General features: G+C 37.4%; 4 protein-coding genes and 1 long non-coding RNA gene across 8 annotated transcripts; 3 read left to right on the top strand and 2 right to left on the bottom strand.

Moving 5' to 3' along the window:
• The first annotated feature begins 7,958 nt into the window (after positions 1–7,958).
• On the top strand, positions 7,959–88,993 carry PZP (pregnancy zone protein). Its single transcript, XM_057491282.1, has 36 exons — positions 7,959–8,079; positions 11,892–12,084; positions 12,858–13,017; positions 13,178–13,230; positions 14,281–14,301; positions 14,568–14,736; positions 15,149–15,233; positions 25,811–25,922; positions 26,239–26,353; positions 26,505–26,614; positions 27,430–27,591; positions 28,955–29,182; positions 29,434–29,497; positions 37,890–38,032; positions 38,570–38,719; positions 47,409–47,573; positions 47,953–48,055; positions 51,063–51,210; positions 53,469–53,697; positions 54,571–54,697; positions 55,082–55,203; positions 55,699–55,750; positions 56,768–56,851; positions 57,114–57,290; positions 57,579–57,666; positions 58,600–58,756; positions 59,066–59,140; positions 59,559–59,739; positions 60,561–60,784; positions 62,112–62,330; positions 62,502–62,629; positions 63,661–63,751; positions 64,404–64,472; positions 65,257–65,359; positions 66,145–66,289; positions 88,732–88,993. The coding sequence occupies exons 1-36, from the start codon at positions 7,994–7,996 to the stop codon at positions 88,991–88,993; spliced, it is 4,800 nt and encodes a 1,599-aa protein (XP_057347265.1). The 5' UTR covers positions 7,959–7,993.
• An 11,063-nt stretch (positions 88,994–100,056) lies between these two features.
• A2M (alpha-2-macroglobulin) lies at positions 100,057–136,819 on the top strand. Its single transcript, XM_036909902.2, has 36 exons — positions 100,057–100,445; positions 102,671–102,854; positions 103,653–103,812; positions 103,979–104,031; positions 105,658–105,678; positions 105,957–106,125; positions 106,556–106,640; positions 107,941–108,061; positions 108,778–108,892; positions 109,045–109,154; positions 110,633–110,794; positions 112,932–113,159; positions 113,395–113,458; positions 114,604–114,746; positions 115,348–115,497; positions 117,454–117,621; positions 118,066–118,174; positions 119,400–119,526; positions 120,388–120,616; positions 121,340–121,466; positions 121,795–121,916; positions 122,283–122,334; positions 125,122–125,205; positions 125,489–125,665; positions 125,965–126,052; positions 126,642–126,798; positions 127,086–127,160; positions 127,557–127,737; positions 130,609–130,832; positions 132,181–132,399; positions 132,558–132,685; positions 133,580–133,670; positions 134,847–134,915; positions 135,759–135,861; positions 136,296–136,337; positions 136,679–136,819. The coding sequence occupies exons 1-36, from the start codon at positions 100,360–100,362 to the stop codon at positions 136,693–136,695; spliced, it is 4,440 nt and encodes a 1,479-aa protein (XP_036765797.2). The 5' UTR covers positions 100,057–100,359; the 3' UTR covers positions 136,696–136,819.
• Positions 136,820–147,245: 10,426 nt separating this feature from the next.
• On the top strand, positions 147,246–190,957 carry LOC130680814 (alpha-2-macroglobulin-like). Its single transcript, XM_057492266.1, has 36 exons — positions 147,246–147,669; positions 148,832–149,015; positions 149,748–149,901; positions 149,996–150,048; positions 155,838–155,858; positions 156,167–156,335; positions 156,738–156,822; positions 158,397–158,517; positions 159,056–159,173; positions 159,320–159,429; positions 160,332–160,493; positions 161,499–161,726; positions 161,931–161,994; positions 163,683–163,825; positions 164,719–164,868; positions 166,722–166,883; positions 167,350–167,431; positions 170,683–170,800; positions 171,379–171,607; positions 172,483–172,609; positions 172,880–173,001; positions 173,525–173,576; positions 175,139–175,222; positions 175,493–175,669; positions 175,882–175,969; positions 176,826–176,982; positions 177,316–177,390; positions 177,840–178,020; positions 178,781–179,004; positions 182,056–182,274; positions 182,443–182,570; positions 183,728–183,818; positions 184,464–184,532; positions 186,711–186,813; positions 187,587–187,628; positions 190,822–190,957. The coding sequence occupies exons 1-36, from the start codon at positions 147,587–147,589 to the stop codon at positions 190,842–190,844; spliced, it is 4,398 nt and encodes a 1,465-aa protein (XP_057348249.1). The 5' UTR covers positions 147,246–147,586; the 3' UTR covers positions 190,845–190,957.
• Positions 149,660–163,685, bottom strand: LOC130680815 (uncharacterized). The gene is made up of 3 exons (XR_008993858.1): positions 163,514–163,685; positions 149,890–150,013; positions 149,660–149,781 (listed from the first exon to the last, which is right to left on the bottom strand). It is a non-coding gene; the product is annotated as an uncharacterized LOC130680815 (long non-coding RNA).
• On the bottom strand, positions 172,888–240,517 carry KLRG1 (killer cell lectin like receptor G1). 4 transcript variants are annotated; one of them, XM_057492265.1, is made up of 6 exons: positions 240,387–240,517; positions 234,718–234,822; positions 232,147–232,316; positions 224,495–224,595; positions 224,115–224,214; positions 172,888–172,954 (listed from the first exon to the last, which is right to left on the bottom strand). In XM_057492265.1, exons 1-6 carry the CDS (start codon positions 240,466–240,468, stop codon positions 172,946–172,948), a joined length of 567 nt encoding a protein of 188 aa, XP_057348248.1. In that variant the 5' UTR covers positions 240,469–240,517; the 3' UTR covers positions 172,888–172,945. The 4 variants fall into 4 exon arrangements, with proteins under 4 accessions (XP_057348248.1, XP_057348247.1, XP_036765800.1 ...); XM_057492264.1 differs by lacking the exon at positions 172,888–172,954 and adding an exon at positions 184,464–184,597; XM_036909905.2 differs by lacking the exon at positions 172,888–172,954 and adding an exon at positions 199,595–199,766.
• Between the last annotated feature and the right edge of the window lie 15,463 nt (positions 240,518–255,980).

Below are 255,980 nucleotides of genomic sequence, written 5' to 3'. Positions count from 1 at the left end.
AATATCTATCAATGGGTGAATGGTCCAACTAATGGTGGTACATCCATACCATGGAATACTACTCAGCAATAAAAAGGAATGAACTATTGATATACGCAACAACTTGGATGGATCTGAAAAACATTGTGCTGAGTGAAAAGAAAGCCAGTTTCAAAAGGTCATATTGTATAATTATTTTTATATAACATTCTTGAAGTGACAAAATTATAGAAGTGGGAAGCAAATTGTGGTTTTCAGAAGTTATAAATGGGTGGGAGTACAAAGGCAGCATGGGTGTGACTATAAAGGGATAGACTTAGAGAGACCTTCGTGGTGATGATACCCTGATGTGGGGGAGCAAAAGTCCTGGTTCAAATTATTTAATTCCATCTCAGTTTACTTGTTGTCTATCATGTGGTGACTAATGAGTATTTAAATTGACTTTTTTTCTCATGTAGCTTTCTAATAGTTTCATTATCATTTGTCAGCCAATCTTATATTTCCCTGCTAATTAAAAGTGCCTTCTTTATCACAACTTAAATTAACATGCATTCTAAGGATCGTTGCTGAGTGATTTGTTCTATTCCATTGATTACTGTTTCACAAGTACTAAAACATTTCAATTATTATTGCTTAATAAAGTGTTTTAATAACTATTATGGCTGGTCCCTCCTTATTTTCCTGTTGTCATTTTTCTTGGCAATACTAAGTTTGTTATCTATTCCAGGTAAAAGAGAAATGTTTTTATTAGGTTAGTAACCCCAAAATCATATCAGGTATTATTTTGCATTGCATTGAATATGAATTAATTTATATTGATTGTGAATGTCAACATTTTATAATATTTAGCATTCCCTATTCATTTATTCAATTCACACAAAGTGAAATCTAATTTTGACTTCATTTCTGAATTTGGACTGAATTACAAAGTTAAAATAAAAGATCAACTCCATGCACATATATAGTGAGATAAACTGAGAGCATAAAACAGTGTATACATGGAGACAAATTAAAAGATATGGAGAAAATAAAATTACAAAAAAAGTGAAAGACTAGAACAATAGTTCTGATTTGTTGACTGTAACCATTGAAAGACTTTAAGCAGCAGAATAATATAAATTTGTATTATGAGAGTTAATCTTCTAGTCAAATACATAACTCCTTGGTGCAGAGGGCAGCTCACTTCTTGCTGAAGTAAGTGGTTTAACACACATGACTCTTCCACACTTACACAACTCTGTACTTCAAAAAATTGTTTATTTTCCTCTCATCTATTATCAGACCTCTTTGAAAGCCAGATTGTATCTTAATGATGTCTGCAGCCTGTTCACCCAACATGGTGCTGGGAATATCATAGGCACTCAATAAAACATTAAATTGAGTGGGTCAGTGCCTGAGTGGACATATTCCCATAGGCAGGTAAATAGAGGAGAAATGGTGTAACACAAAGGTATGAGCATACCCAATGGAGAAAATGAGCTTCCATTTTCATTCAAACCTGACTTGAACTGATTAATGTTTTGCAGGTACTTTATGGAAAAGGTTTTCATACTTGACAAAAGCCAACTAAATGAGGACAAAAGGGAATTTTGGTTATTTATTAGGACTTTAAACAAAATTTGTCTAAATGTACATTTTATGTATTCATTGAGTTCTAAGAGAGAAATGATTGTCTCCATCTTGCAAAACCAGCTGTCAGCAATCATCAAAAGGGTAAATATAAATGATCTCTGTCGTGGGTAGGATTGTGTCTCCCCAAAAGATATTGAAGTCTTTATCCTTGGCACCTGGGAATATGACCTTATTTGGAAATAGGATCTTTGCAGATGTATTAAAATGTAAGTTAAGATGAGGTCATTCTAGAGTAGGGTAGACTTTTTATCCAGTATTACTATTGTCCTGTGAGAGGAAAAGATATATGGAGACAGATACCTACAGAGGAAAGATGATGTGGGTCATACAGAGAGAATGCCACGTGATGGTGGAGACAGAGAGGAATACCAAGGGTTGCCAGTAGCAAAGGAAGCTCAGAAAAAGGCACAGAGTAGACACCCCCTTAGAGCATTTGAAGGGAGCATGGCCTTGCCTTGATTTCTGGCCTCTAGCCTCCAAAACTATGAGAGATAAGTTTCCTATGTGTTAAACCACCCAGTTTATGATACTTTGTTATGACAGTCCTCGGAAATCAAAATAATATTTTTTTCATGTATTGGTCCAATTTACTTAGTTCATTCTTATTTGTCTTTCAAACCAGAACAAATGAATGAGCGGCCCCAAATGACTGAGTGGAGAAAGAAGGAAGTAAGGAATTTGGTTTTGGTTTATATACTTGCACACTGTTCAATTTAACAATGAAAATGTCTTGTTCTATAACTTAAAAAATAAAATCTGAGATACAGGGGTCCAGTTTTTACTTCTATTCCTCTGCCATGCTTATAGTTTATCTCGAAAAAGATGAATCTCTTCCTGTTAAAAGTTCTCCAGGAAGAATTCTCTTGTTTATTTCTCCTGTGGTCATAGGAAAATAAAATTATTCATAATAAAACCAAATAAATCCATAAGTCATTAATATTGCTGGGCTTTAATGCATGTTTAAGTGGAAAGACTGATTTTCTACAGACCGCAGATTTTAATCTGTGCTGGTCCACCCCTTTTAACAAACGTTTGATTAGCATTTAATACAAAGTAGAAGTATTGCTAGAGACCTTTCTTCTTAGTAATTAAAAAAATATATAATTTATATTTCACTGTTATTTAAATAGCAGCAGTGTGAGAAATATCTTTATGCTTTTCACTTAATATTCTCAGGCACTTTTCTTCTAAAGTGTAGGAATCAGAGTTCATGACATAACATTAACTAAAGAATTCTCAAGGCACTCAAGGCAAAAGTTCCACAAGGATTCAAGTTATTGTTGAACAAAGCTTTGCCTGAGAGTATCTGTGCCCAGTTGTAATGTGTACAAATCTGACAAAACAAAACTTATCATGGCCAGTAAATGATCTTTGATTACTCAAACTCTGTTAATATATAAACCACACAAAAGACTTTCATCATCAATATACTTGGTTAACACTGGACCCCAAAATTCTCTCTCCATGAGCACTGAACAGCTGAATATAAGATTAAATTGCATCTTGATATCAGGCATTAAAAAAAAGAAAAAGGAAATGCCCTTGTCAGATTGTATACAGTAAAAGAGCACTTTTCTATAGAATATTTTGTAATTCATACTGGAACTCATAGATATTATTAATTATGGTAGCTTCTTATTTTGACAAATTATTTGTCAAAGTATAATTTTCAAAAAGAAAATAAATGTTCATATTATATATAAAGAAAATTTATATTCTCAGGCAAATATAAAATGAACATGTATCAAAGATTTTATTTAACCTATTAATTAATGAAGTGACCAGTAAGATGTTATAACCAGTTCAAAGAGCATCCATAAAGTTATGATATTTACAGACAATTTAACAGAAACTGTTTGCATAAGAATGATGGGTTAGGTATAAGGTTGAATAATGTAAATTATACCATAAAATCTTTGGGTTTATCTGTTCCACTGGACAGAAATTATTAGCAATGGGTACCTGACAAAAATCAACAAGTAACTTCACTAAGTCTAGAAACTTCCATTTGTAGTAAATAATGAGATGAACTAAGTATATTCTCCTAGATAATCTTCAAGTGGCTTTGCCCCCAAGTTGAAATAAATGTGCACTTGTCATTTTTGCCATCGTTCCCATAAGTGCCTAAGAGGGTTAATTAGCCCTCTGGGCCTCCTTGAGTTTGTCTGTAAATCTTGAATCTGCAGTAGTCAGCAACTATTAAAACCACCTGATTAACTTCTGTCCAAAAGCTTTTATAAAAAATCTTGGTTTAAACTTTCAAGAACCTCTACAACTCATTATCTTATCTGTGTGAGGACTTTGTAGACATTGACTCCATTGATGTTTCTCAATAATGAGCTTATCATGTCTGATTAAATGAGAATTATTTTCAAATATTAGTCTAGGTATGCCTCGATTACACAGTCAACCTGTCCAATTACATCCAGGTTCGGAAAATAATGACAGGTTCTTATAAAGCAATGCAAAAAACTATGCTGCCTTGAAAAGTACAGATTGAGTGAAAGGATTTGCTTCTGAATTCTAAGGGAGCCAGTAGGAATCAGGTATCATTTTTACATGTTTTGTTTCATCCACAGAAACAAAATCTACTAATTAGTTAAATACAAGGTGAAAAGAAAGAGGACTTTTCCCCATATTTCTTAAACATACATTTAATGTAATACCTACCATATTCCAAATAAATAGCCACATTTTAATTTCCCTCCTCAGTTTGTTCAACCCTGGTAATTTTTCTTCTGATTGATCTTAGGTCAAGCATTTTTCTTTCATGAAGTATATATGCTTCTTACTTAAAAAAGTCCTGGAAATCCTGTCTTGATACACTAGTACAGTCTGAAAGTTGTGTAAGAAATAACAGTTCAAAACTGAATCCAAGCATCTGTTCTTTGAACCGTCTGTTCTTTGAAGAGTCAAATTCAGGGTATCTAGTAGAGTCCTTTTCAGAAGCATCAGCAAGTATCAAGAAGCAGACACCAGCTTGACAGGGAAATTAGTAAATTTGTTACAATGACTAATAGCATCACTGTAGAAAAGGACAAGGTGGCTTCTTCATAGAGGTTTAATCAATGTTTTATTCAGAGAAAGAATACACTGTAGACAGTGAAGACATTGACAAATCTCCAGCTGCGTTCACAAAAAAAGGCACAATTTCTGAAATATGTATATTAATACCATTTTACCTATGCAAACTTAACCTAGGGGAGGCTGAGTCTATCTTCCAATATGATCTTTTTTCCCATGTGGCTTTTACAACACTGATGAGCCCATTAACAAATACAATGAAAAATATCCTAACTTTAATTTTTTTTATATTTAGGATTCAATATTGACAAGGCCAAAAAAAACGGGTTGCCAAATGCATTTAAATAGCAGAAACAAAGCAGCAAAATATTTTTGAATTAATGCAAGAAAAGATTGTGAAGTCAACACAAAGCAGAGAAAAATATTCCAGTGCAACATTGAAAAATCGTTTTTTGGACATATAGTAACAGAAAATAAATAATAACCTCAAGCATTGTTAAGAGCAAAATCTACTAAATTGCAAGTTAGATATAGCATAAAAAAGAGGACTTCTCTCATTAAGAACACAGTATTTAAAATAATATCTTCTATATTCCAAATATAACCACCATTTAATTTCTAAGACTAATATACCTTTTAACAGAGAAAAAGCCAAATTTCAGTTTTCCATTAATATAATATTTTGCTGTAAAATTACACAAGTTTTTTAAAAAATTAATAAACCCATCAAAACTGAGCCAAGAGTAACATCAGCACATATGGTGGAGTAACAAAACCCAAAATATCAAATGTTCACGGATTGGAAGATTTTTATACTAATATATGATATTTATTATATATTACATTTGTATAATCACATTAATATATTAATATTGTTAAGATGGCAATATACCCCAAAACAATTGATAGATTCAATGCCATCCCTATCAAAATTACAACTGCTTTTCTTCCAAAAATGGATAAGTTGATCCTAAAGTTCATTTGAAGGGGCAAGGAACCCAGAATAGCTAAAATGGTATTGAAAAAGAAGAATAAAGAAGGAAAACTCACACTTTCCTATTTAATTTCCTGCAAAACTACGGTAATCAAGACAGTATGGCACTGGCAGAAGGATAGATCAATGAAGGATAGATTTGGAAGTGAAGGTAATGAATTCATAACTGGCACAAACCTCAATCACTCATAACTAAAGCCAACCAACAAAATAAAAAGATAACATATGGAATGGGAGAAAATATTTGCAAATCATGTATCTGATAAGGGGTTAATAGCCAAAATATGTAAGATGCTCATACATATAATAGCAAACAAACAAAAACCAACCAAACAGTATAGTTTGGGCAGAGGATCCAAATATACATTTTTCCAAAGAAAACATACAAATGCCACCATGTATATGAAAAGGCGCTCAGCATCCCTAACCATCAGGGCAATGCAAATCAAAGCCACAGTGAGATACCACCTCACACCTGTTAAATGGTTATTTAAAAAAAAAAACAAGATAACAAGCACTGTGAAGAATGCGGAGAAAAGGGAACCCTTGCACACTGTTAGTGGGAACGTAAATGGTGCCGCCACCACTATGGAAAACAGTACAGAAGCTGCCAAAAAAAATTAAAACTAGATCCATATGATCCAGCAATCCCACTTCTTGGTACATATCCAAAGGAAATGAAATCACCATCTTAAAGAGAGATTCGCACTCCCATGTCCACTGCAGCTTCATTCACAACAGCCAAGACGTGGAAACATCCTAAGTGTTCATCAGTGTATAAGCAGAAAAAGAAAATATTTTACACACCACACACACACACACACATACACACACACAGTGGAATATTATTCAGTCATAAAAAGAAAATCCTGCCTTTTATGACAAGATAGATGGGGCTTGAAGACATTATGCTAAGTGAAATCAATCAGACAGAGAAAGATTAACACTGAATGATCTTACTACATGTGGTATCTTAAAAAGCTGAACTCATAGAAAAATGCAGAATGACGGTGGCCAGGGGCTGGGGGATGATGGAAATGGAGAGATGTTGGTCAAAGAGTACAAACTTACAGTTATAAGATGAATAAGTTCTGGCTAATGTACAGCATTGATGACTATGTTAACAGCACTGTATTATGTACTTGAAAGTTGCTAACAGAGGAGATCTTACATGTTCTCACCACACCAAAAAAAAAGGCAATTGTGTGAATTGATGGAGGTGTTAACTACCCTTATCATGGTCATCACTTTGCAATGGTGTATGCGAATCAAATTATCATGTTTTATGACTTAAACTTACACAATGTTATATGTCAGTTATATCTCAATAAAACTGGAGAAAAAATAAATCATTTTGATTTATGGTAGATATGATTGGAAAAACAAAGTTGTGAAATAAAGACTAACTTTATTAGGTAGAGCATCTACTTTATGCAGAGTGGCCAAGGAATCCTCTCTGAGGATGATATATTGGGCTGAGATATGGAGGAAGAGTAAGAAAGTTGATGAGAAGTTCCCAAGCAGAACCACTATGAGAACAGATGCTGGCATCCACAGCCTAGGGGGGTCATTGAAGTTCAATTTGAACTGGACTCCAAGTTCTATAAGAGCATAGGCACTGATATCCTGCTCAATATTGTATTCTCAGCACAAGGGTAGCATTTAAAACTAAAAAAAAAAAATCTTGAATAAAATATATGATGTGGTCTAAGCGACTCAAACTTTGGTGTCCAAATAACAGTAAGAAAAGATAAGCACAGTTAGAATTTGATCCAATCAATGCTGTGAAATAGTCGAAGGTGACCTTTGGTAATATCCGCCTCCAACACATCTCATCTTTCCTTCCCCTCATCTCAGGCACCTGCTTTGAGTCACTTTCTCCCAGAGCATTGTACTCAATCCAACTATCAAGAAGTCCCTCTAAAGTTATATTACACTCAATCTCAGAAAGGCATCTGTGTTGAATGAATTACTGGCATAGTGACATGCTCATGGGTCATGACCTTTTTTGATACCTGCCTATAAGGATTTTGAAGGAGTTGGAGAAAGGTCGGTCAAAAGTCCCTTATTAGGAGCTTTGCTGTCATGGTAAAAGAAAGTTTATTGTTACTAGAACATGAATTTTATCCTCTGGAAATGCCTCAGAGCCTATCAGAATTTAGCCTTGAGCATAATGAGGCAATCCCAGAGAGCAATGACACTTTAGGGAATCTGTGCCCAACTCTGAACTCTATTTGGAGGCCTTGGGTGGGGCTTATTTGCAAATAGCAGCCAAATAAAGCCTGACAAATTTGAGAGATCTCAGGGACCAGGCTGAGGGCAGGGAGCTGGGCACAGCAGAGCCCCTAAGATTTGTCCCTCACTATGGGGAAAGACAGACTACCTTGTTCATGTCCCATGCTCTTTCTCCTTGTCCTGTTTTCTACCAATCCCTCAGACTCGGCAGAACCGTAAGTCTCACTCAAAGCTCTGTCCTCAAGAGTACATTATTTATTTCAGTCTCTCCCTTATATCTTTTCATTGCCTTTCCTATTAAATGCTACCCTTTCATTCCTTAAGATACCTTCGAATCATAAGAAATTAATCATAAATGATTAATACCTTTTTTCTTTCATTTATCTTGCACTCTTGAAATAATATTTTCATTGGACCATAGTCATGGATATAATAAGTAGTCACTAGGAAGCATAATTTTTCAGACACAAAAACCTCAGATCCCACCTTCACAGAATCATTCTTTTGGGTATAAAGTATTGACTATAAAAAAATGTATAGTGGGGTGCAATTTAATACATTTTGTAGGTCATATGTGTAGAGAAAGTATAGCTCCTTTATTTTTCAATAACTTATTGAATCTTCATAAAAAGCCCTAGCAAATGGTAATGTTGGCTGGGGGTGAGGGAGAAAGGGGAGTAATTTTAATCCTATTCAGTAGCAAAATTGGTGAAATCCAGTACGTTACGGCTTCTCTTCCACCTTTTCGCAGTTCCTCCCAAGGCAGTACCTGGAAGGCCATGACCTCCATTACTTCCCGGTGGAGGCGAGCCAGAGCCCTTGGGGCTGAGAGCTGCCTGTCTTCCATGGCTACTGTTCATCTGGCTGCTTCTGACCTGCTAACATTCAGCTGAGTCTTCAGCCATCTGGTTTACCTTTGCTTCTTGACCAAGAAGTCCAGAAGTCCTCTCTGACTCACCTCAGCTCTTTCTCATCCTACAGAACTGCCAACTTCCCACAGCACCCTGCTTCCAATCCCGTGGCTGATGCTCCAGCACAAGCTCTACTGCAGGGTCATCTTTCCCTTTTGCAGTTCAGGACTGCTTGAGGTCCCTGCGCTCCACCCAGCTGCCGTTACATTCTTTCTGGAGAGCTGTCAGATTCTTAGGTGCAATAACAATGCACAGGCACTGAGGTGTCCTGGGCAGTTAAACTTCCAGCCCTCCTTTGCCTACTCACCCTGGAATCCTGCCTTTGATTCAGCTGCCTTCCACATTGATACAGGGCAGAACTCCAGAGTCCTAAATGGGGAGAGGCAAAGACACTTTCCTCTGTGTGTTGCCTTAGTCCACTTAACACAGTTGGCCCTCTCCAGGCTAAAGCACAGGAAACAGAAATCAGAACTCCAACCAACTCACTTTCATATGGTCTCCAGGCTTCTATGATGAACAATTTCCCCTAACCAGTAGGGGTACATTTCTCTTCCATCACCTTCCATCTCTTCTACAACTACGGATGGCACCACCTCCCACTGCATTCCACCCAGACAGCGTTGGTAAAAGGGGGTTAAGGTTTTGAGTACAGGTTGAATTGATGAAGCAGGTGGTATTTATTGGGGTTGGAAACGTTAAGCAGTGTATGTTTCCAGCCTTACACAACATAGGACTATTCTGTCCATTGAAAACTATCAGTTTATATCATGGCAACCATTTGACAAAGACCAACCCCCATGGCCTAGTTGTCATAAATAAAAGTGCTACCTTCTTACTAATGAGAAAACCTTGCCTCATCCCTCCAGCATTATTAGCACTTGAGGTGATAAATGCAAGATACTGCCCACAAGATCCAGTCACTATTCTCCCTTGCCTTGGGGCAGGAAGCTTTAGAGCAGGGGAATATGATGGAAAAGAGGAAATTTAAAGTCATCAGTTTATTATTTGCAAAATTTAGTCACTCCTACAAAGGCAAATATTTAAAATGCAAACATCCATGATTGAGTAATATATGAAAACATTTTAGTTGCTTATTTACAGATAAAATCTTAAGCAAATTATTCCATTTTGATGGATCCTAATTTCAACATCTATTAAATGAAAACTAATCAAACCTTTGTGAAGTAGTTGTTTGAAATATCAAATACAAATGGAACTAACTCATTCAATTGTGATATCAATCAGGCTTAAAACTAATAAAAATAAAGCAAGTATAGTGAATAAATTATAATGTACTGATGCCTTCTTTCTATTAAGATCAAAGAACTAGAGGGGGAAGTGTTAAAATGATAAATTTTTAAATCATTTATCATATCTTTGAAAGAGATTGTTCAGGATATCAAAAACACCCAGATGCTAAAAAGGCACTGGCTGACAGGTATTATTTGAATTATCATGGGTAGTTACTTAACTGCTCTGAGCCTCTTGGCTTCAGAACAAAACCTTAGCATTTATGCAATTAAAAAATTTATGATTTTAATTATTTAAGAGTGATGCTAAAGATTCATGTCATATAGTTTTGCCAAGAAACAGCTTAAAACACACACAGCAAGACTGATGAGCTGGAGCAGACCCCTTGGAGAATGGGAACCAAACTGAACTTCCAGATTCCACAGCTAAGCTGTCCTTGCTATTCCCTGCTCCTGTCTCACGCCTATTCACCTTGCAAAGTGATAACATTGAGTTTCATGTGTCAAATTGCCTGTTGTTGTATTTTTAAGGGTGAGAGTTCATGGTGGGGGTGGAAGGGATAGGGTAGTAAAACAATACAAGAATAGTTATTTTTTTCTTAATTGCAAATTAACCCTATAAATAAATGACTTAAACTGTGTGATTTACTGATTTAGTGAGAAAGCAGAGTTTTATCTTACTGTTATACATTTAAATATAGGGAGTGGCAAGGATCTCATGTTTTAGCTCTTATGAACATGAAGAATATAATTTATGTACCTTATAAAAGAATGGATAGAACTGTGACCAGAAAATGGTGTGAGAGGAGAGGAGGGACATAAGAAATAGAGGAAACACATCAATGCAGTCAAGGCAAGAAAGTAAATCTCACATAAAAAAATTGCCATACTTCAGAGTAATGAAATGTATTCAGGAATTTAAATGAAAGAGACTGAAAAAGAATACATGAACATGTTTTTTAACAAGAAAAGATAATTTATCCACCTACATTGGCTTAACACAAGCATACATTTATGAACATAGTATGAACAATATTAGTATTAAAATATTAATTACCTCAGACTAGGAATGAAGAATGGTAATCAAACATGGGGTGCACTTGTGTGGTGTGTGTGATGTGTAAATTATTAGTAAAAGTAAAAACTTGATTTAAAAAATTATTAATGTTGGCCAAGCTATATCTGAGAATCCTAAGAGAAATAGCAAATATGTTGTTTTTCAGCATTGCCACTATTAAGAAAATCATTTTACATATACATATATGTTTTGTTTCATTTTCTTTTGTTTTGCTTTCTTAGCCATTGGAGTCAGTAGGAGAGGAAGAATTGGGTAAATGCACTAGAAATCATATGTCAAAGAGAGGTTGTAGCTAAGTACATATATGTATTTTATTTAAATTTATATAAATAGATACATGTTCACTGAAGTTCTTTCAGGTGAATTTGTATAAACCCAGTCGTGGTGTTCATGCACAAGGGGTGTTTATTTAGAAAGATGTTAATGTAAATCTTTTTATAAAGTGAATAATCACCCACAATTTATTATGTATGGGCGCTCTTATGGAAATGTATGCAGGAATCCAGATATCAATTCTCTTTAAAACAAAGAAAGCCTATAAAATTGTAACACCTTGGAAGCCGAAGTCCAGTAGATTGTGTGGCCGAGGCACCACGGAGGAGTGGAAGATACAGTTCTTTTGCCAGATGGTGATAGAACCTTCCTCTTTTTGTTCTTAGTCCACTGATTCTTGGTAAAGATTCAGTTGTAGCAATAAACACATATTGTTAAGGAAAATACATTTATGTTTTGCAAATGCTTGCTTATGCTCCGATTTTCTCTTGAGTTTAATCGTCTTCTCTTCCCAGGCAGTATATGGTGCTGGTTCCCTCCCTGCTCTACACCGGGACCCCTGAGAAGGGCTGTCTCCTTCTGAGCCACCTGAATGAGACAGTGACTGTAAGCGCTTCCCTGGAGTCTGTCAGGGAGAACAGGAGCCCCTTGAATCTCTTCACCCACCTGGTGGCAGAGAAAGACTTACTCCACTGTGTCTCCTTCACTGTGAGTACCGGCTGCCAGTCTTTTCTGATATATCATACTGAATCCCGGTGACGGAGAGCTGGCGTTGAATCCCCCCAGAAATGACTTTAAGAATGTTTAGCAAGGACATCAGAAATGATGGAAGAGTGAGTTTTCAGCTACTAAGGAACAAAGCATACATTTTCCACCAGAGTACGAGAGAAATATTTTTCTAAATCCCATAATTCAATTTAAGTCCTAGAAAAATCCTATTAGCCACAGAAATCATATGTCAGAGAGAGGTTGTTCTAACTTTGATATATAACCATCTCTTAAAAGCCAGAGCTGGTCAGTGCCTAGAAAGAGATTATACAAAACTCTTATGTTAGGAGAGCATGTAGCTTATGAAGAGATGTTAGGTGTCTTTGTCCTCGGAATGTGTAAATGGTGCAAGATCCGAGCAAGCACCCAGGATCTCTTTGAGGTGGCCCAACTCAGGATACTCAGCTCTTATATTTTCCCGTATTTTTACAGAGATGTTTCTCTCCATGCCTTCAGAATATATATGCTCTGTTAAAGAGTATAATTTAATAAGTAGAGGTCCAACTAAGCTATATGAAGATTTGGGTTTTCCTGATATATTGGGTTCTTACTGATATTTCTCCTATATATTTTATTATTATCTCCACTTTTATATATGGAGACATACTCATACCTACCTAGCCTTGGTAAAGCTCGAAAGGCGACAGAACACGGTAATGGCTGAAGGATACAGAGGGAGGAGTCTGGTCCCTCATGTATTCGTTGTTCTTTAGCTCCCAAGGATCTCAACCTCTTCAGAGGTGGTGTTCCTCACTGTCCAGATAAAGGGACCAACACAGGACTTCAGGAAGAGGAACACAGTGCTGGTAAAGAACGCTGAAAGTCTGGTCTTTGTCCAGACAGACATACCCATCTATAAACCAGGACAGACAGGTATGTAGGGAAATTCACTGGTGGGGGCAGCCCCGAGGAGAGTCCACTTCCTCGGCAGCTTTTCCAGCCAAAGTTGCCATTCTCCCACTCTCTCAGTCTGCTATTACCCACGTGTTCTGCTCTATCATGTCTGAGTCTTACCAGGGAATTTCCTTTTTAGTAAAATTCCGCGTTGTCTCTGTGGATGAAAATTTTCACCCCCTGAATGAACTGGTAAGTATCTCAATAGCTGTGGTTTGGGGGTGAGATGGAAGTGCTCCCCCGAGGTGGAGTGGGAGGCCCAGGAAAGGCAAGAAGATAAAAGATAATTCCTTTTGGAACCTGAGCTCTGGCCCCACCACTGATCTAGAGTCTCATACAAGGCGTAACTGTGGGTTAAGAGATTATGTTACTTATAACAATAATTAATCAGTCTGGCAATAGTCAGCTACATTTATTTCTCTGAACACACTATGTTAAGCATAATGAAGAGGCACAGTAAAAAAGCTGGGTTCCATCCATACCCACACTCTCTAGGAGTTCATGGTTAATTAAAGCACCAAAGAGTTTCACTGCTTCTGAATGTATATGTACACATAATAGATTATAATATGACAATATGCACGTGTACATATAGATTATATTTATGTATATTCTATGTGCAATATATATTAATTCTATATGTATATGTCATTTATATATATTTATACATATTCTATAATACATCTTATATGTAAGACTTAATCCATACTAGTTTGGTATACCTTCCTCCAACTAGTTATCAGTATTAAGGCAAACAAAGCTACCTTTTCTAAAAGGCAATTTTGAAATTAGAAGAAATACTCTTGGTCAACTATTAACCAAAATTCTAGCAATTCTTTTCCTATTGGGTCTAAATCATAATGACATATTATTCTGTTAATACCCATTTCCTAATTTATGTAAATAAACAGTATAGTCATATTCCTCACTAGGAAGGTGTGAGTACCTAAATATTATTGGTGAACAATATAAATAAATAAATAAACATTATTCACCAGTAATATTTTCAGGGATGTGGCAATGTGATGATTGTTGTAGAAATACATTATGTGTGCTTTTCTCAGAACTATTTACTGGTTTCTCTGAGCAATTCCAGTTCTTTGATGTTTCAGGTTAAATTTTATATATAAATATATACCTTACTGTAGGTATACTTGCCTCCTAAGCTATTTGACCCTAAGTCTGAAATCATAGCCTTTGGTGAAATTCTAATTACATCTCTTCTTTCCTGTTTTCATATAGATTCCTCTGGTATATCTTGAGGTAAGCATCAGAAAGAGTATTTTATAAAGAAATCGGTACATTACGGATAAGAAGTTCTGATAATATTCCAAACAGATGAGTTACTACAAAAAGACTTGGATCCAAATTTTCCTACTCCCAGATGTCAGGTTTATTGTGCTTTATCTTCCTTCTGTGTCTGTCTTTCTTGAAGGCAATGCCAGCTACTCTACCCCCAAAGTCATCTGTTTTGTTCAAGAACTACCATGGCTAAATAATTTTTCCCCATGCTCTTTGTTCACTATTAGGACCCAAAAAGAAATCGAATTGGACAATGGCAGAGTCTCCAGTTGGAGCATGGCCTCCAAGAGCTGGCCTTTCCCCTCTCATCAGAAGCCCTTCAGGGCTCCTACAAGGTGGTGGTGCAGAAGGAAGCAGGTGGAAGAACAGAGCACCCCTTCGCTGTGGAGGAATTCGGTATGGCTTATGGAAAATGAAAAGGACATAGCTTTTTAGTTCATACTATGAACTCAGATATTTTAAATTTCCTGTAGGTATCCTGAATTTGTATCAGAGTCAGCTGTGTCTATAAAACTATCATGATACTGTGAACACAGAAGCTCATAAGAGCTTGGTCACTTTCAATAGCAAATAGTACAAAAATTCTTATTTAGGGGAACCATCACCATCTGTGTCATTGAGATCTGCTGGGGTCACAAAGTCAATTTGATTTTGCATAAATTGTTAAACATTATCTTAAAGTTGGTACATTGAAAAATGCATCTAGTTTTTGGGGGGTATCAATTTGGGAAAAATTACTGACATGAAAATATTTGTGTATCCATTAAACATTTACCAGCCTCCCTATTGCCATTGTCTCTACCAACAGTGCTTCCCAAGTTTGAGGTCAAAGTTCAGATGCCAAAAATAATCAGTATCCTGGATGAAAAAGTGAACATATCAGTATGTGGGATGTGAGTAAAATTGTTTTTGTCTGAAATTTCATATTCTGCCTTAGTTTTGAGTGATTATTTAGTTAGGTACATATTATAAATTAATTCTCATCTATGTTAAAAAAAAATTATTCCAATGACTTCTCTTGTATCAACTGCTTATTATTGAAGTTTTCAAATATACAAAAGAATTGAGATACCCATAATCATGATTTAACAACTAACTTCTCTCCATATTTGCTACATTTTTTTTTTGCCTTAGTATTTTAGGATAAATTACAAAGATCATGACATTGTCCCCTAGATGCAGCATTATGTACCTCTCAAAGCTCCTGACATAATTTCCTACAATAATCATGATGCCATAATCACACTTAACAAAATTAAAAATAGTTTTCCAACACTAATTCTGAGTTTATGCTCAAGTACACTCAATCTTCCCAAAAACTCTCATAGAGCTGGGTGTTTACACATTGCTTTAGTTATTACAACTCATATGTACACATTTTTGTTAGTCTAGATAGAGGTTTTCCAATTTTGTTTATTCAAAAAACCAACTCTTAATTTTTTGGATTTTGTTCTATTGTTGTCCTATAGTCTATTTCTGCTCCAATATTTACTGTTTTCTTCCTTCTGCTAACTTTGGGCTTAATTCTTATTTTTCTAGTTTCTTGTGGTAAAAAGTGAGATTGTTAGTTAATATCTTCTTTTTTAATGTAGACATTTATTGGAATAAACATCCTTCTTATTAGTGCTTTTGCTGTACTCTGTAAGTTTGAGTTTGTTATGTTTTTACCTTCATTCTCCTGAAGATATTTTCTAATTTCCCTTTTTATATCTTCTTTGGCCCAATGGTGGTTGAAGAGTGTATTTATTTAATTTCCAAATACTGTGAAAGTTTGGTTTCATTTCATGCCACTGTGGTTAGTAAAGATAGTTGGTATAATTTTGATATTATTAAATTTGTTAAGATTTGTTTTGGGACCTAACATGTGATCTATCCTGTAGAATTGTCTGTGTGTACTTGAGAGTAATTTGTATTCTGTTGCTCTTGGGTGGAATATTCTAAATATGTCTCTTAGGTCTATGTGACTTATAGCATTGTTCAAGCTCACTGTTTCCTTATTGATTTTCTGTCTGGATGTTCTGTCCATCATTGAAAGTGGGGCATTGAGATACCCTACTGTTATTATGTTGCTATCTGTTTCTCCCTTCTGTTCCGACAATGTTTGCTTCATATACTTAGGGCTCTGATGTTGGGTGCATGTATATTTTAAATCACCTTCTTGAATTGACCCTTTTATCATTATATACTTTCTCCTTTGTCTCTTGTGACAGTTTTTGACTTAAAGTCTGTTTTGTCTGATGTAAGTACAGCCACCTGTGATCTATTTTTGTGTGCATTCTCCTGGGATATTTTTTCTAAACCTTCACTTTCAGCTTATGTGTCCTTAAGCCTAAAGTGATTCTCTTGTAGACAGTATTTAGTTAGACCTTATTTTTTTATCTATTCATCCATTCTATGTCTTTTGATGGACAATTTAATCCATTTACATTTAAAATAATCACTGATAGTGAAGGACTTCCTAATGCTATTTTAAAAATTGTTTTCTGTCTTATAGGGTTCCCTTCTTATTTAGCCTTTTACGATTACAGCTAACTCTTACAGTTCATTTCAAACTTGAGAATTAAAACTAATATCCTACAAACCAGTAGTAGGAGAGGAAGAATTGGGTAAAGAAATATGCCCATCTAAATATCACATACCAAGCATCAAAGCATCTGGGCCTCAGCCTCAAGTCTGTCTTGGAGTAATGGTCAAGGTATTACCTGTCTAATTTAATGGCACCCTAGTACAGATATCTATATCTGGGGGAGGGGTTCCCAAATAAGTTGCTCTGATTATATTTTTTATATGAAGTGATATTGGAGTATTCCCACCAATAGGAAAAATAGGAAAGGAAACTAATGCCCAAAGCAAAATGATTATTAATTATTCCATTTTTATTAAGAGAAATAATATAAATACGGAGTGTGCACAACACATACTGTTTTTTATTTGCCCCATGGTGGTTTGCTCAGGGCTTTGTTTCTGTCTCTCTCTGTCTCTCCTTCTCTCTGTGTGTACGTATATGTTTTTTTTTTTTTTAAATAATTATTTTTTATTGAAGGGTAGTTGACGCACAGTATTACATTACATTAGTTTCAAGTGTACAACACAGTGGTAGAACATTTGTATACATAATTCTAGGTTCCAGCTATCACCGTACCAAGCTGTTACAATATCTTGACTTTATTCCTTATGCTATACATTACATCCCGGTTACTTATTTATTTTACCTTTGGAAGTCGGTCCTTTTTTTTTTTTTTGTGAGGGCATCTCTCATATTCATTGAACAAATGGTTGTTAACGACAATAAAATTCTGTATAGGGGAGTCAATGCTCAATGCACAATCATTAATCCACCCCAAGCCTAATTTTCGTCAGTCTCCAATCTTCTGAGGCATAACAAACAAGTTCTTACATGTAGGACAAATTCTTACATAATTAATAAGTTACATAGTGAACAGTACAAGGGCAGCCATCACAGAAACTTTCGGTTTTGCTCATGCATTATGAACTCTAAACAGTCAGTTCAAATATGAATACTCATTTGGTTTTTATACTTGATTTATATGTGGATACCACATTTCTCTCTTTATTATTATTATTTCTAATAAAATGCTGAAGTGGTAGGTAGATACAAGATAAAGGTAGAAAACATAGTTTAGTGTTGTAAGAGAGCAAATGTAGATGATCAGGCGTGTGCCTGTAGACTATGTGTTAATCCAAGCTAGACAAGGGCAATAAAATATCCAAGTATGCAGATTTCTCTCAGAACAGGGGGGGTGAGGTTCTAAGCCTCACCTCTGTTGATCCCCAATTTCTCACCTGATGGCCCTCCTGCGACTGCCTGTGTTAGGTTGTTCCTCCCTTGAGGAATCTTACCCGTCTCTAGCTAACCAGTCATCTTCCGGGGCCATACAGGGAAATGTGAAGTTGGTAAGTGAGAGGGAAGCCTTATTGTTTGAAAAGGTTAGCTTTTTACTTCTTTGCATATTTATGCCCTGTGGCTTCTATGCCCAGCATTTGTCTTGAGGTATCTTTACCACTTGGAAGAATTATGATACTCGGTAAATTTGATATGAGGCACGAATTCTATTTAAGGGTTGTAATTAGGAAGGAAGAAGAAAAGCTATAGAAGTAGCAGGTGGAAGAAAACATGGGAAGATTGATTATTTCTTTGACATATCTTCTTGTAGAGTACTTCAGCATATATAGGTTTTAAGCTACTACTTAAATTGCGCACACACATTAACATAATAGGAGTATAGTTACATAACCAAAGCCTATCTGTAATTACCAGCCATCTCCAGTGAAACCAAGAAAACCAGTTAGGCACCTTAGGCATTTGTGAAAACTTATCTATGATATGGTGGATATTGTCCAACTGAACTTGAACAGTCTGAGAGAAATCAGACAAATTAAAACAACCCATTCCTGGGGACTGTTCACATCCCTTATGTTCTTTTAACAGTAAATAGTCTGTAGTTGTAAGACTTTGCAGCGCTACAATTTGCACTTCTCCAAATTCCTGGTTGAGTTCCAACAGTATAGATCCAGTCAAATTTGTTGTTTTACTGTATGCACAGGCCAGCTTAGATATCTCCTTCCTCATTCCCATGGCAAGTCCAGGAACTGGTGGGATGAGTGCATCTACAGCTGTAGCAGTGCGTGGATCTTTGTTGGGGTTTTTTGATGATCATCTTCTGGCATGAGTCTTCCAGAGAGTGCAGATGTTGGAAGTTCTTTTTCATATCGTATCTTAGTTCATTTTCGGGGTAGCCCAATTAGGCTTTGATCCTCTGTATAAACACAAACAGACCCTTTGCCTACACTTTTATATGCCCTTTATACCCTTGTGTAGAACTCGTTGGAGGTTACCACACAGGAACTGCCCTTTTTTTTTTTTTGCTTTGTTTTTGGTATCACTAATCTACACTTACATGACGAATATTATGTTTACTAGGCTCTCCCCTATACCAGGTCTCCCCTATAAACCCCTTTACAGTCACTGTCCATCAGCATAGCAAAATGTTGTAGAATCACTACTTGCCTTCTCTGTGTTGTACAGCCCTCCCTTTTCTCCTACCCCCCCATGCATGTTAATCTTAATACCCCCCTACTTCTCCCCCCCTTATTCCTCCCTACCCACCCATCCTCCCCAGTCCCTTTCCCTTTGGTACATGTTAGTCCATTCTTGAGTTCTGTGATTCTGCTGCTGTTTTGTTCTTTGAGTTTTTCCTTTGTTCTTATATTCCACAGATAAGTGAAATCATTTGGTATTTCTCTTTCTCCGCTTGGCTTGTTTCACTGAGCATAATACCCTCCAGCTCCATCCATGTTGCTGCAAATGATTGGATTTGCCCTTTTCTTATGGCTGAGTAGTATTCCATTGTGTATATGTACCACATCTTCTTTATCTATTCATCTATTGATGGACATTTAGGTTGCTTCCAATTCTTGGCTATTGTAAATAGTGCTGCAATAAACATAGGGGTGCATCTGTCTTTCTCAAACTTGATTGTTGCGTTCTTAGGGTAAATTCCTAGGAGTGGAATTCCTGGGTCAAATGGTAAGTCTGTTTTGAGCATTTTGATGTACCTCCATACTGCTTTCCACAATGGTTGAACTAACTTACATTCCCACCAGCAGTGTAGGAGGGTTCCCCTTTCTCCACAGCCTCGCCAACATTTGTTGTTGTTTGTCTTTTGGATGGCAGCCATCCTTACTGGTATGAGGTGATACCTCATTGTAGTTTTAATTTGCATTTCTCTGATAATTAGCGATGTGGAGCATCTTTTCATGTGTCTGTTGGCCATTGTTTTTCTTTTTTGGAGAACTGTCTGTTCAGTTCCTCTGCCCATTTTTTAATTGGGTTATTTGTTTTTTGTTTGTTGAGGCGTGTGAGCTCCTTATATATTCTGGACGTCAAGCCTTTATCGGATGTGTCATTTTCAAATATATTCTCCCATACTGTAGGGATCCTTCTTGTTCTATTGATGGTGTCTTTTGCTGTACAGAAGCTTTTCAGCTTAATATAGTCCCACTTACTCATTTTTGCTGTTGTTTTCCTTGCCCGGGGAGATATGTTCAAGAAGAGGTCACTCATGTTTATGTCTAAGAGGTTTTTGCCTATGTTTTCTTCCAAGAGTTTAATGGTTTCATGGCTTACATTCAGGTCTTTGATCCATTTTGAGTTTACTTTTGTATATGGGGTTAGACAATGGTCCAGTTTCATTCTCCTACATGTAGCTGTCCAGTTTTGCCAGCACCACCTGTTGAAGAGACTGTCATTTCGCCATTGTATGTCCATGGCTCCTTTATCAAATATTAATTGACCATATATGTCTGGGTTAATGTCTGGATTCTCTAGTCTGTTCCATTGGTCTGTGGCTCTGCTCTTGTGCCAGTACCAAATTGTCTTGATTACTATGGCTTTATAGTAGAGCTTGAAGTTGGGGAGTGAGATCCCCCCTACTTTATTCTTCTTTCTCAGGATTGCTTTGGCTATTCGGGGTCTTTTGTGTTTCCATATGAATTTTTGAATTATTTGTTCCAGTTCATTGAAGAATATTGCTGGTAGTTTCATAGGGATTGCATCAAATCTGTATATTGCTTTGGGCAGGATGGCCATTTTGACGATATTAATTCTTCCTAGCCACGAGCATGGGATGAGTTTCCATCTGTTAGTGTCCCCTTTAATTTCTCTTAACAGTGACTTGTAGTTTTCAGAGTATAAGTCTTTCACTTCTTTGGTTAGGTTTATTCCTAGGTATTTTATTTTTTTTGATGCAATTGTGAATGGAGTTGTTTTCCTGATTTCTCTCTCTGTTGGTTCATTGTTAGTATATAGGAAAGCCACAGATTTCTGTGTGTTGATTTTGTATCCTGCAACTTTGCTGTATTCCGATATCAGTTCTAGTAGTTTTGGGGTGGAGTCTTTAGGGTTTTTTATGTACAGTATCATGTCATCTGCAAATAGTGACAGTTTAACTTCTTCTTTACCAATCTGGATACCTTGTATTTCTTTATTTTGTCTGATTGCCGTGGCTAGGACCTCCAGTACTATGTTAAATAACAGTGGAGAGAGTGGGCATCCCTGTCTAGTTCCCGATCTCAGAGGAAATGCTTTCAGCTTCTCGCTGTTCAATATAATGTTGGCTGTGGGTTTATCATAGATGGCCTTTATTATGTTGAGGTACTTGCCCTCTATTCCCATTTTGCTGAGAGTTTTTAATATGAATGGATGTTGAACTTTGTCAAATGCTTTTTCAGCATCTATGGAGATGATCATGTGGTTTCTCTCTTTCTTTTTGTTGATGTGGTGGATGATTTTGATGGACTTTCTAATGTTGTACCATCCTTGCATCCCTGGCATGAATCCCACTTGGTCATGGTGTATGATCCTTTTGATGTATTTTTGAATTCGGTTTGCTAATATTTTGTTGAGTATTTTTGCATCTACGTTCATCAGGGATATTGGTCTGTAGTTTTCTTTTTTGGTGGGTCTTTGCCTGGTTTTGGTATTAGGGTGATGTTAGCTTCATAGAATGAGTTTGGGAGTATCCCCTCCTCCTCTATTTTTTGGAAAACTTTAAGGAGAATGGGTATTATGTCTTCCTTGTATGTCTGATAAAATTCCGAGGTAAATCCATCTGGCCCGGGGGTTTTGTTCTTTGGTAGTTTTTTGATTACCGCTTCGATTTCGTTGCTCGTCATTGGTCTGTTTAGATTTTCTGTTTCTTCCTGGGTCAATCTTGGAAGGTTGTATTTTTCTAGGAAGTTGTCCATTTCTCCTAGGTTTCCCAGCTTGTTAGCATATAGGTTTTCATAGTATTCTGCAATAATTCTTTGCATTTCCGTGGGGTCCGTCGTGATTTTTCCTTTCTCGTTTCTGATACTGTTGATTTGTGTTGACTCTCTTTTCTTCTTAATAAGTCTGGCTAGAGGCTTATCTATTTTGTTTATTTTCTTGAAGAACCAGCTCTTGGTTTCATTGATTTTTGCTATTGTTTTATTCTTCTCAATTTTATTTATTTCTTCTGTGATCTTTATTATGTCCCTCCTTCTGCTGACCTTAGGCCTCATCTGTTCTTCTTTTTCCAATTTCGATAATTGTGACATTAGACCATTCATTTGGGATTGCTCTTCCTTTTTTAAATATGCTTTGATTGCTATATACTTTCCTCTTAAGACTGCTTTTGCTGTGTCCCACAGAAGTTGGGGCTTAGTGTTGTTGTTGTCATTTGTTTCCATATATTGCTGGATCTTCATTTTGATTTGGTCATTGATCCATTGATTATTTAGGAGCATGTTGTTAAGCCTCCATGTGTTTGTGAGCCTCTTTGCTTTCTTTGTACAGTTTATTTCTAGTTTTATGCCTTTGTGGTCTGAAAAGTTGGTTGGTAGGATTTCAATCTTTTGAAATTTTCTGAGGCTCTTTTTGTGGCCTAGTATGTGGTCTATTCTGGAGAATGTTCCATGTGCACTTGAGAAGAATGTATATCCCGCTGCTTTTGGATGTAGAGTTCTAGAGATGTCTATTAGGTCCATCTGCTCTACTGTGTTGTTCAGTGCTTCTGTGTCCTTACTTATTTTCTGCCCAGTGGATCTATCCTTTGGGGTGAGTGGTGTGTTGAAGTCTCCTAGAATGAATGCATTGCAGTCTATATCCCCCTTTAGTTCTGTTAGTATTTGTTTCACATATGCTGGTGCTCCTGTGTTGGGTGCATATATATTTAGAATGGTTATATCCTCTTGTTGGACTGAGCCCTTTATCATTATGTAGTGTCCTTCTTTATCTCTTTTTACTTTCTTTGTTTTGAAGTCTATTTTGTCTGATATTAGTACTGCAACCCCTGCTTTCTTCTCACTGTTGTTTGCTTGAAATATGTTTTTCCATCCCTTGACTTTACACTTCTTTGGGTTTGAGGTGAGTTTCTTGTAAGCAGCATATAGATGGGTCTTGCTTTTTTATCCATTCTGTTACTCTGTGTCTTTTGATTGGTGCATTCAACCCATTAACATTTAGGGTGACTATTGAAAGATATGTACTTATTGCCATTGCAGGCTTTAAATTCGTGGTTACCAAAGGTTCAAGGTTAGCCTCTTTAGTATCTTACTGCCTAACTTAGCTCACTTATTGAGCTTTTATATACACTGTCTGGAGATTCCTTTCTTCTCTCCCTTCTTATTCCTCCTCCTCGATTCTTCATATGTTGGGTGTTTAGTGCTGTGCTCTTTCTAGGAGTGCTCCCATCTAGAGCAGTCCCTGTAAGATGTTCTGTAGAGGTGTTTTGTGGGAAGCAAATTCCCTCAGCTTTTCTTTGTCTGGGAATTGTTTAATCCCACCGTCATATTTGAATGGTAGTCGTGCTGGATACAGTATCCTTGGTTCAAGGTCCTTCTGTTTCATTGTATTAAATATATCATGCCATTCTCTTCTGGCCTGTAGGGTTTCTGTTGAGAATTCTGATGTTAGCCTGATGGGTTTCCCTTTATAGGTGACCTTTTTCTCTCTAGCTGCCTTTAACACTCTTTCCTTGTCCTTGATCTTTGCCATTTTAATTATTATGTGTCTTGGTGTTGCCCTTCTTGGATCCTTTCTGTTGGGGGTTCTGTGTATTTCCGTGGTCTGTTCGATTACTTCCTCCCCCAGTGTGCAGAAGTTTTCAGCAATTATTTCTTCTAAGATACTTTCCATCTCTTTTCCTCTCTCTTCTTCTTCTGGGACCCCTATAATATGGATATTGTTCCTTTTGGATTGGTCACACAGATCTCTTAATATTGTTTCATTCCTGGAGATCCTTTTGTCTCTCTCTATGTCAACTTCTATGCGTTCCTGTTCTCTGATTTCAATTCCATCAATGGCCTCTTGCATTCTATCCATTCTGCTTATAAACCCTTCCAGAGTTTGTTTCATTTCTGCGATCTCCTTTCTGGCATCTGTGATCTCCTTCCGGACTTCATCCCATTTCTCTTGTGTATTTCTCTGCATCTCTGTCAGCATGTTTATGATTCTTATTTTAAATTCTTTTTCAGGAAGACTGGTTAGGTCTGTCTCCTTCTCTGGTGTTGTCTCTGTGATCTTTGTCTGCCTGTAGCTTTGCCTTTTCATGGTGATAGGAATAGTCTGCAGAACTGGGACGAGTGATAGCTGGAAGGACTTCCTTTCTTGTTGGTTTGTGGCCCTCCTCTCCTGGGAGAACAGCGACCTCTAGTGGCTTGTGCTGCGCAGCTGCGCGCAGACAGGGTTTCTGCTTCCTGCCCGGCTGCTATGGAGTTAATCTCCGCTGTTGCTGTGGGCGTGGCCTGGCTCGGGCAGCTACTCCAAAATGGTGGAGTCGCGTTGGAGCAGGAGCTGCTGGGAGGCTATTTATCTCCGTAAGGGGCCTCCCTGCTCCCTGCAGCCCAGGGGTTAGGGTGCCCAGAGATCCTGGATTCCCTATCTCTGGATTAAGTGACCCGCCCTGCCCCTTTAAGACTTCCAAAAAGCACCCGCCAAAACAAAACAACGCCCACCAAAAAAAAATAAATAAATAAAGTTTTTAATTAAAAAAAAAAAGGTGGTCGTTCGTTTTTCTTTATTCTCCGGTGCCAGCCTCAGGCCTCTGCTCACCAGTCTTTCTGCCCTGTTTCCCTAGTATCGGGGTCCCTATCCCTTTAAGACTTCCAAAAAGCGCTCGCCAAAACAAAACAGCAAAAAAGCAAAAAAAAATGGTCGCGGGCTTTTCTTATGTCCTCTGTCGCCCAGCCTCCAGTGCCTGCTCACTGTTCTTGCTGCCCTGTTTTCCTAGTATCGAGCGCCCTGCACTCTGGCCCGGATAGCTGGGGCTGGGTGCTCGGCAGCCCTGGGCTCCGTCTCCCTCCCGCTCTGCCTGCTCTTCTCCCGCCGGGAGCTGGTGGGAGGGGCGCTCGGCTCCCGCGGGGCCGGGGCTTGTATCTTACCCCCTTCGCGAGGCTCTGGGTTCTCTCAGGTGCGGATGTGGTCTGGATATTGTCCTGTGTCCTCTGGTCTTTATTCTAGGAAAGGTTGTCTTTGTTATATTTTCATAGATATATGTTGTTTTGGGAGGAGATTTCCGCTGCTCTACTCACGCCGCCATCTTCCGCCCCTTGTATGTATATGTTTTATTGTGTTTGAGTCTGCTTGCTCATTATTTATTTTCATTCTTCTGTTATCTAAATTTTCTCATTTTTGATATATCACAAATTTTGATTTTGTGATGACAGAAATAAAAAGAATGATAAAAACAAATTGGCTACAAGGAAGAAAGTTAAAAATTCCAAAGGGAACTTGGTTGTATATTGTAGAAAAGTTTCAAGTGTTCTAATGGAAAATACTTCTTGAAGAGATGTTTTTCAGACATGCTTCTGAGCCTGAAACGATAAGATGTACAGAGAACTACAGAGAGTAATTGTTTGTTCTATGGTGGCTTCATAGTAGAAAATGTAGATACCTTCCTCAGTTCCTGATTTATATCTAATGTGACAGATACACCTACGGGAAACCTGTACCAGGACTTGCAACTGTGAGCATGTGCAGGAAATTACTTCGTGCTCCTAATTGTCAAAAACAAGAGTTCTGTGAAAAATTCAACCAACAGGTTAGTGTGCGTGTGCTCTGAAGGGGCTGTCCTTGTGAATGACCATCAAGCCGTCCCACTTTACTAACTAGAAAGAGGACATCAGAGTAAACTTGTCCCAAAATGTTCCTCACCAAAAAAAAAAAAAAAAGGAATTTCCACCCAGCAAAATGAGAATTTTGTTGACTAACGTTAGAATGTGAATGTTAAATTCCTAAAGATCAATTAGCATGTTCATCCCAGAGAAATTGTCCTACCATCAGAAAGAAAATAGTAGATGTGGTGACTATTGGTCTTAACTCAGTGTGACACTTTTCAATTTTTGTATTTCTGTTAGCTCAGCAGCAGCGGCTGCATCACCCACGAAGTAAAAACCAACTTGCTCCAGATCAAAAATGCAGGTTATGAAATGAAACTTAGAGTGGAAGCCAAGATCAGAGAAGAGGGAACAGGTTTGAGTACTAAATTAACATGGGAAAGAAAACAGTAAGCATTGGTTTGTTTTCTAGAACAAAATAAGGGTTGTAAAGAAAGAGGTCGGAAATGAATTTTAGGACTTAAAGGAACTTCCAGAATTACTTACTCTTTTCTACATATTTTTAGATGTCATATTCACTGGAAATGGGACCAGTGAAATCACAAACATTGCCACCAGACTCAAGTTCCTGAAAGTGGATTCACACTTTAGACGAGGTGTCCCCTTCTTCGGACAGGTAGAGTATATGGGGAGTCACGAGTAAACAGATGTGTCCGGTTGTATCTAAGTCCAGGGCACAATGAGGTAGCATATTCCTAGTTAGAGTTATCAATTAATTACTATGACCAAAAGCACAAAGCCCAGCAAAACTACTTCCTTTTCTAAATATCACTGATAAAAATGTCCAAACCCATACTACAATATTATAAGACTCAGAGGTACTATTTCTTTTTTAGACATGTAACTAATAAAGATGTATAATGTAATATGAATTGATTGTAATTCAAACCTCTTCTCCCGCCCATTTGACAACAAATACATACATTTCTCCCATTATCCAGCCAGCATCAGAATTTTAAGAAAGTTTCTTACAAATGACTCTCAATTTATGGCTGTCAGTATCCTTCTTTATATGTGTTCTATTTAGAAATAGGTGGATAAACAGTTTTCATTTGAGACATAGGAAACATAATAATGTACCTTCCAGGTTTCTTCTGATTATATTATTTTCGTGCTTAAGGTATATATATTTTAAATAGTAAATTTAGAATATTAATTTTATTCATATTAATAGTTCATCTTACCAGTTTTATGATGATTGGATTTTTCTCCAAAAGAAACTCTTGTGCAGAGTTGCTTCTATGGTTTTTTCAGGAGAATTTAAAAAAATACATGAGGATCCCAAAGGAAGGAAGGAGTTTTGTAATACATCTGGAAGGGTGGTTTGGATGTTTGGCTTTTTTTAAGTTGCAGCAGCAAAGGAGTTTGTCCATGAGCTCTGCCTTTCCTGAGTATTGGCCACGTGATCTACCAGGTACTTTTCTACTCCAGGTGCTCCTGGTGGATGGGAAAGGTGTGCCCATCCCCAACAAACTCATCTTCATCTCCTCCAAGGAAGCCAATTATCTTCACAATGCAACTACCAACGAACAGGGTCTTGTACAGTTTTCAATCAATACTACCAGTATCTTGGCTAACAAATTTCATGTCATGGTAAGTATGCAAAAAAAAATGCCTGAGAAAAAAGAAAAACCTCACTAACAGTTAAGTATCCAGAAGTGAAGAAACAAACACACAGACTGTCTTTAAGAGACAGAAATAAGCTGCCCAATTAGCAATAAATTTGAGGCTTAAAATTTTTGTTAAGACATTAGAAGAGATACTAGAGAATGTCTGAGCCTTTCATTAGCATTATCTTTACAATATTATGTATTGGGCCAAAAAAAAAATCTTAACTGGATTTGGTCCTGAACAATACCAGTTCCTCAATGGTAAGTAATTTGTGCAATTTGTTTTATGTCGTTTTACCATGCCTACTTATACATTGTTTAAAGTGTTCAGAACACCCCACATACATACTCTCAGCACATATTGCCTAATGAAGATGATCAGTAGATTTCTGCAACTAAAAGGATTTTATGCTAATAATCACAAGCAAGGAAGTGGTAAAAGGCAATGGTTTATTGATTCCAGCTTATATAAATGGCACAGAAATTATTTCCATTTCCCAATGTTCACATGTTATTTCAATTTAAAAATGTGTAATGATGCTTAAATGTTTTCTGTGTGATGGATACCCGCTCTTCTCTAGGATTGAAAAGTTGAATAGTGTCCCTATAAGTGAAAAGTTCCTGCATTCATAGATTAATAGAACTATAAGTTATTAATATGATGTATTTAAAAGCAATAATAAAAACATGAATTTTATTATGACAGCAAATAAAAGGGTCACCTAATAAATTCAGAAAAAGAAAATAAGTATGCCCTAAAAAGAGTTAGGGAGCAACCACTGCAGAGGAAATAAATAGAATTATCTACTAAACATCTGCAAGGCTTAAAAGTCCAGAAACTACAAAGCTTTAAAAATCAGAAGTCATAATAATGATGAGGCATAGATGTTAATTTGCTGAGGATTATTTATATACAATTTTGAGACCCATAAGGTAATAAGGCATATTGCTATATATAAAATAATTTTAACCAACTAACTTACAAGGGCCCTTCTATTAGTGAAGATTCCCTTTTCTCCTCGTTCAGATTGTTCTCCATTCTCCCTGGGACATCATTGTTCCTCTGGCTCTGAGCCGCTGAAAGAGTCAGCAGTGACGACCTAGCAGAATCTGGGCAACGGAGATCAATTTGTAGATGATTTCCTTTTAATCTCTGCAATTTGAGAAGCCAGCAGGTTGTTTATCTGGTGGTCAACAGGGATGAGGGTGATGCATGTGCATATGACATGTCGTATGTTAGATGATAGATGTTAGGTTGGAGGACACCACATTTTTTTCATTTTGGTGAGCAGCTTAAGTGCAGAACTTCAAGACAATTTAGATTCTTTGTTTTTCTGTTTTCTCAGGTGCACCATGTGCAACCCAACTTCTGTTTTCACCATGTGTGGGTACGGGAAGAACACCAGGGAGCTCAGCACGTCACAAGTCACGTTTTCTCCTTAAGCGGGAGTTACGTTCACCTGGAGCCTGTGGCTGGTACCCTGCCCTGTGGCCAAACTCATATCACGCAGGTGCACTACATACTCAGTGGGCAGGCCGCTGGGGAGATCAAGGAGCTCCTTTTCTATTACCTGGTAAGAATAAGGCCACAACATTTTTTTCAGTTTAGCAGTAGACAAATTGGTTAATGGAGCCAGAAATGTAAAAATGACTTGTGTGACCTCATCCTGCGCCTCCTCCACGTTTCCCTGGACTCGTTGACTTTCATGAGGTTGTTTCTTGCCAGCAGAGACTCAACAACCAAAAGTAGGTTGTGAGGAAAATAAGATGTTGAGGATTATGTCAAGTTCAAGAGAAGTTCCTTTTCCATTGTTTTTCTTTCCAGATCATGGCTAAGGGAGACATCATCAGATCAGGAACATACACCCTGCACATACTGCCAGGAGACAGTGAGTATCCTCAAATCCATCTCCCCATTTCCTTCCCAGAACACCCACCTGTAAACCTCAGGGACCATCCACAAATAGGGAAGCCATTTCCATTACCCCTTTACAATAGAAGGAGGACACACAAGAAAATAAAGATCCTCCTTATGACTCTTTGGCATGTTTTTTATACAGTACAGTCAACAAATAAATTTGATTGACTACTAAGTGTTAGGCACTTTCCTAAGGCATAGTGTTTTCCCACATAGCTTGTCTCTTCTGACATTAAAACTTTTTATAATCTAAGCTTCCTTCTGTTTTTTACTCTAAGAAACATATATTGACTGTCTTTAATCTTAGTATTGCAGACAAGAGAGTTAATTATCAAGCAGAATGGGGAAGAAAAAAGGTAATAGATTTTTTTTTTCAGTGCCAGACTCTGGGCTAGGCTCCTTCTATACCTTTCCACACTTAGAGAGGATGTGTGTTGGGTGCTTCACACGTGAACTTGAGTGCACATTATCAATAAGTTGGGGGAAGGAGCCAGGATAATTTCCATTATAATTAAATCCAAGATGAAGTTTAAACCACTGAAAAGAGAAATCACGCATACTTTGGTAACTCACCTTAATGAAGGCAAATATTTCACCGAGCTCCATGTCACCATAAAGCTAAATTAACAACACTTGGTATTTATTCCATAGCTATCACTTTTATTTTTATAGTTCCTTTCCCTACAAGGCAATACATCAATTGCATTTTTTTATTTTTCAATATTGAAACAATATAGAGGGAGGTTTACTTATTTAAAATTAAGGTATCATTGATAGACAATTTTTTTAAGTTATTTTTATTTTTTTTATTAAGGTATCATTGATACACAATCTTACGCTCAATTTCACATGAGCAACATTGTGGTTACTACATTCCCCCTATTATCAAGTCCCCGCCACATAGCCCATTACAGTCACTGTCCATCAGCATAGTAAGATGCTATAGAGTCACTACTTGCCTTCTCTGTGCTGTACTGCCTTCCCTGTGCCCCCCCTACATTATGTGTGCTAATCATAATGCCCCTTAATCCCTTTATACCTCCTACCCACCCACCCTCCCCAGTCCCTTTCCCTTTGGTAACTGTTAGTCCATTCTTGGTTTCTGTGAGTCTGCTGCTGTTTTGTTCCTTCAGTTTTTTCTTTGTTCTTATACTCCACAGATGAGTGAAATCATTTGGTACTTGTCTTTCTCTGCTGGGCTTATTTCACTGAGCATAATACCCTCTAGCTCCATCCATGTTGTTGCAAATGGTAGGATTTGTTTTCTTCTTATGGCTGAATAATATTCCATTGTGTATATGTACCACATCTTCTTTATCCATTCATCTACTGATGGACACTTAGGTTGCTTCTGTATCTTGGCTATTGTAAATAGTGCTGCAATAAACATAAGGGTGTATATGTCTTTTTGAATCTGGCATCTTGTTTTCCTTGGGTAAATACCTAGGAGTGGAGTTCTGGGGTCAAATGGTATTTCTATTTTTAGGGTTTTTATTTGAGGAACCTCCATATTGCTTTCCACAATGGTTGAACTACCTTACATTCCCACCAGCAGTGTAGGAGGGTTCCCCTTTCTCCACATCCTCGCCAACATTTGTTGTTCATGGTCTTTTCGATGTTGGCCATCCTAACAGCTGTGAGGTGATATCTAATTGTGGTTTTAATTTGCATTTCCCTGATAATTAGCAATGTGGAGCATCTTTTCATGCACCTTTTGGCCATCTGAAATTTTTCTTTGGAGAACTGTCTATTCAGATCCTCTGCCCATTTTTTAATTGGGTTATTTGGTTTTTGGGTGTTAAGGAGTGTGAGTTCTTTATATATTTTGGATGTTAACCCCTTGTCAGATATGTTGTTTACAGATATATTCTTCCTTACTGTAGGATGCCTTTTTGTTCTATTGATGGTTTCCTTTGCTGTACAAAAGCTTTTAAGTTTGATGTAGTCCCATTTGTTCATTTTTGCTTTAGTTTCCCTTGCCCGAGATGTGTTCAGGAAAAAAGTGCTCATGTTTATATTCAAGAGATTGTTGACTATGTTTTCTTCTAAGAGTTTTATGGTTTCATGACTTACATTCAGGTCTTTGATCCATTTCAAGTTTACTTTTGTGTATGGAGTTACACAACAGTCCAGTTTCATTCTCTTACATGTAGCTGTCCAGTTTTTCCAATATCAGTTATTGAAGAGGCTGTCATTTCCCCATTGTATATCCATGGCTCCTTTATTGTATGTTAATTGGCAGTATATGTGTGGGTTTATATCACATCTCTCTACTCTATTCCATTAATCTATGGGTCTGTTTTTGGCCAGTAACAAGATTACTGTGGCTTTCTAGTAGAGCTTGAAATCAGGGATCATAGTCCTCCTAGTTTTATTCTTCCTTCTCAGGATTGCTTTGGTTATTTGGGTCTTTGTGGTTCTATATGAATTTTAGAACTATTTTGTTTAGTTCATTGTAGAATCCTGTTGGTATTTTGGTAGGGATTGCATTGAATCTGTAGATTGCTTTAAGCAGGATGGCCTTTTTGACAATATTAATTCTTCCTATCTATGAGCATGAGATGTATTTCCACTTATTCATGTCTTCTATAATTTCTCTTATGAGTGTCTTGTAATTTTCAGGGTATAGGTCTCTCACTTCTTGGTTTGGTTTATTCCTAGGTATTTTATTCTTTTTGATGCAATTGTAAATGAAGTTGTTTTCCTGGTTTCTCTTTCTGCAAGTTCATCATTAGTATATAAGTATGCCACAGATATCAGTGTATTAATTTTTTATCCTGCAACTTTGCTGAATTTGGTTATTAGTTCTAGTAGTTTTGGGGTACCTTTTTAAGGTTTTTTTAGGTAAAACATCATGTCCTCTGCAAACCGTGAGAGTTTAACTTCTTCCTTACCAATCTGGATGCTTTTTATTTCCTTGTGTTATCTGATTGCTGTGGCTAGGACCTAATCATGATGGATGGTCTTTTAAATGTATATTTAAATTCAGTTTCCTAATATTTGTTGAGTGTTTTTCTATGTTCATCGGGGATATTGGTCTGTAATTATCTTTTTTGGTGGTGTCTTTGCCTGGTTTTGGTATTAGAGTGATGCTGGCCTCATAGAATGAGTTTGGAAATATTCCTTCCTCTTCTACTTTTTTGGAAAACTTTAAGGAGGGTGGGTATTAGGTCTTCTCTAAATGTTTGACAAAATTCAGTGGTGAAGCCACCTGGTCTGGGAGTTTTGTTCTTATGTAGTTTTTTGATTACCAGTTCAATTTCATTGCTGGTGACTGGTCTTTCCAGGTTTTCTGTTTCTTCCTGGGTCAATCTTAGAAGTATTTTCTAGAAAGTTGTCCATTTCTTCTAGGTTATCCAATTTGTTAGCATATAATTTTTCATAGTATTCTCTAATAATTCTTTGTATTTCTGTGGTGTCCATAGTGTTTTTCCTTTCTCATTTTTTATTTTGTTTATGTGTGTAGACTCTTTTTTCCTTGATAAATCTTGCTAGGGGTTTATCTATTTTGTTTATTTTCTCAAAGAACCAGCTCCTGGTTTTATTGAATCTTTCTACTGTTTTATTCTTCTCAATTTTATTAATTTCCTTTCTAATCTGTATTATGTCCCTCCTTCTACTGACTTTGGGCCTCATTCATTTTTCCTTTTCTAGTTTCATTAATTGTGAGTTTAGACTCTTCATTTGGGATTGTTCTTCTTTCTTGAGTTAAGCCTGTATTGCTATATACTTTCCTCTTAGAACTGCCTTTGCTGCATCCCACAGATTTTGGAGTGTTGAGTTGTTGTTTTCATTTGTCTCCACATAATGCTTGATCTCTGTTTTTATTTGGTCATTGACCCATTGATTATTTATGAGCATGTTGTTAAACCTCCATGTGTCTGTGGGCTTTTTTGTTTTCTTTGCATAATTTATTTCTAGTTTCGTATTTTTGGTCTGAGGAGCTGGTTGGCACAATTTCAATGCTTCTGAATTTACTGAGGCTCTTTTCGTGTCCTAGTTTGTGATCTATTCTGGAAAATGTTCCATATATCCTTGAGAAGAACGTGTATCCTGCTGCTTTTGGGTGGAGTGTTCTGTGGAAGTCTGTTAGGTCCATCTGTTCTAAGTGTTGTTCAGTGCCTCTGACTCCACACTTTTTCTGTCTGATTGATCTGTCCTTTGGAGTGAATGGTGTGTTCAAGTCTCTTAAAATGAATGCATTGCATTCTATTTCCCCCTTTAATTCTGTTAGTATTTGTTTCACATATGTAGGTGATCCTGTGTTGGGTGCATATATATTTATAATGGTTATATTCTCTTGTTGGACTAAGCCCTTTATCATTATGTAATGTCCTTCTTTGTCTCTTATGACTCTCTTTGTTTTAAAGTCTATTTTGTCTGATACAAGTACTGCGACTCCTGGTTTTTTCTCCCTATTAGTTGCATGAAATATCTTTTTCCATCCCTTCTCTTTTAGTCTGTGTATGTCTTTGGGTTTGAAGTGAGTCTCTTGTAGGCAGCATATAGTTGGGTCTTGTTTATTTTATTCATTCAGTGACTCTATGTCTTTTGATTTGTGCTTTTTGACCATTTACATTTAGGGTGATTATTGATAGGTATGTACTTATTGCCATTGTAGGCTTTAGATTTGTGGTTACCAAAGCTTCAAGGGCAGTTTATTTACTATCTAACAGTCTAACTTCTCACTTCTTATTACATTTCAAACATAATCTAAAGGTTTTTCTCCCTTCCTTTTCTTCCTCCCCACTATTTATATATTAGGTGTCATATTCTGTACTCTGTGTGTCCCTTGACTGACTTTGGGGATATTTGATTTAATTTTGCATTTAGTTAGTAATTAATTGTTTTACTTCCTTTACTGTGGTTTTATTTTTCTCTGGTGACAGCTACTTAGCCTTAGGAACACTTCCATCTATAGCAATCCCTCCAACATACACCATAGAGAAGGTTTGTGGGAGGTAAATTCCCTCAACTTTTCCTTATCTGGAAATTGTTTAATCTCTCATTCACATTTAAATGATAATCTTGCTAGGTAGAGTATTCTTGATTCAAAGACCACCTGTTTCATTGCATTAAATACATCATGCCACTCCCTTCTGGTCTATAAGGTTTCTGCTGAGAAGTCTGATGATAGCCTGATGGGTTTCCCTTTGTATGTTATCTTTTTTCTCTCTCTGGTTGCTTCTTTTCATACTCTGTCATTTTCCTTGATTTTTGCCATTTTAATTATTATATGTCTTGGTGTTGTCTTCCGTGGTTCCCTTGTGTTGGAAGATCTGTGCACTTTCATGACCTGAGACTATTTCCTTCCCCAGATTGGGGAAGTTTACAGCAATTATTTCCTCTATCCCTTTTCTCTCCTTTGTCTGTTACCCCTATAATGAGAATATTGTTCCATTTGGATTGGTCACACAGTTCTCTTAATAATCTTTCATTCCATTTTTTTCTCTCTGCACCTCAGCTTCTTTGTATTCCTGTTATCTAATTTCTATTTCATTAACCATCTCCTCCATCTCTTCTAATCTGCCTTTGAATCCCTCCATTGTATGTTTCATTTCAGATACTGTACTGTTCAAAGTTTCTATTTCTTTCTTGAAGTCTTCCCTGAAGTCTTGAATATTTTTCTGTAGCTCTGTGAGCATGTTTATGATTTTTATTTTGAAACCTTTACGAGGAAGATTGGTGGCTTCAGTTTCATTTAGCCTTCTTTCTGGTGTTTGAGAGATTTGGGGTTCTACCAAGTTCCTTTGCAATATCATATTTGCAATGATTACATGGAATGATAACTTTGTGTAGGTGGCACCCTCTATTGCCCAGAAGCTCTACTCTGTGGAGCTCCCCTGCCCTTGGAGTGGTAGTGGGGCACACGCACACAGTGCTGGTGCCTGCCGGGAGGGAAGAGCTCTTTCCTGCTTCCCAGCTGCAGTCCCTGCCTTTGCAGCCAGGGCCAGTGGGCTGAATGTGCAGGCAGGAGACTCTGTGCTATGCCCCTGTAGCTGCCATAGGCAGGGCCACCCTCCAGCTGGCCTGGCACAATGGCACATGCAGCAGGTTTGTGAACCGGTGCTGGCTGGGAGGAAGGAGCAGCAAGCTGTGTATCACAGTGGGAGACCTTGGTGCTGTGTTTCCAGCCAGAGGCATGGAGCGCATGAAGCTCCTGAAAGCTCCCAACCTGCTGGGCTGAGTGTACTAGGACGATTTTGTCCACCTGTCCTCTCCTGGGCAGCAAGCTCTGTGGAATCCTTGCCCCTTTAGCAGCCCTCTCGCTGTTGGGAAGACTCTCAAAGTGCCCTCCTTTCTTTCATCCCAGAGCACCTGGTTGTGGGTACTGTTCTCCACAAGCGGCTGGTGTCTCAGTCTCTCTGAGTATTCTGCCTGTCTTTGCTTTCCAACCCCTCTAATCTCCTGAGAAATATGTAATGTGGGTTAATGCTCCTGGAGCAGATATCCAGAGCTGGGTGTTTAGCAGTCTTGGGCTTCTACTCCCTCCACACTCCATTTCTCTTCCTCCCACCAGTGAGCTGGGGTTGGGAGCAGGCTTGGGTCCCACCAGATCACGGCTTTCCTACTTTACCCTTTTGCATGAGGTCTTCTTTTTTCCCCAGATGTAGGCCATCCGTTGCAGTCTCCTTTCTGGTTGCTCTTTCAGAATTAGTTGTATTTGCTGTATTTTTTAGTTATATATGGTTTTGGGAGGAGGTTTCTGCCTTACTTCTCACACCTCCATCTTTTTTGAGGGAGGTTCAATTTAAAAGAAGTTATTAATTAGTATTCTCAACAATTAATAATTGTTTGAATTAAATGTCAAAGAGTGATGCCAGTTTTGAATATCATTTTCCCAATATTTGTTTAAAGGTAGTTAGATATAGAAAATGAACCCTGTTATGTGAATTGTTCCCCTTCAGTCCATCTTATTGCCTTTCTATTTTCTTATAATAATGTAATATGCATCACATTCATAGATATAGATGAGTGTCTTTAAACACTATTTGTTTATCTGATTTTTTCTTCTGATATTTTCATTTGTGCATCATTTGTAAAAAGAAGAATCTCTGCATAGTCACATAAGTGCTCATTAATTATTTACTTCATGAGGACATCACAAAAATGTATTGAAAGCAACTGAGACAATAACTGAAAGGAATTTCACTATAAAATTAGTTAAATCACAATTATTTCTAGTAAGACTATTTTAACCACACATTGTAATTATGTTATTAATTGCCAGTTTGTTCTTCACTACATACCAAAAACCCTTGGCCCCATTAAAGAACTGACTCTGTTCACAATTTGTCTGGAATTCAGCTTTCTGATTGCCTCAGTTTAGCTTGCTCATGGTATTCTTTCTTACACTATTCTGCACAGTGTATTTATATAAAGGTGTGAATTACTAGTTTCAGAACTATTTCTACATCTGGCTGAAATTCAGAACTCAGATTTTAAATAACAAAGCCTTCACAAATCTCACTACTAAAAGGTTACTTTCCTCCCAATATTATCTGCAAAAAAAAGTCTGCCATTGCTTGTCTCTCTGCTGTGATATTTCAATCTACTCTTACCTTCCATGGTCAGTTCAAGATGCAGTAATACAAGAGCTTAAATTTTCCTATTAAAGGGGAACTTATTTCCTTTTAGGGATAAAAGTTAAAATCCTGATCCCTCCAATGGGGCAAAAACATGAATACAATATGTTTTCCTTGGTGGTTCCCAAGGGCTAAGGGTAGAAGGGAAGGAGAGTTGTGTAATGGGTATAGACTTCCAGATTTGCAGGATGAAAAAATTCTGGAGATCTGTTTCACAAAAATGTGAATATACCTAGCACTACTGAACTGGTTAAGATAAAATAATGTTATGTGGTGCTTTTCTGAATCACAGTAAAAGGACATATATTTGAAAAAAATCAAACTCTGACTGTATCCTCCAAATTACAGCTTCATATTTAAATTGAAAATCACCTCTTCCTGAAGTTTAAATAAAATGGTTGCCATTCATCATATATATGATATAAATATTCATCATCTATATATATATATATATGCAGTTTATATATGTGTGTGTGTGTGTGTGTGTGTGTATATATATATATATGTATATGCAGAATAATTTTGAGCTATTCCTATTTAAATTGGTTTAGGCATTACCTAGGTAGAAAATAAGAAAAAGAAAGATATGTGAGTAAGAAATTTGAACTTATTTGACATTTGAAGTTGTGAAGGGAGATATTAACCTATTAATTTCACCAAATAACTAGGATGACATTGAAGAGACTTCCATTGAATATTAGGCACAGTTCTAAACTGGACAGAACTAGCAACACGGTCCTGACCATGACCTTTTGTCTCTTTCCCTCCATGTCCCAGTGAGAGGGAGTTTTTCCTTATCCTTCCCTGTGGAGTCAGACATTGCTCCCATTGCACGACTGTTCATCTTCACCATTTTACCAGATGGAGAAGTGATTGGAGACTCAGAGAGATTTGAGATTGAAAACTGTCTAGCCAACAAGGTGAGTGTCTTTAGCATAACTCACATGAACACAAATAAATGGTACTTGTAGGTATTATCTATTTTACCTCAGAGAAAACTGAGCCCAGAGATTTAAATGAGTTACCCATGGGTTCCCAAAAAGTGAATGTCAGAGCCAAATACCGAGACACGCAGAACAATACGTTTTTAATTAGGCAAAACTGCTACCACATAAAACACAATTGAATCTTGCGTCGGACCCCATTGATTCAATTGTGTGAGGTAGGTGACATGTTAAGATTCAAAAGTTCCAAAGGCCTTAAGGACAAATATAAGTACCTAGAACCACCTTACAAGGATGAGATAAAGATGGGCCTCTAAAAATCAAACAATCTGTCCAAGACTGAGCTATTGATTAAACCTTTTCAACCGCAGAGGAAAGATGAGAAAAGAAGTTCCTGACTTAACACTTCCAAATACAGTCATATAAAGCTGAAGGCAAGGGTGACAGGAGATGGGTGACGGCAGGATTGTAAAGTAGAGAAAGTCCTGTATGACTTTCCCTTTAATCCTACAGGTGGGTTTGCACTTCAGCCCAGCACGCAGCCTCCCCGCCTCGCCCGCCAACCTGCGCGTCACAGCCTCCCCTGGCTCCCTCTGCGCCCTGCGCGCCGTGGACCAAAGCGTGCTGCTCCTGCGGCCCAAGGCTGAGCTCTCGGCGGCCCGGGTGAGTCCCGCCCACGGGGCCAGGGAGGGCGCGTGCTGGCGGAGGGTGGGTGCTGTCAGAGCAGGGAGTAGCACAGCTGAGAGTAAAATACAGTAAAAATTGTCACCGTCGTCTATATGATTTCTCAAGCTCTCTCAAATACATGTTCTCATTTGATCAGAGAGTAACAGTCACCTCTTAAGATACGAAAACTAAGATTCAGAATATTTGAGAGGTTTGTGTCTGATTACCCAGAAGCAAGTGATAGCTAAGATGTGGTTCAGAAACAGCCTACAAGCTGGTATCTCTCCCATGACATGACTTCTGTTTCTCTAAGGAATCAAATCTAAACTTCAATTACTCCTGCTTTATAATGTACTCAATGAAAGCAAAATTTTGTTAAGATTCACTACTTACAGAGAGGTCATGTTTAAAAAAGAGGATAAATTAGTAAGTTGTCAAAGCATTGGATGATATTGATCCCACATAAAACATCTTTGGTCAATGGACTAAGGAAGAATTTGGTAAAATTATATTTACAAGCATCAATCAGGGACCTTCCAACAGATCTAACTATATCCCTAGAGTCCTTGGGATCTATGAATGTGGTAACTGATCCACAAGTTATCTTCGATTTAAAATATTTTTTAATTTTTACAAAATTTAAACAATTTTTTAAAAACATGACCTACTACGTCTTTGTCAGCAATGATGATTCACAGCCTAACTAAAATTTTAAGTCCCTGCTTTTTTCTAGAATTATACTAATTCATAGTGGTAATATTTGGTGTGTCATGTTGATTTATTATTTTTATTTTTTTAATTATTATTATCATCATCATCTTGCAAGCACATTCTGTGTTGGGTCTGTTGCAGGAACTGGAGAAATAGCAGTAAACATATCACAGTCCTTGTCCTTACAGAGCTGTCATTTTAGAGGGACTGTTGAATGTGGTTCAGAAAATAAAAGGTGAAAAATCAGTGAATAATTGGCATTAGGAGCAAACACTGTCAAACATGGGGTTTTGAAGGGAAAACTATTGGAAGGGATAATTCAGAAACTACTTCTCCAACCTATTTAAGACTAGATTATTCATATTTTGAAATTTTTCAGTTTAATGCAAGAAAATGTTTTATTAGTATTTTATCATCGTCAGAAGGTTATCACAAATTTTACAGCTTTAACTGCCTCATGCATCAATATTTAAAGATTAGTATATCAACTTTAATAAAAAAAACTTGTCTATTTGGGAACTATTACCACATCAATGCTGGAAGATAAATCAGTAATATTGAAGTTTCTTTAGCATTTGTTCAAGTTTCTACACCTCAAAATTTGTATTAAAATTTAACATTATGAGATAATTATTAGCAAGGATCACTACCCTGTTTTTAATCATCAAAATTAACATTCTTCAAAAAGTGCAATCAAAATTATCAAGCTTAATTAGTCTTTTATTAATAGGTCAAAATATCTCCTCATAACATAATAATTATTACACAATAGACAATGATTATATTTCTCTATTTGAATTAGAAGATGGTATCAAGAGATTAACCTAAAACAAGAGAATTCCCTCTCCAAACTTCTTTGGAGTAACTGTTTACTTTTTTATACTCTGTGTCTGTGGTAGTCTATTCTAAGCAATATTTTTTCAGCTTGTGTTGAAGAAATTAGGCTTCTTCTCAATATTTTATGTTTATCCTACTTTGTTCAGTCAAATAATTTAACAATTACTTCGGTTGTAACAAACTTTGTAAAAAACAAAGCTTTGAATATTACGGAGGTTCATTGGAATTAGGAATACAGCTGGAGACTAGATTCTTGAAGTTGCAAAAATCTTTAAGCTCACGTGCTTTGAAAATAACCTGGAAAGCACTGGTTCATCCAATATAGATAATGCATGCTTGTTTATGTGACTATTTGGTTCTTCTACTCAAGAACAAAGGTGAATAGATAAGGAATTTTAAAGGGTGTTTGGGTTAGTTATCTACTGCTTCATAACAATTTCCCCCCAAATTTAATGGTTTAAAACAATAAACATTTACTATCACATGGTAGGTTTCTGTGGATTGGGAATCCAGAGGTGACTTAGCTGGGTGGTACTGGCTTGTGATCTCTCATGAGATTGCTGCCAACATGCAGGTGGGGGCTTGAGTCATCCAAAAGATTGACTGAAGTTGGAAGACCTACTTCCAAGATGTGTTTCTCAGAATTGTTGTCAGAAGGCCTGGGTTCCTCACCAAATTTCTACATAGGGCTGCCTGGGTGTTACAACATGGCAAATGATTTCCTCCAGGGTATGTGATCTAAATGAGGGAAACTAAAGCTGCAATATGTTATATGACCTAGCCCTGGAACTTAGACACCACCATTTCCACAAATTCTTATTCATTATAGATGTCAGCCCTTAACATTATGGGAGGACTACTCAAGGGCATGGATACTGGGAGGTAGGGATCATTGGAGGCAATTTTGGAGGCTGTCTTCATAAGTATTCCCTCTGGTTCCCAATGATTCATGACCATCCCACATGTAAAGTACACTCACGTCCATTCTCTCAATACTCAAAATTCTTATTCCAAAAGAGCAACAGCTCAAAGACTCAACCTCCACATTTAAATCAGCTCCAGGTGAAGATGATTGACCCTAATGTTCAAAAAGGGAAAATGGGAGGTATGCAGGAGTTACTAGTTCATAGCTATATGGAGATCCAGCCAGGCAAAGGTAGGAAGTTCTTCCATTAGGACTCAGTTTACTCCAGTCTATGAATAAATATCCTGGTCTCTTGGCTCCAACTTATGGATTCTTGGTACTTTCATTTAAGTCATCCTTCTTGTTCAAACAAAAAAAAGTAGCCTGTGTTTGCAATTGTGTAGACATTGTTCTGTTGAATATAGATGATACATATTTATTTATGTACCTATTTGTTTCTTCTACCCAAGAAATAGAAGGTTAACAGATGCCAATAATTCCTACCTGAATTGCTCAGAGTGTTAACTATTCACCAATCCTGGTGGCAATTTAGATCTCTTTCTAATATTTGCTCTAGTTTTCCCTCTAAACTCTACAGTGAAGTTTCCATTAACCCTTAGTAATTTGATATTTTATTATTCCTTCAAAATATTTCCCCAAGTGGGTTTCATATTTTTAGGAAAAAAAAACACTTGTTAAAGAGACTGGATTAAAGATGGCAGTGTGAGGGGTGACACAGAGACCTCCTCCTAAAACCACATTTAATACGAAAATATAATTAATACAACTAATCCTAAAAAAGCAACAGGAAAGAAGGCTGCACCAGACTGCACACACCTGGAGAAAAGAACAGACCTCACAGAACAGGGTAACATACCAAAGCTGTGACCCCGTGGGACCAAGCCCTTCCCCCACCCCAGCTCACCGGTAGGAGGAAGAGAAATAGAGTGGGGAGGGAGTGGAGGCCTGAGACTGAACACTTAGTTCTGGAGATCTGCTCTGGGAACACAAACCTCCATTGCATGGTACTCTGGTGATTAGTGGGGTTGGAAAGCTAAGACAGGCAGAATACCTGGAGAGATGGAGATTCCAGCTGCTTGTGGAAAACGGATCCATATCTGGCTGATCTGGGTGGGCAGTCTGAGAGACTCCCTAAAACTGAGAGGGCCACTAAAGGGGCAAAGATTGCACAAAGCTTGCTGCTCAGGAGAAAGGACAAGTAGACAAAATTGTCTGGGTGCACTCTGCCTAACAGGTGGGAACTTAAATGACCTTCAGTCACTCTAACCCCCTGGCTGGCTATGCAGCTCCAAGGCCCCCCACCATGATACACAGCCTGCTGCGCCTTCCTCCTGGCCAGCCTGCACCTGGCTCACAAAACTGAAAACCCTGCCCTGGCATCAGGCCAGCCAGAGGGAAGCCCCACCTACAGCAGCTACAAACACAAAGCATAGAGGCTTACACCTGTGTGTTCAGCCCACTGGTTCAGGCAGTAGAGATAGGCATAGCAGCCGGGAAGCAGGAAACAGCTCTTTCCTCCCCCCAGGCACCAATACCACTCCCCTGAGACCCCTGACATCACTCCAGGGGCTGAGCAACTCCAGAGAGTAGAGCTTCTGGGCACTACAGGGTGCCACATACAAATATGAAACATCAAAGGAAACTGGTTCAAAGCTAAATCTCAACACCACCAGGAAAAGGGTCAAATGAGCCTGAACTAATCAATCTTCCTGAAAGAGATTTCAAAACGAAAATCATAAACATGCTCCAGGAGGTACAGAAAAATATTCAAGAACTCAGGAACGAATTTAGAACAGAAATCAAATCATTGAGGAACACAATAGAGAGTTTTAAAGGCAGATTAGATATGGTGGAGGAGATGATAAATGAAACAGAAATTATAGAAGAGGAATACAAAGAAGCTGAGGCACAGAGAGGAAAAAAAAGATCTCTAGAAATTAAAGAATAATGAGAGAACCATGTGACCAATCCAAATGGAACAATATTCACATTATAGGGGTACCAGAAGAAGAAGAGAGAGAAAAAGGGATAGACACTGTCTTTGAGGAAGAAATTGCTGAAAACTTCCCCCCTGGGGAAGGAGATAGCCTCTTAGGCCATGCAGGTGCACAGATGTCCCAACACAAGGGACCCAAGGAAGACAACACCAAGACATATAATAATTAAAATGGCAAAGATCAAGGATAAGGACAGACTATTAAAAGCAGCCAAAGAGAGAAAAAAGATCACAAACAGAGGAAAACCCATCAGTCTATCATCAGACTTCTCAGAAGAAACCTTACAGGCCAGAAGGGAGTGGCATTATATATTTAATGCAATGAAGCAGAAGGGCCTCAAACCAACAATACTTTATCTGGCAAGATTATCATTTAAATTTGCAGGAGGGATTCAACAATTTCCAGATAAGCCAAAGCTGAGAGAATTTAGCTCCTGCAAACCATCTCTACAGCATATTTTAGAGGGACTGCTATAGATGGAAGTGTTACTAAGGTTAAACAACTGTCACCAGAGGTAATGAAAAGGGACAGACAAAGAGCACAGAATATGATACCTAATATATAAAGAATGGAGGATGAAGAAAAGGAGGGGGAAGAAAAGAACCTTCAGATTGTGTCTGTAACAGCATTCTAAGTGAGTTAAGTTAGACTCTTAGATAGTAAGGAATTTACCCTTGAATCTTTGGTAACCACAGATCTAAAGCCTGCAATGGCAATAAGTACATACCTATCGATAATGACCCTAAATGCAAATGGCCTGAATGCAACAATCAAAAGACATAGAGACACTGAATGGATAAAATAAACAAGACGCATCTATATGCTGCCTACAAGAGACTCACTTCAAACCAAAAGACAATCACAGACTAAAAGTGAAGGGACAGAAAAAGATATTTCATGCAATAGGGAGAAAAAAGCAGGTGTTGCACTACTTGTATCAGACAAAATAGACTTTAAAACAAAGAAAGTTACAAGAGACAAAGAAAGATATTACATAATGATAAAGGGGTCAATCCAACAACAGGATATAACCATTATAAATATCTGTGCACCCAACAGAGGAGCACCTTCATATGTGAAACAAATACTGACAGAATTAAAGGAGGAATTAGAATGCAATGCATTCATTCTAGGAGACTTCAACACACCACTCACTCCAAAGGACAGATCAACCAGACAGAAAATAAGTAAGGAGACTGAGGCATTGAACAACACATTAGAAAAGATGGACCTAAAAGACATCTACAGAACTCTCCATGCAAAAGCAACAGGATACACATTCTTCTCAAGTGCACATGAAACATTTTCAAGAATAGAATATACACTAGGCCACAAAAAGAGCCTCAGTAAATTCAAAAAGATTGAAATAATACCAACTAGCCTCTCAAACCTCAAAGGTATGAAACTAGAAATAAATTACATAAAGAAAATGAAAAAGCCCACAAACACATGGAGGCTTAACAACATGCTCTAAATAACCAATGGATCACTGACCAAATAAAAACAGAGATCAAGCAATATAAGGAGACAAATGACAACAATAATTCAACACCGTAAAATCTCTGGGATGCAGCAAAGGCTGTGCTAAGAGGGAAGTATACTGCAATACAGGCCTACCTCAGGAAAGAAGAACAATCCCATATGAATGGTCTAAACTCACAATTAACAAAACTAGAAAAAGAAGAACAAATGAGGCCCAAAGTCAGTAGAAGAAGGGATATAATAAAGATTAGAGCAGAAATAAATAAAATCGAGAAGAATAAAACAATAGAAAGAATCGATGAGAGCAGGGGCTGGTTCTTTGAGAAAATAAACAAAATAGACAAACTCCTAGCCAGACTTATCAAGAAAAAAAGAGCTTTCATGCAACTAAGAGCTTTCAGACAACACAAAGAAATAAAAGGCATGCAGATTTGTAAGGAAGAAGTTAAACTGTCACTGTTTGCAGATGACATTGTACATAAAAAACCCTAAAGAATCCACTCCAAAACTACTAGATCTAATATCTAAATTCAGCAAAGTTGCAGGATACAAAATTAATACACTGAAATCTGTGGCATTCCTATACACCAATGATGAACTAGCAGAAAGAGAAATCAAGAAGACAATTCCATTCACAATTGCATCAAAAGAATAAAATACCTTAGAATAAGCCTAACAAAGGAAGTGAAGAACCTATACATTGAAAACTACAAGACACTCATGAGAGAAATTAAAGAAGATACCAATAAATGGAAACACATCCCATACTCATGGATAGGAAGAATTAATATTGTCAAAATGGCCATCCTGCCTAAAACAATCTACAGATTCAATGTGATCCCTATCAAATTACCAACAGCATTCTTCAATGAAGCAGAGAAAATCATTCTAAAATTCCTATGGAACCACAAAAGACCCTGAATAGCCAAAGCAATCCTGAGAAGGAAGAATAAAGCTGGGGAGATTACACTCCCTGACTTCAAGCTCTACTACAAAGCCACAGTAATCAAGACAGTTTGGTACTGGCACAAGAACAGTAACACAGACCAATGGAACAGACTAGAGAGCCTAAGTGTATATGGTCAATTAATATATGACAAAGGAGCCATGGACATGCAATGGGGAAATGACAGCCTCTTCAAAAACTGGTGTTTGCTTAACTGGACAGCTACATGCAAGAGAATGAAACTGGATTATTGTCTATCCCCATGCACAAAAGTAAACTCGAATGGATCAAAGACCTGAATGTAAGTCATAAAACCATAAAACTCTTAGAAGACAACATAGGCAAAAATCTCCTGAATATAAACATGAGCAAATTTTTTCTGAATGCATCTCCTTGAGCAAGGGAAACAAAAGCAAAAATGAACAAGTGGGACTATATCAAACTAAAAAGCTTCTGTATGGCAAAGGACACCATTACCAGAACAAAAAGGCATCCTACAGTATGGGAGAATATATTTGTAAATGACATATCCAAGAAGGGGTTAACATCCAAAATATATAAAGAACTCACATGCCTCAACACCCAAAAAGCAAATAACCCTATTAAAAAATGCACACAGGATATGAACAAACAATTCTCCAAAGAAGAAATTCAAATGCCAACAGGCACATGAAAAGATGCTCCACATCACTAATCATCAGGGAAATGCAAATAAAAGTCACAATAAGATATCATCTCACACCAGTTAGGATGGCCAGCATCAAAAAGTCTAAGAACAACTAATGCTGGTGAGGATGTGGAGAAAGGGGAACCCTCCTACACTGCTGTTGGGAATGTAAGCTAGTTCAACCATTGTGGAAAGCAATATGGAGGTCCCTCAAAAAACTAAAAATAGAAATACCATTTGACTTGGGAATTCCACTGCTAGGAATTTACCCAAAGAATATAATTTCTCAGATTCAAAAGACATATGCACCCCTATGTTTATTGCAGCACTATTTACAATAGCCAAGATATGGAAGCAACCTAAGTGTGCATCAGTAGATGAATGGATAAAGAAGAGGTGGTACATATACACAATGGAATACTATTCAGCCATAAGAAAGAAACAAATCCTACCATTTGCAACAACATGGATGGAGCTGGAGGATATTATGCTCAGTGAAATAAGCCAGGTGAAGAAAGACAAGTACCAAATGATTTCCCTCATTTGTGGAGTATGACAACGAAGCAAAACTGAAGGAACAAAATAGCAGCAGACTCAGAGACTCCAAGGAGGAACTAGTGGTTACCAAAGGGGAGGGGTGTGGAAGGGAGGGTGTCAAGGGAGGGAGAAGGGGGTTGAGGGGTATTATGGTTGGCACACATGGGTTGGGGGGATCATGGGGAAGACAGTGTAGCACAGAGAAGGCAAATAGTGACTCTGTGGCATCTTACTACACTGATGGGCAGTGACTGCATTGGGGTATGGGGGCAACATGATAACAGGGGTGAATGTAGTAATCACATTGTTTTTTCATGTGAGTGTATATCAATAATATCTTAATATTCATAAGGGTGTATATCAATAATATCTTAATAAAAAAAACAGTTGTTAAAAATAAACAAAATCTTTAACTTCTTTCTAAGGTACCAACTATGTGAAGTGATATTGTTATGACTGAATTCATTATTACATGAAGGTACTCAAGTAAGGACTGATGCTGATTCTCATAGTTCTCTCAGTGCCCTGAACATTTCAAAAGGAAAGCAGGTAAGAGTCTGTCTTTCACCTCTCCACTGTTGCAGGTATATAGTCTTCTGACTATGAAGGATCTCACTGATTTCCCTGAAAATTTGGACCAGCAGGAGGAAGAACAAGCCAGCTGTACCCATCCTTATATCATCCACAATGGGGCAATCTATACTCCCTTAGCAAGTCATGATGAAGAAGATATATATAGCCTCCTAAAGGTAAAACCCTTATTACTTACTAAGGTACTGGCTTATGAATGTTTGGATGTCAGCAAAAACTTTATATATATAAGCAATTTTACAAATTGCTTATTGCATGACAGTAAGTCAGAGTCAGAGCTAAACCTAACCTCTGCCATTTCATTCAGTATATTTAGTTATATTTAGTTTGTTTGCAAAAGACCATAGGTAATAAAATCTTAATAAGCCATAAAGTATTGTAATTTTATAACTCTATTTATTTATATTTCTTGAGTCTGTGTATCTCCATGGAATTAACATAACATTAAGGCTAGTGGAATTACATAGGGAATTTCTAAGGAAAATATGTTACATATATCCACAAATTTACAAATTTATTGAGTCATAATTTTTGCAGGGTATGGGATTAAAGGTGTTCACCAACTCTAAAATCCGAAAGATACATTCATGCTCAGTTACCGATCTACCTGCAGAAACGGGAGGACAAATATGGCACGGAGGTAAAATAAGTTGCTGTCATTTTGTGTCACGTCTAATAATATTACTTTGCCAAAAAAGGTAAAACAAGATATATAATGCAGCCTTATCTCCATTTTAAACATAAAGAAACCAAGATTCAGATAAGATGTTTCTTGCTGAACTCAGTTAGCTGGTAAATGGCATAGCCAGAATGGACCACAGGATTGTTTATTTTTAGATGAGTCACATATTTTAAGGCACAAAATCAGATGAAATACAAGATTCTTAGGTACTATAAGAGAGGAAAGAAGCTTACAATGGAAGAAGAGAAATAATTCTAATTATGGATTCAAACATTCACAGAGATTCTATTATCTTAACAGGAGAAAAGGCCTCACTGTGAAAAGAAACAGTGTCATCATGGCAGAAATATCTCATAATTGAAGTATCTCTTCTCAAAAAATGACAAAACATCAAATAAAAGAATCTTTTTTAGGCCCTTCAACATCCCATTAAAATATCTGTCCCAATCCCTAGATCTATTTAAACTTGCAGCCCATTTCCAACCCTTTTTCTTCCCTCTCTCCCACGATCCTGACTACCCTTTTCTACAAAATATCCTCGATATCTATCTGTTTATAAAGATTAGCATCTTTTGAGATTTGGATTATGAATCAGAAATTCTGGGTGACATGGGCATGCAGTGTCTCTTCTCTAAGCCTCAAATCCTGCATTAACAAGTCCTTAACAAATTTGACTAAAGGCTCCCCAAGGCCTTTCAAAATAACCGATAAAAGAAGTAAATGGAATGTATCAAAATAATTCAACAATTTTGTTTAAAAATTGTTTCCTGTGGAAGACAGTACAGAGAGTTCTCAAAAAACTGAAATGGAAATACCATATGACCCAGCAATTCCACTTCTGGGCATTTAGAGTCATAGAAAGAAAACCAATAGAAGAAAATACCTGGGGTGCTGACTACTTTTTTGGGAAACAGCTGAGAGGTAGATATAGGACAGATATCTTTATTGAAGCATAATTGATAAACATTGTAAAGTTTGAAGTATACAATGTGTAGATTTGATACACATATATTGTGAAATGATTATCAGTATAGCATTAACTAACATCTTCATCACCTCATAATCTCTATTTCTTTTTTATGGTTATCACTTTTCAAATGGAAAAATTGAACCCAGAAGGGTTAAGTAACTCAGCTGGTAAGATTCCCACAGCCAGGAGAAAAAAGGAATGGGTGTTCAAATCAGGCAGTTTGAATCCAGATCTATATTTTTTTAACCTCTCCACTATTCTGTCTCTCAAAGACTGAAGGTTGAGAGTTTGCTTGGAATGTTCTAAGAGTAAGGAAACCAGTGTAGTTGGAACAGTGCAAGTGAGAGAAGGTGGAGAGACAGCTCAGAGGACTAGCTGAGGTCAGATTGTGTAGGACCTTGTAGATCATCATAAGGATTTGACTTCTTACTCTGCATAAGATGGAGAGATGTTGAGAAGAGGATCTTATATGCTTCTTAGAAGATCACTCTAGATACTAAATTTACAAGAAAATAAATGTTTTCATTTTTATACTTTCTGCTTGAAAGTAGCGAAGGTCAAAAATGAGTACAATTACTACAAAGCTACATTGAGCAGCTTTTTAAAAGTCATGAACAAAATAACCCAGTTGAAAGTATTTTGTGATCAGCAAAGAAATAGAATATGTGAGTCCAGTTGTCAACACAATGTCATGAAATCATATGGGAAAAAGAAACAAAAATGTAAAATAAAATGTTGTCTTGGGAAATGAATTTATGGGCACTTACAGGGGAGTTTATTAGTTGTAACATGAGGAAGAAAAGAATTTTAACACCGAGACTATGAAAGGATAGGTAAAGTCAAGTTGACACTGAGAATGAGAAAATAAGGAAGATACAGTCATCTTCACCATCCAATAAATGGCATTCAAATAACACATTATGCCATAGTTTTGTCAGCTATGAAGTGGAGGGTCTTTGACATCTGGAGTGAGAAGTGGGAAATAGTTCATGTAGATGGATTATTCATTTAGATGGATTATCCATTTAGATGTATTTAAGTATTAAAAATCCATTTAAGTATTAAATGTAAGAGGAAAGACAAGAGACAGTAAACAGCAGTGGAAAATCAAAGCTAGAGGTAGAAATGGCTACGACTTGAAAGGGCATGAATGAAAGCTGTATATTTATTAAAGAAATTACAAGTGATGCTTTTTGCAGATATATTGAGGGAAAGTATTGATGGAAGTATTGAGGGAAAATGTCTGGAAATATGTTTTTCCATATAAACGTTCTTTCACAAGTGAGTCCTGAAATAGATAGGAAATGTGGATGGCCAAATGCAGACTCAATTTTCATTATCAGGCACAATATGGACCAAAAAGCCTTTATGTTTCGTTCTCTATCCTCTCCCTTCTTTGAATATTTGATCTCTTTGTTGCAATCATAGAGATATATACCATATGGAAATGTTTCTCTTTGGCATCTTGAATTTTTCATTTCTCCTTTCTGTAAAATATATAGAATAAAATCTAATGTTTCAGCCTTGTTATCAAGAGAGCAATGAGTTTAGAACTTCAATATAGTACACAAATTGATAATATTAAATTCTGTTCATTACACTGGCAATGCAGTTTCCTGCAGAGCCACCACTCACATTGCCTAAAGAGAGTTGCATATTTTCTGCTCAATCTTCCTGTGGAGGAAACAACACACTCTGACCTGGAAAACCCTCCATTTCCCCCACAAACCATAAAACTATCTCCAAGTTAGTTTGTTCTTCCAGCCTCCATTCACATAAAATGTTGCTCTCTCTAGGATATGTGGAATTTCTACCTTTAACAAGGATTCCTATCTGTTCAAAGAATGATCAAGCAATTATTTCCAAAATTCTACAGTTCTTCAAAGACAATCCAAGCAGGAAAACTGAACATTTGCTCTCCTAAGTCTCACATCTGCACCAGGAAATGAATGGATGATTTTTTCTTTTAACTCGACTGGAATTTTATCTTCTTAGGTGGAGGAATGGCAAGGAGTTCATATGCTCCTCGATTTGATATGTATGGTATAACAGCTGCAAATAACATACAAAGTCCAGAGCCAATCTCTGAAACAGTGAGGACTTATTTTCCTGAGACCTGGATCTGGGAACTGGTGGTGGTGGAGTAAGTAACTTCACTCTGTCCGGTGCTGTGGGTGCGGGTGGGTCCTCCTGCATTCTCAACTCTAAGATACGTTTCTGTGAAGTTCTAAATAATTGTTTTACCGTCCTATCCTTTCAGGGTAGACCAAAGAAAATACTTTTATTGCACAGGTTCACTAGTACAATTGTCTCAGAGCTGAGAAATTCTAAAATAATTATTCCTGAGGCTGCCAGAAAATGGACATGGGAGCTGAAAATATTTATGCCATAAATATGCTTATTTATAGGGTTGTACAATAGGGAGGGTAGTTTAAGAACCTAACTGAATCACACTCAAATATTTCTATTTAAGATACACACATGTGTGATGTGGCCATAGGGTTGATAAGGGAAAAAGGTACCATATTGTGCCTTTCATTTTCCCAATTCAGTCCCCAATACATATTCTAGTGTATGTGTGTGCATTTGCACATGAACCCTTAAGTAGATTCAGTTCTTCTTTTAATTGAAATATAATTGATATATATTATATCAACTATAGAGAGTTGGTTTCAAAGGTACAACACAATGATTCAACAGTTATCTACATTATTAAATGCTCACCTCAACTAGTGTAGTTACTATCAACATAGAAAGATGTTACAGAATGACTGGCTACATTCTCTATGCTGACTTTCCTCCCTGTAACTAATTTATATTACAATTGAGATTTTATGCTTCACCCACACACCTATTTCACCCTCCCCTCTCTCTCCCCCATAGTAACCACCAGTCACTTCTCAGGATCTGTGAGTCTACTGTGGTTTTGTTCATTTTGTTGTTAGAATCTATGTATAAGTGAAATCATATGGAATTTGTCTTTCTCTGGTTTATTTTACTTAGTAGAATACCTTCCAGGTCTATCTATGTTGTTGCAAATAGCAGAATTTCTTTTTTATGGCCAAGTAATATTCCATTGTGTATATATACCACTTTTCTTTATCTATTCATCTATTGATGGACTTCAGTTGCTTCCATATCTTGGCTATTGTAAATAATGAGGCAATAAATATAGAAATGAATATGTCTTTTCAAATAAGATATTTTATTTTCTTTGCATAAATTCCTAGAATTCCTAGAAATTACTAGGCTGTATGGGTTTTTATTTTGAGGAACCTATAGTTTTTTGAGGAACTTTCACACTGCTTTCCATAGCGGCTGCACCAGTTTACATACCAGCCCCCCATAACAGTTTAGGAGAGTTTCTTTTTCTCCACATCCTCACCAAGACTTGTTATTTCTTATCTTTTGGATAGCAGCCATTCTGACTGGTGTGAGGTGATATCTCATTATGGTTTTGTTTTGCATTTCCCTGATGATTAGTGATGTGGAACATCTTTTCATCTGCCCATTGGTCATCTGTATTCCTTCTTTGGAAAAATGTCTATTTGGGTCTGCTGCCCATTTTTTAATTGGGTTATTTGCTTTTTGGCATTGAATCATATGAGTTCTTTACATATTTTGAATCTTAACCCCTTATTAGATAAATCATTTACAAATATATTCTCCTGCCTTTTTGTTCTGCTGATGGTGTCCTTTGCTGTACAGAAACTTTTTAGTTTGATGTGGGCCCACTTGTTTATTTTTGCTTTTGTTTCCCTTGCCTGAGGAGATTTTTCCAGGAAAAATTTGCTCATGCTGATGTTCAAGAGATTTTTACCCATGTTTTCTTCTAAGAGATTTTTGGTTTCATGTCTTATATTTTTATCTTTAATCCATTTAGAGTTTACTTTTATGTGTGACATCTTTTGGTGATCCAATTTCATTCTCTTGCATGTAGCTATCCAGTTTTCCCAAAACCATTTATTGAAGAGACTATCTTTTCTGCATTGCATATTCCTGCCTCCCTTGCATTATATTAATTGTCCATATATTCATGGGTTCATTTCTGGGCTCTCTATTCTGCTCCACTGATCTGTGTCTGTTCTTGTTTCAATATCACACTGCTTTGATTACTATAGCTTTGTAGCATTGCTTGAAGTCAGGGAGCCCAATACTCCCAGCTTTCGTCTTTCTCAGGATTGCTTTGGCTATTCAGATCTTTTGTGATTCCATATCAATTTTAGGATTATTTGCTCTAGTTCATTGAAAAAGGCCATTGGTATTTTAATAGGGATTTCACTGAGTCTGTAAATTGCTTTTGGTGAGTGGATTCAGTTCTTGACAGTGGATGACATTCTCACTTGAGAAAAAACATTTCAACTGCTTACTTCCTGTTCTTCACATTGCCATTCTCCCCAGCTCATCAGGTGTGGCTGAAGTCGGAGTAAGAGTCCCCGATACCATCACTGAGTGGAAGGCAGGGGCCCTCTGCCTGTCCAATGACACTGGACTTGGTCTCTCTCCGACTGCCTCTCTCCAAGCCTTCCAGCCCTTCTTTGTGGAGCTCACAATGCCCTACTCTGTGATCCGTGGAGAGGCCTTCACACTCAAGGCCACTGTCCTGAACTACCTTCCCAAATGCATCCAGGTAAGGAAAATAAGGGTGAATGGAAAGAGTGGACAGAATCAAAGACTCCTCGATCAGCTTGTGATTATGTTCCCAAGACTATGGATAATTCTGGGAATTATGGTCTAGCACTGCAAATAAATAGTGCAGGGCAAGGCAGGACATGATCAGAAAGATATCACAATGACATATAAGCTACTGAAACCATGGATCTCCAAACCACATAACTTTTCTTTTTTTGTTTGTTTGTTTCCTGAATCTTGAAGAATCCTCTGCCACCAGTTAGGCTTTTTGCCAGGAAAATTCTTGAAACTGACACTGAACTTAATGTTCCTAATTCCATGAGTGTCATTTTTCAAGCCCTCACCTTTAAACTCCCACGATATACTTTTAACTTCTCTTATAGCACATAACTCTTTCTACCTTATGTCATCACTTTGTGTATAGATCGACCCCTTTGTAACACAATATCTTCAAAGTCAGGAATGTCTTATATACCCACCATAATTTGCTATGTCTTGTATAGAATAGACATGTAATAGATACTGGAGGAAGTGGGGAGAAGGAGGAAGGAAAAAAGTCAGGAAGAGAATCTACATAAGAACAGTAGGTGGTGCTCCCCTGGGGCGATATACCATTGCTGCTTTTCTCTCCCCTCCACTGCTGGTACATCTGCAGATTTCTCTAACCTACCCCAATGCAAATGCCAGGTCCTCCTAGTATATGATGTAAAGATTTATGTCATTTCCATTTATGTCACTGCACATCATAGTTTGTTTTTTTCCCCTAAATCTCAATTTAGTACAGCATCTCACATGTGGCCCCAATTTCATGCATCATTGGCTTTCCATACTCTGACCATTTCTGTTTCTATGCCTCATTTGTGGATGACAGGTCAGTGTGCAACTGAAAAACTCTTCAGCCTTCCTTCAATCCCCAAACAAAAAGGGAAAAGAATCCTATTGCATCTGTGTAAATGAGCGACAAACTTTGTCTTGGACAATAACTCCTAATACTCTAGGTGAGTAACATTCTGCAAAAAGATTCACCAATCAACAAGGGTAGTGGATATCTGAACACTACTTATATAATATTCTCTTTTTTGCTTCCCACTAACATATTCTGTAAAGTTAATTTTTTTTCTTCTTTTGATTTCTATCCAAAGTAACCCCTTCCTACTATTCCCACTGCCCCTGGGCCTCACAATCACTATGCACGGGCTTTGGTTACTCAGTGTACATTAGCCTTGGGATTTTTTTTCAGCTTTATTTCCTATTCCCTCAAGCTGTAAGGTTAAAGTGTAGCCCTTCAAGATGATTCCAGAGCATAGAGTCATTTTCAGCTATTAGGGGTGGCTTGGATTACTATCAAGATGATACTCATTTTTCTACATTCTTTGTGTTAGGGAATGTGAACTTCTCGGTAAGCACAGAGGCAGTGCAGCCTCTTGAGCTGTGTGGAAATGAGGTTGCTGACGTCCCTGAGATTGGGAGGAAAGACACCGTCATCAAGACCTTGTTGGTGGAGGCAAGTCAGTCTCAACCACCTTGACGTATTTCTCTTGAGGCCCTAGCGGTAATGATAAAAACAACATGGCCATTCTTGAGATGACAAAAGATAATTAATACTATGTTCACACAAACCATCTGATAAGACTAATGGAATTTCCTATCCCATAATAAGTATCATGACAAATCTTACTATCTAAGCTTGTTAGCTTATTGTAAATAGTGTTTTCATAAATTGAAAGCCACTCTTTTTGATCTCCACCTCTTTTCTAAGATCCTCATATTTTTCACATGTATGATTTAATTTGATTCTCCGCTTTTATTATCCCTCATTTTCTCCTCTGCCAATTTTCCTGGTTCTTGAATGTTTTATGGACTTGCAATAACTTGATCATAACTAGGATGTTAAGCCTCATTTAGTGTAAAACTCACCCTTCAAAGCAAGGAATCTGTGGTTGTCCTTCAGTTACCTGACTGTTGTACCCTTTTCTCCTTTTCTTTCTTTTCACCCAAGCCTGAAGGTATTGAGCAAGAAAAGACTTTCACCTCCATGACCTGTGCTTCAGGTAAGTCCATCTTCCCGATCAGTGAGAACCATGCCCACAGGGGTGTGTACCTCAAGTTACAATGAATGTCCATACACGAGGACACTGAGCCCGAGAGAGTGTGTTACCATGGCCTGGGGATACAGATAAGACTAATACTGGGGCTTATTTGGTGAACATTTAGCTTTTACCTCCAAAGCCCAGTGGCTGCTCATTAACCAGGCAGGATGTAGCAGCTAAGAGTGTCACAGGACCAGGCAGAAAGACAGCAGAGTCGTGACACATTTGAATAACAGCAATATTGTTTAAAATAACTGATGATGAAATATATGGCACTTTGTATCCATCTTAATAAAACAATGTTTTCCATGGGAAAAAGCCCACAAAACTGGGACTTCATCATATCATTAAGAAACCATTGCAGCTTTTAAATTACATTGGCAGATAGATATCATTTCTATGTCCATAACGTGGATGACACTGTTCTTGTCATTTGTAAAGAACCAATTCAAGGTATAAGATCAGAGAACAATAAAATTAGAGAGATATATGACTAAATAAAAAAATATATAGATCCCTGCCAGCTCCTAGCCTTCTTTTAGAGAGCTACTATGCACAGCAACACAAAACATGGTCAAGTGAAAGGGGACAGAATTCTGGAGGTCACAGAGAAGAGCTGGAATATTAAAGGTAATATCATAAGTCAAAAGTCTTATCCTTTGGACCCAGGGATCCTGAAGGAGACTATACTCATACTACTATTACTAAATACAATAATAATTACAATAATCATAACTGCTCTCAGGTATTGAGATTTAATATGTTGCAGAGGCTGTCCTAATATGTATGTTTTACATGTATTATTTCATTGAATCATCACATGAGCAAGTTAGATTATGAAGAGGTTATTTGTCCAAGAAGCATAGCTAGCAAGTGGCAGGGTCAGTACCACATGCAGGCCGTGTGGCCACTCCTACCTGCTGCAGTATGTTGCTGTGAAAGATGTCATTCTTTGATATGGGTTGTCTATTTCCAAAGGTACTGAAATATCTAAGCAGTTATCCCTGAAGCTCCCTGCAAATGTGGTCAGAGAATCTGCCAGAGCCTCTTTCTCAGTTTTAGGTGAGTCCTCTTGAACCTAGGAAACTTTGGATAAAAGAGCTGCCATTATACATACTATCTATGTATTTGTGTTCTAAATACCAACTTACTGAGAGTGTCTGTTTCGACTGGAATCCTGGAAGGCTCACTCTCTCTAAATACAAATTTTCCCCTGCCTAAGTGATAAGTATCTGACTCTAAATAGGAAAATAATTTGTCTTCAATAATGTTGGCTACTTATGAACTGAAATTAACCTGACATCTAACCTTTCATGTTCCCCAGGTGACATACTAGGTTCTGCTATGCAAAATATACAGAATCTCCTCCACATGCCCTACGGCTGTGGAGAACAGAACATGGTCCTGTTTGCTCCTAATATCTATGTCTTGAACTATCTGAATGAAACCCAACAGTTGACTCCAGAGATCAAGTCCAAGGCCATTAGCTATCTCATCAGTGGTAAGTGGGACAAAGCAGTTTACTTTGTGACTCTAATAAGACTTTTCCCGATTGAGCTTGAGTCACATCACAAGAGATTAAGCTAATGACAGTGATTTTTGTGGAAATGACAATTTTCCCACTCTCTAATAGGGTGTTGGTCTTTGAAATATCCCTAATAGCCATGAAACTATGGCAGATCCCACACACAGGAGACCATAAAACAATGGTAGATCCTAGAGGTATTAACCTGCACCTACAGGTGCCTTTCTGTAATATTTCTTATACTAACTGAACCTCTCATTCCAGGTTACCAGAGACAGCTGAACTACAAACACCAGGATGGTTCCTATAGCACCTTTGGGGAGCAAAACAGCAGGAATCAGGGCAACACTTGGTAAGGAAAGAAAATCTATTCTGAGTTTCAACTACCAGTTCAAAGTGTGTGCATACATTAGCCTATTTACTTCTTACAACAGTCTTGTGAAGTGAGAGCTATTAACTTCATTTTACAGAGTAGGAAATGATACTCATTGTGGATAATAAATGCCTCTGGTATAAACAACTAATCAGTGACAGAACTCTGAACATTTTGAAGTTGGTTCTTTTTATATCCAATGCACCAAGACACTTTCCTTCCTTGTGTTGCTAATGGACCATTTCAAGTTTGTGGTTGGCCTTCTTCAGCTGTTGCTCAGCACCAAGAAATGCTAGGAACAGGCTAGAAAAATGGTGCCCATTACTCACAGAGTATACTTTGCTACTTTCTACCAGATGACTCTCTGTCTACCTATCTCTATCTATCTGCAAATCATCTATCATCTTTCTATAATCTGTCTGTCTTGAGTAAGTCTGACCACACAGGAAAACAAGAGGAAATTAATGACCTGGAAAGTGGTGGAGGGGCAGGGTGATGTGGAGGGACATATTTACTGAAGCAGGACATTAAAAGAAGCTAGTCCTTTAGAGCATTAGCTGCAGAAGAGAAGAAATCTGTGAAAAGAAATACATGTGGAAAGATTAGAAGGTGAGAGGAAATATCTTAATCACCCAAGGAAACTAGGAGGAATGTGAACCTCTGTAAATATGAGTATAAAATGATGCAGAAATACTTTAGGAAGCAAGAACCATTTAACAACATGTCACAGCAAAACAGAAAGAATATAGAAGCTGCCAGGTTAACACTAAAAGTCTGCAAACTCTCAGGAGTGGCTCACTGACCCTCCTGAAGGTGCCCTGGAGGGAGAGGGAGTCTATGTGTGCAAAACAGAGCATTCAGGTGCCACCTGGAAACAAACGGCCTCGGCACCCACTCTTCCTCCCACCCCAGGCTCACAGCCTTTGTGCTCAAGACTTTCGCCCAGGCTCGAACCTACATCTTCATCGACGAAGCACACATTACCCAAGCCCTCGCCTGGCTCTCCCGAAAACAGAAGGACAATGGCTGTTTCAGGAGCTCTGGGTCACTGCTCAACAATGCCCTTACGGTGAGGTGTTGTGATTACTTATCCTGAGCCTCATGATGCACTGAACTAACCTGCCTGGTGAGGGGAGAAAGCAAGCAAGGAGAAATTGCAATGGTGAAGTATACATAATGTGCGAGATCATCAGGGAAGGAGTATAAATCCTGAAAATTATAGCAAAGAAAAAAATGGTACATTGTGTGAGAATGTTATTTTGCTTTAAAGAGACAGATACTGAAGAGAGTTTCCATGGAATAACAGAATAGAATGTACTAAATTTTGGAAGTAAAATTCATCATTCCCCCACCCCCAACCTTTCTCTCATGTTTACAGGGAGGAGTAGACGATGAAGTGACCCTCTCTGCCTATGTTACTGTTGCCCTTCTGGAGATTCCTCTTCCAGTCACCGTAAGATCCACTTCAATCCCATTTCCTGCCATGAAAACTACAGTCCTGGTGTCTGCAATACTTTCCTGCTAAAAGTCAAGTCTCAACTATCGCTTTTGCTCAATGATGAGGCATCTCTCAGCTAGATAAGCTCTTGAATCAATCCCATTAAGGGGACTTCATACTTGCCCAGGAATGCCCTTGGACTATGTACCAAAGCTAATCCTGAAAAGACAGGTTTTCTAGCCTTATTCTTTAAGACTTAACTACAAAGTTAAGAGATTTAAGATTTTTTTTCAATTTAAATATAGTGGATATCGGGGTGTCTACCTGGCTGGCCGAAAACCATGAATGACATCGGTCAGTCAGCACCCAGCTCAGTTCTTGCTCCATCATCCTCTCATCCTAGTCTGACACCAGCACATCTTTGTCTTTACAGCACCCTGTTATTCGCAGTGCCCTGTTCTGCCTGGAGTCTGCCTGGAACACAGCAAAGGAAGGCACCCACGGGAGCCATCGCTACACCAAGGCACTGCTGGCCTATGCTTTTGCCCTAGCGGGAAACCAAGACAGAAGGAGAGAAATACTAAGCGCTCTTGCTGAGGAAGCTGTGAAAGAAGGTGAGAGGAAATGGTAAAAATCTCCCCCTTCCACTCCCACTGATTCTATAAAAAGAGGAAGAGTATATTCCTGCTGAAAGTAATAGGCTTCATCTGGAATTCCTCAGCCAAGTCACATATTGAGAGATCAGAGCACCTCTTATAAAAATGTCTTCTCTGGGATTGCATATGTTAAACAGCCTGTACCATAATAGACGGCAGGTAAATTATAGAATTCATTCCTACCTGCTAAGACCAATATTTTAGACCATGTGTGTGTGTGTGTGTGTGTATACATAAATATGTGTTATATGAATACAGCATATTCATGTATATTATACATATTATAACTCACATGAAATATGTATACCATCCTACATGTATCTGTCTATATACTTGGATGAAAAGAGGCACAACAAAAAGCCAAACTTAAGGAAACTGCAAAATAGAAGTGCTTTTATCTCTATTTGCTAGGGAGATTATCACAAAAGTCCTCCGACACCAGTAGGTAGACTTTATATTCTGATCTATACTCCAATTCCCAGGAAATACTACTGACCATGAAAGAACACTCCCTGTCATTTTTCTTTTCCACCAATCCAATTAAAATAGCATTTGAGAGATTGTAAGGACGCTCTGTGCTTCCTCTTCCAACAACATTCTTCAAGTTAGGCCCGCGGGCGAAGCCAGCCCAGCACAGAAGTGTGAGTTAGTGAGATTGGGAGCTGATGACATAGGATCTTACTTCATCTCTTCATTATTTTCAGCTCCATACGATATGAATGTGTATTTGCTTATTATCTACCAATAGTTGTAAGTCCCTCCTTTTTCTCACCCTTTAGACAACTCAGTCCACTGGGAGCGAACTCAGAAGCCCAGGGCAGCAGTGGGGTATTTTAAGCAGCCCCGGGCTCCCTCCGCTGAGGTGGAGATGACGTCCTACGCGCTCCTCGCTTACCTCACGGCCCAGCCCGCCCCGACCCCAGAGGAGCTGACCTCTGCAACGCACATTGTGAAGTGGATCACAAAGCAACAGAATTCCCATGGGGGCTTCTCCTCCACCCAGGTCAGGGATTCTCAGATAGTCACCTCCTCCTGATTCTCTTGACACTTGGGAAGCTTGAAAACAGAACAGTTACAAACAAAAGAGAAGAGAAATCATTAAATCTTAGAAGTGTTATTTAGGGATATTTGAAGACAGTGGTAACATGGAGAAAAAGACCTCAGACATTTCCCTCTAAACAATTTTGCTAAACCCTATATTAACATCCTATATCAATTTGGCTACTTAGCATAATCATTCCTCTCTAAAGCTTAGACACATCAGTCAATCGCCACACTCTAGAGTTTCTGGATATCAGTACCATTGATATTTCGGGCCAGATAACTGTTGCTGTGGGGCTGTCCTGGCCATTGTAAGAAGGTTGGAGCCTCTCTGGCCCCTGCTCCCTAGACGTCACTCACACCCTACTCCCAGGTGAGACGAGGCCAAATCGCCCCAGTTGAGAATCAGTGTTCAGAACTACAGACCACGTCTTTAGAATCCTACGTCCTCCAAAGGAACCAGAAAACTGTGTGATTAAAAGAAATGTGACCAAGTAGAGCTCACTTTCATCTTCATAGAATGATCGAAAAATTCTATTAAACTACTCCAAGCAGCTCAGCCTCTCCACCCCTTCCTACCTCCCCTGAGAACTCCCTTCCTACTTCCCCTTTGGACTGATTTTTTTTTTAAAGCTCAAGTTCTTGAAAGTTTCTTCTTTTTTCTTACCACAATTCTGGAAATAATTTACTGATGATATAAATGATGGTGTTAACCAGCCAGAGAATCTGGGGTTTCCCTCTTACACAGATCTTTCAACATTTCAGATGTACATAGTGAATTTTTGTTTTTCAGAGAGATTATGTGGGGAAAATGGAAACAAATGTAAAGGGAAAAAGGAAGTTGGGAAAGTACAATTTGTCTTATACGTTTATTGACAGTCAATATCTCTCATTCTTCCACCTCAATTTACACCAGTCACTATTTTTGTCTTAAAATTCTTAATTTTAGACCTGTTCTTTAAAAGATAGAGGCAAGAGGACAGCTGAGGAGAAAGAACAAGTCCACAGCTTCCAGATACAGAGAACAGTCCCTCAAGCCAGTACCAGTGAAAGTAAATTGTGAGGCTAATTGGCATCAGTAATGTTTTATTTCGTTTGGAGAAACTGTAGAATGACTTTAATTATGCCTGAAAGACAGAGGACAAAAAAAAAGGAAAAGCCATTAGCAGGTGTAGACTGTAATGGGGGGAAGCCAGCATCCCCTGTGGCAGCTCACGCAGATTCGTGGGGGAAATCCCAGCTACCAAAACGGATCCCCTGGGGGCGGGCTCTTTGTTCATCTCTTCCAGGACACAGTGGTGGCTCTCCATGCCCTGTCCAGATACGGAGCAGCCACTTTCACCAGGACTGGGAAGGCCACACAGGTGACCATTCAGGGTTCACGCACCGTTTCCCAAAACTTCCAAGTGGACAGCAGCAGCCGCCTGTTGCTACAGCAGACCCCCTTGCCAGAGCTGCCCGGGGAATACAGCGTAACAGTGACTGGGGAGGGATGCGTGTATCTTCAGGTGAGACTCTGGAGTGATGTTGGAAAGAGCAACTTTAACCTCTCCTACTGAAAGGGAAGCTCTCTTCCTTCCTTCCCAGGCAATTAAGGGGTAAATCTGGAGAAGTTAAATGATGAGAAAGGGGAGTCCCTGGAAAAGGAAGAAACTGATGGTGTAATTGGTGTTCCACAGACGTCCATGAAATACAATATTCTTCCTGAGAAGGAGGACTCCCCATTTGCTCTGAAGGTGTGGACTCTGCCCCAAACTTGTGATGGACCCAAGGCCCACACCCGCTTCCAGGTCTCACTGAATATCAGGTGAGACCTCTGACTGTATCACCCGATCCTGGGTACAAGAGCTACCTGGGACCTTCGGCAATAAATAATATATTTGGAAGCTATGCTATTGATGAATATGATTTGCAATTGACATATCTACCAATAAAGGTAGCCTTTTATGATTATGAAGTGATTCTTTTCTCCAGTAATTTTTTTGTTTTCAAGTTCCAGTAATATTTAAAAGTGAAGTCTGGTCTTAAATCTACCAAATAAAAGAATGTGGGCTTTTCAAGTGTTTTAATCAATTCCTACTTTATTCTTAAACTAATTTTTGTTCAACTCATTGCTAAAGGATAAATTGTTTTCCTTAAAGATTTGTTCTTTAAGTTGAAGAAAGCTTTCCTTACCTCTTCTGAATAATTAAATTATTTTTCTAATCAAATGGATAAATAACAAATGTTAATATTAAATAAAAAATATACATTAAATATAAAATACAGAAATTGCCCTATCGTAACCCATCAAAAACTCTACAGGATTCCTAAGAAAACATAGCAGCAAATGATACTGCTATGTATCTAATACTAATGGTATTGATACTATAAAACAAATCATATTTCAGAGAGCCAACCTAATTATTAAACATCAGTTTATTCAAAGTATAAAGCATAAGAGTCTATATCTGATCTCTCAGTACTCTGAAGTATCTCTGGAGAGACATGCTACATTCAGATTGACCAAAAATGTAAAAGTTATACATACTAAATAGAAAATGAATAGTACAGATGGAGTGTCCAAAAGCTGTCAGTGTGATAAAAATGCAGATTACCAAGCTCCACTCCCAAAGATTCTGATTTAATCATTTTGGACTAAGGCTTCAACATCTATGATTTTAGTAATTCAGGGTCCCAAAAATCAATATCACACATCGAGGGAACACACATTTCTATGGATAGTAATATTAGGGAAAACTTCATGAAGATGGACAGGTTTATGGTGGGGCTTGAAGGAAAACAGCTGGCTTTCTATCACAAACCAAACCCTAACTCTGTTCTTCTTTGACACTACAGTTACACAGGGAGCCGCCCCGTCTCCAATATGGTGATTGTTGATGTAAAGATGGTATCTGGTTTTATTCCCTTGAAACCAACAGTAAAAATGGTAGGTATATTTTAAGCCTAGTAGATTTCATGCAAAGATCTGTATCTTCAAACAGAGACCATGCCGGCAATCAAAGCCCCATCAATATCACCCGGCCTCAAAAAAATATTTTTTCCAAACTCAGGAAATTAAATTTATTATTTATCTCTCAGCTAAGAGACTTCTGTGATACCAGAGAAATACATGAGTGCCTATCCTTAAGTAACTCACAGTCTAGTTAGGGATTTAAAGCACATGGGCCTGTAACAGTAAAATCACAATACAAGACAGACGATGATTAATTACCAAATGGACTTCAGCAATGATAAAATCAGTATGAGCTAGAATCATCAAAGATGCCAGAGGGTCCAATGTGATACTTGGATATTGAAACATGGCAGAAATCCTGATTTCTCAAAATACCTGGCTTTCTTCTCTTCATAGAAAGCCAGAAGGTTTTTCCACAGTCGAGTCATGACAGCACTGAAGCCTGTCTCCAAAATGGGATTCTTTCCCCTCCCCAACGTTTTCTATTTCTAATGCATCCTAGCTATTTAATCATGAAGACGACTTATAGGAATTCTACTCTCACATTGTTTGGAGAAAAAACATTTGTCTCTTACTACCATCTACTCTGGTTCTCTAACTTTCTGAGTTCTCTAATTTTCTTCAGCTTGAAAGATGTAGCCATGTGAGCAGGACAGATATGAGCAATAACCACGTCCTCATTTACATGGAACAGGTAAGAGCACTGACGTTCTGCATGTCGGTGGCCTAAGTTCATCTCTTCACTAGAAAACAAGTAGTATGAGGAAAGCAATACTTAGTAGTGCCCTTCCAGAAAGTGCCTCTATTCTAATGAGAATTAAAGAGAAATCTTTTAAATGCATGAAGTATTCTGCTCTCTTTTTAATTATGTTAAAATTGGAATTTGAGTATTTCTATGAAATTTCAAGTAGAAAATCAATAGAATAAAAGGTTTCTTGCATCTGTCTGTTACTTTAAGACCTCCCTCACCAAAAGAATAAATAAACCACAGTGGTTGATTAGTGATAGTGTTAGATTAATAGATACATTTATGATGGTGTTAACTTTCTGGTATGTCACTATATGAAATAAAATGTAGATCTCGAGAATATCTTCAAATCTGACTATAACGCAAAGGGAATGTTCTTACCTAGCTACACAAAAAGAATAATTTGATATTATAATTACAAATGGTACAAAGCCAGTCTCTGCATCCTAGAAAATATTCACATAGGCCCAGAGAGTTCATCTCATACTGACAACTACAGAGAATATGGATTGTCTCAGTTGTTTAGGAGAAAATCTGGAGAATTTTGTTCGTGGTAAAGTATTCCCAAGGTTGCATTCTGAAATCCTTCTTGACACCCACAAATGTTTGCTCACCTAAATGACATGGCATGGGTTCATAAGAGTCAGAGAACAATAAAAAAAATATGTTTTAGTTAAGAAAGAGAAAGAGGCTTTCTTAGCCTCTTGATTACTTCCACTTTTCTTCTTAGGTGACAAATCAGACACTCAGCTTTTCCTTCACGGTTCTGCAAGACATTCCAGTAAGAGATCTAAAGCCAGCAACTATTAAAGTCTACGATTACTATGAGACAGGTGAGTGAGAGAAAACTGCGACAATTAAATTATCTCAGCCCAGAGCCAAGAAATACATTCGTATTGTGACAATACATCCTGCTTTGTGTCCATTTAGGCAATACAATATCTATTTGTTTCTTTCCTCTAAGATACATCCCATTAGAAACCACTTAAAGAACAAATTACTTATTATTTATCAATACAAAAACCAAAAAATTTTAAAAGAAGGATATCTGGTCACCATTCTTCAATAGTTTGGAGACACAGAGAATATAATGCTTATGAACAGATAGCATAAGGAAAGGTAGCTAATGACAAATGAGTGTTAGGAGATGAGTGATTAGAAGGTGGGAGGTGAAAAAGCACCTTGAGGCTGGCGCTCAATGAAGATCTCAGCTGGATCCTGAAGGGCGAGTAAAACTTCTACAGTAAACAGAAGTAGGAAGCGCTTCGGGCTGGAGCAGTGATCTTAGAAAAGGAATTAAGGAAGCAAAATGGACCAAGTGGGTAGAAACAGAGAGTTCATGGAAGAGAGAATTACAAGTTAATGCAATGATGGAAATTGTCCTAAGTATTTAAAATTTGAACAGCTACTATCAGAACAAGCTTCAACCTCCCCCATGCTCCCAATCCGGAGAAAAAGAATACAGATATTTCAACTACCCTGTTCAACTCTGGTGTATTTACATGGTGTTTTAACAATCCTGATCTGATGTACTTCTCTTCAAAAGTAAAGTGAATAGACTTCACACGGCCTCTGGTTCACAGATCTTTTTGTATCTCCTTCCCCATGATTCTTTCAGACGAGACTGCTATTGCTGCGTACTCTGCCCCCTGCAGCGTAGGTAAGAGGTCACAGGCGTCGCCAGCATCATACCCCATTAACTTTGCTCCCCCACATTCCTCTGAACTTAAACTTTTCTACACGTCTCTTCCTAGACTGGAGAGGTTTCATGTAGCACATTCTCACACAAAGAGAAAATTTCAGAGGAGTGGAAATTGGAGGCAGACTCTCCAGTTTCAGATATTTACTCCACTATCAGAGAAGTCAATGAGCCTTGTTTATTTGTGTGTTTGTAGGATAACCATCATTAATAAACACTTCACATCACAGCTGATTGATTTCCTTCAGCCAAAGGATCAACTAGCTATGATTCTTCTTCCAAGTCTAGGCTAATATCCATTCTTGTAAATGAAGTCTCACTGGAACAGAGCCACACTCATTATATATTACTGTTTCCTAAGGCTGCTGTCACAAGTTGAGTCGTTATGACATAAACCATATGTCTCCCAAAGTCTGAAGTATATTTATCATCTGGCCTTTCACAGAAAAAGTTTGCTGTCCCCTGCTTTAGCCCTCTCTGCTGCCCAGGCTCAGCTGAGGGAGTAGTCCTCAGGAAACCCCACGGTCTTTTTATATTTCTCTTCTCTCCACAGATTCAGAGCATGAAAATGCTTGAGGACTGTATTTAGGCCAAGTATTTTGCTGGGTTCCCTGTCCTATACTTCCATTTAGAAGGAATGGAGTTGTTTTCCTCTGTAAAACTGACATCAAAAAGGCTTGTTAAATAAATATGTATTTCTGGTCAAGCTATCATTTGTTCCATCATTCATTCATCAAACATTAATATCATGTTGATCTAATTAGTTTAATTGTTTCAAATAATGTGAAGAATATAGATGTGTAACATATCTGCTGGTATTCCAGCTGTGGATATAAAATATAAAGTCAAATAGAGAGTAACTGAAAAGAGTTTATGTCCTGAAATACCTTAGGAAGAAAAATCATTCATTGGTCTAGCAAGTCTTCATTTACAAGCTGGAGAGAAGAGTAAATATTATTGATAAGTCACTAGGAAGGCATAAATATTTCTTGAGAAGAAACAAGAAATATTTTTGTCCCTATGCAGTTCATCTTTAACACACTAATTTGAAAGCGCATCTTCATCCTACACTACACTCCCACATGTTCTGGTGGATATTTCTGGGACTTCTGGTCTGTTTCTGTGGTCTCTCCATGCTTCCGTGTGCCAAGACCACACTGTTTTAATATCAAGACTTTAAAAAATGTTTTAGTGTCTCATAGGGCTAATTCCTGCTTATGGCATTTATTTTTCTGAGTTTTCTCAGCTATGTCTTTTATTTTTCTACCTGAACTTTTAGAATCTGCTTCTTTATTTAAAAGTTGAGTATTTTACTGGAATGTCATCCAATGTGCACATTTACTTAGGGAGAATTGTCAGCTTTTTTAGATTGGCCTCCTATCCAAGAACAGGGTGTGTTTTGTGTTTTATTTTTAATTTTAATTTTTTTCTTTGTGTGTGTGCATTTGTACAACACACTGATGCAACAATTATATACTTTTCAAAATGCTCACCACGATAAGTTTAGTTACCATTTGTCATGGGACAAAGTTGTTACAATATTATTTACTATATTCCTTATGCTGTTTAATTTTTCATTTTTTCAAGTCTTGTGTGTTCTTCAGTGTTGTTTTAAAGTTCTTTTTTCATATGATTTATACACATTTCTTGTTCTTTTTTCTAGGTATTTTGTTGTATTCTTAGTGAAAATGTATAATGGTCTTTTTATTATCTAAACCACCAGTTGTCTATAAAAATATTATGGGTTTCCCTTTTATTGGTATAATTTAGATACTATAAACTTTACAAATATTAAGAGCACAGCTTGGTAAGTTTTTATGATTAAATCTTAGAGAACATTTCAGAATCCCAGAAAGGCTTCACATGCCTTCTTCCAGAAAATATTCATCTCCACACCCAAGGTAGCAAATATATTCTGACTTTTGTTGCCTTAGATTAGTTTTGCCTCTTTGAGAACTTCATGCATGTAGAATCAGACAGAATGCAGTCTTTTTTCCCTGACTTCTTCCACTCAGCTCCATGCCTATGAGATGATTCCATACTGTTGAGTATATATGTAGCTTCGTATTTTTTAATGCTGGAAATATTCCATTGTATGAACATAACACAGTTTATTTTCCCATACTACAATTGGATAAATGGGGTTTTTTTGTTTTAGCTATTACAAATAAATCTGCCACAAACATTCTTGTCTCTTGGTGGATACATGCCCCCATTTGTCTTGAGCAGAACTATAAGGTCATAGGCATGTGTCACAGGTCACAGGCATACCTGTGCTAACACTACAAATAGTTCTCCAGAGTGGTTGCACCAATCTGCTCTGCCACCAGCAGTGCACACGAGTTTATGCTGTTCCACATCCTTACCAACACTTAGTACCTCTGTGCATTAAAATGTAGCCATTCTTCTAGGTGTATAGTGGTATTGCATTAAATTTTAATTTGCATTTCCTAATAATGTAGAACAAGTTCTTATATATTTAATATCCATTTGGATATTCTCTCATGAAAAGTGTCCATTAAAGTTGCTTTTACCTATTTTTTATTAGATTATGTGTTTTATTTCTTACTGATTTGTAGGAGTTTCTTTGTATATTCTGGGTATATATTTATTGTCAGTTACATGCACTGCAAGAAACTTTTCCCTTGCCTTTTTGCTGACCTTATGATATCTAGATGAATAAATGTTCTTAATTCTACTGAAGTTTAATAATCCACCATAAAGCCCCTAGTGATTTGCATCTGCCTTACGTGCAAACAAACACTCATCCAGGCTCCTGTTCTAACGTCTGTTGTCTCATCATATTACACATCAATCTGAGGCTTGAAATCCAGGACCTTGTCATCTGTTTCAGGTCCAAGTACAGATGAGGCTCCTTGAGGCTGTCTGCCTGAAGTACAGTTCCTCAAGCATAGTTTCTTTCCATCTGAAGACCTGTGAACAAAGAGAAAACTTACCTGCTTCCACACTGCAGGGGACAATCATAGGATCGTGGTCACAGACACTTCTGCTCGAAAACGTGGAGACAGGAGGCACATGTTAGCTACTGGTCTGTAGCCATTCTGAAATCCAGCCAGGCACACACCCAGTTCTCTGATCAGGGTTCAGTCTTGTCCATAGTCTTGCTCGCTCCCTCAGAGTTGTTCTCTATGCCTCCGAGGTCCACTCTACACTCTAATTGATCCTCTCTTTCCCATAAGAAAGGGCATATATTTTCAGTTGAGTTGTGTTTTCAATGGTCTTCCTTCCTATAGAACTTTGAGGGCTCTGAAATCTCTGAAGTCTATTCATTTTAAACTGCCTCTGTCCTCTGAGTCTGGCAGTGCCTCTGTTAATGCAATTCTCTTCTAAAATGTTGTGGGTTTCCCATCAATCTTAGTCAGATTTATTCCATGAGACAAAGCAACACCCGCAAACCTCTCCAACATAGGTGCTTCTCTATTATAGGCTACCTGTGAGGCTGCTGCAGACAAGATAATTAGAATTCCTATTGTCAGGCAAATATGATCTAAGAGGAATACCCTTTAATTTCTTAGAAGTCATTTTTATTTCTACCTGAGAATACCTGCTAGGCATACTGTTATTATTTCTGAATCTTAATGTAAGATGCTATCATCAAAACTTTGACTTCAATTTTACCCCAAGGCCACAAATATTTTTCTGGATTTGATTTTTCTCATGATACTTAGAAATAAATGTAGAAGAAACTCTAAAATATTAATAAGGAATACAAAAAAAAACTTGAACAAATGTTAAAACATACTATATTTTTGAATAGGTTAAGTTAGCATCAAAGTAATGTCAATTCTCCCTAATTTTATGTAATCTTAATTAAAATCACAACATTTTTAAAACCAGAGATGTTGATTCTAAAATTCATATGAAAAATAAGCATGAAAAGACATAAGCATATGTGAAATAATGGAGAAAGAGAGAGGGAGAGATCTGCCCCCATGTCCTCACACAGAACTCTTAAATTCTTTGGAGGTCTTTTGATACATTTGAAAACAAAATTAAACAAAGTAAATTTGAATATTGAATAGGCTTTATTAAACAACTCATGAATCAGGCAGCATTCCCTCTAGCAAGTAGAGAGATGCTCCAAAGGGCTACAGAAAGGGGAGGCTTTTTAAGGCAGGACAAGGACATCATAAGCCGAAAAAAGGATTATTTTGGGTGGTCACCTTCCTCAGGGAGATAGAGAGGGTACAAGTAACATATTACCTCATTGATACTGACTAGAAAATTCCTGACTGACTATATTTCTAAGGGAGGTTGAAACTGCACTTAGGTGAGGCATTAAGCCCCAGTTTGGTGACTTGGCCTAGCAGAAGTAACACCATGTCGGGCCTGTGGTTTTCTGTTTTGCAGTTTTCATGAGGCAACTTTTATAGGTGGGCATCTGGATAGCTTCAGGGTGGGGACTGGTCACCAGAAAGAGCAAGCCATGATCAGAAACTATTCCTGCCCACGAATAATGATTCCCAGCTCTGTACCCCAATGTTCTGGGCTGCTGTGCCCCCCACAGTCTTTCTTACGTATGTATAATTCTTCATTCAGTCGGGTTGATTTGCAAGAAAGTTAGAACTCTCCAGCAACCTGATGACGTCCCTTTTATTTTCAGCCCTTCTGTGGATTTCTTCCTCTGCTTTCAGCACCCTTTAAATGGGTCATTAGGAAAAGGAAAGGAGGGAAATTGATGAACATTTGATGCAGAACCCACTTATGTTTCAATTGCTGTCCTCGTGATCAGAGAATTTTCAACATATACAATATTTTGGGGGAGGAATTTTGTCCATTCACTTCTTATTTTTATTTTATGGAGGTTTTCTTTTCTTCTTTTTTGGAGGGGGTTAGGAAAATTAAACATTGATGTAATTTTATGCTTGCATAGTATTTTAAACATCTCAAATACTTTGTATCTCATTTTATCTAAACTGTTTCAGAGAAAATGATAAAAGCCATGTAAGAAACCATTCTTGTTTATCTTCTTATAGACCAGAATTAAAAGGCACAGTCCTTTACTTGGAAAACTAGTAAAAACTTGGGAATCTTGGAAGAAATGTTTAAAGATGATCCAAAAAATCTGAATTAGAATATGAGAAGGAACTTTGTAAGAAACAAGGTTTCTCAATCACAGAGATTAGATGGGACAACAGTTGGGAGGACAAGAGGGCAGGTCAGCCAGAAGTCTGAGAAATTCCCTCCCTAATCCAGACCACCTGTTTATTTCACCTTCATGTTTTCAAAAAGAGAGGAATCAACTGTGTGCTAGTTCGATGCATATAGCATATTTATCACCATGCATTTTGATCCCTTTCATATAAGGTCAAGTATTGCTGACCCACTTTTATATAAGGAGTGGGAGAAATAAGAAACAGAGATTAAGGCATTTCCCAACATCTCCCTGTTCCCAGAAAAACAGCTAAATCTCTTAATGCTAGTGCTCTTTATTGAATCCTGGGATTAAAATTCCAGATTTCCCAGACCACATTTTTGTTTGAACAAGCAGTAAAAAGGCATGTGGAGCAGTAATGGCATTCTCAAATAGGAAACAAAGAAAAAACTGGGGGAGGGGCCTCATTTGATTTATCCACTATTGTGTAAGATAGTAACATGGGAGCCCATCACCAGAAATCTCTGCATGTTTTCTTTCAGTCTTGTGATATTTGGGAGATAAGTATATATATGAAAATGGGGATTCGCAAAATGACAAAAAGACTAGCCTGCTCTTCCGCTTCCCTTTATCTTTTCTTCTTTTTCCAAAAAAGTTATGTAAATATACCTTAACTGAAACTTTACACGCTCATTTTACTTTTCCCAAAATAAGCAAAATATTTCTCAGTTTTCCCAGCTTTCCTTCCTAATGTAGAATGTATTGAAATATTAACCAGTGTTCTGTTTTCAGTGCTGAAAATGATGTGGGAAGAATGTGATCAGCGTTGGTCTGATCCCTGGTATTCTTCCTACAAAAGTAGACCCAGACCCTTGTTTTCTTTTGCCTTAAGAATTTTCAAGGTTAGAAGCAGAGGTGGCTTATAGATACCTTCTGAAAGCACTGGCTACGTCAGCAAAACACTCTAAGTGCTCCACAAGAGGAGGGGAGAGAAGATCTCTTCAGGGAGGTGAAATCGGAAGCTTGGTTTGCAGGGAGAACCCCCCCAGGAGGTGGGGGGAGGTTTTTGGGACCCAAGGTAGTGGGCACCTGGGGTCCCCACCTTCATTATACTTAGAGGAAAAGGCAGTACCTCTGAGTGAAATATCTGTGTGATGCAGACTGTTGGCCACAGAGTTCCCAGTCTCAGCAAACACTCTAGTGTCCAAATATACATAGAAGCAGCTGAGTGGCCAGACTTCAAAGTGGCTGAGGGACTGGAGAATGAAATGATTGTATCAGGAGTAAACAGTTTCAAGCATAGACTAAAGCAATCTTCCCAAACAGTCTGCTTTACAAACCCCAATGTGAGGAAAGCTCTAAAGAAGTTAAGACTAATTCTTATCAGGAAATCTGGAAGAATGAAAGCGGAGTCAGATTTAAGTCATTCTAAAGAAAATAAAGCAATGTCTTATTTCTTGAACACCAGCATGTGTGGTGCAAAATTCCTGCTACGCTGTGATTTCTTATTCTCACTCCCCATCATTGTGAAACCACTGTGACTGATTCAGGGCCTAACAAAAAATAGCCTATGTCTTCCTTCCTTCCTTCCTTCCCTCCTTCCCTCCTTCCTTCCTTCCTTCCTTCCTTCCTTCTTGTATTTATTTTTATTGAGTTACAATTGAAATGCAAAAAAGCTATACATATTTAATGTGTACATCTTGATGACCCTGAAGATAAGTATATACCCGTGAAACTATCACCATGTGCAATGCTACAAACAACACCTCTGTAAGTTTCCCCTATCCCTCATTTTCGATAAGAACATTTAACATAAAATTTGATCACTTAACAAATTTTAAAGTATACATTACAGTATTAACTATATGCACTGGGCTGAACAGTAGGTCTCTAGGACTTAGTCATCTCGCATATGTACCCCGTAACCCACAGTTCCCCGCTCCCACCTCCTGGTAACCACCTTTCTACCCTCTGCTTCTGTGAGTCTGACTAATTAAGATTTCTGATATAAGTGAGATCAGATAGTATTTGTTCTTCTGTGTCTGGCTTATTTCCCTCAGCATAATGTTTTCAAGTTCATCCATGTAGTAACAAACAGCAGTATTTCCTTCTTTTTTAAGGCTGAATGATATTCTGTGTATGTACATACCACATTTTCTTTACCTATTCTATTGTCAATGGACATTTAGATCATTCCCATGTCTTTGCTATTGTAAATAATGCTACACTGAACTTGGGCATGCAGTTATCTTTTGAAAGATCCTGATTCCAGTTCTTATTCTCACTCCCCAAAGTAGAACTATTGGATCATATGGTATTTCTATTAATATTTTGAGGAAACTCCATACTGTTTTCCATAGTGGCTGCATCAATTTATATTCCTAGTAATAGTGTTCAAGAGTTCCTTTTTCTCTACATCCTTGTGATTCTTGTTACCACTTGTCTTTTTGATAATAGCCATTTTAACAGGTGTGAGGTGATAGCTCATGGTTTTGATTTGTATTTCCCTGATGATTAGTGATGTTGAGAACCTCTTCATATATCTGTTGGCCATTTGTCTGTCTTTGGAGGAATGTTTATTTTGAGAAATGGCCTTCCACACATTTTTAAATTGGGTTATTTGGTTTTTTGCTATTCAATTGTACGAATTCCTTATGTAGTTTGGATCTTAACCCCTTATCAGGTATATGATTTGCAAATATTTTCTACCGTTCCATAGGTTGCCTTTTCACTTTGCTGCTGGCTTCCTTTGCTAAAAGTTTTATAGCTTAATGTAGTCCCATTTATCTATTTTTGCTCTTGTTGCCTGTGCCTTTAGTGTCATACCCAAGAAATCATTGCTAAGGTTAATGTCAAAAAGGGTTTTCTGTGTTTTCTTCCACTAGTTTTATAGTTCCAGGTCTTATGTTTAAGGCTGTAATCCATGGTTTATTTTGTTTTTTGGTGTAAGATAAGGGCCCAGTTTTTTGTTTTGTATGTTGCTGTCCAGTTTTTCCAAAACCATTTTATTGAAGACACTATCCTTTCCCCATTGGGTATTCTTGCCCTCCTTGTCGAAGATCAGTTTACTGTAAATGTTGGTGTTTATTTGAACTCTCTCTTCTGTTCCACTGGTCAATGTTTCTGTGTCAGTTTTATGCCAGTACCGTACTGTTTCTATTATTGCAGCTTTGTGATATAGTTTGAAATCAGAAAGTGTGATGCTTCTGGCTTTGTTCTTCTTGCTCAAGATTTCTTTCACTATTCAGGGTCTCTTATGGTTACATACGAATTTCAGGGTTATAAGTGGTCAGTTCCAATATCTTCTTGATCAGAATGCTGAGAACAGGGACTTTGTTTTAGTCACCTATTTATTGTCATAACTTAGAACAATGCCTGCGACATAGTGGCACTCAATCAAAGTATGTTGAATGTCAATACTGCTTGAGTTTGCAGACCAACTCTACTACTTACAACCCATGGGATTATCAACTCTGTATTTCAGTGTTTTCATCTAAAAATAGAGATGGTAACAGTACCAACTTTGCAGTGTTGTTTTGAAAGCAAATTATGTAATTCACATGAAGAATTTAGTGCAGGAAGCCTCAATAAATTTACCTTTCATTTATTAATTAAAATAAAATACAGCCCCTGAGTTATCATAACACTCACTCCCTCTATTCATAACTGATGGTAGTGCAGCATCTATGACAGGGGAAGTGGATTTCAGCATTATCCTGCCCCACTTATGGGGTGTTAGAAGGAAGAACTGGATGAATCAGCAGAACACAGAGGATCTTTAGCACAGTGAAAATACTCTGCATTACACTTTAATGGTGAATTCATGTCATTATACATTTGTCAAAACCCATAGAATGCACAGCAAAAGTGAACCCCAATGTAAAGTGTGAACTTTGGATGATAACAATGTATCAATGTAAGTTCATCAATTGTAAGGAAGTACACCACTGTGGTGTAGCATGTTCATTTATGGGTAAGGCTGTGAGCAAATGGGGGCAGGAGAATATAGGAACTCTGTGTTTTTTGCTCAATTTTGCTGTTAATCTAAAATCTGCTCTAAAACATTAAGTCTCTTTAAAAGGAAATATATATATATAAGGCTTCCAACTCCATATGGATCTTGCAGGACTATGTGTTCTTAGCTATATGTCTCTTAGACCCCGGCAATTAGTCTAAATTCCCTGTAGGCAAAACTGTAACATTTTCAGAATATCTCGCCTGGCTTTAGTGCACTTGCATATCCTCAGGGGTGGAGAGAAGTTGATCTCCTTATCAATGAATAAGTACCTGGGCAACAGAGAGCGTGTCTGAACCTGAGAGGTTAAAGGGAGGGGCTGGCTTGCTCGCTTGCTTGCTGACTTCCTCAGGAGCAGAGGAGAGATCCGGCCCTGGACTGCAGTTTGTAAGCAATAAATGGGTTTTAAACTTTATTTCTCCCTTTGACTGGTTTCGGTCTTTAGAGGTATTTTGCCTTGGGATTTCCTCCCCGCGGACTTACACTCCCATTCCAACTTTCAAATTGTTTTGGCCACTATTCCTTCCTTACTATCAATATACGACTTTGCCTTCTATTTTACTGAAAACAAGCAGAGTTTATTAGCCCAGAGCACCATCTCAAGCAGATCAGAACCTATACACTTGCCGTCTTTCATCCTTTCTGGGTCATAGGAGAGATGTGTCCTTTTCTTGCCTGGAGATAATCCTAGTAATTGTGTTTAGGATACCAGATTTTATTTAATTTCTCTCTTTATTGGACCTCTTACCTCATCTAATATATGTTAAAATCAATTCCATTTGTTAAAAAAAAGAGGCAAAAAAATTTTAAATAAACTTTTCTGGGGCCCAATTCACCACAGTTACCATCCTATTTCTCTCCTTTCTTTTCCAACTATTTTTTTTTCTATTTATTTTAACTAGATACTAAAGAAGCAGTCCCAGAAGGAATTAACCTTGAAATCTTGCCTTCAAAGAATAAATGGCATTTTACCTAGATAATCCTGTTTATCTGTCTAGGCTTATATCTGTCTGGTAGTTCATTTTTTTCTAAATCTTGTTTATTTTATAAACAGCACACCTCTACCAAAGTAAATTTGAAAAATGCAATAAGTCACAAAAGATGTAACAATTAGCTCTCTACCTCTTACCTTTATTTCCTGAACAATTCAGTCCAACATCTTTGGGCAGGGCCAGGCAAGATAAATGTTACACTGAGCTGGAGAGAATTGATACATCAGAGAGTATAAGGGTACGGAGGTATTTATGTATGTACGTCTATATGTTTAAACATACATAAACTCCCTAGCTTAATTTTCTGAGAGAGACTGGGACTAGTGGCACCCCCAATATAATGGGCATGCATAGAATCCAGTTCTTGATTCACAATATCCTTCTGTTAAAACAAAACAAAACAAAACAACATAGGCCCTAAAGAAACACAAGTTCAAGGTTTAGAGAAAAAAAATTGAAAGAAACATCTGACATATTTGGGGCCAAAAAATAAAGAATTGCTCCAAGAATGATAAAGATATGTCAAAAGATTGTCAGATTTAGGTGCCCTACTCCCTTCTCCAATGTTCTATATTCAAGTCTTTCAAGGCACTTGAAATACAGTGGTGTCATTGTTTATTTATTGCCCTGTCACTCACCAGGTTAGCTTTTCTCAGGGCTTTTTATCTTCAGGAATTATAAAGCACCTCACATAATGTAAATGTGCAGTAAGTGACTGTGAAGTGAATTGATTGTTTACACAAAGAGAATCTGTACAAAATAGTTTTGTGTTGTGGGTTTTTAAATTATGCAGTTAAAGATATTTTTCAGATAACTTGTACTAAAATGTTCAGGATTCAACCAACTTTTCAAAAATCACTTAGCTTCTTTTCCTTAGAATTTTTAATTCATTTTATTTTATGGGTGGCAGTCACATGGTCCAAATACTCGAATGTATAAAAAGATACACATGAAAACTCATCCTCTCAGCCCCATTCCTGATTCACCCAATTTCACTTACCCCCTCTCCTTTTAGGAAACCTCTTTTCCTTGTGCTTTATGTAACTTTCTGAACTTTCTCTGTCGACAGCCAAATCAATATGATTATTAATTCTTATTTCAACCTTGTTAACAGAAAAGGTAGCATAAACACACTTTTTATTTTCATATATCTTAGACATTTCCGTATCAGTAGATAGTTTTTATTTCTCTACGGTTTCACAGGACATTGTATAGATGACCCATAATTGATTAACCAGCTTCCTATTGATGTAAATTTGAGCTGTATCCAGTCTTTTACTACTACAAACAACACTGTAATAAATAACCTTGAACATACAACATTTCACAAGAGTGTTGTAGACTGAATTCCTAGAAAAGTAATTGCTAAGTCAAATGATTTGTACAATTGTAGGGGGGCCTTTTTGTGGCTGTAGTTTTGATAAGACTTTTTTCTGTATTGACATATATTGTTGTATACTATCCAGCTAACTTACTAAAGTCTTATCATTTGGAGTAGTTTCTTGGTTGATTCTCTTATATTTTCCAGGTAAAAAATTATTGCACATTCAAATAATGATCATTTTACCTTCTCCTTTTATATTTAACACCTCTGTTGTATTTTATTTTATTTGTATTGACTGAAACCTGTAGAATAGTAACATAAAATAGCCTTGTTTTATTTCTGACTTTCTGTAACTACTTTGTTCTTCTATTAAGCATGATACTGGTTTTCAGGGGAAGATATGTGTGTATATGTGTGTGTGTATACATATATGTATAATTATGCCTCCATAATACTACCTAATTATGGATTACCCATTGATTACTCTTTTACTGAGTTTTTATAAAGAGTGGATATTTAACTTTGTCAAATGCCTTCATTTGTCTATGGTGATGAAATCAATGTGGTCATAGTGTAAAATCAGTAATTCTTTAATATGCTGCTGGATGTTTACTAATGTTACTAATTATGTCACTTACTTTTCACTTAAGACATATTCTTGGTATTCAAAAGCGAGATTAGTCTCTGCATTATTTTGCACGGTTTGAATATTAATTCTCAGTTCTAAGAACTTTGAGTTTCTTGTTTTTCTGTTCAGAAACAATTTTGATATTATTGGAATTGTCGCTGGTACCCTGATGAACTGGGGGGGATATTGCTCCACCAGTGCCACTTTGACTGTCGTGTTTGTTCAAGCCCCATCAGTCCGTGCTTTGTGTATGCCAAGACTTTACACCCACCTGAGTTCACAAAGACAGCCTCTTGCATTTTGGGAAAGAGTTATTCACCTTGTAACTCAACGTGTGCTCAGTAAATGCTGTGGAAAGAAAGGAACGGCTTACTGATAGCACAGGATGAAGAGGTAGCCATTGTGTAACATGATGTGGGGAAGGAATTCAACAAATGAGATCTTTATGCAAAAAAAATTAGAAGCATGTGAGTTACATATTTGTTGGTGAATTCATAGCTTAATTCACAACTGAGTTACTATACCTAGAATATTAGTAAATACATTTTAACTTGGAAAATAATACTCTAATGAACATTTCAAGTCCTTCATAGTCTTTTCAGTTCTACATGTTTTGTCAGTGACAAAACACACAAAGAATGCTTATCAGTTCTGCAAATAACAGTGCTGGGAAAGACAACCCTGTGGACCTTGGAATCACATTTGAAAAACCAAAGGTAGAGACCATTTTCAAACACAATATTCTTTTTTTTTAGAGTTCTATATATGTGATTTATTTTGTCATGAAGAAATGGATAATTCAAAAAGGACATGCCCATTAAAAAAAATGAGGAAATAGTGTTTCTTTTTTTTTTAATTTTTTATTAAGGTATTAATGATATACACTCTTATGAAGGTTTCACATGAAAAAACAATGTGGTTACTACATTTACCCATATTATCAAGCCCCCACCCATACCCCAATGCAGTCACTGTCCAACAGTGTAGTAAGATGCCACAGATACACTGTTTGCCTTCTCTATGCTACACTGTTTTCCCCGTGACCCACCACACCATGTGTACTAAACATAATACCCCTCAATCCCCTTCTCCGTCCCTCCCCACCCGCCCTCTCACAACCCTTCCCTTTGGTAACCACTAGTCCCTTCTTGGAGTCTGTGAGTCTGCTGCTATTTTGTTCCTTAAGTTTTGCTTCATTGTTATACTCCACAAATGAGGGAAATCATTTGGTACTTGTCTTTCTTCACCTGGCTTATTTCACTGAGCATAATATCCTCCAGCTCCATTCATGTTGTTGCAAATGGTAGGATTTGTTTCTTTCTTATGGCTGAATAGTATTCCATTGCATATATGTACCACATCTTCTTTATCCATTCATCTACTGATGCACACTTAGGTTGCTTCCATATCTTGGCTATTGTAAATAGTGCTGCAATAAACATAGGGGTGCATATGTCTTTTGAATCTGAGAAATTATATTCTTTGGGTAAATTCCTAGCAGTGGGATTCCCAAGTCAAATGGTATTTCTATTTTTAGTTTTTTGAGGAACCTCCATATTGCTTTCCACAATGGTTGAACTAGCTTACATTCCCACCAGCAGTGTAGAAGGGTTCTCCTTTCTCCAAATCCTTGTCAGCATTTGTTGTTCTTAGTCTTTTCAATGCTGGCCATCCTTACTGGTGTGAGGTGACATCTCATTGTGGTTTTAATTTGCATTTCCCTGATGATTAGTGATGTGGAGCATCTTTTCATGTGCCTGTTGGCCATCTGAATTTCTTCTTTGAAGAATTGTCTGCTCATATCCTCTGCCCATTTTTTTATTCAGGTTATTTGCTTTTTGGGTGTTGAGGCATGTGAGTTCTTTATATGTTTTGGGTGTTAACCCCTTGTTGGATATGTCATTTACAAATATATCCTCCCATACTGTAGGATGCCTTTTTGTTCTGGTAATGGTGTCCTTTGCTGTACAGAAACTTTTTAGTTTGATGTAGCCCCAGGTAGTCATTTTTGCTTTTGTTTCCCTTGCTTGAGGAGATGCATTCAGAAGAAGTTGCTCATACTTATATTCAGGAGATTTTTGCCTATGTTGTCTTCTAAGAGTTTTATGGTTTCATGACTTACATTCAGGTCTTTGATCCATTTTGAGTTTACTTTTGTGTATGGGGTTAAACAATAATCCAGTTTCATTCTCTGGCATATAGCTGCCCAGTTTTGCCAACACCAGTTGCTGAAGAGGCTGTCATTTCCCCATTGTTGCCCATGGCTCCTTTATCATATACTAATTGACCATATATGCTTGGATTTATATCTGGGCTCTCTAGTCTGTTCCACTGGTCTATGGGTCTGTTCTTGTGCCAGTACCAAATTGTCTTGATTACTGTGGCTTTGTAATTAGTCTTCCTTCTGAGGATTGCTTTGGCTATTCGGGGTCTTTTGTGGTTCCATATGAATTTTAGAATGATTTTCTCTAGTTTATTGAAAAAGACTGTTGGTATTTTGATAGGAATTGCATTGAATCTATAGACTGCTTTAGGCAGGATGGCCATTTTGACAATATTAATTCTTCCTATCCATGAGCACGGGATGTGTTTCCATTTATTGGTATCTTCTTTAATTTCTCTCATGAGTGTCTTGTAGTTTTCAGAGTATAGGTCTTTCACTTCTTTGGTTAGGTTTATTCCTAGATATTTTGTTCTTTTTGATGCAATTTTGAATGGAATTGTTTTCCTGATTTCTCTTTCTGCTAGTTCATCGTTAGTGTATAGGAATGCCACAGATTTCTACATATTAATTTTGCATCCTGCAACTTTGCTGAATTCAGATATTAGATCTAGTAGTTTTGGAGTGGATTCTTTAGGGTTTTTTATGTACAATATCATGTCATCTGCAAACAGGGACAGTTTAACTTCTTCCTTGTCAATCTGGATCACACATTATTCTTTATACATCAATTTCAGTCATTTGTTCTTTCAACATTATATATTGAGCACCAGTATGAACAACTGAGCACTGTTCTAGGCATTAATATGTGTATGTATATATATATATATATATATATATACACTGCATATATTGTCTATACATTATATATATAATATCACAGTTATTGTAATATGTTTATATGTCATGCAGTCATATATACTTGTATATAATGTGTAGTCATATATATTTATATACACTGTCAGATAGTCATATATGTATATATATAAAATGAAATGTGTTATAAAAAAAGGGTAAGGAAATAGAAGACAATGTGTGTGGGGGGTGGCTACTGTTCTGGATAGAATGGTCAAGAAGACCTTTGTGAGGAGGCAAGGGACAGAAAAGTGAATAAGTGCAGCCAAAAGCCATATGCATACCCTGAGTGCCCCAGGAAGAGGAAAGAGGGAGTGCAAAGGCCCTGAGGCAAAAGCAAGAGAGTGTATCCTAGGAACAGGAAAGAGGCAGAAGTGGACTGTACAGAGGGAGTGGGAAGAACGGTAACAGATGAGATCAGACCATGGAAGAGAATAGGAAAATCTTGTAGAGACTTTAGGCTCTGATAAACATTTGGATTTTTAGGATGAGGAGGAGCTGGTAGAGGCATTTCCCAGGGTATGACTAATTAGATTTTCATTTTAAAAGATTTATTTTGGCTTCTCTGAAAGAATGGGTTGTAAGAGAGCAATGGCAGAAACAAGAAGACACGTTAGGAGACTCTTGCGCTGTTATGGGCACAGGGTGATGGTGGTTTAGACTAGAATGATGGTAGATGACATAGGGAAAAATGAGCACATTAAAATATATTTTGACTTGCTGCTAAACTTCAAGTTGGATGTAGGAGGAAGGGAGAAACCAAAGGTCAATATACATATTTTAGGCCTGAACAATTAGTTGAATGGAGATTCCATTTACTGAAGGTAAAAATACTGGGGAGAGGAGTCAAAAATTTAATTTTGGGCATGTTAAATTTGAGGCTCCCATAAGACTTAAATGGAGAGTGAGAGTAAGCAGTTATGAATACAATTTGGAATTTGAAGGGAGCAATCAAAGCTGGGATCTTTGCAGTGAGAAATTGTTTGCACATCATTAGCAATAGAGTATTTAGTGCCCTAGGACAAGGGGAGATTCCTTTGGAGAGGGTATGAGGTCAGATGACTGAACTTTGAGACATAGCAGTGTTTAAGTGTTAGGAAGATAAATGGTCCACAAAGAATTCTGAAAGTGATTGGCAGAAAACCAAAGGGCTATGTTGTATTGAAATCCAAGTGAGGAAATTCCTTCAAGAGGATTTCAAAAATGGAGTTAACAACTATACTGGTTGTTCCTGAAAGATAAAATGAAAACTAAGAATTGATCACTGAAATTGCCAGCATGGAGATCATTGGTGACTTTGATAAAGACTATTTAAGTAGAGTGGAGATAAAGCCTAATGGGAGTGAGTTTATGAGAGAGGGGGAAAAAAAAGAAGTGGAAGTAGAAAGTCCAGAAAAGCATTGAGAGGAGATTTGTGGAAAGGGAAGCAAGAAAGTGGGGCAGTAGATAGAGGGAAATGTATAGTCAAGGATTTTATTTTTTCACAGATGAAATATATGCTAATGAGAATAATGAGGATGAGAGAAGGGATTTTAGGGTGCATTAGAGAGAACTAAGTCATTATAATGAAGTTTTTAAGTGTACAAAAAAAGATAAGGTCAAGTAAAAACCCAGGATGATGGTCTGGATTTAGATGTATGTCCAGTGTAATACAAGAGGAGGCGAGTGCAGAGGCCCAGAGATGGAAGGATGACAATTCTGGTCCTGGAAGAAGATGATCAGAAGGTATACTTCCAGTCCCTTCTCTTCTCTCAGGGAAATAAGAAGCAGGGTGATCAGTTGAAAGAAAAGAAAAAGAAAGGCTTTGGAATATTAGAGAGATAAAAGGTGTAAAACAATGACCTAGGAGAGTGGGAAAATGAAGTTACTTGTGCAATACAATACCACTGCAGAGAGAAGCCTGTATGGTACCTGGAGATGCCTCCAGCTCGTACCCAGGCATGAGGTGAGATCTATCAGCATGCTCCCCTGTTTTCCACCAGCCCTATTCTTTAATTTTTATGCAAGTGAATGTAAATGCCCCAGTGACAGAGACATGGTTTTTATTAACCACCGAATAGTGTCTCATACAAGTATGCATTAAAAATGTACATGGACCGATGAAATAATATCCATCTCCTCCACTTGACTGTTTTGCTTGTCCCAATATCCCCAGAGTCTAATAGGGAGCCTGGTTCATAGCACCCTAAAATATTGAGTGAATAAATGAATGGCCCACTTAATCTCTCTTTTTACCCTAACTTCTGAACTTTATACCCAACACCCTGATGAAAGCTTCACTGGATTATGTCACAAGAGCCTCAAATTCAACATATCTAAGACCCTACCTTCTACTTTCACTACCTGTTATTAGCAAAGTCATCCATTCATTTACCCCAGTGAGAAACCTACAGTCATCCTCTGCATATCACCTATCACCTTTGAAATAGAAAAACCCGTAACTAGTTTTCATAAATTTTTTGAGCATAGTAAATGAAATAATAAAAATAAAGTGTTTAGCACAATCCCTGGCATATAGCACCTATAAATATTAGCCATTATCAGCTTTCAGTGATTCCGAGATACACATCTCTTCACATTTCTCAGATCAGAATGTGTTTTTTAATCAGTAGTGCATCATAATCTAATTAGATGGGTTTTTTCTTTAATAAGGACAATACATAATGGTGTCCTGTATATCAGTGGTGTCTTAGATATGATAATACATAACATTTCTTCTCTTTTCAATATACCCCTCAATATTAAACTAGCAGTTAAGTCATACTTTAAATGCACATTTTTCTCCCTCTCCTCCCTGTTGCACCTTTACTTTAGGCTCTCATTTTCTCTCACCTGAACATTGAATTTGCCTCCTAAATGGTCTTCCTCCCTCCTACATTGCCCTACTCCAGTATGTGTACCACATTCTTACCAGGATGGTCATGATTCTCCCATGCCTGATTCATTTCATTGTCTACATTATTGTTCATAGAATGAAACCCAAATTATTCATGCTACACAAAGCTCTAATGCTCTCTCTCCCTAATCTTACCCGGAAGCCCCAGCCGAGCTCAACTCCTTTCTGTCCTTGCAGATTACCTAACACCCCATGTTGTTTCACAGTCTCATGTCTTTAGTCACACTGACCCATCTATTTAGAATATATTTTGTATCTGTCTGTATCTCAGCCAAGAATCCCTCTGGCAATAAATAACAGAAAAGCAACCAGCAGTGGCTTAAACAAATAGGAAAAATAGGTTGACATTTCAAGGTTGAGGCAGTTGCCCAATAATGCTGGCAGAGTCCAAGTCCCTTTCCATCTCTTGGACTTGCTTAATATGAAGACCTTCATCCTCCTCCTATTGTTTCATCAACCTAAGATGGCTATTGAAACTTCAAGTATCATACCATTTTCCATGCAGGAAGAATGAAGAAGGACATTCGGTGGTGTGACCACTGAAACTTTCTTTTTACTAAGAAAGCAAAAGTTTTCCATATGCTCCACACAGCAGTTTTCCACTTATATGGCACTGGTCAAACTAAATCAAATAGCCATTGATAGTATGAAGATAGCCTGAGAAAATGATGTTGCATGGGTAGTTAAGCTAATGAGTAGTGTCTGCAATAGTCTTCTTAACAAATATATTATGAATATTTGAGACTTAGCTCAAAACTTACATCTTAGGAATTTAGTGGAAAAAATTATTTATGTGTGTGTGTGTGTACATATACATATGTATATGTATATGTGTGTGTGTGTATATATATATGTATATATATGTGTGTGTATATATATTCCCTTTCACCATTAAATGAATATTTTATTAAGTACTTAATACATATCAGGTACTATTTCAGGCACTGGGGCTACAGCAATGAATAAAATCCTTCCCCTTGTGAAACCTCTATCCTAGTATTGGTCATTTGATCGAATATTTCTACTTCTAGTATTTTACTTTACAGACTGCCCTTAAAAGACATAGATGCTCATTGATGCAATAACTAGAACAAAAATACTGACTGAATATCAATGTGGTATTAGTACTGTGCTACAGTAATCAAACCAGTGTGGTATCAGCTTGACAGACAAATAGATCAGTTGAAAGAAAATAGAGAACCCCAAAACAAACCCTGTGTATCTGATCAAATGATCTTCAACAACAGTGCCAAGTCCACTCAATGAGAAAAGGAGAGTCTCTCAAGGAATGATTGGGAAAAACTGTATACCCACATGCCAAAGAATGAAATTGGATCCTTATCTTAAACCATATGGAAAAAATAACACATAATTGAGTAAAGAAATGCATGTAAAATCTAAAACTATAAAAATCTCCAAAGAAAAGATGAGGGGAAACCTTCATGACATTGGACATGGCAATGAGTTTTTGGCTATGATACCAAAAGCATAGGCAACAAAAGCAAAAGTACATATTAGGACCGCATCAAACTGAAAATCTTTTGTACATCAAAGGACACAATCAACAGAGTGTAGGCAATCTACGGAGTGGGAGAAAATGTTTGTAAATCAAATATCTCATAAGGGATTAATATAATATACAAAGAATCCCTACAACTCAACAATAAAAAATCAAATAACCATATTTTATAAATGAGCAAAGGACTTAAATAGACATTTATCCAAAGATGATATTCAAATTGCCAATAAACAAATGAAAAGATGTTTAACATTACTAATCATTAGAGAAATGTAACTCAAAATCACGATAATATATTATCTCACACCATTAGGATTGCCATCATTAAAAAAACAACATGTGGAGAAATTGGAACCCTGTGAAGCATTGGTAGAATTGTAAAATAGTATAACTGCTGTGGAAAACAGTATGGAGGTTTCTTAAATAAAAAAAAACAAAGCAGAACAACAAATGATCAAGCAATCTCATTTCTGGATAGATAGCCAAAACAATTGAAAGCAAGGTCTCAAAGTGATATTTGCACACCCAAGTTCATAGTGGCATTATTCACAAAAGCCAAAAGGCAGAAGCAACCTAAATGTCCACCAATGGATGAATGGAAAAGCAAAATGTGGTATAAACATACAGTGGAATATTATTCAGCCTTCAAAAGGAAGGAAATGCTGTTGCATGTTACAACCTGGATGAACCTTGAAGACACTGTGCTAAGTGAAATGAACCAGCACAAAAATACAAATACTTGTACTTATGTGAGGTACCTAAAGTGACCAAAGCCATGGAAACAAAAAGTAGAATGGGAATTATCAGGAGCAGAAGGGAGGAAGAGAAGGGGAGCTGATGTTTAATGGATAATGAATTTCAGATTTGCAAGATGGAAAGTTTCTAGAAATCTGTTTAATAACAATATGAATATACTTACTACTGAAGTGTACATTTTAAAATGGTTACAATGGTACTGTAAAAAGAAAGAATGAAAAAGACAAATTGCCATATTCACCTTCATATTATTATTTAAAATAATACATATAGACTGAAAATATTTTTGAGTGGCAGTTTATGTGTTATTTCTATTTTCTTCCTGCCTATATATTTTATAAGTGTGCATTATTTTTATAACCAGAGAAATATTTGAAAAACTTGAAAAAAAGTAAGTTTCTTTCTTCTCTTCAACTATCTTGGATGATATTGACTATTTGTGTTTGCATTGTCACCAATAACATTTATAATATTTACTGAATGAATTAACAAAGTTGTCGACTAAAGAGGAAGAATAATGCCTTTAACAATGACCTATTATTTAGCATCAATTTCAAAATCAGACTTAATATGATTCTTCATTTAATAAATATTTATTATTGTTAAATGCCTACAATGTACCAGACTGTGTAGGCTTTGAGTAAATACTGTTTTCTTGCAAATATCTCTTGATGAAATAAGAGAGAAAAAGAGAAAGAGGTTATGATTAGCTAATACCATTAAAAAACAAGCTACCTAATGCAATCCTATAACAAGCCAAATAGTAAGGCTCAGGTGTGGAGTTTTCTGGTACTTTAGTTGAGTCTAAAAATATAGTGAATAGATTTAACATCCCTCAAAACAATGTAAATGAAAGGATGAAATTCCTTCTGCCTCCAGACACCACATTCCAGCTTCTGTCAGAGAAAACTGTTAGGTGAGCAATTATTTCTTCACCTAGAAAATAACTGCATTCTTACCAATTATAAGATATTTTGTGATAATTTATACATTCTTCTACAAAAATTAAGGAGAAAGATGACTCACAGGAGAGACAGTGGACAAAACTCAAATTTTCCTATTAAAAGGTCCTATGTCACATGAAAATCTGTTTCAAAAAGTAGATTTTGTCCTAAACATGGACTGTTAACAGTTGTGATTCCTTTGAAATGATGTTTCAATGGAATATTTTACTTATGTAGCATTTAAATGAATTGTAGTAAAAACTTTCTTAATTAGTCTTTACTTAAGAAACTCCAAATGAAATGACATTCTCCATTTCAGAAAATGAAAACAGTGAAATATTAAATGCTTGTGGCTAATAAGAATCTTTAATATCCCCTAACAATTTGAGTTTCAACTTTTGTTCCAAACAATTGAATTATATGCTTACTCAGAATCATTGCAGTATATAGCTAAATCTGTTATGTAATTGCATTATTATAATCACAAATTTTAGTAATAAATTACATTAACTGATAACATATTAAAAATATGAAAAAAGGAAAAGATTTCAGTTTCTTAAATAAAAACTAGGTAAAGTCATTAGAAAGAATCAAAGGAAATGAATCATTTAAAAATGCCATTGAATTAGACATAGACGAAATAGCTATAAATTTTAAAGAAAAGGTTAAAGAATCTAGGAAGATTCATAACTCCAACTGCTCACACACAAGAGGAAACTGCATATAGAAATGTAGTCAATGTGCTGAGATGTGCTTCCTGTCAGAAAGTCAGTGCACAAGATTTAATAGGTCATTTAAACTATTTATAAAATTGTATTATAACATTTATTCCAATAACAGAAATCTTTGGCTTATTTCACCTAATAAAATGGAATATCTTAAACTTTCTAATAAAAATTAAAATACATGAACAATATCAACAAGATAGCAGAACAGGATGTCCCCAGCCCTATCCTTCCACATAAATACTAATATAGCAACCATGCACAGACAAAAGTCCCTTTATCGGAGCTTTGGGATCCATGTAGAAAACTGTGACACTCCAGTGGATACTAAAACTGATGAAAGCTACTTTGAGAAGGCAGATTCATGCCCCAGTAGCAGAGCCTAGCTGCAGTCCTGGAAGTAGGCCCACCTCCCTGTGGACTCAGCTCTAGTTTTGCTTGTCCACAGTCCTGCCACCAGACCTGTCCATCCACAGATCCAGCAGAAATCACACCCACCTGCAACCCAATAACAGGCCTGCCGACCATGGACCTGACTGTAGACCAGTAGCAGCCTGTGACCCAGTTTCAGCTCAGCTTAACTACAACCCCAGAGACAGTCCTGTCATTCCAGGGATTCTGAAGGAGCAACATCTGTCTGAGCCCATGGTCACAGGCCTGCTGACCCTGGAGCCAACTGAGGACCCAAAGCATCCTGGGAACCTACTTCCAGCTCTCTTGGCCAGGACCATGGTGGCATTCCCATTAGTCCAGGAACATGGCAGGAAAGATGTTTAGCTATCAAAATCTGGAAGAGGTGAGTGCCCATTCAAATGCAGACCCATGCAAGACTGCAAGAATCATGCAGAATGAGGCAAACATTAGTTCCAATGGGAACTAATAAAGCTTCAGTAACCAAACCCCCCATAAAAAATGGAGAGTCATGAATTGCTTCACAAAGAATTAGAAATAATCATCTTAAAGAAACTTAATTAGTTGCAAGGAACACAGACAGCTAAATGAAATCAGGAAACAAAACATGAACAAAATGAAAACTTCAATAAGGAAACAGTCCATTAAAAAAAAGAACCAAACAAAACTTCTGAAGTTAAAAAATACAATGACTATGCTGAAAAATTCAATACAGAATTTCAAAATCAAATTCAATCAAGTAGAAGAAAGAATCAGTGAACTCAAAAAGAAATAATTTGAAGTTACTCAGAGGGACAAAAAGAAGAGAGAATAGAAAAGAGGGAAGAAAGCTTGTGTAACTAATGGGACAGCATAAATAAAAACAATATATGCATGATGAGAGTCCCAGGAGAGGAGAGACTGAAAGCAGTGTTAAATAATTGCAAAAAACTTTCCAAATGTGGGAAGGGAAATGGGCATCCAGATTTATGAAGCCCAAAAGTTTCCAATAGATAGAATCCAAAGAGGTTTACCCAGAGACACATTCTAATTAAATTTTCAAAAATCAAAATTAAGAAGTGAATCTTGAAAGCAGCAAGAGAAAAGTGACTTGTCCTATTCAAGGAAGCTTTCATAAGACTATAAATAGTGTATTTCTCAGCAGACACCTTGCAAAACAGGAGAGAGAATAGTGATATATTCAAAGTACTGAAAGGTAAAAATTTTCAGCCAAGAATACTTAATGCAGGAAAATTGCCATTTGAGAGTGAAGGAGAAATAAAGACTTTCACAAACAAAACCTGAGGGAGTTCATCACTTGTTTTATAAGTGTTTTTAAGTGTTCTTTTAAGTTGCCTTAAAAGAAGTACTAAAGGGAATTCTACAAGTTGAGACTAAAAGATGCTAAATAATGACATAAAGGATACAAAAATGTAATCCTATTGCAAAAGGTAAATATAAAGACAAACAGAATATTGTAACACTGTAATGGTAGTACATAAATCACTTTAACACTACTATATAAACGAAAAAAAACTAGTATATTAGTAGAAAAACAATTAACCACAGATTACTTAATGAAAACACAATATAGAAAGAAGTAAATCCTGACATCAATTACATAACATGTGAGGGGGAGTGGAGTATAGAGTATGTTACTGAAATTATGTCATTATCATCTTAAAACAGATGGCTATAACTATAAAATGTTCAATGCAAACTCCACTGTAACAAAAAAATAAAAGTAGATATACAAAATAAAGAGAGAAAAGAATCAAAGCATCCACTAGAAAAAATTATCAAAACACAAAGAAAAACAAGCAAAAAGAGAAGAAAACTACAAATAGACAACAATAAACAAAATAGTAAGTACGTACCTATAGGGAATTACTTTATATATAAATGAACTAAACTCCTCAGTCAAAAGTCACAGAGTAGGTGAATGGCTAAAAAATAAAAGATGGCTTAAAAAAAAAGACCCAATTATATACTGTCTACAAAGACTCACTTTAGATTTAAGGACAAACAAGCTGAACCCAAATCTGTAGAGAAAGAAATTATATGTAAATAATAAACAAAAAATAGCAAAGGAGCAAAGGTGACTATAGTTGTATCAGACAAAATACACTTTACATCAAGAACTGTCTCAAGAGACAAAAAGGTCATTACATAATGATAAGACGGTCAATTCAAAGGAAGATATGATTGTAAATATATATGCAGTCAACATTAGAGCCCCTAAATATATAAAGCAAACAATGACAGAACTCAAAGTAGAAACAGACAGCAATACAGGAATTGTAGGAGACTTCAATACTCCACTCTCTAAAACAGATCATCCAGACAAAAAACTCAATAAGGAAAGAGCAGCATTGAGTACAACAGCCTAATTGGTCCTAAGACATGTACAGAACAGTCCATGCAACTCATTCTTCTCCACTGTACAAAGCATGTTCTTAAGGATGGAGTATAGATCACCTGCTAACTCAGAAAACCTTCAACAAATTTAAGAGGACTGAAATTATTCCAAATATCTTTTTAACTCACAGTGGAATGAAACTAGAAATCGATGATATAAAGAGAATGGAAACATTCACAAATATATGGAAATTAGACAACATACTTTTTAAACAACTTCTGGGTCAAAGAAGAAATGCAAAGGAAATTAGAATTTATCTCAAGACAAACAAAAAAGAAACAACATACCAAAAACTTAAGGAACAGCAAAAGTAATATTAAGAGGGAAATTCATGGCAATAAATGCTTACATTATAAAAGAAGCAAGATATCAAATAGACAGTTTAACTTTACACCTCCAGGAACTAGAACACAAAGAACAAACTGAACCCAAAATTAGCAGAAGGAAGAATATCATAACAGTTACAGAAGAAATAAATGATACAGAAAAAAGAAAAACAATCATAAAAATCAAAGAAATCAAGAGTTATTTTTTTGAAAAGTTAAACAAAATTGACACACTCTTTGGCTAAACTAAAAAAAAAGAGGACTTACAAAAATAAAATCAGAAATGAAAGAGAAGATGTTACAACTATTCTCACAGAAATAGATGAAATTATAAGAAGATATTCTGAACCATATAAACCAACACAGTGGACATTCTAGGAAAAACAAAGAAATTTCTAGAAATGTAAAACCTATCAAGACTGAATCAAGAAGAAATATAAAGTCTGAATAGATGAACAACAAAGAGGTTGAAGGAATAATCAAGAAACTCCCAATTGAGAAAAGCCCATAACAAGATGGCTTCATGGGTGATTTCTATCAAATATATAAAAAAGAATTAATAAAAGAATAAAAACTCTTTTTAAACTCTCTCAAAAAATAGAACATGAGGGAATCCTTCCAAACTCCTTTTATGAGGTCAGTATCACTCTGATACCAAAGTCAGACAAAGACATCACAAGAAAAGAAAACTACAGCAATATCCCTGGTGAGCATAGATGTAAAAATCCTAAGCAAATACTAGCAAAGTGAATTGAACACCGCATTAAAAGGATTGTACCTCATGATCAAGTTGGATTTATCCCTGGTATGTAAGGGTGGGTCAACATACATGAATCAATCAATGCGACACATTACATTACAGAATGAAGGATAAAAATCACATGATTTTCTCAATAGATGCAGAAAAAGCATCTGAAAAAATTCAAAGCACTTTCATATTGAAAACTCTCAATATATTAGGTATAGAAGGTACTTACTCCAAAACAATAAAAACCACTTATGAAAGCTCACAGCTAACATCATCCTCAATGGTAGAAAGCTTCCTCTATACAAAGCCACAACGATGCAAAGATGCCACTCTTGTAAACATATTCAACACAGTGGCAGAAGACCTAGCCAGAATGAAAAGAAATAAAAAGCATACATATTTGAAAGGAGGAAATAAAACTATCTGTGCTTACAGATGTTACAATCTTATATATAGTAAACCCTAAAGACTCCACACCCCCAAAAGATTGTTAGAACTATAAGCAAATTCAGTAAAATTGTAGGACACAAAATAATATAGAAAAATCTGCTGTGTTTCTATACACTAACAATGATCTAACCAGAAAGGAAATTAAAGAAGCAATTCCTACAATCAAACTCAATACTGACACTACCTGGGGAATAGCAACAAATTTTACAAGTTAAGGGTACAATCCTACAAGACTGCCCCCCACCACCATTTCAGACACCAGTCACAAGCCCCAGGCTGTTCCCTGTACTTCTGACCAACGGGCTACAGTTCGGAGGCTCCAATGACTCCCTCCTTGGACTTCAGATCCCAGTTGCAAGTTCAAGTTGTTTCCTATAGTTCTGACTGGCTGGCTATAAATTAGCAATCCCTACAACCTCCTCCTCAAGTCAGATTAATTTCCTAGAGCAGCTCACAGAATTCAGAGAAACATTTTATTCACTTAGCTCACCAACTTATTATAAAAGCCTATAACTCAGGAACAGCCAGAAGGAGGAGATGGAAGAGATGCATAGAGCAGCTTCCACGCACCCCCAGGCCTCCGCCCTCCTAGCCTCCCTCGGTGCCTACCGGCCTGCAAGCTCTCTGGACCCATCCTTTTTGGCTTTTATGGAGGCTTCACTACAGACTCATGACTGATTAAATCCATGACCACTGCTGATAGACTCAATCTGCAGGCCTCCTCAACGCCCTGGAGGTCAGGGCTGGGGTGAAAAGTTCCAGTGCTCTGATCACATGGCTGGTTTGCCTGGCAACCAGCCCCCATCCTTAGGTGGGGTCATAAACATGACAAGAAGCACCTTTCCCACACTCAACACTTAAGAAACTCCAAGGGTTTGAGCTGTGACTCAGGAACCTTGAACAAAGAACAAAGGTATTTTAGAAATATATTTTGGTCATCTGAAGAACCAAATTTATGTTTTTCTTATAAATCACAATATTGCAATTTCCAAAAGCCAAAAACCAGTGTTTGATACATACATATTTACTAAAGGAATACCATTCCTTTTTTTCATACCCCTTGCTTCATAAATAACATAACTTTACCTTCAAATGATGGAGCATCATTCAAATAAGTAATTCTTAATCAGAAAATAAAACCCCTAGACAAAGGTTAAGTACAATCAACAGAGTTCCTACAAGCGACAGTGGTGCAGTAACATAAATTTGAAAAATGAAAGAAATATCATGCACCCCTGCCTGCCTTTCAGACTGAAAAGAATATTAAAAGATGTAAGAAAATACATACTCTTATATTGAAAGTAGATGATAATTGGCAGAGACATTGTAGAAAGATGATGTGACAGTATCAATAGTTTGAAATGTGCGTACTCTTTGACCTAGCAAATTCACAGTACAGATTCATCATATAAAAACACACCTACATGCCAGCAAGTATGTATATGTAAGGACAGTCATTGAATTCTATAGTTTGTAGTAAGTTGTTTTAATTCAGTTGTCACTAATCTCTCTGTATCACAAGGTAGGGTCTAGAAAGAGACGATTTGTGGATAACAGTACTCAGGAAACATAAAGGAGTAATCGGATTTTAATTTAAAAGATAAAACACAATTTTTAAAAATTTTTGAGAAACTATGACATATTGTTTGAATAGAAACAATCCGAGGATTTGGTATGCTTTTTATCTTCGTACATTCAAATAATTTTCTCATTAGAAATTAGAAAAGGGGTGGTAAGAAAAAATTCTGAGATGTCCTAAATTAAGTGACATAAGGTCAGGAAGATGAGGGAGACAAGGGAAGTTATCAACAGCCATGAGCCGTAAACAACCAGTCTCCAGATTTGCAAATGAAGTCATTTCAACAATTACCTAGAAGGCCCCCCAAAACCACCACCTCCCTCTTACACATGAACAATGCCAGATGGTCATTGACAACCTGTTTATGACAGACCATAAACAGGACTGACTACCTATTCCAGGACTTGCCCCACTTTGTGTCAGCCCACCTTCCTTATCTGTAGCCAACATGAATTTAAACAACTTTCTTTCCTTAAGACTCCTTATAAACGTCCCCTAATTCTCGAGTCTGGCAGACAAGTTTTTTTCTGTTAACTGGCTTTGCTGCTGGTGAAGCAGAAACTTCCTATCCTTTTCTGTCCAGCATCTGTAATGGCTCCAGAAACCCTTTTATTTCAGACAGCTCTAAGTCTCTAAAGTTGTTTTTTTTGTCTCTCGGGGGTTGATAGCACAAATGAGAGAGGCTCTGATCTTTGAGAAAGGCTCCGTAGATACACATTGCTCAAACTCCAAGTTTTGCCTAAGATACCTGTGAAAAGATAAAGGCAATACCCTCTCCAACAGAGCAAATATGGTATGCCATTAACCGAGCTTTCTGATTCTGAAGGTGGTTAATATGTAACCAGCTGAAATGTCCTTCACTCCAGGACCTCATTATCAGGCACCACACTAGCCTCAGTGTTCTCTTTTCTCAGGCAAAGCAAATGCAGTGTAACTATTGCTGCTGCAGAGAAGCTGCATGCAGGCCCTACCAAGCAGCACAGTACAAAGGATGGACTATTTTTCCTATTTATTTTTATCAACGTCTATATAACCTCCTAATCCTATTTTTTCTTTAATTCCTAAATAATTCTCATTTGTTCTCAAAGGCTGGGTTTTTCTGCATTTTGCTCCCTTACTTTCTTGTCCATGAATGGCCTTTCTTCCTTCCTGTTTCTCTTCTCTTTTATCCCTTTACCTCAGTTTTCTAAAAGGAATGATTTGCTGAGTCCTTTAAAGGTGTACAGAACTTGTCCAAGTTATGTCAAGAACTTGTGACTCAGGCACCCGAACCTTCTCTTTCTGGATGCCGTTCTATACCAAAGCCCAGAGCAGATGCGAAACAGACCTCTTCCTCAGTCATTAAGATTCAAAATGTAAATAGGAAGTCTTACTGGTACAAGAAGGTTGGCCAACCCTGTTGCATATGGTATCTTGCGTAAAGCTGCCCCATGCAGCTGATAGCACAGATACTAGTATCCTGTGGGGACTGATCAGAGAGGAGGCTGAGGCTCGGAGCAGCTCAGTGGCCCAGGGCCAGAGGCTGAGCCACAACTGGACTCGGGGGGCCTGACAACTGATTCAGTCATTTCTTTTCCCCTCCAACTTGTTTTCCCTCTTCCCAAGAAGACAAAGTTCTGTCTAGGTGAAGGTGAAGGAAGCTAATAGATAAAACTTTCCTCTTTATCTGCGATTATATGAAGTGGTATGGCTTCTCCTGAGGCTAATTCCTCCATCCTCTCCCGGGATGACGGCCTCTCACACCACACAGTTCAGCCTCTCCCCTTTCATGTGCTCCTCCCACTCAGCAATCATGGAAGCCACATTTCATTTAGACATGTTCGAGTCTCTCTCCTAAAGAGACCTCCCTGTCACCCCAACATCTCTTCCAAGGACCACCCCTCATTCTTGTCATCAGCAAACTGGGAAGCTCGCTCCAGTTCCTGTCATTTCCCCAACTCCTGCACCAGCTGCTGCCAGGCTTCTGCCCCACACAGACACTGAAACACATTGGTCCTGACGTTCTCCAATCCTGATTTTTCCCTAATCCAGCAGAAAAATGATCACTGATCACTCACTCTATTTTATTTTCCAGTGGCCTTTGATGTGAATAGCCAGGGATTTAGCAATAACAATCTTTACATTGCATCTGTGTAATTTATGATAAGGCACTGAATGAATGCCATTAATATTGTTGGTACCACCAACTTGAAGTAATTACCCTTGCAAATAAGTATTTAGTTATATCTAGTTTCTTTAAAACAATTTAAGTTCTGTTATGCTTTGAATAACATGTGATAAAATCATGCAAACTTTTGAAATGATTCTTCAAAACTTTGTATGCTATTAACTTTGAAGTTTTGGGATTCAAAGTCCCATTCACTAATAAAAACCTTCTCTTGACTATTATTTTCTTAAAAGTGTCTCTTCCTTGGGACTCAGAGATCGCTCACTCTCCTGACTGTTTCTCTCTTTCTGTTGGGCCATTGCTCCATTTGTGTGTCCCTGCCCTTTGCTACTGGGGATCCTTGGGGCTCTGTTCTGGTTCTTGTATTTTTCCATCAACATATCCTACCTGGGTATTATCATCCATTTCCATGGCATCTACTCTCCCAATAAACTGATAAACCTCTAATCTGTATAATAGGCTAGATCACAATGTAACTTTTACACGTTGACCTAGGACCCTCATAATCAAGGCTAGAGATGATCATGATAGAGATAGTGATAAAGAAAAGAATACTAGTTAAGATACAAAACTAATGCTCTAACAGTGAGATCTCAAAACACAATGGCTTACAAACAACAACAAATGTTGGTGAGGATGTGGAGAAAGGGGAAGCCTCCTACACTGCTGGTGGGAATGTAAATTAGTTCAACCATTGTGGAAAGCAGTATGGAGGTTCCTCAAAAAACTCAAAATAGAAATACCATTTGACCCAGGAATTCCACTCCTAGGAATTTACCCTAAGAACGCAGGAGCCCAGTTTGAAAAAGACAGATGCACCCCTATGTTTATCACAGCACTATGTACAATAGCCAAGAAATGGAAACAATCAGTAGATGAATGGATAAAGAAGATGTGGTACATATACACAAGGGAATACTATTCAGCCATAAGAAGAAAACAAATCCTACCATTTGCAACAACATGGATGGAGCTGGAGGACATTATGCTCAGTGAAATAAGCCAGGCAGAGAAAGACAAGTTTCAAATGATTTCACTCATCTGTGGAGTATAAGAGCAAAGAAAAAACTGAAGAAACAAAACAGCAGCAGAATCACAGAACCCAAGAATGGACTAACAGTTACCAAAGGGAAAGGGACTGGGCAGGAGAGGTGGGAAGGGAGGGATAAGAGGATTCAGAGGCATGATTAACACACATAAAGTAGGGGGTCACGAGGAAGGCAGTATAGCACAGAGAAGACAAGTAGTGACTATAGCATCTTACTTTGCTGATGGACAATGATTGTAAAGAGGTATGTGGGGGAGATTTGATAATGGGGGAAATCTAGTAACTACAATGTTGTTCATGTAATTGTACATTAATGATAGCAAAATAAAAAATTAAAAATTGGCTTAAATTAGAGAAAGTATTTTTCTCTTGAAAGTCCAGGCCAAAGTGGCCTTGGATGATATGGGGACTTAGCTTGTTGTTCGACTTCCTTGGCACATGGCTTCTATCCTGCAGTCTCCGATAAAAGCTCTGACCACAGTCGTCATGCCCACATCCCAGCCAGTGGTAAGGAAGAAAGGGGTAGCAGGGGCCTAACCTTTTCGTCCTAAGGCAGGGACTAAACTTACATCCACCACTTCCGCTCACTCTCCAGTCCCCAGAACTTAATAGCACACCAGCCTCAAGGGAGAAGGCTAGGAAATAAAAGCTTTTAGCTGGGCACTTTGTTAGAACTCAGGAGTTCCATTATTAAAGATAGAGTTGGAGAAAGGGTGATAGGACACAGCCAGCAGTTTCTGCTGTGTATGAGGGAAATGCACTATGCTGTGTATGTATTTCTGAAATCAGTATTTCCACTTACTCTGTTTTATGCTTTATTTTCTGTTTTATTATGCTCTATTTCATTTTTTAAAGTCACCAAGATCACATGGTATCATAAGTCACTGTGGAAGATGACCCATGATTTGGAAAACATTGCTGTAAGGCTGCTCTGTCAAAACCAGCCACCAGGAGCCACGCCAGCTATCAAGCCCTTGAAATGGGGCTAGTCTAAATTGACATATGCTGTAAATGTAGAATCCACACCAGATTTAAAAGTTAGTATGAAAAAAGGGATGTAAAGTTTCTCATTAACAATTTTTATATAGCTTAAATGTCAAATGATAATATTTTGGATATACTGAGTTAAGTAGAATATGTTATGAAAATTAATCTGTTACTTTTGTTATTTAATGTGGCTACTAGAATACTTTAAATTATATATAGGAGGCTCACATATTTCTATTGAACCACATTGATCTAAGCTCTAGATACGAATGCAAAACTCATGAATATGAACACTTGAATATCCCACAAGCACTTTCTAAAATCAGACTCTGTCTTCCCAACCCTCCCCCATTCTGTCCTCCTTGGCTCCCCATCCTGTGATTCCTCTGTTTCACTCAGTTGAAGGCAACTCAGTGACCAGCCAGAAAAATGGAAAGGCACCTTCTCTTTTATCCATCATTTTCATATATTCACTGTACACTTTAATATCACCTCTTAAAATTATATAAATCAGTCAACCTCTTCCCAATCTCTTTATAAATACCCTCATTCAAAATACCATCATCTCTCCCCTGTGTAACTGTACCAACTCCGAAATGGTCTCCTGTCTCCTGAATTGCCTCCTTCCTGTCAATCTTCCAAATTGCAGTAAGAGGGATCTTTCCTAGAAACAAATCCATACAAGTCACTCCTTTCGTTACTCCCCAAACACCTTCGTAGTGCCAGCAAATTCCTTTTCCATTTGAAGCCAGTGTGTTTCACTGCTTTTCTAAAGGCATAGGCATTTTCTCCTGACCAACACTTTTTATTCCCCTGAATGCGTCATGATTGTTCTCACCTCCAGGGCTTTTGTATGTGTCATTCCTTGTGTGCTTAGAATACACTCTGCATCTCCTTCTTTCCTCGGCTAACACGGACTCATACTTCAGAGCTTAATTTACATTTTATTTTCCCTTAGATTTCCTTTCCAAGGCCCAAGTCTGGATTATGTGTCCCCTCTTATGTGCTCCTAGAGCATCATGAATTGTTACTAATGTTTGGCTCCTACATTTTTATTGTGTATGTATTTGTCTGCTTTCACTCCCACAATATAAGACCTTTTAGTACACATACGTTTCTACATATTTGGACATTCTGACTCCGTAATTTTGCCTGCTAGGCTCAACAAATAAAAGAATCAAATAATTGGACAAATGGATGGATGGATGAATAGAAGGAATAGTTTATATAATTAAAAGCTGGTGAGGAGGCATATTTTGAAGGGGGCATATTTAGAAGACAGTACAAAACGTGTGTGTGGAGATGGTAAAGGCAGTTGGGATCTTAGGCACACAAGTCAAAGCTTGTTTCTGAAGTTCTGCTATTTGTCCTTTCATCTTTTTACTTTTGAATACAGGAAAAATTTTCCCTTACCATTCTTGCAGGGCCTGGCATTTCATCTTCCATCCAGTAATATCCCTAAGGACAAAAGCCTATTAGCTTAATCCAGTATCATTTCCACAGTGTGCTACTGAGTTCTGAAACCGCGTCAACATTTAAGGTAGGCATAGCTAATGGGGGACTTGCAGGCGTACTGACCTGTAGTGCAAAATGCTTTTTGAGCCTGTCCAGTGTTGCTTAAATTGTAGCTTCCTTTGCCAACCATTCATGCAAGAAATGTGAGGAAAGCCATAAAAGGCACGGTGGGGAAGTGGAAGAAGGGAGTGAAGGAGTGGGAAAGCCGATTAGCTGTTTTACAGTAAATCCCAGAGAAAGTGAGCACTAACGGGAAGGTGGATATTATCCCTCTGGGAATTCGCCTCAGACCACCAGCAGTTAACCTTAACTGTAATTAGGCTCTCGTGAGCGATGACCCCTTCACAGCGCCCGAGACCTTTACTTTGTTTAGGCACCTTGTGTGGGTGGAACTTCCTGTTTGCACAGAGAGCAGCATAAAGCCTGGTCGCTCGGAGGACCGTTTGGGGCCAGACCAGCTGCAGGGAGTAGGGCGCAGTCCCGTCTGGTCTCCCCGGCGCCTTCTCTCTGCAACATGGGGAAGAGCAAACTCCTTCCTCCAAGTCTGATTCTCCTCCTTCTGGGCTTCCTGCCTGCAGATGCCTCAGTCTCTGGAAAACCGTGAGTTTCACACAGAGCGTAAACTTAGAGTCCTTTCCTTTATTTCAGATTCTCCTTTATTCGACTGCTTTGTCTTTCCTATGAAACTGTCACCCTCTTGTCCCTAAGGTCTCTTCTAACGATCAGATTTCATAAATTTAGTTTATTTATTCTTAGCCTTTTTTCCCCAAAACTCTGGATCTCTGAATCTCTCAATTCTCTGGGGGTATACAAAGACATTCTTAAGGGACTTGGGAACTGATACTCTTAAAGGAATCAATTTGCAGAGCCCCACATGCATACTGATAACACTGGAGACAACGCTATCAATCCTTTCTTGTCCCCCTTTTCTTAATTTAAGCCCACTCTCCACTTTATAAGAGAAAGACAAGTATCCCCCTCAATCAGATGTTACCAAGGACACTGTCCTGGTGTGGGGGTGCGGGGAATACAACTCTCTGGGGTGCCAAATAAAGGAACAACTGGGACTACTTCTGTTGATGTTGAGCAAAGGACTCTACTGATGGGGGGAAAATCCTTTTGCAGATCCTGTGGTGACAAATTATGTTTCAACGGAAGAGCTGCAGGAAATACCTACTGATAGATAATTAGCAGCTAGTCTTGATAATAGGGCCCTGGATGGTTTTTGGAACGCAGTGCAGAAAGGATTTCAAGAACTGGAAATGATATAATTGTTTTTATCTGTCATTTATTTACTTTCATGTGAATAATTTTTCACAGCACTGATGTCTACACAAACCAAAAACAGCAACAGAATTAATGTTAGAATTAATTCTTCAAAATACTAGCAAAATTAATTTTTGTTTAATTTTGAAATAAGGGATATCCATGCATGAAAACAAAAACAGCTCATCATTCTCATTAAAGATGTGCTTCAAACGTACTTTGGTTTTATATCTAATATGTCTGAATCATAATTTTGTAAAGTATTTGTTTTGTTTTGATCAGTTGTATACCAGAAAGAATTTTAAAAATAACTCAATCCAGAAGAAAATGTTTAACATTTACAACTTTATGGTCAATTAAATTTAAAAGAAGAGTTGAAGTTAAATTTATGTACTCACATGTAATATTGCACATTTATGTGTGTATATATACTTGCTATTAAAGAAGCAAGAGTGATCCATTTGAAGCATAAAAATCTTAGGATAAACTTTTGTGTGGTGTCAGGGAAATTCAAGTTCAAGAAGGAAAAAGGGAAAAATGTTAAGTTTCTGATCATCACAAAAAGAACATTTTGCTGCATTTTTTAAAATAGGTCATGTTGGGTACCTTATCAGTATGATATTTAGGGTTCCATGGGAAATGTAAAAAGAGTAATCTAAGTTTTAACTTAAAATAACATAAAAAATAATACCTTTTGCTCTTTTTAAACCATACGACCAAAAAAAAAAAAAAAACATTTTCCTGAAAATATGTAAGAAATGCAGTGTCTAAAAATTAGGGATTCTATAAGCAAAAATGTTTGAAAACTACAGGGTCAAAGAAATTATGTAGGAGGGTATTGGGAAAGTTTCTGTTCTGGTGACTTCCCAACTTCCAAAATCCAATCACTAGACCATTTGAGGGTGGAACCGTGTCTGTCAAAGAGTGAAAGGCAAACATTTAAAATGCAAGCAGCAGCCAGGGTGAGGTAACACAGTAAGATTGCATTAGTGTCTTACCACAGCTGACACTTTAAACTGATGACTCACATTCACTGAGCCTCAGATTCTGTATCTATAAAGTGGAAGCAAGTACTTGCCATACCATTTTCACATAGTTGTGAAATATATATATACACGCACATGCATATACATATTATATATTCAATATGTGTATTTAATGAAAATACTGTAAATTGGTCTTTGTAGTGTCTCCCTTGAAAGCTTTCTTGCTTTTTTTGCAGCAATCCTAATGTAAATTAGATGTATGTGACTAAATAAATTAGCCTATTTTTTATTTAAGTTTAGATGCTCACATATTTGGGTTCATTAAAATGAGGTATACCTGCAAATGTTAATCCATTTAAGATTCACTTCAAGTAAAGTGTTCCCTGCCATGGTGCTGATATTGGAAAGAGGAGTGATTTTCATGCACACCATGCAAAAGCAGAAATCATGATTATCAGTTTGCCTTGTCTTGTTATAGAATTAATGATTGTAACAATAATTGTGAAGGAAAAAAAGTGCTGTTGACAAGTGTATCTCCCCCAACACTGTCCTAACTGGACTCCCCCTTCCCAGGCAGTATATGGTGCTGGTCCCCTCCCTGCTCCACACGGGGACCCCTGAGAAGGGCTGCCTCGTTCTGAGCCACCTGAATGAGACAGTGACTGTAAGTGCTTCCCTGGAGTCTGTCAGGGAGAACAGGAGCCTCTTCACCGACCTGGTGGCGGAAAAGGACTTATTCCACTGCGTCTCCTTCACTGTGAGTATGGCTGCTTAACATGCTTTACTTGCTTCTACTGATCAGGGTCATAGCGATCTGCAGGTCAGTCAAATTAAGGCTTTGAGAGCCTGGCAAGCACTTCAGGAAGGAATCTAAATGTAGGAAGTAAGGTAGAAATGAAGAAGCGATGCACCAATTTCCAACCAGGAGAGACAAATCTTTATAGGCAAATGAAAACTCAACTTAATAATCAAAGAATATTCCTATTAGCCAGAAAAAAAGCAGCATGCACTAGACAAAGGGAAAGTGGGACTTTTCCTTAAAATTAATGTGGGAAAAATATTAATGAGCATTCGAGTCCAACGCACAACGTAAGCTCCAGAGGTGGACTGACTGAACACATCACCCCACACTGAGGGTGAAAATCATGGATGCTACCTACCATAAGCAAAAATCCAGTATCTCTTCAGAGCTGCCCATATGGAAAATGCTTACAGGCTGCAGCCCATAAAGTAGTGTAGTTTTTCCTGCTCACAGCCTGAAGATATGTTCTACCATGCCCTTTTAGCACGTAACACCCACTTGTGGAGTTCAGCATGTAATTGAATCAAGGCTGAACTGGCTGATCTGTTAAAGATGTGGGTCTCTTTAACATCTTGTGTTCTGTCTCCCTGCTTGTAAAATGACAGATGTAGTTCCTGTCCATGCCAACTTTCTCTGGTGAGAATGGGGAAGTGACTTTAAAAGGGGCAAGATCTCCAGGGAGCAGTGGAATAGCGGGTGGGGGATGAAACTTGGGAGACTGAACCGGTTCTCAGGATCTCTGCTATGTTCCAGATCCCAAGATCTTCATCCAATGAGGAGGTCATGTTCCTTACTGTCCAAGTGAAAGGACCAACCCAAGAATTCAAGAGGCGAACCACAGTGGTGGTTAAAAACACAGACAGCCTAGTCTTTGTCCAGACAGACAAATCTACCTACAAACCAAGGCAGAAAGGTATGAAGAGGTCTACAGTCAGGACAACTTCCCAAAGGAAAGATCTGCCTCCCATGATTATTTCCAGTCAAAGGGCCCATAATCCTGGTTCCTTAATAGTTTGTCTTACGAGCTCTTAGGCCCCGTTAAAGGTTTCTGGGACTCATGGAAAACATTTCTGTTTCAGTGAATTTTCGTATTTTCTTGGTGGATGAAAATTTTCACCCCCTGAATGAGAGGGTAAGTCTCCCCATGTTTATATAGACTTCATTACCTATAGAAACAGGCTGGGAGCCTGCATCTGGTGTTGAGGGGAAGACCAGGGAGAGATAAGGTATCACTAAGAGTGATCTCTGGCATTACAATAGCACAAGATCCCAATTTAACATAGTATCCCACTTCAGGAGAGTGGTTGATTCTTTCGATCTTGGTACTGTTACTTGGTTAATTGTCATATTATTAAACTTCTTTTTAGAAAGTTCTCTACTAAGCGAATTAGAAAGATACATTAAATAGACACACCTAAACCGTCAAATAACTTAAATTCAAATCACTTCTCAATGATTTAGAATCTTTCTAAACACACCTACCAAAATCTCTTTCACAAATAATGTAAAAATATGTTTCTTCATCAAAACTAACACTTGATATTAATGAAGAGAAACAACATTCGAGTTTAATGCAGACTTCACACCAACGTCTTAATTTTTCTCTCCCAAATCTATTCCTCTACCACATTTTCTTACCTCAAAAAGAAGGAATTATTTCCTTCTAGCTCTAAGGGAAAAGTTTAAGGCATAGTCCTTGGTACTCTTTCATCCCCACAACTGCTTCATCAAGAAATTAAATTAGAGTAAAATACATCCAGACTATTTCTTATCACCTAAAATGTTACAGCCTGATCCTGGCCAATATCATCTCTAAGTAAGACCATTGCAACAGCCTTGAACTGAGGTCCTAGTTTCTATTTTCACTCCTCTATCCAAAATCAAACACCTCATCCATCACTCTATCAATTCAACCTTGTTTTATTTCTAATTCTTGACACTTAGCACTACCTGATATATGTGTATATATGTGATATATATATAATATATAAATACATATTTATTTGTATGAAATATATATTTTTATGAGATTTTTATATTTGAGATATATATGTAACATACCTTAAGTATATAAATATCAACTATCAATGCTAAATCAACATCAAATTATAACTGTATCAATATAAAAAATATCAAATATGTATATCTCAAATATATATGTATATTATACGTATGTGTGTGTATTTCTTACAGATCCATCCCTATTAGAATGTAAACTCCATGAGAGCAGATATATTGTTCTTTTGTGTGTTGCTATATGCCCTAGAATATAAAGGTTTATATAACCTGCTTTATAATCTAGAATGATAGTTTTTAGAAATAAATAAACATTGATAGTAAGGAGCTATTCTCATTCCTGCTTATTTTTAGAATTACCTAAGAATTCCAAGACCCATATCAATATTTGGATCTGAACATGGTCCCTTACAGTTATGTTAGTGTTTTTTCTCAACCTGTAAAATTTCATAGCAAAGTAGTGTTTTTCACTGGGATGCTATAAGCATTTCAGTAATGCTGGTAAATCCCATTCCAAATGATGGCAGTGCACATAAATGTTTGTTGCTAACAGCCTAGTAAGTTCCTAATATTATTTATTAATTGTTTACAGTGGACTAATTCAAAGTTTCATGAAATTGAACTGAAGTTTTTCTGTTTTACTACTAATAGGTTTATTCCAGCTAATGCTGTCTTGCTTATAAATCAGAATTGGGAATATTTGAGAACAATGCTAAATTTTTCTTTTTCTTTTGTCTTTCAGATTCCACTAGCATACATTCAGGTGAGCAGAATGAAACATTCCCTAACCAGAAGTAAAGTAATAAATTTAGAAAAAATGTTCTTATCTGAGAGGTTCTTAACAATAGCCCAGAAACTTGTCATTAAGAGAGAAACCTTCAAATGCATATAGTGCTACATGGTTCTAAGTCATCTCCCCTTCCTCTCCCTCCCCACTATCCCATCTGCCTTCTTTGAGGAGGACACAGGAATTTCCGTAGATTTCATTCATTGTCTCAATGCGCCAGGCTCTTTTGTAAGTTATAATCACTGTCTTCTTAGGACCCCAAAGGAAATCGCATCGCACAATGGCAGAATCTCCAGTTGGAGAGTGGCCTCAAGCAATTGGCCTTTCCGCTCTCGTCAGACCCCATTCAGGGCTCCTACAAGGTGGTGGTTCAGAAGGAATCAGGTGGAAAGGCACAGCATCCTTTCACCGTGGAAGAATTTGGTATGGTTTACAGAAAAATGTGGAACATTTTTCTTCATTATCTAAACTTCTAAGACCTAGGATATGAGCTTACTGGGAGTTTTTCCATTGGGCTTGGAGTAGAATCAATTGTATCTAACTCCAGGGAAGACCATGGGTGGTCTGTGAATATGACTTCATATAGTTTGGTTATTTTTGTAGCAAATTTTAATCTCAAAAAAAAAAAAAAGTAAAACATCCTTGTTTAGAAGACTTTCATTATTCATTAAGGTTACAGTGATCTGTCATAGTCCTTCATTCAGAACCTCTATTTAACAGTAAGGTGAGTATATTGGAGAATACAAGTACCTTTTCAGAGCCCTAAAATATTACTAGGGAATTGTTACAGAGAACCTAAAAATACTAATTTGCCAAAAGTTGAAAACCCACCTTCCTTTATCTCCAATGACAGTGCTTCCCAAGTTCGAAGTGCAAGTAACAATGCCAAGGATTATCACTATCTTGGAAGAAGAGGTGAATGTGACAGTGTGTGGCCTGTGAGTTTATATTTCTAAAATTCTTTTTAGAGGACTTATTTAAAGGAGACTCACTATTTGGGATATTTTGATTAGTTTCTCTAGAGAGGTGGCAGCACAAATACCTTAAGTACATAGGAGCATCACCATTTCTAGAACTTTCCTCTCCTGTTGTTTTTCTATTTTTCCTTCTAATTTTCTTTCATGTCCTTACCAGCATTATTACTACCATGGGGCAGGCAACTGTTCCTAGAGAAACTACGCTACTCGAATTGATCCTGAATGTGACACAAACACCCAGGATAGTATTGATGGGTAGTGACTTTCCCTTCCCCAGACTATAGAGAAAATTCAATCTTCGGCGTTATCATTTGCCTGACTTTGTTTGCTTAAATAATGGAAAAAATAGATTCGACACCGAATTTGTAGAGATAGGCGTATTACTGAAATCTCATCTAACTCATTGGTTTACCTTTTTTTGCCATTTTTACTGATGAGACTGGACATGCTTTCTTAGTATGGTCCTTTCCAACATTGAAAATTCATGTTTCCAGGGTCCTTTTCTCCCATCTCCAGTGGTCCAGGAAAAGCACTAGCAGGAAAAGCACACAGAGTGGAGAAACCAGTGCTGCGTAAAGACCACATATGTACTGCACCCCCTATTCAGCTGGGACCCTGCCCCAGCAATGTCTCAGATCAATGGCCATCAAGTTCCTGATCCCACATAACTAGAGAGCCAGTACTCTTACAAATAGAGATATAGAGGCTATTTTTAATAGGGAAGGAAACAGATGCCCTCAAAAGCACATCAATCATCAATGACATATTTATGGCACAACCCATTTTTGTGAAAAGTATAAACAAGTATAACTCTATATAGAAATGTTTACACAGAGGAAGAGGGTGGTGGAAGGAGAGATACTATCTCATTAATAGTTTGTATTCCTAAGTAGAATTGAGGGTGTTTTCTTCTTCTCTTTGTTTTGTTTTGTTTGTATTGGGCTTTTTTTTTTTTTTTTGCTATTAAAAACAGGTGTAGCTTTGTAAGAAATATTTTTTAAAAGATGAAGTTGGAAATAAAAAATTAAGGAAGAAAGACATGATAAAAGAAGACTGAAGTAAATTTCAGCATGTTGCACTGGAGATTTTTTAAAAGAGATGGGTCATTACTTAGTTTACTTGCCCTGCACCCAGTGTGAGCCCAGAGATTAGAGGGAAGTACAGAGAATAAATATACTATGCTAAAGCGGAACTATAAATAGGTAGAAAATGGGGATGTTCAATGCCTGCTTTGATTTATTTGGCAATGTTCTTACAACAGATACACATACGGGAAGCAGGTCCCAGGACACGTGACTATGAGGGTGTGCAGAAAGTTCAGTAACCCTTCTAACTGTTATGCTGGAGAGTCACAGGCTGTCTGTGAGAAATTCAGCCATCAGGTAGGTGGAAAACTATTCCGTCTAGGGACTAACAATGGAGGCACTGTTGATAAGCAGTGGTGCCAACTCAGGAAGAGAGCAGTGTGTAAGAGAATTCTATGCTAACTATAAGAGTTCTTAAAATGTCAGTGATTCTGCACAGTAAGATTTGTTTACTTCTTGGAATTGTCCATTGCGGGTGTTCTTCGTTCACCAAGTACCCAGAATGATGGAAGCTGAGCCATCTCCTAACAGTTGCCATCCAAAGCCTCCTTGGACATCCACTTGTATGAAGGGAGGAGAAAAACATACACCTCTTAACCATCTTGGCAGGGAAGGGTGTTGGGTTTGCTCTATGAGCAAGAACTTGTCACATGGCCCCACCTAGATGCCATGGAGGTAAGGGAACAGTCCCTGCATGGGTGGCCACTTCTCAGCCACAGCTATATACTCTAGGAGGGGAGCCAGGTTTTGGTGACGCATTAGCTGCCTGCTACAGTAAGATTATTCAAAAAATTTTAAAGCATTTCTATCTCTTTCACACTAGGGAATATCAGATACTAAGGAATACACCTGCCAATTGTAAACCAGCACTGAGAAATGCAATAATGATTAATCCCTAGGGAGTTCTTACAGACAATCCCTAGGCTGTATTGTCCCCTCCAAAAATCCCTCCAAATTAACTGGCCACTGACCCGTCCCATGGTGTGTATCTCTTTTATTTTATCTCCACGTAGCTCAACAGCCAGGGTTGCTTCTCTCAGCAAGTAAACACCAAGATCTTCCAGATGAAGAGACAAGGGTATGAAATGAGACTTGAAGTGGAAGCCAAGATCCAAGAAAACGGGACAGGTTTGTGGACCACCTGGCGATGGGAGAAAAACAACAGGCATTGATGTATTTATTTATTTATCTCAAATTACAAACTGACAGGGAGGAAGCAGTGTAAGAAGTTCAGGGAGATCATCCTTCCAAGAACTTACGTTTTCCTCCTTCTTTTTCAGAGGTGGAATTAACAGGCAATGGGGCCAGTGAAATAACAAGGACCATAACCAAACTCTCATTTGTGAAAGTGGATCCATACTTTAGACACGGGATCCCCTTCTTTGGGCAGGTGGAGTATTTTTCAATTCACACATCAGACCTAAGAAGCACAGCATAGTCTGCTAAAACCACACCTGGTTAATGTTAGCTGTTGATTAACAGAACCAAAGGTATATAACCACATAAAAATGAATCTGTTCTGTAAATATGAAATATGAAACCTCTAAAATCATTTTAAAGCACTATCAAAATGAGAAGGTTGTTTTTCTCACATTTGGAACAGCATGGTGTGATGTCAGTCAATCTCCTTTTCATAGTTTACCAGGAAGTCTCAGATTCTTATGATATTTTGGCACAAGAATCTCAAAATTCATGTCTAACACTAACTTTGGGTAGAAATGAGTGGGTAGGTGGCTTTAATTTTCACTATTCAGTATAAAAGATTCTACTGTACCTAGTGTTTCTTTCATGAATATTACATTACCTTTTTCTATAATAATATTAAAAACAGTACACGTAAGGGTAAAATACTGCTGTTAAAGTTCCTATATTTTAAAAATGTATGTTTTCTCACAGATCTACAAGTCTATTGTTATTTTTCTTTTATAAGAAGGTATGCAAATGGATCTTTCTGACTCCAGAGTCTGAGGTGACAGTTATGTGCCTCAGTGTGTAATTGCTGTGTAGTATGTTCTTAATGGGAATGTTAGATGATTTCAATTGGGCTACACTCCACAAAGGAGTGGTAGAGTAAATTGTAGAATGTTGTGATGTTATGACAGCGAATATATTCAGAAGGCTTTGCTCACTTCCTAAAATGATAGTCCATTCTTTTTTAATTTCCTAGAATTATATTGTACTTCCTGCTAAATAACTACCCCATGAGTCATAAGAATCTCTCACCAAAAGAGAATTGGAATTCCATGCCTAGCCTTGTCTTGGAACACAGAGCTGGCATTTCAATCTCCCAAAATGTTAAAAATCTAGGTTGAGAAGCAGGTATCATATATAGAACAACTACAGAAGCTCACAGGACAATGTATTAGCAATTGCTCACCTGTGCACTTACTGTACTTCAGAACACTAATCCGTGAAAAGCCAGTGGTCTACCACAAAATAAGTGTTTGCGGTTCAATTAAATTTGGCCAATGGGTTAAAAATGTTCATTGTTATATGACTCTTGTACTCTGTGTCTCTCCAAGAGTTATACATAATACCCAGCATTTCCAAAATATTCACCAAGTACATTTTTCTGATCACCCCTATTATGATCTCCATCATTCTCTCTCCCTTTACACTGCTTTATTTTTCTTCTTAGGACTGATCACTACTAATTATTATTTATACATTTAGTTAGCATCTGTCTCTTGTACTAGACTATAAGCTCTATGATAGAAGGAACTTTGTTTGGTTCACAGCTACAGTCTCAATGCATGGAACCATGTCCAACATATAGGACACACTCAATATACACTTGTGTTAAAATAAGTACATTTGCTGCCTATTGGATATTCGCCACATTACTGATCCACTGCTTTTTATCTTCAGGTGCGCCTCATGGATGGGAAAGGGGTCCCCATGCCAAATGAACTCGTCTTCATCACAGCAAATGAAGCGAACTATCACACCAACGCTACCACTGATGAGCACGGCCTGGTGCAGTTCTCCATCAACACCACCAACATTATGGGTACCACCCTCACTGTCAGGGTAAGTTGGGAAGGAAGTTACCAATGACATGAAGTAGTCTTGGGGAAAAGGTTGTAACCTAAAAGTGATAAAAATGTCTAAGTTGTGTTTAGTCCTTTGGAGAGAAAAAAACTAGAAATTAGAAACCAGTTTGAGGTTAGCTTTGAGCAAGTTTACTAGAAGGAGGCAGTGTAGTGTAATAGACAAAAGCATGGTTTCTACTTATACATTATTGGCAGGAAAGTAAAATGGTGTGACTGCTCTGCAAAATGGTATGGCAGTTCCTCAAAAAATTAAAAATAGAGCTACCATAGGATCCAGTAACCCCAACTTCTAGGTGGGATTATCCAACAAAAGCAGGGTCCTAAAAGGATATTTGCACACCCATGTTCATAGCAGCATTATTCACAATAGCCAAGAAGTGGAAGCAATCCAAGCATCCGTCAACAGAAGAATGGGCAAACAAACAGGTATATAAAATATACAGTGGAATAAATAGCATTCAGCCTTACAAAGGAGGGAAATCCTGCCACATGCCACAACCTGGATGAACCTTAAGGGCAATATGCCAAGTGAAATAAGCCCATCAGACAATACTGGCTGATTCCACTTAGATGGGATATCCGAAATAGTCAAGGTCAAAGAAACAGAGGGTAGAATGGTGAGCGCCAGAGGCTGGGAAAGAGGAGAAATGAGGAGTTATTGTTTAATGGTTACAGAGTTTTACTTTTGCAAGATGAAGTTCTGGAGGTCCGTTGCACATGACTTAACACTACCAAACTCCACACTTGGTTAAGATGGTACTTTTATGCTGTGTGGTACTTCTACAATTAAAAAAAAAAGTGAAGGTTCTAGAATCAGATCAATCTGATTAAAATCCTGGCTTAACTCTATATTAGGAGCAAATTATACTTCATTTCCTTACAATGTATATCCTTATCATTTCCTTTATATTTCACTTCTTTATCTTTTAAATGGTACTTCTTGGAGTTATTATGAATATTAAATGAAATAATTCATGTTAAAACACTTAGTAAACACCCTTTAATTGTTAAATATTATTACTATAAAGGCCCACTTTAACATCATTACTTTTTTTCAAATATATACAGTCCATAAACTATTATTCCTATTTTATCTTTGTCCCGCTATTCTAATATGCTCCAGATTTTTGTCCATACCCATATAACTAAACTTGCTTAGAATCCTTTATTCACCAGTGGAAATGGAGATGTACATTTATAGGTGTATGGATATACAACAGATATTACATAATAATCATGATGGAAACCCTGCCTGTCATCTTTTTTCATATAAATATAAATGAGATAAATAATATGCTTTAATGATTCAGCTTTAAATAAATGGCATAAAAGCCCATACCTCTAATAACTCAAAATTGAATGTAAACTCTTTTATTCAATCAAGAAATGTCTTGAATGCCTTCTAAGAGCAAGGCAATGTGCTAGTCCTGAATATGAAAATATTATTTTTAAATGCTCCTGCTTTTTGATGATTTATATGTTATCCTTAGAACATACATTGAGATTTGAACAAACTGTTTTGCTGACACAAGGATTCACTCATGCCCCTTGGGAAGTAAGGATGAGGAAGGGGAAGCTGGAAAGAATATGGGAGAACTTCTACCTGGAGAAAAGTTGAAAAACAACCCAAATAGGGCCTGGGAAGCAGAAGAGTCCAGAACCATAGGAAGCATTAAAAATAATCAGCCTGAGACAGACCAGGATAGGCAGACTTCAACTGATTCACCAACTCTTGAACCAGTGCTATTTACAGAAGGTGTTTCCAGACCCTTGAAGCTAGAGTATTACATTTATTCATAATACTTATTTGAAACCCATCATAAATGAGGCATTGATTCCCTGAAATGCAATTCTTCAGTTTATGGAGATTATTGAGTTTCCTCACTGAGGTTAATTTAACTGCAGTGTCTCTGCATCGGTAAAAGTGGTCAGAGAAATGCCCAGCAATCTAATCAAAGGATGTTGCCTTTTATGCTCTTCAGAAATGTAAATACCAACCCAAGCAAAAGATTTCTAGGTACTAGTTAGGGCGGTAAACTAATGCAGTTCTGGGAGGGCACTGATTATCTGTGACTTATGATCTGTAAAGTTACATTTTTTTTCTAATTCATTAGGTAAGACACAAGGATCAGAGTCCCTGTTATGGCTACCAATGGCTGTCGGAAGAAAATGAAGAAGCTTATCACACTGCTAATCTTGTATTTTCCCTAAGCAAGAGTTTTGTCCATCTTGAGCCCATACCTCATGAACTTCCCTGTGGCCAAACTCAGACAGTCCAAGCACATTATATTCTGAATGGACAGGTCCTGCAGGAGCAAAAGGAGCTCGTGTTCTATTATCTGGTAAGAAAGAAGGCCACTGCATCGACTCAAAAGCTCTCTGTGGAGCAAGGGATTATGACACACTTAAAACATCACTACTTGGATGTATCCATCTTTTGAATGTTTGACTTCTTTCAAGGCTGATTATTGCCATCAGGGGCTCAGTAAAGCTAGCATATCACATGGGTGGGGGACAAAACTTGGGGTAAGATCTCTACTGAACAAATTAAATTCCTTTTCATTTCCCTTTTTGCAGTTAATGGCAAAGGGAGGCATTGTCCGATCTGGAACCCATGTGGTGCCTGTGGAACAGGAAGACAGTGAGTATTTCTGTAATTCTGTATTTCTGCCCCCTGACACATTCAGCCTTACATCACCAAAATACCAGGGATAGTTTCAAATAAACACAGATTATCTCCATCTAACCCCAAAAAGCAGAAGTTGAGAGAGGAAAGCTTTAATGTTCTTTTTTCTACCCTTTATCAAATATTTCTTTTCTTTTCCTTCAGTGTATTCTGTTCATATTATTTAAAACACTGATTTGTTGTTTTGTAATCAGTGCTTATTCCAAATGTTCAAACCATAAATATTCATGGGTCTGTGAGTCCTCAAAAAATGGCATTTCAAAATTGTTTTAGACAAAGGAGAGCAGGTAAAATTTTGGAATGCCTTCCATATACTAGGTCATGTGTGAGTCATTTACGTCATGTTTCCTTTTTGAAGATAGTTATGGTTTATGAAGAATTAAACTGGGTACTTTCATCTCATTGAATTCGACTCTCTCCATGAACAAATATGGGACAATACAAACCTCTGAAAGTTTCTCCTATTTTAAGGGAGTCTACAGGATCACTTACTAGAAAACTGTCCATGAACTACTCTTGTTGCCTCTTTGAAGCAACAGAAGCACCAGAGTAGACTTATACAAGTTTAATGCAATTTCCAAAGAATCCACATAGGCAACAAAAATAACTTTCAAAGGAGCAGGTAACCCTCCTAAGAATAGAATAGAAAATTTGGTTCACAGAGAGTTAAAGAGGATATAAGAGTAAATACAATGTGTTAAAACTCTATCACATGTTAGAACTTCAGATTCTAATTTCCCTTTGCTAGTGTGAAGTCTAGGTCAAATGAAGCCAGGCAGTCACCATACCCTTAGGTAGCATCAGGTCTTCCTAAAGGTGAGCTAAAGCTTAAAAGTGGTGAGAAACCATTATATGACCTTTGAGAGAAGAAAGAGCTTTGATAAGGTTTTTTTCCTAAAGCTTGAGTTCTTGGAAGTATACAGTTCATAGGGGTAGTCATCCATTTATCACACCTACTATTTCTTATATCCATTATGCCTTCTAACAGAAAGTCATTAACCAGACCAGGCTCCTCAGGCTCTGTGCGACAGAACACCTCCATTTCAGCCCTGGGGAGACATCTAACCCGTAAATACTTCCCCACTCTCTCTGTGCTCCAGCAAAAGGCCACTTCTCCGTGTCAGTCCCTGTGGAGTCAGACATCGCTCCCCTCGCTCGATTGCTCATCTACGCCATTCTACCTGATGGGGAAGTGGTTGGGGATTCCGCAAAATATGAGGTTGAAAATTGTCTGGACAACAAGGTGGGCATTTTACATGTTAAAATTTTCAACATTTAAAACTACAAGTTGCTATCAGTGTTAATTATTTTCTACGTGTGAGCCCTGGGGCCAAAGAGGTGAAATTTAAAGAGATTTTTCAGCAAGGTAATGGCAGTTGCATTACGAAGCCACTTGACCCCCAGTGCAGAGTTCTCTGCATTGTATCTTACCACGTGGTACCGTTCAGAGTACCTTACTTCCTTCTACTGCGCGGAAATGTTGGGAAATATGCAAGCAAGTTTTTAAGACTACTAAGGAGTGAAAAGGCAAACTCAAGGACACCTAGAACTATTTGCATTCCCCCACCCCTCCCTAATGAGCACCTCAATACATAGCAAAGGTTATAAGTGGCATCTCAAATTTAATGACTTATAATAATTAGATATCATTATAATGGTTCAACTGGTTCTTGAGAATCAGAGTGAAGCATAGGGGGCAAGAAGCCTCAAGCCTCGCATGGTGCCAGCCACCAGGCCAGGCAAAGCAGTTCTGCATTGCATGCGAGGAATGCTCAGGAAATGCTGGTGCGGGCGTGATTAAACCGGGAAATTTGTTGTCCTGTCCTTTCTCCCCAATTCTACAGGTGGATCTGAGCTTCAGTCCAGAACGCAGCCTCCCCACCTCAACAGCCCACCTGCGTGTCACAGCCTCCCCTGGCTCCCTCTGCGCCCTGCGCGCCGTGGACCAAAGCGTGCTGCTCCTGCGGCCCGAGGCTGAGCTCTCCGCAGCGACGGTAAGTTCAGGGCAGGGAGACGCGCGTATCTCAGCAGGATAGGACCTATGAAATTTTTATTTATCTAGGACTTAATAGTTCGGAGCTCCTTCATGTACACTTTTTCCCCATGCAGAAGAAACGATGCATTACTTAATAAATATATGTTTATATATTTACATGCATATATGTGTATATTATAAAATCATGCACCATCCAAGTCCCTGAAATCCTAGAGCTCTATGAAACCAAGAATAGTTTTCTAACTCGTTCTGATGTTTCAGAAAGCCTCCTAAAGTGGTACATTTACCTGCACTAAGACTGCACAGGCGAAATGAAATTGCAAATTTCTGTTTTTATAAGAAGTACATTCACTGAAACACTGGATGTCCCAAGATGAACGCAATTTCTAAAGGAAGATGTACATTGTCTCTGGTGAACAGAAATCAGGAAAAGTGAATTACTATATGATAAATGACGTCTTTTAAAATATTGGAAAATAGAAGAAATAGCAAAAGGGTGTGCCGGGACCGAACAACAAGAAACTACTTAACAACACGTCCTGACAGCAGTTTGCTCATATTTTCATGTTTCCAATGAGAGGCCTCTTGGAATAACCTCTTAGCGAAGCTTTTTTGTTTAACTAAAATTTTATAAAGGTAAATTTATATTTTTGCTTCCCTAAAAGAGAAGGTTATAAGAAAAGACTTTTTACTTTTTGGTCCTTCCAGTGGAATTTAATTAAAAATATTAGAACACTTCAAGGAAGAATTAAGTACCGTTCAATAGTGGGAGCAAGTAGATAATGGGGATAACATGCATGTTATATGTTTGCATAACAATTTTATAGTGCTCAGAGTTTTAAAAATTTTATCATGTTATATCTAATGTATACTTTATGTATATTATTTTATGTATGTAATATGTATTTTTTAATTATAACAATGCTGGTGGATAGATAAGGCGGAAGTCCTACTAATTTGTTAATAATAAAGCAGAAGCTTTCAGGTGTTCAGTAGTAGACCTGGGTTAAAGCACTAGTTCCTCTCAGTTCTTGATAGCATTTTCCTAATGAAATACTTTGCCCCTCGTAGCATAAGCCATTCATCCAATACATGTTTATTTTGTGCTGTGTTCTATGTGTGCCTACTGTGTTGAAGTGCTGGGTAGTCAAATCCACACTCTCACAGAGCTGACATTTTCATAGAGGAGCCAGACCATAATTATATAACATGCTTTGAAGAAACTTAAAGCAGAGAGGGGAGGTGGAGAATAGAAGAGGGAGCTGCCTCTGAGAAAGTGTCTAATTTCATGATACCACTCCCTTTCCTGATCTATTCTTGTCAATCCATTTTAAACCCCTATGAATATAGTAAAAATGCACTTGACAGCATCTTGACATCTGTCTTACTCTTCTCTCTTCAAAATGAATTTGAAAGCATCATTTCCAGTATTTTACTGTTAAAGATTTATGTATTGTGTGAAGATCGAGAGCATTTTGTTCCCATGAATAATACCTAAAGAAAATACTCTCCTGTCCTATATAGAGGATATATACTTACTCATGTGACTGCTTAGAACATGTGTCTGTTAACCTTGTTATACACAGAGTCAGTTGCGAACCACAAGGTAGAAGCAAAACTATGATTTCTTTCTAACATCTGGAAGCCTTGTACAATGTCTCAAATACAGCAGACTTAGATTTATCTTATCAAATTTTTATTCCACTCTAGTATGGAGCCTGGGGTTTGCCTCTGAACTGCATAGCAAAGTGTTATGACACTTGAAGACTTTGACGGGAATGTTCTGTTTTTTTCCTAAAATTGTTAAATAGCTTCAAAATCATCTTCTCTATGAATCAGCTAAGCAACAGAGGCACTCAAGGAAAGACTGACGGTGGTTATTTTCTTTTCTCCCTTCACTTAAGAAAAATAAACCACAAGTAAGTTTGTCCTTTTGTCCTCTGCATTTGTACAGGTTTACAACCTGCTACCAGTGAAGGACCTCAGTGGTTTCCCTGCAGCTTTGCATCAGCAGGAGGAAGATGATGAAGACTGTGTCGATCGCCATAACATCTACATCGATGGGATCATGTATTCCCCAATGTCAAACACACAGGAAAAAGATATGTATAGCTTCTTACAGGTAAATTTGTTATATTGTAGAAGGCCAGTTAAGGGTCACAAAATATCACATATAGAAAAAATATTTATTTTAATGCCTTTATATCATAGTTGAGGGTAATGGGACATGAAACAGTCAAGTGACTTCTCCAAGGTCACTCATAGCAGCAGATGTGCTCATAGCAACAGAGCCAGGACAGGGACTTTTGGACTAATAATCAAGTTTTCTTCTTTTTCCTGAAATTCACTGCCTTGTGATATATATAAAAATCTCGTGTTGAAAACAATTACTGTTGAGTTTTAAAAACAATAAAATTACCTCTATAAGTATACCAATATCCCTTCTCCAAATGTAAACATTGAAAGTTTAATAGTAAGCTAATTGGATTGTTAAATCCAATGACATGTGTGCCTATATATTTTTTTAAATATTTATATACTGATTAGGTGATAATTTCCTTCACAGGATATGGGCTTAAAGGTATTCACCAACTCAAAGATTCATAAACTCAAAGTATGTTCACATCCTGAACATTATGAAATGCAGACATCTCGAAGACTACTAGCTACTCCAGGTAAAGAAAATTAATAAAAATCAATATATTACTTAACATACATATATGTTAAATCAAGTAAAAGAATGTTTTAAAAGATAAAACTGACAAAAAAGGACTTGTGATTCAGATATATTAGGAGTTTTGTTCAAGGTCACACAGCAATACAAACCCCAGAATTCTGATTTGTGTCCAGCCCCCATATATGCACAGGTGGAGGTAATACAAGGCAGATCATGAAAACTGTATTAAGAGAAAGGATTAATTCTGACTGAGGAATCAGGAAAGTCATTCATAAAGAATCTGCCTCTATAAATGGGAACACGTGGGGTTGAAAACGGAAGAGAAAGTTGCCAGACATAGGATCAGTGGAAACAGAAATTTGCACAAGTCAGGACTATGTTTTCACCAGCCAAATAAAGAAGCTCTTTAACTTCCCCAAAATATCAGCCAATATTCATGTTGAAATCACCCTCATTTGTCAGTGACATGGGCTACTTTATTGGTAAATCAGATTGTAATCATTTATTCATAGTCTTATACTGTTAAATCATGACTGAATATAGTTTGAGTACAAACAAAAAAGTTTGCCCTAAATCAAATAAAACATTCAGTGAGAATTAATTGATTATATAGAATTTAAATTAAGATTATTGTATATTTTATTATTTATAAATTAAATTCTATAATCCTTCTTAGTAAAACTTAGAATAAACTAATATATAGATGCACAATTTTTTGCCCAAAATGCTGCTTGTTAAAAATTAACCAGCACACATTAACAGAAGGTAAATGAGGTGAGGATCAAGCTCTGATCCTCTGACATATATGGGAATAAAGAGCCATTTTTATACCTGATCCTTTCCCACCTGTGTACTGTTTCTCAAAGCTACTGTCAGAATGTCTTGGTATGCTTTTTCCATGCTCCCACGAGGAACACATCAAATGGAAACTTGAACTCCTATCCTCTTCCCAACCCGTGGCCTAGCAATATCCACTTAGCAAACAGTGCAGTAACCCCAGAGGATGCCTTCTGCACCCCAGACATGCCAAGGCTCTTTCTATCTCTAGGTCTCTGTTCTCTATTTGGGATTCTGTTTCTCAGCTTACTTGTAGCTTATTCTAATACTTCAGAGTTCAGCTGAAATATCATCCCCTAAAGTTTTCTTTTATAGCACCTGTTACAATTGCTCATAAGCTTTATCTTTTTATTTATTGTTTCTGTCTCTTCCCTCACCCACCACAGACATGGCACAGAAACAAATGCTTGGAAGCAAGGAACTTACAAGAAGCGTACGTGTTTCAGAGCCTCTCACAGAGACTGTGCGAAAGTACTTCCCTGAGACATGGATCTGGGACTTGGTGGTAGTGGAGTAAGTCACTTCCTTTATCTATAAAATGAAGCAATATAGAGTCCTCACAGTTTTCAGTTCTTGGCTAATTTTTCAGTATCCAAGTATTTTTATGACACATTGCTGTTTTCAGGAATGTTGTGACATAAATACTTCTGCTATAAAGTCTCACTAACCTAACTATCTCAGAGATAAAAATTTTGCATAGATTGAATTGTAAGATCTCTAGGAAGGGACATAAGAACTGAGTATGTCCAAGCACCTCACAGATGAACACCTATAAGACATCCTATGTTGGCCAACAATCTTGAATTAAGCATAGAATCAGGCCGACTATATACAGTAGTAGTAGGATTAAAAATTATAAACCTACCCACAGTGGAATAATATTTCAGAAGGGAAAATTTAAGAACAATCTCAAATTACACATTTAGTTTACAAAGGCCACTATTCTAAACTAACTTCCCAAATGCATTTGGGTAAGGACACCTCTTTCCTAAATTGAATACAAGATCATAGTCAAGTTAATTAAATATTGCATTCCTATGAATACTGACAAACTCCTCTGTATAAATACTCACCAGAGGATGGATACTCTTGAGACAATATTATGTTGTCTATAATAGATTATATTGCAATTTTAAGTCTACAGGAGATTCTGATATAGACCAGAATTGAAAACAGTCAGAGTTGGAAGAAAAGGACTTATATTTTCCCATTTCAAGCCTTGATTATAACTCTCTGTTTATTCTAAGACCTCTCTTTTGGTATTTATACTGAGTGCATTCAAATCATGACAATAGAATCTTTTCTAGGGGTTCTCTTCTAGAAAGGATTTACTTAACTGCTTAACTGTCCTTCACCACATTGCCATCCTCCCAGCTCCTCAGGTGTGGCTGAAGTTGGAGTAAGAGTCCCGGATACCATCACTGAGTGGAAGGCAGGGGCCCTCTGCCTGTCCAATGACACTGGGCTTGGTCTCTCTCCGACTGCCTCTCTCCAAGCCTTCCAGCCCTTCTTTGTGGAGCTCACAATGCCCTACTCTGTGATCCGCGGAGAGGCCTTCACACTCAAGGCCACTGTCCTAAACTACCTTCCCAAATGCATCTGGGTAAGGACCTTTCTTTCCTAAACTGAACACAAGGTCAAGAGTCAAATAAACTAAAAATTGCATTTCTAGGAATACCGACAAACTCCTGTGTATAACGTATACTCACTGGAGGAAGAACACTGTCAGAGATATTCACATAAAGTACAGTTGCTGGTATCTCCAACTGCCAAATTTCAACCTCACACAAGTTTCCGACCCTTATCATAAGGCCCTTTGGGTTAGGAAGTTTGGGTAGTCTGAAGATTTCTGACATGGTAAACAAAAACCAATATGCTTCATTCTCATGTTTTAGATCTGAGGTTTCAACCTCTACATTCCATGTTTGACTTTTCATATAGCATTGATTAAACCTTATTTTAAAAGTTACCCGTGAGCATCTTCCCTCCACTGAAAACCGTAAATGTTTATGTATCTTGTGTGTAGACAAACTCTCCCTCTGCTGGGAAAGGGAGGGAATGCAAAAGATGCAACATGATCCGCAGGCAATCATAATTACTTTTTCTCACCTCCGGTCCCACCGCGTGAAAGAGCAGAGTATCCCCAGATACTAAGATTTAGATGTCGGATCAACAATAAGGTATTCAGTCTTCATTTACATCATCTTCAGTGTTAGGCGATCTGGAATCTAACCATCCCCCCAATACACCCTACTTCAAACCATTCTCCCTTTGGTCCTTTTCTCCCTCTGACCTTTCTGTCTCTCTGTCTCATTTGCGGTTTCAGGTCAGTGTGCAGCTAAAAGACTCTCCTGACTTCCTAGATGTTTCAGGAAAGAAGGAGCCGGAGTCTCACTGTGTCTGCGCAGATGGCCGGCAAACCGTGTCCTGGGCAGTGAAGCCTAAGTCATTAGGTGAGGGACGGTCTCCCAGAGACAATGCTCTACTCAAGGACCGCATGCATCAGTGGGAGCCTTACGTCCAGTGCTACTTCTCTCAGCCAAAGACCCCTCAGATGGTGGGATCATTTTTGTCTTTTATTCTAAGATATCAGGAAAAGTATCCCCACTTCCCTCACCTCCATCTCTGCCTTGGATTCTCAGTATCATTAGCTTCTGGTTTATGCTGTTTGCATTCCTGCTCCAAAAAAGGTTACAAAGCATTGAACATTTACAGATTGTGAGGTTTAGAGGTATGGAGGAAGGAGGAGATGACACTCATCTCTCCTGGCCCTTTTTTCAGGAAATGTGAATTTCACCGTGAGTGCAGAGGCACTAGAGTCTCAGGAGTTATGTGGGACTGAAGCAGCTGTGGTCCCTGAATTTGGAAAGAAAGACACAATCATTAAGCCCCTGCTGGTCGAAGTAAGTAAGCCTACCCATTTGACAGGTCACAGTGAGTCAGGAGAACAATGGTGAATCTGGTTGAGGTTCCAAGTTTTAGGTAAGAAAGGCTAAATAATATATGATCACAAGATATTTCACAATAATATTATTCTCTGTCTATCCCTGTCTCAATTTATTTTCATAATTTTCCCCCCACTTTCTCATCTACCACCCTATCTCCTCCACTTCACTTATACTTGTAGAATTTGTTTATATAATACATTTGGAAATCAGTTCCAGTTCTTCTCTTCACTATCAAGAAATCTGTGGTCCCCCTATCAGTACACATGTCCTGAAAGCCAGTCCATTCTCACCTCTTTAACTTTTTTTTCCTTCTACCTATAGCCTGAAGGACTAGAGAAGGAAGTAACATTCAACTCCCTGCTTTGTCCATCAGGTAAGAGTTGGCCATCATAATTAAAAATAACATTGACTAAAATTTGTATAATATCTAAAGTTCAAATAACCTTATATATTATTCGTACACTTTTCCTGTGAGGTAAATTAAGACCTGAAGGACCATTAACCTATTTGACAAATGAAGAAACAGTTTCTTAGAGAGGCCAGGTAATTTGATGAGAATCCCTAGCCGGTGCATTCTGATTCTTTATCTATTTACGGCACCTGTGCAAAAAAACACCCAAAATGTCTTTCTGACAAATACAGGATGTGGTTATAGGTAGAAAGTGGGTAGAATCATGATGAATATTGCCAAAGGGGATATTTCCTTGAATATTTAGTAATACAACACGGGTAGCTGAATTCAGAACACCCCAATGTCTTACAGAGCCAACAGCATCTGATAATGAAGAGCATGCGATTTCTGGAAGAGAGGGTTGTCATAGCCTGTACCCCATGCCTACTGCCCTACCAATCATTAGAAAGAAATTAAAGCAGCCTTCAGTAAAGGAAATAACTCTATCTTGGTGGAGAATTTTCTAGTCTAAACAAAAACACAGTGTAGAAATACATTAAGAAATTGATCTCAATGTGTTCTCACCTCAATGTCAAATTAACATCACATGTGTCCTTTGCCTTTGCCTACCTACTAATTTCTATTTATTATGCTTTTCATTTTGTATTGCTTAAAATATTTAGACTTAAAATATTTAAAACATGTTCTAAAAACATAACTTCCTTGTTGTTTTGGCTTTATTTCTACATTTAAGTGAATTTGGTGCTGCCAACAACAATTGTGGTTTCTCCTCTATTTCCGAGTTCTTAATTTTGATTTATTTCTTATACATGCCAGGTTAATCATCAGTAGTTTTATTAAAATTAATTATGATTACTGATGTAATACAAAAATACATTATCCTTCAAAAAACAAAACAGAACTTATTAAAGGCTAATATCACTCCTTTGCAATCTTCTTCAATACTTTAATGATCATCTGTGTGTATTTAGAAATGCTATATGTAGATGAACTTGTTTGTGTATGTGTTATTTATATAAATATAAAAGTTTTATTCTATCACTTGCTTTTTTTTAAAATTCAGCAAACTGTCTCAGAAATCAGGCCATGTTAAGTTATAGATCTAGGCAATTCCTTTTACTTTAATTCCACATTATCAATATATAGAAGTTCTGCTTGCTTTTTAGCCATTCCTACACTGGTCTTTCTACTATGTGCCAGAATAAATAATAAACAACTTATATATAAATGTGCATAAGATGCCTCCTTATGGACATATGCAGGTATATCTAAGGTAAAGCCCCATACATGAAATTCCTGATCAAGAGGCAATATGCATATTCTTAGTTTTAATAGAACTAAAAAGCCCCCTCTTCATTACCTAAATGGGTTTATATTTCCCTGCATGCTCATCATCTTTTACCATGAAAAAAATATACTGTTGTTGTTTTAATTCATATTTTTCTAATCACAAGTGAAAGTGAGCTTATTTTTTTCTTATTTATGAATTGCCTCCACTTCCTTTAATCATTCATGTTGGTATAGTTTGTCTTTTTTCTGATTTAATTGTATGATCTTTTTATCTGTTGAATAAGTTACAGATATTTTCTTGGCAATTTGTCTTTCAACTTTGCTTATGGTATCTGTTTTCTTACAAAAGTTTTTTGGGACAAGGTAAAGGTGTTTTCACATACAAATAATACATACATGATTAACATAACTAGGTATGTACTTAATATTTAAGTAAATATAAAGTTCAATACAGGCAGGATTAAATTTAAATTTAATTACATAACTATGTAATTAAATAATAACACAGTCATAATTCACATATATAACTTGATGAGTTTGGAAATAAGTATACATCTGTGAACCTGCCACTACAATCTACACCATAAACCTATCTATCACTTCCAAAAGTCTACTCCTACTCTATTATGTTTTTGTTATATTATAAGTACACACTTTAAGATCTGTCCTACCTATTAACAAATGTTTATGTATACAACACATGCATTGTTAACTGTAGGCACTATGCTTTATAGTAGATCTCTAGAACTATTCACCTTGCATAACTGAAACTTTGTGCCCTTTGACAAAATTTTAACATTAATTCCATGAGGAAGGGATGCATTATGAAGATAAGTACATTTCTCTTTTTTTATCTTCATGTTATTCACCAATATAAAATGGCAGTAAGCATATGCTTATTAACTGCAATTATTTTCTTTTCAATGAGTCAAATACTGTTGATTTTTCACATGCTTCCCATGTCTAGGGCTTCCATACAAATACTATATTCATACCTGGTGAAATTTGATGGAAGTATGGATAGAGCAGAGCATCACTGTAGAATTCAGGAATTTGGGGGAGATTTTCCCTTTGTTCATCTACATGTACAAAGGGATTTTTTCCATATAACTGTGGAGTAAGGAGGTTACGGATGGTTACTAAATAAATAATCTTGTGATAAACATCCTGTGTTGGCCATAGAATTACTTCAGTGGAATCACAGTATCACGGCACTTGTCAGTGTGTAGCCTCCTTTTTGAATGCACTCTCCTTACAGGGGGAAAAGATGATTGAGAAAGGAGTTCTGGAAATCTCAGCAACCTGTTTGTACATGTCTAAGATATAAAGCACTGGAATATTACAAAGAAACAACTTTTCAAAGGAAGTTTAGGTGTAAGGCATACTTCTGGCTTCTGGGTCTTGGAGCCTCTCAGGAAGATATACAGCAGAAACGATTTCCATTATGTCTTTCTCTAGATGCTGAGGTGTCTGAACAATTATCTCTGAAGCTGCCACCAAATGTGGTAGAAGATTCTGCCCGAGCCTCCTTCTCAGTGTTGGGTGAGTCTCCAGACCTAGGGGACTATTTTACTCTATTGACAGTTTCTATTATACTCTTTTCCATAAACACCTACTCAAAACCAAAGCCATAATTTTAACTTTATTCTTCTCTCCTTCTTTGGGCTTGTTTATTGCTTCCAATCATACTCCTGACCTTGGAAGATTCACTTTTCATAAAAATCCTCATTTCTTTACCTCACCCAGTTATTCATTTTTTTTATTAATGATTCTGATAGGTTATAATCTGTAAGTTTTATGACTTTCCATCTCTCTCATTCCATAGGAGATATATTGGGCTCTGCCATGCAAAACACACAGAATCTCCTCCAGATGCCCTATGGCTGCGGAGAACAGAACATGGTCCTCTTTGCTCCTAACATCTATGTTCTGCGTTATCTAAATGAAACCGAGCAGCTGACCCCAGAGATCAAGTCCAAGGCCATTGGCTACCTCAACACTGGTGAGTGACCGAGTGAGTGAGAACTTCACAGTGTTATTTAACAACAGACTGGATTTCCCAAGAAGCTTGAGTTACTTACCAATTCTAGGATACCTTAGTTTACCATACTATGGTAGTGACTAGGTGATGGTTAATTTCATGGTAATGATCCAGTGTCCAACCTCCAACAGAGTGTTTAGGACTCAGAACCTGCTTAACATAGGACAGTAAAGTTTAGGAAATATCACAAGGCGTTTTTATAATTTCTCTGGCTGCAGCATGTACAGTCATTCATATTGTTTCATTACCTTCCATTCCAGGTTACCAGACAGAGCTGAATTACAAGCACGCAGATGGCTCCTATAGCACCTTTGGGGAGAGATACGGCAGGAGTGAGGGCAATACCTGGTAAGGGAAAGGCAGTTTTTTGAGCTATTTTTGTGCCAGCACTTTTATATATAATCACAATTGCATCCACAGTTACTCTATCGGATGTGTGTTATTAAACCCATAGATGCTTATGCTGGATAAATACACCAAGACTAGCAAGATAACAAGTGAAAAAGCTGAGATACAAATACATTCAAAGAAATGAGGACACAGTGATATGAAACATTGTTTTAAAACCCCTGAGGCAAAGCAATGTTAGAAATTACCATCTATAAGATCTGTACATGAAAATATTGTGCCATCTACAGAAGGAAATCACTAAAGAGAAGAGAGATTTAAAGCCTGACTCAGATAAGTAACATTAGAAGTACTTAGGTTCTCTGTAGCAAGGAGAAAATGAGTCAGCAAGGAAATACTAGTCTAGCAGATTAACCAAGGAGATGCTAGTCTAGCAGATTAACCGAGCTGCTGAAGGAGATGGGAACTCTGCACAAGAACACTTGTTAGATGACTCACATCAATGTAAGAAGCATCATCTGAAGCGTGTTGCTGTGACATGGTTATAAAACCACTGTAAGAACACAAATATCACTTCCTCCCACCCCAGGCTCACGGCCTTCGTGCTCAAGACTTTTGCCCAGGCTCGAACCTACATCTTCATCGACGAAGCACACATTACCCAAGCCCTCACCTGGCTCTCCCGAAAGCAGAAGGACAATGGCTGTTTCAGGAGCTCTGGGTCACTGCTCAACAATGCCATTAAGGTGCAGTGTTCTTGGGGCTGGTTTTGATGTGTCCATTCTGATGTGTACAAGGATGAGGAAAGGGGGTGATAGCATAGGAATGTCTTAGGACAGATAGCAGAGGAAAAGAAAAACTGGGGGGCACCAAGAATGAGGGCATGGGATTCAGGTCGCCTGTGACACTTTGCACTATGAATATGGGGATAAATATGGGGAAGATTCAATTCTATGACACAAGAGAATACAAAGATCCAATTAAGAGCATTCTCACAAGTGAAGTTACTCAAGTCTCTCACTCTGTGTTCTAGGGTGGAGTGGAAGACGAAGTGACCCTTTCTGCCTATGTCACCATCGCCCTTCTGGAGATTCCTCTCCCTGCCACTGTAGGTACCACCTCATGCCCCTGTGTAAGCCAGGTTCTAGATGCTGAACTGTCACCCTACTAAAAGCCAAGTGTCAGCCTTCCTTCTCTGCAAAGACAGTGCTTCCCAGATCAGTAGGGAATTGGTCAAGCCATTTAAAAAGGTTTACACTTTCCCAGTGATGCCCTAGGCTTTCTCCCCAACACCCCCACCATACACACACTGAATTCTAAAGATATGGCCTATATGCCTGCCTGATGAATGGTATAATAACAGATAAAAAATACTATTACCTCTATCCATAACAATGAGGATAGATGGACAAACACATTTGCGAACTTCACTTCCTGTGCTGCGGTCTAGGCACTCACCTGGGATGCTTACATCCCTGCTCCCCTTGTCCCTCTCCCTTCACAGCACCCTGTTGTCCGCAATGCCCTGTTCTGCCTGGAATCTGCCTGGAAGTCAGCAAAGGAGGGACCCCATGGCAGCCATGTCTACACCAAGGCATTGCTGGCCTATGCCTTTGCGCTGGCAGGAAACCAGGACAAGAGGAGAGATGCACTCACGTCACTTAATCAGGAAGCTGTGCACGAAGGTGAGCGCATACCTGAGATCTTCCTCCCATCCTGCATTCTCTGTATCCACAACTGCATTGCAAACATGCCCTAGGCCTCCTCCTGGGATCCCTTTTTCCTCTCTCTTCTAACTATATCATTATAAAATCTAAGAAATCATAACAAGCCACACATCCAGAAATAAGAGGCAGTATATTGAAGTAGTGAGAAACTTAGCCTCTGGAGACTTGTTACAAAACATATTACATATGTGACCTTGGGCAAGTCACTTAGCTTGTCTGGGTTTTAGTTCCTTCATTGGTAACATTACCTCATAGGGTTGTTGTCAGTATTAAATGAGTTAATACACGTAAGTCACTTAATAGAATATGGCACATAGTAAGTGCTATTAAACTATTAGCTATTATGATTAAGACATCAGTTCTTAATACATACTTAACCCTTACCTGATACATCTTACCATCTTCAACATAAGGATTGAAAGAAGTAACCACATGAATAAATTCTGGTATTTTATGCTCATTTCACAAGACTAATAATGTTGACAAATCCATTCAATTTACACAACACTTCTATGTATACAATGGTCTAAATGAGGGGTTGAAGAGATAGAAAATAAAATGTAAGTGATAGTAAGATATCCAATAAAGCAGATTCTACCTTTCTCCCCTGACAGTGCCATTAATTTCTTGTTCTTAAAATATACTGGGAAATATTTCAGATATGCATAAAGAATACTGGAGATGGCTGGTAATTACAGGTATGCTTTGGTTAGGTAACTATATTCCTATTATGTTAATGTGTGTGCACAATTTAATTAGTAGTTTAAAACCTATCCATGCTGAAGTTACTCTACAAGAAGATATGTCAAAGAAATAATCAATCTTCCCAGGTTTTCTTCTGCCTGCTACTTCTATAGCTTTTCTTCTTCCTACCTAATCACAACCTTTAAATAGAACTCATGCCACATGTCGAATTTACCGAGTAACATAATTCTTCCAAGTGGTAAAGACACCTCAAGACAAATGCTGGACATAGAAGCCACAGGGCATAAATATGCAAAGAAGTAAAAAGCTAACCTTTTCAAACAATAAGGCTTCTCTCTCACTTACCAACTTCACATTTCCCTGTATGGCCCCGGAAGATGACTGGTTAGCCAGAGACGGGTAAGATTCCTCAAGGGAGGAACAACCTAAGACAGGCACAGTCGCAGGGGGGCCATCAGGTGAGAAATTGGGGAGCAGCAGAGGTAAGGCTTAGAACCTCCCCCCTCATGTTCTGAGAGAAATCTTCTACATACATGGATGTTTATTGCCCTCATCTAGCTCGGATTAACACATAGTCTACAGGCACACACCTGATCATCTACATTTGCTCTCTTACAACACTAAACTCTGTTTTCTACCTTTATCTGGTATCTACCTACCACTTCAGCATTTTATTAAAAATAATAATAATAGAGAAATGTGGTATCCACATATAAATCAAGTTTAAAAATCAAATGAATATTCATATTTGAACTGACTGTGTATAGTTCATAATGCATGAACAAAACCGAAAGCTTCTGTGATGACTGCCCTTGCACTGTTCACCATGTAACTTATTCACTGTGTAAGAATTTGTTCTCCATGTAAGAATTTGTTCGTTATGCATCAGAAGATTGGAGACTGACGAAAATTAGGCTTGGGGTGGATTAATGATTGTGCATTGAGCATTGACTCCCTTATACAGAAATTTATTGTTGTTAACAACTATTTGATCAATAAATATGAGAGATGCCCTCACAAAAAAAAAAAAAAAGAATAATAAGCAAACACCTTTTTGGCCTCCTCCCAGCTTAAGAAATAAAATAATACCAATGCAGGAAAAATTCCCAATAGAGCACAGCCAGGCCCGGAGACAGTCATTATCCTGAATTTGTCATTGCAATTTCCATGGATTTCTTTATAATTTTGCTGCATATGTATCCCTAAATAGTATTCAGAGTTTTTACATTTTTCATCTTTAGATAAACAGTATCATACTTTTGAGGATTCCTGAATCTTGTTTTCCTTCCTGTTTACTTGCTTTTTGTGTTTTAAGTTCCACATTGTGCTAATAGGAATCCCCTATATGGTGCCTGTAGTTCTAATTCTTTCATTTTCATTGCTTCATAATATATTACAATGTATGAATAGGTCACAACTGATATAGAGAGCCTTTCCTCAGGGATCTTTTCTTGTCTGTTACTTGTTCTTGCAAACCATGCTTCAATGAATACTAAGATACATGTCTCCTTATGCAAGTATATGAGTTCCTCTAAGTTATAGCTGGAGAAGTGTAATTGCTGATTAGTAGCCTAAGCATATCTTCCACTTTGCTAGATACTACTCTCCATATTATTCTCCAAAGAGTAGTTTACTTCCTACAGCAGTGTAAGTCAATTCCCATTATTTCACACCCTTTCAGTATTCTAAAGATTACTGTTTTGTTTTGTTTTTCTGATTTAACGAGTGCAAACTCCATTATCTCATGTGATCTGTCATCATCACAAGGACAGGCTTTACAGAACATGTAACAAACCCCACGTAAGGTCTGGATAGCATCAAAAATAGGAAATTACCACAACAATTACCAGTGGAGAACTTGCTCTACTATTTCTCTCTCCCACCAACACCCAAATGCAGCAACCATTTGAAAACTTAGATAGCTATAGGCTCCTGGCCCCAGCAACATTATCTGTCTTCACGTGGCTGAAACAAATGACATTCAGATTTATATAAAAGGAAAAGCATTGAGACAAGGTTCAAGAGACAATAAATGGATGCAGCCTCACTTCAGCACTGGCTTGGGTATTTTCACCTTAAATACGAATATGTGCTCCCTTAGTAATCTCCTTTTCTCATCTACAGACAATTCTGCCCACTGGACACGACCTCAGAAACCTGAGGCACCAGAGGGGCATTTATACCCACCGCAGGCTCCCTCCGCTGAGGTGGAGATGACGTCCTACGCGCTCCTCGCTTACCTCACGGCCCAGCCCGCCCCGACCCCAGAGGAGCTGACCTCTGCAACGCACATTGTGAAGTGGATCACAAAGCAACAGAATTCCCACGGGGGCTTCTCCTCCACCCAGGTCAGGGGTTTGCCAGAACCCTTTACTACAACTTCAGGTAGTAAAGCGTTGAACAAGATAGAAATGCACACAAGAAGGAAAAGTGAAGATAAGAATAACTTGAAATAAGGAAAATATTATTCGTATTCAGGGACAGTGAGAAAATAAGGGAAAATAAAAGTCAAAGAAGGTTAAAAAGAAAATGCCTAGAGTTCTGGCACCCCTTCACTTTCACAGTCTCCTCTTTTCAGTAACAACTCTTCTTCTCTAGAGAAACACTGGGGCACTAGGACCCTATACTCAGTGGTCACAGCAGAATGAATAAAATCTACCATTCTTTTAGAAATTTGAGGAGTCCCTTTCAGACTATACCCAGGAAGCTACTCAAAAGCCACTCTTTCTCCTCACAAATCCCTCCAATCTTAGGTCTCCCTTAACTTGCTTCTTTTAAAACCGACACATTTCATTCCTCCACTCTCCACCTCTTAATACACATTTGTTCATCAAGAGCAGGAAGAACTTCTTTATTTAGCCAACTATTTGAGCCTAACTATGTCATCTTGTATCTTTAAAGACTCATCAATACATACACAGCAGGAAGTTTCATCTTCAGAGAATTTAGAGGTTAGCATATAAACCCTAAGAGAGAGAGATAACATGCCAAAATGATGTGCCAATCTTTACCATTGTATTTCATCTCTTATTTTTCCATATAATGGAAAAAGACTGAATAATTTTGTCAGTCCTTAGAAATCTATTATTTCAAGAATGCCATCCAGGTTCAGTGTCTATGAGAACTGAGAATATGACATACCAGGGGGAGTCCAAACTCCCAATTTAAAAAAAAAAAGGAGAGGAGAAAATTCCAACAAATCCAGGAGGTGATTATCATTGTTCATCTTTTATTTCCTGTGGAGAAACTGAAGCATGACCCTGATCGTGGCTTCAGAGGGCCCTGGGCCCTCTCACGGCACTGACTTCAGCAGCAGAGTAGAGTTTAAACTGGGGTGAGAACCAGCCTGAACTTCGGTTGGGCGGTGGCAGATACAACCATAGTTGTCCAGTGAGACCTCCTAGGCAAATAGCCACTGCCGAGAGATGATTCCTATTCACATTCCAGATCCCACTTACATTGATTAAGAGAAAAGGATCAGTTTTCTGAAAAATAAACTCCTAGGGCATATATCCAAGGCAGATAAGGTGGATGGTATGGTTCTGTCATCTGTCTAAGGATTATAATCAATCCTGAAATTAGAACTAATACGTAAGTAGTGAGGGAGACAAGAAACGCAATCAAAGCCCCTTTTGCGGCAGTACTCGTGGGCCTTTAGGTCCCCACAGGGTCACCATTCCCATCTGTGTCTTCCAGGACACGGTGGTGGCTCTGGATGCTTTGTCCAAATATGGAGCAGCCACTTTCACCAGGACCGGGAAGCCCACACAGGTGACCATCCAATCATCAGGGACATTTTCCCAAAAATTCCAAGTGGACCACAGCAACCGCCTGCTGCTACAGGGGGTCTCACTGCCAAAGGTGCCGGGAGACTACAGCATGGCGGCTACAGGAGAAGGGTGTGTCTACCTGCAGGTAAGGCTCCTGGGGCCGATGGGACAAATGGTCCACATAACCTTTTGTACCAAAAAGTCCTAACTCAGCAAATGATGGGGCAAATCAGAGAGAGAGCTGAGGAAGCCAGGAGAAATCCTGGGGAAGAGAGCAACACAGATGTCTTTGATGTTCCACAGACATCCTTGAAATACAATATTCTTCCGAAAAAGGAAGAGTTCCCATTTGCTTTGGAGGTCTGGACTCTGCCCCAAACTTGTGATGGACCCAAGGCCCACACCAGCTTCCAGATCTCACTGAATGTCAGGTAAGACCTCTGACTGTATCACCTGATCCTGGGCACAAGTGTTCTCACTGGAGCTGCTCATTAAGCTGAGCAGTATGACAAAAATGTTTACACTACCTTTACTGAAAAAGCAACGTGTCCTGTTGTTGATATAGGATTTCTCAGTGATGGGGTTTACATCGTACATCCCCTGGCTCCAGGAGCTGTTTTTGTCCAACTTTATTATTTAAAGGTTATTAATTCTCCTCAATAGTAACTAAATAGCATTACTCCTTACTGCTGATCTGAATTCATTTAATTCCAATATTATTGATTCATCCAGTTTTTACTCTATTGTAATGAAATTCTATATTTTACTTGCTCTATCCAGGATAGAAATGAAGGATTTTTGTCAAGTGTGAATAGAAGTATGGACTCTCTCATTAGAATTCCTAGTGGCAATAGATAAATCTCACTATATACAAAATAATCAATTTGAGGGGAAATACATATATATGCAGCAATATTCAAAGAGCTACAGGGCTTTAAAAAAATGTGTCCACAAGAATATTCTCAACTTGTTGGGGACACTATTCAGGAAAAATGTTAAAATATATGCAACAAATAACGGGCAGAGGTTAGAGGGCTCAAGCCCAGCTATGCCTAACTTCTAGAGCTTTCTTAAAACACAGATCCCAAGAATCTACACAGGTGAGATGCTGATTCAGTGGGTTGAGGGTAGGGCCTCATCTCTGGCTTTCACAGGCTCCCTGAAGACTCTAATGCACAGCTCATTTTGCAAACCACTTTGGTAGGATATTTAGGGAGACTTCCATGTACCTTTCAAGGCTGTTGAGTGCTTCCTATGTACATAGAAAAAAAGAGAATATTTAATGACACAGAAAACCCTAATTCCTTTCTTCCCTGGACCTTCAGTTATACTGGGACACGTCCTGCCTCCAACATGGTGATTGCTGACGTGAAGATGGTGTCTGGCTTCATTCCCCTGAAGCCAACAGTGAAAATGGTAGGTTTATTTTAAGCCCAGGAGGTCCTGTTTATTTAATGTTTTATGTATCTCCAGAACTAACACTATATTAATATTCAAATACTATTAAATCAACCTCTATCAAAGACATACTTTCTCCAAACTCAGGAATATAATTTAGCATGTTTCTATGGAGGCTTTGATGGTTTTCTTTTTTTCCTCATTAAACTTTGTTTTAATGGATCTCAAAATTCAGTGGCAGATTTTTTGTCAAGTTGTTTCCATTAAAAAGTACTGATTATAAAAACTAATAACTTTAAAGTGCCACACCCACAAAAAAAACGAATGATCCACAAAACATTCTCTTTTCCTTCAGAAGGTTTTGCGATGCATTGTTATCATGGACCAGTTTTTTACTATTGGACTTAATTGTTCCATTGAGACAAACAGTTCTGAGGCCATTCTTCTACCACTGATTAAGACTGGAGTGGTAGATACGTGTTAGGAATGATGTTTATTCAGCCATCTGAGCTTCCTGGGCAGAACTGGTGACCTTACCAGCCCCAGCAACCCTCTTGTCCGCTGATGGACACGCACTGCAACCATCTGTGTCATGTGACAAACAGCAGTCTTCTAGGAGCCACACCTCCTAGGAAAACGATGTTAGCAGGTTCCTGCTTTCCTGGAGCTTAGAATTTTAAGGAGATAAAGTGTATATACATGAACCAGCAGGAAAAACATATGAAAACGACAGATTAACATAAACTTTTAAGTATTATCAAATTTCAGAGAAAAATGAGATTGCTATAAATAAGAGTAGGCCAAAAAAGTGAAAAAAACAAACAAAAATGCCTCTTTCAGGAAGGAACAGAATGGGAATTGAACCTTGAAATACGGGTAATTCTCAAATTTAGGATAATTAGTTCCCTTTTCTTCAGATAAATCAAATTTACACAGAGGTCATGTGTCATATTAAATATTAATATGATTATATATAGTTATTTAATGTAATATACATTAATATAAATATTAAAATATTAAATCCTGCATCCCAATTATCTTTAATTTTTAATTTTACCACATCTTCTTTACTTACAAAAATCATTTGAAGAAATTTTACCCTCAGGCTTAATTTGGTAATAAAAATTCTTTTCTCTGGCTTCCCCAGGGGTTTCATCTGTGTATTAACATTTGTGATACCTTAATTTTCCTCAGCTTGAAACAGCAAAGCATGTAAACCGAACAGAAGTCAGCAACAACCATGTTTTGATTTACCTGGATAAGGTGAGGTCTGCTCCTCTAGTTGCCAAAAATAGTAGATAATAATCCCTTTGAGGTAGCTATCTGGGAAGTGACTGAAGGCATTTTGGAGACATCAATTCCATGCTAAAAATTTGAGAATTCTCATATTCACTCCAGTAAAGTTCTCCTTTTCTTCTTTATTTATTATTTCATCAGGAACTGTGAGAATAAATGGCTTGTTATAACATTGGGAAATGAATATTTCTGGGACTCTGTAAGCAAGAAATTCTCCACCAAATGTGTTTATTATATCCACAAGTTATTTTGGAGGTAGTAATAAGGAAGTAACCCCTAGGATTAGTCAATTATTATATCATCATATCAACATTTAAAAGGGGAAAAAAACTATCAGTATCAGCAAGGACTTAAACAATAAAATAATAAGGCCAGTCCACAAATAAACCAATCTCATTTAATAGTTGTGCATCATTGCAGTTTACATATTAATGGATATTATAGTTAACAAATTTTATATAACTTAAGGCTGCAATGATCAACCTTTTATTTCTCCTTTGAGTCAACAGAAGTACTTGTACAAAATAGAGAAGTGAATCTGTACCAAATCTCTGTATATTTAAAAATAAACATAGCTATTCACCTCCTATGGATAGATCCATGTAATAGCATTGATGGCAGTTCATGAATTGTTTTAGTGATTTAAGAAATAATTTGGGAAAGTTTTCACCCACTCTGGGAGCTTTCTGCACAATTTAAGGACCCTTGTAGTTGGTAAGTTTTCTTCTCCCAAACAGATGAATACTTAGTCATTTCCTTTAGAGAGGAAAGCTGTCCTGGAAGGTCATTTAATTCCCTTTTGCTTTCTAGGTGACAAGCCAGACACTGAGTTTGTCCTTCAAGGTTCTGCAAGATATTGCAGTAACAGACCTGAAACCAGCCATAGTCAAAGTCTATGATTACTATGAGACAGGTGAGTGTGAGCAACTTGCACATAGAAATTAAATTCCTAATTGCAGAAATTCAGATTTTAGAAATATGTTGGGGCAGTTTCTTACACAACGGCTCTCATCATTTTGTCCCCACTAAACTTGTTCTCCTCTTGGTTCTATATACACATTATAGAAACTACCTACAGTATAATAAATCCACTACTGACACAAAACATGAGTAGGATATGTAGCTCTCTTTTCTTCAGATAGGTCAACTATATATAGGACAGGAGTTCAGGATAAAGGGAAACATACTGTATTTGAAAAGTTAACAATATAAGGTGCAAGCAATGCATCAAATGATGCTGAGGTTTCTGATGTGATTCTTCCCATAATAAATATTTTTGCACTGACTTGTATCCCTTAGATGTTCACTTTCCCTCTCACTTCACCTGATTTTGTTTTATTTATTCAGATGAGTTTGCAATTGCTGAGTACAATGCTCCTTGCAGCAAAGGTAAGCAATTCATACTCCTTTCAAACGCAGTCAGAACCCCTTCAGCTTGTGCCTCAAAGCTCCTCCATAAAATTCAAGCTAAAATGTTTTTTCATAGACATGATATTTCTCACAGTACAACTGTTATAGACAAATGTACTTATTGAAATAGGACCACTGATGGTCAAACCTCAGACAATTCCTAGGATTGATTATTGGATAACTATAAGTAACGAATCTCATTTCACACTACATCGATTGGGTTTCCTTGGGCACTATACCACCCAGACCTAAGGGAAGGGATAGTCACTGCTCAGAAAACCTAAGTCCATCTTTATTTTCTATTCTTTCCACTATAACAGATCTTGGAAATGCTTGAAGACTGCATCAATGAAAACTGCTTTGCTGGAATCCCTGTTTCACAGACTCGGTTCTCTGTGGAAGAAAAGGGTTTTGAGCTCTAAAGACTTGATGAATAAACCTTTTTTTCTGGTCAGTCTCAATCACTGCTTCCTCACTCTTTCAATAAACACTTACTACATTTCCATATGACTCCCGACAGAATCCTGAGATAGAAATGTACAGCCGTCAAGGGCTGAGGGACTTCAGAAAATGCTAACAGTCACAATGATGTTGGCTTCAGTAAATTTCATGTAGAGGCTGCAGGGTAAAGAAGACAGTACTGGATTAGGAACTAAGAGAGTGTAAAGTGTCTTTGGTTGGGGGAATACCCTAAGAAAAGGCCAGAGTGGACTTTATGAGAAAATAAAAGAATGACTTGGCTGGAAAATATTTTCCACATCAAAGAGAAATAATGTATTCACATATCCATGTACAAACTTGGACAGGTTACATTACATTGGGAGACAGCATAATTAATTGGGATTTAAGTGTCTTCAGTTAGAACCAAATCTACCATTGACACGAAAGATCAGTCTGTGAACTGGGGGTCTCAGTTTCACTAAAGGATGCAGACTGAAATTTTTGAAGGGTTGGTACATGGAGAAGCAAGCTTTCTTAAAGGAAAAGAATATACAGGACTCAAAGCCCAAACAGGATATACTGGGACATCTTTTTTCTGGAACTTGGAGACAAGATCAAAGGATAGAAATGAACTCAAGGAGTATTCAGAGGTAGGAATCAGAGCTCCCACAACATCTAGTATCTACATTTTCTTTGTGATAAGTATCAAAATCATTTATTATATAAATAGAGGAGCAGAAACTTCAGGAGTTAACAGAGATCTCTGAGGTTGTCCTAGGAGTCCTAGTATTCATTTGGTTTAGTTTAACAGAAGTCTGGATGGTATAAGTTAAGAACTCTACAGGACTTCTTTGAAGTTCAAGCATCTTTAGCTCTGTCTTCAGGCTGGGCAAAAATAAAAGATGAAAACTATCACTTTTGTGCCAGGTTCTGCTCTCAGCTCCTCACAGGTATTAATGTATCAACCCTATGATACAGGTATTATTGGAACAAGTGAGGAAACCGAGGCACAGCAATGTAAGGCCCACAGTCCCTCAGCAAGTAAACGGCAGAGCCAGAATTCAATACCAAGAATCTGGCTTCACAGTCCACACTTAAAATTTTCAAACCATGCTGTCTCTCCAAACTACTTTAGATAAGAAGTCCAGGAGAAAATATGTTTCAGAGCTAAATAAACATTATAATTAAACATCAAACCAGAGCATGGAACATAAAAAATTAGGAGTATGGCTAAAGGAAACAAGCCTACAGAATTCTAACTAATTTTATCCCTTAGTTCCCCTCCCTTTCTGTTCATTTGGTATCCTGACCACAAATGTATTTGAAGGGTATACTTGTTACAAATAATTAGTTGAATCTCCTGGACCAAAAAGATTCATTCCCAAAACATATACTGACTACCTACTATGTGTCAGCCACTGTATTTAATGCTATGATACAAAATTGAACAGTGGGGTTCCTCACTTAATGAAACTCACTGCAGAGTAAAAGAAAAAGACACATATTTGGATCACTGTAATACTACAAGGCAGGTACTACAAACTATTCATTACCAGGATGGACTGGAAAGACGATGGCTGCCTCAAGTTTTGAAGTACCACATCCAAATTCTGAGATGACCCTGAGCAAGGGGCCTAATTATAATTGAAAATAGTTTTGCCAACAGTCTGATAGCATGGGAATCTTGGAATTAAAATTGGGTAGAATTTTATAGAGTGATATGTCTTCTACATATTTTGTGAATTAAGGTTTATTTTTTCTGTGAAGGTATATAAGACATGAGAGAGGATCAGTAGAGTTTTGTATTTTATTCATATTTTATTTTGAAATATAATAAGCTGCATTTTCTATGTATGCCTCACCACCAAATTCATCTTTCCCTACGTTGGGCCAGTTGGTCAGAGGAATCCATTTGCTCAGGACACTTAGGTGGGTCTGACAGGAATTCAAAGAGAAAGAAATAGAATACTTGAATCTACCACATAAGGATAACTTTTAAATTTATTTAGACCCCATTGATAAATCAAGACTTAATCCTGGCAGATTAGAGTGTAACAATTCATATAGTAATTGAGAGGTGAGAATTCAGGATATGATATTAGTAAACACTTAAACAATAGTAAGATACATAGAGGAAACAGAATGAGGAAGAACTCTATATATCAATTCAGAAATATCTCCAGGATGATATTGTTAAAAGAAAACAGTAGAGCACAGAACAGAGTACATACTATGGACTCTTTTATGTAATAAAGGGTAGGGAAGGAAATAAAGTGTCTGTATTTTTTGCATTTACATAAACTTAGCCTAGAAGGATGTACACCAGAGGAGGGAAAAAAGTAAAAAGCATTTACCTGCCTATAGGAACAAGGAAAAGTAAGTGGAAATTTTCAAGGATGACAAGGAGATCACTTAGTGAATACCACTTTCAATTATTTGACTATTGAACTATGTGAACATATGTTACTATTGTGAGAATTAAACTAAAAACCAATAAACAGAACCTTAAGACTAAGAATATGGAATTAAGTACCTGCCAATTTGTATAAGGAGAAAGAATACTTTTTAAAGCACAGTTAAAAGTTCCTTACCTCATTATCCATATTTGGTCTGCAGGGAAAATGGAAGTTCCATAGCCAGGATCTTCACCTGACCCTAATATACTTGCCCACTGCATGCATGCAGTGATGTAATAATTGGCCTGCTGCACAGGCACATGCTTACACACTGTTGGCAATGAGCCATAATTGTCTGTGTTGCTGTATCAAGAGCTCCACCCAGAGGCAGAGGCTGAGGGGGCTTGTGGACTTCCTGGATGCAGACATGATTCTAGTGTAAAACCTGCCTCCATGAGAATAAAGCTTGGTGTCAGACCTTTTACCCACAATTTTCCATTGTTGTTATTCGGTCTCACCTAAGCCAAAGTGAACTTGCAGGGAGGCTGAAACCCTCCAGCACTACAGGTCTTAAATTCCAAATACTCTTCATATATTGCTTTATGAAAAGCATTTCTTGCTTTTCCTTCCTTTTTCCCTCTTCTTCAATTTCTCCTCCTTTCCCCCAGAAGTTTACCTCTTTCTCCTCAGCCTTTGTCTACTTAAAAAGATAAGAAATTAGTTCTTTAAAAACAAATAAGTCATGTTCGCCCTGATCCATGAAATATTCCTACAAAGAAAATCTAACACTTTTATTCCAGGAGATGATAATTCACTTCTCTACATATTTTTAATAACAACAATAGTACTGATTGCCAACATACTAAGGCTTGGAGAGATTAAGACATTTTCCCAAGGTTTCACAGTCTTGTTATGATGTCTGTAATTTATTTTAAGTAATTTAGCATAGACAGTGTGATATTATTAGGCATGTTTAATTAGTAGAAGCTAGTGCTCTGGAATGTGGCCTGGGATCAGGATTTTTTCAAAGCTGCTCAAGTGAGTTTAATGCACAGCCAAGGTTGCAAACACTGCCCTAAGCTGGTTCTCAGGGTGGTCTCCATACAAGCAGCAACACTGTCACCTGGGGCAACATGATAGAACCCCAAGCCGGACCTACGGAGTCAGAAACTCCATTGGTAGAGCTCAGCAACCTGTTTTAACAAACCCTTCCAGGGACCTCATGTGACCAAGCTAAACTTCAGGGCAGAGAGTCAACAGCCCTCATTGCACACTAGAACCACCTGAGGTTTTTGGTTTGTTTTATTTCACTAATGCAATGGTTCCATGCCCAGATATTAAGATTTTATTGTTCTGAGACAGGATCCAGGCAGTAGTAATTTTATTTAATTGATTCTACTATACAGATAAGGATGAGAGTCACTGCTTTGTGGATAGTGGTTCACCTAATCAATAATTCATGTTCCAGATAGGTGCTTCTAATCTAGTAGTTCCAAATTTTACACATTAGGATCAGCTACAGAGCTTTTAAAAATATACTCAAGCCAGAGCACCAACACAAGTGCCTGATTTAAGAGGCTTGGGGTGGGGAAGGTATATAGCTATCCCAAGCTTGCAGGTGAGAGTTCCTTTTACTGGAAGTTGAAAACCACTGATCTAATCAGAGGCTGTGGTCCAGCCAGCTACCAGGAGTACTTCAATTTTCTTTATATCCTATCAATAGAGGCTGTCTTGCCAATGGGTTTCAGCCCCAGACAAGTTCATTGTGGATTCAGTGAGACTGAGGAATGACAATGGAATGTTCTTGGGGTGAAAGGGTTTATTACCTGGCTTTGTTCTCCTGGCAATAGGTCGAGCACTAGAATTACATCTGCGTCCAACAGTCTTACAGGTCTGTAATCCTCCTTCATCTCTGCCTCCACCTCTCTGCCCCCCACAGCCATCTCAAGCTCTGTCCTCAGCACTGCCACCACACCAGTCTCTGATCTCCTGAAGCCATGCCATCCACAGCACTGGGCAGAGCTCTTTATATAGAGTCAATAACAACATATTGCCCACACATGTGTAGTGAGCAAGCCGACTGGGCCAGGTGAGAATCCTTTGCTAATGTGAGGAAAATGAAATTTCCTATGGCCAGGATCCTCACCTGACCCTAAACTACCTGATAATGTAATTGGCCTACTGCTAGGCTACTGCTTCCACACCTGCTAGCAATGAGCTACTACTGACTGAGTCACTATATAAAGAGCTCTGCCCACTCTGGGTGGAGCAGAGACAAAGGTGGATTATGGACCTGCAGACTGTTAGATGCAGACATGATTCTAGTGCTTGAGTGCTCAACCTATCACTGTGAGAATAAAGCCAAGTATAAACCAAACCCTTTTACCCCAAGAACGTTCTGTTGGCATTCCTCAGTCTCACTGAATCTATAGTGAACTTGCCCGGAGCTGAAATCCTCAGGCAAGATAGCTAATTACCTTAATAAATGTACAATGGGTTTTCATTGGTGAAATTATTGGCTTTTATTCAGCCTAATGGTTGGAAATGAGTTCTCATTTGTGAAATAAATGGTAATCAGATATGTTAATGGCTAAAACTGAACCGTCTCAGAGGAGTGGTTTTCCAGTGATCCCTGGATTATCAGCAACAGCAATGTTACAAATGCACAGTATAGACCTCATCCTAGACTTACTGAATTAGAAATTGCAGTTCATGTTTTAACAAGTCTTTTAAGTGATTCTGAAGCATATCAAGCTTTGAAAACTAAATGAACTAGAAACTAATGAACTGCTACCACAAATAACCTAACAACCTCACCAGACTGGAAAAGGCCAGTTCATAACATTTGACACAATTGAACAAGAATGTATTTATTTCAATTATGAATCAAGAATAGGACAAGTGTAATATCTAAGAAATAAACCTGGAAGCTGAGAAGTCTTGTCATCCAGTCTTGGTTGCTGTTGTATGAAGAAAAACAAAACCAAGAAACTCTAAGGATTATTTAGAAATGCATCCTCACTACTAGATTATTCAAAAATTGAAAGAAAAATTGGGAGAAGAAATGGGACTGGCCTTTAAAGGAGAATGATAGATTCTCTTGCAGAAATTTTGTCTGAATTTGGTTGACGCTAGAATGCTCAGGAAATATGAAGAAATTAAAAGTACAAAACAGTGAGGTTCATCCAAATTATAAACTACTGGAGAAGAAACATTTCTTTATGTTAATATAAGCAGACCCATTGCCCAGATGAGTATGACAAGATCTAGTTTCCAAAAGAAAGATACTCATGGAAAATACAGAATTAAGGAGTAAGAATTTGATATAGGACATGAGGTTGGAGACTTAAAAATTTACAAAAGGTTTGAGTTTCAAACTATAAATCTCATAAAAGACTAAAGTTACGTACCATAAGAACCCAAGAGAAGGAATGGTGTGGTCATTGTGTTTGAACAGCTTGAAAATGATGGTACTCCAGTGGTACAAAATGGAAATGCACCCTTGGTGCACAGATTTAGGTGTGAAATACTATTCTCTTCTAAAAGAAACCATGGCTGATACCATTTCTGAGATACAGAAGATACAAAATGAGTCTGGGGAATCTTTAAATGCCAGAAAATACAGGAGCTTCCAAGATTATTGGGGCCATGAGAAAAAGACAAGAAGTCAACTTGAGAGATCCCAAAGTATAAAATTACAGTAATTTGAGCAGCTAAAAGAAAAAAAAAATGGCCATAGAAGATATCACAGGGAAATCACTAATTAACTTTGACAAACCCAGGTCTTTCATATTTCAGGCAGAGTACTAGGAAATTTTTCAGAGCAATTTTTCCACCAGTTGCAGTAGATCCCAGATGTTTAAAACTTTAATAAACATTTGTTATCCAATTATTTCTAAGACATCAGAATCAGAGACATCAGATTCTGGAACCTATCATAATGTGTCCACATCAACAGGGAATAGACCAAAGATTCCAGGGTTAATGATAACAATATCAGGATTGGGAGGACTCAACAGAAATTGTGAAATTCCACTTCTGAGTGTCTACTACAAAGACATACCCTACATGTAAACCAGGACATGTACACAAGAATGTTCATTTCAGCATCATGTCACTAGAAAAAAACAGAAACCACAGTCAGGATATTAAAATGGTTAATGAAATGTAATATTGTACAATATAATACTATAGAGTAAAAAAAAATGAATTAACTGGCTTTTTATACATATCAACATGAACACATGGACCCATACAATTGAGAGAACAAAACAAATTTGAGAACGCTTACATTTATAATGTTATCATTTATATAGAAAAACACAGAACAGCATTTTGTATTTTCTTCTGGTACACATATACACGTAAATTAACAATTTTTTTAAATTGTAAATCTCTCTGGGGAATGTGGAAGAAATCAGTCAAGAGGACTTTCGCTTTATCTGTTTTTTTAAAGCCTGTGTATTACTCCTGCATTTTTAAGAGAATGGAAAGACAACAGTCTGGAAAGAAAGTAAATTACTAGTGCTCACCTCTGGAAAGAAGGGTAGAAGAGTAGGAGTGACTGATAGAAGACATTTCTATTCTCTCTAATTTGCATTTTTACCCAGTGTGTGTATCACTTTTGCAATTTTTAAAATGCTGAATTGCTTCCCCACTTTGTAAGCAATACAGAAGGACTGAGACTGCTATTTTTACATTTGTGAAATGGGGTTGTGAATTTAACTCGTATTCTTTGTTAGACCATTCAGAAACTCTTCTTCCATTAGATAAAATTCTTAATCTTTTACTCATAAATGGCAAATCATAGCCAGCTGGGTCAAGAAAGGAGAGACTTGCAGCAAAATCAATGGAAAGTTCATGTGATCTCTTAGGCCAAAAGGTAAATACAATTGATTTTCATTTGAAATATTCCATGAGTCAGTTCATTTAATTTGTCTTAGAACTCAGAAAAAAATGTTAAAAAAAATAACAAAACCTGAATTTGCATTCCAGTTTTGTTCTGTTTTGTATCCCTCAATAACTGACACTATGTTGTGGACTGCCTCAAAATATGTCCTTCATGTATCCTTTAAAAAAATACAGGGTGGCAGTCATTAGAATTCCCATACTCAGGAATTGAGCAGGGGAATAAATAAACCTTTATTTTCACTGGACAATGGGCTTAAGGCCTTTACAGGATGACATTAAAGAAACAAGATTTTAATTTTCAGCTGTTGACACTATTACCAAAGTATTTTACTTTTAATCATTTCAAGAATTGAATGAAATTACCCAAATTATAATTTATTTAAAAAATAATTATAACTTTATGGATAACAGTGGTCTGAAAAATATTTTTCACTTTGTGTATTCTTATTAGCTTCTAATTAAAAACAAGTAAAAAGAGTTAATGTCACATTGCACCCACATTCCAAGAAGGAAAACTAAACTTCATCATGTCCAGTAATTGCTCTTTCTGTACTTGAAAGTAGTTAATATTTAACCACTTGAAATGTCCCTTAGCACTTGGAGAATTCAGGCAAAGTGCAGCTAAATATACTCTTGTGTAACTTAATTGGATAGAGTTCAAATACAAGACAGACTTGGGGGATGCAAGAAGAAGACAGGAGAGTTAATTTAGCTACACTTAACTTATGAGAAAAAAACATTTTATCAAGTTGATTTTGGCATTTAACTTCATAATCCCTATTTTGTCTCCAGTTTCAAATACTCCTGCTCTCTGTTTCATATCAATCCACCATATATTCATTCAACAACTATTTATTGAGCAACTACACTGTGGCCCAAAAGGAAATAAAAAACAAAAGTCCCCATTTGCAGAGAACTTGTATTCCAGAGGGAGGAGAAAAGATAAAAAAAACAACATAAACAAGGAATCTTGATCTCCTTTCTTCCTTTTCTTCCACCTTCTCTCTCTCTTCCTCTTAACTGGAGAATCTATGATGATGTAAGTATTAAGACAAAGCTGTAGAGTCTGTATCAAAATTACAGTGGCTCTCTTCCCTCCCAGAATTTTTGCAAAGACAATGTAACATCTGTATTGTCTAGAGGTTAGTGAATCCCTTTCCTATAGTGGTATCAGTAACAGACTTGGAACCACTCTCCTATCACCCCTTGGGAAGAGTAAAACTAGTTATTACTAATACAACAAAGCTGGGAGAGGAAGGTACTCTAACCCTTACTGTTGCCCGCCCACGTCCTGCACCGCCCACGTCCTGCACCAATGAGCACAGTGCACGGCTCTCTTCCTGAGCCCTCACAGTGCACCTTATGAGTGGATGCTTTTATTATTTGTATTTGCGGTTGAGAAAGTAAAGCTTAGAGATGATAAATAAACTGGAGAGGCCAGGATTTGAACCCTGGCGTTCTAAGTTCAGAGACTATATCCTCCACTGTCATTCTAGTCTTGTACTTTTGAATGTGCTTTTTAATGAACGTAGTTCTCGTGAAATGCAGCCTTAAGAGTGAAGCAGGGAAAATCTTGTTATTCCAGCTTTAGTGCTCAGAAAGCAGTGGCCTGGGTTAAAATCAAAGGTGATTTCATTAGGAGTGCACGACAGAGGCAATGCTGTGCAGAGGTGGTGAGGGGCCCAGACTCCTGAGTTCAGCTCTTGGCTCTGCTACTTAGTAGCTGTAAAATCCCCAGTAGGTTCCTAGGCCACCGTGTGCTCCATCTGTAGAAAGGGGGCGATAATAACACTTGCTCCATGATCTTGGGAGTGTTAAATTACATTAACACAAAGCCTAGCAAACCATAAGAGCTCAATAAATATCAGCTGTTAAGTGCAAATCCAGGACTAGAAATCCATTTAGACTTGTGGTTCAGTGTAGTACCCAGAGTATATAACTTCCAGTCCTGAGGAGGAGAGGGATCTGACTTGGGAGAATGTTATCTCAGTCAAGGAACCTTCCTATTACAGGGAAGTTTTTGGTATTTCACTAAAATAAAAAAATAAATAAATAACAATAAATAAAACACTGGAAGAATAAAACAATCAATAGAACTATACACCAAAGGATGAATTCTCAATATGCAAATTACACTTCATTAAACCTGTCAAAAGAAAGGAAATACAACAAATTTTACAATTGCCCAATTTTTTAGTGATCCTTTTATATTTTTATGTCTCTTAAATTTTCATGCCTGTTTTTCCTTTAACTTCCACGAAATGACATTATCCTGATTGTCCTCCTACACTCTGGCTACTTCTTCTGGGTCTCCTTAAATGTGCTGTTTCTTAGAACTCTCTTTTGGACATCGTGTTCCATGTACTCTGTAACTGGGTGTTTCATCCATTGCCATAGCCTACGTGCCCCAAATACGATAACAATTCTAAAACTCATATCTCTAGCCATGAACTTCAGCCTCTCATATCCATTTCAATGGTGGACATCCATCCACAGGCTCATCGTGTCTAAACAGCACTCAATCAAATTCGTACACCCCTCCCTGTGTGCCTCTAATCACCAACTCACTCTCCCACCACTGCCCTTCTTTTCACCGGATACCACTTACTACCCCAAGATTATAGTTGACATTAGCTTATGTTATTTATCCTCCTCAGGAACATTTTCATAGGACCTCTGAAAAAACACATCATCTAAAAGGAAAACACTAATGCCCACACCCAGCCAATATACTAATGTGCTGCAGAAAGAATTAAGGTGTGTCTCAAATATTGGTCCCCTAAGCCCTCGAAACAGTCACGTTCAGCTGCAACAACTCTCCTTGACTTGACCAGTATACTGTGCAAATACTGTCATTTTCCATGTGTGTTGTGTTGCGAGAAATAGGAGAGGCACTCTTCCAATGGAGGACCCACCGGCAGTGACACGTGGTTGGTCACAGTTTTTAAGTCCACCTGACATGCACACATTGGAAAAGCTGACTGTCTCTTACCAAGACTTCATAAGCCAGTGGTTCTCAACTAGGGAGAAGAGACATTTTTGGCTGTCCCACTGGGAGAATGCTACTGGCAACCAGTGGGTCAAGGAAGGGATGGTGCAAAATGTCCTTCAATCACAGGACAGCCCCCCCACAAAAAACCTTATCTGACCTCAAACTGTCAATTGCTGAGATTGAGAGACTCTGTTCTAAGATAAGGAAGTGGGTACTAAGTGTAACGTGGATTTGCATACCCTCAATCCTTTGCTACCACCAACAGCTACTTTGATACCACTTCTGGCCACCACTAAGAGCAATGACCCCTCTCAGGGTTCTTTTGCCAAATTCTACACGCTGGGTCTGGAAGCCTTGGGGTGGGGTTTCCCATTTGCACAGTGCACTCACAAACAAATTCCTGTGAATTCGGGGAGTTTCTGAAACCAGGCAGAGTTCAAAGAGGAGGACACCACATTCTCTGATCTCCTGCACTTTCTCCCTGCACCATGGGGAAAGGCAGACGTGCTCTGTCATGCTGTTTTCTAATTCTTGCCCTCCTACCGGCAGCTGCCTCAGCCTACGCACAACCGTGAGTACCACCCAGGACCCTCGTTTATAGTCCTTTCTTCTTGCAGGCTCTCTTACAACATTTCATTGCCATTTCACCCCCAAATCTCCACCTATATTCTTAAATACTCCTTCCAACTTTAATATATTTCTATATAACCTTTCTTTCTAAAGTAATTAGTGTGACTAAACTTAGATGTGATCTTACTTTTAAAAAACTCCCCTCCTATTAGCCTGTCACTGAGACCTGTAATTCCAATAAAGAGCTATCCTTTTGTATTGAAGGCATTGAAACACAATGGTTTAGAACACAAATATTTAACTTGTGGACACTCGCGATTGGATTAAACATTAAGATTGGAGCCATAACTTGGGCTCCGGGTGAGTCTTGGGACAAATCAGACCTCTTTGAGACTATCTCAGCATCTATATGATGACACTATCTGCTCTGCAGGGCTATTGTAAGGATCAAAATGCCTTGCACAAGGGTGCTACCAACAGAATAGTGATAAGAATTGACACATTATCAAGAGTTGTATTGTCACATTCCTTTTCTCCTTTTTTATGATCTTAAGAACAAAGATATTTAATAGAAGTAGGAAAAGAAGATGATTTGGTGATATTTAGAATACTTTAGAGATGGCAGGCTTGGGGGTGGGTTTTGAAAAACCTCAGATGCCAGGACAGGAGAGGTGAGTCATCACTGAAAACAAACTTTGTCTATTTCACAGTTGTGACCTGGGTCAATTATGCAACTCTGAGTCCTACACTTAATGCTCTGAATCTAGAGATTAGGAGAAACCAAGAATAAAAAGGGGCACCAGGGGGTAAATATGTCAATTAGGAGTAATCAAAATTCAATCATTTTATGTAGTGAATAGTTATTCCTCTCAGTTTTTCCTTTAAAAAAGTTCAGAAATTTGAGTGTTGGAGGTTTCATGGGATAAGCACACAAAGTTGTAACACCTTTAAAACTCACCTTGAGTGTAATGTCATTGCCTGGCTGAAATATTACCAGTACCAGTGAAGAGAGGGAATAATTTTCTTGCCATTCAGCCGTAACTTCATGTTGCCAACCTGCCTTCCCTGGCGTAGAAGGTAAGGATGCTAATAATTACTGTGATGAGACCACAATCATGGGTGATGATATCTGCCTTCCACTGACCTGACACCTTCTTTTCCAGACAGTATATGGTGCTGGTCCCCTCCTCACTCCACACTGAGACCCCCGAGAAAATCTGTCTCTTTCTGAGACACTTAACTGAAACAGTGACTGTCAGTGCTTCCCTAGAATCTGTCAAGGAGAAAAGGAGGCTCTTCAATGACCTCAAAGTTGACAAGGACTTATTCCACTGTGTCTCTTTCATAGTAAGTACTAGCTGCCTATCTCTATTTTGTTTTATCTTCCCTCCCTTCTTCCCTCCCTCTGTTCTTTGCTTCCATTCTTTTGTCTTCCTTTCTTTTGTTATGTTATTTTAATGTTCAGAGATTGTTTTTCAGTATCAGGAAATTAATTTAGACAAGCATCAATGACTTCGAAGAGAAACCTACAGTTTACCCTAACAAAGGGACAAAATATAGATTTCCCACCCCAAAATGGGGAGGAGACAATACTTAGAGACATGCTGGTTTTCTATTTAATTCCCATGAAAATCCTACTAGCCAAAGAAAGCATAAGTCATTTCTAACAGTAAGGTGCAAACTTTGAAATAATACCAGAACAAGGGCCACCACCTTCCACATATAATTGATACCCTGAGGATATTTCTAGTTTATTCTTGGGGCAACCTATCCGCAAGGTACAACTTCTATCATTATTAGAATATTAATTTTTCACTTTCTTGTAATTTTCAGATCTACTTTTGAATTAAGATTATAATACTCTATGAAGTTGACATGTTTTAACTGTTACAGTTGTCACATGGAAATTTGGGTTTCACTTGCTACAATTCTATCTGAATTACTCTCCTCTGCCATGTGTTTAAGTAATATCACCCCCTACCTACCTTTCTGTGATGTTGAAGAAGAACAGGTAAGAGGTAAATGCAAAGGCTTCCAGAGGGAGTTCATGAAGCCTCTCATGATCCTTTTTGTTCTTAGCTCCCAAGATCTTCATCTTTTGATGTATTCCTCTCTGTCCACATAAAAGGACAAACACATGAATTCAGGGAAGAGGCCTCAGTGCAGGTAAAGAACACAGAAAGTCTCATCTTTGTCCAGACAGACAAACAAATCTACATACCAGGACAATCAGGTATGAAACTCCATGGTGGACTACCTCCAGAAATGAGATTTCCTCCTTAGCATGTTACTCAAAATGCCTCACGAAGAAAATTTCTCTTTTTCAGTCAACTTTCGAATTGTGGCTGTGGACAAAAATTTTCACCCACTGCATGAGTTGGTGAGTCTTTTATGTGTGTATCAATGGTTTGGGAGATAGTAAGTGGCAATACAGAGCAAGAAGACTGTAAGGAATTTTCATGTCTACAAACCTGAAATCAACAGCAGTGACCCTTCACTCAAGCAGAAAACCAGATTGCCTTAAGAGGTGTTACCAAAAAGGAAAGAATGAATTCCTTTTCTTCTGTGCTTTTTAGTGAACCAGATATCAGTCAAATACATTTATTGTTTAGGAGGACCTGTATAAGCATTTCAGGGGGCATACACATATAATAATGGTGTCCCTTGATACCATTCAATCACATAAATCCTCAAAAGCTTTACATCTCCACTAGGACCTCTACAAAACCGTCAGAGTGGACTTAACAAAATGAGTGTCTTGTTAAGGAGATGGGTCATTGGTATGAATGTTACTCCACAAACTCAAGTATGCAAACAGCAACATATTCCTTTAAATCAAATTAAACTCAAGATCCTTGTGGAAAATTCACTTTTTGATATTTTAGAAAATGCCTCCTCTTCCTTTGTGGCATAAAATAATCCAAAAGACTTACAGGCAGCCCAGAAGTTGGGGGAAAACGCGACTAGGTTTCCATTCATCAAGGTCATTTTTATGCCCCTTTCTCATCAAATCAAACACAACCCTTGCCCTACACCCTGCCAACCTCACCTCAAACTTTACCAAGAAAAATAAAACAGTAAGTCCCAACTCCACTATTTTGCATCTTAATCTGTATTTTTTGTCTTTTTTAAACTGATAGATAGTTGTTATACAGTATTACATTGATTTCAGGTGTACAATGATTCACAATTATACACATTATATACAATTATACACGTGTTTGCCACAATAAGTGTAGTTACCAGCTGTCATCACACAAAGGAAAAAAATTACAATATTACTGGCTATATTCCCTAGGCTGTACTTCCATCTTTGTGACTAATTTATTTTATAATTTGAAGTTTGTACCTCTTTATCTCCTTCACCCATTTTGCCAATTCCCTCATTCCTCCCCTATGGCAACCACCCACCATTCTATTCTCTGTGTTTATGAGTCAGTTTCTGTTTTGTTTATTCGTGTTTTGTTTTTTAGATTCCACATATAAGTGAAATCATATGGTATTTGCATGGCTGACCTATTTCACTTAGCATAATACCCTCTAGGTCCATCCATGTTGTTGCAAATGGCAAGCTCTCATTCTTCTTCATGGCTGAGTAGTAGTCCATAGTGTATATGTACCATATCTTCTTTATCCATTCATCTACTGATGACACTTACCTTGCTTCCATATCTTGGCTACTGTAAATAATGCTGCAATAAACATAGAAGTACATATATATTTCAAAGATATTTTTTTGAAATGATATTTACCAGTTTACTTCAGGTAAATTCCTAGAAGTGGAATTACTGGGTTGCATTGTATTTTTAGTTGTAGTTTTTCAAGAAACTTCCATATCATTTTCTCTAATGGCTGTACCAATTTACATTCCCACCAACAGTATACAAGGGTTCCTTTTTTTTCCACAACCTCATGAACATTTGTTATTTCTTTTTATATATATGTATTAGCCAGTCTGACTGGTATGAGGTATGAGGTGATATATCATTGTAGTTTTGATTTGCATTTCCATGATGATTTGTGATGTTGAGCATCTTTTTATGTCTGTTGGCCATTTGCATGTCTTCTTTGGAAAAAAAGTCTATTTAGGCCTTGTGCCCATTTTGTAACCAAGTTAATTTTTTTTGCTGTTGAATTGCATGAGCTTCTTACACATTTTATATATCAACCCTTTATCAGATACATGGCTTACAAATATTTTTTCCCATTCATGTTTCCTTTTCATTTTGTTGATTCTCTTGCTGAAAAGAAGCTTTTTAATTTGATGTAGTCTTGCATGTCTATTTTTGCTGTTGACTGTGTTTTTGGTGTCAATTACCCAAAAAAAAAAATCATTGCCAATATCAATGTCAAGGAGTTTTTTCCCTATATTTTCTTCTAGGAGTTTTATAGTTTCAGGCCTTATATTTAAATATTTAATCCATTTTGAATTGCTATTTGTATATGATATAAGGTAAGTGTCCAGTTTCATTCTTTTGCATGTGGATATCCAGTGTTTCAAACACTGCTTGATACCAAAACTGTTTCTTAACTGTGTGTTCTTTGCACCTTTACTGAAAGTGACATATGAGTGGGTTTCTTTCTGGGCTCCCTATTCTGTGCCATTGGTCTACAGGTCTGCTTTTATGCCAGTACCATAGGGTTTTTATTTCTAAAACTTTGAAATATAGTTAGAAGTCAGGAAGTATCATGCATGCAACATTGTTCTTCTTGCTCAAGATTGCCTTCACTACTTGGGGTATTTGTGATTTCATAGAATTCTTAGGATTTTTTTTCTATTTATATGAAAAATGCCATTGGGATTTTAATATGGTTGACACTGAATCTGTAAATTGCTTTGGGTAGAATGGACATTTTAACAATATTAATTATTCTAATACATGACCACAGGATATCTTTCCATTTATTTGTGTCTTCAATTTCTTTCATCAGTGTTTTATGGTTTTTAGTGTACAGATCTTTCACCTCCTTGGTTACATTTATTCTTATGTATTGTATTCTTTTTGATGCTATTGTAGATGGGATTATATTCTTTATGTCTTTTTCAGGTAGTTCGAGTTGGTGTAGAGAAATACAACTGAGCTTTCTATGTTGACTTTGTATCCTGCAACTTTAGTGAATTCATTCATTAGTTTTTAACTGCTTTTTGGTACAGTCTCTAGGGCTTTCTATATATAAGACATGCCATCAACAAACAGAGGCAATTTTACTTGTTCCCTCCTGATTTAGATGCCTTTTATTTATTTTTCTTCCCTAATTGCTCTGGCTGGGACATCTAATACTATGTGAAATAAAAGTAGCAAGAGTAGGCATCCTTGCCTTGTTCCTGATCTTAAAGGAAGAGCTTTTAGCTTTTCATCATTGAGTATGATGTTTTGTTGTAGGTTTGCCATATATGGCCTTTGTTACATTGAAGTACTATCCTTCTATAACTTACTTGTTTAGAGTTTTTATCATGAAAGGATGTTGAATTTTCTCAATGCTTTTCTGCATCTATTGAGATGATCACATGATTTTTATCCTTCATTCTGTTAATGTGGTATATCACATTGTTTGATTTGCATGTGTTAAATCTTCCTTGCATCCCAGGGATAAAGCTCACTTGATCGTGGTTGTATGATCCTTTTAAATTAAAAATGATTTATAATACTTAATGTGTCTTTTAATACATTTATTTTTAAAAATTATAGTTTTTATTACCAATGGATTACTGTGTCTATTTTTGCATCTTTCCCATTTTCTAAGTGATTATTATTTTTTCCTACTATTCCATTATTTTCTTATATTGATCTTGGTGGATAATTTATTAGACCTAATAATTTATCAGTAGATTCCATTGGTTTATCTATAGGGACAATATAATCTGAACAGCTTGTGTCTTCTTTCATAATTTTTATAACTCAGTTCTCTTTTCCGGTCTTATTGTTTAGTACCTGCAGAATGATGTTAAATAGAAGCATGTTTATGACTTTTATAGGAATTCTACTAAAGTTACACTGTTATATGTGATGTTTGCTGTAGGCTTTTGATCTCTCTTCTATTTTTACCATTCACCCTTATCTTTTTAATATTTAAAATTTTGGAAGTTGTTTTCTAAAAAAGAAAAATATATCTTCTGGGCACATGAGGAAGAAATATGATATGACTGTAAGCAAAGAGATGGTATTTAAATATAAAATTGGGTGAAATAACTCAAGATACTGCATTTAGAAAGAGCAGGGAGGAGAAAAAACATTGAACCCTGAGGACTAAAAATCCTAAGAGATTGGGAAGATGAGCAAAACCCAACACAGGCAACTGAGAAAGGGCAGGAAGAGAAATCAGGGGAAAACTAGTAAAGTGTTGTGTCCTGGAAGGCAGGACATCCGTTTCATAAAGGAGAGAGAAATCAACTGTGTCAAGGGCTGCTGGTAAGTGAAATAAAATGAGGACTGAAAAAGTGAACATTGGACATAGAATGAAAATATTATTGGTCACCTTGATTAGAGCACTTTCAGTAGAAGGATGAATTCAAAGCCTAATGGGAGTGATAACAAGAGAGAATAAGGAAAAAAAACTGGAAACAATGAATGTCAAGAAATGTTTAGAGTTCTTTTATAAAAGAAACAAGATGAGGGAGTACCAGGATGGGAAAAGGGAATTAAGAGATACTACTGATTATCTTTACAAAACTTATCATTTTAACATCTTTGAAATATTTTTATTATTTTACCATTTGAAATGCTTTTTCAGTGGATTCTCTTCAGTTTTCCAGGCTAACAACATATCATCTGTAAAAATAGTAATAATAAGTTTACCTCTTTCCTTCCAACTTTTATAAATTTTATTTCTAAAATCTAATTTTGATAGTACCTGTAGACCAAGTCCAATAAAACAAATAATAAAGATCTTCCTTGTCTCATTTCTGACTTTTCTGTTGAAATGTTTTTTTCTTGGACATGGTATATAAGCATTTAATTCTTATTTTTAAAGAACTTTTGAAAGGTTGTTGAATGTTACCAAATACTTTTAAAATGTCTACATAAATGATCATATTATTTAGTCTTTCTGTAGCTACTATAACAGTGAATGATATGAATATTTGTCCTTACATAAGATAATCGTCATACTCTCAGAATAATTAACTGCAACATAGTCATGATGTTTTCTGGGGAATTCTGTTAATATTTTATATAAAATATTTGCACTGATATTTATATATCACATTGGGTTGAAGATTTAAGTGCTTTCTTGTGAATTCTGATAATATTATGTTAGGGTTTTTTTTCCAGCTGTACTGTTTTCCATACAATTGCTGTTACCAGTTTCTGAAAAATTTGTTGTTTTTCTGGAATTATCTGGGACTAGTTCTATTTAGGGTATAATTTGAAGATGTTTTCATTTCTTCTGTGCTAATTGCTATGTTTGTAATTCCTCTTCTGGGGACATTTTGGTGATTTATATGTTTTAGAAAAGCATCTTTTTAGAGTCATCATCACTTAAAGCATTTTTTTAGAGTTATGATCACTTACATATTAGTTTTAAATTTGTATCTTATTTCTCCATTATTATTTCTAGATGTCTGTAGTTGTCTCTTTCATGCTTTTTTTGAGTGAGTGAATAGATTTTTATTCTACCAATAGAATCCATTTTTAGAATAATTTATTAGTTCTCCTGATTTTTTCTTTTCCAATTCCTTGAAGTATAATTTTATCTTTATTATTTGCTATTAAATGTTTCTTTGGGGTTTGTTTTTTATTCCTTTTTATATTGAATGTACACTTTCCATGTTTTTTAATTTATTAATAGAACTATTTAAGGCTACATCTTGTCCTATGAATACCACATTTGAAGAATTTCACAATTATTTTTTAATTAATTTTCTATTTCTGTTTGATGTCTTCCTGGATCTGGTTGCTTACAAAAGAACTTGTAAAACAACTTGAGTTGTTTTGCATTTTAGTTTTGTTAGAGTTAGGATTCCAGTTAAAATTGATTAGTAAGATTTATAGTGAAAAGTGTGTGGGTTCTATTTGGTGATCTGTCTTGTAATTCACTTTATAATGGGATATTAATATCCTTGAATCTTGGCTGAAACTCCCATTGTAATATTTTTTCTTATAGTCTATTTGAGTTTGCTATGTTAGATTTCTGAACTAACTTCTTTTTCCTTTCCCTTTTGTTTTCTAGTGTCCACTGATTCACATTGAGGTAAGCAACTTAAAGCATTCCATATTTAGAAAGAAACAGTAAATTGAGAAGAAGGTGCTATTTGGAAGGTCATGACAATATTCCAAAGATACTACAGATTGAAAGAAGCCTTTGCATATCTGAAATCCTCCCATGATCCAGAGAACTGGTGTGGTGCCCCATGTGCTTTTATTTATCTCTATCTGAGGAAAAAAACAAGAAATTTCCAAAATAATCTATCACTAACACAGCAGTCTTCCAAAATGTATTACTGCCCGTAATTCTTTATTTATCTTGGTAAGTTATAATAACCTGTTTCATGTATTTAGGACCCTGGAATGAATCGAATTATGCAATGGCAGAATATCAAGTTAGAGAATGGTCTTAAGCAATTGTCCTTCAGCCTGTCGTCAGAACCCATTAAGGGCTCCTACAAGATAGTGATACAAAAACAATCAGGAAGAAATATAGAGCACTCCTTCACCGTGGAAGAATTTGGTATGATTTTGGAAGATTGGAAAGGGAAAGTGGGAGCCATGAGCTTCTCGTTACTAGGATGTGAATCTATTTGAACACTTTTAACTCCCATGCGGTGAGGGTAGGCTTCATCTGATTCTAACCAGGACCATCATCCATGGACAGAAAACTTCATAAGTTTTGGGATTTTTCAAAAGCATCTTATTTTCTCCAATTTGGAAATATCTTCTTATTTCAGTGGAAGGTCTCTGATTTGCTAGGACTAACACAATCTATGACCACTCAAGTTTATAGCTCTATTGGGTCATTATCTTAAGATTTTAAAGTTAGAAGGGAAGTCAACATTTCAGAATGCTGGTTTGTCCTTAGGCAACCACAAAAACAACTGGCCAACCCGCCACATTTCTCTGCCTCCTTCAACAGTGCTTCCCAAATTTGAAGTACAAGTGAAAGTTCCAAAGGTCATCACTATACTGGATAAAGAAGTGAATGTGTCAGTATGTGGAAGGTGAGTTTGTGTTTCTTTTTTCTACCCATTAAAATGTTCTCAAATGCTGAAAACGTCTTTGATGACATCTTGTTGCAGCACCATAAAAATGTGTATAAATATCTGAGGCATCTCTCTGCACTCCTCTAAAACTTTCTCTTCATAACATTATTTTATTCTTTCTTTTTCTCATCATAATTACTTATCTACCTCCATTACTGTTAAAATACCCATTGTATAACTTGTTGGTAGGAAGAAACAAATTGAGTTCCTTCTGATAATGACTGAGTTCTTCCAAGGTTGGAACAAATTACCTTAGGCAGCAATGAGTTCCCTATCCTTGAAAATATAAAAGCACATGATCAAATCCACTTAACAGGACATGTACAGAGATTCCAGCACTAAGTGTGGCACTGTGCTGACCCAGGGAGGTGTAGTGGAAAGAGCAGGTAACTAAGAGTTCACAGTCCTTGCTGCAAGTCCAGCATCTACTACTAAGTCACTAGGACTACGTATATTACTTTCTTACTCTGAACTTGCATTCTTCATCAAAAAAACAAAAACAAACTAAGAAATGGACTTATATATGATTTCAAATTACTATTAAAGTCTGCAGTCATAGAGATGGAAAACAACACTAGCAGGAGTGAGAAATTCTATTTGCCTGAGGATTAAATACAGGAGACACTGCGTCAGCTGGGCCCCTTTACAAGCTCTTTCAAAGTAACAGTGATGGGATTCTTTTTTTTAGATTTATTTACATCCTATAACCTATATTTCTTTCTTAGAAGAGAAAGTTCAGGTAAACCAGAACAAATTATATCAGTTATTTATCACATAGTCAAAAAATGTGTAAATGGGGCAGTTAATTCTCCTTAAAGCAGAATGATAAATTATATATAATGTGATACAATTTTAGTAAATATGACCACATAGAAGTGTAAGACAGTCCCATGGGTTCTTGGAAGATTCTGGATGACTGTGTCTAAATGAGTGCGATTGTAAGGATTTCTTTTCTTTTTCACTGTCACTCTTTTCTGATTTTTCTACAAAGGACATTGAAAATCCTGTTGTGAAATATTAGAATAAACACTTTGAGAAGAATAAATAGAAGAGATGAACTGGAAAAGAGAAGTATTAGAATAAAAGGGGAAAGATTGGAAGGGTTTATTAGGGAATATTTTCAGTCTACTGAGCTATGCTTCCAATTAACATGAATCGTACACCATGAAGACTTGGAGGCAGCAGAGTGCAGAGGTCAAGAGCTAAGCTGCCTAAGTTCAAATCTCAGCTCCATTCCTTCAGTTGAGCAGCTCTTTTGGGTTACCTAACCTTAGTGTGCTTCGTTTTCCAGAACTACAAAACGGAGAAAGTAATATCACACCCCTCATGAGGTTATTAAGAGAATTAAGTTACTTAATATATGTAAAGCACTGAGAACTTGGCCTATAGTAGTATTAACTATTATTGTATTTGTTGTTAGTATGCTGAGTAAATATGCTATGACTGATTGATAGTGTAGAATATGGATAAGAAGGAGGTGGGTCTCTGCTCCTGGGAAAACTTATTGTCTCTGGGAATTTCTCTTATGACAGATACACACACGGCAAGCCTGTCCCAGGGCATGTAACCATGAGTATATGCCAAAAATATCTTCACCCCTTAAATCACTTTGGCAGAAATTTAGAGGTTGCCTGTGAGGAAGTCAGCCAGCAGGTGAGTGAAAACCATTCAAAAAGGCTTGTTGACATCCAAGAATAATTCTAAGTACAAATAAAGTCTGAAAGGAGAAGCATGCTCACAGACCAAAAGATGAAAGTCCTGTGATCCACCATTATGGAAGGGAGAATTACAGATATTTGTAACTAAACCTGTCAACAAAATACCAGTCATTAATAAGAGATAATGGTGGTTCTTTTAAATAATAGCTACCAGTAATTGAGTACTTATGACATGCTAGCCCATGTTTAAGAATATATATCTACTAATTCATTTAAACTTCACAACAGCCCAATGAAGTAGGTGTTATTATTATTATCACCATTTTACAGATGCGAAACAGAGACATGGGGATGCAATGAAACTTGTTCAAGATCATGTCACACAGCTAGTAAATGGCAGAGCTGAACTCCATGCTCAAAGTTGACATACTGTATTACCTCTTTATAGAAGGCCTCACATTTTGGGTTGGATTGACCACTGATCTGACCAGCATGCCTGTTTATTTTTTGTCTGTGTTTTTCTTGATTCTCAGCTAGAGAGCCATGGCTGCATCACACAACAAGTAAATACTAGTGCATTCGAATTAAAGGAGCAAGAGTATCTCACTATGAATCTTCAAGTGGATGCCAAGATTATAGAAGAGGGGACAGGTGTGTGGCTAACATAAGGATACGGGAGACAAAGCTGAATAGTGATGCCTTTTCATCATCAAGAGGGTAGGAAGAAGGGAGTAGAAAAATTATTTGAAAGCAAATCATTCCTTTCCAACAGGTACTTTTTTTAACTTCTTTCTCAGAGCTGGAATTCAATGGAGCTGGGACAACTAAAGTCACAAGAACTATAACAAAACTCACGTTTGCAAAAGTGGATTCACACTTTAGACAAGGGATTCCATTCTCTGGGCAGGTAGAGTAATTTATATTTAATTCATAGTTAAATTGTAATGTGACACCCAAACAACACAGATCTTTCTGCTCAAGACCATACCTGATTAAAATTATCAGTTGCTTTATAAGGCCAAAATTGCAAAACAATATATAAGCAGATCTTTTTACTTATGAATAATGCCAATGAAATCTATAAATCCCAAAGCATTATTATGTTTCTCTTACAAAAGAACAGGGGCTAAATATTCAAAATAAATCCATACTGTTTCAACCTTCACCTCTTGGCAGGTATTTAATATCTCTAAGCACTAACACAAATACCAGTGCTTTTACAAGTTATTCTTATAAGTTATCTTAGTACATCTGCCACTCTAAGTTCAAATGATAAATGCATTAGTGAGTCAGTGGTTTTCTTTTGAAGCACAGGTAAATATGATACACTTAGTGACTTTAAGGGTGTGACCGTCACTTTCTGTATAATAAGTAAATATATGTTAAATATAGGAAATGCAAATACTAAGAAAATGTTATGTTTCCATTTGATGTTTCTAGTAATTAAGGACTAATGAATTTGTCAAAGTCCAACAGAAATCCCTGGTGAGTTTTTTTGGCATGATTTAGAGAGAGAACATGATTGTCTAAGTTACTTTTTGATTGTAGGAGTCAATTATTTTGATTCTACATACACATTAAATCACTCCCAGTATAGTTAGTGTAAACCATTCTGTTCTTAATGGAAAAACCACAGAATTTCAATGAAGTACAGTTGGGAGAGAAAAAAGGCCTCAAGCTGAGAAAAGCAGAGTTGGGTTAACTTGGGAAAATACTTAGTCTTTATACAATGTCAGAAAAGGGGTTTTGTTTCCTTATAGGTGGTACTGTTAGATCAAATCTACGGCTTTATTCATTGTTCTATTACAGGCTCGCCTCGTGGATGGGAAAGGAGTCCCTATACCAAATGAACTCATCTTCATCCAGGCAGATAAAGCTAACTATCACTCTAATGCCACCACTGATGAGCATGGCCTGGTGCAGTTCTCCATCAACACCACTAATGTTACGGATCCCTCCCTCACTGTCACAGTAAGTTTGGTACAGAGATCTAATAAACAAGGAGAAGACTTGGTAACAGAGTTGCAACCCAACAGTGCTTAGCTCAAAGAAAAGAAATTCATATTCCAAATTGCTTTATTTTAAGGTGAAATATGAAAATTATTGATAAATAATAAAGGTACTATGTGAATAACTGGGCAAATATCTGCCCATACCATAAAGACATTCTTTAAAATATTAGATGATGTATATATTCTCAAATTCATTACCTCAAAATATGATGTTCACCGTCTCAACCAATTAGCCTTCATTGCATACTTGCAAAAACTAGAACTGTGCTAGTCCCTGGTAAGAAAAATGCTTGTCTTATTCTTATGAAGCTCCTGTCACTGATCATAAGAAACTCCATAAGGATTGCCTGTGAGTAATGCCTGTGAGGGTTTTAATCAAGGTGTGGACAGTGTAGACTAAGGAGAGGAGAGTCTTTTGAGGGTATTAGTAAAAGAGGAAGATGCATCTGACCTATGGAGGAGCAAATGCTAAATGAAAGCAGAGGTATAATTGCCACTCAAATAACTCAAGGATACAGAGCTTGCAGAGACCTTCCAAGAGTAGTCCATGACACCACAGTAGTGTAAACTTTACCTATGAATACTCTCTGCCATTTATTTCTACAACTTTAGCCCAACTAGATAGAGACATCTGCTTACTGTAAGTTGCCAATCTATCAGTTATTCACCTCAATGAGATTTCCTAGTTCCACTAGTTCTGGTCTGTCTAGACAAACAGCCTAAGCAAAAGATAGATACATTTCACTTTTTTTATTCATAGATTATAAATATTTCCCCCATATATTCTGAAAATTAGAGATAATATCAGTTCATTTATTTAATCAACAGTAAGAGGGAATTTCCCCCATTTTTACTAAACACAAAATTCCTAACTATTCAGTCAGATAGAAGAGTAAACTCAAGCGGCTCAGAAGAGCTCTTTTTTAACAGGCTGTCTACAATGCATTTATTTTTGATCCTCCAGGTCTACCACAAGGAACAGGGTTTCTGCTTTAGGTACTACTGCATGACAAAAAAACATCAAGAAGCGTATCACACTGTTAATCATGTTTTCTCCTTAAGCAAGAGCTATGTCTACCTTGAGCCTGTGGCTGGCACCTTGCCCTGTGGCCAAATTCAGACAATTCAGGTGCATTATAGTCTGAATGGACATGTCTTAGTGTTGCTGAAGGAGGTCGTCCTCTATTACCTGGTGAGTACTGACTCTGAGTTGAGGAACAGAAAGAAGCTTCCTAGGAGGCCAAACATTATGAATTCTCCTTTGATTCTCAACCATACCTCTCTTGACACTTTGACTGAATATCACCACCTGAGTCTCAATGATGAGTATATTAATGGGGGGATGAACCTCATGGTAAGCATAGTAATGAACTGAGAAAATACTTTTTATTTTAAGATCGTGGCCAAAGGAAGCATCATCCGAGCAGGAACCCATATTCTCCCCGTAAGGCCAGGAGAACGTGAGTGCTCCCAGTTCATCAATCCATCTCTGACTCTGCTCCCTACACACTTCCCAATGGATCCCCACAACTGAGCAAAATAGGGGTGCTATGATGCTTGTGTATCACCATGAAACATTCTCAACAGCCATGGCTAAAGGTGTTTAATATGGGTTATGATATCATTAACTTAAAGACAGGAAAATCTAAAACATCTCACACTGAACATAACCAACACCATTAAACACCTGTCTCTGGGGCTGGAACATCTGAAAACATAAAATATTTCTAAATATACCTGAAATGAATAATCCATGTAGCCAAATGAGAATTAAAAAGGCAAACTGTATTATTTCAAATTCTTTTTCCAAAAAGATCTAGAGGCCACCCTCCTTGAACCTTGACCATTCTAGCCACACCAAATTTCAAATAATAAAAATGATTAGGAAGACCAGACTATAAAACATAGTAGATGGGAGATCAAGATATAACAATTTCAGGGAGGAATAAAAACTTGGGGAATTTAATGCAGATTAGTTATTCTCGCACCCCCTATTTGACAATCATGATTTTCCATGTCAATGACCTATGTATCTTGTTTGCTCATGTTTATAAAGTTTCCCTGAATGTTATTCAAATAAATGTAAGCATCTTCTTTGTCATCAAACATTTCTTCCTACCTCGTTACTGACCATTCCCTAAGAATGCTTTTCCTCTAAGTATCTATATGGTTAACTCACCTATTTCAAGGCTTAACCCATTGTCACTTTCTCAGTTAGGCCTATCCTGGCTGCCCTTATTGTAATCTACCACCCCACTCTGGTGTTCCCAGTGCTCTTTTCTCCATAGAATTTATCACATGTAAACATGCTATCTATAAATTACCTGTTTATTCTATTTATTTATTGTCTTTTTCTTTCCAGTACAATTTAAATAGCATGTGGGTAGAGATTTTTGTTGGTTTTGTTTCACAGATATGAACCAGCTGCCTGATACATAGATGTTCAACAAATGTGTTGATATCCTTGTTACCCAATTTTAGCTATTTAATAAAAGTTTGAAATAAATTCCTAAGGCACGCTAAATAGAAATCATAAAATACATCATTACGAGATCATCCTCAAGTTGGCCTAGAGCATAAAGAAGACTTCCAAAATTGCATAATTGTCACTGAGGAAATGTTAAGTGCTGTAAAAATGTGGTTCACACAAGGTTTTCAAAAGCTGTCTACGCACATTTGTAAGTGTTGACTACTCCACTAAGTTAGGCTATAATTTAGTTCCATTACTGAGTTCCATCATTGCCAGATTATCATCTTCTATTTCCCCCTGCTGTAATCTGAGTTATAAATGTAATAACAAAAAGGTGGTTTCATTACTTGATACAAACAATAACTTTCTAGCTGATGACATTAGGCTTGCTAAGGTTTAAAACAGACAGGAAATCACTACATTATTAACCAGAGGGATAAATAACATGGACGAAATTTTCAAGAGTAAAGATTCTTGGCCGAACATATCCTGCACTACTCTTTTCATACCTTTCTCAGACCATTAGCCAATAACACCCAAGCCATTCACCATGGAGAGATGTAGCCATGTCTTCAGTGTGAGCCACAGTTCACAAAATTCCAACGTATCCAGCCATTTGGGTATTCCTGCCATTATCCTGGCCCGTGACCATTTCCTCTCACTCTCTCTGTGCCCCAGCGAAAGGCCACATCTCCATGTCAGTTCCTGTGGAGTCAGACATCGCTCCCCTTGCTCGATTGCTCATCTATGCCATTTTACCTGATGGGGAAGTGATTGGGGATTCTGCAAAATACGAGGTTGAAAATTGTCTGCCCAACAAGGTAGGTGATTTATATTTTCATAAAATTTAAAAAATCTTTCTGAAAAAGCCATGAGACTTGGAAAGACATAGGTTATTTTCTAGATGAGGAGATGGAGACCGTGGTAACAGAGCAACTACTGCAAGGTCATATGGTAATTTAATAGCATTCAGTGCATTCGTTTTAAGTCCCATGCTAGTACACATTCTAGCATATTGTATTTTATTATTTTTGTGTGTGTGATAAGATCATACATCATACATACAACATAAGATCTATCCATTTAGCTAATTGTTAAGTGTATATACAATACAGTACTGTTAATTATAGGCTATCTGCCATACAGTAGGTCTGTAGGGCTTATTCACCTTGATACTGAACTCTGCCTTCTTTAATACCTCCTGCTTCCTGTCTCAACAGCTCCTCCTGGCAACCGCCCTTCTACTCTGCTGCTTCTATCAGCACATTTTCAATCACATTGTGCAACCCTTAAAAATCAACCATCCAGAGCCATTCCCTTCATTCTCCTGAAATGAAATGGGAAGCATAAAGTGATAAATAAATGATAGATGATAGATTTATATCATACCATGTATTATCTTTATATTTAGAATGACGTGGAGCAGTAGATCAAATACGTAATTGGTCCCTAAAAATAAGTAATTAACAAGCATATATTTCACTCCAAGCATTCATTTGTTGTGTCAGAGTATCAACGGCCTGTACACTAACCGATCGATAAACCTTGGTGAAGGAAAGGCAACCAAAGAGCCTCAGGACTATCTGACAATCAAAATTTGGCAAATCAAGAGTGATGTGTGTTGAATATGCAGATGACAAAAATGTGAGGGGCTTTAGGACTGTAATACCAGGTAGGTTACTAACCTGATTCCCGCCCCTGCCCCGTCTCACAGGTGGGTTTGCACTTCAGCCCAGCACGCAGCCTCCCCGCCTCGCCCGCCCACCTGCGCGTCACAGCCTCCCCTGGCTCCCTCTGCGCCCTGCGCGCCGTGGACCAAAGCGTGCTGCTCCTGCGGCCCGAGGCTGAGCTCTCGGAGGCCCAGGTGAGTCCCGCCCGCGGGGCCAGGGAGGGCCCCTGGCTCAGGACAGAGAAAAGCTGTTCAGAGATTTTAAATGTTTTCCGTTTGTTTGGGAGTTAAAAACTATCAAAGTCCTTCAACATATGTTATCTTATTCAATGCTTCTGGCATCCCCAAGACATATTTATTAACTTAGAAATGTGTTTGTTACACTCTTAAACTTCATAAAACAATTTCAAACTCTTCACATTAATTTGATGCCACCATTTTCACCTTAATGACACAGTATCATCTAATTTTCTTCCAGAGTATATCATCTTCATTTCCACCTAAGTTGTCTGAATGTGACACTTTAACAGTCTATGTTTATGACTTAGCTGGCCATTTTACCTCAAAGAGTAGTGCAGATTTACATAGAAATAGGCTATTTGAGTGTTTTATTTTTCATTCTTTTTATAGGTGTATATTCATGACCTTCACCATATAAAAATGTATTGCATTTTTTTAAAAGACTTGATTAGAGAAATAATTTTTCTCAAGGACTCTTGGGAAATGTAGCTATTTCAAATATTTTGTTTCTTGAGAATTTCATTTTTATATTAATTTAGTCTGACTTCTAACATCTCTTAAAAATAAAGTACTATGAATCCTAAATCTTTACTTCCTAGCAAAAAGTTTACATGAAGAGAAATTTTTGGATGTTGCATATTTCAAAGGTGGAGATACAAATGCTTTTGACTATTTTTGGACTTGGGAAGTTGCATAATACTAATGGGTTTCCAGAAAGAATGTTTAGTAAAGCCTGTAAATAGCAATAAATAATTCTTAGTTTGTGTAATTCAAAAGAGTTATTCAACAAATAGCACCATTTCTCCAGAGTCCTTGAGGAAATATTGCTGTAATCAACTCTTTAAAAAAAAAAGCAATAAAGTAAATGTTTATATGGTGAAGATCATAAATATACATCTATAAGAAGAAAGAAAAACAAAACACCCAAATAGCCTATTTCTATGTAAATCAGTACTATTAGAAACCTGAAGTAAAACAACCAGGTAGTTTAAAGTGCCATATCTCAGAAAACATAGGTGGACCTAAGTATATAAGAGAATACCCTATACAATGAAAAACTTTGTAAAGAATAAAATATAAAGTGAGACTTTCTTGTCTGAGCAATAATCTGGTAGAAGAAAGAAAACCTCATATTTGAGCATATATGGGATAACTGAAACTTTGGGATCATCATTGGATAAAAAGTTGTGGACTTCACCTCCCATGAAAAACGTCTTGAATTACACTGATGTGACTGAGATGATATGTGATGATTCATGTAACTACTTAGAACAGGGTGCTCACTTTTCATCCTATATGTAAGGGTAAAAGTAAATGGATATATAAACCCTTTGAATAATGGCAAGTTTGCCTTGTGCTGATTTGGATTACAAACCTAAATTTGTGTGCTCCTTGAGGGTAAGACTCACAAAACTCATTGTATTCTTTCACACAGTAAAATTCTATCACTGACTGATATTATATTATTAACATGTATTATTAAATTCATATTTAATATGCACTCTATATATTTTTATATTATAAATAGAGCTCAAGCTTAAGGTCTAGAATTTGTCTTTGAACTCACTTTTTAATGTTCCTGTTACTCTTGAGTGCTTGGAATATGTTTAGTCTTTCTTGAACATGGTAAACACCTTTAGAACAAAACACTGTTTAAAAGAAAATATCCACAAAAAATCCCTTTTGTAGATCATAGACACACTCTAGAAATGATTGGTATGATTACATTTGGTTCTTTTCTTTTCACTGGATAGGAGCCAAGAAAGAACAAGTAAGAGTTTTTCCCTTTTTTCCCCATTTTTTTATAGGTATATAGTCTGCTGCCTGGGAAGGACATCACTGATATCATTCATAGTTTAAGTCAGCGGATAGAAGACCAAAAAGACTGTATCAGACCTAATAATGTCTCTATTGATAAGTACTCTGCTGTATCCCACAGCACAGAAGAGGATGTTTACAGCTTCATAAGGGTAAAGCCCATATTATCTATTAATAGTCTGCCTTTTGCTTATTTAGGGTTAATAGAATATTAATAAAGAATATTCAAAAGTCCCCAGTCTGGGTCTTTGTTTTTCTGCTGAGGAAACTGAGGCAGAGAGCTTAAGTGACCTGCTGAAGTAACACAGCTAAATGTAGCAGAGACAAAACTCCTCTGGTTATGAATCCCGTGTTCCTTTCAACGTACCCTATGGCTTTACAGCACTGACTTCACAGTACTCAGCTTTCCTATGCGGAAGAGTATGAGCAACAATTCTTGAGGAGCCTTTCAAAGAACAAAACTGTATTATTCCACTATTGCCTTGAGCATTCTGCAGCTCTTCTTGGTTCTGGAAGATGATAATGCCATGGAGCAGTTACTATGAGTTTTATACAAAGTAGAGTTTTAATATAATTTTTAAATGTTTAGGTTTGATTTGGTCATCATTTTCTTTCCAGGACATGGACTTAAAGGTGTTCACCAACTTAAAGCTCAAACATCCCAAATTTTGTCCAGAAGAGAGAAGGTTCCATCAACCAGGTAAAATAACAAATCAGTTTGTGTTTTGAATTAAGGGAAATAGTAGTTATTTAGCCAAGATGATAAAAATGAAATGGTAGAGCAAGCCTGCAGGTTCATGTCAAAGGGAAAGAACCCAAGATTACATGGGCCAAATTAATTGCCCAAAGTCACAGAGACAGTAAGTGGCAGAGCCAGGACCAGAGCCAGTGATTTTGATTGCATTGTCACCAGTAAGCAAGAAAAATAGACAATAAGATAAAATGTAATAATTATTATAGTAAGTGGACAGAATACACACACAAGAGCAATTCTGTGAGTCTGAAAAAAATTTTCATACAGATGTGTCACATGGAATGAAAAGAATTTTGGCAAGGAGAGAAGAAAAAAAACCACTTCCACCAAAGGAAAGAGTATCGAAAGAAAAGAAATAATATTTTAGTCAAATTACACTGAAAATGAAGTAGACTAGTTACTCTTCCTAACCCCATCCTAAATTGTTTAAAAGTATTGTCTTCTCAAGCTATTTACTGTCTGAGCCCATGGTCCGTCATTTTTCCCCTCTGATTCTACCCATTCTTTTAAACATTTTCCAAAATATCATCTGGCAATACATTACCCATTGGCATATTTTTTTAAAAGACCAAGTAGGAGCCAAAAGTCCTGATGTGTGGCATCAGAAACAACAATCCTCTTCTCTAAGTCTCAGTGTTATTAGTAAAATAAGGGAATCAAAACAAATGTTCTTTAAATATCCCTCTGACATTATACAATAATATGATGTAAGGTATTCATATGATGTGATTACAATATAGTCCCAGGTTAAGGGCAACTTAAAGAATCATTTCCTAAGCAAAATTTAAGTACTAGTCTGTAAATAAACTCATGGCACAGCTCTGTAAGTAAACTTACGCTTACACCCTTGTAAAATGCATTTCAAATATTAGAGGACACAGATTTTGAACATGTATTTCTCAAAGTGGGTCACAAGGATAGATATATAATTTATCTGTAGAAAGATATTATTATAATAAAGATATTATTCCTTACCTATAGAAAGATATTACTATAACAGAGATATTATTATCTGTAGACACTAGATTTATAAATAAGGAATAAAGGAAAAGAAAATGATAATGGGAGTCCACTCCAAAATAGACTATATTCAACACAGGTAATTTTCTAGGATATGCAAGTTGACCAGAATTAGTGTGATTCTTATATTTTATTACTATTTACTGAAAGCTAAAAAAGTCCACAGGTGTGAATACAAAAGAATGATGAAGCTCTAAAACAGGTGTGATGGATGGAAAAAGGGTATCAAGAACAGTCATTTCTGAGATGGATGTAGAACAATTTTGGGTATATACAATAGTGCAGTATGAGATAATCTGTAATCCCTAGGGAAATTCCTTGGAGTAATATTGGTTGGACATCTTTATGAGAAACCACATACTACATTCAGACACGACACTGTACAGAGTAGGTAACATAGCTCTTGAGGATGACCTAAAGAAAGACTATGGTAGCAGGACAAAGACCAATAAAGGGGTATAAAAAGCTGAGCTAGTCAGTGATAGAAATAAAATACAGATATACCCTAAGCATGAAAAATAAAATGTCATAATTTATCACTTTTTGTCTGTAAATAGTGAACGATAAAAGAAATAAAGTATTTCTGAGGGGAAATGAGTAGCTCATCTTGACTCCATCTGAACAGTAAATAGAAAATCATTGGATGCTATTTTATGGACAACAAGGCACATTCATCTGGTGAACAAAGAAGCCAAAAAAAACCCCTCATGTCAAGAGAAACACAGGAAACTATCATCAGTGGAGTTAGCCAATTTTTTACTCAACAATAATACGTAAGACTGGATACTTGTAAGAAGATAGGGCAGGACTCTGACATTGTTATGGAAGATAATAAGAAAAAGGAGAGTGATCACATTACAGAGGAAGATTAATTGCTTGTAAAATTTGTTTTAAATTATAAACCATAGCTTGTAATTGCTGTTAATAGCAGTACCTTGTAAAAGCTGGAGAAATTGGAAATAAATGTGCTAAATAAATAAATGCATCCATGCAAGATACATTAGGACTTTCCTAGGCCCCAGATATTCCTGCCCATGGGGGCCCCTATTTCATAAAAAAAGAATTAAAAATTATTTTGTAACTATGTTGGCAAAAGACAAATATCATTCAGTCTGGATTGTACCTATTTTTTTCATCTTGATTTGAGAAGAAATTAAAATATTTTCATGGGTTCCTAAAAGCGTTAGGGACCTTAGGCACTGTGCCTGCTGTACATACTGGATAAATTAACTTACCTGCAGATACTGAAGCTACTAATTGGAGGACTGAGACATTTGAAAACTGTGGAATGAAAGTTAAGTAGAAAGTCAGAGGCCAAGGTAAGAGGTCAGTGGTCATTTAGAGAGAAAGGCCTAGAGAAATGAAGCACATGAGGGCTGGGGAAACAGTTGCTGTAATGTGTCTCCTCATTTTATCTGTTCTTCACAAGTTATTTCTGAAAACAAATCAATTCAAGAAGAAAATACTCAAAAGCCTTAACTCTGAATCTGTATATAGACATGTTCTAAGAAAAGGCAGACCAAAAACCTCATTTACTAGTTGCAGGATTTTCTTTTTCTGCAATGCCAAACCAATGTATGATTCTTGCGCCACAATTTTCCGTTGCCTCACCAAAGAAATACACTTGATAGAAACTTTTCCCTTTTGTTTGTTTTTGGTTAGGGAGTTTGTACTTTCCCTTTCTTGCCTTTTCTACCAATTAAAAACAGAGTCAAAGTATTGAGTTTGATTCTATTGATTTACAGAAAGAATACACTACAAGAATCTCTCTACTAATATGTTGGCTTGTTCAGCTCTGGTTGTTAGTTATTCAAATGATTCCTCTTAAAGCCACACTTGCCTGAAAGTGATATTATGGTTCTTGCTTCCGTCTAAGTTAAAAGTTCTACTCTCTTTTTCGTAACCCTCCCCAGCTACCCCAACCCCAAAAATACATACTGTTTTTCTGTTGATGCTAGATTATGCTTCCTCCAGTATTTTGCCATTTGTATTTTTGACAAAGATTCTACTCATCCAGAAAATGACTGACCTGGCACATTGTTTCCAGTGCAATTGTCATAACATTTTAATTTTAGCCAGAAAACTAAATATTTAGCCACATTATTCATTTGTGTCATATTGTATGGAAATATCTTCTCAAAGCAGTATATCCTTTTCTTGCACTGTCATATCCATAGTGGCACTTCCTTTTGTGAAACAGAATGAGGTGATTGAAAATTTCCAAATACAGCCGTTCACTGAGACTGTACGAAACTATTTCCCTGAAACCTGGATCTGGGACTTGATAGTAGTCAAGTGAGTAACTTCCATTTTTACCACTTGCTTTAGATGAAAACATGACTTCATTATTTCCAACTATTTTTCTAATTAATTTCTGTCATTTTGAGACAGGACTAGGCTAATTTATAAAACATTGGTCTAATTATATCAACTCACCAATTACAGACATATTTGTATTCCTGGCACTTCCAGAAAATGAACACGGTGACTAATTGTCATCTGGGTTTCTAATGTTTAGCACCATTCAAGGACACTATGTTGACAACAAACAGGAAGCAATCCTACATGGAGCAAACCATTTTTAGAATTATTACTTATAAAATTTTCAGATGGTATTTTGGAGAGGGAAGTTCATTGACACCTGCAAATCCATGTTCTCATGGATTTGTACAGATTTCTAATGGTAGTAGACTTGAAGGTGGTATGGGAGGCATGACCATGGTTGGGGAAATAGGGCCATTGAAATGCCTTCTATTTGTCCATCTTGGGCCCTGATTACACTCTTAATTTCTGGGTCACACTCATCCGTTACCATCTTAGAAATAACTGACTCTCTGGCTCACTTCCTTTTCTCCACATTGCCGTCCTCCCAGCTCCTCAGGTGTGGCTGAAGTTGGAGTAAGAGTCCCAGATACCATCACTGAGTGGAAGGCAGGGGCCCTCTGCCTGTCCAATGACACTGGACTTGGTCTCTCTCCGACTGCCTCTCTCCAAGCCTTCCAGCCCTTCTTTGTGGAGCTCACAATGCCCTACTCTGTGATCCGCGGAGAGGCTTTCACACTCAAGGCCACTGTCCTTAACTACCTTCCCAAATGCATCCGGGTAAGGACTCCCTCCCCCAAATTAAGCATTCACAAAAGATTGGGTTTGGCCCATAGCACCTCTTCCAGATCTCTGAGCTATCCCAACTCCAATTACATTATTACCACACCAGTAATGATCAGGTTTGAAGTAAGAAGGGACATAACGAGCACTTTTTGTTCCAAAAATATATATATAAGACACTTGTGAAATTTTAGCTTTGCAAACTCCAGATCTCAATTTTATTTTGTTTCTCATGTTTTCAAAACTATTTTATTATAACCTAGGCTGAGAGCCTAAAAATGAGATAAACCAGTACTGTTCAGTCCCATTATTTAGATTTTCTAAGTCTTCCTCTAAATCCCTGACACTTTCTTTGTACTTCTTCTCAAACACAAATTGCATTTAACTATATGTAACTTAACTCTCCCTGGGCATCTTGTATGTCCTGCCAGCAAAAGCACCTTGAGGACAGGAGCCACTTTCAGCCTAGAAGTGTCCTGGAAGACACTCCAGTTGGACTATAGCCACAAAATAAGCTGAGAGAATTCTCACAAGTCTAAGCTAGTAGATAAATTTCCTCAGGGAAACAAGCTGTGGTCAACTTTTCCTATCCTGCACTATTGGCACAAAAAAAAAACACAAATAAATATGCTTATATTTCTATTAAACATGCATAAATGTATGTTTTCTATATAAAGTTTATACAACTTTTTTGTGTAAATAGTCTCAGCTTATGTCATTTTCAACCCCATGCTTTCCAAAAATGCTTCTCCCTGTCCCCATTTAACACCTAACTTCACCCCAGGCTCTTTCACTTATCCCATCCTGTACATCTACTTGTTGCCTTTTGAAACTCATTCCTTTGTGTCTCTCTGTCCCATGCGGGGCTACAGGTGAGTGTGCAGCTGCAAGAGTCTCCTGACTTCACAGCTATCCCAGTGGACAAAGACCAAGATTCTTACTGCCTCTGTGCAAATGGGAGGCAGACTGTGTCCTGGCTGGTAACTCCCAGGACACTAGGTGAGTGAAAGCTCTCTCAAAGATGATGAATATAGGAAAGTTCCTTAAATTAGGTTCTCCTCTTTGGGGTCCACAAACACTAGATTCCGGGTGCTGTTTCTGGCCCTGTACTTGTGAGATCCTTCAATAAGGAGCAAGTCTTTGAATTGCTCATGGAACATAGGATGCCTTGTGGATCTTGGGGGTGTAGAGAGTACCATGGGACATCCATACTTAGATGGATTGTTTGTTTGCTGGGATCTTTTTTTTTATGGATTTCCTTTGTTTCAGGGAATGTGAATTTCTCTGTGAGTGCAGAAACACTGCAGTCCTCAGAGCTCTGTGGTACTGAGGTGGCTACAGTTCCTGAAATTGGGAGAAAAGACACAGTTGTCAAACTTCTATTAATTGAGGTGAGTAAGCCTGACTTGTTTGATAGCCATGCCAAGTCCAGAAAATGGTAGCAATACTATCTATAATCTTTGGGTAAAAGAAGAATGAATAATAATATGAAAAAAAAGAATTTTACATGAACTCAGTATACTTCACAGCATATGACAAGTTCATGCATTAAAACAGTCAGTGTTTTGATTTTGCACTTGCCTGTTAGCCATTTTCCCAATAGCTGAAAATTTGACTGGATAAATTTTGTACCTATTTCTTTTCCTTCATCGCACCTCTCGCCTCTGTTACCCTCACTTGTTTGTCCTTTTTCTCTTAATTATCCTTCTTTATTCTTGTCTCTGTCACCTGGGGTCCTCCAAACTTCTCATACTTCCAGGTTTTTACTGCTGTAATGGAAATTTGCATTCATCTAACTCAAGCCCATCACTTCACAAGTAAGGAGGATTTAGATACCCACTTATAACCCACATTGTTTTTTTTACTTGGAAGCTCAATCCCTTCTCATCTCTCTTCTCCTTCTTTCCACCCAAGCCTGAAGGAATCAAGCAGGAATATACCTTCAACTCCTTACTCTGTGCATCAGGTAAGAGTCATTCAAAACAGAAAGAAGAAGATGGCAACACTTATATTACAACAAATTATTTTCTGTATAAATCATCTTATTTGGTTTTGCAATATTCCTAGAATATCCCAGAAGTTGGGACACTAAGTACCTTATGCACATTAGACAAACAAGAAAACTGAGTCATCAGATCAAGTTTCTTCATTGTATTAACATAGCTATTAATAGTACATCAGGGTTCAACTAAGATGTTTTTGTTTTTCATTTGTAGCTCTTTTTTTAGAGTACAGGAATTTCTTTATCCAGCACATACAAGGGCTTAGAAAGGGACCTCAGGAATAGCCAGGAAGAGGTCAAAATCAAAATGTGCCTAAGCTAATGGAATACGATAGAGAATACTTGGTGAAGGAACATATATTTCTGACCTTAGAGCTTATTTAAAAACTGAGTTTTATGACCGAAGACATTCCACACATAACCTGTACCAAGTCATGAAAATACAGTTGTCATAGTATTTTTCTCTCATTTTTGTGATATTACTTGTTCTTTTACCACTGTATACTGAACTCATTTGAGAAGAGGCTGTAAGAAGTTATCATAAAAGATTAATCTCCCACTGAATGCAAGCTTAACAAGAGCAGACATTTTGTCTATTTTTGTTCATGACTGTATCCCCAGTACTTCGACCAGTGACTAACACAAAGGGGTTGCTCAGTGCATATTTGTTAAAAGAATGAATGATGTTGCTTAAAAGGTTTTAATTCTAAAGCAAGTTCATACAGTAAAATCTATTATCTTAAAAAAATATAACAAAGCAGAGGCCAGATAAAGTAAATAATTTCAACAAAAGTGAAACATCCTATTTACATGCAGTACACTTAAAGAAAATTGTTTTACAGTTATTGAAAGTTGTGAAAAGTTTTTGTATGAAAGGCAGAAGTTATGAAGAGAGTCACTGGAGATTAATAAAACTTGCTTATCTCTGAAATTCCCAAGAGTAGACTAGTAAAGGATATATTCTTATCATTGTTTTCCTGAGGCTTCATCATTACAAACTAATCTACCTCCCCATCCCACACAGGCACCTATATCAAGGACTTTCATGAAAGTAATATCCCTGAGTAGTGAGTGAAACCTGCTGAAATCAGAGCAACAGAGAGTAGTTACCCTAGAGCAGCAAAGAACCATGTTTACTGTGTTCATTCATATATTCTTGTATGTTGGATATCTTGTCATTCATAAGCTAAAACTTGAAGCAAAAAAAATGCATTATCTTCATACAGCTATAAAACATTTTAAGAAGACCTCAATAGAATTAAATAAGCATGAATCACAGAAAACTGGTAGTCCTCTTTTGGACAGATGCTGTGCATTTAATGCAATGGATAATAAAAAAGGATAAGGCATAGCTTGGCAAGCCACACAATACCAGCAAATGTAAATTTGGAGTATTAAAATCAAGGTCATTTTTTAAGGAGGTAGCACATCTAAGGTGCATTCCCAAAACCACTGGCCTTGGGATTTTTCAGAAAAGTAGTCATCATAGATAATCTTCTTTGGATCTTACTTGTTTGTTTATCTAGATGTTGGGGTGTCTGAAAAATTGTCCCTGAAGCTCCCACCAAAAGTAGTGGAAGAATCAGCCAGGGCCTCTTTCTCAGTTTTGGGTGAGTCACTCTACGCCTAAAGAACTTGTGACAATAACCAACCCACTCTCCCCACTTTTTTCAAATCCAACTTTTAACTATACTTCATCTCTTCAACCTTTTTTCATATCTCTATTTTTTCCCTTCAATTTCTACTTGGTTTCTGGCCTGGCCCTCCATGCAAGTTATAACTCTTCCAAGCCAACTTTCGAATGACCTAAATATCGGAGTCTTGTTCTTAATGATATCGGCCTGTTACCAGTGTTCCAACGTCTCATCTTCCGTTTCCAGGTGACATTCTAGGCGGTGCCATAAAAAACACACAGAATCTCCTCCAGATGCCTCATGGCTGTGGAGAACAGAACATGGTCCTGTTTGCTCCTAATATCTATGTACTGAAATATCTGAATGAAACACAACAGCTGACTGAGGAGATCAAGTTCAAGGCCATCGGCTACCTCAGTACTGGTGAGTAAGGGACGGAAATCTCACTTTGTCACGGTAAATGTTCTCTGCACAAATAGGCTTAACTTGCTGGCAAGAAGATCACTGCTGCTGGGGGTCCCGCGTGCCGAGGCGGCCAGAGCGTACCAGTGCCCCGGGCTCGCACGTTTCGGGATCCTCTCCTTCTCTGATGTGCCGCTGCTCCTTCCTGGGCCATCAGAAACCTTCCATTCCAGGTTATCAGAGGCAGCTGAGCTACAAACACAGAGACGGCGCCTATAGTGCCTTTGGGGACCAAAATGGCCGGAAGCAAGGCAACACTTGGTAAGAAAAGGGTTTTATGTGCCAGACTTTGTACATGTATTGCTACTCATTCCTCAGGGAACCCTACACATTAGATATTGGAAACTTCTTCTTATAAGGGTAGAAATGTATGCCCAGTGTTGAGTAAATGTCTCTAGATTACACAAATAGTAAGCAGCAGAGCTGAGACACATCTGAAGGTTTTCCTGCTTTGACTCCTACATCCATTTTTGTTCTTTCTCATATTAAGACCCATCATAAGTAAAAAAAAAAAAAAAAAAATGGCCACTTTATTTTCCAGCATCCAAGGGTGACCAGCAATGGGGACTAGAAAAGTTACCTGCGCTCTTCACACTATCTTGTATTAAATGACACTGGTCATCTGAGACAAAACACACAGGCAAACGAGAGGTTTGGGTGTAAAGGAGATTGGTGGAAGGAGAGGAAAGAAAGATGTGGGGGAAAGTTTAATTCTGCAAGGCAGAAAACACTGCCAAGAGGTTACTCCACATAGGAGGGTCTGCAGAAGAGGTGTTCCTCATCTAGAGTAGAAAGGCAGCGAAAGGCAGAAAACCTAGTATGAGAGCAAACGTCTTAGTGAGCCACCGGAACACGGCAGGTGGAGCCTGGATCCTTGAAGCAACGAGAAAGTGAGCAAGGAGGGGAGGACCACTTAGAACCACACTGCCGAGGAGTAACAGCCAGCACAGCCTGAAGGAAGGGAGCGGTGTCGGGGATCAACAGATTGCCCCGCTACGAGCAGTCAGAACGCTGACTCTCATGAGTGTTGAGAGGGAGCCCAAGAACCTGTGCCTGTGAGGTGAAGGGGCTGCATGGAAATAAATGGCCTCGGCACCCACTCTTCCTCCCCCGCCAGGCTCACGGCCTTCGTGCTCAAGACTTTCGCCCAGGCTCGAACCTACATCTTCATCGACGAAGCACACATTACCCAAGCCCTCGCCTGGCTCTCCCGAAAGCAGAAGGACAATGGCTGTTTCAGGAGCTCTGGGTCACTGCTCAACAATGCCCTTAAGGTGAGGGCTTTGTAAGCTAGGTCTGAACCTCCTGGCCTTCCTAATGGTAATTTGTCCAAGGGTGCAGGCATATTAGAAGAAGGTACACAGGAATCCCTAAAGGAAAGGACCAGGAAGTAAAGGAGGGCAATGATATGGGAGAATAAACCTGCATGCCGCTGAGGAAAACGAAGTGGAATCATGGGGGGAAATGGTACTTCACAGAGTGGAGACAGACATAAATGAGAGGAACTTCCAGGGAACCAGGCAAGAGAAACAGCTGACCATGAGGAGTGGTCACCTTCACAAGGCCTTCAGAAGTGGAAGTAATCTCCCTCTCCCTCTTGTATCCAGGGTGGCGTGGAAGACGAAGTGACCCTCTCTGCCTATATCGCTATCGCCCTTCTGGAGATCCCTCTCCCTGTCACAGTAGGTACCGCATCACTTCCTCAGCTTCCCAGACTGCTAAGAAACCAATGACCTGTGGTTATAATCGTCCTTTAAATTTCCACCTGCACAATACTAATGCATTTGCCAAAATGATAGAGACTTTGATCAATTCATCAAAGATTCACTTGCTCAGTAAGGACCTAGACTATGTGCCAAAGTTATCCTAAAGCATACGGTCTCCCACACCTCACCCTTATCCATTTCATCTTAATTAGAAAGTAATTTTTTTTTAAGAGTGAATTCTATTATGGGCTTTTTACCACGACCAAAAAAGAAGTGAGTTCCAAAAAGATGGACAGGGAATGGATAGATAGATGGATGGATCTGGAAAGCACTCGTTCCCCTTATCCTATGGTATTTATGTTTATTCCAGGACCTGCTAGGATCCCCGTCCACATGACTCAGATGCCATTGCTCTCCCTCCACAGCACCCTGTTGTCCGCAGTGCCCTGCTCTGCCTGGAGTCAGCTTGGACAAGCACACAGGAAGAGGTCCACGACAGCCATGTCTACACCAAGGCACTGCTGGCCTACGCCTTTGCCCTGGCCGGTAACCAGGACAGAAGGAGAGAGATACTGAAATCACTTGATAAGGAAGCTATAAAAGAAGGTGAGAGCACACGTTAATTTTTTTTCTCCCTACCCACTCCCACTAGATGGAAAAGGAGAATATTGAATTTCTGAAAATTACCTCCCTTTTTGGTCTACACCACTATAAATGCTGACATTTTTATGTAAACTCACCCACTAAGAGATTGATGCTCCTTTTGCATACAAACTTTCCCTGACATATCTTGTTATAAAGAGAAGAAGACATGTAAAAGTAGTATCATAGGAGAACTCGGTGTTTCAATCTCCCCTTATTTACAAAAATAAATGTAGTTGACATTTATACTTTCTTTATGGTACATGAATATATATCAGGGTGAGAAGAAGCTACTAAGAGTCATAGCAAAGACACTGTTACCTATAATAAGAGCCTCCATATTTTACTATTTCTAATACAACTCTCTGAAATTAAGTGGTAGGTTTTATATCTCATTTCAACTAACCCTAAACGATGACCAGATCATTTAAGGTTGGAGGGGAGGTACCAACCAGTGAGGAAATCCCTACTAACTCTACCAGAACAATATTTGCAATAGCAGATCAATTCATAACTTATAAATTTCTGTCCTCAGTATTTCCCTCAACCACATAAGATAATATCAATTTGAGACTTTTATTCTGGAATCATTAATCTAGGGATATTATGTTTGAAGCAAAAAGCTTGCTTCAACTTTTGTTAATTTCTTTCTTTCTAAATATAAACTTACAGCCATACATTAAACAGCAGTAGTTTTCATTCTTCCTTCATTCTTATCCTCTAGACAATGTAATACATTGGGAACGACCTCAGAAACCTGAGGCACCAGAGGGGCATTTATACCCACCGCAGGCTCCCTCCGCTGAGGTGGAGATGACATCCTACGTGCTCCTAGCTTACCTCACGGCCCAGCCCGCCCCGACCCCAGAGGAGCTGACCTCTGCAACGCACATTGTGAAGTGGATCACAAAGCAACAGAATTCTCATGGGGGCTTCTCCTCCACCCAGGTCAGGAGTTTGCCCAGGATTCTTCCCCTTTCGAGTCAGGGTGCAGCTGGGAGGCTTGGAGAAGAGATGAATGAGTAATAACAGGAGGAGAGAAAAAGGAGAAGAGCACATGAAACAAGGGAAAGCTTGTTTATGATTATTTTGAGTCTGTAGGAAATAAGGAAAAGAGCCTAAAATTAGCTGTCCCAAAATGAGTTGTTCTAGTCCCTATGCCTGCGGACTAGAGTTCTCTCCATACCTTACTTACTAAAGGAGGGTTGCACCACACCACGTTTTGATCAGGAACTACAACCTTAATTTACGGAAATGACATAAATTCTGGAAAGTCTAGAATCCTAGAAGTAGTCTGTTAAACTGAGAGGCAGATTGCCTAAGAAATGATGTATGTACCAAAGGGACTCATTCACATCTTCATGTGTCCACTGAAGTAAGCATCTCTTAAGCTTACTTATAAATTATCCTAAAGTGAAAACTGTTTTTCCCTCCTCTCAACACTTCTGACACTAGGAGCTACCTCTAGTTAGCCCAGACCGCATAGGTCAAGGGCTCAGTCCCAGAAGTCTGCCCCCACTTCAGATGCCAGTTGCAAGTCCAGGTCCCCTGCACTTCTGACCAACCAGCTATAAATCAGGCATTCCCATGACCTCCTCCTTGAGTTTGATAATTTGCTAGGATGCCTCACAGAACTCAGGAAAGCATTTAACTAATACAGGCACACCTCGTTTTGTTATGCTGTGCCTTACTGCACTTCACAGACATTGCATTTTTTACAAATTAAAGGTTTGTGGCAAGTCTATAAGCACCACTTTTCCAACAGTATTTGCCCAATTCGTGTCACATTTTGATAATTTTCCCAGTATTTCGAACTTCTTCATTGTTAATATTTGAATTAATGCATCTCTTGATAAAAACTTTCTATGATGAGGAGTTGCTTTTTATGGAAGAGCAAATAAAGAGGTTTCTTGAGATGAACCTACTCCTGGTAAAGATGCTGTGAAGACTGTTGAAATTACCATAAAAGATTTAGAATATTACATAAACTAAGTTGATAAAGCAGCAGCAGAGTTTGAGATGACTGATTCCAATTTTGAGAGACATTCTACTGTGTGTAAAATGCTATCAAACAGCATCTCATGCTACAGAGAAATCATTTGTGAAAGGAAGAGTCACTTCATGTGGCAAACTTCACTGTTGAATTACTTTAAGTAATTACACCTTCAGCAACCACCACACTATTCGATCAACATTTAGGGAAGACCCTCACACCAGCAAAAACATTAAGACTCACTGAAAGCTCAGACGATAGCATTTTTAAGCAAAAATAAGTATTTTTAAATTAAAATATGTACATTGATTATTTTTAGACAGCATGCTTTTTCACATTTAACAGACATTTAAAGTATAGTGTACATTTAAAGTATAGTGTAAACATAATTTTTATATGCACTGGGAAACCAAAAAATTCATTTGACTTACTTTATTGTGATATTCGCTTTATTGACGTGGTCTGAAACCAAACGGGCAAATTCTTTGAGGTGTGCCTGTACCAGTTTATTATAAAGGACACACGCATGAAAAGATGCATAGAGCAAGGTATGTGGAAAGGGGGTGCAGGGCTTCCATCCTTCTCCAAGCACACCACCACCCAAGCACCTGGAAGCTCTTGGAACCCATTGCTGGGTTACATACATACATACATAGGCATGACTGGCTAAATCATTAGCCACTGGAGATTAACTCAATCCAGGCTTAAAGTTTTAATCCTCCAATCACAAGGCGGTTCCTCTGCCAACCAGCCCTCATCCTCCGAGAGTCACCTCATTAGCATACAGGAAGACACTCATCCCTCCAGAGGTTCCAAGGGTCTTAGAAGCTCTTGTAGCAGGAGCCAGGAGCAGAATCCAAACATCTATTTCTTATTATGCCACAGATTCTCTTTGGATTTTCTTTAAAGTAACACAAACTCACGCTTCCTGTCTCCATTCCCTACACTTGAGATCAACCAGGACTGTAAACCATTAACTTTATCATCCCGACACATCTAGTCCTATCAAATATTATTTATAAAAAATACCTGTAACATAATACCTTGTCATTTCCACTTTCTGTATTCTGAGTGTACATTGTAGAATATATCATCAGAGAAGTGTGGCAAAAAATGATGGACTTCTCTAATGGAGAGATGAAATATAGAGAAATGAAAATGTCAATTACCCGTGTACCTCATTTGCAGTTCACCTCATCCCCTCCGTCTTCCCTCTGAAATGGATGATCTTCATTATGATATTGAAACACCCTCTCTCCATGTTGGCTTTCTCTTTCGACACTATTGTCTGAGTGACAGTGTCAAGACTCCTTTTTTTTTTAATTTTGGTATCATTAATGCACAATTACATGAGCAACATTATGGTTACTAGACTCCCCCCATCATCAAGTCCCCACCACGTACCCCATTACAGTCACTGTCCATCAGCATAGTAAGATGCTATAGAATCACTACTAAAGACTCATTTTTAATAAGAAGTAAATAGTTCTAAAAAGAAAGATTCTCTAGGGCAGGAAGTACATTCCTATAGAATAGTATCAATAAAGAGTGATAGACCCTAGGGAGGAGTGGAATTATATAAATTTTTCCTTTTCTTTGATTACAGTGCAGATCAGAGACCAATACCTGTTGATCGCCTTCAAAGGCACACTGAAAGTAAAAGTTTGGTGATGAGAGAGAACAAGACTATAGTTTTGTGGGAAGATGGTGGGTGTCAGAGCAAAGCAAGAGGAATAGCAAGTCCTAGGTGACGGGCTTCATTCATATATACATTTCCCACTTGCTGTGAGAGAACTTGCAAGCTCTAAAGTAAGCTGTGTCAGGAAATTATGTGAACTTTTTGATTCTGAGATATATCAAAGATTGAAATCAGTCGAAGTTTCCAGAGTTCAGATAATGAGGGAGAAAAGTCCATGACAGCTTTGTAATAGTAAAAATGGACTTTGGGAAAAACCCAAGCCCCCAAATTTGGCCCTATCCTGGACTTTCACACACCTCTCTTCTAGGACACAGTGGTGGCTCTCCATGCTTTGTCTATATATGGAGCAGCCACTTTTGCCAGAACTGGGAAAGCTGCTTCAGTGACCATCCAGTCTTCAGGGAAATTTTCAAAAAAATTCCAAGTGGAGAACACCAACCTCCTGTTACTACAGCAGGTCTCATTGCCAGACATTCCCGGAGAGTACACCATAAGTGTGTCAGGGGAAGGCTGTGTGTACCTCCAGGTAAGACCCTTGGGTAAAGGTGGAGAGATTCAACTATAAACCTTCCTCCTGAAAGTGGAAACCATTTATTCCTACCTGGGCAATAAAAGGGCAAATCAGGAGAAACGAAATTGACAGATTAACGGATTCTGTGGACTGGAAACTATTTCTATTCATAATATCCCACAGACAGCTCTGAAATACAATGTTTTCTTGGAGAAGAAGGAATCTGCATTCAATCTGCAAATACAGACAATACCCCAAACTTGTGACGGACCTGAACCCCACAGAAGCTTCCAAATCTCACTACAAGTCACGTAAGAATATCTGTCTGTATTATCTAGTTCCAAAAATAGTAGCTACCTAGAACTTTTGAGCACATAGATTCAAGGCCTAAAGGAACTCTCTTCATTAAGTTTCTGCCTTGTCAATGAAAAACTAAAATTAATGTCTTCACCAATGTGGACAATGAAGAGTTTACAGCTATGAGTTCAATTTTACTGCTTCCAGGATTCTTTTATTACCTGCCACCACTGTTGAAGAATATATAATTTCTTTCAGTAATACTTTAACATGGGCTCATTCTTCCTTATATCTAAAGGAAAGGCTCCCTAGTCTTTTTAAAATTCTGTCCTTCTACAGAAAAAGAATTTATAATTCACTAACACTCTTCAAAAGCTTTACTTGGCATAGAACAAGTAACTCTGGCTATATTATAAAATCTAATTGAGTCTCAGATTAAAAGAAAAAATAATATTCACAATTTGGTCCATCATCAATAAACAAATAAGTTAAATGTATAAGCAAAAAATACATTCAAGTAGCCACAGGGAATATAAATATATACATGGTCTCTTACCTAAAGGAGTCTTATAGCCTAGTTGTGTAGATAATTTTCACATTAAAAGAGATAATCATTTAATAATATGGGTAACTGTTGAACCACTGTATTATACATTGGAAACCAATATAAGACTGTATATCAATGATACTTCAATAAAAAAAGACAATCATTAACAAATGCTATATTTAGTAATGTATATAATATCAACACACTATGTTGCACATCTGAAACCAATACTGTATATCAATTACATTCCAATTTAAAAATACATATATATGTATATATATATATATATATATATATATATATATATATATATATGTTACAATATATATTTTTAAATGTATATTGCCAGATTCCACCCCCAGAGATTTAATTCAATATTTTTGGAGCTCTGTTCAGGCATCTATGTTTTTAATGAGCTCTACAGCTGATTCTGCTATACAGTCAGTTTTCAAAACAACTCATTTGACTGTTAAAGCTATACAGCATATTTCTGGGAATGGAAATATCACTGATGATAAGGCAGTAGTTAGGAAAGCTACATAAAGATGCGAGGGCTTATGCTGGGCCTTAAAGAAGGGCAGGAAGCAAAGCATAATGATACCTGTTTCTTCCCTGTGTCTATAGCTACACAGGGAGCCGCCCCGCCTCCAACATGGTGATTGTTGATGTAAAGATGGTATCTGGTTTCATTCCCCTGAAACCAACAGTGAAAATGGTAAGTAGATGCAAGATATTTGAATTTTCTACATCTCCAGCTAAAACCATACCAACAGCACCCTAAAAATGTCAACCTGTATCAAAGCAACACTGGCCCTAAACTAAGAAAATTTAATTTATTTGATACCAAGCATATGTTTAGCATTGTGCAAGATGCCAATACAAAAAATATAAGAAAGTTGTCTTAATTAACCTATAGTCTAGTTAAGAATATTAAAAAATGGGTAATTGAAGCCATCAAGTAACATTTCAGGGCAAGATATAGTTAAGTATCAAAATTGTTGGTATAGTCTTCAAATATGTGGGAATTCAGAGAAAGCTGAGATCAGTGTTAGAGAAAGATACATCCATAATCTCAAATGAATACTTTTCCAATTTGAGGATCATTGTCCCTTATCTTCAAACAAAAGCCAAGAATAGCTATTATTCAGTCATATGAAGGTTCAGTCTTGAATCTAAGTGTTGGTGTTCACAGTTTTCTATGCCTGTTCCCATTCCAGTGGACAAGTATCTCCAAAACCATTTAAAGGAGTTTAATCTTGGCTTTTTAAATAAAGATTTCAGTCCCACAGTCCACTTGCCTCTTAGCACTCAAGGGCTTCATTTATTCAGTAACACTGGTGATTTCTCTTATTTTCCTCAGCTTGAACTGTCTAGCCATGTTAGCAGGACAGAAGTGAGCAACAGCAATGTCTTGATTTACATAGAACAGGTAAGGGCCCTGCAGTCTTGCTTGACACATCCAGGTAGGTGATCTTTTTAGGTGGGTCTCTTCACCTGGGAAGGACATGATATGGGAAGAACAATCATAAGGGAGCTTTTGGAAAAGCACATATTTTCTGTTCCATTAGATAATCATTTAAATTCTCATTCCTCATTGCAGGCTTTCCTGGAACTTGGACTGTCAGAAATGAGGGTGTTTTGGGGAGGCCAGTGGAATAGATTTGTTCATATTAATATCAGAATATGAGTATTTCTGTTTACTTTAAGTAAACACTCTTTTTCACAAAAAGGCCTGGTCACCTAGAAATCCTGTTGAAAGTTGCAGATTAAGGACAGGAAATGTTCCCAGGGGTTGGTCAGTGATTATATCAGTATCACCTAACATATATTTATATAGAAAATTAGACAGATGATAGATTATTGATATGTATAGGTATAGATAGATGATAGACGGGTAGATATGTTGTTGGACAGCTGCATCTGGGGAGGTCTCTCCCTAAACCCTAGGTGAAACCTCAATCTGGACGGGGGAGAGTTCTTGACTCTGAACGAGAAATAATTCTTGAACAGGTCAGATGAGCGTAGGTAAGGAAGGAATTCATCAAAGCAAGAGTATCATGGAATAGCAGCTGACTTGCAGGCAGCAGAGAGCAAGGGAGAACAGAGGGAAGAAAGGGAAGTTCACTGAACTCCTGCTCAAAATGCAGCAGATTCCTTACCAACTCCTAAAGCCAGGGTCACCTGGCATCCAGTGTCCACTTGGATCTGCACAGCATGGGAACTAAGCCCCACCACCCCAGGATTTGCGGGAGCCACAGAGCACCGGATGGAGTGAGAATATGTTCTGAGAACTTCCCAAAGGCAAAGAAAGGAGATCTTTGGGCAGGCTACTGAAGAGTATGATCGTACAGCTGCAGTCCTGTCTGGGTCACCCAGGTGATGGGAACTTGCAAGCCCAAATCAGAGATCTTTGTAGCCCCTCCCTTCTTGTCTGAAGTAGAACAGAGAGAGGGAAGACTGTGTAAGCCTAGAAAATAGAATGAAATAGCAAAGTAACAGACGCTTACCACTGGAAAAATGCAGAGACAAAACAGTAAGTTGAGCAGTGAGAAGTCTTTATTTAAGGGAAAAAAAATAAGTACACACTCGAAGTAAAGGCAGTGTGGGCAACCTCAGAGAGGAGGTGCACTTAAGGGCTTGGGATTCTGTCTTTTATGGCTTTCAAGAATGGGGTAAAGGGCAGCCGGGATTTGGGGTGTGTGTAGGCTTGACATGTGGTCTCATGATGTCTTTCTCCAGTGAGAGACATTATGTCACCATCCACAGTCAGTCCTCTAGATATTCTATAAGATAAACTTAACACAAGGAATTTATCAATCCTGTTCTTCGCCAAGATAGTAGTTACCCTTAAGCACTGGGAACATATTATTTAGGACTGCTTGCCCTGTCTTAAGACAGGTTGTTGACTGATTACCAAAGAATATGTTAGGAATCTTACCTCTTAACTCCCTAGTTTTTAAAATGGAATCTTAGCCTTAAGATGGATGGCTTACTTTGATGTTTATATCTTGGCATTTTCATCATAGGCAGGAAAAAATAATCATGATGCTTGTCCCATGTCCCTGCCCTTACTCAGATAGATAGATAACAAGTAGGTATGATAGATATGCTATCAGTCTAAATGGATTAATCACAGTAAGTTTTATCACAGAGTAATGTGATTTCTTTAGCAACCCAAGAACACCACTCTGATTTTATACATATATCGTTTGCACTTTGAAAAATATCTGTTTTCTAGATATTTGGAAATATTAATATGGATAGAGTCAGCCTGCCAAGATAAGGAAGTTATCTCTTGCTATGAGCAGAGCCATGTATTAGGTACTATGGAGGAATATGAATTGTCTTGTTTAAAAGATTGATAAACTTTTCATTACTCTAAGCAATCCTTTCTCTAGTTCCACAGGTTCCTACTCTAAAACCCTTATTCCCATCCACAAATATAAGCAGTTAGGGAGCACAGTTGGTTGGAGATTGAATGCTATTAGCTAGCTAAGAATTGTTTTTCAAAAGATAAAGACTGAATCATGTCTAATCCCATTTATAATTGCACCAGATGCAGATGAGGCCTCCCTGATTCTGGATCATCTCCCCTTTCCTTTTCCAGGTTAGCAGTCAGGCACTGAGTTTTTCCTTCACTGTTACGCAAGACATCCCTGTAAGAGACCTGAAACCTGCTATTGTGAAAGTCTATGATTACTATGAGACAGGTGAGTAAAAGAGAACTAAGAACCCTAAATACAAACTCTCAGCCCATAATAAGGGAATTAGAGTGTGATAGACATTTGTGAGTAAGTCCTGGTTTCAACATATTCTGTCATCCATACTTTTTGCCTGTTAACTTAGCCTACAAATACCACCTAAAACATAAACCTACCAATCATGCAAATTGATCCATGGTACTAAGAGTTTTACAAGAAGTATCTACAGATAAAGAGATATATAAACCTCCTTAAAAAGCTACATAACAATGAAAACAAATAAATAAAAGCCTAGAGAATTATACAAATAATTACAGTAGGAAGTTAGAAATGGGGAAAGAACTATATAGCCTGAATGGTCACTGGAATCACAGAAAGTAAAATTAAAGTTGGAAGATACAGGGTGGGTATTATTCTGATTATTGGAGAGGAATATGATGCATGAAAGTATCATGAAGGAAAAAAGAAGCAGATATTGAAAGACAGCTGAAAGGACACATACCTACAGTTATCCCTCTTGTACTATAGTATGAATGAGCTTTTATTTTTCCCCCAGAGAATGAGATTGTATCAATGTTGTTCAATTATGGTTATGTCCAATTATGTCAATCAAGAGTGGAAATTCCTTGACCAATTTTATCTATTTCCCCAGGGAGCTGACAATTCTGCAATGATGCATTTTCTGATCCAGTAGAGTTTGCAGTCTATGTCAAAGCCTCTGCATGAAACCTTGTCCCATTGAAGTTCCACTTCTTGAGCTTTTCTCCCATTGTGTCTTTTAGATGAAGCAGCTTTTGCTGAATACAGTGCCCCCTGCAATACAGGTAAGCAGTGTACACTCCATGTTGCATGCCTTTGTTTTGCTTTCAAAACCAATCCTCCGAAATATAAAGTCATCTACATCTCTTTTTAGTTAATCTCAGATTCCTTATACTGCATGATAACACAGAAGTATACATCTTGCGAGAGGAGCACTTCTCTCAAGGAAACCTCTAATTCCTTTATCAGAAGAGTCTCCATTTATTATAGGGTGGATATCTAATGGGACTCCTCAACTGTAGACACTTTGGTTTCCTTTAGCAGGCTGTATTATTCATATTCAGTTAGGATTATATTTAAGAAAAGGTACTAACCTTTCTTTAAATGTTTGGTAAAATTCACCTGTGAAGCTGTCTGGTCCTCAACTTTCATTTTCTGGAGTTTTTTAATTATTGATTTTGATTTCAATACTTGTAATCAGTGTATTCAGATTTTTCTATTTTTTTATGACTCAATCTTGGAAGGTCTATGTTTCTAGGATTTATGTATTTCCTCTCAGTTTTCCAATTTGTTGGCATATAGTAGTCTCATAATCCTTTGTGTTTCTGTGGAGTCAGTTGTAATTTCTCCCCTTTCATTTCTGATTTCATTTATTTGGGCCCTCTCTTTTCCTTCATGAGTGTGACTAGAGGATCAGTTTGTTCATCTTTTCAAAGAACCAACTTTTAGTTTCATTGGTCTTTCCTTTTTCTTTTTTTAGTCTCTATTTTATTTACTTCCGCTCTAAACTATTATTTTCTTCCTTCTACTAACTTTGGGCTTTGTTTATTCTTCTTTTTCTAGTTCCTTTAAATATAAAGCTAAATTATTTGGGATTTTTCTTGTTTCTTGAGTTAGGCCTGTGTCACTTGTGAACTCCTTTCATAGAACTGTTTTTTCTATGTCCCACAGATTTTGGAAAATAGTGTTCCCATTTTCATTTGTATCAAGGTATACTCTGATGCTAAAACCAGACAAAGATACCACAAAAAAAAGAGGAAATTATAGGCCAATATCTCTAATGGAACATAGATCCACAATCCTCAACAAAATATTAGCAAACCAATTCAACAATATATTAAAAGGATCATACATCATGATCAAGTGGGATTTATTCAAAGGATGCAAAGATAGTTCACCATCTAAAAATCAATCAACATGATACACCACATATGATCATATCAACAGACAAAGAAAAAGCATTTGCCAAATTCAACATTCATTTATAAGAAAAACTCTCAACAAAGTGATTATGAAGGGAATATATACCTCAACATAATAGAGGCCATATAGGACAAAATCACAGCTAACATCATATTCAATGGTGAAAAGCTTTTTCTCTAAGATCAGGAACAAGACAAGGATGTCCACTCCTGCCACTTTTATTCAACATAGTACTAGAAGTCCTAACCACAGCAATCACACAGGAAGAAATAAAAGGCATCCAAGGAAGAAGTAAAACTATCACTGTTTGCTCATGACATGATACTATATGGAGAAAATCCTAAAGACTCCACCAAAAAACTATTAGAACTAATGAATTCAGTAAAGTTGTAAGATACAAATCTAGCATATGAAAATCGGTTGTGTTTTCATACATATCACAGCGTTCAGCTGTGATATGTATGAAAATTCCTTGATTTCAAACTATACTTTGTCATATACTACAAGATTCTAATTATCAAAATGGTATGGTACTGGCACAAAAAATAGACACATAGACCAATTGAATAGAATTGAAAGCCCAGAAATAAACCAGCACATGCATGGTCAATTAATCTATGACAAAGAAAACAATAATATACAATGGGGAGATGACAGTCTCTTCAAAAATGGTGTTGGGAAGACTGGACAGTATATGCAAAACAAACTACACCACTATCTTATACCACATACAAAAATAAATTCAAAATGGATTAAAGACCTGAAACCATAAAATTCTTAAGAGAATTTTACATAGGCAGTAAGCGATTTGACATCAGTCTTGGCAATATTTTTTTGGACCAGTCACCTCAGGAAGGGCCAGCAAAAGCTAAAATAAACAAATAGGATTATATCAAACTAAAAAAGCTTTTACATAATAAAGGAAACCAGCAACAAAACAAAAAGGCAACCTACTGAATGGGATTTGCAAATGTATTTGCAAATCATACATCTAATAAGGGGTTAATTACCAACATATATAAAGGGCTTATACACCTTACTATAAAAAACAAACAACCCAATTTTAAAAATGGGGCAGAGGACTGAATGGACATTTTTCTAAAGACATACACATGGCAAAACAAAAGATAAAAAGATGCTGAACATCCCTAATTGTCATGGAAATGCAAATCAAAACCACAGTGAGATATCACCTCACACTAGTCAGAAGGGCTAATATCAAAAAGACAAAAAAATAACAAGTGTTGGTAAAGATGTGGGGAAAGGGTAATCTTCATACACTGTTGGTGGGAATGTTAATTGGTGCAGCCACTATGTAACAGTATGGAAGCTCCTCAAAATATTAAAAATGGAACTGCCATATGATCCAGCATTCCACTTCTGAATATTTATCCAAGAAAATTAAAACACCAATTTGAAGAGACATACGCGGCATGTTTATTGTAGCATTAATTATAATAGCCAAGTTATGGAACCCAGGTGCCTATTGATAGGTGAATGGATAAAGAAGATGTGTTATATATATAATGGAATATTACTCAGCCATGAAGAAGGAAATCTTGCCATTTGTGACAATATGGATGGATCTAAAGAGTATTATATTAAGTGAAATAAGCCAGACAAAGACAAATGGTGTTTGATTTCATATATGTGGCATCTAAAACAAAATAAATCAATAAACAAAACAAACAAAGATACAAGAAATAAACAGTTGGTTACAGAGTGGGAAGGAATGGGGGATAGGCAAAACAGGTGAAGGGGATTAAGAGGCACAAACTTCCATATACATAAATATAAAATACGTAAGTCTTGGGGATGTACTGTACAGCATGGGGAATTTGTCAATAATATTATAATAATTTTGTATGGTGATCATAACTACACTTACTATGGGGATAATTTTGTAATGAATGAAAATATAGACTCACTATGAGGTACACTTGAAACTAATAGAATACTGTATGTCAATTATACTTTAACTTTTTTTTTTAAGAATTATATTCTCTCCTTGACAAGCCCTAAATCATCCTGCTTACTTTTCTCTTCTCTCCACAGACACAGAGCAAGGAAATGCTTGAGGCCCATATCAATAAACAAGGCTTTGTGGGAATCCCAAGAACCAGGATTCCAAAAGGACTGTTTTGTCTCCATAATATAGATGCTAACCAAGCTTAGTAAATAAATATATATTTCTAGAGAGCATCTATCATTGATTCCTTCTTCATTCAATGCAAATTTACTCTAAGCATTGCACCCTGTTATTTGCAATGAACGGATAATGACATTCTAATTGAGGTAATGCTGTGTAGTATAAAACTGGGAACAGTTCAAACAGATTTAATTCTGCAGAACCTCAAAGTATTCAAAATAACTTAATGGCAATCTGAGAAAATTTTACCCCAAAAAAATTTTTTGACTGGCAGTTTAGTAACAAGAAGAGTATAAAGTATATCTGGGTGGAAACATTTTTTGCAAAGGCATAAAGAATGTACTTTATGCCAGGTAAAATGACTAACCTGACTAAATAGCCACTCCATGCTGCAGAATTCTAGAAGCTAATTAATTAATGTTATGTTAAGGTGGAAGATAGAAAATATTACAGCAATTTCACTGAATTAAGAATTAGTTGGCCTGACTTTTAGTGCAAAAACTGCTACTGACTTTGGATCAAACAACAACTAGCCTCTGGATATCAATTTCATGTATAAGAGAGTCTGATGTTATTGGAGAAGGGATAAGTAAGTATGGTAGCAAGACTTCTGAGGAGATAAGAAAATGTAGAAGCACAGAAAGAAATATAAGGTTGCCATGGCCATACAATGGGGAAATGACAGCCTATTCAACAGCTGGTGTTGGCAAAACTGGACAGCTACATGTAAGAGAATGACACTGGATCATTGTCTAACCCCATACACAAAAGTAAATTCGAAATGGATCAAAGACCTGAAAGTAAGTCATGAAACCATAAAACTCTTAGAAAAAAACATAGGCAAAAATCTCTTGGACATAAACATGAGTGACCTCTTCTTGAACATATCTCCCCAGGCAAGGGAAACAAAAGCAAAAATGAACAGGTGGGACTATATCAAGCTGAAAAGCTTCTGTACAGCAAAGGACACCATCAATAGAACAAAAAGGTATCCTACAGTATGGGAGAATATATTCATAAATGACAGATCCGAAACAGGGTTGACATCCAAAATATATAAAGAGCTCATGCACCTCAACGAACAAAAAGCAAATAATCCAATTAAAAAATGGGCAGAGGAGCTGAACAGACAGTTCTCCAAAGAAGAAATTCAGATGGCCAACAGACACATGAAAAGATGCTCCACATCACTAGTCATCAGAGAAATGCACATTAAAACCACAATGAGATATCACCTCACACCAGTAAGGATTGCCACCATCCAAAAGACAAATAACAACAAATGTTGGCGAGGTTGTGGAGAAAGGGAAACCCTCCTACACTGCTGGTGGGAATGTAAACTAGTTCATCCATTGTGGAAAGCAGTATGGAGGTTCCTCAAAAAACTCAAAATAGAAATACCATTTGACCCACGAATTCCACTCCTAGGAATTTACCCTAAGAATGCAGCAGCCCAATTTGAAAAAGACATATGCACCCCAATGTTTATCACAGCACTGCTTACAATAGCCATGAAATGGAAGCAACCTAAGTGTCCATCAGTAGATGAATGGATAAAGAAGATGTGGTACATATACACAATGGAATATTATTCAGCCATAAGAAGAAAACAAATCCTACCATTTGCAACAACATGGATAGAGCTAGAGGGTATTATGCTCAGTGAAATAAGCCAGGCGGAGAAAGACAAATACCAAATGATTTCACTCATCTGTGGAGTATAAGAACAAAGCAAAAACTGCAGGAACAAAACAGCAGCAGACTCACAGAACTCAAGAATGGACTAACAGTTCCCAAAGGGAAAGGGACTGGGGAGGATGGGTGGGAAGGGAGGGATAAGGGAGGTAGGGGAGCGGGGGGAGAAAGGGGGCATTATGATTAGCATGTATAATGTGGGGGCGGGGACACGGGGAAGGCAGTATAGCACAGAGAAGACAAGTAGTGATTCTTCAGCATCTTACTACACTGATGGATAGTGACTGTATTGGGGTTTGTGGGGGGGACTTGGTGATGGGGGGAGTCTAGTAAACATAATGTTCCTCATGTAATTGTAGATTAATGATACCAAAAAAAATTGTATGAGATAATTGGATAAACTTGAGGACTAATTATATATTTGATGGTACTAAGAAATTACTGCTATTTTTTGGATAAGGTTATTGTAGTTATGTTTTTTTAAAAAGTCATGATGATGTGATGTTTTTAGAGGTATGTACTGACATTGGTAGATGGAATGATGTATTTGCTTCAAAACAATTTTTGAGCTTGGTAATTGCTGAAGCTGGGCAGTGGCTATAGAGGGATTATTATATTGTATTCTCAACTTCCGTGTATGTTCAAAATTGTCTGCCAAAAAATAAAAATGATTTTGGATGTGGGAAAAAAGAAAATATACATATATATACAAGGTTTAACATATTTTTTAAAAAGCCAATACTGAGAGTCTACCAAATGCTTAACACTGTTTCAAGCATTTGGTTGGTATAATGTAATTCCATCTTCACAATCACTCTTTGATGTGCATACTACAATTAACACCATTTTTTAAGTGAGGAAACAGGTTTAGAGAAGTTAAGAAACTTTCCTAGGCTCCAAGTGATGAAGGAGGCCAGATCTGAGCCTGGGCATTCTATCTTCAGAGTGCACACCCCTAACTAGTACCCTCTAAAACTTAGCCGTGGGAAGGAGAAGGTTGTCCCTTGAGATTTCAGATGATAGTGGCAGGCTGAATGCAGAGAGATGTGTTCAAAGGAAGAAACATGTATGTGGGAGCAGGGAGGTGAGAAAAATTGGACAGAAGCAGCAGGAAAGGCAGAAGTTAGGGTTTCTGGGACTCCTCAGGTGAGTTCCCCTCTGAGACCTGCTGGCATCACTACGTAGCAATTGTCCTTCCCTTGGGCGAAGCATTTACAGTCGGCAGACTGTGGCCAGTACTGCTCAAGATCTGAATATGCCTTTCCCAAAAGTCAAACTACCCTGAAAAAGGAAAAGAGGTAACATGTACAAAATCTCTTGCTTAGAGCCTGTTTATTTAAGGGCCACATTGGTTTATTTACTAGAGTATGGAAAGAAAAGAGCCCTTCGGTATTCTGAAAGAGCTAATAAGACTAACTGGATAATATCATGGGATCCAAGATTCCTTCTCTGAATGATCACAATAAAAGGCTAAGAAAAGCTCCACTCTCAGACTGGATCTGGCCGTGCCCTCAGGTACTCTCATACGAGGCACATGCTACCCCTATGTTACGATCCAATCACAAGAGAGCTCTATCAGCTTGGAGCCCAGATTTGTGGTGCGCTCCCCAAAAGTGAACACAATGAAGAATCCCAACCTCATGAATTAGAAATGTTGCAAGTAAATAACCAAATACTGTTAGCACTGTGTGTGGTGGGGAAGAAAGGAATAGGGAAAATCTTGTTGTTTGGTCTGACTCTTGATGCTTTTATATTTTTGTCAAGTTGCAGTTTAAATTTGTATATATATAAAAATAATGCCTGGGACAGAAAGTGGAAGCAGCTTCAAATTTTGGTCTGCAAAAGAGAGTTAAACCAAGTTAAATGTTGAAAAAGCATAACACTGTTTGTGGGCGTGATAAAAAGTAAGGCTAGAGAAATCAGCTGAGACTTATTTATCAAGTATCTTCAAAGAAGTCTGTATTTTATCCTATAAGCAATAGGCAGCCAATGGAATCATTTAAAAACAAGAAAGTGTCATGATCAGATTTGGTTAGTATGGTGACAAGTGGCAGACAGAGGCTAGATGGTAGAAGAAGGTGGCAAAGCGAGTATTATATTAGTTCTTATTTCTCATGAAAAATGTGCCTAGAAAATGGGCTGTGTGTATATTCTGCTTCTTAAAACTGTACTCTTTAATTCTTATCACTTAGGGAAAGCCAAAATGCTTTGCACCAATATGACAAGTTCTAGACCAAAATGAAAGCCTACAAAGAAATTTTAAGACATAAACCTATGTAGATTCAGCTTACTATGCAGTTTTTTTCTTCTGGAGTTCATTAAAAGCCATAATTGACACTAAGCGGCAAGTCAGGATTAACAATTAATGTTCCCAGAGTAATTATGCATCTTGGTTTGAACTAGGATGAGGAAGGGGGACTACTAAAATAAGGTTAGATGCAGACTAATAGCACTTTAAATGACAAATACTGATACATGAGATACATATAGCACATACTAGATTCATGCCTGAGATCCTGAGCATTACAGTGAAATATTATCTTGGATGTTCTTTTTTTTTTTTTTTAATGTGCTTCCCCTACACTTGTCCCTGTTCTGTTGGCTTAGCAGAAACCAAGATGCCCTCTTTTTATGTACAGTAATGAAAGATAACCACAGGGTGGCAGCAAAGGTTAAAAATATATTAGTACTTCTACTTCATTAAATTACAAAAAATCTTGTTAAAAAAGAAGGAAGTTAGACCAAAGGAGGAGAGGATAGGAATAAAATAATCATGCAAACTTAAAATAAGAAGATAACAAAATAAGGTACTTAGCACAAACTGTACTTATCTGTGCTCAGAATTGCATTCACAACCCTGGAAATAGTTGATTTGGCAGGGGGAGGGGGGTCTTAGATTGTATTCTACAAGAAATATTACATTTCTTTGTTGTCTATAATGAAATGTGACTCTAAACCCCAGTTTTATTGTACTACAGGAAATTTATCTCAGATATTCTGGGGTTCTTCACAACTGGTGATCTAATGCAGGATCAAGGCCTTGTATCTCCTGCCCTGGCAGTCATGTCTGTTGTCTACATGACCATTTTAGATCCACCACTCTGTGTCCTCCTTGTCATTCTTAGGAATAGGAATATTTGACAAAGAACAAGTGGCTGAGCCTGGCATTTCAGGGGCCTGTAAAGCCCCTAAAAAACTACTGACCCATTTCTATCCAGCCCAGAATTGTTTTAGTCTGGGAAATGTTTGAATCATGTAAATGTTCGGTCATTTTAGTCAAAATTGGCTTTATGGCTTAATTGACTTTCTCCCTTCTCCAATTCTGTTATTCTTGTTTATTTTTTTTTTAATTAAAAGCAAGGAACCCTGCTCCAATACTCCTCCCTCGAGGTTCAATTCTTTCAGATTTTCTACATAAACAATCATGTAATACGTGACCAAAGACAGTTTTATTTCTTCCTTACCAATCTGTATGTCTTTTATTTCCTTTTCTTGTCTTATTGCATTACGTAGCCTAGAATTTTCAGGAAAATGTTCAATAGGAATGGTTAGAGGGGACTTCCTTGTCTTGTCCCAAATTTTAAGGGAAAGCATATACTCTGTTCCATCAGTATATTAGCTATAGGTTTTTTTGTAGGTGTTCTTTATCAAATTAGGTCTCCTTGTATCCCTAGTTTGGTGAGTTTTTATCATGAATGGAATTTGGATTTTGTCAAATGCTTTTTTTGCATGTATTGTTAAATCATATGATTTTTCTTCTTTAAGCCTGTTATGGATATTATCAATTACATTTCATTGATTTTCAAATGTTGAACTAACCTTATATACCTGTAATAAATCCCACTTTTCAAAGTGTAGATTTATGTTTATACATTGTTGGATTTGACTTGCTAATATTTTTATTGGGGATTTTTATGTTTTTATTTGTGAGAGTCTGCAGTTTTCCCTTTCTGTAATGTCTTTCTCTGGTTTTGGTAATACTGACCTCATAGAATGCATTAGGAAGTATTCTCTCTGCTATTTTTCTGGAAGAGATTTTAGAGAATTGGTATCATTTCTACTTCAAATATTTGGTAAAATTCAGCAGTGAAAACATTTGGTCCTGGTGTTTTCAGTTTTGGAAGCTTATAATTACTGATCCAATTCCTTTAATATAGATCTATTCAGATTATTGATTTCTTCATATGGGAGTTTGGTAGATAGTATCTTTCAACTAATTGGCCAATTTCATCTGTTATCAAATTTATGGGCATGAAGTTGTCCATAACATTCCTTTATTATTATTTTATTTTCCATGGAATCAGTTGTAATATTTATTCTTTCATTCCTAATATTGGTAATTTGTGTGTTTTTTTAATTACCCTGGTTAGTTTATCAACTTTACTTTTTCAAAGAACCAGTTTGCTGATTTTCTCCATAGATTTCTGGTTTTCAATTTCATTGATTTATGGTCCGATTGTTATTAATTCTTTTCTTCTACTTACTTTGGATTTAATTTACTGTTCTTTTTCATGTTTCCTAAAGTGGTATCTTGGATTATTGATTTTTAGATGTTTCTTCTTTTCTAACATATGTATTCAATGTTACAAAATTTCCTCTAAGCACTGCTTTTGCTGCATTACACAAATTTTGATAAGTTGTGTTTTCATTTTCATTTACTTTTAAATTTTTTAAGACTTCTTCTTGGACCCATGTGTTATTTAGAAGTATACTGTTTAACTGCCAAATATTTGAGTATTTTATAGCTATTTTTGTTTTTGACTTGTAATTTAATTTCACTCTTATCTGAAGCATATTTTCCATGATTCTATTCTTTTGAGTTTGTTATGATGTGTTTTATGAATCAGCATGTGGCCTATCTTGGTGAATGTTCCTTGTGAGCTTGAGAAGAATGTATTCTGCTATTCTTGGATGAAATATTCCATAAATGTCAATAAACTCCAGTTGCTTGATGGTGTTTTTCAGTTCAACTATATATTCTCACTGATTTTCTGCCAACTGGATCTGTCAACTGCTGATAGGATAGTAACAGCTCCAACTATAAAAGTGGATGTCTGTTTTTCCTTCCAGTTCTATCTGCTTTTGCTTTTTGAGTATTTTGAGTCTCTGTTGAGTACATACATTCTTAGAATTGTATGTCTTCTGAGAAAACTGGCCCCTTTATCATTATGTAATTTGTCTAAGATGAATATACTGAAAAGTAATTTGTCTAAGATGAATATAGCTATACCAGGCTTTTTTTTTAAATTAATGTTAGCATGGCATGACTTCCTCCATCCTTGACTTTTAATCTGTGTCTTCATACTTAAAGGGGATTTGTGGTAGACAACATATGATTGGGTCTTGTTTTTTATCCTGAAAGTGTTTTTGAATTGATGCATTTAGATCACCAACATTTAAGTCAATTTTTAATAGAGTTGGATTAATCTCTACAATAAAATTTAACTATTTTCTATTTATTGTCCTTGTTTCTTTATTTTTTTTTTTTAATCACCCACTCTTTTTTTGCCCTCTCTGGTTGTTACTGAACATTTTCTTGTGATTCCATTTTCTCTTGTCTCTTATCATGTCAATTATACTTTTTCAAAAAACCTTTTAGTCCTTGCCTAGAGTTTGCAATATGCATTTACAACTAATCTAAGTCTACTCTCAAATAACATGATACTGCTTCACAGGTAGTGCAGGTACCTTATTACAAGTTATTCCCCACTCCCATCCCTTATAACATTTCTGTCACACATTTCATGTATCCATACACTATAATCATCCAGTATATCATTGCTATTATTATTTTGAACAAACCGTTATCTGGTAGGTCAGTTAAAAATTAGAAAATAAAAGACTTTATTTTACCCTCATCTCTTCCTTCTCAAATGTTCTTCCTTTATGTAGGTTCAAGTTTCTGACCTATACCATTTTCCCTCCCTCTGAAGAATTTTAACAATTTGTGCAAGGTGGGTCTACTGAAAACAATCTCTCTCAATTTTTGTTTTTTTGAGAGGTTTTTATTTACCTTCACTTTTGAAGGGTAATGTGTCTAGATAGAGAATTCTAAGTTGGTGAGTTTTTTCTGCCAACACTTTAAATGTTTCATGCCATTCTCTTCTTGCTTACATGGTTTCTGAAGAGAAGTCTAGTGTAGTTCTTATTTTTCTTTCTCATAGGCAAGGCTTTTTAGTTCCCTCTGGGTTCTTTCAGTGTTTTCTCTTTGTCTTTGATTTTCTGTGGTTTGAATATATGACTCAGTGTAGATTTGTATGTGTGTGGTATTTATCCTTCTTGGTGTTCTCTGAACTTTCTGGATCTAGTTTGGTGTCTGTCAATGACTGGAAGATTCTCAGTCATTATTACTTCACATATTTCTTCTGTTCCTTTCTTCTGCTTCTGGTATTCCCATTACATGTATGTTACACCTTTTGTAATTGTTCCTGTTTTTGGATATTCTTTTTTTTTCTTCAATCTTTTTTCTCTTTGACTTTCAGTCTGGGAAAGTTTCAATTCTGATGACAAATGTTCTGAACATCCTCATTTTGCCCATAAACACCCTAGCTTAATGTCCTGTGTGGTAATTTCTCTGGATTATAGAGCCAGGGTTGGAATTGTTGGATGAAGGTATAGTACAAATTTAATTTCTGTATTCAGACAGAATCTAGGATGGCTGTGCCAATGTATACTACCTCCACTAGTGCATAAAGGGGTCACATTTCCACTATATTCTTGCCAATACTCATCTAATATTTTGTACTGTTTTAAATAAAAAGTCTTATTTCTTGATTTTTTATTTTTTTTACTTCTCTGATTATTAGAGAGGTGAGTCCTCTTTTTTATATTAGCCATTAGGATCTCTTCTTCTGCAGATTACCTATTCATGTAGGTGCACATTACCTATTCATGTGTTTCTATTTTTGTATTTCATCAATTCTAATGTGTACATTTTTGATATTTTAATATCCCTGAAATTGGGACACATCTTACAATGGACAATATCTATTTATCAATTGTTGACTAGCAAGCCACCACAAAATACAATAAGTTAAAACAAAAACAATTTTATTGTATTTCACTTTTCCATGGGTTGACTGGGCTTAGCTGGGTGATTCTTCTGATGGTCTTGCCATGGGTCTCTCATGAAACTTCAGGCAGACATCAGGGGGTGCTGGAATGATCTGAAGACTCTACTAGGATCCTTGGGCAGATGGGCCTATCTCCTTCTCCATGCAGTCTCAGGGAATTTCCTTGTGGTTTCTCCAACAGGGTAGCTGGTTTTGTTATATGACATCTCAGAGATCTCAAGAACAAGGGTTTTCCAAGAAACTATGGCAGAAACTGCAAGGTTACTTATGAACTAGTCCCACAAGTCACGTGATATCACTTCCATCACTTTTGATTGGTCAAGAGCATCACAGGGTCAGCTTATACTCAAGAGAAAGTGAAACAAACTCCACATCTTGAGAGAGGAGAAGCAAGATCACATTACAAAAGAGCATGTACTTGGAGATAATATTGTGGCTATCTTTGGAAACACAATGCATTAAATCTGCCATTTGGCTATAAAGTCATATCTCTCCTATATACAAAATACATTTAGCCTCTCCCCCAAAAATTTCATCTTATTATGGATGAGTCTAGGATCTCACCATCTAAATTCATTGTGAATGGGGTTTTAGGGTGAAGTTCCTTAAGCACTACTCCAGAACAGTTCCTCTCAACCTGAGGATATTTGAATTCAAGAGACAAGGTAACTGCCATACACACAAACTCAAAATATGATGGTGAGACAAAGAAAGAATAAGTGCAACAAATACTCAGTCGAGATTCAAAGGCAGGGAAAATAGCCTCCACATCTTGATGGAGGAGTGGCAAGGACACAATGCAGAAGAGCACATGGCATACCAAATTGTACATTTCAAACAGGTACACTTTATGGTACCAACCGAACTTTAATAAAAGCATTTGTTTGTTTTTAAAGAGCATGTTGTTTGGGACTTTTGCAGTCATCTTTGGAAATACAGTCTTCCATGGCATTTTACACAGCTGAAATCAGGTGGGCAATGTCATGATGTAGTCATTCCTTCTTCATGCTAATATTAACTTGGTTGTTGTCCCATTGAACTTCCCACTGAACAACTTTAATCACTCAATGTTGAAGTCAATGAATCATTTAATAATAATTTGAACAAGGAATTGCAATTCTGATTGTTGTTTGAAACCCTCCATTAGCATGCCAGTTTGTTTTCTGTATTTATGAGTCTGATTATGGAATTTCATGTTTGTTTTTTTGTTCATGTGTTTTGTGTTTTAGATTCCACATTTAAGTGAAATTATATTGTTGCCTTTTTCTGTCTGATTTATTTCACTTAGCATGATACCCTCTAGGTCCATCCATGTTGTTGCAAATGGTGAGATTTCATTCTTTTTCATGGATGAGTAATGGATTACCCAATATTCCCCCAAATAGATCTAGATTTGAATTTTTGCTCAAGCTATATATATATATATATATAATATTCTATTGTATACTGACAGCTGCACTTACTGTGGTGAGCATTTCATAATGTATGTAAGCAATGAGTCACTATGTTGTACACCTGAAACTAACATGTCAGCTGTACTTCAATTAAAATTTTAAAAAGAAAAAGGAAAATATTAGCATGAAGACCTGAAGAATGGTCATCAGCTTAGCTAGCAATCCCAGAGATATTAGTGAGGCAGTCTTTTAGGAAATGCTGCATCACCAGCAGTTACTTGATATCACAGTCTACAGTATTGTATATAAGAACATGGAGTATGAAAGTGATTCAGAAGAATTGCACTCTAAATGAAAATAAGTTTTAGGAATATTGAATGTCAGGTGATCAGAGGGAGGCACCGAACACAATTTCTACCTGACATTCCAAATATATCATTGCCATATACCAGTCAAATAGTGAAAGTCACTTGATTTCCAGCCTAATGTTTCCTATAGAACACTAAGGAAAGACTTCCTGACTTGGATAGCTCAATATGGAGGGCACTTATACAAACAGAAAATTGGATAGCATGGCATTTGTTTATCAAAATGAGGTGGGGTAAGTTAAAGTACATATTATTCTTTAAGGACGGACAAGTCCTGGACACCTAGCACTGTGTCTGTGACTCTGATGATTCTATGCTATATACTGAAATTATGCATATGTGATTGACAATCATTTTAAATAACAAGATGAGCACTTGATTCTACCCTTACTTCTTTTCCTTTCTCTCCTACTTTTCAGAAAGCTTAATTTCCTGCAATCAAATGTCATCTTTTTATTAAGAATATGATGTGTTTCTATTTTGCCTTCTTTTGTTCTTTTCTTCACTAATGAGCCTCCTACTACTGATATTCCACTTCCCATGCTACTAAATGTTATCAATTTTTCTTTCTTAATCACTCACTATTATGCTAGGACTGTGTCTGTAACTAGCAGTGATCTGAGTACAGTATACAGGCCATCTTGCTAATAAAATGATCCTAGATCTCTGTGTTGAAAATGTATGGTGTCAAAAGTTATATGACTGGCCACAAATGAACTATTTATACCTGAGTAAGGTGAAAATAATACATGACTTTTTCTAGAATCAAGGTAAAAAGAAAATGTTCTTTTTACTAGTGATTGGATAGAACAGATTCTACCTTGATTGGCCATTACAAAAAAAGAAGAAATCCTGAAAGGGTATCTCTAACTCCGCACCCTCGGAAAGGCCCTTGGCTGAGTGCTTCAGCAGCTGACATCATGACTGCAGTCACTGGCCCTGTCCACAAGAGGGCAATTAAATCCCACAATAGGATTATACACATAAGCTTTTTAAGTGATGATTTAGGGAAGAACAGAGGAAAAGGTAGTGGGATAGGAAAAACAAATAATGTTAAAAAGAAACAGCATAGAATTATACACATGCAGAGACCAAATAAGACTATTTTGCCAATCCTCAATTTCTATATGCATGAACTGATACTTGAAAAGCTTTACTCAATCTGAATCAAACTGTCAAACCTTGTAACCAATTCCCAACTTCTACCTACATTCATTTTCATTCTAATCCTTGATGCCATGGACCAGCAGTGGAGAAGTGAGGCAGCCCTCCAGCCTCAGGACATGGAGGTTTGGAAGACAAGGGCAGTCTTTCTCACTGGTACTGCTGTTATATGGCAGTGATTTTTTTGTGTGGAAGATACCTGCAATGGTGGTTTGCAGTATCACCTTGGCAGACAACAGTCCTCAGATATTCTATCAAATGCTAATCTAGATATTGCTGTGAAGTGTTCTGTAAATGTGATTAAAGTCTCTTTATAATCAGTTGATTTTAAGTAAGGGAGATTATCATAGATAATCTGAGATAATCATAATCTGGGTGGACTTGATTCAATCCGTTGAAAGGCATTAAGAGCAAAGGTGAAAATCCCCTGGTGAGAAGAAATTCCACCTGGTGGACAGCAGCTTCAAGCCCCTGCTCTGGAGAATTCTAGCCCGCCCTTTCTGACAGCCTGACCTATGGATTCTGGACTTGCCTAGTTGGCTCCACAGCTGCATAGACCAATTCCTTTGCAATACATTTCTTGATATATATCTCCTACTGGTTCTGCTTCTCTTGTTGAAGACAAGAGTCAGGACTGAGACAACATCCAGATACCAATTATCTCTCACAGGCGCCTCTGTGGATTTTAGAAGATTCCACATAGAGACAGATTCATCCCTAAGGAATTTCTGCACTGCATCATTCTCTAAAACAGGTGATATGCTCTCTGAAAGGCCTCTTATGACTCACCAACTTAGGTGAAACATTCCTCATGACTTTCTTCTGAGGTCCCCTGGTCTGGCAGGAAGTCTTCTTAGATAAAGCCCTTTGTAGATAACTCACACTCCATTACCTTCTGCTTTTCTGGGCTCAGGGGAGCTCATATAACCATTCAGGAAACGTAAAAATTGCAACTTGCCTTCACTGCAGCTACCCTTCCCTACCCTATCATCTGGGGTAATTTTTGCTAGCATCCCACTGTCAGACCTCTGTAAGCAACATTCAGGCACAGCTTCTATGTCACTTACAAAACGAATTGAAGTCAAGTTTTTCCAAGCACTCTCTTGTTCAAACAGCGCCAGATCTATGTTTTCATAACTGAGCAACATAGAGCCAGGGAGTAAGACTCCATCCACCTCCCGCAAGCAGCACCCCATCTCTCCCTGGAGTGTTCCAGTCCCTCCGTTGCTTGGCTTGGGGGTGGGAGGGGAAACACCCAGCAATCTCTTCATCCACAAATTCCTTCAAAGAATTTGCCTCTGTAATCATTATCTTTTCTTACATGGGCTGCTGGTAATTGTCCCTAGACCAGCTGGGAGAGTCCCGCAGGGTGTGGTTAAGGACTCTCTTCTGGAATATAGGATTTCTCATCACCTACTATTTTCAGCTTTAGGTTTCAGCCAAATTTTGAGACCCCAGAAAAAAGTCCCTTTCTAATATTCTATTACTATCATCACCGAATAATGTCTTGCATTCTCAGAAAAATCAATTATTCATAGGTAAGCTTCTATCCAGAGTTTTGTATCTTTACAGAGCATCCCCAGACTGTTCTAATCTCTCAATAATGTTTTCCACTTGTGGTTCTGTTTCTGAGACCAGGGATACTTCCTGAGTTCATGCATCTGCCAGTGAGTATCTGACATGCTGTTCACTGGCTCCTAAAGCCTCCTACATGAGCTTTCCTGAATGTAACCACTGCATTCATCCCACTGTTTCACTGACAGATGCACCGATTATACATCCGTTTTGCCACAACAATGCTGATTCCAGTTAATTCCTGATGTCTCTATAATTATGTCTTTTATTAGAAGTTAAAGGTAATTGCCTTACACTCTCCCTTAACTAATTTAATCTTACAATGAAGAACAAAGGATTTCAAATGATATGAAACCCAGAATTTATAAAAGACAATAAATTTGAAGATGCTCCACATCACTTGTCATCAGAGAAATGCAAATTAAAACCACAATGAGATATCACCTCACACCAGTAAGGATGGCTACTATCCAAAAGACAAACAACAACAAATGTTGGCGAGGCTGTGGAGAAAGGGGAACCCTCCTACACTGCTGGTGGGAATGTAAATTAGTTCAACCATTGTGGAAAGCAGTACGGAGGTTCCTCAAAATGCTCAAAATAGAAATACCATTTGACCCAGGAATTCCACTTCTAGGAATTTACCCCAAGAATGCAGCACTCCAGTTTGAAAAAGACAGATGCACCCCTATGTTTATCACTGCACTATTTACAATAGCCAAGATATGGAAGCAACCTAAATGTCCATCAGTAGATGAATGGATAAAGAAGATGTGGTACATATACACAATGGAATATTATTCAGCCATAAGAAAAAACAAATCCTACCATTCGCAACAACATGGATGGAGCTAGAGGGTATTATGCTCAGTGAAATAAGCCAGGCGGAGAAAGACAAGTACCAAATGATTTCACTCATATGTGGGGTATAAGAACAAAAGAAAACTGAAGGAACAAAATAGCAGCAGAATCACAGAACCCAAGAATGGACTAATAGTTACCAAAGGGAAAGGGACTGGGGAGGACGGGTGGGAAGGGAGGGATAAGGGCGGGAAAAAAAGAAAGGGGGCATTACGATTAGTATGTATAGTGTGTGGGGGTGGGCACAGGGAGGACTGTGCAACACAAAGAAGAGAAGTAGTGATTTTACAGTATCTTACTATGTTGATGGGCACTGACTGTGAACGGGGATGTGGGGGGCACTTGGTGAAGGGGGGAGCCTAGTAAACATAATGTCCTTCATGTAATTGTAGATTAATGATACCAAAATAAAATTTAAATAAATAAATAAATAAATATAATAAGTTTGATATATAAAATCCTAAATTTCTAACTAGGAAAAAAAATTCCATCACATACAAGTTATAAGAAAAATGACAAACTTTGACAAAATATTTTCAGCTTGCTCACACTTAAATAGCTAATTTATTTCATTGATAAAGAATTTTTTTCTTACAAAGTATTTAGGGAAAGACCAATCACCCAATTTAAAAAAAAAAGGATGAAGGAAGAGAGGATTCAAGATGGTGGCATGAGAGGTGAGACAGAGAACTCCTCCCAAAACCATATATAGTATGAAAATATAGTTAATACAACTGATCCTAAAACAGTAATAGGAAAAAAGGCTGCCCCAAGACTGCATACACCTGGAGAACAAAGCAGACCTCACGAAACAGAGTAATGCACCAAAGCCTTGATCCCGTGGGACCCAAGCCCTTCCCCAACCCCAAATCACTGGCAGGAGGAAGAGAAATGGAGCAGCGAGCGGGTGGAAGCCTAGAACTGCTGAACACCCAGCCCTGGAGCTCTGCTTTGGAGCACAAACCTACATTGTGTGGTACTCTGGAGGTTGGTGGGGTTGGGGAGCTGGGACAGGTGGAGTGCTTGAGAGACTGAGATTCTGGCCATTTCTGGAGGACAGGGATCCACATCTAGATGCTCTGGGACAAAGGAAAGGTGGGCGGTCTGAGAGGCTTCCTAGCAGCGAGAGGGCTGCTGAAAGGGTGGGGTTTGCATGGAGCTTGCTGCACGGGAGAAGAGATAGGTGGACAACGTTGTCTGGACACACTCTGCCCAGCAGGTTGGGAACTTTCAGGAACTTCAAGAGCTCCATTCCCCTGGCTGGATACTCAGCTCCTGCCCCTTCCTCCTGGCCTACTGGCACCAGCTCGCAAACCAGCAGTCACTGCACTGGCGTCAGGCCAGCCAAAGGGAGGCCCCACCTACAACAGCTAGAGACACAAAGCACAGAGGCTTACCCCTGTGTGCTCAGCCCACTGGCTCTGAAACTAGAGACAGACACTGCAGCGGGAAAGCAGGAAACACCTCTTTCCTACCCCCAGGCACCAGCAACACTCCCCTGTGACCCCCAACCTCACTCCAGGGGCTGAGCAGCTCTGGAGAGTAGAACTTCTGGGCACTAGAGGGTGCCACATAGAAATATGAAATGTGAAAGGAACCTGGTCCAGACCAAAATCTCAGAAACCCCAGAAAAAAGGCCAAATGAAACTGAACTCACCAAACTTCCGGAGAGTTCAAAATAAATATTCATAAACCTGCTCATGGAGGTACAGAAAAATACTCAAGAACTGAGGAACAAATTTAAGATGGAGACTCAATCATTAAGAAATTCCATAACTGAAATGAAACATACAACCAAGGGATTTAAAAGCAGATTAGATGTAGTAGAAGAGATGGTAAATGGAACAAAATTAGAGAAGAGGAATACAAAGAAGCTGAGGCACAGAGAGAAAAAAGGATCTCTAAGAATGAAAGAATATTGAGAGAACTCTGTGACCAATCCAAATGGAACAATATTCACATTATAGGGACACCAGATGAAGAAGAGAGAGAAAAAGAGAAAGTGTCATTGAGGAGGTAATTGCTGAAATCTTCCACAATCTGGGGACAGAGATAGTCTCTCAAGCCATGGAGGTGCACAGTTCTCCCAACACAAGGGACCCAAGGAAGACAGCATCAGACATATAATAATTAAAATGGCAAAGGTCAAGGATAAAGACAGACTTTTTAAAAGCAGCCAGAGAGAGAAAAAAGATCACATACAAAGGAAAACCCATCAGGCTATCATCAGATTTCTGAACAGAAACCTTACAAGCCAGAAGGGAGTGGCATGATATATTTAATTCAATGAAGCAGAAAGGCCTCAAACCAAGAATACTCTACCCTGCAAGGTTATCATTTAAATTTGAAGGAGGGATTAAACAATTTTCAGAAAAGCAAAAGCTGAGAGAATTTAACTCCCACAAGCCACCTCTACAGTGCATTTTGGAGGGACTGCTATAAATGGAAGTATTCCAAAGGCTAAATAGATGTCACCAGGGGAAATAAAACCACAGCAAAGTAGAACAATTAATTACTAAGCAGATGCAAAATCAAATCAACTACCCCCAAAGTCAATCAAAGGATAGACAAAGAGTACAGAATATGATATGTAATATATAAAGAATGGAGGAGGAAGAAAAAGGAGGAAAAAAAAGAATCTTTAGGTTGTGTTTGTAAGAGCATATGAGGTGAGTTAAATTAGACTGTCAGATAGTAAGGGAATTACCCTTGAACCTTTGGTAACCTCGAATATAAAGCCTACAATGTCAATAAGTACATACCTAGTGATAATAACCCTAAGTGTAAATGGACTGAATGCACCAATCAAAAAACATAGAGTCACTGAATGGATAAAAAAACAAGACCCATCTATATGCTGCCTACAAGAGACTCACTTCAAACCCAAAGACAGACTGAAAGTAAAGGCATGGAAAAGATATTTCATGCAACTAATAGGGAGAAAAAAGGAGGTGCTGCAGTATATGCATCAGACAAAATAGACTTCAAAACAAAGAAAATCAGAAGAGACAAAGAAGGACATTAGATAATGATAAAGGGGTCAGTCCAACTAGAGATATAACAATTATACATATCTAGGCACCCAACACAGAATCACCTACATATGTGAAACAAATACTAATGGAATTAAAGGGGGAAATAGAATGCAATGCATTCATTTTAGGAGACTTCAACACACCACTCACTCCAAAGGACAGATGAACCAGAGAGAAAATAAGTAAAGAGAAAGAGGCACTGAACAACGTATTAGAACAGATAGACCTAACTGATATCCACAGAACACTCCATCCAAAAGCAACAGGATACACATTCTTCTCAAGTGCACATGGCACATTTTCAAGAATAGATTATATACTAGGCCACAAAAAGAGCCTCAGTAAATTCAAAAAGATTGAAGTTGTACTAACCAGCTTCTCAGATCACAAAGGTATGAAACTAGAAATAAATTACACAAAGAAAATGAAAAAGCCCACAAACACATGGAGGCTTAATAAGATGCTCCTAAATAATCAAGGGATCAATGACCAAATAAAAACAGATATCAAGCAATATATGGAGACAAATGAAAACAATAATTCAACACTGCAAAATTTGTGGGATGCAGCAAAGGCCGTGCGAAGAGGGAAGTATATTGCAATACAGGCCTACCTCAGGAAAGAAGAACAATCCCAAATGAACAGTCTAAGCTCACCAATAACAAAACTAGAAAAGGAAGAACAAATGAGGCCCAAAGTCAGTAGAAGGAGGGGCATAATAAAGATTAGAGCAGAAATAAATAAAATCAAGAAGAATAAAACAATAGAAAGAATCAAAGAAAGCAGGAGCTGGTACTTAGAGAAAATAAACAAAATAGATAAACCCCTAGCCAGACTTATCAAGAAAAAAAGAGAGTCTACAAACATAAACAGAATCAGAAATGAGAAAGGCTAAATCACTACAGATACCACATAAATACAAAGAATTATGAGAGAATACTATGAAAAATTGTATGGTAACAAACTGGATAACCTTGAAGAAATGGACAACTTTCTAGAAAAATACAACTTTCCAAGGCTAACCCAGGAAGAAACAGAAAATCTGAATAGGCCAATTACCAGCAAGGAAATTGAACTGCTAATCAAAAAACTACCTAAGAACAAAATGCCTGAACCAGATGGTTTCACTGCTAAATTTTATCAAACATTTACTGAAGACTTAATACCCATCCTCCTTAAAGTTTTCCAAAAAGTAGAAAGAGAAGGAAATACTCCCAAAATCATTCTATGAGGCCAACATCACTCTAATACCAAAACCAGGCAAAGACACCACAAAAAAAAAAAAGAAAATTACAGACCAATATCCTGATGAACATAGATGCAAAAATACTCAACAAAATATTAGCAAACCGAATTCAAAAATACATCAAAAAGATTGTCCATTATGATCAAGTGGGATTCATCCCAGAGATGCAAGAATGGTACAACATTCAAAAATGCATCAACACCATTCACCATATCAATAAAAAGAAAGACAAAAACCACATGATCAACTCCATAGATGCTGAAAAAACATTTGACAAAATTCAACATCCATTCATGATAAAAACTCTCAACAAAATGGGTATAGAGGACAAGTACCTCAACATAATAAAGGCCATATATGACAAACCCACAGCCAACATTATACTTAACAGCAAGAATCTGAAAGCTTTTCCTTTAAGATTGCAAACAAGACAAGGACTTCCACTCTCTCCACTTTTATTCAACATAGTTCTGGAGGTTCTCGCCATGACAATCAGAAAACACAAAGAAATAAAAAGCATCCAGATTGGCAAGGAAGAAGTTAAATTGTCCCTGTTTGCAGATGACATGATATTGTACATAAAAATCCATTAAGAATCCACTCCAAAACTACTAGATGTAATATCTGAATTCAGCAAAGTTGCAGGATACAAAATCAATACACAGAAATCTCTTGCATTCCTGTACACTAACGATGAACTAGCAGAAATAGGAATCAGGAAAACAATTCTATTCACAATTGCATCAAAAATAATAAAATTCTTAGGAATCAACCTAACCAAGGAAGTGAAAGACCTATACTCTGAATACTACAAGACACTCATGAGAGAATTAAAGAAGATATCAATAAATGGAAACACATCCCATGCTCGTGGATAGGAAGAATTAATATTGTCAAAATGGCCATCCTGCCTAAAGCAATCTACAGATTCAATGCAATCCCTATCAAAACACCAACAGCATTCTTCAATGAACTAGAGCAAATAGTTCTAAAATTCATATAGAGCCACAAAAGACCCCGAATAGCCAAAGCAATCCTAAGAAGGAAGAATAAAGCAGGAGAAATTATGCTCCCTGACTTCAAGCTCTACTACAAAGCTACAGTAATCAAGACAATTTGGTACTGGCACAAGAACAAACCCATAGACCAGTGGAAAAGAACAGAGAGTCAAGATAGTAACCCAAACACATATGGTCAATTAATATTCAATAAAGGAGCCATGGATATACAATGGGAAATGACAGCCTCTTCAACCACTGGTGTTGGGAAAACTGGACAGCTACCTATAAGAGAATGAAACTGGATTATTGTCTTACCCCATACATAAAAGTAAACTTGAAATGGATCAAAGAACTAAATGTAAGTCATGAAACCATAAAACTCTTAGAAAAATACATAGGCAAAAATCTCTTGGACAAAAACATGAGCAACTTCTTCATGAACAAATCTCCCTGAGCAAGGGAAACAAAAGCAAAAATGAACAAGTGGGACTATATCAAACTAAAAAGATTCTGCACAGCAAAGGACACCATCAGTAGGACAAAATGACATCCTACAGTATGGGAGAATATATTCATAAATGACATATCCAATAAGGGGTTGACATCTAAAATATATAAAGAGCTCAAGCACTGCAACAAACAAAAAGCAAATAATCCAATTAAAAAATGGGCAGAGGAGCTGAACAGACAGTTCTCCAAAGAAGAAATTCAGATAGCAAACAGACACATTAAAAGATGCTTCATGTCACTAATCATCAGAGAAATGCAAATTAAAATCACAATGAGATATCACCTCACACCAGTTAGGATGGCCACCATCCAAAAGACAAACAACAACAAATGTTGGTGAGGATGTGGAGAAAGGGAAATCCTCCTACACTGCTGGTGGGAATGTAAAATAGTTCAACCATTGTGGAAAGCAGTATGGAAGTTCCTCAAAACACTCAAAATAGAAATACCATTGACACAGGAATTCTACTCCTAGCAATTTACCCTAAGAATGCAGGAGCCCAGTTTGAAAAGGACATATGCACCCCTATGTTTATTGCAGCACTATTTACAATAGCCAAGAATGGAAACAACTTAGGTGTCCATCAGTAGATGAACAGATAAAGAAGATGTGGTACATATGCACAATGGAATATTATTCAGCCATAAGAAGAAAACAAATCCTACCATTTGCAACAACATGGATGGAGCTAAAGGGTATTATGCTCAGTGAAATAAGCCAGGGGGGGAAAGACAAGTATCAAATGATTTCACTCATCTGTGGAACATAAGAACAAAGCAAAAACTGCAGGAACAAAACAGCAGCAGACTCACAGAACCCAAGAATGGACAAAGAGTTACCAAAGGGAAAGGGACTGGGGAGGCTGGGTGGGAAGGGAGGGATAAGGGGGGGAAAAGGGCATTACGATTAGCACGCATAATGTAGGGGGAGGGGACATGGGGAAGGCAGTACAACACAGAGAAGACAAGTAGTGATTCTATAGCATCTTACTACGCTGATGGACAGTGACTGTAATGGGGTATGTGGGGGGGACTTGATAATAGGGGGAGTCTAGTATCCATAGTGTTGCTCATGTAATTGTACATTAATGATACTAAAACAAAATTTTAAAAAAACATAACTATAATTTATGCAGATGTTATATATTCTAGCCTTAAATACATTATTTTATAGGGTACAGCAAAAAATAAAATAAAATAAAAAATAAATGGAGAGGAGAGTTATGAAAGATATTAAGGAGCAAGAATTGTTTGACTTTGAACTACAATGCTAATGGCAGGTGAGGAAAAGGCAAATGTCTTTGATGGCTCCCATTTTCCAACCGGGTGACTGAATGGATGGTAGTGCAGTTAAGTGAAATAGGAAATACTAGAGGAAATGGAAATTTGGGGTGGAAAAAGAACACAGTGAGGTCAGTTTTTAAGATAACTGAGTTTGACTTCTAAATATAAAGTCAGTCAGTCATGGGAATGGAAAGTACAGCACAGGGAATATAATCAGTAACATTATAATATCTTTGCATGGTGACAGAAGATAACTACACCTATTGTAATGAGCATTTTGTAATGTATGTAATTATTGGATCAGTATGTTGTACACCTGAAACCAATACAATATTGTATATAAGCTATACTTCAATTTTAAACTTTTAATAAATAAATTTTTAAAAATAAAATAAAATCAAGGCTATGAACTGATAAAGGAAATACAAATGGCTCTTGAGCACGTAACAAGTGCTCATTATCATTCCTAATGAGGTAAATATAAATTAAAACTACAATGAGAGACTATTTTTTATCTCTCTAATTAGCAAAAATCAAAATGATTGGTGAAGATGAAGAGAAAATGAAACTATTATAAATTGTTGGTGGGAATTAACTGCAGATTTTTGTAGAGCCATCTGGTATGTACAAAAACAGCCAAAAAGTATGAAATTACATCTGTAGAAATAGAGTCAATGAAGCATTGTTTGTAAAGGCAAGAGAGGATATAATCTAAACATCCATTAATTGGAGAATAGCTAAGTAAATTGTTAAATCCATAAAACAGAATTCTATCCAGCCATTAAAAAGAATGAGGCAATTTTGAAAATAAATATAGAAAGATTCAAGAAATATTGTTAATCAGGGGAAAATATTAAGTTCAGAACAGTGTGTATACTACACTACAACTTGAATTAAATGTGTGTGTGTGTGTGTGCGCGCGCGCACGCCTGTGTACACAGATACTTGTATATGAATAGATTATCTTGGGAAAAGAACATAAAAAGCCAGCAGCATTTTTCTCCAGGGAATGGAACTGGGTGAAGCAGCAATCAGAACTGATACATCCCTTTTTTACTTTTGAATTTTGTACTGTGGGCAGGCACATCTTCAAACCATAGCAAATTGTAATTTTTAAGAGGTAACACATAAAAAAGAGAATCACTCAGGGTGACAAGTTTTGAGGGAACTAGACAAGTGAAGTCACAGAGAATAAGGAGATTGGCTATTTTAGATGGAATGATCATGGCTAAACCTAGGCTCAGAGAAGTTAAACATTTTGCCTAAAGTCACACAGCAATTATTAGGAAAAGGATTTGAACACAGGTTTGTCTTACTGACTTCAGCATCAGGATTCTTTCCACGATGTTCCCATACCTCCCAAGTGGGGACAAGGCATTTTCTAAGGAAAAATACATAACATATAGCCAAATGAGGAACACTTTTAGGAAAAGTGAGCATTCTATACCTGGCACAGCAAGCAGCATTTAGATGCAAACAGTTGGTTACAAGTCATGCAGGGTCTTACAGAGAAAAAATTACTTAAGCAAAAAATAGAAAGAATTAACAAAACAAAAACTTGCTAGTTCTTAAGAGGGCTCTACAGAGCACATTCCAGCCAATCTGTGGAGACATGCCATGTATAGTGCAGTTAGTTTGGGACCAATTTGGTGAGGCAGCCCCAGGCCACAAGAGCCAGTTTAGCTAAGACAGGCCCAAACCTTAGAGCCATCTTATCATCCGTTACAACTTGGAATGTGAGCAGTGAGGTTGCTGACCCTGTAGCCAGGTGACCAAAGATGTGGGCTTTTTGAAGATGCACAGGGCTTGTTCTCATGGGACAAAAAAAGAAAATGCAACTTTTGAAAGTTTTAGAAAGGGGTTGCTGGTGAGGAGAAAGAAGAAGTCACAGTAAGTATCCAAAGCACAAAAGGAACAGCCAGGCCAAAAGCCGGGAGGGCGATCTGGTCTGAGGCACATCAGGGTCTAGTCCTCTCAGCATGAAACACTGATGCCTACCCTTAGTTCCTGCCCACGCCCATGTCCCACTCCTGATCCAGGCCTCCTTCACTTGACTGTTCTCTCACTGTCCCTGCCAGTAAACCCCAGCTGGTAATCCTATTATCCGCAATCCTGTTACACTGAATAAAGGAGACTCTATATTATTAGCCTTTATCAGAAAGTTCCCACACTTCTTAGGCTTAACTGCAACCCAAATGTTCTTAAAAAGTGGTATCCTCTCAAAGTGAGGCTAAATTCCCCATAGTAGGAGTGGTGAGATGAGGAAGTCTGTCCTTTTGCTGCTGTTGAGGTATTGTTCCCTTGGCTGATTTCCAGACCATTATTTCTTCACTACATAAAAAAAAATGGCTCCTTGAATAGTGGTGGATGGTTGAGTAATCTTGTGAATGTTATTAATGCTACTGATTTATACACCTAAAAAATGGCTAAAATGGCACATTTTGTTTATATATTTTACCACAATAAAAAAAAATGGCTCCTTTGAGGCACATACCATTTGCCACCATATTCTCCTTCCTGACATTATCATTCTCAGGCTGTTCCATCCCTCACAATGCCTAATGCAAAATCCAGGATTTTGGCCCCCAACTCAGTCATCTTCTCTATTCTAAGTTAAACCTGTACTCAAAAGATCAAAAATAAATTAATGATTAAAGTGTAAAACAACATAGGAATAATATAAACTTATTAGAAAAAACTTTTGGAAAATGTATATAATCCTGAGTAGGGGATTCTAGCTGGAAAACCAAAATCCATAACAAAGGAGAAAAACAGAGATTTGACTTTATTAAAACATAAAATGTATGAAAAAAAGAGTATCTCCATGATATCTAGAATATAATTATAATAAACAGAAAGAAAACACAACACATATGACTGACAAAAGGCGAAAAGGAAAATACAAACTATAACTGGGATAAGCCATTCCAATTCCTCCACAAATTAATAATAATAATAATAGTAATTAGCTAATATTTAAACATAAAGAACACATGCCACTGGAAAGAGGGAGGACCAGTATGCTGATACATTGCTAGTTGGAGTACAATTGCCTCAGTCTTTTTGTAAAGCAATCCAATGGTATCTATTAATATTTTTTTCTCATAAAGAGTTTATTCCTTTTTTTCCCAATTAAGGTATCATTGATATACAATCCTATGAATATTTCACATGAGCAACACTGCGGTTTCAACATTCACCCATATTATCAAGTCTCCCTCCACCCCACTGCAATCACTGTCCATCAGCATAGTAAGATGCTATAGAGTCAATTCTTGTCTTCTCTGTGCTGTACTGCCTTCCTCATCACCTACCTATATAGTGAGTGCTAATTATAATGCCCCTTAAACCTCTTCTCCCTCCCTCCCCACCAACCTTCCCCAACCCCTTCCCTTTGGTAACCACTGTCCCTTCTTGGAGTCTGAGTCTGCTGCTATTTTGTTCCTTCAGTTTTGCTTTGGTGTTACACTCCACAAATGAGTACAATTCTTCTTTCTTGAGGTAAGCCTATATTGCTATATACTTTCCTCTTAGAACTGCCTTCACTGCATCTCACAGGTTTGGGGGTGTTGGGTTGTTGTTTTCATTTGTTTCCACATATTGCTTGATCTCTGTTTTTATTTGGTCATTGACCCACTCATTATTTAGGAGCATGTTGTTAAGCCTCCATGTGTTTGTGGGCTTTTTTGTTTTCTTTGCATAATTTATTTCTAGTTTTATACCTTTGGTCTGAGTTGCTGGTTGGTGCAATTTCAATCCTTCTGAATTTACTGAGGTTCTTTTTGTGGCCTAGTATATGATCTATTCTGGAAAACTTTCCATGTACACTAGAAAAGAATGTGTGTCCTGCTGCTTTTGGGTGGAGTGTACTGTAGATGTCTATTAGGTCCATCTGTTCTAATGCACTGTTCAGTGCCTCTGTGTCCTTACTTATTTTCTGTCTGGTTGATCTGTCTTATGGAGTGGGTGGTAGGCTGAAGTCTCCTAAAATGAATGCATTGCATTTTATTTCCCCCTTTAATTCTGTTAGTATTTGTTTCACAAATGTAGGTGCTCCTATGTTGGGTACATAAATATTTTTAATGGCTATATCCTCTTGTTGGACTGACCCCTTTATCAATATGTAATATCCTTCTTTGTCTCTGTGTTCTTTGTTTTGAAATCTATTTTGTCTGATACAAGTACTTCAATTCCTGCTTTTTTCTCCCTATTAGTTGCTTGAAATATCTCTTTCCATGCCTTTACTTTCAGTCTGTATATGTCTTTGGGTTTGAAGTGAGTCTCTTGTAGGCAGCATATAGAAGGGTCTTGTTTTTTTATCCATTCAGTGCCTCTATGTCTTTTGATTGGTGCATTCAATCCATTTATATTTAGGGTGATTATCTATATGTATGTACTTATTGCCATTGCAGGCTTTAGATTTGTGGTTACCAAAGGTTCAAGTGCAGCTTCTTTACTACCTAACAGTCTAACTTAACTCACTTATTATGCTATTTCAAACACATTCTAAAGGCTTTTTTTCTCCCTTCATCTTCTTCCTCCTCCTCCCCTCTATATATTAGATGTCATATTCTGTATGTGTACCCCTTGACTGACTCTGTACATAGCTAATTTACTTTTGCATTTGCTTAGTAATAAATTGGTCTACTTCCTTTACTGTGGTTTTATTTTCTCTGGTGACAGTATTTAGCCTCAAGGAGCACTTCCATCTACAGCAGTCCCTTTAAAATACACTGTAGAGACTGTTTGTGGGAGGTAAATTCTCTCAGCTTTTGCTTGTCTGAAAATTGTTTAATCCCTCCTTCAAATTTAAATGATAATCTTTCTGGGTAGAGTATTCATGGTTTGAGGCCCTTTTGTTTCATTGCATTAAAAATATCATGCCACTCCCTTCTGGCCTGTAAGGTTTCTGCTGAGAAGTCCAATGATAGCCTGATAGAGTTTCCTTTATACATGATCTTTTTTCTCTCTCTGGCTGCTTTCAGTACTCTCTCCTTGTCCTTGATCTTTGCCATTTTTATTATTATATGTCTTGGTGCTCTCTTCTAGGGTCCCTTGTATTGGGAGATCTCTGCACTTCCATGATCTGAGAGACTATTTCCTTCCCCAGATTAGGGAATTTTCAGCATTTATTTCCTCAAAGACACTTTCCATTTTTCTCCCTCTTCTTCTTCTGATACCTCTATAGTGCAAATACTGTTGTTTGGATTAGTTGCACAGTTCTCTTACTATTCTTTCATTCCTAGACGTCATTTTTCTCTCTGGTCCTCAGCTTCTTTGTTTTCCTGTTCTCTAATTTCTATTTCATTTACCATCTCCTCTATCATCTAATCTGCTTTTATATTCCTCCATTCTAGGTTTCATTTCAGGTACTGTACTTTTTTTTCAAAGTTTCAGTCTTTCTTGAATTCCTCCCTGAGATCTTGAATATTTTTCTGTAGCTCCATGAGCATGTTTATGATTTTTATTTTGAAATATTTGTGAAGATTGGTGATTTCAGTTTCACTATGCCCTCTTTATGGAGGTTTTTCTTGAATTTTTGTTTGGACAAAATCCCTCTGTCTCTCTTTTTTTTTTAAGTGTTTCTTATGGAATAATACCACTGTGTAGGTGGTGCCCTCTAGTGCCCAGAAGTTCTACTCTCTAGAGCTGCCAAGCACCTGTAGCTCTGGCTGGGGTCTCAGGCAAGGAGCACCAGCACCTGCCAGGAAGAAAGAGCTCTTTCCTGCTTCCCAGCTATAATGCCTGCCTCCACTGCCAGGTCCAGTGGACCAAGCATGCAGTGAGGAGCCTCTGTGCTATGCCCCTGTAGCTGCCATAGGTGGGGCCACTCTCCAGCTGGCCTGAAGCAATGGCAGGGGCAGCATATTAGCAGGACTGGTGTCTGCAGAGGAAGGAGTGGCAGGCTGTGTATCACTGTGAGGGGCCTCGTGGCTGTGTTTCCAGCCAGGGGGATGGAGCATATGAAGCTCCTGAGAGTTTCCAACCTGCTGAGCTGAGTGTGCCAGGACGATTTTGTCCACCTGCCCCTTCTCCTGAGAAACAAGCTCTGTGTAATCTTTGACCTTTTAGTGCCCCTATTGCTGTTGGGAAGTCTTTCAAGTGCCCACCTTTCTTTTGTTCCAGGGAGGCCAGTTGTGGGTACCTGTTCCCACAAGTGGCTGGAATCTCAGTCTCTCCAAGTATTCTGCCTGTCTTTGCTTTCCAACCCCACTTATCTCCAGAGCACCATGTAATGTGGGTTTGTGCTCCCAGAACAGATCTCCAGGGCTGGGTGTTCAGCAGTCCTGGGCTTCTACTCCCTCTCTGCTCTGTTTCTTTTCCTCCCACCTGTGAGCTGAAGTTGGGGGAGGGCTTGGGTCCCACTGGATCGCAGCTTTGCTACTTTACCCTTTTCTGTGAGGTCTTCTCTTTTCCTCAGATGTAGACAGTATGTTAGGCAGTTTTCAGATCGCTCTCAGTATTAATTGTATTTTCTGTATTTTTGTATTGTATGTGGTTTGGGGAGTTTTCTGCCTCACTTCTCAAGCTGCCATCTTTTTCCCATCCTCTATTAATATTTGTAATTGGCACACACTGTCCCATGACTCACTTTTAGGAATCTATTATAAAGAAGTAGGATATATGTACAAAAATGTTCACTTTAATATTTATTTCATCTTCTATACTGTTATTTGCAAATCTTTTCCTCTCCCACGTGTTCCTCTTCATTGTATCAAATATATCTTTTTGAGTTTCTGGTCAACTTCCAGCAACTTCTATTTCCTAACACTTTTTTCTCCCCTGAAACTATACTGTAAAATCCCCAACCTTCATCATTCCTACCATTTGACTTCTCTGCTATTATGAATAGTCTGACACAGGTTTCTGCCAATGACAGTGCAATGGTACCGATTGCTATCACTAAAAATGTATGGCCTGGCTCACTTAAGCTCTCAGTGCTGACCAGCAATGTTGTGTCTCTAGGTATATGCCTATATTTCTCATTTGTGGAAATTCCAAAATTCTGCCGTCCATAGAACCCAAACCTGTCACTTCCTCTTTCATCCTGGGCATATGACCGTGTATTTTATATTACTGAGAAAACGGAGTTAACCAGGCAAGAAAAGTCTACATTTTCTTCCCTATCACTTACACAAACGTATAAGAATCCTCACCCATCCTTTCCCCTTCCCTGGGAAAGGAGCACTCTTTCCATCCAAGGTCATTTCTTCCATTTGTGCACTGGGTCTCATATTCACCTACTGCTTCAAGGATCTGGGTCTTGCATGTATTTTTAATCTCTCCCTTTCAGCTGAATTCTTCACCTCAAGTTAGAAACATGAGGTTTCTAACATACTCTCCCTTATCTGTATGTAAAATTATATCAGACAGACAGATAACCTTTTACTTAGATATTATCTCTTTCCTTCCTGCAGTAACAACTTACTGTTTCCACTTCCTTACCTCCTATTTGTCAGCTCACTGAAATTTCACATCTTTTACCACCATACCAGTGAAAGATGCTGAACAATGACTTCTACATTGTCAGTTTCATTATGTTACTTTACATCTCTTTAGCATTTTATACTGTTGAATGGTCCCTACACCTTGAAAAATCACTCCTTCCTGAACTTTGATCACATCCCTTTCAGGCTCTCTCCTGTGTGCCAGACCAGGAGTTTTCTCCCCTCCCCTTCATTTCCTTCTCCATCTCAGTACTAATATGGAAATGGAGTTTATTATCATCAGTTTTGCTATGAGAGATCATTACTAGCAAGCAAAAGCTTTGTATTATAACTGCCCCAATGTGAAGAACATGAAAGACCTTCTCCTAAGTAAAAACTCACCATTTCCCTTCCAGACTAGAGCCAAGAGTAAAAAGTTCTCATGATCATGAGGAGCCTGTGGTTCACCTCACCTTTGCTTGATGCGGGTATAGCAAAATAAGTACCTTTAACTCATTAATTTCTGGATAGTATAGTAGGCCCATTTGAAAGTACACACCAACCCAGCAATGCCCCCAATATGTTCATACATGTACAGAACAACAGGAATAAGGATATTTATTTAAAATCTATAGGAAAAATAGATAGGAAATCTATAGGGAAAAAACAGGACCTAACAACTAAAGCAATTTTGAAAAAGAAAAACAAAATTGGAGGACTACACTACCTTATTTCAAGACTTACTATAAAATTACAGTGAGGTTGAAGTACAGGATAGAAATATAAATAAATGGAACAGAAGAGAAAATGCACAAATGCCCTGCATGTACATGATCATTGATTTTCAACAAAGGTATCAAGGGAATTCAATGATGAAAAGGTAGTTATTTCAATAAATGGTGCTGGAACTATTAGGCAGCTAGCTATAAGAAGATAAAAAAATGGCCTCCACTCATACCTTACATCACATACATAAATTAAATCAAAATAGATCACAGACTTAAATTCAAAACTTAAAACTTTAAAGTTTCTAGAAGAAAACATATAGACAATCTGTGACCTTAGAATAGGCAAAGATTTCTTAGACAACATACCAAAAAATACAAAGTATAAAGATTGATAAACTAGACATCATGAAAATTAAAAACTTCTGTACTTTGAAATACATTATGAAGAGAATGAAAAGAGAAGCCACAGACTCGGAGACAATATTTGCAACATCTGTATCTGATAAGAATCTGGACCCAGAATATATAAAGAACTCTGAAAACTCAAAAACAGGAAAACAAATAAAGGGACAAAATATCTGAACAGATACTTCAGAAAAGAAAAATATATGGGTATCAAATAAGAAAAAGATATGGGTAGCAAAAAAGAACATGAAAAGATGCTCCTCATCATTAAATTTAAGGAAATGGTAATTAAAACCACAGTGAGATACCACTGTGTGAGATTAGAATTGCTGAAATCATAAAGATGGACTACATTGAGTATCATTGAGAATGTGAAGAAAATGGAACTCTCATACACCATATAAAATGGTACAAATGCCATTTTAAGAGCTTGACAGTTTCTTAAAAAGTTAAACATTCAGACATTCCACCTCCCAAATATTCACTACAGAGAAAAGAAAGCCTATATCCATAGTAAGATTTATACCCAAATATTCATAACAGCTTTATTCTTAGTAGCCAAAAACTGGAAACAACCAAAATGTCAATTAACAAGCAAACAGATAAACAAATTGTGGCACATCCACATAAATGGAATATTAATAAAAAGTAGTAAACTTTTCATACACACAAACACATGGATGAATCTCAAAACAGTTATTCTGAGCAAACAAAGCCAGGGAAAAAAATACAGTACATACTTAATTGTAAAGTATGTACTGTAAAACTAGAAAATGCAATCTAATCTATAGTGACAAAGTAAATCAGGCATTGCCTGGAGGGTGGAGGAGTGTTGGGTGACAGGGCAGACAGAGGGGGAGGAATTACAAAAAGGCAGGCAGAACCTTTTCAGGACAATTGGTATATTTATTATCTTGATCGTATGATTTTTTCATGGGTATATACTTCTGCAAATTTTATCGAATTTTATTCTTTACATATATCCAGTTTATTGTGTCAACTGTATCTCAATAAAATTGTTTTTAAAGGGGTAAAAGGGAAGTAACAAAAGAATCTGTTACACTAATCTGAGGGAATGATAGGCTCAGACTAGAGTTAAAAGTGGAGTCAAAGAGAAGTGGTGAGATTTAGAATATGCTGTGGTGGTAGAAATAAGAAAATTTACTGATGCAATGAGTGAAAACGAGAAATCAGAAAGCTCTTAAGTTTGGAATCTGTACACAGCACAACACGAACAGACCTTACAAACATAATCCTAGTGGAAAAAGTGAGATAAATAGAAAAAGATCATTTAATTACATATGAAACAAAGAAGAAAACTAATTAAGAATATAAATAATCTAGGAAATATATCAAACATCAAAATATGGTCCTTTGCAGGAAAGGTGAATAGAAGTGGGGATACATGAAGGAGGGAAAAGGTAAACAGACCAGAAAGAGGCATAGATGGCCAAAGATGGTAACCCCATGAACTAAGGAGCTTAATTAATCACTGCACCTGAAGTCCAGAAATTATTTATTGAAGTACAATAAAATAACAAAAACAAAAGTTCAAGTTTTTACTATACTACAAGGATTCTATAAACTCATCATTTTCACTTTTCCTACTGAGCCCTTAGATACCATGTAGCTGTGACCTCTACAGAGGTTCTTCCCTCTCTGGATTTTCTTCATTCTTATTTTGTTACTGCTCTTTTATTATCTTTAATATATGTCTTACTCCAAACACTGTATGCCCTGGAGAAGTTGAGTATACAATGTTTATCAAAGGGATCAGCTGTGATAAGCAAGTGCTGACAGAAAATTTTATTTTTAGTTTTACCAAATTTCATTTCACAAGGCAAGGTAACAGAATTGAGTCAATAAGCCCCTAATACATAAGCTTAAGAAATAAATTTTTAAAAACTAGTAAATAAACTATTTCTAATTTAACATCCTTAATGGAGACAAAGTGGTGAAGAACCAGACCAAATTCTGATGACTGGTGGTGAAATCCTTACCAAACCCTAGTCCCCAAGAGGAGCTCACACTTGCTGCCTGCTCAGGGAAGAATTTAGGAGTGTGCTGTCCTCCTTTGTTCCTCTTTGAGTAAAGAAAGGAGATTGTGTTTCCTGTAGCAGCCAAGAGTGGCCCAAGTAGAACCACTATCATTACATCATTAACCAAGGGGAGCCACTAAGCAGCCCATACATTACGGAGAGATGACTCGTGGCCCCAGAGCTGAAAGTAAGAGATCACAGGAGCTGGGAGTCTGCTTCCACTACAACCGTCTGTGAGCCTTGTATCCAGATCAAAGAGGCCCCTTAGAGTCAGCTATTGATGTGCACATGGGTGGGGCTAGGGTTAAACTGTGTTTCTTGCCCTTAATCCTTCAAATTAACGTGCAGGTTAACAAAAACAACTAGAATAAGAATTTTTAAATTCTTATTCTAATTCATCCATTTATTTATTTAATATTCATTGATAAGAGCACTATTTTAGATGTTTGGGATACAATGGTGGATAAGATACAGTCCATTTCCTAAACTCTACAAAAAAGAAAGACAAGTAAACAGATTACAATCTGCTGTCATCAACTGTTCAGAATAATAGTCCCCCTAATTACTCCTTCCTATGTCTTTAAACAGCACTTTCCCTCCTTATCTAGGTCCAAACTCTACTTAGAAATAATATATTTTTTTGTTACTTTTGAGGTATTGGGGAGCAACCACATAAACTCCTTCTGTAAATTTTCCTCTACAAAAATGCCTTATCTGATTGACCGCTATTATGAAATAAATATGCAAGTCACACATTCACAAGATGGAAAACATGTAGCCACACATTGGTTTATTCAACCACATCTACACATACTCAAAAACAACAGAATTCGGTCAAGGCCAGTCTTTGACTAAGTGTGAAGAGCTAAGAACCAGAAAGCACCACCCAGCTCTCAACCATTTTCTACAGGATATTTTCTCACCATTAGCATCATTCTTTAAACACAGCTTTATCTGCAAAGGACCACCGTTAGGATAAAAATATAGTATCAACACAATTAACATGTCAACCCATTTATACACACAAAACATATTGCATCAGACCAGCTCAGAATATAACATAGAAAAGGTGTATTTTTGACACAAGTAAGGATGAGATTAAGGAGGTAGCATTAGTCAATAGCATGAGAAATCCTTAAAGTAAATCTTATCTACTTCTCAAATTTGCCTAGATCTGGTATTTAAATTGTTACAACAGTATCTAAACATTCTCAAAGAGAGTCCAGCAATAAACCATCAGTCCCAGGGAAACTGCATTAATCTTACATATAATGCCATATCATAGAAGGTTCAGCATTCACTAAAGATATACTTATGGCTATCTGCATGCCCAGAAACCAGCTTCCTCTTTTTAGGGAGCCATATGACAGATGAGACATCACTCAAAGTCTGACCTTCTTACAGAGCCAGCGCAAAAGCACTTCACAGCTAGAGGCTTGGAGACCATCTTCATTCATGGCGCCACACTTCTGGACCAAGCTGTTGGAAAGGACCCTGTCAGTTATCAGAAGAAACAGTCACTTAAGGAGACATGCAGAATGAAGTAACTGCAAGGCATAAAGGGACACACACAAAAAAGAGCAATTCTTTCTCTCTATTTACACCCCACTCAGCTCCCAAAACAGCAGAATAGATACTGCTCATGGTCTCTCTGAAATGTCATCCTTTTTTCCACCTTATACACTGTTCATTTCCTTCCTTGTTCCTTATTTCCTTTCAGCCACATCATTTTTGTCCTTTTATTTTTTTTTTTCAGTCTTTTGATGCCCCTTACCTTGAAAAGTTTAGAGCTGACCCATCTTCCCACCTCCAGCCAGAACTATTTCTCAGACCAATCCAGTAAAAGCTCTTATTGAGGAAATTTTTGAGCAGGTTCTAAGGGAGAAATTGAAGATGATGAAAAAAGGTAAGAAAGATGCAGAAAACAAGAGGTTACTGTAATAGTCAAACAATTATTCCTTACACCCCTCTCATCACCATTATCATGAACTGAATATTTGTGTCCCCCCACCAAATTCACATGTTGAAGCTCTAACCCCAGTGTGATGGTATTTGGAGGTGGGGAGGTGATTAGGTTTTGATGAGGTCATGAAGGTGGGGCCCTCACTAACGATGATTATGATTAGTGGTCTTATAAGAAGAAGAGAACAGAGGGACACCAATGCAGTAACACCGTAACAGAGATAAAACAAGTTTTTTGTGCTATTTCCCATTTCCAGAATAACCTCTATTTTCTCTTCAGCAAATTTCAGTCTCAGTTTCCATTAAAGACACATGGTTCTAGATGAAGCATTTGAAAAATCTGTACAACTTGTTTATCAGCGCTTCCTTCCCAAACAATGTATGTCCTATGGTAACTCTGTTCTCTCAGGGTAGAGCATCCTGAAACATCCTGAAAACCATTACATCTTACATTCGTATGATACTTTTAAGGTTTACAAGACCCCTTTGCATTCACTCTTAATTTCATTTGAAATACTGGATATGTATATGGTATTTAGGAAATTGAAACACAATATACTGGAGTCTACCACTACCTCCATTACTGTTATCTGAAGATGAACAAATTGCCTAAACTGGCTGAGCCTCAATTTCCTTATGAGAATTTAGCTTAGATATTTGCTAGGATTTTTTGCAGTTACAAAATTCTTGACAATCCTGGAAGACAGGCAAAAATGATCCTCAACTTCATAGATGGGAAAACAGGTTCATACTGGTGAAAGGGCTTAACCAAGGCTCCTTACTGAATAAGCATCTAAGTTTTCTCTCCCAGTGATAAACATTTGCATTATATAAAGTTCTCCCCTTCTGGTAGTAAATAAGATCACATTGTACCCCTGATGAATGTTCTCCAATGGTTTCCCTTTTGACAAAGAATAAAATATAAAATCCTTCTCATGTATTACAAGATCTTACATGATCTAGCCCCTGCCAACCATTTATTCCTTACTAGGTTCCAATCACATGAGCCTGCTTTCTGTCCTTTTAACATGCCAAGGTCATTTTAACTTAGGATCTTTACATAGCATTTTCCTTTGCCGGGAATACACTTTCCTGAGATTTTTCATGGCTCTCATTCAGTTCTAGGGCTCAGTTCAAATGTTACATCCTTAAAAAGGCTTTCTTTAATTGGCCAATCTAAAGTAGTGCCTACATTCATTATTATAACATACTGTGGCATTTTCTCCAAAGCACATGTCACCATACTTTTTTTACTTGTTTGATTGTCTGCTTTTCCTCTCACTAAAACATAAACACCATAACAGCAAGAATTCTTGCTGACTTCTGTATTCCCAGTACCTACAAAAATATATAAAATTATGTTTAATAATATTCATAGAATTAGAGAATATAGAATCAAGTCTTATGCTGAAGAGTTTTAAACACCACCTCTGCATTTTTTACTTTACTCCTGTTGAGCACTTAATTGTGTATGTTGTGGGTAGGGAGGTGGACTGAAGAGTAAAGGAAGGGTAAGATAGATGAAATGATGTGCTAATTTGCAGAATAGCCTGAGGCCTTTCATGCATTTAACCAATTTGCTTAAAAGGATTATTTAAATTAGGGGAAAATGAGTTTTTCCTCATTTCTCCACTAGAATTTTAAGAAAAAACAGTCCATTTCTTTCTTCCCCTCATTAGGTAAGGAAAGCCAGCTAATAAAGAACAGAAATGAATAAAGACTTGCTCAAAAACCACAACCAGAATCCGAAGAGCCAGTATCAGATAATGCCCACCCACAAACTCCGGTCCTGTACTTTCTACTCTCAAGAGCCATACAACTCTAAGTCACATGATCAGGCCGGTTTATTATTTCTCACTGATGATGCTGGATAGTGAAAACTTTTACTGTATCACTTTCATGTGAAAATCTTCCCACTTGGAAGAAGTACAATTATCTACGTTCTATGTACTCGTGGGTAATGTGTGTCTGTCTGTTGAATTTAGCAAAAAAGTATAAGCAAGAGTGTTAACACATCCCTCCTGTCCTCCAGAGAGAGTGTGAACTATAGCACTTAGGTGTTAATGCCACTGATGTTTTGGTTATATTCTAGAGAGAAAAAAGTAAAACCTAAGGGCAAAATGAAGACAAACCAAAGCAAATGAAATCAGTACATTTTTCTTTACTTGTGTTTCTTTTTAAGTCAAAATATATATATCATCATGCACACAAATACACACACATATACACACACACATGCTTTTCCAGGTAATATTCCTAAATTGTAAGCAAATATTAAGACATATGACAAACTCCTTAAGCTTCCAAATTTAACATGGCTTGTGGGACGTATAAGTTATTTCAAGCCATATGGAGATAAACTAATAATATATCAAATCTACTAAATGATCATACCTTGGATTGGCTAACTTAATTTTAAGGACTATATCTTAAAGAAATGACCTCAAGAAAAATAATTCCTATAAATATGTTTATAGCTACTTAAAAATTGGAAATAAAATTTTGTCTAGAATATGGAAATACTTAAGCAATAATAGAATAATACAGATTTTTAAAAAATATATACCTAGAATAATTTAGTGTTTGGAAAAAACAGGAATGCAATGATGCTATGTGATAAAAGCAGAACATAAATAAAGGGTGTCCAAAAGGCTTAGAAACACAGGATAAATGTACTTTTAAATAGTCTGTCTGTTATATTTCAAAGATTGATCCTTGAACAACATGGGTTTGAACTGCATGGGTCCACTCATGGGGATTTTTTCTAATAAATGTATTGGTAAGTTTTTTGGAGACTTTCAACAATTTCAAAAAACATTTCCTTTCATCCAGCTTACTTTTTTGTAAGAATGTAACACAAATAACACAAAATATGCATGAATCCCCTATTTGTGTTATCAATAAGGCATCCTCAATAAGGCATCCGTTCAACAGTAGGCTATTAGTAGTTAAGTTTATGGGACGTCAAAGGTTTTGTGTGGATTTTCAACTGCATTCAGATCAGCACCCCTAGCCCCTAATGAGTCAACTCTAACATCATTAATATGTCTTCCATCTCCAGACAACTTTTCAGAAGTATTTCATGCAATAGATGTGATTATCAATTTGAAAAAAGGATAATACAAACCACTCATAAAGTCCAAAATCAATCAGATCTATTGCTCTAAATTTAGAGGTATTTCACTTGAAAATGTATATGGAGGTTGAATTAAAAAACACATTAAGCATATTACTTGAAAATTTAGCTAACATGTTTAAGTATAATGTTTCAACTTATTTTTAAACATCGGAAATGTAGCAAATCTAACTGTTTAGCTCACTCAACTGTAGAGGCAGGATTCAGGAAAGGTAAAGAAAGAAAGGAAAGACAAAATCCCTCTAATATTCCTCCATTCCTCTAGGGCACCTCAGAGAAACAGAAATATCTCGAACTCCCAAATATTCTATGCCTTACCCACTTTTCTCCTCATCTTTCATTATTACAGTGTGTAATTTTTAGCAGCTGCCACACCACAATTCTCTGTGGCCGTGTTTTGCATTATGACTCACTACCCTGTTTATCAGTATTTGCCCAGCAGTGTTTCAAGCTCTTTGCACACTTCTGCTATTGATATCAGTCAGCTCACATCATCAGATGCAGAGGAAAGGAGAGGAGTTGTTGCCAAAAAGTCCGGAAAGCAAGATTATTACCTGTTGCTACAAAACCAAGATTTCCTATGTATAATTAGCAGACTCCAAAGCATTCTGCGACCTATTTTAGGTGAGGCAAAAAGGAAAAGTAAGTCACATAGGTAGACTGATTTGGAGTTAGATTCTATGCAGAATTTCAAAGGAATGAGTATTCCTTTGATAGAAAACAAAAATCTAGATGATTTAATCTTTTCTTCAAATAGGAAGTTATAAATTTAGAACTATATATTCTCCCCAATTGCTTTAGAGTAATTATCACTCTGAATTTCCCCAAAGGATGTTAATATAGTTGAATTCTTAATAAACTGTTCTCTGTGACTTGGTTCTACCCAAAAAAGAATACAGAAAGCAATATCAAAACACAAAAGTCAGCATGAAATTAGGACTCAAAACATAACTAGGCTTTCTTATTTTCTTTGTACAGGCATACCTTGTTTTACTGTGTTTTGCTTTATTGCACTTTGTAGATACAAATTGAAAGTTTGTGAAAACCTTGCCTTGAGCAAGCCCATCAGTGCCACTTTTCCAACAGCATTTGCTCACTTCATGTCTTTGTGTCACATTTAGGTCATTCTTGCAATATTTCAAACTTTTTCATTATTATAATATTTGTTATGGTGATCTATGTCCAGTGATCTTTGATGTTACTATCATAATTGTTTTGGGGCACCATAACTGGACCCACATAAGATGACAACCTTAGCTGATAAATGTGTGTGTTCTGACTGCTTAACCGACCAGCCATCCCCCCATCTCTCTCTCTCACTCCTCAGGCCTACTTCCTCACTGAAATACACCAATATTGAAATTAGGCCAATTAATATCCCTAGAATTGCTTCTAAGTGTACTAGTAAAAAGAAGAGTTGCACATCTTTCACATTAAATCAGAAGCTAGAGATGATTAGGCTCAGTGAGGACAGCATGTGGAAAAGTGAGTAGGCTGAAAGCTAGGCGTCTTGTACCAAAGAGTTAGCCAAGCTGTGAATGCAAAGGAAAAATTATTGAAGGAAGTTAAAAGTGCTACTCCAATGAACACAGGAATAATAAGAAAGCAAAACAGCCTTATGGCTCTATGGAGAAAGTTTTAGTGGTCTGGATAGAAGATCAAACCAGTTACAACATCTCCTTAAGCCAAACCCTAATCCAGAGCAAAGCCCTAACTCTCTTCAATTGTATGAAGGCTGAGATTGGTGAGGAAGCTGCAGAAGAAAACTCTGAAGCTAGCAGAGGTTGGTTCATGAGGTTTGAGGAAAGAAGCCATCTCCATAACATAAAAATGCAGGGGAAGCAGCAAGTGCTGATGGAGAAACTGCAGCAAGCTACCCAGAAGATCTAGCTAAGATGCTCCATGAAGGTATCTACACTAAATTTCATTTTTGAATGTAGACTAAAAGCCTCCTATTGGAAGAAGATGCCATCTCGGACTTTCACAGCTAGGAAGAAGTCAATGGCTGGCTTCAAAGCTTCAAAGGAAAGCCTGACTTTCTTTTTAGGGGCTAATTCAGCTGGTAACTTGAAGCCAATGATCATTTACCATTCCAAAAATCCAAAGACTCTTAAGAATTATGCTAAACCTACTCTGCCTGTGCTCTATAAATGGAACAACAAAGCCTAGACAACAGCACAATTTATTGAATATTTTAATAAGGCCACTGTTGGGACCTACTGCTCAGCAAAAAATTCCTCCAAAATATTACTGCTCATTACCTCTTCACCCAAGAGCTCTGATGGAAATGCAAAATGAGATTAATGTTTTCATGCCTTCTGACACAACATCCATTCTGCAGCCTATGGATCAAGGAGTAATTTCAAGTATTACTATTGAAGAAATACATTTCATAAGGTTGTAGCTGCCATAGATAGTGATTCCTCTGATGGTTCTGGGCAAAGTAAATTGAAAGTTTTCTGGTAAGGACTCACCATTCTAGATGTCATTAAGAATATTTATGATTCATGGGAAGAGATCAAAATATCAACATTAACAGGAGTTTGGAAGAAGTCCGGCTCTCATGAACTTTGAGGGGTTTAAGACTCCAGTAGAAGAAGTAACTGCAGATGTGGTAGAAACAGTAAGAGAACAAGAATTAGACATGGAGCCTGGAGATGTGACTGAATTGCTGCATCTCATGATAAAATTTTAACAGATGCAGAGTTGCTTCTTATGGGAGAACAAATAAAGTGGTTTCTTGGGATTGAATCTACTCCTGGTGAAGATGCTATGAAAATTGTTGAAATAACAAGGGATTTCGAATATTACAAAAAACCCAGTTGATAAACATCATCAGGGTTTGAAAGAATTGACCCTAATTTGAAAGAAGTTCTACTATGGGTAAAAGCTATCAAAACCACCTGCCATGCACAAAAGGATGAGCCGATCAATGCAGCAAACTTCATTCTCTGCTTTTAAGAAATTGAAGCCACTCCACCTTCAGCAACCACGTGCCTGATCCATCAGCAGCCATCAGTATCAAGGCAGCACCCTCCACCAGCAAAAAGATGACTCCCTGGAAGCTCAGATGATGATTAGAATTCTTTTTAGCAATAAAGTATATTTTTATTAAGGTCTGTGCATTGGTTTTTTTTTTGGACATAATGTTACTGCACCCTTAATAAGCTATAATATATGCTCAAGTGCCTACAGCTCAGAACCATCAATATCCCAAAGCAGCATATTTTGAGGTGGCATGTCCTGAACTCCTGTTTTGGGTGGCGTATTCTGCTACCCTTCAGTGGGAACCCCCAGCTGCACCATAATTCTGGTTCTCTCAGATGTTGTTTCCTTTTCTGCCAAATAAACTACACTTTACAGAGAAAAAAAATAGACTACAGTATAGTGTAGACATGACTTATATGTACAGAAAAACCAAAAAATTCACTTGACTTGCTTTATTGTGATATTCACTTCATTGCATCTGTCTGGAACCAAACGCCAATATCTGAGGTATGCCTGTAGGTGTTATTTACAGTGACAAGTTGGAATTCAATTGATCTCTGTGCCAGGTTACCTCAAAATGTCAACTCCTTTTATTACCTTGAGATGCTCTAAGATTAATAAAGAGCTCTCCTGCAGGAGACTTCTGAGCGGACAGGAAGGACCTGGGAGGCCTGTAGGGAGCGGAGCCCACCAGCTTGGCTCTGCAAGTTCAAGACCATACATGCACACATACACACACATACATGGTTTCCCTCCTTTCCCAGCTTTCTGGAACTGCTTCCTCCTCACACACACCCCACCCCACCACCCCACAACCCCGTTTGTTTCCTACCCTGGAACTTAGTGAAGTCCAATGAATGAAGGGAAACCATTAAAAAGAAAGGAATTAAGCCCTTACTATGGTCTCTTGGTCTCCATTATACCTCAGTTCCCCTCCTCCCAACTTCTACCAGCTCTTACACAAGAAACTGCTGCTTCCTTGCTGTTGGGCCACATGTTTCTGTATCTAATGCTTTCTTTTAATTAGACCTGCATTTTTCGTTTAAGTCCTCTTGGCAGTTCTCATCATCCTTGTCCCTCCAACACACACACACAACATGCCCGCCTATCCGACATCTAGGTTTCTACAGCTGAGAGGTATTGGGTCAGTCAGGGAAAGGGTGAGGAGTCGGGAAGGAAAGGGAAGAAGGCGGGGGAACAAAGGAGAAGGAAGGGCAGAAGGAAAGCAAAGGAGGGGAAAAGACAAGATCTTCCACTTCTTCGTCACAAGAGGATACAAGATACATTTGAAGAGCTTTCACCAACAAAACAACCTATATTTGCTAAACATTTGCATTTACCATTTCCTGGTTGTCTTTCAACATAAGGAGATGTGAGTCTTTGGCTAAGCAGAATTCCAGACTTGAATTCCAGTCCTTTTCCTCCAGCGAGAAATAATAACAATGGTCACCATACCGCATCCAGAGGTCTGGGCAGCTAGGACAGCTGGCACAGGTGGAGTGCTTGGAACCTAGAAAAGAAGAGGACCTGGTTCACATCTCTATGGGCTTGGACATGAAATGGGAGCTGAAGTGGAATCTGGCAGTCCCAGTGTCTTCCCTGTCTCACCACCTTACAGATTAAGGTTCAGAGAAATGCAGAATGCATGGCTTCAAATTAAATGCCTCACAATGGCCAATTCCATCACTGCTACTGTACCTTGCACAAAGCAGGATGTAACTATGAGTAAAGGTGAAGGGAAGGAAATGGGTACAAGGTGGCTGAGGACTGTGGAGAGAGTACATTACTTGTTCTAGCGATCTTTGTGTGCATGTAATATATACATACGGTGTACTGTCTACACAGACCTAGAGCACACACTGTGTAATTGCATAATGTACACTGTTTAAATCAGGCAGAATATTTCAGAATACCTAACCTGAACCTGATGCCCCAAAACAGTGTGGAAGAAAAGAACAGAAACTAGAAAGAGCAAACTTAACAAAAATAAAAGTTTGTTTAGGTTTTTTAAATCCCAAATGCGATTGCTTGCCTTCAATGGAAATTGGATAAAAGATTTGTACTTCAGCAAAAAAAAAATTTACTTTAGATAGCAAAAAAAAAATTTTCCCAACACAGGAGGATATCCTATGCATGTGAAAAGTGATAAATTTCACTTCTGGAAATTTACCCAAAGAAAAGAAAATCACTAATTCAAAAAGATGTCTGCACACCTATGTTCATTGCAGCATTATTTACAATAGCAAAGATATTGAAGCAACCCAAGTGCCCATAAATAGGTGAATGGATAAAGAAGATGTGGTACATATACACACAATGGAATATTGCTCAGCCATAAGAAGAAAGCAATCTTGCCATTTGCAACAACATGGATGGACCTAGAAGGTATCATTTTAAGTGAAATAAGCCAGGCAGAGAAAGACAAATACTGTATTATTTCATGTAGATGTGGAATTTAAGAAACAAAACAAACAGAAAAGAAATAGACCCACAATGAAAACAGACTGTTGGGTACCATAGGGAAGGGGGTGGGAAAATAGGTGAAATAGGTGAAGGGAATAAGGAGGTACAAACTGCAAATTGTAAAATAAGTTAGACATAGGAATGGAGGTATAACAAAGAGAATGTAAGCAATAATATTGCTATCATCTTGGTATGATAATGGGGTAACAACATTTACTACGGCAAGGAGGTAGTAGTGTATATAATTACTGAGTCACTATGTTATACATCTGAAACCAATATTGTATATCAAATATATTCCAATAAAAAAAGAGAAAAAAAGTGATACAATTCTCACTGAATTCTGTTAAATACAAAACATTCTCATTCCTTTAAAACAGTTGTATTATAGTTCTGTGAAAATGAGAGGAAATTGAATAATTTCGACCAAGATTCCATTATTCAACTGATTTTCTACTTCCATGAGACGTATCTGAATGCACTTACCATAAGCATAATTCCACAACAGGCAAGTATGAGCCATTCTATCAAGTGAGCATGTGTGTAGATACATAACTGCAGACTCAATCACATATATACTCTAGATTTGGGAGTTAAAAAGTGGAGAGAGTTTTTTTTAATGTAAAGAGTAAACAACTTTTTTATGGGAACACCTGGAGTTCTGGAGGTCAAGCTATAAAGTTGGCACCTTATATAGATTTGTGCCTTTTTCATACAAATACGCCATTACACACCTGAATGAGAAATTCCCAACTTTCCTAGGAGTCTCTTTCTGTCAAAGGTAGAAGTTGAGTCTGAGGTAGAGGTCCTAGGCTGAATCCACAGAATCCTAATGAATAAAGTATTTATGACCTGTCACCAACAATCATCCCCACATAACATAAACCTAAGTTAGGACTCTGGACTGTGAAACAATAAATTGAGAGCCTCTGGAGCATCATATTTGAGGATGTGGAAGAACTAAATCCAGAACAGTTCACTTTAGAAAAAGTGAAAACTCTCTAATTGGAACAAAATTACAGTATGTTTATAATAATTATATCTCTATTATGTGAAAAGTAAACACAACTAATATTGTAATTATAATTTGATTATCATGATAAACATAGTAGTAGGTAGGAAAACGTTTATGATACAATATAAAATTAAAAAGCAAGGTATAGACAATTATAAGCATACAATAACTAGAACTATACCTAGACTTACTTTAAAAGACAAAAAAGGTAAGGGAGATTTTAGAGGACTTGATTGAAATACTGTCATGAGAATAAATACTCACAGTGATGAATGTAGTCAAAGACTAGGAGGATTTGGCTACATACCCAGAAAATGGTGATTTATTTTGTTGGGATTATTTTTCATATTTCAAATTTCTGTTATGTTAGGTTGCTTTTATAATATGAAATGGACAAAACAAAAGATTTATTTTAGTTTAAGCAAGTACTCACTTTGGCACAGAATCCATTGGGATATTATCAGGCTCACAAGAACGCCATTCAGAAGCCCAAAAGCTATTGCCACATAGCAAAAGAGAGAGGACCTGGAAAAAAAAGCTGCAAGAACAGAATCCAAAGCAAAATCTTGAGTCAGAATAAACAAAGGAAAAGGAAAGGTCAAGGAAGGGTATCTAGGATCTTTAAGGAATTTGGCTTTGTGGGAACTGAGAGCCAAACCCTAAAAATTCCTTTACCGAATCTGTTGGAACTTGCTCTTAAGTCCAGAGTATCAAGGAACACACCATACTTACCAAGTTAAGAATACCTTTTTCCTTTGAGATTGTGGCTTACACAAGTCTCATGCTCTAGTGGTAAAAATACAAACTAGTACAGCCTCTTTGGAAGACAAAATTGCCATAGCATCTACCCTTTGACCCAGCAATTTCTCTTTGAGAAAGGTTTCCTATAGATAACCATGTGCAAAATGTCACATTTATAAGGGTACTCAGGGCAACAGTATTTGCAGAAGGAAAAGCTTGAACTTAACCTAAATGTCTACCAATAAAACACCAGTCAAATACACTTTGATATATCACTAAAGTGCACATACAACTTCTAACAAAGGAATAAAGATGTGCTTTTTTACAGATATGCAGTGATTTTCAAGATATACAGTTAAGGGAAAGAAACATTCCACTAAACAATATATGCTAATATCTCTGAAAGTAAACTCAAGAATCTGGTAACAGTTTTGCCTCGAGGTGGGGAAACAGGTCATTGAGGACAGATAGGAAAGGGAGACTTTTTACCTATTTTGCACCTTTTGAAGTTTGAACCATGTTACGTATTACCTGTTGGGATGATGAGTTTGTTCTCTTTGGTTCTTGTCTCTGCAGCAACAACGAATTGAAGAGCAGAGACACAGTAGTGAAGCAGAATGAAAGTTTTATTTGAATATACTCTAATGGAGGAACAGGCCAGAATCAAGGCAGATAAAGGCAGGTTTACCTGAATAAAGCAGAGAGGAAGGAAAAACAGAGGGAGAAAAGGGAAGCTTGTTTGAACTGCGACTTGGCATAGGGAATAATCCCTTGCCAACTCCTAAAGCCAGTGTCCCCTGGTGTCCACTGTCCTCCTGAATCTGCCTGGTGTGAGAACTAAGTCCCTACCACTCCAGGAGTTGGGGGAGCCACAGAGCACTGGATGGACTGAGATTATGTTATGAGAACTTCCTAAAAGCAAAGAAAATATTTTCAGGCAGGCCACTAAGGAGCATGATAGTGTAGCTGCAGTTCCGTCTGGGTCACCCCAGGCAACAGGAACTTGCAAGCCCAAATCAGAGCTCTCAGTAGCCCTTCCCCACTAACCTGGAGTAGGACAGAGAGAGGGAAGACTTATGCTTAAACTCTGGAAAGTAGAACGGAATATCAAAGTGACAAAGACACCACTGGAAAAGCACGGAGACAAAATGTAGTAAGCTGAACAATAAAAAATCTTATGAAAATACACACTCCAAGAAAGGGGAGTGTAGGTAACCTCAGAGAGAAGGAGGCATGCCCAAAAGCTGGGATTCTGTCCTTTAAGGAGTTTCAAGAATGGGATAAAGGTAAAGGGTCAGGAGTGGGGTTGGGGAGCATAGGCTTGTCAGGTGGTCTCATGATGTTTATCTCCGATGAGAGATAATATGTCATCGTCTATAGCCAGTTCTCTAGGTAATTCTGTAGGACAAATCTTTCATTCCTAAGACAGTGTCCACTCCCCAGTATTGGGAGCACAGGAGTTAAGATTGCTTGCCTTGCCTTAAGATAAGTCCCTCCCGTTTCTTATTATGCTAATGTTGGCATTTTTTTTTAGGAAAATTAATCATGATGCTTGTCCCTTGTCTCTGCCCTATCTCACCTGCATTAGCTGGAGCAAGTCTCAAAGGCAGCCCAGATTCAGAGCACGTGCACTGAACTCACATGGCAAAGGACTGAGTCCTTTCTGGCTCTCTGGTTTAATCTGGTTAACTCCTTGAGTTCTTGGTGGGCCCCACCCCCTTTTCATCCCATTCATCTCTGTCTTTCTACCTAACATTACCTATTCAAAATTTAAATCTAGAAACACCAGTTTTTTATACACAAAAAAATGCATTTGGACTGTAGAATATTTAATGAATGTTAATTTTAGATGTTATGCTAAATGGAAAAAAAGTATCAAGCATAATTATATTTGCCTACCTATAATCCAGTTCAAGAAATTAAGTGAAACTCAAAATTTAGTTTACTTTCAAAATATACACATTAAAAGCCTCTTAGTGGAGTACCTTTGGTAGAGTCATCGTAGAAAGGCAAAAAGATATCAAAGTAGTAATAGTGATGATCTCCATGTTGTAAAATTATTAGTGGTTTTTATTTTCTTGTTTCTGCTTTCACAGTTTCTCTATTTCTATAATAAGCATGTAGTACTTTGTAAAGATGTATTGTAAAGATGTTTTAAAGCTCCTAATCCATTTTTCCATTTGCAAGTAGAGCACCCTGGAAAGCCAGGGCAGGAATGATCATACTGGCAATAAATAAGAATGTGCAATATGCCCTGTGTATATATAAAAACCTAACTGCCTAGAAATCAAAATAATTATACTCACATTCCAAATTATCACCACTATATGACCTTGCACTTATACTTTAAATGTACATTCCTTTTGATTAAACATTTCTACTCCTTAGAAATTAGCCCATATATAACCCAAAAGAAGGAAAAATCTATACAAATAAAAATACCCTATGTTGTACTATTTACAATAATAGAAATGAAATAAATCTAAATGCTCAAGTATACTGGAATATTTTAGCAAATTAGCCCAATGCTTTCAAAGTACAACACTAAAAATTATAATAAGACTAAGGAGGAAAAAGAAAAAAGGCTTATAGAACTACACTAAAGATCATGCATTATTAGGAGTTTTCTGCCTAAGATATAAAAATCAAATGCTAATTTTGGTACTTACAGTATGATTTGCCTGTCTCAGAAACTATTTTCTCAGTGCTCTAAGTAAAAAAATGTTTTCACTCTCAAATCCCCAAAGAGTCACAAGGACTGCTTATCTGTAGTGTTTTTGATATGTTCTTGATACCCCTTGTCCCCATCCTCATGCAACACTACGGGGGCAGAAACCCAGATAGGTGAATCAGTCTTTCTGACAAAGTAATACTAATACCAAAGACATCCAAACTGGTAAGGAAGAAGTAAAACTCTCTCTTTGTAGATGACATGGTACTACATAAAGAAAACCCTAAAGACTCCACCAAAAAACTATTCAAACTAATTAATGGATTCAGTAAATTTACGGGATATAAAATCAATATACAGAAATCTGTTGCAGTCTTATATATTAATAACAAACTAGCAAAAAGGAAAATCAAGTAAGCAATTCCATTTACAATTGTACCAAAAAAGAATAAAATTCCTAGAATAAACCTAACCAAGGAGGTAAAACACCTGTACTCTGAAAACTATAAGACATTGATGAAAGAAAATGAAGGAGACACAAACAGAAAGCTATCCCATGCTCAGGGACAGGAAGAATTAACATTGCCAAAATGGCCATCCTTCCCAAAGCAACTTGCAGATTCAATGCAATCCCCATCAAAATACCAATGTCATTTTTCAATGAACTAGAGCAAATAATCCTAAAATTTATATGGAACCACAAAAGACCCCAAATAGCCAAAGCAATCTTTGGAAAGAACAAAGCTGACAGTATTGTGCTTCTTGATTTCAAGCTGCACTACAATGCTATAGTGATTAAAATAGTATGTCCTAGCACAAGAACAGATACACAGATCAATGGAACAGAATACAGAGCCTAGAAATAAACCTATGCATATACGATCAACTAAAATATGTTAAAGGATGCAAAAATATACAATGGGAAAAAGTCAGTGTCTTCAATAACTGGCGTTGGGAAAACTGGACAGTTATCATCAAAAGAATGAAACTGGATCATTACTGAACACCATACACAAAAGTAAACTTGAAATGGATTAAAGACCTAAATATAAGACATGAAACCATAAAACTCTTAGAAAACAACATAGGCAGGAATCTCTTGAATGTAACTATGAGTAATTTTTTCAGGATGCATCTCCCTGGACAAGGGAAACAAAAGCAAAAATAAACAAGTGGGACTAAATCAAATAAAAAACTTCGGTACAGCAAGGGAAACCATTAACAAAATGAAAAGGCAACCTATTATATGGGTGGAAATATTTGCAAATGATTTATCTGATAAGGAGCTAACATCCAACATCCAACATACATAAAGAACACATAGAACTCAACACCAAAAAAAAAAAAAATTAAAAAATGTGCAGAGGACCTGAATAGACGTTTTTCCAAAGAAGACATACAGATAGCCAACAGGCACATGAAAAGATACTCTACATCACTAATCATCAGGGAAATACTAATCAAAACCACAATGAGATATCACCTCACACCAGGCAAATGGCTACTATCCAAAAGATAAGAACAAACAAGTGTTAAGAAGGATGTAGAGAAAAAGGAACCTTCCTACACTGTTGGTGGGAATGTAAATTGGTGCACTCACTATGAAAAGCAGTATGGAAGCTCCTCAAAAAATAATGCCATACAATCCAGCTATTCCACTTTTAGGAATTTACCTGAAGAAAACAAAACTACTGAATCAAAAAGATACATGCATCCCTAAGTTTATTGCTGCATTATTTAGAATAACCAAGATATGGAAGCAAACAAAGTCTTCATCAATAGATGAATGGATAAAGAAGATATGGTACACATATGCAATGGAATATTATTATAAAAAAGAAAGAAATCTTGCTCCTTGCAACACCATGAATGGACCTAGAGGGTATTATGTTAAGTGAAATAAGCCAGGCAAAGAAAGACAAATACCATATGATTTCACTTATATATGGGATCTTAAAAAACAAAACAAAACAAATAGACTCATAGACACTAAGAAGTGACTAGCAATTACTCTGGGGGAGGAGTTAGAACGAATGAAATAGGTTAAGGGGATAAAGAGGCACAAAAATCTCAATCATAATATAAATTAGTTACAGGGATGAAAGTACAGCATAGAGAATATAGTCAATAATTTTGTAACATCTTTCTATATTGACAATAACCATGAGTTGGGGTGAGCATCTAATAATGTAGACAACTGTTAAATCACTATGTTGTATACTTGAAATCAATATAATGTATATCAGCTATACATCAATTTAAAAAATCTATTACCCATTAGCAAAATTGACGTCTTTCCCTCATTTCATAATCAGAAAAACAGAGATACCTAGAATTTAGACAGCTGATCCAAGGTTACTCCAAACATTACTGAAGAGTTAAAGTTCTCCCAACAATGTTCTTGCTTTAGTTCAGGAGCACTAAAGAATAACAAAATGCCCTAGCTTGCATTTCATAGATGAAATCATAACAGTGAATGGTTAAAAAAAAATTTACCTGAAACTTAAGATCAGATCCTTGACCATATACCAAATTTTTATATTCCAACTCTGGACTTTGAACTGAATCAAAGTACTTCCCCACATAACCTTCAATTTTTCTGCAGCCTCTACTCCAAATTTACCTATCTCTTATTCATCCCCTGGTCTATGGTCACTGCACAGGTTTCCACACTAACATGGCTGACTCACCTTTTTGCTTCTGTCTCTGGTCATTCTGGTCTTGGGGTGCAGAAGACAATTCTAATATGGAATAAACTGAATTGTCAATCATCTCTACATAATATCTTTTGCATTCAGTTGAGAGAGTAAAATTATAGAAGTGTGAGGAAACACACATCAGTGAGGAAACAGCCCAATCTCTTAACTGCTAGCAGGAAGTGTGAAGGTTTAAAAAAAAAAAAAAGCTCCAGCATGATAAAAACAGAAGTAATTTTTCAAGAAATGACTCCAATTCTGGGCTGCTTATAAAAATTAATATTCTCAACTGTAATTTTTTGTTTTTGCCTCACCACACTCTAGATGCTCACTAAATACATACTAAACTGATTCACCATATCACCTAATTCAGCTGAGCAAGAAAAAGTTGCTCTTAAGTCCAGGAATTTCAATTATGGAAACTGGGATTAAAAAGGGTGTTTCCTAGTTTTGAATTTATCTCAGATTTTGTATTTGCTTTGTTTCCTTTTGAGAAAATAGATGCAATGAAAAGGGACTGATTTCACTGTTACATGGAGCTTTTGGGTAGTGATATGTGATAGAGAAATGGACTGTTGGTTACAGATGCTTGGAATCATGAGAGAAATGGAATATTGCCCAGATAGATATTTTGTAAATATGCTGTATCCCTATGTTCCCCAAAACATTCTCCAAATTGTGCTCTAATCTTTACCAGCATCAGAAATTGCATTAGGTTTTCTCTTCCTGTTCTCTTACCTTTATTTGCAAAGACAACCTAAAGGGGAACAAGTTAAATAAATATATACTAAAGTGTTAGTAATTAATTTATAATAGGTTAATGTTAATAGAAAGTTAGTAAGGAAAACAAAGAGAAAAGAAACTCTGAATAGGTACAAGATAACCCAGTGATAATGTATAAAGACAGAAGAGAGGGAAGAGAATAGGAACAGGGATAAACATACTAATAAAAACTAATATAGGTTGTTTGAGTGAGGAAAGATGGCAGAGCAGGAAGGCAAGGCAGAAACCTCCTCCCACATACACTAAAGAAGCAACTACAGCAAATACAACTAAACCTGAAGATGATCTGAAGACTGCAGATCAGACCACCTGCACATGGGGAAGAAGAGAAGGCCACACAGAGAAGAGTAAAGTGGCAGAGCCATGATGGAGCAGGACCAAAGCCTATCCCCCATTGCAGGCCACAGTTGGGAGGAAAAGGAATGAAGCAGAGAGGGAACAGGCACCCAGGAACTCTGCCCTCCTGGCCCAGAAGATCTGCTCTGGAAATGCAAGCCCAAACTGCACTGGGTTCTGCTGATTACCTGGGGTGGATGCCAAGGACAGTTGGAATGCTCTGGGAGGCTGAAACCCCAGCTACTTGTGGAGGACAGTCAGGCTCCACCAGTCCCACTGAGACCCAAAGCAAGTGTGGCAAATTTTTGGAAAGATTTGCCAGCAGTGGGAGGGGTGCCACACAGGCAAGTGTTGGACAGAGCACTCTCCACAGAATACAGGGCAGGTGGACAACACTTCCCCAGGCCTTTCTTGGCCCAACAATTCCAGCATTCTCAGGAGTCTCAGATACTCCCCCCTTGCTAAAGGATTACCCTGATGGGATTTCCTGCACACTGCCAGAGCACCAGCCCACTCAGCCCAGCAGCATCAGAATTTGCAGCCTGGGAGGCAGAGGGAAGCTCTCCCAGCTTTCTCAGCCATGTCTCAGCTCAATTCGAGAGGTGCATGCAGGAGCCAGTTCCAAACACTCCATCTTCCCCGCAGGCAACAAAGCCCAGTGCTGCAAGACTTGCCACCACTAGGGGGCGCATGCGTGACTAGCGCAGCAGCCGAGTACCACAGCACATCCACGCGCCCTCCCCCTGTAAGACCTGCCATCTCCAGGCACCTGGAAGCCCTACCACTTTGTCACTGGCCTCCAACACATGCCTGCTTGTCCTGTCACTGTGTGATTCCCTGTGCCACTGTGCTGCCCATACCATTAACCCTGCAGCCCTGCCATTGCTTCAGTGCAGGCAGAGCTCACAATAATCCCACCAAAGCCACTGCTCTGATCACAAAGGGCTGGCTGAGGCAAACTACAGGTCTCAGCAGACTGAGAAAAACCACTGCCAGCAGAGAGACAGAAAGGTATGATTGCCCACTGCCCACCAACAACTGGAGTTCCACAACAAGGAGAACCTGCCACTGGAGAGGAAAGAGTCTTGAGTTTCTAGGTACCACTGGTTGCCTCTTTCATAGAGCTTTAACTCTCTAGACTGGTAAGCTTAGCATACCATCTAATACAAAGGAAGAAACACAGAAACTGCGAAAAAATGAGGAGGCAGAGGAATATCTTCCAAACAAAACTATAGGATAAACACCACAAAGAGGGATAAATGAAATGGAAATCACCAATCTTCTTGATGAAGATTTCAAAGTGACGGACATAAATACGCTCTCTGATCTGTAGAAAAGCATTGAAGATCTCAGGGAGGACTTCCACAAAGAGATAAAAGAGTTGAAAAAGAGCCACTAAGAATACAGTAACTGAAATGAAATATACAATGGAGGAAATGAATAACAGATTGCTGTAAGTAGAGGAGACACTCAATGAAATGGAAATTAGAGAACAGGAACATAATGAAGGTGAGGAACAAGAGAAAAAAAAGATTTCCTAGGAATTAAAGAATGATAAGAGAGGTGTGTGACCAATCCAAACACAATGATATTTGCATAATAGGGGTATCAGAAGGGGAAGAGAGAGACAAAGGAATAGAAAGTCTCTTTGAAGAAAAAATTCTTGAAAACTTTGCCAATCTGGGGAAGAAATTGACACTCAGGTCATGGAAGTACAGAGAGTCCCTAACAAAAGGAACCCCAGGAAGACAAAACCAAGAAATACAATAATTAAAATGACAAGTATTATTGAAAACAGCCAGAGAAAGAAATAGATTACTTATGATGGGCTTATGCCCATCAGGCTATAAGCCAACTTCTTAGAAGAAACTTTACAGGCCAGAAGGGAGTGGCATGAAATATTTAATGTACTGAAACAGAAGGACCTTCAACCCAAAATCCTCTATCCAGCAATATTATGATTCAAATTTGAAGCGGAGATTAAAGAACTCACAGATAAACTAAAGCTCAAGGAATTTATAACCACCAAACCAGAATTACAGGATATGTTAAAGGGACTGTTGTAGATGGAAATGCTCCTAAGCCTAATAGTTTTCACCAGTGGAAAAAAAACAGTAAAGGTGGTAGACCAATTACTTGCCAAGCAAGTACAAAATTAAAACAAAAGTAGTCAAACCAACTATACACAACCTCAGTTAAGGGATACACCAAAAGTGGATATTATGACATCTAATACATAAAGTGTGGAAGAGGAAGAAGAAAAAACATGTACTTTAAGACTGTGTTTGAAATAGAGCAAACATCAACTTAATATAGACCATTATAGAGGAAAGAAGCTACCTAGAACCTTATGGTAACCACAAACCTAAAGCCTATAATAGATATACACAAAAAATTAAAGAGAAATCCAACCACAACACTAAAGAAACCATCAAATAATAAGAGAAGAATGAAAAATAGGAAGAAAGGAACAGAGGAGCTATAAAAACAACCAGAAAACAATTAATAAAGTAGCATTAACTACATACCAATCAATAATTACCTAAAATGTAAATAGACTAAACACACTGATCAAAAGACAAAGAATTGCAGAACAGATAAAGAAATAAGACCCACTTATATGCTGCCTACAAGAGACTCATTTCAGACCCACATACACAGACCAAAAGTGAAAGGATGGAAAAAGATATTTCATGCAACTAACAGGGAGAAAAAAGCAGGAGTTGCAGTACTTGTATCAGACAAAATAGACTTCAAAACAAAGAAAGTAACAAGAGACAAAGAAGAACATTACATAATGATCAAGGGGTCAGTCCAACAAGAGTATAAAACCATTATAAATATCTATGCACCAAATAAAGGAGCACCTAAATAGGTAAAACAAATACTAACAGATAAAACCGTGAAATAGATCACAACTTAATCATTTTAGGAGACTTTAACACACCACCCACATCAATAGACAGATTAACCAGGCAGAAAATAAATAAGGAAACAGAGGCACTGAATAACACATTAGACCAGATGGACTTAACAGATATCTACAGAACACTGCACCCAAAATCATCTATATACACATTTTTCTCAAGTGTACATAGAATGTTCTCCAGAAGAGATCCCATACTAGGCCACAAAAAGAGGCTCAATAAATTCAAAAATATTTAGATTGTATTAAGCAACTTCTCAGACCACAGTGGTATGAAACTAGAAATAAATTACACAAGAAAACAAAAAAGCCTACAAACACATGAAGGCTAAACAACATGCTTCTAAATAATCAATGCATCATTGACCAAACTAAAACAGAAATCAAGTGATAATGTAGGCAAATGAAAACAAAAATAAAGCAGTCCAAAATTTGTACGATACCACAAAAGCAGTTCTAAGAGGGAAGTACATAGCAATACAAGACTACCTCAAGAAACAATCCCAAATAGTCTAAACTCACAATTAAAGAAACTAGAAAAAGAAGAACAAATGAAACCAAAGTTAGAAGGAGGGGACATAATAAAGATCAGAGCAGAAATAAATACGGAGGAATAAAACAATAGAAAAAAAGTCAATGGAACCAAGAGCTAATTCTTTAAGAAACTAAACACAATAGATAAACCCCTGGCCAGACCTATCAAGAAAAAAATAGTGTACACACATAAACAAAATCAGAAACAAAGGAATAATCACAATGGATCCAAAAGAAATACAAAGGATTATTAGAGAATAATGTGAAAAATTATATGCCAATAAATTGGACAACCTAGAAGAAATGGACAAATTCCTAGAAAAATACAACCTTCCAAGACTGACCCAGGAAGAAACATGAAATCTGAACAGACCAATTACCAGCAATGAAATTGAATCAATCATCATAAAGCTCCTAACAAACAAACAAGTTCAGGACCAGATGGCTTCACAAATGGATACTACCATTCATTTAAAGAGCTAACAACCATCCTCCTTAAAGTTTTCCAAAAAGTAGAAGAGGAAGGAATACTCCCAAACTCATTCTATGATGCCAGCATCACTCTAATATCAAAACCAGGAAAAGACACCACAAAAAAAGAAAATTACAGAACAATATCCCTGATGAGCACAGATGTAAAAATTCTCAACAAAATATTAGCAAAACAAATTCAAAAATACATAAAAAAGGTCATCCATCATGATCAAGTAGGGTTAATTTCAGGGACGCAAGGATGGTGCAATATTCAAAAATCAATCAACATCATAACAACAAAAAGGACAAAAATCACATGAACATCTCCATAGATGTTGAAACAGGATTTGACAAAATTCAACATCCATTCATGATAAAAACTCAACAAAATGGGTATAGAGGGCAAGTACCTCAACATAATAAAGGCCATATATGACAAACCCACAGCCAACATGATACTTAACAGCAAAAAGCTGAAAGATTTTTAAGGTTGGGAACAAGACAAGGATGCCCACTCTGCCCACTGTTATTCAACATAGTACTGGAGGTCCTCGCCATGACAATCAGACACACAAAGAAATAAAAGGCATCCAGATTGGTAAGGAAGAAGATAAACTGTCACTGTTTGCAGTTGACGTGATATTGTACATAAAAAACTCTAAAGAATCCACCCCAAAAGACTAGAACTAATAACTGAATTCAGCAAAGTTGCAGGATACAAAATCAACACACAGAAATCCGTTGCATTCCTTTATACTAATGATGACCTAGCGGAAACAGAAATCAGGAAAACAATTCCATTCACAATTACATCAAAAATAATTAAATACCGTAGCTCAGAGAAGACAAATAGGGACTCTGTGGCATCTTACTACACTGATGGACAGTGACTGCAATGGGGTATGGCAGAGACTCAATAATAAGAATGAATGTAATAACCACATTGCTTTTCTTGTGAAACCTTCATAAGAGTGTATATCAATGATACCTTGATAAAAAATAAAAATAAAAAAAGAATTAAATACCAAGGAATAAACCTAACCAAGGAGGTGGAAGACCTATACTGCAAAAACTACAAGACACTCATGAGAGAAATTATAGAGAACACCAATAAATGGGAATACATCCCGTGCTCATGGATAGGAAGAATTAATATGGTCAAAACGGACATCCTGCCTAAAGCAATCTATAGATTCAATGCAATCCCTATCAAAATAGCAACAGTATTCTTCAACAAACTAGAACAAATAGTTCTAAAACCACAAAAGACCCTGAATAGCCAAAGCAATACTGAGAAAGAAGAATAAAGCTGAGGGGATTATGCTCCTCAACTTCAAGCTCCACTATAAAGCCACAGTAATCAGGACAATTTAGTACTGCCACAAGAACAGACCCATAGATCAATGGAACAGAATAGAGAGCCCTGATATAAACCCAAGCAAATATGGTGAATTAATATATGATAAAGGAGCCATGGATATACAATGGGGAAATAACAACCTCTTCAACAACTGGTGTTGGCAAAACTGGACAGCTACATGTAAGAGAATGAAAGTGGATTATTGTCTAACTTCACAAACAAAAGTAAACTCAAAATGGATCAAAGACCTGAATGTAAGTCATGAAACCATAAAACTCTTAGAAGAAAACATAGGCAAAAGTCTCTTGATTATGAACATGAGCGACTTTTTCCTGAACACGTCTCCATGGGCAAGGGAAACAAAAGCAAAAATGAACAAATGGGGCTATATCAAACTAAAAAGCTTCTGTACAGCAAAGGATATCATCAGTAGAAAAAAAAAGGTATCCTATACAGTATGGGAGAACATATTAATAAAGGACATATCCAACAAGGGGTTAACATACAAATATATAAAGAACTCACATTCTTCAACACCCAAAAACCAAATAACCCAATTAAAAATGGGTGGAGGACCCTCCTACACTGCTGGTGGGAACGTAAATTAGTTCAACCATTGTGGAAAGCAATATGGAAGTTCCTCAAAAAACTAAAAATAGAAATACCATATGACCCAGGAATTCCACTCCTAGGAATTTACCCAAAGGAATCAAGATCCCAGATTCAAAAAGACATATACACCCCTATGTTTATCACAACACTATTTATAATAGCCGAAGCAACCTAAGTGTCCATCAGTAAATGAATGGATAAAGAAGATGTGGTACATATACACAATGGAATATTATTCAGCCATGAGAAGAAAACAAATCCTACCATTTGCAACAACATGGATGCAGCTAGAGGGTATTATGCTCAGTGATATAAGCCAGGTAGAGAAAGACAAGTACCAAATTATTTCCCTCATCTGTGGAGTATAACAATAAAGCAAAACTGAAGAAACAAAACAGCAGCAGACTCACAGACTCCAAGAAGGCACTAGAGTTTACCAAAGGGGAGGGGTGGGAGAGGGTGGGTGGGGAGGGAGGGAGAGAGGGATTGAGGGGTATTATGATTGTTACACATGTTGTGGGGAGGTCACAGGGAACAGTGTAGCACAAAGAAGACAAGTAGTGACTTTGTGGCATCTTATTATGCTGATGGACAGTGACTGCAGTGGGGTGTGGGGGGGACTTGGTAATATGGGTGACTGTAGTAACCACAATGTTTTGCATGTGGAAACTATATAAGGTATATCAATGATACCTTAATAAGAAAAAGACAAAGAATAACACCTGAATAGGGGAAAACAGTAGCTTTACAGTAGAGAAACCTGGCAAACACAACCTCAACCATGTGAACTGGTTAACTATGTGAACCACCAGTGATAAGTCTTGTTCATACCATATACCCCCAATACACTGCAATGAGGAAGCTACCTAAACACTATGGTATATTTCACCAAAACCCCTAACCTCAGTATAAACATGAAAAAAAAATCAGATAACTTCAAATTGGGAGGTGTTCTACTAAATATCTTACCAGTAATCTTTCAATATATCAAGGTCATGAAAAAATAAGGAAATACTTAGAAACTCTCACAGACCAGAAGACACTAAGAAAATATAAAGACTAAATGCAAGGTGGTATCCTAGATGAGATTCTGAAACAAACCTATTTTTAGTGGGAAACTGGGCATTAGTGGGAAACTGGTGAAATTCAGAGAAAACCTGGATTTAGTTAATATTAGTGTTGCAGTTTTTATTTCTTATTTTTGACAAAGGTACATGATGAGTAAGATGTTGACATTAAGATAAATGGAGTGAAAGGTATAAAGGAATGCTCTGTACTGTCTTTGAAACTTTTATATAAATCTGAAATTCCCAAATAAAAATATTTTTTTAAAAAGTATAATGCAGACTCCCCACAATGCAGCATATTTAATGTCCAGCATACTATTTAAATAATTAGAATGCAAATAAATAAGAAGATGTGGGCCACAGCCCAGAGAAAAATAACTAGAAAAGAAACTTAAGATGACCTAGATGTTGGAATTAGCAAATAAGAACTTTAATAGCTATGTAATATATTCAAAGGGGTAGGTGAAAATATGGTCAAAATGAATAGAAGATGAAGAATCTCATCAGAGAAACAAACTATGAAAAATAACCAAGTGTACATTCTAAAACAGAAAAGAACAATATACATAATTTAAAAAAAATAACTGAATGAGAAAAACAGCAAATTGTAAAGGACAGAAGAAAAGGTTGGTGAATGTGAAGACAGATTGCTAGAAATTACCCAATATGAAGAAAAGAATAAATAACAGAGCCTCAGTGACTTGCAGGATATGTCAAGTACAACATAAGTGTTACTGAAATCCCAGAAATATAGAAGAATTGTGATGGAGCAACAAAAGAATTGGAAGAATTAATGGTCAAATACTTCCCAAGTTTAGTGTAAAACTTACAGATATGAGAAGCTCAATGAACCCCAATCAGGATAAATATAAGGAAAGTCACATGTAAGAACATCATAACAAAACTGCTAAAAACCAAAGAGAAAGAGAAAATATTACAAGCAGCCAGCAAAAAATAACACATTAAGAGAGAAAAATGATACAAATGACAGCTGAATTCTCACCAGAAACCATAAAAGGAGAAGAACAGTAGAATGCTATCTTTAAAAAGGTCAGAGAATAACAGTATTGGTACAGCCACCATCAAAAAAAACATGGGAGTACCTCAAAAATTTAAAACTACAAATAACTAAATAAGACAGCAATCCCACTTCTGGGTATACATCCAAATGAAATGAAATCAAGATCTCAAAGAAACATCTGCACTCCCGTGTTCCTTGCAGCATTGTTCATGATACCCAAGATATGGAGAGACTCATGGATATGGAGAACAGGGGGGTGGTTGCCAAAGGCAGTGGGAAGGGGTGAAGAGATGAGTGAAGGGGGGTAAAAGGTACGATCTTCCAGTTATAAGATGAGTCAGTCCTGGGGATGTCACATACAGTGTGGTGACTATAGTTAACAATACTGCATTGTATATCTGAAAGTTCCTAGGAGAGTAAATCCTAAAATGTCTCATCATATGAAAAAAAATTGTAAATGTGTGGTGATGGATGTTAACTAAATTCATTGTGGTAATCATTTTGAAATGTATACATAAATCAAATCATTATGTTGTATAACCTAAACTAATAAAGTGTTATATGTCAATTGTATCTCAATTTAAAAAAACAAAAAGCAACAAAACTAAACAAAACAAAGTATTATATAGGTAAGAGGAACTAGAAACCCAATGGTACTAACCTGAGACTTTTTCACTGACACAATAAGAAAGATAATTACAAAGGGGGAAAAATAGTAAGTTCTGTTAGAATAATTGACTTTATACACCTGAAAAATATAAAATTTAAAAAACCAACAAACTTTAAATAGTCCATGGGTCAAGTAAGAAATAATAAACAAAAATAGAAAATATATCAAACTAGATGTTGATAAAAATACAATATGGAAATTAGTAGAACACAGCCAAAACAATGGCCTAGAGGGAATAGCTTTAAATAATACAAAAGAAGATTTTAAATAAATAATCCAAGTTTCTAATTTAAGAAGAGAGATAAAGGAGAGCAAATTAAAAGCAAAGCAAGCAGAAAAAGGCCATAACTTAAAAACCTGAAATCAGTAAAATAACTTAAAAAAAAAAGCAATAGAAAAACTAACAAAGCAAGAATTTGGTTCCTTGATAACATTATTGACTGATAAACTTCTGACAAGACTGATTAAGAAACAAAGAGAGAACACAAATTATGAATATTAAGAATGAAGAGAGTTCATCCAAAAGACAAGAAATAGCAAGTGTTGGTGAGGATGTGGAGAAAAGGGAACCCTCCTACACTGTAAGGGGAATGTAAATTGGTGCCACCACTATGGAAAGCAGTGTGGAAGTTGCACAAAAACATGAAATAGAAATATCATATGACCCAGTAACTGCACCTCTAGGAATTTATCAGAATGAAACAAAACCCCATTTGAAAATATATATGCACCCCTATGTTTATCCACACATCATTTACAATAACCAAGCTGTGAAAACAACCAAAGTGTCCATCAATAGATGAATGGATGAAGAAGATATATACACAATGGAATATTATTCAGCCATAAAAAAGAAAGAAATCCTGCCATTTGCAACAATATAGATGGACCTAGAGGGTATTATGCTAAGTGAAACAAGCCAGGCAGAGAAAGACAAGTACCAAATGACTTCACTTATTTGTCAAATCTAAAAATAAAACAAAAACAAAATGAAAAATAGCAGTAGACTCATAGACACTGAGATGTTACCATGGGGGAGGGGTTAGGAGGTGGGTGGGGAGGATGAGGGGGATAAAGGGGCATAACAATTCTCAATCATAATATAAATTGGTCCCAGGGATAGTAGTACAGCATGGAGAATATAGCCAATGAAATGATTCTGTAACATCTTTCTATGTTGACATATAGTAACTATGTTAGTGGGGGTGAGGTTTTAATAAAATGTGTAACTGTTGAACCACTGTTATATACTTGAAACCAATATAATATTGTGTATCAACTGTACTGCAACAAAAAATGAAGAGGGTATATGTCACTATAAATGTTAAAGACATTAAAAGGATAATAAGTGAATATTTTATCTGTATGCCAATGAATTTAACAATTTAGATAAAATGGAAAAATTCCGTGAAAAACACAATTTACCAAATTGGCACAAGAAGAAATAGAAATTTTGAATAGCTCTTTCCACTAAAGAAGTTGAATTTAATACAAACCTTCCCGTTAAGAAATCTTCATTATCAGATGACTTCAATAGCATAATGTATCAAACTTGAAGGAATAAATAATGCAATTCCTTCAGAAAATAGAAAATGAAATTACACTGTCTGATTTGAGGAGGATTTCATGACCCTGATACCAAATCTTACAAAGAATTATGAGAAAAGAAACAGACCCTACCCTCATAAATACAGACAAAATCTTTAAAAAAAAAAAAAAACTTCCAGCAAATCAAATCCAGAAAAACTATAAAAGAGATAGTTCATCATGACAACTGTGGTTTATACCCAAAACAAAGCAAGTATATCTAATTTTACCATCTGTATTCAACATTGTACTGAAAGTCTTAGACAAGAAAAATAAATTTAAAAGATCAAAAGAAGGTAAAATTTACCAATGAAGAAGCCATCTGGGTCCTACATTTTCTTTGTGGGAAGATTTTGACTACAAACTCAACTTCTTTAATGGACATGAGATATTCAGTTTATCTAATTTTTTCTTGAGTAAACTTTGGTAGTTACAATTTCTTTCAAAAAATTTGTTCTTTTCATCTAAGTCAGGAGTCAGTAAATTTTTCTGTTAAAGGCCACAAAGTAAATATCTTGGGCTTTTTCAGCAATATTGTCTCCCATGCCTACTGAACTCTGCCATTGTAGCACAAAAGTAGCCACAGATAAATGTAAATGAGTAGATATCTGTGTTCCAATAAAAGTTTATTTACAAAAGAGGTGGCAACCCACAAACCATACTTAACCAACCACTGATCTAAGTTGTCAAATTTATTGACATAAAATTGTTCATATTACCTTATCCTCTTCATCATGTCCAATTTTCCTCTATCATCTGAACATACGGAGTGTATTTATAATAGCTATTTAAAAAACCCTTTCTGTGAATTCTCTCATCTTTCTCAATTCTGGGTCAATTTCTACACTAGTAAATAATCAACAACTTTTCTTACCCTAGCATCAGTAATTTCTCCAAGGGGGCCTTGGTTCCTTTGAGAATGGCATTGAGAAACCAAGATCCCATTACAAGGTGTGTTTATTGGACTTGAGGAAATCTTGGGTGATGAAAATCTACTAGATCTTTATTACATGCTAATTAAAGTTATGATGCATTTGTCAAGATTCATTGCATTGTACAAAGAGTTACACATTTCATGACATAAATTTTACCTTAACAACAGAAGAAAAATAGAAGTTTAAATATTGAACTCTAATAAGTAGGCTTGCTTTACACTATGGTATGGTTTATCAGTTATAAAACTACTTCCTCTGTTTTCTTACATGTGAACAAATGTATAAATATAGTAAGTATAATGGAGACCTGGTTTCTCACTCACATAGACTTCCTAACACTCTGCTTAGAGGGACTAAAGCAGTGACCCACAAGTAGCACTAAACACATCTTGTAATCAGATGTTGGTTTCTCAATGCCATTCTCCACTAAAAGGAACCAGGCCCCTTGGAGAAATGACAGATGCTGGGGTAAGAAAAGGACCAAGATAAACATAGATCATCTGGGTGTCCCAAAGCAAAGAGTTGCTCAAAAAATGATGGGGACTTGTCTAAAGGACAAAGGAGCCACCATAAAGAGGTTCCCAATGGCAGTTCAACAGTGACCCACAGGCTCCAGCAATTTTTCTGTGACCTCATCAGTGGACTGCATGTTACTGTGGCAGGAACCACACCCTCTTTAGAGGTCTTAATCTCTATGCTGTGGTTGGGGAATATGGCACTTCCTTTAAGTTTCTAAGTTACTCTTTTGTCCCCGTTTAGTAATTATTTACTAGAAAAAATTCTTTATATTAATTTTTCCCATATAATCACCGGTATGGTCTGGTTGGATTTGGACTGATAAAAAGACACAGAACTTCTTAGTCCTATCAAACATGCATACCTCAATATAATCATGAAGATACATCACACAGATCCAAAATGATAAACTCTACAAAATAAGTGACCTGTACTTTTCAAATTTTCGAGGTCAGATAAGGAAATATGGCAATAAATTGCACGTGAGACTCTGACTTGGCTTTTGTAGTTGGGGAATGAGAAATAATTATAAAGAATATTTATTGGGACAACTGATGAAATTTTGACTATGGACTATGAATTAAATATTAATATTGTTTCAGTGTTATAGCTCCTTATTTTGATAGCAGGATAATGTTAAGAGAATGTCCTTATTCTTAAGAAATACACGCTGATGTACTTAGTGGTAATGGGGAACTTGTGTGTGTATGTAGTGAGGGGAGACAGAGACTAATAAAGCAAATGGGCAACATGTAAACAATTGGGGAATCTAGGTAGAGTATATATGAGAGTTCTCTACACTATTCTTGCATCTTTTCTAAAAATGTTAAATTATATTAAAATTACCAACAGCAAAAAATATATTTAATTCCTGAAATACATTCTACATGATCTTTTTAAAAAGAAGGTATCAGTAAAAATTCAAAATTGAAATCTGGTTCAAGATGGCAAATTGAATACATGCATAAGAAGACTGAGAAAACTACCAAATATAAAAGGATGCCTCAGCAGATCAGAAACTGTGAGCAGGTTGTAAAGTTGGAGGTACCGAAGGGAGGAAAGCAAGGACAATGCAAGCAGAACAAAGACAGCACCAAATAGCTCTGTGCCATATAAGGAAGGAACGAACAGCTCTTCCTGGATTCCAGTCCCATGATGTGCTGACAAACCCCAGATGCAGACCTCCTCCATCCAGAAGGAGGAGACCTCTGGCTGTCCATCACCTGACCCTGAGTCAATAAAAATTCCCCACATACCCCTGGTGTGGCCCACTTCCCCCTCCCTTTCCTGTGCTTATAAAAACTCCCTGCCTGTCTGGTTGGGCATGACTTCTCTGGCCTGTGTCTGTGCAGACTGGTGAACCTCACCCGGGATTGTGCCTGGCCTTTTGTTGCCTCTCATCGCCTGCTCATTTCGGTTAGAATTCATCTTACATTTGGTGCCGAAACCCGGGAAGGAGCATGAGCGCAGGGACCTGAACGGCCATCAGCAGCCCTGCCCCCTCCTTCCCCGAACCCAGGAACTCAGCCTGCTCTCTGCTGAGTGGACTATTTTCCAGTGAGTTCCCTCAGTTTCCCCCGGTCTGTTTCCCTTCCTAACTCCTTTTTACCTGGTCCGTTTGAAATCATAGCTACATCCAGGTTGGGGCTTCTGGCCACTGGGCATCCAGCCTGCCCCTGGCCCTGCTGTGGGGAGACGTCCCTCACCCAGGCTCCCAGGACATCTCCCCTGACTTGGCGCGCTTGGGACACTGGGCTCTCCTCTCAGTGGGATTAGTTGGGAGGGAGTGATGCAGACATGGGGAACCAGCTCTCAAAAGCAGAGGCTCAGACCCTACTGCAGTGTCTCATTTCTAATTTGGCTACTCTATATTTGTCTCGGGAAGTTCACAAATGGAAACTAGTCTTCCTTTGCTCTCAGGCCTGGCCTCAGTACCCTTTGGACAATCAATCTCGCTGGCCCCCTGAGGGAACTTTCGATTTTGGCCTCCTCACCGACTTGACTAATTATTGCCACTGAAGCGGAAAATGGGGTGGAATCCCACATGTGCAGGCTTTTTGGACTTTGCACGCCTGCCCAGATCTGTGTGTTCAGTGTACTCCTTCCCAAGTTTTGTTGGCCCAGGCCTCCACCAAGGACTGCCGATCTCTACCACTCCTATTACTGGGAGGCTCTTCTCTGACAGACTTGGTGGAAGAGCTTGGCTACCCCCCTTCCCACTCCTCCAGGCCCACCGTGGGGGCCAGCTCCCTTCCTCAATGTCCATCTTGTTCCCCTTCTCTTCCCACCTCTCTGCCATCTTATTCCCCTTCTCTTCCAGTCTCTCTGCCATCTTGTTCCCCTTCTCTTCCCGCCTCTCTGCCATCTTGTTCTCTTCCTGCCTCTCTGCCATCTTGTTCTCTTCCTGTCTCTCTGCCATCTTGTTCCCCTTCTCTTCCAGTCACACCACCGTCTTGCTCCACAGGTGCCAACTCCACTTCAGGAAAAATGGATAAAATTCCCCCATATCCTGGCCCCCAGGCTTCAAGTTCTGCATCGATTCCCAGGTTGTATCCCCCACTGCCAGTGTCGCCTCCTCTGTCCCTCCTTCAAACCCACCACCATCCTACTCACCACAGCTAGCGCCCAAATGGTCTAGCCCTCCCATAACCTGCTCTAAGTCACAGCGGTCTCAAGCTCATGTGATGGCTCCTCTGAGAGGGGTGGTGGGGGCTGAAGGTACAGGTTCATGTTCCCTTTGCCCTGGCAGACTTGTCCCAAGTGGAAC

This window comes from Manis pentadactyla, chromosome 14, assembly GCF_030020395.1.
Source record: "Manis pentadactyla isolate mManPen7 chromosome 14, mManPen7.hap1, whole genome shotgun sequence".
In the NCBI taxonomy this organism is placed as follows: domain Eukaryota; kingdom Metazoa; phylum Chordata; class Mammalia; order Pholidota; family Manidae; genus Manis; species Manis pentadactyla.
The sequence above is the reverse complement of the archived record's forward strand: the minus strand, read 5'-3'. Positions and strand labels throughout refer to the sequence as shown.

Bases quoted from the DNA above. Each gene is read 5' to 3' on its own strand.
- KLRG1 (XM_036909904.2), bottom strand. From the start codon at position 240,468: ATGATTGACAATTCAGTTTATTCCATATTAGAATTGTCTTCTGCACCC. The intron at 234,823-240,386 runs GTGAGTCAGCCA...CTGTTCTTGCAG, and splicing joins CCAGAGACAGAAGCAAAAAG to CTTTTTTTTCCAGGTCCTCT. The intron at 224,215-224,494 runs GTAAGGGGCATC...GATAACTGACAG, and splicing joins TCAGCTCTAAACTTTTCAAG to GGTCCTTTCCAACAGCTTGG.
- LOC130680814 (XM_057492266.1), top strand. From the start codon at position 147,587: ATGGGGAAAGGCAGACGTGCTCTGTCATGCTGTTTTCTAATTCTTGCC. The intron at 164,869-166,721 runs GTGAGTCCCGCC...ATTTTTTTATAG, and splicing joins CTGAGCTCTCGGAGGCCCAG to GTATATAGTCTGCTGCCTGG. The intron at 175,223-175,492 runs GTGAGTCACTCT...TTCCGTTTCCAG, and splicing joins GGCCTCTTTCTCAGTTTTGG to GTGACATTCTAGGCGGTGCC.
- A2M (XM_036909902.2), top strand. From the start codon at position 100,360: ATGGGGAAGAGCAAACTCCTTCCTCCAAGTCTGATTCTCCTCCTTCTG. The intron at 117,622-118,065 runs GTAAATTTGTTA...TTTCCTTCACAG, and splicing joins ATATGTATAGCTTCTTACAG to GATATGGGCTTAAAGGTATT. The intron at 126,053-126,641 runs GTAAGGGAAAGG...CTCCCACCCCAG, and splicing joins AGGAGTGAGGGCAATACCTG to GCTCACGGCCTTCGTGCTCA.
- PZP (XM_057491282.1), top strand. From the start codon at position 7,994: ATGGGGAAAGACAGACTACCTTGTTCATGTCCCATGCTCTTTCTCCTT. The intron at 26,354-26,504 runs GTTTGAGTACTA...ACATATTTTTAG, and splicing joins GATCAGAGAAGAGGGAACAG to ATGTCATATTCACTGGAAAT. The intron at 26,615-27,429 runs GTAGAGTATATG...TTTCTACTCCAG, and splicing joins GTGTCCCCTTCTTCGGACAG to GTGCTCCTGGTGGATGGGAA.